General features: G+C 42.3%; 1 protein-coding gene across 1 annotated transcript; it reads right to left on the minus strand.

Moving 5' to 3' along the window:
• Positions 1–25,944: 25,944 nt before the first annotated feature.
• Positions 25,945–214,465, minus strand: ADAMTS2 (ADAM metallopeptidase with thrombospondin type 1 motif 2). Its single transcript, XM_075715199.1, has 22 exons — positions 214,378–214,465; positions 213,093–213,454; positions 142,755–142,914; positions 84,825–85,027; positions 73,490–73,573; positions 62,779–62,935; positions 61,714–61,819; positions 59,914–60,057; positions 57,844–57,976; positions 56,213–56,326; positions 49,188–49,333; positions 47,548–47,723; positions 43,323–43,456; positions 42,372–42,495; positions 41,646–41,726; positions 39,915–40,078; positions 38,576–38,735; positions 37,722–37,854; positions 33,427–33,634; positions 32,002–32,131; positions 30,810–30,899; positions 25,945–26,402 (listed from the first exon to the last, which is right to left on the minus strand). The coding sequence occupies exons 1-22, from the start codon at positions 214,463–214,465 to the stop codon at positions 25,945–25,947; spliced, it is 3,555 nt and encodes a 1,184-aa protein (XP_075571314.1).
• Between the last annotated feature and the right edge of the window lie 64,907 nt (positions 214,466–279,372).

The raw sequence follows: 279,372 nt of genomic DNA on the forward strand, positions 1-279,372 counted from the left end.
CAGGTGATGCCTGCGGTCCCCAGCTCAGGCTCCTTGGTCATTTCTGCTCCCCCGTGTCCTGCAGCATCACCTCCCATGAGCCGAAGCGTTTGGAGGGAGCATATGAGGGTGCAATTGCTCTGCATTCAGGTAGATCAAAGGGTGTGAGAAGAGCACAGAGCTGTGGCCATGTCCTGCCTGGAGCAGCTCTCCAGGCACGTTGAGCAATGCGCCTTCAGTCTGTCAGGTGGGTTGGTTCCCTCCTGTCCTCAGTCAGAGAAATGTGCACAGTGCAGCACTTTGTTTTCATAGTGATTTGAAAAATACTCTAAGATTTTTACTTTCATTATAAATAATCCAGCCACCAAGCCAGGAAACATGAAATTGCTACTCTCCCCTTAATTGGTTTAGTGGTGGACTTGGTAGTGTTAGGTTAATGGTTGGACTGGATGATCTTAAAGGTCTTTTCCAACCTAAACGATTCTATGATTCTGAAAGCAGTGGCTCCTTAAATATGTCTGCAAAGGCCCTGATCCATAAAGATAGGCAAGTCTGTGTTGTCTGTTGAAGTACAACAGAGCTGAAATAACTTGGGGGCTAGCACAGATCAGGATGTTAAGTGCTTGTACCAGGAGCAGTAAAGTCTTATAGTCCAACTGTTTTATTATGATCCAAGCAAGAAACACTTCTCCAGGGGAAAAAAAAAAAAGATACATGTGACAAACTGCTGTGTAAATGCAGCCCTTGATACTGTTAATGAGAAAGGAAAGAATTCTAATAAATGCTAATTAGAGCATTCTGGCTGATAGCTGGGTCCTCGCGGCCACACTGTGTCTCAGAGTGTGACGAAGTTGTGACAGCTCGTATTAAGCGTTGCTATTCCTGGAAGAGCAGGCAGTAAGGAAAACAGAAAACACAATACAATTTTGCAAAACAGTTTAAACTTCATTTTGAAATGAAATCGCTTGAATTGACCAAAGGGTATTTGATGCAACAGAATTTGGTAGGGACGTTTGGGGAGGGTTTGTTTCCTTGGCAATTTTGGCAGCAGTTGTTTTCATCCTTATTTTCAAACACCAAAATTTTGAAGGCAATTTGAAAACTTCTACCAAGCCTAATGGGATGGTATTTCAATGTTGACATGTTTTCCTTTCTATCCCGTATCATTTGCAATGAACTGTAGGAAGAAGGCTTTGTCTTTGGGCACAGAATCCAAAGATTTCCACTGCTGGACTGAGATTACCAGGTAATTTTCTGTCACCAGCATTAGGCTTAGCGAGACTTTTCTCTCAGAATCCTTTTGTTGAAGACAGTGACATTTAATCAAGTGAACTGATGAGCTTGGAGCGGGTTTTACTGCCCTTTGTGTCACACGCAGTGCTCCATGCCTTCTGGCATATAGTGCCAGGAGCATTTTTACGGTGTCAGAAAAATATGCAAAGACTGTAGATTTTTGTCAGCGTCTTTCTAAGGACAATTTTGGAAAAGATTATACTGGGTGCTCCAGCTGCCAGCTACTACCTCTATGGCAGCTACCACCATGGAGCAGCTAGTGTGTATTTGCCCACCTGAAGAGCAAAGGCCGTGTTTCACTGGGGTTTTTGCTTTGCTTACCTGCAGCAAGACCCAATTTCTTCTCCTCTCTTTAGTGGTAGAAACGATTCCCCCCCCACCATTTCCCTACAATGCTCCTAGTGTTGGCTTTTGGATTCAGCCATTACCCCTGCATGTTTTCCTGGTTGATGCTGTCATAGTTAAATAATTAATTTGGTTAATTATGCTTAGAAAAGGGTTTCAGGGTGGAGACCCAGCCGGCTCATCTGCAGCTGGTTTATTGTGCAGCTCATTCTCTTGATAAATTCAAGATTTGATCTGAAGCACAGAGGCAGCAGAGAAGTTAAAACTTCCATTTCCTATGTTTAAAATTACAAGGGGAGGGTGTCACCACACACCATAGCATGGACTGGTCATCACCGTGGCTCTCGGGGACTTCCTAGAGCAGGCAATGCTTTATTATTCTAAGGAAATAGAAGCGACTTTGCAATAGATCCTGCTATTTGCTTGTTGCTATGAAAAGATTGGGAAGGGGTGGTGCGGAAGAATGTGTTTTAAATCCAGCTGGTACCAGCTCAGCCCTTCAGGGAAGCACAATGCTTAATTTCTCTTGTATTTCTTTGACCCAGTTAGCATTGCACAAATGTCCCTGGTCACAGGACTGTCTAATCCTCTCTTGAATCCTGCTAAATTTTATCTTGTTGATATCATGCAGCAATTAATTCCAGGAGCTGACCCTGCACAGCAAGAAGGCCTGATGCTTTCTCTCTGAATCATCTACTTTTCATTTTCCATCCATGTACCCTTGTTCCAACAAGCTGGTTTTGAGCAGAGGCGGTGGTGAGCATGCCCGCAGCAACCAGCGTCCGGGCCCAGAGAGGCAGGCTGTGCTGCCGTCCCTCGAGGGCTGGGGCTGCCTTGCACCCAGCCGCACGGGGAGGAAAGCTGCAGCACTACCGAGCGGCTCGAACGTCACGGCACCTTGGCCACGCTGCGTGCCACCTCGTAGCATCTCATGGAAGCGGCACTGCAGATGTTTCGGGGAGTGCTGGGGCTGAACCAGGCTGGGGAACAGCAGCAGAGCCCCAGCTGCGGCTTCTCCAGCTCATCTGTACCTGCTCTTCCTGGGCAGGAGCGGAAACTCCTTTTGCCATCACTACCAAATTGCTGCTAACTGCAGTGTCAGCTGCTCAGACATACATAGAATCATAGAATCATGAAATGCTTTGGGTTGGAAGGGACCTTTAGAGCTCATCCAGCCCAACCCCCTGCAGTGAGCGCTTTAACAGCTGGCCTTAAACTGGGGCCCTGAGTAGGACCTGGATGTTTCTGGATTCAAAACAGGGCACGATCAAGCCTGTGCTTATATTTGCTTGCCCTAAAGACCAGGAGTATTTCTGACTAGCAGCACTGGCTCTGCTGTGAGCAAGGACCATGCACGGGTTCCTTTGCTCTTTGTGCAAATCAGCCTTAATCTGAAGCACCCGGCTAATCTCGCTAATGAGCCTTGGGTGGCTCCCAGGCTCAGCAAGTTGGGGACAGCTGCTCCCTGGGCATTTGTACAGCACCCAGCTGACCAGGACCAGGCGGGTAGTTGGCATTACTCACCCACGAAAGCCATCTGTGAGCAAACGTCACATTTTTTTTCTGTGCAGTTTGATGCTTCTATAGCATGAGCTGAGGAGGAACGTGAAGAGCATCTCGAGCAAAGTTGGTATTTCTTGTGTAACTGCTTTGGAGTCTGGACACTCAAAATATGGTGTCTCCCTTTTCTGAAGGTAAGCCAGGTTAGCTCCACCTGATGCTCCATCGAGTCAGCTGGAAAGACATAAAACTTAGAGCCCAGCACTGCTGGTATAAACTAGAAGCCATTTTCTCTCCTACATACTCGTGACCAAGGGAAAAAAAAAACCCAAAACATTCAGCTAAACTCAACTGACTTGTAGATGTCATATTCCACCATCAGATGAGATGTGGCAGTCTCCCTGCTGCCTAGTTCTGCTTTCACCTTGGGTGACCACCCCGCTTTGCAGAACAGAGACTTGCTAATCACAGAGGGGAAAAGTCACCGAAAGTTGTGTGAAGTGCAGGCAGGTAAAACGTCGTAGTTAATACAGTTTTTGCTAAGCTCACAGTGGGCTGATGGGCTTTCAGCTAGATTAATTTAAAAGCAAAGACAAGAAATGGTTGACAAAATGCTAATACACACAAATAAATAAACTAGCAATTTGATTTCCCTCATCAGCTGCTATTAGAAATCTGTGCTTTAAATGCAGCAGAAAATTATTCCCATTACAAGCCCATTCCAAAGCACTTAGGGACTCCCTTTGATTTTAAATGGCATTTGGTCAAACATTATGTAGCAACTAGATGGTATTCCAAAAATGCCATTTTTCTACAGCTCCTCGCAACAGTCCTCGGAAGTGTTGCCTCCAGGAGCATTAATTCCAGGAAGGCTGTGATTGCCAGGAACATTATATCTGTATTTACACAATGTGTATTTTGCATCAGCTCTAGCTTGCGCCAGGCAAATTAATTTATACTTGAGAATCCCAGAGCATGGCAAAAGGCCGCAAGCCCAAGACGTGGTGCTTCAGGAGTCGTCGCTGCAGTCGGCTGCGGCCCGCCTAAGTGACGCCAGCCACAAAAACACGCGCGGGCTCTGGTGAGCAAGGCAGAGAGCTGTGCTTGAATGATCTGACTCTTCAAATACAAGCAGAAAAGCTTTCAGCCATGGTTTTGGATCTCTCTTCTGCCTGTGGTTACAGCTGCAAATGCAAAACACTTTGCCATTAATCACATTGCTGCTGGGACATAACGAGGTTTTCATTCAAAGCTAAGGGATTCCTGCTTAGTCACTAAATGCAGTTTAGCTTCATTGTACACCATTTATCACTACTCTCCACTTAGGAAGGCTCAAAGTTAATTAAAATATGCCCTCAACGAGCAATCCAATTGCAGGCACTTCAGGGCATGGGGAAAGCCTGATGCACTGTCCATGACAAGTGTGCTTGAAGCAGAGGGACCCTGCCTTCTGCCTCGGGCTTGGGTCTGATCCCCTTAAATTAGGCCTTTAGGAGCTTTAAGATTTGGATTTTTTTTCTTAAAAACAAAAATAGCTGCTTTTATCCTAACTTCAGAGCTCACATTTAAAGACCTTTTTAGAAACTGGTTTTGCTAACCTCACTCGTGCACCTCTTGCATCTACCGCTTTGTGTGGAGCCCGTAAATCTGCTCCAGCTTGCCTCTGGTCATTACGTTCCCTCACTGAGACCCATTTGTGACCTATCCCTGTCTGTAATCACGTCGCACTGGCTTCTGTTTTATTTTCTGACCAACGTCTGTCTGCCTGGCTGTCCGTGTTGGCACAGAAAGGCCCCTCCTGCGGTGGATGAGGGTCTCTGCGTGCTGTGGCTGCTGGAAGAGTTCCTGAGCTGCTTCTGCGTTGTACAAGCCTCATCATCGGATCCCGTTAGCGAGGCTCACGGAGCCATTGCTTCCTCGCCTTTGGTTTGAGCCGATCGGTATCTTTTTCATTTAAAAGACAGGCATTTGAGGAAAGAGTGGGACAGTTTTGTTTCTACCTCACTGTCTCTGGTTTGTAAATTCTGGTCATGATTTTCTATGTCCAACTGCATTTACTTTTTGTGGCAGTAAAAAGCTGCGTGATCGTGCAAGCAAAATTGCACGTTAGCCCGTAGATTGCTTGTGAACTGGTTGCGAAGGCTGAGACTGAAAGCTGCCGGTGGGATTTGGATACCAATTCCCCATTCAAATTAATCCAAATCCCTTCGGCAGTTCTGATGATCTCAATAAATGAGTTTTTTTCTGCCAGTGACTTCAAATGCAGAGGCTGCCATGAGATTGGCCACGGAAGCAGCATGGCTTTTATCTCACTCCGTGACCTAAATTCCTAGATAAGGTTTTCTTTCTCGTCTGGGAGCGCTTCTGAACAGGCTGTGACTTCTGCAGGTTTATCCCGACTGGTGGTTCCTCAACCACCCTTTGCATGGAGGAAAAGAGGGGGAGCATTTCCCAATGGTCCCAGGTGTACGTCTGTGGGGCAGTAGGGTCACCAAAGGGGGGAATGGGGAGAAAAGTGCCGTACAACTACATGCCATGTCACCCCATCCAAGTGCATCCCATTTATTTTCCTCTGGTAGGACTGCAGGCTCCCTCGGCAGCTCTCGGTGACCTTCTGGAGAGCCCTGGGTGGCCGGGGAGCCGTGGGGCTGTTACAGCAGCCAATGCCGGCAGCGAAGGGGTGAAGGGGCTGTTGTACACCCTGGCTCCTTGCTGAGCCGGCCCAGCCTGTGCCCATGGGAGGGGGATGATGTTGTACGGCTGCAAAACTGCCTTAGCCCCAGAACTCTTGCAGCAGTTAAATGCCCAGACTTCACAGGGGCCGATGTGCTTGTTCCCAACAAAGGCAATGGTGAAGAAGGTGAGGGCTGTCCTTTTCAAAACAGGATTTATTGGAATCTGAAGGGTGGCTCCTGGCCCCCCGGCATCCCCCTCCCGCTGGGAGCTGCTCTGCTTGCAGGCACCACCAGCCCCGTGTTCCCCTCCTCTCACCTTGCTGCCTTGACACTCCTGTGACCCTAACTGGTCTGTGCCTCTGTTTGCCCCCCTCTTTGCTGCACCCCAGCAGCTTTGGCTCCACACAAAACCCGGTTGCATGAAGAGACCCTCAGTTTTCACTAAAGAAAAAGTATGCTCCAGAAAAAGGCAATCTAAAGTTTCCTTCCTCCAAGCCTTGCTGCACCTAACCCCAAACACCTAGTGCTCAACGGGCGCGTAGCAGCCTGCTGCTGAGCAAATACGGAACCGCTGCCGCGTTTACAAATGCCCCCCAGTGCTGAGCCCAGCCCTGCCGTTCGCCCCGGCCCTGCAGACCACGGCGCTGCTCCCTGTCCTGCGGAAGAGGAGTTGGGGGCTTTCCCCAGGGTGTCCTGAGTTGCAGCTCTAACCTGCCTCTGCACCTCTTTGCTCTGGGTATTGCAATATTTGCAGAGCCAGAGCAGCAGGAATGGCTGAGATGTGAGCCCCGCGCCTGGGCTCTCCTCCGGACACGGCACGTCGGTGCTCCGGTCCCTGCTTGCAGGTTTCAGATCTCTAGGGAGCTCTGCTGGAAAAGTTGATGGGTGCCAGGGTTTTAGCGGCTTGCAGGATGATGTGGCAGCTGAGAAAGAATCACAGTGTGGGGCATCAGCTGCCAAAGGGGTGAGGTGTGAAGGCCCTTTTGTGCCTCTGCCACGAGGATGAATATTTTAGCTACAGCGCCTGTCCCAGAGGAACCTGCTGGTGCACAGCTTGGCTGGTTTTAAGAGAAGCAATTGCCTGGGTCCTGGGCAGAGAAGGCCTGACTCTGAAAAGGCAGAAAAGCTTTGCAAGGCATTGAACGTGTGGGGAAAGAGCCTGGGCGCTGGCTCTGTCAGTGACCTGGTGGGGTGAGAGGCTGTTCGGGTGGCAAGTCATAAGCTCACGTGCTCTGGACCAGCCCTGCACCGAAAATAATCACCCGTGGTTCTGCAGTAATGGAAACAGCAGCTCGATGTAACGGTTTTATTTGTTTTCTCTGTCAAAAGCAGTGATACATGCAGTTGGCACAAGACTTGCTAGGCATTAGTGTCATAAATATTCACATGGACAGAAATTAAAGTGTCAGCAGGGCAATGAGGACAAGCATCACTTAAATGCCTGCGTTAACCTGAGAAGGAAGGGAAAGATGTGGAGGAGGCAGAGCAGGCTGGCACCTTCCTTGACTCAACTCTCTCCATCAGCTCTCATAAAAGCTGGAGCCGCCTTCACTTTTGTTCTTGCCATGTGGTTAGTTCAAAAACGAAGATGAGAAGCAGTTGAGCTCCATGGTGCTAATGAGTTTCAACAGGAGAAAAAATATTTGAGGTAAGAGATGTGAGAATGAGAAGCTCAAATATGCTCACCTTTTGATCCTTGTGCGTATTTACACTCATGTTGGTACTGAGCAGAAGTTGGCTTCTGATTTAATCTGCTCAAGGGTGGTTTAAAAATCGCTTGTGAGCATTTTTATAATTGCAGCTTTCCAGTGGTATTTCCCATCTTAGCTGCAGTTGAACAAACAGCCTGGTCCCTCTGCTCTCCTCTGCGCTGAAAGATTTATTCTTAGTAGTAGTAATAATAGTTACGCTAGTATTGCTTTGCAGTTTTCTCACCTACGTCTCTGGGCTGGCTCCAGAGCGTGCTGTGCCTGACGCAGGTATGTGAGGTTGCTCTGACTGCAGGAGAAAGTGCCGGCGAGAGGCAGTTTCTCTGGATGGAGATGTCTCCATGCAGCAGTGAGGGATGACCTGGCCGTGTGCTCGGCACACCGCGCCACACCGGGATCTCACAGCACTGTGGGAATGCTTCTCTTCCTACAGACATCCCGTGTGGCATTAACATCAACAGAATTGTTTTATATATGCGATGTTCTGGATGGTCCTAACACGCACACGTGTGTTTTTCGTGTTTCAGTCTCACAGCACCAGGCGAAGCACAGTCAGCATCGTTAGCATGGTCATGTAGATGGAAATACAAAAGCACAGATATGAAGGGAAACCCAGAAATGATTATTTTACATTGAGGTCCTGCGAACACCAGCCCGCCATCCCCCCGCTGCTCTTGTCGTGCCGCTGAGCCTGCAGAGCTGCGCGCGAGCTCGTGGGGCTCCCGCACCCGAGCAGCAAACCCCGTGGGTGCCCGCGGTGTGCAGCCTCGCCGGCGTGGGCATGACAGGGCAGAGCCCAGTGTGATATCTGGTGTTTTACAGCTGCGTCGCGGGCTGTTACAGCTTCAGGACAGCCGCAGCACTGGCACGGCAATGCCCGCCCAGGGCTCCTAGCTCTCCTCCTGCCAAGGGTAAATCAAGGAGTAAAGGTAACGGGGTCATGCCAGGGGAAGCAACAGGAAAATCCCCACCTGGAGGAATTGTAATATTCTCCATGTTGCCCTCTAGCAAATCCTCATAAAAGACTTCTTATGATTTTTAAAAAATATTTCTTTATGGCACTGCACTAACAGGTGACCTACCCCGGGGTATTCTGGTGTTGACGCAGAGATCTCTAATGGGTCTCCTACTAAATGTATGTGTCAGAGAGAGCACGTTTAGCGCTGTCCAAGCATCGGTCAAAACGTTCCTTTCAGAATAACTACCCAAGTGTCAGCAACATCTGGCTGTTTGCCATTTGCTGGAAAACACCAGCAGTTTGATGTTCCCGCAGATCACTTCTCCTCCAGAAGAGATGGGGTTTGTACTCTCACCAGCTCTTCTCTGTGCTCAGGGTAGTTCTAGGCAGTCGGTGTGGGGAGCTGCTTTATGAGCTGTTGCCTTTCCAAAATGAGAATCAGTTGCTGTTTCCTTAGTGGATGAGACTCTGAACTGTCCCTTTGCCCACTGATGAGGGACATGATGGGTCACAAAAGTCTGCCTGACTTGCATGCACGTTCAAGCCATGTTTCTGTGTAAGGACTCCAGGGAGAGCTTCTGGAGCACAGGGTGGTTATTTCTTGTGAATAAAATTATTCTGAACAGCTAATTCTTCACACTTCGGCAATGGCTGGGAGCAAACAAGCTTTTACCTTTGCTTCTTTCCAGATGCATCTGTGCTCTGAAATCCAGTTATGAATCGTGGCTTTTTTAGCTGCCTGGAAGCACTTAGAGTATCTCTGCTTAGCGGGGACATCATCCATTACATTTTCGTCACAGTGAGAATTTTCTCTCCCTTCTTTTTCATTGGTGCCTGCTGTATTGAGCAAACAACCCTGCCTTCTTACAGAGCCGCGCAAGGCTGGGTTTCCCAGCAGCTTCCCTCTGGCTGAGCATGGCGATAGCTCCTCACCGGTAATGAACACGGGGCCGTTTTCTTTCTGACTGTGGTTACCCCCTAAAACTGCTCCCTCATCTCTGAGATACTTCAGCTCTGAGCAGACTGCTTCTTTCTGCACTGGTCTTGGGGAGGGCAGCCTTGGAAAACTGAACACTTGCAGCAAATTTGGTTTCCCTGGGTCTTTTTCTTTCGTGGTTGGGGGATGAAGTTCACTGTGTGGGGAGGAAGAGTTGCACTGTGAGTAACCCATGCTAGAGCTTTTACCATACGAAGAAGCCTTGGAGGAGCAGAGCTTTCCTGCGTGGGTGTAAATCTGTGCCAGGGGGTCCTCTCTGGACCAGACGTCAGCTTCTGCAGGCGTAACTTTTCCCAATGGCACCACATTTGAGATGAAATTGGTCAATTTACATTTGGATGTTTCCTGCTGTGTCCTCCCAAGGGATGGAGACCATGACCTGTCTTCAAGGGTCTTCAAGGTCTTTCTGTCCTGAACCTTACGGCTGCTTTCAGGAAGGCCCGGGAAGGTGGGTCTGGCGAGATGGCAGATGGATTGAATGTAATCATCGCTGGAGTACGAGTCTGGGCTGGCTGCAGTGCTTCCAGTGTGTTTCAGGTTGCTGGTTGAATCTTCCATCGCTTCCTCGTGGGTTTCGCATATGGTTGGGAGAGGCTTTGAAAGACTCAGTCTTATCCGGGGTGCCATGGCTGCAAAGAACAGACCAGACATGATCAGCACGTGAAAGCCAGCTGTGGTAAAGAAACTCCTCTGGGCTTGTTTCTGTAAAGTCTGTGCTACCCGAGTCACCCGATGTTTTCTTGTGGTAAACAGCGGTGTTTACAGAAACAACATTTTAAAAGTTTGCCGGCAGTACTTTTATATCCATGCTTCATAGAGTGCCCCTATATACCAAAGAAGCCAGGCGATTAAGTGCAGCAGAAAATAACAGGTTCCTTAAAGAGCTCAGCAATGGTGTTCCCTTCCGAAGCAATGCGAGGGGTCAGCAGCTGAAGCAGCGTGGGGCAGGCGCACCAGCTCGTCTCACTGTGCGGGTTGTAGCAGCAAGGGACAAACTACTCTCCTTATTTAATGCTCTGCTGGGCTGTTCACTGGCACAGGACTCTGACTTCATGTTGTGTCCGAGCAGGCAAGAGCTGATCTCAACAGGAGAGGAGCTGACCTACCCGCCGTGGGTAGGTTATCACGTAAATAAAGTGACGTTACAGCCGATCTCTTCTAGAAGCTGTAGGTGACAATGTACAAACATGTTCATTTTTGTCTCTGCCAGCGGTTCCTAAATGTAGTTATGGAGTGGTAGATCCTTCCCTGAATGCTTACATAGAGTCAGAGGGATTTAATTCATGTCCTTTACATTCAAGTAGTTATCCTCAACTTTTTTTTTAGGATGGATTTTCATCAAACTGCTCCCGCTAGTCTGGTAAACCTTTTTACAAATATTCCATGTTGCAGCATTTGCTAACTGTACCGATATTTTTTTTTTTTTTTCCCTCAAAATACTCTCCCCTGTGCTTTGCTTATCTCCCCTTCTGGCAGAAATGATCACATAGCCCGGATCCAATTTCTTTCTTTTTTTGTATTATCCCCCCACAATGGCATTTGTATGTGAATAATCTTTCGACACAATATAGCTTTGTTGTGTGATTAAACACAAAAGTGCTTTGCTAGCTATTTTAATGCCTTGCTTGTCATTGCTGGAAATAAATCTGGCTTTGTTGAAGCCCTCTGCAAAGCTGCAGATCACATACGGAGCGCAAGCGAGCAGCTCACGCCGAGCCCAGGTAGAGCTCGTGGGGCATCCATCCCTCCCCCGGCTGCTGCTGGCTTTTACTGGTTTTCACCTCAGGTGCTACTGGTAAAGCCAGCCAAGGTGGGATTTGCTGAACTGAGAGCAGGAGATGCTGGTTTTAAACCTTATGGCCTTTTAATTTCCCTTTCTTTAGTCTATCTATCTGCTCCTTTTTTCTCATTTGGTTAGGCACTAAGAAGCGGCTTGCTCCTCCGCCTTCCCTCCCAGCCCTTGCCCGAGCTCGGCAGTGTCAGGGTCTGGGCCTGCTCTGACCCCGGCGTCGAGGGGGCAGCCGGATGCTTCAGCTAATGGGCAGGGGCACGTCGCGTTAACTTACGATAGCGCTCATCGTTAACTAAGTCCTGTTAACGTGCCCTTCCTCCAGAAGGAAATCAAATTACCTATTTACAGCGAAACTCTTCCGATAGGATGAATCAGTCCCAGCCCGGATGCAATCCCCTTCGCCCCGGGCGCCGCGCCGGCGTGGGCTCGCTCGACCGTGCCGAGGTCACCGTCTCGCCCGCCCGACGGCGCCCACCATCCTGCCGGCACCCCGGAGAGCACGACCCCCCTGCCCTGCGGCTCCCCCCTCCCGACCACGCCGGGAGCATCGCCGGCCGCGGCCATCCTGGGCGCAATACCACGCTCCCAGCAATACCCAGGACGCAGCCCGCCTTCCCACCCCAGCTTTCGCGACGCCCTCCCCTTACCCGCGCCGCTGCCTGCTGCGGAGGGGTGGGCGGCTTGCAGCTCCGCCGGCTCCTGCGTCTCTCCCCGGCTCTCTGCCTCCCTGTTCTCAGTGCAGAATGTGTGCTGGCTAAAACTCAACCGTGCATCAGGCTCCCTGCCTCCAGTCAGCTGATCCGGCTGCCTGCTATGTTGTTGTTGCTAAATATAGCCCGCTGCCTGCCTGCCCTGCCCGAGAGCCCGCATTTGACAAATGCCGGGTAGCATCGGGGTGGCAAACAGGCACCAGGGAGGCAGGGCCATCCCGTCCCCAAAGGGACAGTCCGTGACAAATCCCTGCTGCTCCACTGCCGCCTTATATCTACCCACGTGAAATGCGGGTGCGGTGCCATGGTGGTGCCGCAGGAGGGGCTCCGAGCTGGGGGGTGTGAAAAGAGGAGCCGCAGCATCATTGTATATCATTGCTGCACGGTGAATCCTTAGGTTTTTGAGCTGCTTTTGCTCCTTCTCTGCCTTATTTCACAAGCAAATTCACGCCACTTCGGCAGGTTTGCCCAGGAGGGCGGTGGGGGGGGTGTCTGCAGCATCGTTATCGCTGCTCTCCTCCCTCCCTGCTCCCAGTTTTGTGCCCAGCCGTGCACCCACTGCAGAGGCGCAGCAGCAGCCGGCCCCGCCGTGGCACCGGCAGCCTTGTCCCTCCCCGGGCTCCGCTCCTCTTCTCCCCGCTGCCCCCCGCATCGCCGAGCTGGTGCCCGCTGAGCAAGCCCACACAAGTGCGTTACGGAGGACTGGCAGCTTCTGACCTTGCGGGTCCCTGGGCAGCAGGGATTTGTCTTTGTTTTCCGGCTTATTAACGTGCTACAAACTGATTGCAATTCTGATAAGAGCTCCAGTATCCCTCTCGTAGCCTCTCTTGCAGCATCACGTTGGGTGGGGAGGTGCATAGTTATTTTGCAGCAGAATCTTCCTTCTGCTTTTTTTTCCCAGTAGTGCCCTCAAAGAGAGCCTCAATAGCTGCTGTTCATTACCAGGGAACAGCCACGCTGCACCACATCCCTGTGTGACCAAGGCCAGAGAGCGTGACTGCGCTTCTGAACCTTGCTGCTCCCCACACCACCTGTCCTGAGCTGCTGGGAGGGATGAAGAGAAAACCAGAACTCCTAGATTAAAAATCTCTGCTGTAGCTTTAATGCAAATATTCTCAGTGTTACCAGCATTCAGGCTGGAATTGGCTTTGACTGCTGATGTGGTCACCCAAGCCCACGTTCTCATCCAGGTTCTTTCTTTGTCTCCAGTAGAAAGAAATAAGCAGCTCAAAAGACTTGTGCATCCCTTCAGGATATGGTTCAAAGCAGAGATTATTTGTTTTCTGGCAATAGCCATTGCTTAGCATTTAAATATAAAAGGCGTGGAAACTTAAGCTGTTTGTCTGGACTTCTGATGCCAAACAGCTGAAGTTAGCTGAAATGACCCTCAACCTTCATGCATTAAATTTGCTAACAGCAATGATCAGCTGTTTTGTTAAACTTAGATTTCTCCTTCTTGCTTGCAGGCACCATAATTACCATCAAATAAAAAAACCAAAAAAACCCCTCAGACCCCAGCTACTCTAAGCAGCTGCAGTATAAAGCTTGGGAAAGCCATTTCATGAGGAAAATCACTGATCTGGAAAAAAATTCCACGTATGCTGATGTGCATGGATACATTCTCTTTATAAAACTCTTCAAGATCGTTCCCGTCCCCTGGGAAGTCCCTCCTCCCGGCTGGAGATGTCTCCTCCAAGGCTGCGTGGTCGGATGGAGCGAGTAGAACCGGGGCCGTGCAAGGTGCCGGGCTGGCCATGGCCACCCCACCTGGGACAGCAGCGGCTCCGAGAGCAACTGAATTAGGCTGGGGGTTGGGTTATGGGGTGTCTGACAGGGTAAGGGCCCCTCCTAAAGCTTTTCCATATCATCATCCCTCTGTGTGGTTTTGGGGGTGTCCGGCGGGACGTGGCAGCCTCCCCTGGGAGGACGGGGCTGCGACGACCTCGGGCCCCGCACTGAGAAGCTGCCCAAGAGCCTCTAAAGTGATCAAAGTCCTGGCAAAATGTGGTTAGGTAAGGTGTTTCTTTATGAAACTACACTAAAAATGTGGGTTTGCAATAAAAATCCCTTCTGCCTATTGAAATTAGTTTCTTTCAGGTGTCTGGTGTTACTGTAGGAAAATCACATTTATTCAAATCACCGTTATTGGAATTACTCAGATAAGCCCAGTATAAATGATTTGTTCTCTATCATCTTTTTTACATTCTTGACGATACGAAGATTAAAATATGAATTTAAAAATACCAGATACAGCTTAAAAAGTAGCTATCATTAACCAAATATAACTTACAGCAATACCGTTTTTTGTTGTTTTTTTTTTTACCTCAACCACAGCCGTTTGGTTTCCTCCTTCATCTAGTGGTTGCTCAAAAAATGTTAATTAAAAAAAAAAAAAAAAAAGATGCACCTTTGAACACTTGTTTGTCTCTTCACAAAACTGCTGTAGGTTTCTTCTAAGCACTTCTGAGGACGGTTCTGGTTAAACCATCCCGGTCTCCTGTACTTACACTCCCCCGAGAGCGCGGTGAATCAGCATTCCTGAGAGCATGAAAACCCTAACCACATGGGATTAATAGCCAAAGAAAACAGCAACAGCAGCGGTGCCCAAGCTGCCAAGGAAAACACAAGTTATTAGTTCTGCAAGGCTTGGTTGAGAGTCTGAGATCTAAATGCTGTCAAGTTATTCTTTGTTCGGTTTTCTCTTTGTTCGCTTTTTTTTTTTTTTTTCCGAATGCTTCCAGTTTTGGGGAAAGCCTTGTGTTCAAACAGTTCAGCAGAGTTGCACAAGTGGAACAGGCGGCTCGCCTTTGGGCATTTTTGAAGCTTGTTGATGTTCCGATAAACAAACCAATTAATCTTCGGGAGCCCTAAATGGATACCAAAGCCAATTCCTATTTTGGGTATTCTCAGGAAAAATACTCTTCGTGCCAAAGGGGGGCTCTGGGACGGCGGCAGCGCTGCTGGCTAAAGCCAGCACCCACCCGATGGGGCATGAGCGCTGCCGAGGCTCTTGCATAAATAACTGTTGCTTTGGACTATTGCAAGGAATATTTATTTGGGAGGGGCAGGGAGGAATCTTTCCAAAGTGTCATCACCTTGGCCTTGGGATCACCTGTACAGAAAATGTGAAAGAGTAAAAGCTCCTCCAGGCTGGTTTGGCAAACCGGTACCCCCGGCGGGCGCCGGGGGAGCTGGGCGGCTGGGTGCAGGTCAGAGCTGGCGGCACCGATGTGACAGCTCAGCGGTGCCGCTGCGGCTCTGCCCGTGCCGGCGGTGACACAGCTCAGCCCTGCGCGCTGGGACGCAGGCGCCGCCGCCCTGGGCTGCCATAGCAAAATCCCAGTTTGAAAGAAATCCCAGTTTTGGAGCGCCTGCGCTGGGAGGCTGTGCCTGCTGCCAAAAGCGGGTCAAAAAGACACTAAGCCGAAGGTCTGTTCCCCTCCGCTTTCTGATTACGAGGTCTCCAAGGGACATTTAGGGTGCAGGTTTCAAGCCTTCCCAGTAACTGGTAAAACTGTAAATTGACTTTTTTTTTTGCCTTTTTTTTTCAACTTTTTTTTTTCTTTTTATGAAGCAGTTTTTCCCCTGCTTGGCCGTTCTCTGCCTCTGCTCATCCCTGCCCTCTCCTCCTCCCGGAGCGCCTGAAGGCCCCAGCATCGCAAAGGGACGGCCATGGGCCCACGCAGGCGGTCCTGCCGCACTCCGGCCTGCAGAAACGAGGCTTTTTGGTTAACTAGCAAATATTGTGACTGGTGCGTGACTGGAAAATGCTGCCACCCTGCTCTCGTGCTGTGAGCCGGTATCTGAAAACATGTCAGAGTGTCAGGAAGGCAGCGGCGTTAATGCCGGGCTTTGCTGTAGCGTTAGCTCTTGCCAGGGACAGGGTACAGGGTTAGCGTGACCCTGAGCACCTCCAAGCCGCGGTGCAGCGAGCTGCTTCTCTCTCGCACGCTTGTCATTAAAAGTTCAGGAAAGGAACACAGTTTGACCCGATTTGTGCCAGATTCCAGATGATTTGTGTTCTCTAATTATATCCCCCGGTCCGTTAACCTCCCCTGCATTACAGCAAGCAGCCGCTACGGTACGCAGCGAAGTTATTCCCGTGAAACATTAATGAGCTGTTTTCCTATTAACTAGACAGAGCTGGGTTAGAAATGTCACACCCACAGCTGTTGCCTTGACTGCAGCTCACACGGTAACCGGTGGTGGCTACTTGTACAAACACTATAATTGATGCACAGAGATTTTCTGGAAATTACCAGCTATTTCTTGGTCTTTCGCAAGTGAGGATCCGGTTGCGGAGGACTGGGTTACTGCAGCCCATCACCACTTAGCACAAGGCTTGTTTGCAGGAGCTGAGCTCTCTGTCCAGCTGGGAACACGGGTGGAGTCCTTTTGGGAAGCTTTGAAAAGGCCTGGAGTGATTTAGGCACTCAGTTTCCCTGGGATTTCAATTAAGATCAGAAAAATGCCTCCAGGGAGCCTTTGCTGGGAGTTTCTGGGACGTGCCGGTGTCATGGGTTTGTCAGCCCGGCTCTCATGGGTGCTGGCTGCCAGCAGAGAGCTTGGTGCTGGTGGGGACTTCAAATTTTTAAAGTGCTTCAGAGCCTCAGAAAGTGCAAACCGTAGCGGCTGCTTGCTGGTGACTTCCTGTGAGAATCCAGCCCAGGATGTTTATTTGAAGTAATATAAATATTTTTATTTATATTCTTACTGGTCTGCATAAGGTTACATTGTATCTGTGTGTGCAGGCATTTCCTCATACATCATTGGAGACTATAGAAATGCACATCCAGGCTCCAGCAAAACACCTGACCGTCCCGAAGTGCCTGAACGCTGCTGCAGATTTGCCCCTTTCGGACGCGCCCCCCCGGAGGGGCTGGGAAGCTGAGCGCTGTCCATCACGGCAGGGCTCGGTGAGGACGCTGCGCTGCCGTCGCTTGCAAGCCTTCTCCTACCCGGGGTCCCATGAACCCCCCCGGGGCTGCCAGCACCCCAGGGTGCCGAGGCGCTCCCAGCGGCTGCCTGAAGCCGGAACTGGTCGGGATGCCCAGGAATGCCGGCGGTGGCCGGAAAAATCTGAGAAATCTGTACCAAGGGAAGCAGCGAGCCGTGCAAATGCCATTATGGATTACAAGCAACAAGCTGTTTCCTGCGGTCAGGCCTCGCAGGAGCCCTGCGCTTCACTCGCGCAGCTCCTTTCCAAACGCCCTCTGGAAGTGCTGGCAGAGCAAAGGGCTCTGAATGTGCCACGCTGCTCATCCACCTCCTCACGCTGAAAATAAACCCAGGCACACCAAGGTCAGAGTACGAACGTGCCGCGCAGAAGAGCGGGTGGCTGCTGAGCTCCCAGGAAAGCCAGGTTTGCTTCCCTTTGCTCGGAAGACCGCAACTGCAGAGAAGGTAGCTTTCATTTTTCAGGCCTTGGGATCTCCATCCTTTAAATACGGAGATCAATTTTGTTTTGGAAGCTGTGCTGGTCAGACCCACAGACCCCGCTGGCACAGCTCACAAAGGACCTAACAATTTGAGTAAACCAGCTGTAAATGACTTTCATGGCATGAGAGATTCTTTAATCACAAAAAATAAGAAGAACATCCCAGCCACTTGCAAACAGAAAACGGACCCCATTTTGCTGAATAAATGATTTGTTACAAACCGCTCAGCATTTGCCTGCTAATCCAAGCTGCCGGCTCACCCGAGACAGGTTCATCTTCCCATAGCTGTTGCATTTCTTTAATAAAAGAGCTTTGCCTGATTAAAAAAATTGCAAGACCAATTAAAGATAACCATCAGTGGAAAACCCTGCAGTGTTACTATCCTCTAAACTTTCTGTCATCCGCTGGAGCTGGGCTGTGTTTAGTTGCCCTAAGAAATAGCACTCCCAGAGAATAACTTAATTCCTGAACTATTTTCTGTGGTTTGGGCAGCGGGGCTGATCACAGCTCTATTTCTCCACTGCTGCTGCTGTCTCTGTTTCTCTCCTCCAGACTTCATGCTTGTTCTTCAGACCAGTACAAAAGTGTCTTCAAATATGTTCCCGCTGCTGTGGGGATTGAGCTGAGTGGATTTTTTTTTTACTCCATCTGGTCCTTCCTGCAACGCCGGGGTGCAGCGCGCCCTTCTCACCCGACTGAGGGATTTTTCACCCTGGTACCAAAGGCCAGCGGCTCTTTCATAACCGTACTTCTTGTGCCGTGCCACCATCTAGTGGTAGCTCCACTAGAAACTCTGCATCCGGAGAGGCAAAGCAGCGTGAGTGGGTCCTCCATCGTCCATCTGCGGGGAACCCAAGCTCTGCTCGGGGTAGCACGGATGCAAAGAGCAATTTCGTCGTGTAAGGCTGGTGGGAGCACTCTGCTGATGAAGCATAAAAACCAGCAGATTAACTATGATGAGGCTTCTCCCACATGCGTCATCCTGCTCTGCTTCTCGTTGTAATGAGTTTTTAGAAGCGCGCTCGCACTTCACGTGGTTCTGTGGCTCCACCGCTTCGGTCTCTGCTTGGTTTTGGAAAGCTGCTGATGGAGGAGGGGGTGTGGAAGGGTGGTGGGGAGGGGGGCAGGGGGAGAGAGCACAGGAGAGCCATGCACGCGCACACACGTCCACATGCATGCACACGCGCAACTCCAGTGGGTTTCCAGACATTCAGCCCCCAGAAGGGCTCTGCACCACTTTTTAAGCCGCTAAGAGCAAACCCAAGTGTTGAGCCAGCAGCCTCCAGGTGGGTGGAAATCGCGCTGTGCCCCCCCGCGCTGTGTGATGGGGCACTCACATTTGCACTGCACTTTGAAGGAGCTACGTTCTGCCTGGTGTAATTGAGAATAACCTGAATAACTGCTTTTCTGGCCTGGAATTGCTCTTTGAACTCTTTTTTTCTTCCCCAGAGACTGCTCAATCCCAACCATGGGATTCCCCGACTCTGCTTGTTTCTGCAGCACCAAGCTGTAAGTCCTTCTTCCAAGTCATTATTTCCTCAGGGAGGCTCTAGTTTAGCAGCACAGGCTCCTTGCTCTGCCCAAGCTACCTCTTACTGGTGGCAGTGGGATTGCAAGTGGATTTGGAGGGTTTTGCTGGGAAACTCCATCCCTAACCCATTCCTCCTGTCTTTGTTGAACCAGCTGCCCTCCAGGTACCCCTGCAGTGCCTGTGACTGCCTGTGCACGAGCAAGGGATCCCCTTGCACATGAGGCAGGAGAGTGTAGGCACACACCATAAATTAACTCATGCTGCATATCAAAAAGCTGATCCCCCAATAACGCCCAACACCAGCCCCCTTTTAGTCTCAGCAGTGCATGGGCCAATTTTATTTCTTCCAAGGCCAGAGCAGTGGCTCCCGTGAAGACAGTGGGGTCTCCTCTCAGCACCTCTTCAGGATGGGGTCCTCAAGCACAGAAGATGGAGGCTGCAAGTGTTGACACCCATTTTTGCTGTGCAATGCATGGGTTTGGCATTTAGCTTATGGCTCACTGCCAATGCAGCACACATGGTGGGTTTGCTTTTGTGGGGATGCACAGAGCCAGGCATGGTTTCATGTTCAGAACCGGCAAGACACCAGTATTTGGTGTTTGTGGATACTGTACAGACATCATCTACGTGAACAAGGTAGAACATTCTTCCTGCAGCTTCTCTCTTTTAGGATAACGTTTCCTTTCCTTCCACTACCAGAGAGCTTCTGCTTTAATGCACACACTGCACTGAGCTGGGTAAATGGATCCCAGCTAGTGATGCACTCAGTGCCGTTTAACCCTCTGTGATTCTGCACTCCCTGCAGTGCCAGGCTTCCTAGAAGGAATTTGTTATCTGCAATGAGACCCGAGCTGGGCCACTCGATTTTGGAAGCATAACACCTTTGACTGGATGAGGCTTCTGGAGCAAATACTCACACAGCTGTTCCCAAAGCATGGCTTCCTAGGCACATCCAGCCCCATGGCAGGTAGCTGCTTTCCTCTTCTAATACTCTTGGAGAAAGGGGTGTTAAGTTGTCATGGGCTTTCCAAAGCAGTGACAGTCCCTCAGCAGGGCCCAGGGGACGGCCACAATATTTCCCCTTAGAGATGAGGTAGATTTTTAAGTTAAAAATATTCTGTCGCTTCCCTTTGCATTTGGCATCACCCATGCCAGGGAAATGATGCTCAGGAGCTTTGATACCTGGAGGGGCCAGAGCCACCGCCGCAGGCCCATGCGTCTGTACGTCTGTCCGGGCTCCCACACAGGCACAAGTCTGAGGAAGAGATGCAAAGCGGCAAAAAAGCTGATGTAGGCCAGGAGAGGAAGAGATGGCCTCCTGCAGTTGTCATCTTTAGGCATTTCAGACATAGAGAAGACGACTGGGGGGAGAGAAGGGCATTGGATGTGTTTGAACCCACCATGGGTGTTTCTCCTGCCTGGGGTATGGACATGAGACCCTTTCCCGTGGCCACTCTAAAAATCTCAAAATCTTTAGGTTGGGAAAGCAAAAGCCAATTAAATATGACCCTTGTCACAGCTGTAAATCAGATATTATATGAATTGTCCCATGAAATTAAACCCAAGTTTTGGCTGCTCTGCTGTTTTATCAGAGCATTTAAGTAAATGTCTTTTCGGTATTGAAAATACACAGGTGGTTCATTACCTGATTAAAGAACATGTTGGGCTTGAATGCACTGCGTGGTGCTAACTGAATAATCAAGGTAAGCAGGGATCTTTCAAATCCTCAAGCAACAAAATTCAATTAGATGGAAGAGATTCAATTACGCTTTAAGGGAACCTGGCTACAAGCATGCAGGAAATGGCAGGAAAATGTATGCACAAGATTTAACAGAAAGGAGCAATTATTTTATCAATGGGACACGCAAAGCAAAATTTGCTCATCAGTCCTGAATAGAAGCCCAAATAACTGAGCCTTTTAAGGAGATGATACATGGACCAGGATGGATTTCAAGCGAATGTAAAGGCTGACAGCCGCAGGCAGGTTTAAGTGAGTTTGATTAATTTCCATGCAATTATCAGCTGAGGTTTTGGTCCACTGACTTCATGATATTTGGCTTTGGATAACAGATGTTGTAACAAGGATGTAGGACTTTGGCAGCAAGTATCCCAATCCCAATTCATTAAGATCAAGTTTTAGAAATTGAATTGGTTTCAAGTCTGAAGATGCTGGTTCTTCCTCCCCCAGCATCTCTGCATAACATCACTTCAATGAAAAAAGCACAGGGAAAATTCAAACACTTTGCAAAAGAACACAGACATTTAAATTTAATAAATTATAAAATTAAAGATTCTAATTTGTATATACATTTTTAATATACAAGAAATGGCTATTTGTTGCAATTTCTGTTAAGGCATATGAAGTGAATGGAAGTTGCATATAGATATTCAGATGAACATAGCTAATACTGTGCATTGTAGGTGAGTAAATAAGACATTAAATGCATTACGTAATAAAATAAAACATAAAACCCTTTGAGTACCAGTAAAGCACCATTTCTAGAATTCTCAAAATATCTGAAAGCATTCTATGGAGATGTTGTGAGACTCTAAATATTGAATGGATATATGAATATAAAAAGTGATGCATTCATAATAGATTACAGAAATTTTTAAAGGAATGTTGGTGAAAAAAATGGCAGTAGATTGGAGCCAAAGAAACCAGAATTGGTTTGGGATTTTTTTTTTTTTTTTCATGAGGGGCTGTCATTTGGATTTTAAGTTTAGACCAACAGAAAAGCAAGCTGTGTACTTGCGTGGTTAGATCACAAACTGCATTGCTTAATGGGAGCACATTGCTTTAGCGCTCAGATCTCCGAGACGGTCTCTGCAGGAATATATTTACTTACAAATCTGCTTTAGTTTCTGGGGATTACATTAAAATACCACTCTCTGCTCATTATGTCTTGAAATGCAGTACCTGGGCAACAGCAAAACGGTTACAGAAGACACACTACAATGATGCTCTTGCCCAATTACAGCATTGTAGAAAAGAGGAAACGGTTGTCAAAGTTCAACCAACCAAAAAAAAAAGACCAAAATTTCCACTGCATGACAAAGAACGAAGATCAGCTGAGAGCAAAACCCCAAGTATTGGCTTGGGCTGCTTTTTCTTTATCAATAGAGCTCTGCTCTATGTTTTCTAGTAGAAGTGAGGTACATGTTCTTAGGAAACCACCATCATGGGGAACTGCTGAAAAAAATACCTTCTGAAAAAATCATGCCAGCTTCAAAAGAAGGCATCTTTCCTGGTCTGAAGAGACTTTTCTTTCCGCCTCATACAGTAAGACTGTAAAGAGAAGGCAGCTGGTGGCTCTGCTCCATAAGGAGATGGATCAGTCTGTATCCATCAGTGTCTCGCTGTCTTGAGCAATCTAGACTGAAGCTGCTCCTTCAAACATCATTTCAGCATTCCCCAAATAACAGCTAGAGAAATATTCAGTAGAATTAAAGTCAATGAGAAATAAATCAAATTACTTCTCCCAAATGATGAGACTGAGAAGGGAGCAAGCCCTTCCTAAATGCAGATGCCACTAGGCATTGCATCGGGTCCCTAATGAACACCAGACCTAGTGTAGCACCACACCAGCCTTCTGGGAGGCTGCTCCTGCTCCAAGACGCAGCAGAAGTTTCCACCTTATCTGGAAAAATGCTTTTGGTTTGTTTGATTGTGAACCGACTCTGGAGAAAGAACAAAGCTGTCAAGATTCTGAACTTTGAACCAGCTTTGCAAGTTCAGCCAGGCTGTCCATGCCACGCGAGAGCGAGTGAACCCCTGCGAACTGACCTTGCCTACAGCAGTCCTGGCCACCAGGAGACACAGCTGGAAATGCTCAGCACAGAACTGCTGAGACCTTTTCAACCTTCGAGCCTCCGTACTGGAACAGGCCTTTCCTTGTGCTGCTTGCAGAAAGGTCACTTGAAGTTCTATCAAATCAATTCCTGTCCCACTTCCTATTGGGACACAACTTAGAAGTCCTTTGAACAGAAGAGGCTATTTGTAAGACAGCATTTGAGCTGTGGGCACTTCCTCTTGTGGCACTTCTTCACATGGCCTGGTTGACTAAGTCTATTCCTGATGCTAAAGAAGAGCAGAAGCTACTAGATGGGTTATCTCAGGCTTCTGGCGGTCAAAGAAATGGGTCCCCACAAAGTCCCAGAGAGTAAGACTGGTACCATCCAGGCAGCAAAATTCTACCTGCCCACCTGCGTAACTTCAAGCTCCAACCCCTCTCTACCCTTGGGTTTGTGAGGGTTTTTCCTAAGTTTATCATCTGCTTGGATGTGCTTCTAGGCAATGAGAAAGCTGGGGGTTGTGGTTTATTTTTATTGTCCACAGAGCTAAAAGCAGGATAACAACTTGAAGTGGAAAAGATGAGTTTCACACTAACCACATCTGTGTAAAGGAAATGTGGAAGGCAAGAAATACTCACATGTCTACAAGCTTGGAGCCCAGCTACAGCTTGTGCCTCCCATGGCCCAGCAGCTGGAATTATGTTGATTTAGACACATCTTCCTTGCTTATAAATAGCATGGTGGGTTTTTTTCCCTTCAGTGCTCATTACTATGTTGCTCTGTTTTGCACAGATGTGACCTGACCCTACGCTATTACTAAAACTTGTCCTGACCGTAGGCAGCCACAGACCCCTTGGCACAAGGCTCCTGGGGGCAGCGCCGGGCTCGCCTGTGCATCGTGGCTCTGTAACGGCAGGCAGGACAGGGAGCAGGGCTGGGGTGAGCGAAGGCTACCACGTAGGCAACTAAAGATAAGCAACCTTCAACTGCAGGAAAACGCTTAGCGTCTCACCAGTTAAAGACTGAGGTGGGACTCCTGCCACTGCCCCAGCCAACTGCTGCTCAATGCTGCCAAACTGTGGAGCTTTAGTTTTACTTTTCAAAACCAGAACAGATTACTTTCTTGTTTGTGCTGGCTACTGCTTTCACATCTGCAGCCACATTTGCTTGGCCCAGGAGATGTTTCCTAGTGCCCTGGACTTTTACCAGGCCCATTATGCTTCCCGGTCTTCATGGTCTTCAACGTAACCCCCACCCCTGTACCATCTGAGCTGGTTCTAAACACTCACCCAAGTGCTTCACCCCAGTCCTCTGTACGAAGGGATGCCTGATGCCATCACACCAGCTGAAAACATTCCTTCTCTGCTTTGGCTAGTATCTCCACAAAGTATTTTTCTTATACCAGGTCTTGTCCTTCAGAGACTTCGGGCCACAGCTCAGGCCAGAACAGTTCAACATCTCAGTTGCAAAGACTGCTGCTCCTGCAGGCTCTCGCCTCCTTTCCAGCAGCACTCGCGTGTTCTGAAGAGGAGACTGGGCAGCTCATTCAGCTGTGGTGGTCGAGGGCAGAAGGCAGGGCTGCAGGAAGCCATATGTGGTTCACTTTGCAATACCTCTGAAGCTTTTTGCCAGCAGCTGGGCCATAGAAGAGCTTACACATTGCTGGAAACTCAGCACATTTCCAATAATTATTTGACTGTATATACAGGCTTATTACTGGCGCTGCTTCAAACTAAGACCAGTTCTGGCTGAAGGATGAGATCTTACTCTCAGACTGGAAAATCTGAACTAGAAGCCATCAGACCTACCTAGTGGTAAAAGAAGGATTTCAGGGAAGTCCTGGTCTCTGTAGGAGGTTTACCAGCAAAGAGGAAACAAATGGCAGAGTCCAAGACAGGAGACAGGAGAAAAAATGCTCAGATGCCACCCGCAGCAGGAACCAGCGCGCGCTCCCTGTCTCTGCGGCATTAGAGCCAAGCTGAATTCATCTTCTGATCTCCAGCCAGGAATTCAAAATGACTTACGAAAACCATGATGACCCTGAGGGGAAAGGATGTACTCAAAGGGTTGTCAGGTTACACATCTTAAAGTTTCTAGCAGACCTGGTACTGTGAGTGCATGTGTGTGTGGATGTACATGTATATGTAAGGGCACAGCAAACAATAGTTCACTTCTGCACCAATAAAGCTGTCCTAAGGAAAGGAAGATAATACAAAATTATTTTCTCCAAAATAATCTCATCTTATGGGAGAAAAAAAAAATGTTTTCTTAACAAAGCACCAAAGAAAAGGCAACAAGAATCCAGTCATCTTTAAGTTAAACAGTATGTGGGTAGAAAAAAAATCAGACCAATAAAAAAAGCACCAACCAACAAAGATCACTGAGGCTGTTGCATTACAGGAACTTAAAGACTATCAAACATATGGATAATTGTAAACAGAAAGACTAGGATGTTGTCAGTCCAAGTTGGCCGGATCTACCCTACTAAATGTCTTGCATGTATTCAAAAGTTTCGGAGAATCCTTTGAAATTGTTTATGGAAATATGTAAACTATTGTTTGCCAGTTTTTAATTTACACATAAATATATGGCTACAGGATTTTCTATATATTTTCTTGCGCAGTCCCCGTTAAGAAAGCTACATAAGCACATGCCTAGCTGTAACCACAGGAGCAGCTCTACCGAAGTCAGCTACACTTGGTCTGGCCCGTCCTTAAGTACCTTCCTGAACTGGGGGCTGAACTACTGCCCAGGTTTATGCAATGCACAGAAGCATCACGGATTGCTGACCACCTGCTTGTCAGTGTTAAAGGGATTTATTATGTCTTGGGACTGTTTTCCTCCATCCTAATTGTAACTCCCATTACTGTTCCCAAGCCGTTTTTACACAGGCATAGAAGACTTAAAAGAGTCCATACACAAGAAACCTGCTAACCTGGCCTAGGTGTTACGGTTTGTTTGGATTCAGTGAAACCGATGTAATGATATTGCACTAATACTCTACCGTACCCTGTAAACCTAGCCGTCAAAGTGTTCAGATTAGCACTTACGAAACAATCTGTCATTTCCATTTATAGTAGGCTTTAGAATTTGCCATCTCCACTATAGCACCACTTTGATTTTTTTTCCCCATTTTTAGTCTCTACGACATGGGCAATAGTATGATGTTGCTAACATCTCTATAAGAGAAAAATGTGGTTTGTGCCATATTTCCTTTTTAGTTTATTTTCTAAGAGTCTCTTTTTTCCTCTTCTCAGCAATCAGCTCCTGAATTCTTTGATTCCTCGTCCTTTCATAAAGTATCCTCCTCCGTGTAATGATGTTGTGCTGTGATACTTCGTTATCCAACCCATCGATTTTATAGGGAACATCCACTGCATTGATTTCTGGGTGCTCCTCGGTTGCATTGGAAGGAGGTGCACGTGTTTTGGAAACAAGAGGAGGGCTGGTGGCAGACTGTGTGGTGGACACTCCCGTGGAAGGGCTGAGGGTTGTCAGGAGCTCCTCCTCAATGACATTATTCTTATTTACGTTGGAATCAGTTACATTGTCGTCCTCTGTTATGTTGCTGTACATATTACAGGACTTGCAACACAGCTTATTGTAACCGGGAATCGAGCAGTAACGAGAGAGAACCTCCATGCGACAAAACATTGACTTGTCTCCTTGACAATGATCTTCTGAAAGAGAAAAAGGGAACAGATAAATAAAGAGCAGCTTCACATTAATCAGAAAAAGAAACACAGCTGAAGCTTTGGCAGTGGGCAGAGGGTTTGGTATTTAAAGTGGGATGGGAAACTGGCAAATGAGCCTTCTATAAGCAGAAGCAGGCTTAACATTAAACCTAAAACTCAACTCGCTTCAAGGGATGCAAAAGCTGATCTGAACTGTTCGTACCACCCCCATCCACGCTATAGACCCTAACACTCTGATTTTTGGCTTCGCATTCTGGAAGTGCTACCCTGAAGACCGTGCAGCCATGACGAATTGCGTTCCTGCCTTGGCTTAGAGTTCGAAAGACACCAACAATGCCATGTTGTTGCTAAAGCAACATTAAACCCCCAGAAAGTCATCAAGGTTTATATTGAGGAATCTTTTTTCCTCCCGCTTCACTCCTTTTAATGCTTTTCTGCAATCTAACAGTGACTAGCCATGGTCAGGGTAATTTGTATTTGTTTTGACTGTCTCGAGAAAGTCAAGTCTTATTTCAATGTGTACCGTGTAACTCTCAGAATTAATCCATCTCCCATTGCTGTGATATTTTTGCTAGGCACCTCTATTCTGAAAACAGCAGCATTGCCTGCGCATGTCCCTTGCTCAAGAGAAAAGTGGTGCATTTAGCATAAGGCTTTTCTCCTCCTCCTAAAAGGGAGCTGATACTTTCAGAACAACAAACTCCATTGCAATGGAGCCAAGCCAGTTCATTGATGACTGGGAGATGCAGTAACAAGTCCCAGTTTTTGTGTCACTGACTGGAAAACTGCAATAAAAGAGCAAGAACGATAATCAATAGGTTTTAAGCTGTTGATAGCTGTTATGGCAATCTGCACTATAATAGAGGTGTTACGGCAGCTCCTCATCTTGCTGAAATACAAGTGGCAAAATGAAAGCGAAGGCATTAAAGGTGAATGGGTCAAACTGTATTACTGTCTGAGAAACATAAACAGAAGCCTACTCAGAGATTACTCAAGCCCTTGTGATTTTTGCTCAGAGGAGGTAGAGGACCATATGAATCGGCGGTGGATGGATGGTGAGGGGTTCGGAGGCTCCTTGGAGATAAAGATTGGCGGTGGATGGATGGTGAGGGGTTCGGAGGCTCCTTGGAGACAAAGCTACCTGTCCTCTGTCCTACGTACATGCTCTACAGCTCCTGGGCCTCCAGGCTGAAGTGATGGAGGGCAGGAACTATTGGGAACTGCAGTGAAGGAAAAATCCCAACACGCAGCCCATGCTGAAAGAAAGAGGAGTCGGAGGGCTTGCAGGAGAGGAGAGGGCTGAGGGGAAAGGCAGCGTGACCAACACTTGGCATAAACAGTAACAAAATATTTTCTCTGTGACCAGAGTGCAGAGTCAGAGATGAAATCACTTCTGCCTCTCTCCCTGCTCTTACTACATCTCCACCTACTCTTACAGTAAAGGATGAGTAACTCCAATTACTCGCCTTTATTTAGAGCGTACCCGATGGCAGACAGTGCACTCAAGTCAGCGTGTTACTGGAGCTCGTACTTCACCGTCCTGCTATGAACACTGACTTACCCTGTCAGCACCCTTGCAGCAAAGTAGAGAACCAGAGCAGATTCAGAGATATCAAGTGAACTCAGAAGGTGTAGGTGTTGCCTCTTCCACTCATCCTCAGTTAACAAAATAGGGCATTATAGGTGTTTAATTGGCAAACATATCAGTCTAAAATAAACTAATAACTGTTGCTGCTGCTTTAAAATGCTAGTGCTGGCTGAGGAAGGTGGAAACAGCTTCCTTGCATTGTATTTATGCCCTGATTGCTGCATTTGTTACAGAAAACTGAAATTCTGGTTCCTATTTTCAAATGCGTCAATTCATTTTCATATTTCTCAAATGCTAAACTGAGATGCTGCTGGAAATAAAGAACAACTCCTTCCTTCGGAACCTAAGAATAGTACCTTGGGTTTGGAGACATTTTCAAACCAGTCTTTAAGAGCTGGAACTCTTCATATCTGCATGCACAACTCTGTACAAAGGACTGCATGTGCCTATGCAGCTTTATATATATTTTTACATACCACGTAGAGTCCCCTTTGAACATTTTGCCCTGTGTTGCATGACCTTAATGCAAGCTTCTCCAAATGGCTCGCAAAATAAAAGCCAACAGATGTAACATTTAAATGTAGTTTCAACAAGGCAGATCTGTTCTTGGCTTTGCAAGAATCACTAAAAGCACCTTTAGAAAAATGCCTTTTTTTCCTATCAAAAATACGTAAGGTCAAGCTTAAAAATACATGAAAATAAAACTGCATTATGTAATATGTTTAGTGACAGCTGATAAATTATATCAATAAACTGTGTAACTTATGAATGTCAGAATGAAATTTTTATCCTCTATCCAAACCAAAATATCCAGATTTGCTGAACTTTTATTTATTTTTACTTGCAGTATGCATGACAGACTGGAAGTATATCTTCAAAACATCAGTAAGAAAAAAATAAATCAGTTTCACAGTCACTTTGGTACACATTAGTCTCATAAAAAAATATTGAAAAGCAAACTGAATTGGCACATCTTTAATATTATGTTAAATACATACAAAACACTAATAAAATATCCCTGATAAACCAAAGTGCATATAGACATAGTGCACAATGCCCAGATACCTTATTGCACCATTCTCTATAGCCACCCATCTCTTGAAACATCACTAAACATTGTCTATTTAAAGGTAACAGTCATGAATATATTTATACAGTTAAACACCGATTATTTTACATAACAGTATTCAGTGCCAGATACGTGTCTTTGCTTTTTCACCTTGTCATGTAAATTGTTAACATGTTTCAGGAAATTATCATATTAACAGCAAAATTTAAATATGTGATCACATGATAATGACAAGTTTGAAGTGCTACACTGTTGACGACCCAAAGATTCAAAAATGCCACTTTTCCAAGAAATATGATCAATGCAATAAGGTCGTAATTTGCTCCAAGACTGCGGTTTTAAAGTTGATACGCTTCTACTATTGGTACTGACTGTCACAAACAGGTTTATGACTTGTGAATTCCAAATCTTTAACACAAACATGGAAGGTGAAGCAAGAATTCCAGTTAAATTTCAGTAAGTCAGGTCACAATCCTGTCTTGATGAAGATATGGATATGCACTGTGCAAATTAATCTCAGATTAAATTTACTGCCTTCCAATAGTTATCATTCAAGTAAAAACACTCCATATGAAGATTAACTCAAGGTACCAGTGTACTGTTTATATTTAAAGCTGGATCTGGTAAATTAATGCCATTTACATTTCAACATTAAGGCATTTTTCTAAAATTCTTCTTCTAAGCAAAAAAAGCAATAAAAATTGAGGTAATTCTGTAGTAGTTCACACTGTTATGTTTGCCAGTTGACACATCTATAGAGCATACACACACACGCACACATACAACCGTACCAGTCAAGTCAGACATGCACATGGTGAAAAAAGACCAAAGATGTAATGAGTATAAACAGCTCTGCGCTGAGCAGCTGGAGACATCGTAGGCGATGAAAACATCATATTGCCTCCGCCAGGTTAAGAAAAACACCACCACACAACCTTCAACGTGGACCACGCCTGTTCTGCTTCGGTTTTGTTTCTAAAGTGAAAGTACGCAAAACTGGCAAAAATTGTGCGACGGGAAAAAGGAATGCAGCTTTTCTCAAGGAAAAATATTTCAAACCACCACCAGGAGTTTGGCGAGAGCGGACGGCATCATAGCAGCACGGAAAGTACCGACAGAAACTGAGCTTCTGCTTCCCAGTGAGCCCTCCACGGGTTACAAACATAAATGTGAGGGTCAGGAATAAAAAATGAGCAGCAAGGGTGAGTAAAGCAACGGTACTGCAAAGGAAAATGGAATGCAAAAATTCTTTCACTCATCAGACTACCCTGTCAGCGAACTGAAACTAGAGAGTTACGAGATTTAGGGTTCTTAGATAAAGGAGAACTTTAGCACTACAAGGTGTCATTATTGTGATGTGATCACATTCACAATAAGTTCTCAGTTTTGCTATCAAACTGAACATCATGAACCAGTACGAGCCTTTTTTCACCATCACCAAGCAACAAGCAAACCGATCCCAGCTCCCTTTCAGAGGACTGCAACATACTGTGGAGATCCAACTTCACACATCCAACACTTCAAGACCTCCATCACCAGTGCTATGCAAGCTCCAGAGAAGAAAGACACCGAGCACCAAGTGCCTGGTGTGAAAAAAAGATTCAGCCCAAGATTTAAACTTGGCAAAGTCAAGGGAACTTTCCGCATAGAGAGAAGAAGAGAGCAAAAGGCAAAGTCCACATTCGATGTGGCATGCATTTAAGGGCAAAGGCAGAGTTATAAATGGGTCTTTTACTTGAAGATATTTTCTGGATGGGGTAGTCTGGATCAGGTCTTGACAGCCACTGTATCATGTAGGTTTTCTTTGAAGGATCAGAAACGTTTCCTTGAATAGAGGAAAAAAAAAAGATGTAACACAACATATGTTAGCATTAAGTAGTTGACCTGTCAGAAGCGGGTAAGCTAAGAGAGTGGGTGGGCTCCAGCGGTGAAGGAGCCTGGGGGGATTATGACCAGGCTGTGTAGTTTTGGGCAGAGGGTGTTGTTTTGCCAGTTTGCTACAACTTGGGCCCAGCACTTGCTGGCCAACGCTGAAGACAGCCTGAAGGCCAGTTCTCCAGCAGTACTTCTCACAGCAGCGCTAAGTATGTCCTAAGATACATCCAGTCTAGTTTAGGTATACTGCCTCTTTAAAATCTTTGTATTGGAGACCGTAATTGACAGCTTGTTTCTAATTAATTAGGAATCAAAAGCTACCCTGAGAAACACATCAGGAATAGAAGAAAATTACGAATTACTTAATAACAGCAGTATGTAAAATGATCTCACAAGTACCATTTGCAAACAGCTGAAAAGCTAACAAGGATAAAGGCATTAGTGTCCTGGATTAAGTAGGAACAAATTTATAATAGCTTAAAAAAAATTGAATTAGATAGCCCCTGAAGATAACTTGTGCTTGACAGAATGGAAAAGAAGCCTGGGACTGTCGCTGAAGGTGGGTAAAGCAAAGAGGCGTCTTTATACGTGATGCCCTTGATTAGCCGCAACCCAGCAGCCTCTTGCCCAGCCCAGCACGTCTCAGTGCTTCTCACCCGGGGCAGCTGTCGTCTGCTGGCCGGATCCAGCCATCACCGCTGTGCTGTGGTCTGCCCCAGCCTCTCATGCTGCCTGGGGCAAGCGGTGCTCCCCACCGTGAGAAGAGAACAGCCACAGGCCCAGGAAGCCCATCAGCCACACAACAGCTCTGCATTTTCCCTGCTCACTGCAGGGGGTTGGGCTAGATGACCTCTAAAGGTCCCTTCCAACCCAAAGCCTTCTGTGATTTGGAAAGTCTGCTCAAAACCGGGGCTATGGGGAACTGCCACCCCAGGCAGACGTAGCACACACGTATAAATTCGATGAAGGCATTTCAAATAAATACAATCAACGTAAGTTTTTTCAGCTAGTAGTATATACTTCAGTATATACTGAAGAAGACAAGCACTTACTTGGACATGGAGGTAGTCTGCAAATCCTTACGGTCTCCGGCTTATTTTCTTTACAAAGGCCAATAGCATTGTCCCTGGTCCGGCACAGGACCGGGCGATCCTGCGTGCCATTGCCACAGCTGACAGAGCACTGAAAGGAGATGCGCCAGTTAGACCCCCCAGCCACCCTTTGGAAACAACGGATTAGAAATTAGTTTTTAAATTTTATACCACTGCCCTTGATTTGAGCTGACATGGTACATTATTGGAACCACCACAGTACCTACAATAACTAAGCAAGAGGGAGAACCACTGCTTTTTGTGGTATACCAGTAATTATGAAACACCCCAAGAAAGAGCTTATGGTCTGAGCAAGGACCAACTGTAAATGTGAGGCATCTATTCACAGTGTGCACCAGGGACGGCATTGCTTGTGACACCTATTCAACCCAGTGAGGATAAAAATTGTTTGTGCTTATTTGCGTGGCACAGTTCCAAAATAAAATGTTGTATCTCCAAATGCAGCCACGCTTTTTAAACAATGTAATGGAGAAATGCTGAGATGAACTGTAAGGATCCCATGTATTAAAATTATAACAATTTAATGTTGCAATATTCTACTCGCCTTTCTTGCCTTTTGACGACTGCAAAGGTTTGCAAATATGAATAGGTGGAGCTTCTTATTGGGCTAGTAAATACTTTAGCAAGAAATAGTCTGTGCACAGTGGCATTGCACTTCTTGCTCCCACAGCGAGTTAGCCAAAGAGCCAGGGATGAAAAGCACAAAATGCCCTGCTCTTGACACTTGTTATGGGAGTGACTGAATCCTGTTTTGCCTATAGCAATGACAAACCAAAAAGGTTCATGAATAGGTGCCCTGTATTTCCATAGTAAACTAGGTGCAAAACTCTGTCCTTTGGGTTATGGACAGAACCTTATGAGGCCGAGCAGCTAAATCTGCTGAAGGCCTTTACATCGAAGATGCTCGCACCTTTGACTCTCCACGAGTGTTGGTGCCTAACTTCCTTAGGTGCCCTTCATCACAGTGTCTGAAGACTTTAAAGTCTTCTTTACTTGAAAGAAAATAAAACAGTGATAAAAGAATGAATTGCCTCTCAGCTTAAGGCAACAGGTAAATGACTGTGTGCAGAACAAAGAGCAGGTAGAAGTCGGCTTTCCTGATGCTGACATCTTATATGGGTGGCTCACAGGGTCTGGATCATCCAGCACCACTGCAGGATGGCTTTGCTGGCGGTTTCACTACCACCATCTCTCCGTCTAACTCACTTCCTGTGGCATTAGTAGCAGCGGAAGCAATACACCCTCTGTGTAGCCATTAGCTGATTGTGTCGATGCATTTGAATAGAAAGCACAGAACAAACGCCAAGATTTTCTCCCCTGCATTGTAAGAGATTAGTTGCTTGAGACTTCCAGAAAGAGACTGACCTGTGACCAGGGTCCTGTTCTCCACTGTGCTGGGCAAAGCTCCCGGTTGCAAGGCCTCCTGCCTTCTGGACGGTTGTTGTTGCAGTACTTGGTATGAACGGACCGATTTGTATTATCGTGTAGGGGTTGGATACATCGGACAGATCGTACTTGATATCCTGTTTTCCCACAACTTTTGCTGCAAGGCTCCCATTCTCCTGTAACCCATCTGGGTTAGTGAAAAGAGAACAAGTTGAGCAAAATTCTCTCTCTCCTAAATTAGGTGAATTCAAACTGTCTGTTGAACTGTAACTCTCAAACACAGGTTTAACAGGATGTTAGTATTAGTTCTGATATGGAAAAAGAAGATATGAAAAACCATAAGCAGTTATGGTGAGGGTTATTTGACTGTGTCCCTGAAAAATCAGTAATAAGACCTCAAAATTACTCTTTCTCATTATCTCTGAGATAAGCATTATTCTTACTTTGCTTCATTTGCTTTGATTTTAAGCTGGCCCTCCCAAGACTGCGCATAAAAATATGGTAGTTTTTATGTCAAAAGCAGCTGCCCAAGGGTGCTGCTGAGCTTCCCAGGTCTTGGTGCATGAGCTGTGCCTTGTCTCATAATGTAGCATGCACCAGCCACCCCCACAGCTGGTTCCCACAGGAGTGAATCCAAAACATCTGGGCTAGAAATGCAGCTCCAGCCTGGCCCATGTCTGGATACTCCACAGACCGTATCCCTGGCCATGCTAGACACTGTCTGCTGAAGCACTGGCAAACCCAGCTACACTGTCAGTGCTCTGTGTGCTAAGCTTGGGCAAATGTGGATGTCATCTACCTTGTGGATGTCATCTACCTCGACTTTAGCAAAGCTTTTGACACCGTCTCGCATAATATCCTCCTCGGGAAGCTGGCAGCTCACGGCTTAGACAGGCATACTCTTCGCTGGGTAAAGAACTGGTTGGGTGGCCGAGCCCAGAGAGTAGTGATAAATGGTGTTAAGTCCAGTTGGCGGCCGGTCACGAGCGGTGTTCCCCAGGGCTCTGTTTTAGGGCCAGTCTTGTTCAATATCTTTATCAATGATCTGGATGAGGGGATCGAGTGCACCCTCAGTAAGTTTGCAGACGACACCAAACTGGGTGGGAGTGTCGATCTGCTCGAGGGTAGGATGGCCCTGCAGAGGGACCTGGACAGACTGGATCGATGGGCCGTGGCCAACTGTATGAGGTTCAACAAGGCCAAGTGCCGGGTCCTGCACTTCGGTCACAACAACCCCATGCAGCGCTACAGGCTTGGGGAGGAGTGGCTGGAAAGCTGCCTGGCCGAAAAGGACCTGGGGGTGTTAGTAGATAGCCGGCTGAACATGAGCCAGCAGTGTGCCCAGGTGGCCAAGAAGGCCAACAGCATCCTGGCTTGTATCAGGAATGCTGTGGCCAGCAGGAGCAGGGAGGTGATTGTCCCCCTGTACTCGGCGCTGGTGAGGCCGCACCTGGAATACTGTGTCCAGTTTTGGGCCCCTCACTACAAGAAAGACATTGAGGTGCTGGAGCGTGTTCAGAGGCGGGCAACGAAGCTGGTGAAGGGTCTGGAGAACAAGTCTTATGAGGAGCAGCTGAGGGAACTGGGGTTGTTTAGCCTGGAAAAGAGGAGGCTGAGGGGAGACCTTATCGCTCTCTACAACTACCTGAAAGGAGGTTGTAGTGAGGTGGGTGTTGGTCTCTTCTCCCAAGTAGCTAGCGATAGGACAAGAGGAAATGGGCTTAAGCTGCGCCAGGGGAGGTTTAGACTGGAAATTAGGAAAAATTTCTTTACGGAAAGGGTGGTCAGGCATTGGAACAGGCTGCCCAGAGAGGTGGTGGAGTCACCATCCCTGGAGGCGTTTAAAAAACGGGTAGATGTGGCACTTCGGGATATGGTTTAGTCTGGTCTACCCTTGATTAGTCTAGAGTGGGCTTGGTAGTGTAGGTTAATGGTTGGACTGGATGATCTTAAAGGTCTTTTCCAACCTAGATGATTCTATGATTCTATGATTCTAAATCGGGGTCCTCAGCGTCATAAATGTTGGGCTTGGGGGAAGGCAACACTCCACTGAAAATCAGAAGGTCTGAGTTCATAACGTGTAAATCAGTTTGGCCACTGAAAAATGAAACGTATGGTTTGCAATGTGGCACAGCTGAAAACTTCGCTGATCATCCAAACTGGCTCAAGAATTACAGCTACAAATTGTAAGGAACTTAGAGAAGAGCAACAGGACAGACAGGACCAGAGGAAATCTATGTAGACTACTGAAAGCTTGGTTATAATCAAGCAAGTGAAGATATGCAGCAGTCTATAAATAGTTACAGAATGCAGAGATCTCCAAGAAGGAAATACTGTTCAATGTAAATAGTATTCATGGGATAAACTTAACCAAAAAATATATACAGTCTGAAGAAATATCCTGAGTTTGAAGCAATTGTCCTAAAGTACTCATAAAATCCTGGGTTTATAGTCAAGAAATAGCATGGGCACAAGGCAATGCACTAAACGCTCAAGCTAAACAAAAAGCCAAGTGGCAATTTCACCCAACTTTCTCGTTGTAGCCTATTGAAATTACACAGCTGGAAGGTGAGCACTGTGGAGCACAAAGCCTTGAATCCTAAAGTGATTTCTGAGACAAAGATGATTTTTTCCCAGCACTGAAGAAGTAGCATATTAGTGTAGAGGGTGTCACAGAGCTTCGTAAAATCTCTTAAATAATTGCCTCTCCTATGTACAAGTGCAAAATGCTCCAATGCCATTCTGTGGAAACGGAGGTGACTGAAACATTCAGGAATCCAACTACAATTTTGGATCCTATTGAGTCTTTGTGGTACCTGGGTCCAATTATATTTGCAGCTGAAAGAATATAGTTCTTTCCAGAGAGCCTGAGATATGGTTAGGTCATTACTTCAGTTTTCCAATAAATAAATGTTAAACCCTGACCCATGCTGAGTTTATGGGGCACAGTCTCTTGACTTTTCTCTCTTTCAAAACTTTTTTGAAAGGAAGTTAGGAAATATCGTGTGGCATGTTCTACTTATTTTCTCTGCTTCCTGGAATCTAGACTTGGTCCCCAGAGACAAAAGCTGGGATCGACATACTCCTTTCTTGTCGCAGTAGCAACATGAGGAATATAGGAGTCCTACATGTGGCAGGAGTAACCCGCTGCCAGTCAAACAAAGCACCTGTAAAATGTAAATTAGAATATTTATAACACTTGACTATGCATAGCAAAGATGAAGGTACAAGAGGCATACCATGCTGTACGAGGGCAGCCACAGAAATCTAACAGGCCAAATATTTTTCCCTGTGTTTAAATGTTCAAAAATATGCTGTGAACTTTCAGAAGATTTGGATTTGAGAGGCTGTATGACTTTGGTTTCCTTATATAGCACTCTCTAAATTTGTTCTTACATGGTTGATTCACACCATGTAAAATCAACTGGTATAAAATGAATTTATGTTTATTTTTTTATTACCTCAAGATGGCCTGAACACAAATGTCTGGATCAAGACAGCACTTCTTTCCTAATCCAACTTATTTCAGAAGTAATAGGAACCAGCAGTCCCAGAAATAGTATTGCTACAAGCAGAATATAGCATCACATCCTCACAGTCCTGGGTCTCTGTCCTGGTTTCGGCTGGGATAGAGTTAATTTTCTTCCTAACAGCAGGCATAGTGCTGTGTTTTGGATTTAGTAGGAGAAGAATGTTGATAACAGGCTGATGTTTGTAGTTGTTGCTGAGTACTGCTTATGCTAGTCAAGGACTTTTTCAGCTTCCCATGCTCTGCCAGGCGCACAAGAAACTGGGAGGGGGCACAGCCAGAATAGTTGATCCAAACTGACCAAAGGGCTATTCCATACCATATGACGTCATGCTCAGTATAGAAACTGGGGGGGGTTGGCCGGGGAGCAGCGATCGCTGCTCGGGAACTGTCTGGGTATCGGTCGGCGGGTGGTGAGCAATTGCATTGTGCATCACTTGCTTCGTGTATCATTATTATTATTATCATTATTATACTGTTACTATTAGCATTACTATTTTACTTTATTTCAATTATTAAACTGTTCTTATCTCAGCCCAGGAGTGTTTCTCACTCTTACTCCTCCAATTCTCTCCCCCATCCCATCGGGGTAGGGGGAGTGAGCGAGCGGCTGCGTGGTGCTTAGTTGCTGGCTGGGGCTAAACCACGACAGTCTCCGTAACGACGCACGGAGGTGAAGCTTAAGTCACCGTCTTTCAGCTGCCAGGTGCTAGCTGGGTACAGCGCCTAGCGCAGCGATGCTTACATGGGCTGGGAGCACTCCTGGAGATTGCACACCCTGCGAATGGGCTTGGGCTTTTGGATCAGCTCGCAGTAACTCCGATGAACCATCTTGTGGTCTGTCTTCCTCCGGCAGCCGTATTTTGTGAACTGGTAGCCTGAAGAAAGACACTCCTCTTATTTTCAGTACTGGTAGTTCTTACGCAGGACTCAGGTTTCAAACAAACTGCACATACACTGTCAAAGGTTGCAGCTGGAACTACAGGTGAACGCGCTACAAAAGCAACTGTAAATTGCACTGAATAAACACTTATTCGTGTAGATTTAGCACCCAGAATTGCTCATCCCCTTTATTTTTCACTACAGGCTATGATGAGAAAAACAGTAACACCTACCACTTCAAAAACATTCTGCAAACCCGCAGAGCCACATCCAGGGGCTGCAGCCTGCCCATCGGCCTGGTGATACATTATACATCTGCACATACATTTTGGGTATATATCTGTCCCCAAAAGCAAGGGTCTTCCCATTGCAAGGTCCACATCACAGGACGCAGATTTACTAAGTGCTGTCCCGTGGCACCTTGAGGTTTGGCACTCCTGCAGCTTGGAGACCCTCATCCCAATCTTGCACATTTGTACAATTTTTCAGTTTCGTAAACATAAATCAGAAACGAGCCACCCTAGATCTGCCCCCCAAAACCATTTAAGTCAGATTTTTAACTCCATTCATTATTCATTTATCTATTTCTTGACTTAAATAAAACCCTCCCATACTCCTGGTCTCCCTAATATCTTCTGGCAATGAATTCCACACATGGTGTTTGTTCTTTCAGTTTTCTCTTAATTAATTTTGAATACTTTGGGGGTTTGTTTTTACCTCCTCCACAAGGTTTTGAACATTGGGACCATTTCTTCAAAGCCCATTCATATGACACCGAGTCCTCTTCCAAAACATTATTGTTATCTACATTCAAGGAATCTTCATGGATCATGTACTTGTAAGTCAAAGATATCTTGGCACCACCGTGAGGAATCACCTAGTAAGCAAAACAGATGTAAGGAAAAAAGATTTGAAAGACTGATATCAGAAGCTATGTGAGATGACGTGAAATAGCAAACACCGTGGCTCAGATATAAAAACATCCCCAGAGGGATTTAAACCTTTTAGCTGCACTCAACACATTTTTTTTTCCCCTGATGAAAAACTATCTCTATCCTTATGACACAGAGTTTCTAAACTGCATATTAAGAAAGACTGTTGTTGATTTAGAGTGAGTTTTCTTGCCAGCATTGGACTGACTTCACGATACTAAATTTTTTCCATATCCCATCATAAAGGAAGGAAATGTTGTACTAAAATGATCATGGATAGTTCCACGAAAAGACAAGGCAAATTCAAATGCACAGATAACTGAAAGTGGTGAAGAAAATTGCTTATATTTCTGATAAAACACAAATATTCTTATGATAATCCTGGAATTCTGTGAAGCTTGTTACTTAATCCTGACAGAAATTTAAACTATTTGGAAAGAGTTTTTGCTATCACACTGCACTAAGACAAATGCAAGAAAATGGAACTTAATGTGAATAAAGTGCAAAATATCGGTTCTTTGAAAACATATTTATTCCTCCTTTGACATTCAGCTGGTGTAGATCAACACATTACAGCTGCTTTCAGAGGGATTCTGAATCAGCCTACCCCTCCTCATTTTAGTCTATCATTTGCTGGTTTGCAATGAAAAAAGAATATAGTCGTTGTGTCTGGGAACTGCAGAACTGGCTGTGACCTGACCAAGTGAGCCTGGAAGCACAAGAATCCTGCATCTGCCTTTGCAGGATACATTTTCAAAACACGGATGCGAGGAGGAGCTATTAGATCTATCTGCTATGAACCATTCTGACCTTTTTTTAACTAATGCTCACATGTCAGATATGGCAAGTAATCTGGAGACTCTTTACGCAGTGGCCATTTGCTAGGCCATCCACAGGAAATAATCAGGAGAGTTGGTTGCTCAGCACATAACCCTGAGTTCCAACAACCCTTGCACAGAGCAATGAATTAGGCGAAAGGAATTAAAATACATCTTCTATTGTCTTATAATTGAAGCAGATGTCTTCTTGTAACTCACAAGAGGAATCTAAAATATATTATAGCACATTATGGCTCTGTAACCCTGACATTGTGTTCCATGGAAGATGGTTTTCATTTGACTTACCAGAATAACTATTCCATTACGCAGCGGCCCCATGGTCTGCACAGTTTCTCTATCATCATCGTTCCGATATTCCCACTCCACACCCATGTCAATAAATACTTTAGAGTCAGGCACATAGTTGTCTTCGCTTAGAATGAATTTCCCCGTTTCACGATTTTTAATTGCTAGGAAAAACAGAAGAAAAGTGAATACAAGAGGTTTGCTTCTCATCTCGAGTTTTTTCTGCTCTTGTTGCAGTGGAAGAAGCAGAAAAGGCCAGTCTGCATTTTCCCGCTGTTCCCTCACAGGTTTGGAAAGACTTTTCAGGTGTTTCACTGAACTGCCAAAGCTTTCCTGATCAGCTCCAGAAACATCAATTGTCCTATTTTTTTTCTTTTTCATAGCCTGCCTTGCCAGAGAAATGAGGCCAGCGCGACTGCACTGCGTGTGTCCGTCTGCCTGCTCCCGACTAACAACTTCTGAGTCCAGTGGCCAAATCCGAGCCAATTTGACAGCTGGTAGGGGTCCCACGGCTACTCAGCTCTTTGACACATTGTAAGGCAGCTCAGGGGGCTGTTCCTGCTCCATGAGAGAAAGGCTACTGAGCTAACCCCCAGCGGGGCCCCCCAGCGAGAGAGAGACGCTAGGAACGGTATTAATTCTGCTGCTCAGATCCAGCCCTGACACCGACACAGCCCTGCTCAAGCTCCTGCGGCTTTGCAGGCGCCTGCCATTGCGCACAGCGCCCGATTGCTCTGGTTCAGCTGTAATCAATGCCCCATCCTTCAGCCAGAGAGACTTCAGCCACCTTTGTACAAGGACTCTGGGTTTTCTCCCGAGATGGAAAATTTGCACTCCGTGTTAGAAGAAGCAGGGACTGTTTGTTATTTACCACCAGATTTTAACTCCCTCCTCTCTCCAGCAGCTACCTGAGCATCCTGCTCCTTCAGCGCTGGCCTCAACAGAGAGCAAGCTGTTCGTGACCCCCACGTATCGCTTACCCCACACCGAAAGAAGAACCTTGTCTGAATCGGCGAGCGATCGCTCTCCTGATCCCCGGGGCCAGGCTGCACTGAGCAGCAAGGGAAGCGTTCACTGGTGAGAAGTCGGGATGACTCGCGATACAATTAGCAGGCCATTCGCTGTGAATCTACTTCCAGTTAATAACAGCCTACTAGACACTGCTTCGCGTTGATACGGGGCACCGCGAGGAGCGGATTTCAATCACTTTCTAAGCTGCGTGATTGATCGGGCAGCCTTGCGTCAATACTGTTAGCAATGGGGCAGAACCTGAACCGGATTTGGATGTGGCTGGGCAATGACTGAGGATGGGCAGCACGTTACGAGAGATGCGCACAAAGATAACGATTGGTTGATTGGTTTAGAGTGGACTTGGTAGTGTAGGTTAATGGTTGGACTGGATGATCTTAAAGGTCTTTTCCAACCTAAACGATTCTATGATTCTATGATAATGCGTTGCACCCCTTAATGTAATTCAGCTCCTCTTCCAGCAGCTTTCACGCATGCACATGCCAATGCAGGGCTCTTCTGGTTAGGACACTGGGGAATACAGCACAGGGAAAACAAATTGCCAAACAAGTTTCCTAATTTAACATATTTAAAGGAGGTATGTGGTGTGGGAGGATAATGGGTAAACAAATGCATAAACACATTGTGAGGCTCCAGAGACAAAAATAAACAGCTGAAAAAACATATTCTGACTGAAAATTTTCCCACTTGTTACGTACTTACCAAGATTATGACTGGTGGCCTCTGTTTCCTGTATAAGTAAGTGTCTCGCACCAACAGGAATTTCAAACATCTTAATGTGCCCTTTATTGTAGTATTTGAAAAGAAAGTAACTGGTTAGTATGCCACGAACAGGAAAAGTCTGTCTTAGGTTTTAAAATAAATCTTATTTTCTAAAAGCAGGGTGTATTACAGCAAGCTGAACCCAATCCAGCATCATTCCCATTCCTGTTTCTGTGCCAGGTGATGGAACACAACAGGGACAAAGGGCTTTGGCTCCGAAGAAAAACGCCTTAAGTACCATCAACAAACTGACTTTGCCTCAGACTGAAACGGGCTTCGAGTGCCGTGCGTACCCGCAGAGAGAGACCATGCGAGCTCCTGGCTGGCAGTGAGTGATGACGACATATTATTGCAGCACTCCAGTGACTCGGACGGCGCAGCTGAGTGACATCAGCAGCACAAATAAGTCCGTAGCTCTCCGACATGGAGCACTTGAAGCCCTCCTCTATGCATGCACAGGCCCTGATATCAGCAGACTTAACTGACCACTGGACAAAAGTCTCATTTTCAAATGCTAGACACATCTCAAAGTAAAGTCCAGAGAGTTTGTTGGAATTAGTGATGCTGTAAATGACTTGTGATTGCTCTGGTACTTTCCATGAAACAGAAGAGCTCAAACAAAACCACCCTGAATTCCCCGGGACAAAACACACTGAATGCACTGACCTTGTTTCTTTGGTACCCTTGAAAATGTTCCTTTCACCACTTTGCAGTGGGAATTATCTCCTCCACAAACACCACACTTATCTTCCTGTTTCGTGGAACCTATGACCCTGTCGCACCCAACTTTCTGTGCACAGAAGAGAAAAACAGTCATTCTTATTTATCCACGCTTCCATTCAAATGAGCCTTCACTTCAGATATCAAACCCCAGACTTCTGCTCAGCACAAAAGTACAAATTGTAGTATTTTCCTGGAAGACCAACATCTAAGCAGATTTTAATACTTCCAGTTCTTACAGTAGCTGTCAATCAGGTGATTATATTTTTCTATTATGCTTCACGGGGGTCCTCTCACTGAAGGAAAGTAGCACGGTTAAGGAAAAGCTCTTAAGCCTCAGCTTATCTTAAAGCAGATGCTTAAATCCCAGGAGAATCAAAGCATCTATGTGAGGATAAGCACCTCCACCAGTGCTTCGCTAAGTCAGAGCCTCTAATTCTGTTGGAAGATGACCTGTGGCAGATCTCAACTTAGAGGAACTGTCATTGATTTTTTTAAAAATAGCACGATCAAATACAGAGAGAATGCACATCAGCCATATCTTAACACCACTTTCCTTGAAAGCTGCTGCAGTTCCGATTTCATTGTACATTCCACGCCCACTAAACCTCAGCAGGGAAAGCTTTCATTGAAAGCTAATTGTAATAGTTCATCTTAAAACACTGCATTAAATATTACTTGTGTAGGTAGGCGCTGTTGGAATTGAGTCACATGCAATGTGATGGCAACTGTGAATATCACACATAATATTGTGACAATAATCCTAATGAAATCTCCTTATTGCCCAAAGCGTTATTATACTTACTTAAACAGTCATTCTTGGACAGAAATACTCAAGCTACCACTTTAAATTGTTTTCACAATACTAAGCTCTGCAACAAGCCAGTAACAGCTTACCAAGCAGTCTCCCCGCACGCAGATGCTGTAAGCGTCTTTGTAGGAGCAGCGGGTCCCATCGTGTACCATCCTTTTCATATACACCACATCTCCCGTTTCCTTTGATTCGCAATACAGGTGGCACCTTTCCTTAGCTGAAAAAGAAAATGACCCAAATGGTGCGTGTTCAGCTCTAATGGTTTAGTTGCTGGCTTTGTGAACAGCGCTTTCAGTGTCGGCGCTCTCCTCTTTGCATACATCACAGAACACAACACCGTGCCCCATAAATCACTGATGTTTATCCCCTTTCAAAGGCTATGTGATCACCTGGAAACTGCTGAATCATAAAGCACCCATGTGTCATCATTAGGAGAAAGCCTTAAAAATAACAGATCATTTACTTTGATGGGGGGCCTCTGTTTAATCCTTTGTCAGATGATGCAATCTGGCAGGGGTTCCTGCAGTCTGCTACATGGCTACCTGCGAGACACGCAGGTTTCTGCATCAGTTTCTCCTGCACTGCACTTAAATCTGAAAAAAAGCAAAAGTCGTTTTGCCATTAAAAGCAGCTGTTCAACACTAAGTGAATCTGGCATCCAAAATGTCTTCAGAGACAGCTGGGCCATACCGTTTCCTCCTAAATGTGAAGTTAATTCTCCCTCATTGTTGTCTTGTATTTATGATAGTTTAAATCATTAAAGAAGATGAGATGTCAAAGAGATTCAGAAAAAAAACATTTCTTTACTGCTAACACATGCACAGACAGACAAGCGTACCTCTTTTTTCCTAATCTGTTCCCAAGAGCTAAGAACAAAAAATAAAGCTGAAATGACTAGTCAGTGGCTGAATAAAGTTGTATTCCACCAGTGTATTTCATTTTACCCGTATCTCTTGCTGTCCCCAGCCCCACAATAGGATCCCCAAAAGGATTATGCTTTCCTTGGCAGTGAAGAGCAGATGGCCTTTCTGTTAGGTGAAACAAATAAAGATTCTGCTATTTTAACATGATTAAAAGTTGGGACACTTTTCCCACCATTTAAAACAATAGCAACCTTTCTGCTATAGCAGTTCAATTAAAATAAATCTTCACAGGCTGTTTGCATTCTTCCCCTGTACAGTTCCATGGCCTCTGCCCTCTTTTAATAAAGTCCTTGTTATTGCTGTTGATGTCCTCATGGCCACTGGGTGTTGGCACATCGGAGACCTTTGTTACTGCTCCTGAACAACGCAGAGATGTCATGCTAAAAACGCAGGGTCTAGACTATTAAAATTGGTACTTCACTTTTCTTGTGCAGATTCTTAATAGGGGATTATTAAGATCATAATAATCACAGACCTAATGTGTTTGCATATATTAGTAAAATTAAGCTATGCACAAGACATAGACATGTACACCCCCCCCGCCCCGCATATGTACCCACACCCACCCCACACATACCATACATTCGCTGTGTGAAAATTCAGTGAACATTCACTTCTGAGAACATCAGAAGGTCTGCCTGGGTGCCAACAACTCTGTCCAAGGGCTTTAGTTTACAGAGGGTTTTCTTCCCATCACTCCATGGGAACAGTAAATGTGCAAGTGTCGTTAAATTGGACCCTGCTAATTGCAAGGAATTCGTTTTTTTCTATTTGCTGGTGTTGGGCACAGTAGAGGTGCAGGAGCATGGACATGACACATGCCTGTCCGTTCCCTGCTCCCCATGCGCTTCCTTCTCGTTTAATTGAGGCTGGGAGCTAACAGCCAACGCCGCTCTCCACTGCCCTGGCGGATGCAGGGCACAGGGGTATGTGAGCCCGGCGGAGGCTGGGAGATGGGGTGCTCAGGGGTTTGGGACGGGAGAGGGGCCACGGCACAGTGCAGCACCGGGGTGCTCAAGCACACACTGGGGTGTACCCCAGCTCAGCAGCTTTTCTCTGGCCACAGGATGAGATGCTCCTCTCTGTCCCCATCACATACACGATGTGTCAGACACGTCCGGCTGAGCTGTGTGTCGAGTGTATGGATTTATGTCGCTTTTGAGCCAGGACTGCATTATCTGCACAAAGTATGTCACTGATATGCCTTATCTTTACAAAAGGGAGTTTTAAATATATTGGAGTTCAAACATAAACCACCCCCTGGCCTTGTTTTCACACAGAAGCTGTTCCCTCTAATAACCCTGCACTGGTAAATGTACTCTCACAAAGCGGGCTGCAGTTACACCACAGTTATATGGGAAGCCAGCAGTGCCCAGTGATCAGTGCTCAGACATCAGTGAGCCGGTTTCTGACCCAGGAGCCATTGAATTTAATAGAAAAACATCTGATTAGTTTCAGTGGTCTTTGCAGCAGACTGCTCCAAAGGCTAAAGCAGAAGCAAAGGTCTGCGGGCCACAGCGTTTGTCCCCTCTCCCTTAGCAAAGCTATTTCATGAAATTAAGCTGTGAGGCTGTGTCTGTGCTTCTGAAAATCCCAGATTACACAAGAAGGCATGAAAAGAATGATAGAACCCTGGGAACTGTTCAGGAAGAACGTCAGGCAAATTAATTACAAGGAATTTGCTATTAACTTCTGGCAGAGTATCCTCTTACTGGAATGCAAAATGATGCACCCAAAGTGCCTCTTCCCCTCCCAGAGATGGGCGCCTGGCTGAGGACACCTCGGGTGCCTGGTACTTGCCCCTTGCCAGGCCAACCCTGCCCTGGAGCACCCGGCATTCAAATGAAGTGACCAGATTTAAAAACGGCGAGCAGCCTGCACTCCTCGTCAAACAAGTTGAGAACTGTTGCCCTCCGCCTTTTTGTTTGGGAAAACCTCTTCTCGGCATGTTTTCAACACAACGTGGCAATGGCACGGCAACAGCCTTCATGGCCCAAATCAACCAGCTGCACTTTCATTGGCGGTTAAGCAGAGGCGTTAACAGGAAAGGGAACATTTTTGTTCTAAGAGGCATCTCTGCCGAGATGCCAGAACACCAGACTGACCGTGCGGGTTCAGACCCAGCACCCGTCCAACCCAACACCTGCCTCTGGCAGTGCCAGCAGTGTTTGCAGGAAGATGTAAGAACAAACCTGATACTTTTCTCAGAATATTCTCCAAGTTTCTTGTAAACTGCAGCTTGTGGACTTCCCAAATCATGTCTGGAGCTTGGTGTTTAATAACTCTTAATGGATTATAGAACTTTCAAGAATTCTCTAAATCACTTTTAAAACTTTCTGGTATCTGCAACTTCCTGTGGCAATGAATTCCAGTTTAATTATATGCTGTGTGGAAAAGTACTTCCTCTTATTTGTTTTAAATCTGCCACCCGATAATTTTATTTGATGTTCCCAGGATTGTGTTATGAGAAACGGTGAATAATCACTCCATGATCAGTCTCTTCATGCCACTCACAATTCTGTAACTCTTATCTTTTTAATCTAAATCATCACTTTTTCAGGGTGAAAAGTCCTAGTTTAGATAAACTCTCCTTATTTAGAAGTCACTGCTTATGTTTGCTTTATTCGGGTCTTTCTGAGTTCAGCTGTGGGTTTTTCAGCAATGAGGGCAACAGTGAGATGGGCACAACCTGAGCTACGTTGGCGGAGTATTTAAAACGCAGACACCTCACGCAGGTACACAGAGGCAGATCAGTGTTCTCCATCCCTCTCTTGACAGTCACCGAACTGATGTTTTCCTAAAGCTACTCCCAACTCCCACACCTTTCTCCTCAGAGCCCACCTTGTGTACAGACCCATACACATATACACACTTACCATTTTTTATCCCCATATCCGTTGCTGGCATTTATCAACGTCAAACTTCATTTGCCACATTCAGTCACCTAGTGTCACAAGGTCTTTCTGCAGCTCTCACTGTGGGCCTTCTTATTTTAATTAGCCTGAGTAATTTTGTATCCCGAGCAGATTTTGTCACCTCGCTCGCTCCCTTTCCCTGCTCACTGCCACACGTGCTCAGCAGCACCCATGCTCCCAGCACCCAGCCTTGTGGGACACACACCCCCATGCAAGACCATTCCCATTTTTTCTCTTGCTAATGCAGTTTAAGAGCAGTTGTTGGGGAACGGGGTCCAAAGCTTTTTGAAAATCCAAGTACATTGTATGAATTGAATCACTCATACACTGATACTCACTGATCCCTCCAAACAACTCGTAACAGATTTGTGAGGCAGGATTTCCCTAGAAGAAGTTTTACCCCTCCTTATATACTTTTTACTCACGTTTGCGACTGATTTTACTTTTCATAGGAAAAAGGGACCACTCACCATCGACGTGTTCATAGGGGAGCCAGTGGTGTTTTGTGTTCTGGTACTCAAAGTAAGGATCCCACTGCCGGCACTGCTCCTCTCTGAAATCTTCCAAGTCCTTAGGACAGTCCTGGCTGTTGCACAGCTGGAACTCGTAGCTCGGCCCCACGCATGTGCGGCCTCCGTTGGTGGGACTGCGGGGAGGAGAGAAAGCCAGGGTTAGTTTTGCCATTAATGCATGAACCAAGCCTCTGTCAAATCCTTTGAGGAGTAATTTAATTCCCAGTCAAGTCCGTGGGCATTTGATGAAGCCAGCGATGTGTTTCTGGTATGGAAAATATGTGTCTCCTTTAAAAACCCGCTGTCACCATTTAGCTCTTAAAAAGCTATTTCTGCAAGTAGAGCCTCAAACCACTTGATAACGGCAAGAAAAGCCATTTTCTTGGTGCGGCCCAGGAAAGGACAGCGTGAGCAGATGAAGCGACTCATTCACATTCACCCCCTAAGCCAGCAGCAAATCCAGAAACAGAGCCCAGCTCGGCGCTGCATCCCCCCGGCAGACGTGCATCGGATCGCCGTCACATCTGGCAACGCAGAGCTCCGCAGTTGTAGCTGGGTTTGCACCCTCTTCCAGGAGCACAGAAAACATTTTGAATAGTACACTAGGCTTTTCCTACATGAAAATAGATTTTACAACTAAAACTGTGCCCACAATTATAAAGGTCACTTTCACGTTGCCAATGTAATAAAGGCTGAAATTAGAACTGGTAAATTTTTTCTTAACAGAACAATTTCCATCAGAAAATGCTGCTTCATAAAACTTGAGTGGTTTTTTTTTTTTTTTAATCAAGGATAAGATGATTTTTAACACTAGTCAAGTTCAATCACTTTATCAGCACAAACTGAGAAAGTTTGTGTTAACAAATATGTTAACAATATTCTGTCTGGTAAAATCATTTAATTCTGACAATTGTTTCAGTTCTTGCTGTTAGGATCTTGACATTGTACAGCATCGCAGTATAGCAATAATCATATATATTTCATATCATTTGTACATACCAATCTATATTAAATATGTCATACTTCCAGCGCTACTGAAATTAAGTCATTCTACATTATCTAGATACACCATACATAAGTTATTGAAGCAAAACAATTCAATATTATTTCAATTAACTTTGGGAGAGGTTCTGATCTCTGGAGCTTTGTTCCAACTCAGAATGAGAACAGTTTGAAAATGTTTTAAGACTTTCTTGTTGAAATATCCAAAAAGGTTGATTAAATAGAAATTTTAAAAAGGTATATGCACTTTTTAAAAAAATCCAGCAAATTATTGCCATTATTTCATACTCACATGTTAAAACAAGACATATATAGGGCCCTAAACTTTTGCTTATGCTTTATGCAATAGTGTAATAGCACTTTCAAGATCCTTGTAACTGCATAACCAGCTTAATGGATGGATAAACCGCGAAATAAAGATGATTCATGACTTGCTAAGGGCCAAAAATAGAATTTCTGACAACATACACTATAGGTCAGATTTAACACGGGCCACTCAACATCCTTTACTGCATTACTGCACTAGTAATTTAGCACGGGTTCTCACCATTCATTCGCTCCACATCAGAAAAACATATGGGTGTACGTATACTTACTGCGGATTGTCACACTGCCGCGTCCTGTACTTCACCCCGGTGCCACAGGTGCGAGAACAAGAGCCAAACTTACTCCATGCCCCCCAGTGTCCATCCTGCTTCAGGATGTCTGGTGTGAGCCAGATGCAGTGACCTTTAAAGCAATGCTAAAAGAGAAAATGAGACGATCAGATGATTGTATTATATCATATGAGAAGCTGTGGTACAACAGATTTCATTTTAGGCACAAATTCTGGATTTTTTTTTACCTCTCCAGGAGACAGTAGTGAGACTCACTGTCAGACCGCGCCCAGGATCACAAATTTACTCGGCTTTTATGAACTTACACGTTAAGTGCGCACATATATGCTTGCAGGATTCAAGCCTACCAAGTTCATTAAACTGCTCTCAGCATTACACGCCTTCATCACGTGTCTGCGGTGGTGATTGCAACATAACTAATACGGATTCATTTCAGGGAAGCGGCAGAGTCCCAGATCTTGGAGGCTAAATGTAAAATTCTGCCTCTGCCATTGCACGCGGCCACTTCAGGCAGCGATGGCGAGAGCTGCTGCCGCAGCACCGTCCTTCCCAGCAGCTCCCAGCTCAGCACACACAGCCCTGCAACAAATGTGGTCAGCGAAGTGGCATGCAATTAAAGGCAGCTCACATTTTAGACATTATTGCGATTAAATAAAGAACTCCTGCAGTCTTCCTGGAGATCTCATACTAAACCTGACCAAAATACCAGGCAGCATTCATCAGGGAGCAGCCCTGGACAGTCTCGCTGTGTGCAATGAATCATGCCCTGCTAGGCTTCTCTTTTCTGTTACCTGATTTTTAATACAGTCATTCTACAGAGGTTGAAACACACAATTTGCTGCGTTTCCCAAACCTGTAAGGTATTTACGCATTTCTTTAAGAGCCTTTGTAGCTTCAGTACCGATACTCTCTACTGTCTCCTCTCGTTAAAGAAACCTGCCAATGCCTTTCCACCAATTTCTTCACTCCCTAAGCAAGGAATTTTTTCTTAGCTGAAGTCAGGAAGAATCTTCTCAAGGATCACAGATTCTGGCTCTTTCTAGTACTATTTCTGCTTTCATAAAAGTCTACTGATGAAGTGCGGGTGCTGGAAAATATTTCCAGCCCAACAAATGACTTTGCATTAGACTGTCGCAGTTTGTCTGCCTTAACGGTTACTGTTGGGATAAGAGCTCTGGCTCAGGAGCACAGATGGCTATAACAACAAGTGCAATCAGTCACTTACTTTCCTTAACATTCAAGTCAACAACAACATTTTACACAGCTTAACAAGCCCTGGAACGCAGGAATTTGGCAGGCAGCACAAGCCGAGCATATGGCTAAATGCATGCTGCCAGCAAAAACAAAATCAGAAGATATATAACAGGAGAGTGTTCTTAAGCATTGAGCGATTAGTGATCTGGAAGACAAATTTAAAAGTGATGGCTAATCATTAATAACGCTGAATTTAAAGAGAGAATCATTAGTAAAACAGTGACAAGACACAGCTTACTGATTCGCTAATCTGCCCAATGACTAGCTCTTTATTCATGTAATTTATTTTGGTGCTGATTTGTTTGGACAAGGAGCAGAGAAGAGAGTAGAAATTAGGTTTCAACTATTCGTTATTTCTCATACTTCAAATATTCAAAGTCAAAACCTATGAAATAGATGAGTTACCCCACAGCCAATTATACCAATGCTGCTCCCGAGCTGTAATGGGCAGATTTTTCTTAGCTGTTTGACAGAACAAGACATAATTCAGCAAAGCATGAAAGAAACGCAAAATGCTAATATGTCCTTTGCTTTCTTCAGTTTTGAAGCTCAGCGCTGTACCCTTCAGGGACTGTTTACTTATGGCTTTAGAGAGGTTTGTTTGAAGGAACAGTTTGAGTCGTCGGGCCCTGTGTAGCAATGGGACCATTGCAGGGGAAGCTGGCGATGCATCAGCTTGTCAATACACATTTCAGCTGGGCTTGGAAGCAGATGAGATGTGACAGCTCCTGATCTGTGCTTGCTTACACATCCTTTTATCAGGACTCTGCATCCCTCAGGTGTAAGTTCCACAGCAATCACGGAATCCATTTCAAGAGCCAGGTAGCGTATGTTCATTATGCGATGATCCAGGATCCAGTGCTTGGACTCCGCGGAGGAAAGGGAGAGATGTGATGTTGTGTTTTCCAATCTCTTTTCCCGGTTTTAGCCAGGAACAGGGGGATGTGGCTTTGCAACAACCACTAATAAACCACCTATCTGACACTGTGACTGGTCCCTGAACTGGAAGGCAAACATGGAAAAGTGTTATTGACTTTGCTGCGTAAAGGAAAGAGCAGCACTGATTTTTACTGGAGAAGCCGGTCATACGCCGATTGTTGGGAAGCTGAGGCAGAGCTATTAGGAGACAAGCATTTGTATAAAATGAGTCATCCCCAGCTCTGCCTTTTTGTCTGTGGATTAAAAGAAAGGAGCTTACATAAAACAAAATTATTCACAACCGAGTCTTACTCTGTGCAGACCCATGCAAGAAAACGCGTGAGGAGGTAAAACCAGAGATGGAGCAATCTCCAATGTAAAAGAGGAAGCTAGAGCCAACCCTTCCTATTGCTACTACATTAACTACATAATGAGGTGGAAAAGAGCCAATTTCAACCACTATTCCCTTCATAAACGGGGGGCTCATTTAAAGAGTGAAGCATATTAAAGCAGTATTTTTTTTTTTAATGAGGAAAAAAACCACCCTGGGTAAATGCAAATTGTTTTCTTAGTGGAAGACAAGATGACTTCTTGCCGTCTCGCCTATTTTTCTGGCAAACAGGACAGTCCAAAACAAGTGCAATTTCCAGGAGAGGAAGCTTAAATCTCTTGCAGTAAAACATTCCACTGCTGTTTTCAGCAGTTCTTTGAAACAACTGCTGCGGATGCCAAAAAAAGAGCCACTGGGTTCCTGTGGGCTTAACGCATCTGCAAGTTAATTTTTCAAGAAAAGACGTGCAGGTCTTCTGTGGGCATCTCTGCCTATTTTATATCGGGCAGCAACCGGGAGCACTCCTAGCTCCTCACTTGACACCCCAGGTATCGAGCAGGTAACCCCCTGTACCGCATTGTGGCTGGCAGCCCTCGGCTCTCCCCACTCTCCTGAAATCGTATCACAAAAGGGTTACTTATTTATTTGTATTTCCAATCACATGCAGGCTGGCCCGCTCTGCTCCATCTGTTTGAGAATAATTAGTTGCAAGGGATAAACTGAAAGCTCTAACACTAAAGTGTACTGTGAGCCAGTGAAAGTTTCTTCAGCGGAGACTCAAGTATTCTCACTGTTTCTGTGGTGACTAACACAGCATACACTTACCCATCTGTCTCCTGTCGCCGAGAGAAGCTGAGGTCAGCTTTCTCAGTGGGAAATTATCTGGATTGCTTTGAGTACACATTAGTGTTTTCAGAAACCTTTTTTCTCAGTCCATTTTTCTTCTCAATAATATCTATTTATTTCAGTATTTAATCATTCCCTTCCTTTCCTGACAGACTGAAAAATCATTCCAAGTTTGACTCGGATCGTCTCATTAGCATTAGTATTAGAGAATACCTGCTAGGTTTGTGCTGGATCCTTGGCACATAAGCCAAGTCCAAGAGCAACACCAGCTCGGCTGGCAGGGGCAGGTACCAGGCTCTCACCCCTCTCCAAGAAAAGAAATAAAGGAGGCTCAGGTGGTGCAAACCTTTGGGTTAGTCACTGCAGCAAGCAGATGGACTCTAGCGCGCGATCTCCTTGCATGAATGACTTTGGGTTTTATTTCTACCCTGTGGAGAGCAGTTAGCTACTTCAGCCAATATAAATGTCTCCCCAGAAGAATAATAGTTTAAAAAAAAAGAACAACAAAAACTGATGATATATTTCTGAAGGCTGCCTGGCTTCAGAAGCCTAAGGCTAACAGTGGAGCCGACAGAATTGTACACAAGTAAATAAATTATCAGCTCGAAGCATATGTTTTCTTTTAATCCACAGAATGCTATGCAGTTAAGCTTTGCGCAGCTATGCCTCATCTGCATGGTTTACTGTAGCAATTTATGGAGTGTCTTTGAATTCACATTAAGACTCTGACCCTCTGTGTGCTTAACTTTACACACCGGAATTATTTCATGGAAGTTCATGTGACCGTTCAGACACAGAAGTAATTGCAAGTTGCTGCATTATTGAAGCTTCACAAAATTGACAGTATCTTCCCTCTTGCTATTGAAAACTCAATCTAGTTTAAAAAAATCAGACTGGGAGCAATATAAAATATTCTATTTCCTCTAGGATTCTATCAAAACAGTAGTTTTCTTCTCTGGCTGGGAAGCTCCAAGGGAGTATTTTATTTTTCTATCCCTAAACCCAGCAAATTATTAGTTTGCTGCCAGTTAACATAATCGTTCAATGTCTCCATTTGCACAAGGAGACTTACTAAAAAGTTTTAGAAATAGCAGAACCTCACTCTTTTGGCAACTTATTTCAAATAACCACATGCACAGAAAAGCTTCCATATATTTACATATATTTACTTAAATACACATCTATATGTATGCATACATACACACATATAGGCAGCATTAGAAAGTCTAATCTTCCTTCCATTTCTAAGGGTCAGTGCCCAAGACACAGCCTGGGTGCGAAGACGCGGCTCTTATCAGCGTGCTTGCTGAAAACGCGCTACAGATCTCGTGTCTCCCATAGGTGCTCTTGCCCCTTGATCATCAGTTAGGAAGGAGGCAGCTGGACTGGATTCTCCTCAAGAGCATCTGCTACGTTTGGGAAAGTGAAGAGACCATTTATCAGTTATCTGAACACCAGGCGTAGGTGAGAACGTCTACACACCATACACCATGTTAGTCTCCCGAACATCGCTTTCATTTCTGGCACCCAGTCCCCTCAGCTGCTGCAAAGCCAGGATGTTTCTTAGACGCATCAGCTGTGTTGTGATTGGTTTGAGCTTAAAATAGGCCCTGGGAATTAGTGGTATGAAATCATGAAAACTGCAACTCTCTAAAGTGGGAAACAAATGGATCTCTCTGAATCAACATCTTTAATTGCTTATGTTTCTGTTCTTTTCTGTTCTGGCGTTATTCCAAACAAAATAGTGGATCACATTTGAAGTTATTTTCCTCTTCCTCACGTGCTGATGAAGTATCATGGGAGATGTATCTTAAAGGAGGCTGCCACGCTGCAACTGAGTCCCAGCTTTGGGCAATGTATGCATTTAACAGTCCTCATCCTTCCAGGTGAGAGTCTCTGGTATTGTCCAAATCCATGCAGAGAGAGAACAGGGAAAGGCCAAATCAAAGGCAGGGATGAAAAGGAAAGGAACAGATGGAAAAGGACTGATCTGATGCGCCTGTATTAAAAACACCAACAACTAATAAATACCCTGGTCAAGTGCTGAGCTCAGATATACAAAGTCAGTTGTATAACCTTCATAACTCATGCTATGTTTAAAAAAATGTTTAGCTGCTGAGCCTTATCTAACAAAATGGTTTTCATTTTATATCATTTTCTCAGGTTCTCCTGGAAGGTTGCAATAAGTTTATTTATCAAAAAACTGGGACAGCTCCTCTGGGAATAAAAGAGTCATAGTCCTATCATCTACTGAAACTTCAGAATGTGCACACACTCTCTTGCATCTCCACTAAAAAGCCTGGCTGTCTGCCTTGGATCCCAGGTTCCAGTCCAGAGAAAATTTTTACAGCTGACTTGCATAACATGCTGACAAACTGTTTATAATGGAAGCACTGACAGATCCTTAACTGTATGGTTATAAGTTATTTTTTTCTTCTCATTTATGTTCAAATATTAATATGAATGAATGGCTTGGGGAAGAGGGTGATGCAATAAAATGGAATACAACTGTATTTTTCTGGGGGTTTCATGAATAGTTTTAATGCACAAGTCAAGATATAGAAAAGAGAATCCAAAGAAACTGTCTAAGATTTTGGATTGTAATTTAAATATATATAATTTTTAAACAAGAAACAAAGCTGTTATAACAGGAATAATCTAAAGAAGAGAAAACCAGAAGGGAGTGGTTTATATAGAGCATGACTTGCTAGGTAATTAATTTAGCATTACTTTACGTTTTCATAAAAAAGACATTTTAAACCATAACAGCAGCTGCTAATACGGTTCATTTATCACATAAATGATGTCATCCGTTGGGTTTTGCAAAACATCTTTCCAAGTAGCGACACCTTCCTCTCCCCCTCAGTCACTGCATCCAAAGCCCATGGAAGCCAGACTTTTTCCAGCATACTTCAAAGGACTTGGAGTTCAGATCTGCTATGAGCACAGCATGACCTCCACAGAAGGATAACTGAGACCCGGAGCAAGTCCAGCATGGTGGCTGAAGGGTCGAAGCTGTCTGAGCCCTTGCCACCTCGCACCTTCCCTCCACCATTCCTCATGCCTCTCCCCTGACTCTCATCAAGCCAGCAAACCCACCTCCGCAAATCTGCCCTTCTCTCTTCATAGTCCCTTCTCTGCCATCATGGTGGCTCTCTCTAGCTGGCACTTGACTCCCACATCCATCCTTTCCCTTGGGGCAGGCACAGCAGCCTTAGCTTGGCTGTCATCTCCGGGACCTCACTACTCTCTGCAACCCCAGCACCAGGGAAGCCAGTCAGCATCACTACAACATCACTGATACAAACACAACACCCCCGACCTCACCCAAGTCGTGGGCGAGTAGAAATTTCCTCATTTTTGGCTCTGCCACAAAGACTTACCAAGAAGCACAGGGCAATTTGTAGATACTTCCATGACTTGCATGAGAATGGGGTCCGATGGTCACAGAGCTGCCATGCAGAACACACCAGCCCCTGCCTCCTCCCCTTATGCTCCTCAACAGCCTTACTTGCACTCATGAGTTTGCCCCACATCTTAGCGGACTTCAAGTCCTCAAGATACGTTCTTGTCTTCCCCTTGATTTTAAAGGGAACGTCCCCAACTGCACGCAAATACACATGAACGCATGTGAGCGTGCAGCAGCCGCTCTCACCTTTCCTGGTGCACACATGGTCCCGTCCAGCGGAGGCCCTTTCTTTGTTTTGCAGAAGTAGGGGTTCTCGGGGTGGCTACACCACAGCTGCTTGCAGGGATCAAACGTACGGAACTGAAACACAAGAAAAATCAGAGCGGATGGTAGTTCAAGAGAGCTCCCACTGGAAACTGCAATAGAAGCTGCAGCACAGTGGGGTTTTTCCTTTCCTAGCTGTAAAAAGCCAGCTGTTATCACTGATTCCTGAGGAACACCACGATGTCGGTGGATTGAGCATATCTGAGCTTTCATGCAAAATCATCAGTGATTCTGAAGTGAGATCCTACCTGCATTTGACGGAATAAGGTTGGGCAAAACTAGTTTTACACTAGTGACCAAAGGCAGACAGGGCAAGGGGGAAACCAGTTCCCCCAGACAGTAAGAAACACACTGCCTTTTCTTACAGTTTCTCCAAATGGTGCTGCTTCATTTGGCAAACAAAACAAAAAATACTTGAGTACTCATGGGAGAGGGAAATGAGCTGCCCAGACTGTAGCTCAGCTGTTGCAATCACCTTCTTAGGAAGATGGAAATTTCAGCTCAGGACCCTGATCCCATGAATAAATTGGCATTTTACCTATAATGCAAGAGCTTGTATAGGAGAGGATGAGAACCACCCACCACACAATATACTAAAACATGATGTCTGGACATGCTTTTGGCTATTCTGAACAAAGAAGAATAGAAAGCCTCCGTCCCCCAGGCTCTGGAGAATGGCTGTAAGAGAAGACCCTCTTTGGCTGGCTGTAAGAAAAGACCCTCTTTGGCTGGGACATTCTTCAAAGGCAACATCAGTGGGAATTGTGTCAAGACTCAGTACTGCAGCTGATGTTTTAAAGGTTCTCATCCATTATCTAGAGACACCACTCGGAACACATATTCCTGCAGATGGGAATCAAAGCAGAAACGTTACGTGCTAGCAGCTGCCACACCAGCTGAGAACATCTCTTTCCATTTAATATTTTGTCCTACTTGAGGAGCTGGAGGTGGGAGGCACAGCCCTGCTGCAGATAACTCTGCTTTCTGAGGCCAATCCACTGAGAACTACACTAATCTTGCCTTGCTTTAAATTTAGCCTTTGTCTCTTGTTTTCCTGGTACAAGAGAGCCAACCATGTCATCACGAGTCCTTGCAAGTTGCTCTACTCGCTGTCACACTTATTTTGTCATGCTAGGCATCAAAATGCATTATGGTTTCCGTAAAATTGGATCATAAAAGCATACTGCCCCATGTTAGCACTAAAAGATGTGCCACCAAATCCATCTCCTTCACATCTGGGTGGGATTTTTGTAGCAAAATAATTAGCTGCCAGCAATAGGAGGCTCAATAATGCAGCAAGCTTGTTTGCTTGAAGTCTACAGCTATTTATGAAACTACAGAATAATTATTTCTGTAACTCCAGTTTAAAAAACAAAAAGACAGAGATACTTAAATTAACATATTTGTCAACATTCAGTTGTTACTCCTTGCTCACAGCTAAGTGGGCACAACATCTTTCCTTGTGGGCTTCACTACACGGTCCCAATTAAGGGCATTTCAGAGACACAACACTCCTGGATGAGAAATAGCAGAAGCCAAACTTAAGTACTCACAGCTGTGCACATCATGTAGCCCAAACCAAAATCAAAACGGCACTGCTCATTCATGGAGTAGTGAATTCCTGGCAGCTGTGGAAGGGAAGGCCAGTCATGTTCGAAGGGATCATCACGCAGACAATCATAGGAACTGCAACAGGCAAAAATTACAGTAACAGATGGGGCTGTGAGACTTGCACAGTGTTTGTGGTTTCAGTGCCTTTTTGTTCCAAACAAAACAGAGCCTACGATTTCTCAGATGCTGGTCATGAAGAGCACCTAATATTGCAATTACACTCACATTAACTTTATCATGTTCTATCCACTTTTAATGGATTCTATATTTTTTTTTTTTCTGAAGCCCTTCCATTGTAATTTTCATTTAGCTTGCAGGTAAATTCCTATCAGTCTCCAAGCTCCTTAAGTGAAAGGAATCAAAGGAAGAATCCACATGAGACCAAGAAAAAAAGAAAGTTTAATTAATTTTCCATTTGTGGAATTTCTTGCTGCCTGCAACTGTCTTTCAAGTGAAGTTTTAGAAGCAGAAGCCAGGGTAACCATATGAGATTACCACTAAGCTTGCAGTTTGCCTGTGTCCTTGTTGAGAAGCAGCGACTCATTTACAAGCATGTGTACTTTCCTGCCTGCATTAAACGCTCAGGTTTGTTCCCTCTCTGTTTCTCCCGATAGCTCTCAGCTCCATCCATAATTTGCACAAAGTTTCCCTTCTGTGTCATGAATATGGGAGTTTCTCCTCTTGTCCTAAATAGTGAGGACAGCCTGTAAAGTACTAGAATCATGTTTGACTACGTTGTCTGGAGAAGAGAGGACTGATGCTAATATCACAGAATGATTAACACGGTGCAATCATTGGTTAATTCAAAAGACAAACATGATCAACAGTATCTCTGAAACGTCCCCGAGTTATTTAACAGACATGAGGACACCATACACAAGTCTATTTTGGCAATCATTCAGGTTGCCTTGAAGATACTAATAGTTGAAGGCAGAATTTTGAGGTTAGATTTACTTCAAAGCAAACCATTGTTCTGCTTTGTTGTAAGATATTTAAAAATAGCTGTATTTAAAAGAATGTAAAGCAGCCCTCTAGGCCAGATGATTTTTATTGAATGGCTAAAGCTCTAAAGGATCTTGCTAACTGAAACAGTCACACTTCTCTCACAGTATTTTTATTCCTTATTGCCATACCAAGATATCTACAATAATAAAAATACTGACAAAAAGACTAACTCATGTTTACTTCATATATTTTGCTGCATTTTTTTCCTACTTATTTTCAGGTTTTGCTGGGTATCCTAGTAGTTTCCCCATATTTTCCCATACAACTTGCACATAACAACAAGGGAAAGATCTTTTCTGCAAGGAGCAAAAACATGGTCATAAATATCAGTTTGTCAGGGAACTCCAGTGCAGGGTCAGGTTCAAAGGGAAGGCAGAGGACATGGATGAAGTTGTGACAAGGACTGGGGAATAAAACAGCTTTTGCATTTAGGGTACTTAAAGGAAAAGTGACAACCAAAGAATTAATTCTAGAATCACGCCTTTTCATTAGATAGCTGTTAAAGTCAAGAAAAGCCCTGAGCACTTAAAGGGCAGACTTTCCTCTTTAGGCAGCACCATCTTATCATTGACAGGTATCATAAGCAACAAATGGCCCTTGAAGCCAAATTTGGTATCTGTAAGATAGACACCACGCTGCTGCATAGTATAGGCAGTCCTCCATCTAGAGGTTACATTAGGGAGGGAGGAAAGTTAGCAGTGAGATTCGCAATAGTGTCTTCTCCTAACTCCTGAGAGGATGGCATATATACTATCAATGTCCAGAAAATGAACAGGCGTAAATGAAATGAGAACAATTTAAAGTGGACTGAAATCAAACTGAGAACTTGCATTATTTGCAGTTGATGGGAAAGCATCTCATTCCCAATAGGATGGAGGAGACTGTTTGTTTGTTTTATTCAACCCCATTTGAGTAAGTAACAAAAGGAGAAAGCACAAATGCTAGATGCAGAATTGTTCTTACATGCTTCCTAATCAAAGGAGAGAGGCTGCTTAACAGCTACTCACTGGAGATATCGATTCAGCTCTTGCTGGCTGCAACGAGACCAGTGGAAGCGATGAAACGCGGCTTGCACGAGGGGGGCCATGATGCTCCCCAGGCGGACTTCATCCCCACATCTGTTCCCTTGGCCGTCGTGCTCCATGCCTAAACTGCCCCGCACAGGAGAGAGCCAGCACAGTTACATCGCAGGTGAACTCTGAGTGCCCAAGTGGTTTCACATCCCAAACGTCACCAGCAGTTGATTGCAACAAGGTACCTAAGTCCCATGACCCTTGTCCACATAAGCAAAGTCATGAGAAATACGACAGGGTGAGACTGAAGCTAAAGAGCTAGTGTGCAGTAGCTCCCCCAGAGAAGCACTGACCCTTGAGAGTACCTTCATGTGATTAGCTTAATCCACTTTCAAAACAGACTAAAAATGCCTTCTTTGGACTTCTGTGCATATCCACATTTGTGAATAACTACAGCTAAATGAATCCATTTCTGGATTAAGGATCTAGTCCACCCTCCAGGAGTATTAACAGAAATGTATTCATACTCCAATCTGGAGCTGTTCAGGAGTTTATCTAACTTTTTAAAAATCACACCTCAGCTTAATTTGAAGTAATTTGCAATGGTAAACAAGTCATTTCCATGTTAAAAAAAAGACGCCACACTGAAAGCTAGTTTAGACTAGCTGCTGCTATTGGCCAGTAGCAATTCCACATTGTTTAAATGTGAAACAGCCTGGAAAGTGGTGGGTGCTTTCTAGAAAATTACCCCAAGTTACAGATATTTTAAAATTTCTTTTTGGCTTTATTATGAATATATTTTCTCCTTCCCTTTGTTAGGATCCTATATTGCATTTTTTCTATGAGCACTGTTTGACTAACATGGGTGATATCTGTCCATAACTTAAACAGATTGGGGATGAATATCATTTGAGGGATTACAAACATTCTTCAGTGGTATCTCTTTTAAAGCTCACTGTGTATTCTTTTTTATCCTAATTCAAAAATTCTGGAATCAAATACCATCTGGGTATCAATTCTATGTCCCTGTCTAATTAAGATACATTTGCAGTGAGATTCAATAAACTTTGGCAATTTTTTCTTTAAAGCCCTTAATAATTCTGATACAAGAAAGAGAAAAGGGCCTGTAGGCTTTCTTGGGGAAAACAGAATAGATTGAAACTGTGCAGAAAAAGCCTTGTGGGAACTGTTGTTCTACCAAAGAGAAAATGGGAAATCAGTGGGTGTTCTCTGCAAACAGGGAAACTAAAATGCTCTGGGAGAAACCAAAGCTCTGACAACTGCTGCCCAACCGGTTCTATTGGCTCTAATCACATCAATAAGTAAAATGATTGTGGTTTTTATATGAAATATAAAGAACAGTTGTAACCTCAATGCTTGGCACCTCATTTCTATACAGTATTGTATCCTTTACCAGCAGTAACATATACAGATGATGTGCTTATTTAATATGGATTGTTTTCAAGAATCATGTATTCCACTGATTCAATGAATTCATAGTTCATCATTATAAGTACTTTACATTTCCACCAGGAGACTATAATACATCATTCAATCTACTCTCACAGCAGCCCTGGAAGGTTATTTTGGTATTAGTTCCTTTTTCCATTTGAAAATACCAAAATATAAAGCTTATTTAAGGCTATAAAGAAAGCCTTGAGAAAGCTGAGATCTGAAGCCAGGGCTAACCCTGAATATTGTTTCTTAACATAAACTGCATCTTTCAAATATGGATATTTGCCAGTACCAAAGACATTATAAGATAGGACGCAGGATGTCCACAGTTCTACTCACACATGTCCAGTTTCATGAGCCACCACAAATGCAGATGAAAAACCATCTTCATGGTTGAGAGTGCAGCTTCGAACAGGATGACACATTCCAGTGACTGGAGCGTAGCCTGTGAGAAATACCCCGTGTTCCAGAAAATGAACAAGTATGGAAAGGCAATGTGGTGAGAAGCTCTAGGACAAACATCTGTCTTCTGTTGTGACACAAATATAGTTGAAGTGGTCCTCTCAAGAGACCTCTGCCCCCGAACATTTAATAATGTGTTCCCTCATCTACGAAACAGATGAAACCAGCCTGTTGAACAAATTAAAACTATATTTATATAGTTTTTTTATATATATATACACAGGTTTTTTAATATATATATATTAAAACTATATTTTATAAAACACAAAACTGTTGTCACCTCTCGGACCATCCTGCAATTGTCTTCTCCAAGTGCATGAGGCAACGGGGGAAAAGGACACCACACGCTGCTGTGTTACAGCTCACGAGGAGCTCGTTGTGGTTCCAGCCCTCAGCAAACACATGAACAAAGCCCCAGCCCTGTGCTGACAGCAGATCTGGCCAACCCAAAAGGAACGGGAAAGCTCTGAGATTTATTCCCTCCAGTGAACAAACCTGATCTCACAGGAGGCAGAGCCCTGAAAAAATGAAAAAGTGGACAGCACTTGGCCCTGCTGTTCCAGACCTCTCTGTAACAGTATTTTTTGGCAATCCTGCTGGAACACAGCAACAGCTTTAGAGACTTTTTTAAACACAAAATCTATTCTTTAATCTTTGGGCATTTTCAGGACTGTTTACATAGGGATGCCATTTGCTTGTCTTCAGCAAGAGCAAAGAGGTGATCCAATAAATAAGTAACCAGTAAGAAAGGATAAAATAGTAAGTGAAACAGTTACAACTGAAAATGGCCATACACAGAGCTCTTGGGGAAAGAAAACATTGACCAAAACTAGGCAAAAGATACACAATTAAACTTTGCATAACTAGCCTTGCTAAGTGATAAACACAAATGCTGCTCAGAAGTCCTGACATTTACAAAACAAAACCTGATGAACATCTTACCTTGCATGCCAGATGGACCAAAATCCTGCCTTGTAAGAAAGATAGCATGGTCGTGATATTCTGCATGCCCAGTGTCAGGTTTCTGTTGCAAGTAGGCCCAGCGACACACATTTTCCAGACTTTGCGATGGGTTCCCGATCTCTATCAGACTCATAGACTGTATATGTGCAGGGAAAAAAGACAGCAGTAGTTATTTATTAAATGCGTCACAATTGTTTTCCCAACTTGTTCAGGCACTTGAACAAACATTCCATGTCCATTAAAAGTCTGTTCTTAATAAAGAGACAATTACACTTCAGAAACAAATTTTACTGGATGAAGAAAATAAGAAAATAGCTAATGCTCATGTTTAATTAAATGCAATTTCCATGACATATTCATGACGTCTAAGAGATAACAAGGACCCCCCCCCCCCCCCCAAAAAAAAAGATATTTTAACGGCAAAACTATTATTGTATTGTGCACTGTGTGTTATTATTTCTGTGCCACCCTGGCACCGGCTTGCACCCAGTTTGGAACTGGAACTGCAGTGGCTGTTGGCCAGCAGCGACTAACCCAGTGTGGGGAAGGGTAATGTCTAATGGCCAAGGGAAGCAAACGGCAAGAACGGCAGACAGCCCGCACCCAGCCCCGGTTCATCAGCCACTTTTGCCATGAAACCGAGCTTTTAGAGCTGTTTTGTGAGACCTCTGAACACTACTGGATGTTTTAAGTGTAAAAACTAAGTGTACTTTTTTCAGCTGTTACTTGCAGAAATGGACTTTCCCAATGACTGCCTCTTAAAGTGCATTTTCTTTATCCCATTCTGTATCTGCAGTTCGTTCCGAAGGTAGCACAGGTAACTTCCCACTGTGGTAGGCCATTCTCCCTATAAACTGCACATTACATGGGTGGTGCACCAACACGGCTTAGCTGACTCAAATGAGCTAACGTGTGTTAGGTGCGGTGTATGACTAATTGACCCATCCCAGGCCTTCCAGGATTTGTAAGAAATACATATGTGAACCCTGGCTTTTCATTTGCAAAAATTATATTACCATGACAACACTGTAATCATAACACAGACCACTACAATTCAGATGCTACACTGTACTGTAAGCATTTGTCATTCCAAAATACTTAATGTAGAGCAAAACCTAGCCTGGGCCAAAAATAAGAGAGAAGTAATACAGTTCGTGTTTAAATACAGATGTATTTGACGTGTCCTCTAATTGAGTGCATGATGGAGCACACAGAGTATTGACTACATGAAAAGAAAATCCTCAAAGGGTGGTGGAAGAACAACTGGAATTGATAAAAGAAAAGTCTGCCAAACTGAGGTCTGATTTTGGCAAAAGTGGGATATTACAATTCTGCAAATGTTCAGAAAAACAAATTAATAAACCAAATAGGGGCAGAGTTTGGATTCTGATACCACTGTGAAATGAAAAAGTTGTAATATAATCCCACACTGGATCATACTGCTTCCAGCCATAATTCCCTTGGAAATTGAACTAATAACCGTTATAAAATGGTGTGACAGTTGAGGTGCCTTTATTGTATCTTTGTATATTTATAAGAGCAGACTTAAACAAACTTTGAGTGACTATTACAGGGTAAAATCCTGGCTCTTCAAGCAAAAATCCTATTCATTTAAACAAGGTTTGACCATTCTTGAGGTCTTTAATAACATCCATCAGTGGTAAAACAAAAACAAGCAAGCAAACAAATAAAAAACCCATCTATATTATCTCCACCTTGTTCTCATTTCTCCAAAGCTTCACAAAAGAAATCAATCCCTTCAAGGAGCTCAGTAAGAAATCTTACTGCAAGATTCAAAAAGCAAAGAATGCTGTAAAATGAAGTCGAAAAATCTCAAGTCATGTATATCATTTGCTAATAGTTCGTTGTCTCCTAATGACCTCCTCCTGTACATTCTACCAAATGAAAATCATCACATCTTATCAGATGCATCGATGAGAAAACAAACAAAAAATACGCACTATAAACAAGCGCTTCGTTTAAGCGTATCCAAATATTTGCCAAGAAATCTCTGCATGATCAGCAAACAAGCACGGAATATAAAAAAAGCAATAAATTCTAAACAGCCACTGGTTTATAGCTCTCCTCTGTCTTACGTCACCTCTTCCCTATCTCCTAAACTGAAACCTTCGCAGTGGACCCCAGCACAAAAGCAGAAGACTAGTCTCCAAACGAACTAACACAGAAGCTTGCAGCACTCGACTGATGAACGTTGAGTCTGCCAGAGACCAGATCAGTCTGCCGCAGCGTACCCAGCAGCTCCCATGGTTCGGGCACTGCATGGGCATCTGGCTTGAGTCAACAACTGTTTTTCACTGTGTACTGATGTCCACTCTGAGAGCAAAACCACTGGTTCAGTCCAAGAGCATCTCAATGCTTATTCATCAAAACAGTGATTTTAGAGTTTGTCTTCAAGCAAACAAAAGGAGAACCAACTGGTTAATGTGGAGCACTGTGGGGCTTTTTGCATCCAACACAATGGGGAAAATGAAGAAAATCCCTTTGGCATAAGAGGGGAAACTGAGAGCACACAAGCCTATAAAACATGTTTCAGCTGACAGCCTGACTTCTTTGCCAATGACACAATTTTACATCAAAAATGTGGCACATGTAAAATTGAGCCCTACTGCTCTTTAAGTTGGGAAATCACGCATCCAGTAGGAAGTCCGTTATTTTAAGCACCTATGCGCTACAGATATAAATAGCAAGTCGAGGTCTTGTGTCAGTGAGGAGGACTTCCAAAGAGTAAGAGGAAAAACTCAGTCTACCTGCTCAGTACTCAAAGTCCACTGAGCACTCAAATCATCTGGCCACTAATCCCTTGTCTTCACTGTCATGTAGCAGCCTGAAAAGAGAAACCCACTTGATTCCTAGCAAATTTTCACCCAAATTCCCACTTTCTGCAATTTGTCAAGAACTTCCAAATCAGAAAGGCTCCAACAGTACTAACAGTGAATATGGCATGGCCAGGGAACCACCGATGTGGGGTCCGAGTCAACCTTGCTGTGCTATGCAATTGCACTGGTTCAGACCAAAGAGCCATGTAAGCCATAGTCCTCTCCTGATAGTAGGCAATGGGATGCCCAGGGAAGGCAATTAAAGGAGTGCAAGTATAGTGTAGTATTTGCCTCCAAATAACCTCCAAGGCTCCGGTGGTCCTTGGATCAGAGATTTCCTGAGCCAGGCATATCTTTATATTGCATTTTTATTCACTTTTTCAGCTGCCTCGCCTTTAAAGATAAATGCTGCTGTCCTGCAAGAAACAAGGCTAGGAAATCATGGGACCAGGCACAGCTTGTTACTAGACAGGGCAGATGTAATATGTTTTGAAAGGATGTTGTCCAAAAATTTACTCTTGTAGAGATATCAGATAACACTTGATAATATTTTCTGTTGGAAGTCAACAGGGAGCTTTCATCAGACTCAGAAAAGCCTTTCCCCTTATTAAATGCACAAAGCAAAAGGAGAAACAGGAAAAGAGATGAACTGTGTACAGTAATAAGGATTCTAAGTAAAGGTAAAATCCCTGACAAAGATGTCAGACTTCAAACAGAGAAAGTTTTGGGGTTAGCAGGCTGCATATGGAGAAGAGGTGTAGGTGTTACTGTTGGCCAGCAAAGGGCCCACGCTGCCAGGAACATGCAGGTCCTGCAGCTGGCTAGGAGCTCAGACCTGGCTGGGAAGGACCTCTTTCCAAACAGGACAGCAGGCCTGTGGAGAGCATTACTCAGCTGATCAGCAGGAAAACTGCCAATGGAAAGAGAAACTTTCCTTCTCACAGCAAGAAAAGCAAAAAATCTGCGGGCATTTCAGAGAACTGCTGATGGAAACAGATGGAGATGTTGGCCAAGAAGTGGAAAGGCCTCAGCTGGGAGAACATCCCCCATACGAGGAGACACCAAAGAGGGTTATGAGGACAGTCTGCCCTAGAGAACCAGCCGAGATCCTTGCTCTGGGAAACTCAACATCTACTAAGACCTCCCATTTTCCTCCTTTTTTGATTCTGCCTTCATTTCTTCTCTACTCCCTTCCTTCTTGGACGGAAGCAGCAGAAAAAACTTCACAAAAATTCTAGAAGACAACTGAGTTGCAACTACCATTCGCACAAAGAGGCAAAGCAGGGCAGTAAGAAATGGCTGGAAGTTGTTACTACATAGATCTAGAGGCCTTCAAGCCTTCTTTGCTACCTCTCGAAGTGTAGTTATCAGTGTGATGTTCAGTTCTCTGTTATGAAGACGCTGAAGAACAAGAACTTATGAAGCTGACTGGAATGTCCTTCAAATACTTGTGGAGATTGTTTGGGAAGTAAGAAATATGTCAAATCTTTTTTCTTTAACAATTTCAAATACAAAGTTATCTTAGAAGGAAACTGCAAATTTAGTCTACGGACTACCCAAACTTTTAAAGAAAGTTCAGGTTGCCAGTACATGTGAAATACATGCTGGTATCACACATAGAATGGCAACTTTCCTTAACCAACTGCTTTATTTATCTGCTATTTGGCATAACTGGGTACAACTTTGCAATGGTGTTGATGAGCAGATACTTGATGATAAGAACACAAATTTAGGCTGGTCAGAAGCTTGGCGGAAAAGGATCTTTCCTAACTCATCCATTAGGTGGTGCTCCAAGAGTACCAACAGAGAAGGCTTTGCTGCTCTTCAGTAGCTCCAGAAGGAGCAGAAATATGCTTAACTTGATAGGCTTCAAACTATGGTAGCAAAAGTTGGACCATAGCAGCGCACACATTTGGGAAACAATTTAACATATGACTTTCCCTTCTTGAATGTGTAAAGTCTCTGCAAAACACACTGTTTACATTGCCTCTACTTGGCACTTCTATTGTTCATTGTATATTGGATTAGATCTTCTATATTCTTCTCTCATCCTGAAGCAAGCAAAAAGTAAATAAATACAATTACTGAGTCTCCATGGTAACCAAACTAACAAAAATAGCTCATTCAGCAAACTGTCATTTTGCATTCAAAGGATTTGTACAGCTTTCTTATGGCAGCAGTTTGTAAACATTTTCAGTCTCTAATTCTGTATAAATGTAAGCAGATCAGGAATACAAAGTACTGTTTAGCTATCAGACAGCTCTACACTCTTCAAGGTCCCAATAAAACACACTGGGAAATTATAAGCTATGAGTCTAATATATAAATAAGGCAATTCAACAATTTACCCAGATAAGAGGGACAGTATCTTCTCTCATCTTTATCCCCACCCTAAGCATATGAAAACAGTGCCAAAATATGAACAGCAGCCAAAATGCTATATGACATGTAGGTTCTGGCCTTGCAACTCAGCCTGTGCAGAAGTGGTTACTGCAGACGGCCAAAGGCTGGGGTCAAGAACTCCATCTTCAGACACAGTTGTATAGCACACTGCAAGATCAGGGCTTGATCCCTGCTGATACTTTCAGGTCTTGTGCATCTACCAATGTCAGTGGAAAACTAAGATACTCAGCTCACATTAGTGACCTTCTAATACAAGGAGAGGCTGGTGAAGAGGAGGCTCAGGGATCTCATAAGTATATATAAACACCTATTGGGAGGGGAGGAAAGACAACTGGGCCAGATGCTTCTCAGTGGTATCCAGAGAAAGGACAAGAGGCAATGGGCACAAACTGAAATATAAGAAATTCCATTTAAATGCAAGAAAAAAGACTGTAAGAGTGTTACTGTAGTTTTACCGTAAGAGTAGCTAAACATTGGGAAAGGTTGCCCAGAGAGGTTGTGGAGTCTTTGTCTTTGCAGATATTCAAAACCCAGCTGGACAAGGTTCTGAGCAACCTGCTCTAGGTGACCACGCTTTGAGCAGGGGGGTTGGACTAGATGATGCCCAGAGGTCCCAAGCACAGCTATTCTGTGACCCTAATGTACAGCTAACAACCCCATTTCCTTGCCATGCACAACTGCTCTCAGCCAGAGTCTTCACCTCTTCCCAGGACAAGCAGAGATGAGGGGAGCACTCATCCTTTTCCCTCTGACCAGGGTCAACAGGAAAATGGTAAGGATGAACATCAGATTTAAGGGATAAACCTGGCTTGTCCTTCCATCTCAGCTGTGTCACCTGTGCCACCCTCTGGGAAACAGGGAGACGAATCTGGCTTAGACCAAACCACCGCTTTCCCTCCTGGCTGAACTGAGAACATCTTCCCTGATTGCATGAAGCTTAGACATGAAAAGGTCAGATGGCAGAGATAGAGCGCGCACCATTTTATGAAAAGATCGAAGGTAAAATCTTGTCCCAAATGAAGGCAGCAGGAACTCTGCTATCTCAGACATACACAATTGAAAAATCCTTCTCAGTTGAACAGTCCTGTCCTACGAGATTGTAGGCATCCATGCCATACTACCTTCTTCCTGAAATGCCATCTTAAAGCCATTTGGGTTTTCTTCCCTCCCCGAATCTTTTTGAAAGGCTCTCTGCCTTGGTGGTCAGGTTCCTCTTTCAATTTGACCAAGTTAACACATGGCCAGAGTACAACCACTTGTTCTGGGGCCAGCGCTGGTTTATAGCTAACATGGATTTCTTCTCCCTACTGGTTGCCATCCCAGATGTGTACAGAGCAGACACAGCATCCCTCAGCCTATCCCACCCTGTTCCAGTCTGAATACAGCTGACTCAAGCTGCGCATGTTGCTCCAAAGGAGAGTTCAGGGGTGTCCTGCATTGCCACATTCACATTTCCCAAGAAATAACCCTCATAAATGCTCAGGTGACTGCATTTATTGAAACCCCTGCAGTTTCTGCAGAAGTCTAACTTTTTTTTTATTAATAACTGTCTTAATTACACCCATCCCAGCTAACGTGTGTGCTTTTCTCTGCTGCTGTGCAAGGGTAGCTCATCTGCACACAAAGTCACCATTGTCGATGGACAGAGCGTAGGGCTGGAGCCAGGAATTTATGAGGTCTTATCCCCAGCCTGCCAGTGGCCTTCCGTGTGGCCTTGGAAAATAACATTTAATGTCTTTGGTTTTTTAGCTGTAAAATGGGAATAATAATCTTTATTCATCCACCTCGAAGAGGCAATGAGAGGATTTTATGCAGTGCTTGGGATTTAAATGTTTCCAAACAAATTTTATAATAACCAGTCAGGGTTTTTAAATCCATTCTCAGCTCATCTCTTGCCACCTCCTCTGCACTTGGTGATAGTGGTTGCTTTGCTGATTCCCCTGAGTATTCTAGAGCTAGCTGGATTACAGAGCTGTTACAACCAAAATAGGTCTAAATGGAATAATTTCCCCAAACGTTGAATTATATTCATCTCAAATGTAGCCGCGGTTTCCAAAATTTGGAACCAGTCCTCTTACTACTGAAGTCAAAAAGGCAGAAACGAGCCAGCTCATCTTTTTCCCATTTGAAGAAAAATGCACCGCACGTACCCTGTTTACTTATTTGCAGTATCCCATCACATCAAAAAAGCCTGTGACTTTGGGAGTCAATGAAAAGAAAACTCAGAGAAATGCACGGTAGCTTCCGAAGCCACCACAGATATGGAGCAGCCTTTGCAGAACACATATTTCTACCCTATTGATGGAACTGATAAATGACCGGGCAGCAGCCAGGCATGGTCGAAGCCTTCGCATCGTCCCTTCTGGTACGTCAGATAGCGTTGTGCATTTGTTTGAGGCACTAAGAGAAGAGTGGGGAGTCTAGAAAGGGCTGGTAGCTTCAGCACACCTACCCCAGACACAGCACAGCCACACGCTGCCCTCTCCTCCAACACACCACCCAGCCAGCGTCCAAGCCTGGTACTCCTTGGCAGGTCTCAACCTGCCATGCCCTCAGTCTAAGTCCAGAGGTGATAACTTACACAAAGTGTTAATTCAGAAAAACCATGTCAGATCTTTCGAGTTTGCCCCTGAAGTAATTGCAACATGTCATCACCAAGGAACACCTTCCATTTTTTCACCTTATCAGGGCAATTAATGCCATTACTGAAATTAATGAAACTTTTGAATGTACAGTTGCCTGTGTTTGAAAATATTAAAAAATAAGTACATTTCAAGGAATGGAGTACCTTCAAGCAAAAATCACTGAAAAGCTGGTTGCTATGCAACTCAAGTATTGTCCATATTATTCTTATCAACAGATGACATATTGTTTAAAATAAAATAATCCTCTTTAAAAAAACCCCACAATACAGTAGAAGGCTGTTCAGGGGTGGAGAATTGGCAATAGCTCAGAGTTCTGTCATAAACCTGACGCTGATGGTACATACGTCATCAATTACAGAACCATAATGTAATTATTATGACTATTTAAATGACACCCTGATAATATATATAAATTGCCTGCAATGAAGCAAATGAACCTGAAGATATCATTTCAAAAGAAATGCTTACTCAAACAAGACTGGGATAATATTTTCACATTGTGAAGCCAACCAGGCTGCTTCATTCATACACTGCCTTAACTTGTACATGTACCCTTCCTTTTGTTATGTACTTTGAATATATATTCCTAAAAATTGGGAGTGCTGGTGTGTTTTAGTGGGATAGTAAAATATTGGAGTTTTTGTTCTAATTCCTCAGAAGAGGTGCAGAAAGTAAGAACTATACACCTTTTCTCTCTGCTTTTCCACTGCTAAATAATCCCAACACTCTGAAGAGAAACCTCCTCACCTTCTACTCCCTGGTAGTAGTCCTCTGATCAGAAGCTTTAAAAACATGAACATTATTCTTACACAACCAGGGCATGCAGGCCCCCACACCATCAGGTGGAGGAGCTCTGAAATGATACCTTTTACATTAATATTTACTTTTTTCAGAAAGTCATAAATTGCCTTTCACGTAAATAAGAGTCAGACACAGAAATGCAAGAAAAATTATCTTCATGGTTATTTAGGACAAGCTTGTGATACTAAAATGATTCCATTTTATGCCCTGAAAAAACCAGCAGGATAACTCAGGAACTAAAACATCATCCACTGCAGATTACAGATCTAGAATTCAGAAGTAGACTGTCCACAAGCAGATTACATAGTGCTACCTGCAATGGCTATTTTTGTGATATGGCCAAAGACCCACCAAGAAGTGAAGGTTTCTGCACTCCTCTCTAAAGAAGATTAATATGAAATTGATAACTTTCAAATTATCAATGGACAATGCTATATTCTTCACAAGAAAATAAAGGTTCTTAAGGTGAAATGAGGTCTACCATAGCTATTGTCTGCCATCAGAAAAATAGCAAAAATTATCAGAGTTCAGACTACTGGTGCAGATCTACAGAGCTAAAGATGGACACGCATAACAATTATGAAATACTTATGAAATAAGGACAGCAAAGAAGTGACTCGCCCATGTACTAATTCCACTGGCTTCTATCACTACTGCAATATCAGAATTTTTTTAGAATTATTAGTCAATCTGCAATCCCTCAAACTGCTGTCATTACAGTAATCACAAGGATATTTTATTTATTTCGTAATTTAATGTCAACTACACACACCATGAACTTTCTATCACAAAATGGCAAATGTGACCTTTTTTACCTTTTCTTTTAGGACACACATCTGATTAAGCTTATCCAAAACACTTAGCTACATCATCATCTACATCCTACATCATCATCTACATCACTGCAGGAAGAGCGGAGACTGATCGGTGTGTTTAGTTCTCAGATGGGGAAGCTCAGACAGAGCAATTTATCCCAAACCCAGGTAACTGGTCTCCAGCAGAGGCCAGACTAAAACTCAGAGCTCCCTCATTTGCACCAGGGAGGAAAATTCTTAGTTGGTGTCAAGCCGGGTGAACTGGTGAATGTCAGTGGAGCTTCACCACTGACACTGTCTGCGCTGGCTCTTCACTGACAGCATTTCAGCAACTTGCATGAGCATACACAAAGGCTTCCAGAACCCAGGTTTATTCCATGAACATGCAAATGCCAGCAACTCCGGTCACAGAAAGGGACATGAGACTTTAACACTCTGCTTTCAGCAGCGAGGCACACATGTCCTTACCCAAAGCATTTATCAACATACTTGAAATGTCCTGTTCCTGTTTCCATGGAATTTGATGTTGATTTGGCAAAAATAGGACACAGGTACGGAGCAGTTCAATACTTTCGAAAACCATTTAGCATTTCATTCTTCTTTACCTGAGTTTTGCCTGTAGAGTAACCCCTTCTATAGAAACAGCAAGAGAACACTTCGTATTCTTAATTACAGATTTGATCTGCAGAGCTCTTGCCTTCTGGCCCCTATTCCAAGGAACTCACACTTAACCTTAAGAAAGCGTGTAGTCCCACTAACGTTAAGCCCAAGTTTAAATGAGTTCTTGGAACGAGGTTGTAGCCCTTGGCATCTTGCAGAACTGATCTTGTGTTTATTGTTACTTACATACAGTTCTACCACAACAACTCATGCTTTCTTTAGGAACCAAAATGTTCACTATGTTTCATGGATTATTCCAAACAAATCTGAAAAGATAGACTGCCAGAGCTAAGCAGCAACTTAAAATGACACAGGGAAAACCCAGAAGAAATTGAAATTATTTGAAATGTGAAGTTCAAATGATAAACAAACACATATAAACATAAAAGTTCTTTATATTCATAGACTGGTAAGGACAATGTATGAATTAAAATGCAAACCCGATACATGGTACCAGTCACTACATTGTTCATAAAAGAATGATGTTCAGAGATATTGATATCCTCCATTTAAATTAACCTTTACTTACCTTGCCGTAGCTCAGCAGGATTATCCTCACCAAGACAACATTGATGTGAGCACCCAGGGACTCATCATGATAAATTTCATTAACCTGCAAAAGAGTTCGGCACTTTAACCACAGTATTGGCAACAAGTAACTATGAAAGCAGTGATACATCAGTACCTTTATGCACTGTCATGAAGCCAAAGATCACTTTGTGATCATATATAAAATGGGGAAAATTCCACCAATGCAAGAAGGAATGTTTTCTTTTCTAAACTGTTATAGCCTCCCCACAGGCCATAATTCAGGAAATCATTTACAGTCAGCACATCATCAGAGACTTCATATTAACAGGTATTTATATGCCAGCCTAAAACGACTTACATGTATTGTGGTGCACCTACACGATGCAGCTGAGCTGATCTAACAGCTACTGTTCCTAAGAAGGAAGATTCCCAGTTCCTCCCTACCTCATCCCAGCTGGAGCCCAGAGCACAGTAATCCAAGCAAAATCCTGAATAGCTCTCTGCTAGGGAAGACCATGCATGGGGAAGGGGACGAGTGAGCAGAGGGACAGGACCTCTCTCCTGAGAGCCATTTGCTGGATTGGCTCAGCTGCACCCTGTAACTCTTCCATCTGGGACCCATCACATCACACTCTGACAAGAGGATATACCTCCCTCAAAAAACATGGTTGGCCACATGGGCTGGCTTTATTGTGTGTCAAAACTAATCAACGTTAAACTTTGCAAGCAGAACAAAAGCTACAAAACGCCAACAAATTAAAAGCTGTCTTCTTTTTTTATACTAGAGCTACACAACGGAACATGCACACGGGGAGATCACCCTAGGAACACTGAAAACTCTAAAAATTTAAAGTAGAGAATGAAATGTGGATGTATAAAGATTACTTAGGAAATGCTGCTACAAGCAAGCTAGGCAAATATTAACTGTTAAAGAGGCTGATTTAGGTATTCAGTGATGAAGACTGCATGAGACTCAGCCAAATGGCAGGGGTTTAGCTTTATAAATTAGAAGAGGCAGATGAGATTCCCTGCAAGGTAAGTGTCTTTCCTAAAACCTCCTTCCCTTGGTAAAGGTTACACCAAACTGGACTGCTTTGCTGGCTGGACCTAAATTTCATTTATTCCTACAAAATAGATTCATTACTACAAGCTAATAAGTAACCTTCAGAAAACCTTTCATTAGAAACACAGTAAATAATGTCCTGTTTCTTCAATCAGCCCGAGTTTTAATGGCCCATCTTTTATCTCTGTAGAAATCATTAAAACGAAATACATCAGTGTAGGTTTTGCTAAGCAATCTCCATTGACATTTTGAAGTGAATTTTAATTCATTTTATCAGTACTTTTGGATATAAGAGCCTAATTTTATGCCTAGTAAAAGTCCAAGTTTTCAAAAGTCCTGAGCATCCTGCACTGATGGTTTTGAGACAGCATGGCTGGACCACAGCTCCAGGAGCAGACTCACTCCCTGCAGGGCATCTCCCCGGGCACCTGAGGAACATGCTGCGGGTTGCCCGGGATCCAGGCTTGGTACCGGTTGATTAGCAGATCCTTGGCTGGAAGATGCTGGGTGAGGAGCCTGTGGCTATGACTGGCTTCAGGGGCCGCTATTTTCACTGTGGTGTAGAAGTAGCTGATCTGTTCAGATCTGCTTTGTAAACAACACCTCTAGAAATTAGATCATTTTTATATATATATATATATTTTTAGACTTTTTATATATATATAAAAAATATATATTTGTTTATAAAGTCTAAATAAGACTTTAGAAGACTAACTTTATATTCCTGTATTTAAAAAATTCTTTTACTTTAAGGACCATTACTGAACACTGGTTATTAAAGAGGTAAGATATAAACATGCATTTTGCTTTACAAAAATTCTTTCACCCAGGAAAAAGACCCTTGCGTGTTGTCAAGGGAGGCAAGGATATTAATTTGCCTCACTCTTTGTGAGTGAGAGCACACGCATCAAGGATATGAGGCTGAAATAAGCTGTAAATTACCTATACATGAAATGAGTACTGAACAAAAACTCCTGTGTATAAGGACAGTAAACACAGCATGTAAATAAGTATTTAATTAGTTCATAAAGTATAATCCAAATTGCTGCACAACGCTCTCTCATTAACTTCCAGAATTGAACCTAAGCCTCTTTTAACAATAGCTGAGTAACAGAACAACCGTATCGCTGTTGCGTGCCAAAATGAAACTTGGCTTGAAAATGTTGATGGAACAGAACTGAAACACTGTTTGACTGTTCATGCAAATGACATCTAACAAACAAACTGTGAATGAACAGAAAAGCACAAGCACTGTAAAAAGCTGCTTGGGTCTCTTGGGATACTGGATTTTCTGCAAGACAGTGGGTCAATTCAAAGCTCTGCATCTTGGTTTCATTAATAAGGATGAGTCCAACCCCTCTTCGCACAGCAGCTGAATTGAACCCTCTGCGCCTTTCTCTAAGCTAAACTGTGGCTTTACTAGTAGTGCCTCACTGCACATAGATAATACGCTGAAATAGATGGTTTTCTGCTTTTTTTTCAGCATGGCCTAAATTGCACCTATTTGTTTCAGGAAGTTATTAAAGACACGAGATCCAAGCAACTGAATGTTGTGCTCTCAAACGTTCATGAAAAGTGCACCCGCCAAAAGGGCCTCCACAATCCCTAGCTCAGATTCTCCAAATTTCCACCTGTTATTTCAACAGAAAAGCAGAGTTAAGCTAATGCAGTTCATTGTATAGGGCACCAAATGACCAACCAACCTGTGGAATCCGAAAGCTCCAGGCTCTCATCCAACACAACTGCTGAAATGTTTGTTTCAAAGCAGAGCTAATCAGACAATGGATAGGTATGTTCAGATGTCTGGGTAATAAATACACACAGGTGTGAAAATGATTACATAGTACTTTTACAGCACTGCATCTCCATGTAATTCAGTAGGACATCCTGGTTCATATCAGCACAAGAAAAATCAAGAGTCGATCTCCTGTTGTTCTTAGATCAGTAAGTCTAAAATTATGTTGCTGCATAGGAAAAGAAAGTACACAGAGACCATCCCAAAACGACAGCTCCTGAACTGAAGGCAGTGAATGCATTAAATCTTGTTAGATGTCCTACAGTGATTCAGCATTTATAAAGGCTGATGAAGAAGGCTGGGTAAATCTCAAGTAATTCAAAGCATGGTGGAATACTGTAAAGAGACTTTCATCAAGCTATTGTAGTTCACCAACTATTTTGGGATAGCTTTGGTTTATTTTTCTGGGATAGCTCAATCAAAGCAAAACATGCATTTCTATTTAAAGTTTCTGTTTAGAAATCAGGCTGGCACAGATCGGTGCTACATAAGAAAAACAAAGACTGACTTTATTTTTTTTCTTCTGTCCCTCTCTGGTTATTTTATAATTCTTCTGCCCTGAGCGAGTTTCAAGTCAGCACAGTAAGCATGTAGAATACATCAAAAAACCCCAACTAAAGACAAGCTAAGCATCTGTGGGATGCACCATGCTTTGTAAAAGAAGCAGTGCAAAGTTTTTTATTATTGAGCAAAGCCGGGCCCAATCCTAAAACGGAATCTTGAAAACTGCTGTAACACAAATAGTAATAAACAGCCTGCAGTTTTGCTAATCTTGGTGCAGAGTGGGTTACCTGCTGATGCAGCTGGCAGGATTTTTAGGGAAAGTCAGGTGGTTCCCTGAATCTCAAATTAAACCAATGCGCAATAGGAAAAAGAATAATCTGCATATTTTGGCAAGTCATCGGCAAAACTCATTCATGCAGTTTGAAGGAGTTCCCAGCCTTGCAAGGTTTGTTAGTATCTGCTATGCAAAAGACAGCCCACTTCATCACAGCGCGGCTCCATCCTGCTGAACCAGAAATCGCCGCGGCTGAGTTCATCCCCAGGCGCACCCTCTGCGGCTCCACGCGTTGCACCGTACGGTTGGGTAAGCACTGCTTCCTCAGGCTCCCTGAGCACACACCCCTGACGGACATCTAATAGTTTCAACCTCTGGCTACCATCAATCTCAAAGGGATCTGACCCAGCTACAGCAGCCATCGGAGGGCATATCTAATTATTTGGAGAGGGCACAATACAAGATGCAGTTTATGCATCTGGCTTTTCAGCCACCGCAAATTGCTGATCCATCCGACCCAATTAGACTACTCTTTGATCACCCAACATCCTTATGTAACTACTGTTGCAGAAACTACCGACGGCTACGTGCTCTCGGGCAGAGCGAGGACCATGTGTGGATCGCTGCCAGAGCGATAGCAGAGGAGCTGGACAGCATCAGCGTCTTCCCCATGGGATGGCAGAGCTCCTGGCAAGTCATTGTTTGAGCCCAGCCCGAGATGCAGCTCATTCATCAGATCATAATTATCTGCAGCAAAGCCTCGGTGCCTGGTGGGCATCCAGTGATTGTCTATTTCTGTAAGAAATGGCTGTTTTGAATTACAGAATAGGAACCAGAAATGTCATGGTGGATACTGAGCACAAACTTTTGTAATCTGACCCTCCCCAAAGCGTTCCCCTCTCACTTTATTTTTCTGTGTTCCCACTTCAAACACCACTATCCTCCTCGATTTTCATCACCTCCTTTATGCTTTTGAAGATCCCAAACTAACATTTCCAACATTCCCAAAGCTTCATCTTAATCCCACAGGAATAACATTACATCAGTTCCTTGGGTGGATAAACTATGGTCACATAGAAAGTCATCAAGCAAAATCCAGGGCTCCCAGTCCCCCTTTCCAGTCCTTACAAGGCATTTCCTCATTTCCTCAGAAAGGAACTCTTTTTTTCTGAAATCTTTGTTGATCCTCACAAGGAAAAAAGAATAATGAAAGCACACAACACACATGAAACTTAAAGGTCAAACTGTGATCTCAGATTTGGAAAACATCTATCATTCTGCTCAAAACCACAGGCAACAGGCAGTTTTAGAAGAGCTTGGCAATGTACATTGCGAAATGGAGATAAGAATCTGGCATTTTGTATGCAAATACAAGTCCGAGTCCTGATTTACCTTCCCTGGTGTGAGAGTCAGTAGATGTCACCAAGTCCAAGTTAGCTGCTTCTGATCAAAATGAAAAACATTCCCCAGAGCAGATGTGTTGGCAAGGCACTAGGTAGCTTCGTGTTACGGGTCTCTATCTCATCTTTGACTGTAACATTGGCTTTAGAAAGGTCATAGACTTTGTTTTCTGACTTCATGACTAATTTATTTTTCTTAGTTCCTCCCTCAGGCTCTTGGAATTCCTCATTCTTGCCCATAAACCACTGCTCTGAGAAGTTTCTCTAAACACTGTAAATTACCTTTGCACCAAAAAACCCAGTATTTTTTCTGCATTACTGTCTCAAGATCACTTTAATAAAATCAACTATACTGTCACAAAATAATGAAGCAGATTCATTTATTATATTACTACAAGGGATAGGGGTGTGGTCAATGCAATAAATCTGGTGACCTCTTCAAATCTAAGTGGTTTGGTTAAGAAAAGCATCCAAAATTTGAAATCTGATACTAATTATCCATACTCCATCACACAAACCACACTGTCACAACTCAGAAGTCCCTGACCGCAACCTTTACAACTAAAGTTCATGTTGGTATTTGGAGTAAAGGAAAATCTGTCTTTTAACAGTAACTACCCTCTACCTCAAGGATAGTACCAAAACCTGTGTGATGCTTTGTGCTATGTCCAACAGGGCAGCAAGGCACATTCCAGTCAATAATAATGAGCAATGCTCACCTAATTGACACTGGAAATAATACCCCTGTGAAAATGAGTAGAACCTGTAAGAATTCAGAGAGGATATTTCATGCGGGACCTCCTGAATGCCCAATCACAAGTACAACTTCCACTGGAGTGTGGCAATCAAGATAACGAACAAAAATAATCTCATGAGGCCTCTTCAGAAACTGTTCTTCTCAGTAGTCACAGCTACTGATTTATAATGAACAGTCTAAACCTGGAGTTAACTCACATACATATATTTAAATTTTCAAACAAGCCGTAATTCAACTATTGACAGCTGAAGTCCCTTAGATGAATAGAGCTGGACTAGCATTTGTTACTTGTGGAACTTCTTAGAGTTAGTTCAGATCTGAAGTGTACATATTGAAATAAACTGATTTGAAATAATGAGTATTGGTGCTTATGAATTATTTAATTTTTAAAAATCTAGTCAAGTCTGTATTACTGAAATATCCTTCCCATCTAAAAAAAATGCTTTTTAGTTTAAAAAGCACGATTCTGAATACAGGGTGCACCATTATTTCAAAGTATTCAATCACCACTTTCTTTTTAACAGCTTGAATTAGACATGCTTTCAGGTTTTCATCCAACTGCCAGTTAGAAACCGATGGCACTTCTGCCCTTTCCTCTCATTAGGGACTTGCTGTTCTGTACCTGCAAATCTTCATCCCTCATCAGCCAGAGATACGAAAGCAGAAATCTCATCTATAATAGTAATATCGTGTACATCCTATTAAAGAGGACGGATAACATATTCAAAAGTGCCTCAGGGCCTTGATTTCAAAGACATGTGTAGTGCTGAAAGATGCAGGTGAAAGACTCCGGGGACTTTCCAAAGCCCCCAGCTGCATAACTCCCATTGATTTCAGTGATTCAAATGAAAAGTTGTTTAACGTATTTGTTTTGGAGCTGAAGTTTTACTTAAAGTCAGGGAGAGACATAATCCTATGGGCTAATTTTTAAAACTGATTCTCACTGATTTTGAAGGCAGGTGAATGACTAAAAACTCAGATGTATCTAGCCCAGAGTGAGGCATAAATCCTCTTCAGGGTCTATCTCCCTTTGAAATAGTGGCAGTTAGGCACTTATCTACTTTGAGGAGATGGGTTTTAGCATCGCAAACATTTTGGCCATATACCCACTACACAAATGTAACAGAGGCTAACCCCTAAATATTGCAATATCACATCTTTTACAGTAAAGGAATGGAAAGGAAATGAAAGGGGTTTTTGCCCCTGGAAATTGTCCAAAAATCAAAAAATGTACATACTTTGTAGACAAATTCTTCCGAAAGATATACAAGGATGACAATTGCCAGCATTAGAAAAAGAGGTAGTTGAGGAATTGAGGAATATTGTGGAGGAAGAAAGACAAAGAATAAGAAAAATCTAAACCAGGGGCCTCACTGGGAAAGAAAACCACAATTTGAAGAGGGGCATGAAAGTCAAGACTTGAAGTCAAGACAGATGGAGCCAATACGTTCAAAATCGTTTGCAACTGAGCTTATTTCATGAGACTTTGCTATTTGGAATGGCCGAAATATTGTAAGATCACATATTCTACCTCTGCCTCTTTAGGAAGTCTGTTTTGAAGATCCCCATCCTGGATGTGACCCTAAACAGAGGATTCTAGAGGCTGAAATATTCACCCTGATCAATACTGCAGGCCCAGCCAGGTAACTGTGCCGGTGAGTCTCAGGTCTGCTGCTCTTCCACAGCAGGCGGCAAAAGGCCTGCTTAATCCTGAAAACTATTTTAAAGAGGGTTATGAAACGATCAAAGAATTTCAGCCCCAGGGCTGGCTACCACCAATACCCACTTTAGCTCAATAACGCTCATTCAGCACCATGCTCCTCCTCCCAAAGCGTCCTGCAGTGAAATCCTTTTGTTTCCCAAGGAACAAGATAATTCTCCAATGTTGCTTCTAGCCTTGCGCTTTTTCTAATATTTCCAAACAGTTGTACGAGCAGATAAAATACCTGGGATTTTTAGCCGCCTTCTTGCTGAAATTAAATTACCTTCCACACTGAGTAAACTACAGAGCTGCAAGATACCTCCTAAATCTCTCCTCTGTTGCAATGCTCCTACATGCTATAAATGCAAAGTTAATTTGTGCAATGTGTGGGCTCACGCTTGGAAATGCAGAGGACTGTGTAAGCTAATATCCTTCCCAGGATAAAACACAGCAGGACGTATGAAAGAAAACGGTGCAAGCAAGAGGCAGCCGAGGGTCTCTAAAGCGAAAACAATGGCATATTTTCCAAAGATGGACTGAATGTCCCGATGGTACCGAGCAGAGAAAAGAGAGGATGTCAAGAGAAACCAGAGTTTTTGTACGAGGAAATGACTGGAGGATGCAAAGGGGGTGGCAAGAGGCCGAGCTCACTGCGGTGAAACGGCTGGCATACAGTCAGGCGATACGTGGCTGCAGCCCAAAGCGTTAAAAATCCTCTGGCGTCTATCACCACTCGTTTGGGACTGACTTCATTCGTAAACTTTGGGATAAATATTAGCACAGCTATTCAAGATAGCCAGGACAGCCAGCCCCTGTTTCTTTCTCACTTTATGGCTTTTAGGTGTGGACTGTAACACATCACTTAAGCAGCACAAAACAGATTTACTGAGTAAGTCATTGCACTGGGCTTGAAAAAAAATATATTGTTTTGATTGGGTTGGTGGTAGGGTTCCACCCCAGATCCCTGGGAAAAGTTAATTGAGGACAACTGCTCACGCCATCAGACACAGTGAAATCAAGCAAAGTGGGGAGAAGCAGCCATGCTGGGAGTTGCTTCTGGGAAAGTGATGTCATGCCTCCAGGAGCTCAGGCATAAGGGAGGGTTCACCTGGGATTTATTTCATTTTTGGAACCACAGAAATTCAACTATTTGATCACCCTCTTATCTCCAGTAGATACCTCCACTATTATTTACTTACTATGCATTGCTTGATTTTATGCTTACTACCTTACTACCATACAAAGCGAATTGATTTTATGCTTAACGCCTTGCTACTGTACAAAGCTAATTGATTACATTCATAAAACCAGCAGGGTACACACAATCTGATGGTTATGGTAGGATCTGCCACCAGATTTAAAAAGACAGCTGGAATTTTTTGTAGCTGTCTCTTCTTTTTCAGCTACCCTTGGACCTACGTGCCTCATTAGAACCATACTGCATACATGTAACCCCCAACAGCTAGACACCCCAAGGCTTTTCATATTGGGCCCATTTTCTACAAAAATACCCCAACTACTCAAGGAGGTAAAAGAGAGGACAACAGGGGAGTCACTGTGTGAATTTCAGCAAAGGAGACCAAAGCAATGGTCTACACAGAAATACGCCTTGCATCCATCTAGCAATGAGGGCAAGAGCTGGAGGAGCTGCCAGCTGGAGTTACACTGCCGAGGAGAAGGAAAGGTTCTGCGTTGTGATGTCCCTCGACACAATTCGGGTCCCCAGCACCTCCTGGTATCTGCAGTAACAAACCCCCTCTTGCCTCTCTATACTGGAGCAATGTTTGGACAGCTGGAAACAGAGCTGGTTACCATCACCCATCCCTCTGCTAAAATACAGACTCTAGAAACCAGCTGAGTTTTGAGGAAGGAAAGAACAGGACAACAATGCTGACTGCCAAAGACTATCCGGAGCCTCCTCAGGAGGCTTTGTGGATTTCAAACAGCTCCTCGTATTCAGACACAAGGCAAGGGACACATCTTCAGTCCCCAAAAGACATGTTTCTACCTCAGATCTCCCAACAAAACAACTACTGCCTATGCCAAGAGCTGCTACAGCCCTGTGGGTACGGTTACACAGCCTGCACTTTCGAAACCACTTGCAGAGACAGCATGCTTAAGAGTTGTTATTTCTTACAATTTGTGTGTTGGATGGTTTGCTAAAATTAGGAAAAAGTATATTTCAGAGCTGGAACATTTATGGCTTCTTTACCATTACTGTATATTTTAATTCTTAAAAATAGATTTAAGTGACATGATAAGTAAAGAGTCCTGTTTAATCTATTTCAGCCTGTTTGCCACATTCTTGGTTTGGCCTGTTTGGCTTGTTAATTTAGAGATGCATAAAACCATCTGTTTCACTGTAGACTTTGTTTGAAGCCTCGGAGGAAACAAACCACACAAATAAATGAAATTCACTATGTCATTTCTGTTGGAATATATGTATTTACAGCCATCAGAGCAGACACTAAGTACCCTATAACTCAAATGTTAGTGCAGGTTTTTAACTATTTACAATACTGTTATAAAAAGTCAGTGCAACTGAATTTATATCACACCAGGGATTTTCTTAAATTGTATTCCACCTCTCATTTAAAGTGAAAAACAGCGACATTCTACACATTGTTAAAAGAATGTAATAAAGACAGAAAAAAATAAGCTTCATAATTAAAAAAGCATATCTTGGAAAAAGTACATCCCAGGCAAATGTACCTACTAGCCTGGATTTCTGTCCATATATCTGCCTCTATGGTTTGTAATGCCAAGAAGTCACATACAGATGCTCATCCTCTTGACATGACTGTAAACTTCAGCAGTCATACTCTATTTGTCAAAAACAGAGCAGACCTACAATTTTTTACTCAACAATATTTCACTAAGAACACACATTCACTGAACCTAAAGTTTTTACAGCAGTGTGTTTTACTGAAAAGAGACTCCTGTTCCAGATGAGAATGAGAAGGAAGAAAGTCACCCCCGAATGAGTTGCCTATGAAGGGGGCTACCACTGACTTCCATTTTTTGGCCAGAAGAATAAAACATATTTTGATTTTGATCTATAGTAGAGATGATTTTTCAAAACTTGATTCTTTCCCCACAAAATAGAGTCCCTGCTTACTGACTGGGGTACTAGAAGGCTGCTGTGTCTGCTGCGCTGATATTTAGAAAGAAAAAATGGTTCTTTCAAATATAATATCCTCCAGTGTCTCCTTTCATCACTACTACACTATGTAGTCTGTTGCACAGACTATGGTTCTGAAGATTAAATATTTAACTAAGGAAACCTAAAGATGTCAGTCATGGAGTAAATACTAAATCAATTTAAGAAAGTTCAGTGATATACTGCATAACATTTTACTGCAGGGTGAACAAGGAGTAGGTAGGTGGCCTGGGACCTAAAGTGGTTGTTGAGGAATCAAAGACTTTAACTGAGTAGTTTTAAAAATGTATAAGCCAATCGAAGTTTCTAATAGAACCTTTCTGAAGACAGTTCTCCAAACCATGTTTTTCAGCAGGGAGCTTAGGTTAAGGGAATATACAGCTAAAACATAATGACTTCCAAGAACCTGAGCCCCTGACCCTGCGCCCCCATCCACCAAAGCACATAAGCAGGACTTTGAACATTTTAAGAGTCCCACAGTCAGCTTCCTTGGCTCCTTTTTCTTCTTTTCCTTCTCCCCTTTTGGCTTTTCTGAAAGCGGCCTGGATTTTCTTCCTAGAGTTACTTTATCTTCTGCCACTAGCAAATCTGTTATGTCTTATTCAAATGGCTAACCCAACCTACATTCACTGTCCCTTCAGTGCCTTCCCACAGTGCAGTTAGCGGGGTTGTACTCACAATATTCATCAGGGTCAGCAGGTACTTCTGAACGTGTTCTTTCCCATGGAATTGAACAACTGAGTCATCAACCCCCAGAAGGACTTCAATGTTGTAATCATCCTCCGTCGCATGCCTTCGATAGCGCTGCCTCGATCTATGCACCCGGTCTTCAATAAAGCTCAACGCGCTGTCGAGACTATCCAAATTAGTGAGGTTAGCCGCTGAAATCAAACAGACAAACGAGTTATCAGCCAGGAGAGGTTCAGGCTCAGGTCTCAGCTAAGCTGGTATAAATTTGAAGTAGCAGCGTTTGTTATGTTCTGTGTGTTACATAACAGCATTAGTTTCACTTAGTGTCAATTAAAAAATGACCTAAATGAGAGAGAAATCTGACCCAAAAGATTTTTATTTTGCAAAGTAAAAGCAATGCTTTCCACAAAGTAATATTGCATAATAAATACAAGGCCAAAAGGAGAGCAAGTCATACCAATGTCTTGATGAGAAGAACGGAGCTGTTTGCAGTAAAATACTTGTTGCTTAACAGTACTTGTAACAAAAATACACCTTTTGGGGGTCTTGTGCTACCAAGGATATCCTCCATTTCAGAACAATTAAAGATATACACCATACTTCAAAATCTGATCTTACTGCCCACAGAATACTATTTCAAGGCAAGTGCAGTTGCCAATACAGCCTTTTTCTATCCAGGCAGGTAGTAACAAACCAATCCCTCCCGCTTCAACCCGTTAGCTCCTTTCCTAGATACACCCATGCAATTCAACAGTAGTGACATGGATCCTCTTTACCGTTACAACTCAGGAACGCATTTTAGATATGAAATTAATTAATTTATAGCTATGTTCACAATTTTTTTTAACAGCTTTTCATCCTTCATTCCCAATTTTCCATGTCACTTTGCATTATTGTATGTCAAAGACCAACCCATCAGGCACAATAGTAGCCAACTTCATTACTAACGATTTTAATAGTGCCTGTGATATGAAAAGCACGTTCTCTGACAGGATGGGATACAGTTAATGCAGCACCTACCTACTAAAAATTAACATGAAAATACAGAATCTTGACATTTCACCCTATAGAATAACAATGACTAGCATTAATATCATTATTATCATTTGCATTACAAGAGCCCTGGAAGCCCCACCAAGAACCTCTTGATTTCAGAGAATGTCAGGAAAAGACTTGCTCAGAGAGGTGAAGAAAGGCAGCGAGAGTGCTGTGGATTGATTAAAGGCTCCCAGTGCTTAGTTCACAGAAACATAATAGGAAGCAAAGGGAGGAAGCTAAAGCCATCACCTTCAAAGCAGAAATAAGAAACAACTCTTGGCAATGTTACAGAAGTGGATTCTCCATCTTCATTTATTGAAGTTTTCACATCAAAACCGGCTGCTTGGGAAGGGATGAATGAGTCACCAGATCACTGGGCTCATTACAAGAATGCCTGTGCTCTTGCCTCAAGACCGCTGCCTCGGGCTGCCGTTTCAGCAGGTCCTGGGCAATCTGCGGCTTGAGCAGAGCCCCCCACAGCTCCCTGCTGTGGTGACAACAACGTACGGACCTGTACAGCCTCCGGCTGCCACGAGGGACGTGCACCCGGCGTCCCCGGCCCTGACCACGGTGTTCCTTACTGCCCCGTGCCTTGTGCGGCGAGATGCTTGTCTCTGTGCCTCCTAGAAGAGACCTCCAGTCAAAGGACAGTCCTCAAAAGACACATTTGCCTGGGCAGCTTCTTACCATTTCTCCACCAAGATTCAAGGACATGCTTGTCATGAGTTTGCCTGGGCAGCTTCTTACCATTTCTCCACCAAGATTCAAGGACATGCTTGTCATGAGACCCACAGCTGCGGGCCACCCCACTGCACTGGCAGAGCTCCCCTCGCTCACCAGACAGATGGAAGGCCCCACGCAGTGGTCCTGCATCCCCATGGAGCCACAGTGTCCTTCTCCTGGGAGGGCAGCATTTAATGCAGCTAATAAGCGCAGCCACCATGTCCTCATTACCAGCCTCAAGGCTCCCAGCAGCTTTTGCTCCTGGGGCCACAAGTTTTTAAAATTAGTCTGGTCAGAATCCATGATTCAGCATGAAAATTCACTCTTCACGCAGAGCCCAGCTGTCACTCCCAGGTTTACCGTGGAGGGGGAACCGGTCTGGCCTTGCAGCAATGGAGACAGCAATTTATCAGGACTCAAAACCTGCCAAGCAGCCAGCTCCAGCCCTACCTCGTGGTTTACTCCACCAGGAAAATGTCAGTGTTAATCCTTGCTAGCACCCAGAAGTAATTACCTAGCTAGCACAGTGGTCTCAGGGGATTCGCCATGGGATTGTGCGGCAATCATACATTCATGATCTATAAGGCAAATCACAGTTACTGTAAAATTTGACCATAAATCTTAAGAGCTCTCTAGAAAAGTAAGACTCGGCTGGCAGGGGCTGCAGGTCGTGTCCTCTCTCTGCTGCTCACCAAAAACTACAGTAACCAGCAGCAAGGCCAAAGGTACCAGACCTGCTTTAGCAGAACAGCGATGCTGGGCAGGCGGGGAGAGCCCAAGCCCTGCGCTGCGGCTGCAGACGGGCAGCTCTGCTGGCTGGGGGTGCTGTTATTTTGGTGGACGGTTGGCTGTCAAGCTATCTAGAGCTTTTGTGCTTTCAGTTCTTTCCCTTACATATCAAAGTCAAACTAAAGCCTAGTGCGGTATCTTTATTCCTGCTGTGAGTAAAACAGCCAGAGGGAAAATGTGATCCTACCATCCTGCATTGACCATCCTGCAGTGAAAACTGCCTGTCCTCCCTCTCTGCTCCTCACTTCATCACTGTCAGGCTATAAACCTTACAGTCCTGCCAGCTCCTGGGAAAAGTTATCAGGAGGTTCCCTGGGAGTCACCTCATTGCCAGGGGGTGCCAACCAACCACTTTAAATTTTGCTTGGAGCATAAAACTTCCCCACACCCACATTTACCTTCACCCCTTGAGCGTTACCCACTCGAGACAACATGCCCAGTGGGCACTGGTACCTCTGAGGCACTGAGCCGACGTGCTTCCCAGCGGAGAGCAAGCCGCACCGGCTCCAGCTGGCGCTGGAATCATCCCAAGAGCAGCAGCACAGCTCAAAACATTTGCAACAGTAGCTGCAAGATTTTTGATTCATATCCCAACTTCCCACCAAGTGTCCTTTCCCGGGAGGCTCTCCTGGGACAGGCAGGGATGCCTCCACACACGGCCTGACCACACATCGCACGGGCTCCTTCTCTGGTGCTGCTCTGCCTCTCGGTCTCGTGGATGATGAATTGTTGGATTTGCTGGCCCATGCTGTGTTACTCCCATGTTGGATTTTTCTCCTACAAGGCCAGGCTGAGGGAGCTGGGGTTGTTCAGCCTGGAGAAGAGAAGGCTGCGGGGAGACCTTAGTGCAGTACTTAAAGGGGGCCTATAGGAGGGATGGGGACAAGCTTTTTAGCAAGACCTGTTGTGACAGGACAAGGAATAATGGATTTAAACTAAAGGAGAATAGATTCAGACTGGATGTAAGGAAGAAATGTTTTACACTGAGGGTGGTGAGGCACTGGCACAGGTTGCCCAGAGAGGTGCTGGAGGCCCCATCCCTGGCACCATCCCAGGCCAGGTTGGACGGGGCTCTGAGCACCCTGGGCTGGTTAAAGCTGTCCCTGGCACTGCAGGGGCTGGGCTGGGTGGGCTCTGAAGGTCCCTTCCAACACAAACCATTCTATGATTCTATCCAAATCAAATTAATACCTGTATCTTACCAAAGAGGAAGTGAAACAAAGCTGCATCTGTAGTAAATGAGAAATTTGTCATGTTTTGGCATCTCAACATTCCCTAGTTAGTATCAGTAACTTTGTTGCATTATTGTACTGCTAACAATATGCTAGAAAAGCTCAAGAGAAAAACTCAAAGAGCTAAGACACCAAACTCCTCCTTCACATTTTCCATGTTACCTTCCTTCCGATTGCCCCTGCGCTTTGTACAATAACATCCCAAAAGTCCCAAACTGTACTGTGTTTTACTAAATCTTCCCAAGACCTCTCCATCAGATGTTGATTTTCAGCAACTTTTGCCAAATCAGTGCATAAGTCACTAATTATTGGTGCCAACTTTGTTCTCCATCTCCCAAGGGCAGACACTTGGCATTTGCAGGGGCTAACAATAGCCTGTGTTGAAACCTTCTCCTTGCTCCCGCTAGGAAAACTTCACATTTGTGAAAACTAACCACTGAGAGACAAGGCTGTATTTTTCTCTTGTGCTGCTCATCCAGAATAAATCAAAAGGACAGCAGCACTGTAACAGTTCACCCAAATATCCCTCAAAAAACCTCCTTTTTCTAAAGCCAGCTAAAAACTCAGTGATACCTCAGTGATTTTCTTCTGACACTGCAGACTGTCTTCCAGTGAAGGAATAAAAAGTGCCCAAGTTGTCAACAGAAGGGAAACCTGTGCTTTTGGCTTAAGCATAAAACCAGGAGCAAGGCAGCCTGGCTTGTGCTCCTTACTCTGACACAGACTTTCCCCGCGGCGCTGGGAGATGCAGAAGGCAGCCGAGAGCTGGGCAGCAAAACTGCCAAGGGAAAAGCGTGTGCATAATCCTGCTTGGTTCTGCAGCCTGGGGTTTTTTTGGGAGTCCTCCATTTTTGTTTGCAGTTAACGCCGGCAAGTGATCCTAACTGCTCCCAGGCAGCAAAGTCCTAGTCGTTTGCTGACTCAAGAACCAGACAATGTCCGCAGCTGTGACAGCCCCGATGATGCATTAATATATGTAGAGTACATTGAAACCTAAAGAGGAGAGGTCTTTAAACCACGCGGGTGCAAATATCTTGCAGCATTGTACGTCATACAAGATCCCTCTCCTCTGCTCCCTTCTGATGAACAAGGTGCAATATCCCAATCTTTTACCTAAACTGTTCCACTTTCCAATCTGGTATTTTACTTTTTGTATCTGGGCTCCACCCAAGCTTCCACGTTCGCTGGGACTAGCGGTCTGAACAGCCAGTACCATGGCAGCATCATGCAGCCTGGCTCCAATCCCCATCTAGGACAGGGAAAATTCACGTTGACACAAATATCAATTTTGCCTTTGCAGGTCTTCAGAAGAATTCTCCATCTGTGACAGTTTGGGATGTCTGGCTACACTTTATTTTCTGGGAACTTTCGCCTTCCTCATTAATCTTTGATATCATGTGCTTTACAGAAACCTAATTACATGACATCTCCTGATTCTGCCTTACCCATCGTGGCAGGCAAAGCTCAAACAGATGCTGTGAGTTACCGAAGCATGAACACACTGCCTGCCACGAAAACCGCCTCTCCCCGTGTTTTCTGTCACTCCCTTTAGGACATCCACCAAAAGCACAGCTGCTGGCTCATGATCTTGTTTTGTTTTTTCATGATCCTTTTCAAAAAGGCTCAGGGAAATACAGCTGCACCTACAGTTCTGCAAGAGTCCTTTATGAAGCTACTGCACTTTAATAGTACCAGCTTTAGGGTTCCCCAATCTCACAGCAGCAATATTGTCCTAATAAAGCAGTTTCTAATTTTTTACCTCCTCTTTCTGGTAGCGGGAAGGGGACTTTCTGGCAAGCCCAGAGCAGAGACCAGGAGAGGCAGCTGGGAGACTGAACTGTGCGTCGCGTTCACAGCTGTCATCTGTGCCTTGTCAGCACAGCAACTCACTGGAATTTCTTTTCAAATATGGGTGTGCAGCATTCAGCCCGGCCAGCCACCATTTCAAATGCAGCTTGTTTGCTTTTTGCAGACACTTCATCTGTCACGGCAGAAGCAGACAGACACCTGAGCCGACTGCTGAGCACCTTCTCTGCAGCCTCACAAGGACCAGCACTTCTGACGTGCTGTTTTGCCGCTGATCTCCATTCTGGGAGACACTCCTGGAGGGACTCCCGGCTTCCCACTCCTTCATGTGGCTTGCTGCAAACCACCCGCTTTTTTGTTGTGGGGCTTTTTTGTAATTTTTAACCCCAGTGACTCAGACTGAACACCAGTGAAGCACAGCTGGAGCCTGTTCTGTTGCGGTGGCAAGCGTATCTGCACGTCCAGCGCTGCGACGGTGCAGAAGCCTGGGGCACCCAGCCCTGCTCAGCTGCGCTGCAGCTGGTGGCAATGCCGCTCCGAGCCTGGGACTTGCGATCGCAGCGTCGGCATGAGGCCATCCATCACTTGGTGCTGCAAACGCAGGAGGAACAGGCTGTGTGGTGGGGAAGCAGAAGGAGGCAGGGTGGACTTGCTTTAGCTCTCAGCTTCCCACTGCTCAAGTACATCTGCACCTCTGGAAAAGTACCAAACGCCCTCGACAGCTTGACAAAGAACTGCTCTTTTGGGAATTGCACTTTAAATCACAAGTCGTCTTTTTGTAATGGTCCCTGCCACTCGTATGCTGTAGGCTTCTGTCGTGTCTGTCCTCTGTGATCAACTGACTCCCCAATTAGCCCCCAATTAGCCTATTTGTGTATTCGACCAAATCCTCATTTGTCTTCCATGGTGACCGTGGAGGCTGGAGGCAACAATGAACAGTCAACAAATCTTGCTTTTTATCCCCTGGCAATTTTTTCTCCCATTTTTAAGTTCCTCAGTTTGCGTTTTTGTTATTCATTCCAGTTGCACACAATTGTGATGTGTTTTGTCCATTTGCTAAAGAACAGTTTCTCTGAATTTTTAATTTTTTTTTCAACTTTTTTCCTGCTGGTTTTACAGCCCGGCTCACCTTTCTTTTTGCTTTCTGTTTTGTTTTCCTAATGTCCTCTATTTGTCTTTCTTCTCCCCTTTAACCATCCTGCTCAGCTACATTGGTCTTTCATAATTTATAAATCCCTTTCCCATACTGCAGTCTGTATTTGGACCCTTCTGCTATAGATCATTCATAAGAAAACTGGGTAAATCCAGCAAGGTGAATTAAAATGGAAGAGAGCTCCTGTGAGGTGAAAGCAAATTGAAAATGGTCTAAACAAGAGAAGCAAATCACATACAGTGCACTGGGTACATGATACAAAGTTAGCCCTGTTTAAGAGGCATCCCCAGGAGGGCACTGCCTCAACACAATTTTAACTTGGAGCTCAATTTTCAGAGGATTCTTGTGATTTCTTGAATCACAGCTTAACCCAGCATCTGCTACTTGGTAAATCCTTAACCAAGAGCAATTACTGCAGCAGAACTGTCTTTGGGTGTGCGTTCAAATTCCTCCTCTTCCACTTTTTTACATAAACCAAAAGCAAGACCGCACTAGCAGTCTAAAGACCAGGCATGCACCAGGCATCCTCACCAAGGTTACAAATCCTCATCCTGCCCTTATCTGCAGAGAAGCGGTAATTTAAACGGAAACTTTTGGGCTGCATGCTTTGCTAACCATATGATCTCATTACGAGCTCCCTGCCTCTTCATTTACCGTAATGCCGTTTCTAGCCAAACCGCGTTTTAACACAGAGCCTGCTCCACCTTTCGTCTGTCCAGGGGAAGGTTGCCACGGGTGTCAGGGTAAGCTGGGTGGGGCTCTCAAAAACAGGGCTCAGGCTCCAGCTGCAAGACAGCCAGCAGATATGGCAGCTGAACTCCTGCTGGAATGATCTGGACGTGGCATTTGAAATCAGCAGGACTTCAAAGTACTTAACAGTATTTCAAATACTGTAGAGTTGGGCCTTTATAGAGCAATTCCTGTAAACTTCTTGGGGCACAACGATGGTCCCGTGTTTGCAGAATGAATGCACATTCTTGCAAACACACAGGCACAATCACCGTTCCCTTTCTTTCTTGTCACCTACGCAACAGCACAGTGACTTTAAGTCTCAGGACATGCTCAAGTGCCTGCCTGCATCAGAGTTACAAAGAATAACGAAGTTGAAACCTACCAAAGTGGCAAAATAGAGGAGAACTTTCAAAACTGAAAAAAAAAAATTGTCTTTTCCGAAGGATAAACCAATTAGCACAGTGACAATGGCCAGGTGGACGCCGTGGCAAACGGCCAGGCGAGAGGCACTAAGAATAACCACAGCTAGATGTTGCCAAGGAGATATTTTCTGGCATGTCATAACAAAGCGAAAAGGTATTACAATGCTAAAAAGAAAAGTTGAAAACTAAATTGATCTCATCAGGGCCACAGTCACACAATGAATAACATAAAGACGAGAGATAATTGCACTGTTAAAAGATTAAGTGAGAGCGAGGTAGTAGAATACCTTGGGCTAAAACTCCCCCCCCCCCCCCCCCCCCCAAATGGTGGAACATACTGTGTAACAATTTTAACTTTCATATTACAACATAATAGTCAAAAACGGAAAATGAAAGGAATGGCCAACCAGCCAGGCAAACCAATCTGTGTGACCTGGTTGAAATGGAGCTGAACATAAAGTTTTTCCAAGAGGAAAACTTACCCTTCGGAAAATTTTCAGCTATCAACCTTACTAATGCAAACACAGGTTTCACAATTTAGCACCAAATAATGAATGAGCAAGATGTTTTTAACTCAGTGCTTAAAAGTAAGTTCAAAAAGGGGGGAAAAAAAGCTACTCTATAGAAAATGAATCTATGGGCCAACTTCTAAGTTTCACTGACTTAATTGATTGCATCTGGGAAATGCTTATCTTGCAAATATTTTGGCAAGTCATTGTAAACTGGCTGGCACTGCAGTGCCTGTGACTTGCAAAACATGTTGCCTGATTCACCACATCCCACCAGTTTCCAGAGCCCACAGCTGCCCCAGGAAAAGGGCTCCAACCCTCAGAAGCCCTCAGGCGCACGTGTGCACCCGTGCAAAGCGGGCTTTGCTTTACATGACTCAAGTAGAGCTACAAAGGGAGCTCAGTGCTCTCAATCTCATTTGCAGTTAGTGCATAATTAATTAAACTGCAGGGTTCAGCCATGTCCCCGCGCAGGTGCTCGGCATAGAGCCATGGCTCCACGAAGCCGTACGAGCCCCCGAGATCCCAGCTGAAGTCCCAAACGCAGAGCCTCCTTGCTTCCCTTTGAGCAAGGGATCAGGATCTGACCCACAACTTACTTTCCCCAACCAGGCTTTAACGAAGTGTTTGTGGGCTATTTGAGTCCAAGTCTGCCACCGAGATACTCGAATGTCCAATCCGTATTCCAAGCATGATTAAATTACAGCAAATTAGCACATTAAGTAAGCTGCCTAGCTGACCCCCTGGCTTTGTAGGTGACATGTCTAACAATCCCACTTGCATTTTTAAGAGAATGAAATGCCAAACCATGGTACAGGACCTGAATAACAACACGTTACTTGGGATGGCAGTTGTCTTTCCGTAAGCCAACAATTCCGCAAGAAGGGGAAATGAAGTTTAATTACAGTTTAACAAACAAACATTAAAAAACACACAGGTTAAAAAAATTCAAATTCCTAGCCAGGGCAGGGAGGTGAGAAGCCAGAGAAAAGGCAAAGAAATACATACAATAACCACACATCCTTGGAAATACTACTGAAAAATAATGGCTGAAGCAAATACGCATCGTTCCAATGCTTTTTAGCCCCGTAACCACAGAACAACAAATCTTGCCTTTCGGTAACATTTCAAAGCGGGATTATTCCATCCTTTTAAAAAGGGAGCTCTTTTGTCAGGTATAAAGTCTCACAAAGTTGTAAATAAGCCAATTAAATGTTTTCAATGTCAAGTGTAACGAACATAGTATAAATCTCATCAGTGTAAACAATGTATCACACAAATGACCATGCAAACAGCCCCTGTTCTTCTATATAATCACAATGATCTTTTAATTAGACAAAGTAAACTGTCCGCTGGTTTCACCTTGCGAAGAGAAACATGGGAAGAAAGTTTCCAAATTCTAGGGTGAAAAATGCGTGTGATCTGAACTACCTGTAAGTTCAACCAACTTCTTGTACCTCTCAGAATATTGTGCCAGAAATCAGCAGAGAAGAAAGAGAGAGAAAGAGAAGAAAACATCATCCAGGCAGTCCGAGCAAAGGCAATGCGACGCATGATGCCTTGGCTACTTACACTGGCAGGATTTGAATCAGAGCAAGAAGGAGTTATAGTTATACCTATGTTTTGAAAATATCCTTGTTGCTAAATCTGCTTGGACTTTCTGCAATAACCAAAGCAGCTGCAATTGATTAGAGACTGTAAGAAAGACAAAGCTAACTTGGAGGACGCAGGAATTTCTTAAACTTCAAAATGACAGTAAAAAACCCTGAAAGAGAGAACCAGTCTCTGCTCCAGTGAAAGCGCACGAGGTTTATTCCCAAGGCATTTCAAAATCAAGGGCAAAGGCTTCTTTTGTCATTTGTACAAGAGCTCTGAATCTGTCAGGCCCTACAAAGGGCAAACTGCTAGACACTGCCCTTCCTATTGCAGTGTGTGGGTGGGAGACAGAGTCCCAAAGACAACGGCTGAGAAGAGATGCTTCCAAAATGCAGCGCTTCTCATGAGCATGTACCAGGGATGGAGAGAGGGGGAAGGAAGGGAGGGAGGAACGAAGCTGGATGGATGCATGGATACCAAAACCCTCAGGGGAGAAAGCAAATCAAGAGGCAGAAGTTGGAACAACACAAATGCAAAAGAAATCATGGTCGGTCTTCCTGCTGCAGTTCCCCGCTGCCCCTAGGAAGGCGAAGCCAGGGCTTGCTCCCATCTCCCACTCCCCAGCCCTGAGAGCTGCAGCCTGCGAACAGCCTCCGAGCTCCAGGGAGCGCAGGGATGGGAGCCTGGCTCTGCAGGCAATCCATCTCCCCAGCACACACGGGCGTAATTTAGCATTAATGTCTGTGGGCTTTAGAGGGATTAGAGGCAGGTCAACATGCAGTAGTTTAGTTTTCTGGCAGGTCCAAGATATTTTTAATTCCTTTTGGGTCAAATGGACTTGAATACTGACTTTTTTTTTAAAGTGAAGAAATAAACGAATCATTGCAGTTCATCTGAAATCACATTTTACTCATTTGATAAGAAATCAAGCACTTCAAGTCTCAATTCAGAGAATTGTTTAAAAATGCAGTATTTCAAGGGAAAGAAGGGAAATGGTTTGTTTCAAACCCACTGCCATGAAATCCTTCAACATTTTCAGGGTTTTTCTTTCTTTATCTGTGTGAACTTCAGTGAAAATTCAGTATCTTTTATCACCAATAAAAAATTTCACCCAACTCAATTGCAAGTGTCAGGACTAAAAAGAGTTTCTATTTGTCTCTTTCCACCATCTATCCCCCTTCCTCTAAAGGAACGATCATCATGTCAGGACCTCTGTATTTTTGTCGGGTTATTCACGTACTATTGATAAGCAAGCTGTACTCAGTGCTGTCTGACTTGTCCTTCAGATTGGCTTCCAGCCTAATCAAATGGAGGTCGTTTGTCTACTAAATGAGATGTAGCTGGTAGGATACAATGCTCCTTGGCAGGCAATAGAGAACTCTCCTAGAGGGACAAATCAGATGCACCGCACCTCAAAATAACAGCCTTTCAAGAATTACGTAGCAAGGAATTTATCTCCTGAATTAAAGACAGTATCATCTTTGTCTGTGTAAATATGTAAATGTAAATAAAGTGGTCAGAAATTGTATTTGCATTCACTTTGCAGAGTGTTATAAAATTGCTTTAGTATTAATGACTACTCTGCTCTTACTACAGAGAAGGAAATCAGACTTTGGAAAGCGAATGCACAATGTCCAGTAAGACAGGCTGGGAAGCCTTTTACATATATATATATATGTACACCCATATATACAGGTACACACATGCGTAATAATTGCTAAAATGAAAGAACTCTGTATTTTAACAAGGTATAATGGTGTTTGGAGGGTTGGTGGACAACTCGTTAGCTAACTTTGCTATTAGAAATGTTTTTAAAAGGAGTCAAACATATTGGAAAACTATCAGAAGCAACAGCAAATTGAGATATTCAATTTTTTTTAAGTTCAATTAAATTCTCTTTAAATGGTGCTAACCCACTGATGCTAAAAAGGCTAGACAAGTCAACGGCTGTTAGAAAAACAGCAGAAGCTGTTAAGGGTAAAACCAGACAGTTGCTCCAAAGCTTCAAGTAGTTTCTGCCTCCTGAACTGGAACAGTGTATAAAGACCACTTAGCCTCTAACCTGTTACTTTTGCAGAGTAAACAGGAAATGTTAAAGCCAACACCAAAAAAATCCTTTCAAATTGCCTTACAAAGCAGTTGCTAGAGTAATCAAGAAGTTAGCTGAGCGCTCTGCTGACATAAGTCATAAAGGCTACCAGTAATTAACACATTCTGTCTAAAACTGGTAAAAACGGAGTCAACTCAAGATCTGAGATTCTGCAACGAGTTACAGGTTTTATCCAAATACTGGACTTGGATTAGTTGAATTCTATCATCTGTTTCTACCTAGTTAAGAATTGGCTAACCAAGCCGCTCCAAGTTTACTTGATTCTAAAACTGCCTGTGATCAGTTAAACAACGACCATAGGAAGAAATGGAACAAATACAAAAACCTTCCACAAATCATCAGCTATAACACCATAGTTTATGTTTCACTTTAGGAACCAAAAGGTAAAAAGCTGTCCACGAGTATATCCACCTTCTTTATTCTCCCCATAAACTAAATGTTTAGACAAAAATACTGATCACACAAACACTGAAAATATTAATTATTAATGCACACTGTGCTAGCAGAAGTAGTAACATGGTCCCCTCATCTGAAGTCAGAACAGACTCTATCCTCTTTTAGTTCTTGCCGAGCAAGAGAGTATTACTTCTTCAGTTGTTCAACAGAGAAATTCTTTACATTTTCCCATTACTCCAAAAAGAACAGAAGTCTACAAAGCTAAACAGCAAAGCTAAACACTAACTGAACTTACTTTAAAGAAATAAAGTGACATCTTGTAGCATGGGGGAAGCAAGGCTGGAGGGAAAAGTAGTATCTTTTGGTAGCTGAAGAAGGCACACTTCATGTCATGGGTGTCAGGGTCTCTTCAACAGGTTATCGTATAGCTTCCTACCTGTCTCCTCAGCAACATGAGTACCACAAATACAGTCTTCTTCAGTCCACCTATAGTATCTGTTCACGCAGATCTGAGAACATAAATCAGTGCTGAAAGGTAATGCTTTTGAAAGTCAGACAAAACAGCATTCACTTGTCCAACACCAGTGCTATTCAATTATGCAGTAAGAAGAAGATGTGAAAGTACCACAGTCAATAAAGAGTCCACTTGGCTTTGGTGCCCTGGAAGCCCCCATGAGTCACCAACAATTATTTTGGACTTGCAGGACACTGCATGATCTTCTGCAGTGTGGGAGATGGACATACATTCACTGAAGCTGACACTAATCAATACCCATCACTTTCTCACTGGTTTCAACTTTATTGGAAAAATTATGTCAACAGCTGCTACTGTCCCACTGAGCTTCAAAAGAAAGCAGAGGGTTGATGGTCTCTAGGTGCTCTCATTGCCTGGTTCTCCGGCTTACCTTCATCTGAGCTCCAGGCTGCCTTCAGTGCAAAGTTTTCCATTTGACCTTTCCTATACTTCTCTTAGGATCAGAGAATTTTAATTTACTACTTTTTCACTCTTACCAATCTATTTCTGGCTAATCTTCTGTCAAATTTCTGAAGCATTCAGAAAGATTTCTTACATTCTGGTTTTAGTCCAAGGTGCCTTAGTCTGAAATACTGCAGTGCAGCTGGGCAACTCTTACATTTTGCTGAATAACGGGTTCACCAAAAACAGGTTTTGATTGTTTTGAAATGACTTTCAAATTGAACCACAGGCTTTTTGAGGGGTAAAAAAAAATAAAATAATGGAGTAAGGATTCTTGTTTCATTTCAGTGAACATATATTCCACAATATGAAAGTGCCCAACCAGCTCAGGCTACAGCAGAGAAGAGGAGAGGAGGACATGAAACCATGCAAGCACCTGGGGGTGTTTATCTTCCACTGATAGAAGCCAGCTCTAGCTTGTGAAGTTGCAAATGTTGCAAAGTTAGTCCATGCCTTAGTTCTCTGAAGTACAACGTGTATTAAAGGAGTTAGTTCACAGCAAGAGCCGAAGGGCTGCACCTTGCCAAAGGACTGGAATCTGTGGGAATTCGACACAACCAGGCAATATGAGGGAGATCCTCAATCCTCCAGCCCAAGAGCTTATTTTTTGCGGAGACTGTCTAGCTTTAAGCTATTACCTACTTCTTGACCCAAAAGGCCATCTGAATGGGAGATTTTCATCCAAATCTTTAGCAATATTTCTCAGCCTTGCTAAAAATCAGGAAAGACTAATTCTGAGCAGCCAGCTGTGGGGGGAAAAAAAACCCCACACCAAAAAAAACCCCACCACAATGAAAAAAAATCACAATATGAAAAGAAGGGAAGCAAACCAGCTTGCAAAGGGAAAAACCTTTTAAAGGTGAAACCACAAAGCGGGAGTGTCAAACTGCAGTATGAAGTTAGCGCAGCAACCACGACACATCGCATGAGTTTCAGCTACCTCTTCTGTCCCGAGCCATAGCTGTGGGCTCTGCACTGGGGTTTTTATGTTTGGGAGGCTAAATATTTTCAGACAATTCCACTAAAATTATGTTTAAAAAAACTCATCCGGAAAGCCAAGTAATGCTCTGGGAGACAAAAGAGAACATCAGTATTTGGATGACCTAAAGTACGAGGAAAGTCAGCGAAGAACAAAATGTCTGAAGCATTAACCTGCCAGGATTATTTCTTAACGTCACAAATTTCAGGTCCATTTGAAGTCTCACAACAGAGAAACTAAGGCAACCGATTGAACTTCCTTGTGAAAAGATTAAAAAAAAAAAATCCTATAGAGTACAGCATGTGGTCTTGCAGATATGTCCTGAATTCACCCAGGGAGACTGACGCCTGTTGCAGAAACTCTGCTGCCATTATTCAAGGCAAAGAGAGGGTAAAAAATGTACTTTCTCGTCCAGCTGCAAATGCAGCGCCTCTCTCTTTATTTCCCAGTCTTCCAGGCCTGGATCTAGCTCAACCCAGACACTACCTACAGATCTCTCTCCCATCAAGGCCAAAACATGCCCGGTGGCCTGTGAGCAATATCCTGCCCCACTGGTATCAGCGGCTCAACTTCAACAGAGCCGTGTTTCCACCTTCTCCTTGCGACCCAGAATAATGTCCAGAAAACCAACAGCCTTCCCCAAAGACGAGTGATGGCAAAACTCCAACAAGTTCTGTAGATAACCACCTGGGCAAGGAAAGGGTTCACACCAAAACACGCGTGTGAGGGCGAAGAGGGTTGTTTGGGTTTGGGGAGAAGAGTTGCTCTGTTTGGCAGATACACGTAGAATATGATGATGGAGCCAGAGGGTTTTGGGAAGAGACATTCGATGCGCTTCCAAGTGCTGAACCATGGATGGCAACACCAGTAAAGAACTGCAAGAAAAGAGGCAAAAAAGAGGCGCTGATGGCATAAAAGCGTAGGGGTCTGAAAACAGGTATTTGGGAGGAACAGGGGACTGAATAGAGAGAAAGAACCAAGTGCTAAAGAAGCACCGCCCAGCTCCTGGCGCGGGGGCTGCTGACCACTGGTGGCTTCACGCTCTTCTGCACCAGCAGCTCATCTTTCACAGGTTCTGGGTAATGCAGGGTAGAGCCAACTGAACTAGGGATGAAAATTTCCTCTAGGAAACCTAAACAGCCGGTGGATTGACAGGTAATTGTAAAAGGAAGGAACAGCGTTAAACCCCTGCCCCTGAAGCAGGTGCCCAGGGCCGCTGGTTCTGCCGCCGGCTGACGCCTCACTGCTGCTCCCGACAGAGGCGAGCACAGCAGGAGCAGCTCTGCAAAGGGGCAGGATCACAGGCGGTGACACAAACGTCTTGGAAGACTGATGACAAATGCTGAGGAGAGAGACTGCCACAAGAGACAAGCATGGTGGCAAGGATCAGGCTGACAGGGCCAAACGGAGCCATTTCGTGTATGCAGGATTATCACAGCTGGGCTGGCACCAGCACAGCCTTCTTCCTACCCCTGCTTTTCCGACACATTATTCTGGAATTACGTGCACGTACAGTCACACAGTTTACGGAGTTTGCCCAGATTTACCGCTCCCTGGGAAAGCAGGGGGCCAATACAGGAGGAGGAGATCCCAGCTAGCATCCTCTGCTTCCCAGCTCTTCCCCTTGGCACCGTGGGAGGAAAGGGAAAGAGGCCGGGAAGAGCCAGGCAAGGACTGAGCTCGTACCAGGGCAGCTAACACAGGGCTACAGCCAGCCCATGCGTGCGCCGGGGTCTGCACTGCTGGCTGCTGCTAAAGCTCATTCCAGATCTGCTCAGACTGTAAATTCTGCAGGGCAGGGAGCGTCCCCCGCTGCGCTGGCACCGTGTTATCGTGAGGAGTTTCCAGGCCAGGCTGGGCGTTAGGTATAACCATCACGTAAGCAGCTGATAGCAACAAGCCTTTTTTTCCCTGGAGCCAACTGCTGCCTCAAACTTCTGTAAATCTCTGCCTCCTAACATGAAGTTAGCACAGCTCTGTAATTATGGAGGTAGCATAAGGAGCAGACAAGCTGAATTAGGCTTCCGATTGCATGTCTAATTTATGTACAACTGCAGCAATTACAGATGCAAATTAAATAACTGTGCAGAAAATGGGTTTTATTAGCCATAACTAAAACCCAATAAAACTCAGTAGCTCATGCACATCTCTGCACAAAATGTGCCTCTTTAGAATGTCAATTAGAAATGTGAGAAACGACTGGGATTTTCTGTTTCCTAATCTGGGGGGGGAAAAAAAAAAAAAGGATAAAGTGTCAGAGCATATGTCTGTCTTCCACAACAAAACGAACAGGAGCTCTACTTGGCAATTTCAGAGCAACACATTGTTTTACAGACAGCAGTTCTATGCAGCATTTAAACACATTATTTATACTCAGTCTTTCATGCTTGACATGGCTGAGAAAAGTCTCATCTAATAAAACCGTATGCTAAATGTAATTCGGCTTCAGAAGAGGCCCACTCTGACTGCCTGGCAGGTTGGGATTTAAAAGTTTAAACTCAAAGCTGAGGAACACCGTGCTTAACTTTGCGGCCCTTCTGAGATTTGGGAAGTTGGGGGCTTCTTAGCATCATGTCAACTGGGTCCAGGGCTGTGAAAAGCCTCTCTGGATGTTTTAATGCTGAAACCACTCAAATCTTCTGTCATTCAGACTTAGCATGAGTGCTGCCATGTCTAAGGAGCCAGCACTAACCTGTCAATTTGTTTAAAAGCAATAAAAAAATCGTTCCCATTAAATCAAGGTTAATCTTCCCACATAGTTCTTATACAATTCCCTGCTATGTATGATTAAACCTACTCCATATATATGTAGCACAAACACCTGGATAAAAAGTTGACATATACCACAGTGTGTCTACACTGTCCATTTACTTCATTCCTTGTTTTGCAAGGAAGAGGGGATTTTCCTGGCTGGCTGCATTACACACACAGGAGTTGATCACTCTGGCTCTGGCCGGGGGTGACTGCTGGCTCTCAGCACGGGAACCCTGCCGTGCTCCCGTGCAGCCACCTACACACAGCAGGTCAGAGCACACAGCGTAGGGACAAGCCAAGATTTCCAGCGACAGTATAGACAATTCCCGTTATACATCACACATCCTTCCTTCCCCACGCAGCTGCGGGCAGAGGCTTAGGAAGGGCTCCGTTCCCTCCCGGCCACCCATGCACGTCCCAGGCAGGGTGGGATGCCCAGGTCCCTTCCCCAGTGGGCTCTGGCAGCCGCGGAGTAGGGCCAGCCCCTGGGCACCAGGATGAGACAGAAACACCCAGTTCTCCCACGGGGCAGGCAGCAGATGCCGGAAGGGGAGCAGGCAGCGTGCCACAGCTAGCGGGTGGCCTTGTCTCCAGGGTCCCTCCAGTGTGGCTTCCACTGCTGCCCTCTTCTCCCACTGACGTCCACGGACCCTCTCCGCTTCCTCAGCTGTCCCACTTCGTGATGCGTTACTCCCAGTACAGCACCTTCCCCAACGCACGCAGTAGTACAGGCGGGACTCAGTGCGTAAGATTAACAGGACCGTTGCTATTCCTGCGCTGCTTCCCAGTGGACCTGGTTCTGCTTCTGGTGCCCTCCCTGCCACTGCCCTGAGCTTCTCCTGCCGGGCCACAGCGTGGACACTCATTCTGGATGCAGAAACCTCCTTCAAAATTTAAATACACCACATCCACTGACTTCCCCTTATCTCTTGTGGCAGTTATACTCTCAAACAACTCCAGCAAATTACTTAAGCATGACCTCCCTTGCCTGAATGTCTGCCAGGTAGTCTTAATTAAACTGTGCATTCCCGTATACATTCTCCACAGCACCCCGAGGAGAGGTTTCCAAGATTTCTTCATTTTGTGTATTCCTTTGGATCATCTATCATTAAACAGCAATAATGATAAGCGAAATGAAAAAGACGAGAATAGGTTTGTATCTGCAGAAAGATAGCTCACAAAAAATAAAAAATTAGAAATCAGTTATTAGACCGGCCACTGTGCCTCTCCCCAAATAGAGATCCTGAGATGCTGAGCACTTCACTACAGCTACTGAAGTAGAAGATTTTCAAACACTGTGGTGATGAACATTTGAGTAAAATCTAAAGAAGATGTGTTCAGAACAGGTCTTATCATAGGAAGGATTATTTAAGTTGCTAAAAGAGAAGGCAGCCAAGCAATGTCGATTCTGCTTATGATTTAAATAATAGGAGCATGTACCTGGAATCATTTCCAGATTTCATAACTAAGGGACTCATGTCAAAGGCATTATCATTTGATAATTAATTTTTTATGTTGCAGTTCCAGATTCAGATGTTCCAGATTCCATTAAAAGCTTTAAAAAAACCCAACACTCAATGAGCCCACTCCCCTTCCCAAACTGGTCCTCTCCTCTTAAATCAATGTTAGGTCTAGTGCCAGTCTGAGCGGGTGCGGGAGCATCCTGCAGCCACCAACTGCACCCAGCTCCGCAAAGGCAGAGGGGCAGGCAGAGCTCAGCACAGACTGCCTCGGCACTCGAAGGAAGCACCTTCTCTGGGAGGTGAACTGCTCTCGAAATGGTCATTTCGTAACGCTGGGAACAGCCGAAGGGCAGAGACTGAACCACGCTCTCCAAACCTCCAGCTGACAGTCACATCACTGGGGCTGTAACACAACAGCAGCAGCATCCTTGGCCCCAGGAGCCTGCCACAGAGCATATAACATCCAAAGAAGGTGAGCAAGGTAATGTAAGGCACAGGTTTATTAATCCGGTCAAAACCCAATTTAACGAGATTTAGGATTTACACTTACCCATGCCTGATTTAAAAAGATATTTTAAGTCATGCCTTTGTTTCCAGCTGTATTTTGCAGCTGACCTATTTCTGTTCGTAATTAACACTGGGGTTTTGTTTTACTCCAGGATCAAGACACGTACAGAAAAATGACCTGGGTTGTGTTTGGACTGATGCAACAAGATTGTTACCTAAATTCTGAGTACTAGACTCTGTTGTTGCTGATGAGCGATCAGGAGAGAAATCAACTTGATTTTGTGATCCAAGCTCAACTTTGCATCGCTCAGCACTCAAAGAAATGCTCTATTTCTAACAGCGCAATGAAATCTGGCAGCATTTCCACAGCAATGCATATGGAAGTCCACAATGTCATCCCTGCAAAGTCATTTTTCACAAGAGAAGTACACCCACAATTGAGCCATGCCATCAAAAAATTCCTTCACTGCAACCTAGCCCAGGGAATGTCAGGCAAATAAAAACCCGGCAGGTCACACCACAGCTGTCCCATTCATGTAACACAGGAGTAGCTGAACAGGAAAAAAAATTATGCTTTTAACTGAAACTAATGTTTTAATAATTCGAGAAACTACCCGCTCTCATGCCTGCTTCTGGTGGTTGGTTGGCTGAGGACAGCAATGTGGGGCAGAGGGTTAGGATGTTGGGGGAGGAGATGAGAGGCAAATGATGGAAAAATGGGGGGAGAAGAGTTATACACATGGCCAGACTTTGCCTCCTTAAAATAGATGAAAAAATCAGGGGATACTATTTTACAGAGCAATGGATCTAATAGGAGGAGTCATTCACGGTGGTCTAGAGAACAGGAAACTCTATGTGAGATAAATGAATTACACCACACTAAATGCATGGGTACATCCATTTTGGATTTGGATCTTGTACGTGCAACTGGTGTAAAACCACAGACAAGACTTGGTATTGACATCCGTGGTTTGTGGGCAGCACTTCCATTACACAGGCAGGATACAGACTCACTGCAGCCAGAAGACCTATTGAGATCGTCTAGCTAGAAGACATAATTTTCTTACATTGCATACAGTGCCTCTATGTTAAAAATTAATGAAGACTTGGGTACACCTATCAATAAAGACGCACAAAAGTGAATGCTATGTGCAAGAGGTTTCTGTGCACCTGAGGAAAAGAGTCACTTTCAGTCTTCCAAGCAGAACACCACACACGGTTACTTTGCTAGTGCAGCATCCCCAAAAGTCAGTGCATCACTAGATGCCATCGATCCATGCCAGGTTATGCAAGGTCTAGAGCACACTTGCCAAAACAGAAATCCTGTTAGTACTTAACTTGAGATTTTGTTAAGATTCACTTAATCTGCCTTCTGAAAGTACATTTACAAAACCAAAAATGATCAATAATTCCACTATTAAATTGCATTACTTTGCTTAAGTAATTTGGGACAATACATTAAGTAAATGAATGAATAATCCTTGAAATCTGCATACAGCAGGCCAACAGCTTTAATAGCAAATTGCTGCTGGAAGGAAAGCCAGCAATTCAGACGACTCACTCAATCTATGAGGCAACTTATGAAAACCAGAAAACAATCAGTTTCATACTGGAAGCAAGTGGATTAACTTTAAAAGGCACCAGTGTAGCAATTTATAGCTATTACAATTTTTTTGACAACATAAATTTCCAATTTCAGCAGCCAGAGTAGGTGAAGCTTTCAGCACAAAGAGCTCATTGATTCAATATGTCTGTACAGTTTAATTCTGAAAAATCGATCATTGTGCATTTCCTCCAATACTTTTTTTGTAGCATCCTCCTATACAATTTATTATTATTGCTTATTGCTAAAATAGAAACGGTGATTCCACCACCCTCAGCCCTACTAAATCATTATTTAATGTTGCATGGCTGCCCTCCTTATATAAAAGGATAGCTTGGTTTATTATGAAGAACATTATTATTAAACATTTCTCAGTTGTGTTTATAGTTGGTGGCTATTATTTTAAGAATTCTCTGTTTTCTTTGAATAGATTTCCCTTGCCCCACCTATGTCATGTCGAGCTCTTGGAATCACCTCTAAGCGAAAGGGTCACTTTTGGCTTATGAAGTATCCCTGGGCAAAAGCCAGAAGCTATAAACATGAATTTTTCATTATATTAATTGTCCTAGTTTAACCATGCAACATGACTCTTTGAGATAACCAATACAGAATTTTAATTGTGCGTGAAATATTCAGTCTTTATAAGCCCCCTTCCTAACCTTTTTTATACTGGAGGGAGCTTCTGCCAACAAACGCTGCCTCTTAGCTAACGTTCAACTTTCTTTGCAATTCACTTTCCTGACCTTTTATTTTGACATTTTCACCTCATATATTAATTTCTGCTTGCAATGAATACTGCAGCGTTATAATTACTTACATATAAACCTTTCAGCACATCTTTATTTGGACTTCGTTAGAAGATGCTGTATATCAAATAACAGCAAATTTCACATTAATCAGCTGGCCTTTCAGAAGAACAGGCTGCCAGCAGCCGGGAGATGATCACACCTGGAGCCTCTGTGCCACCGAGCATGGGTCAGAGGAGCCTTCTGCTTTGAGAGAGCAACGCAGGGCACTCAAAAGAGAGAAACCAGCCTTCCCAGACCTCCTCCGGCGCCTGTGGACGTGTCCCCCGCCTTGCCCTCGCCCAGCTTTGGGGCAGCTATAAATTAAGCAGGACACCAAGCACCCTCCCTGCACATACCCCGCCGCCCCAGCAAGCCTTCAGACAGGCTTGAGAGTTACCCTTCTCATCTTGCTCTCTGCATTAATGGGTAGTATGGGTAATCTAAACCTCATTTTCCAGCGAGTTTATTACCCATATCAAGCAAAAAACCCACATAAATCATGCAGGTTTTATTGTATGTTTTTATCTACGGCATATTCACACACAATCTATTACAAATGGGTAAGATGCAGCGACACGCTGAAGCAGTCACATTCAATAAATGTTCTTCTCACCTGATTTCCACGCTAGAAACAAGGAACAGAAACAGCAACAAGGAGTAATTCACGTGATCAGCTCTAGTAAGCTGGTGTCCATTGGACGTGACACCTCCTAAAACTAGCCCAGCGATCCACCTGAGGGTCTAGTGCAGTAAGGTGACATACCGCAAGCGGTGCTTTGTGCATCCCTGCACACACCAAACCACCACGCGACAGCCCAGCGTGCCCCTCCGGCCGAGAGACCTGTCCCATTGGTAACAAGCACCCAGTTCAGCAGCTGTTCTCCATGGTATTTCTGATTCTTCGGGATAGAGATGAAAGCCTCCAAACCGCCCAGGTGATTACAATACGCTGCGGTAACTTCCATACACCAGCGTGGATTTTGGTCCTCCTCTACCCTGTTGGCTCCTCTTCCCATAGCACAGCAGTGTTTAAAGTAGCATCTTTCCAGGGACGGGGATGTGTTGGGATGACAACTCACGGCAACCAAGAGAGAGATTTAATTTCTCAAAGTCCCAGCCTAACTTTTTTCTAGTCCTGTTCCATAAGACATCATAAAAAACATTTAAATTTTTTCCACAGCAGCCACCTTCAGAAAGTCTCTTGGATGCGCTTGCTCTAAATACAATTCCAGCCTTTTTGGGTTTTTAATCTTTTAGTTGCACTGAAGGAATTGTAGGACCTTCACAGCTGTCACAAATTTTTGATACCTAGACAGAAGAGATTTTCAAATAATCTGTGCAAGCAGCACAGATGTTCTTGCATTGTTCTTCCAGCTTCCATTTGGCTAAGGCCCTTAGTTCTGTTATTTACCATGGAGACCAGTGAAAAACTAATCCAAATATGTGGGTGAATTGAAGTAACCTTGTCAATAGTTCTGAGAAGTGGGTATGTGCTCAGTGGAGCAAAAGAGACAGAAAAACACACCAAAGCCATTTCAATCATACAATGTGAGCTGCAGTCACACTGAAACTATGCGTCAGTGGAAAACATCCACAGTTCTGTTATCCATCCTTTTAGTTTACTAGCTAATAAAGATATAACCCAATTGTTTGCAGGCAGACACAGCTGGGTATTCTTCATGTAAAGATCTAAGCCATCATCTAGCACCCTGAACATTAAACTGAGGTCCTGGAGCAATGCTTGACATGCAGGCTAAAATTGCACATGAGAGAAAAAGAAAGATGCAATAGCTGATTATGTATATGCTGCCACATATTAAATACATTTTTTTGCAGTAGAAAAGTATATACAGACAACATCACAGAGATGCTCACGGGTTGCTCAGCCTTTCCAGTTCCCATAAGGCATTTCACATTTCTCTTCCTTCCTCTTGTCAAGGTCCTGTCTTGTGCCCAGTTTGGTGCTAGTCCTTAAAGAAAATCTCCTCTCCAAAATTTACAGGCACATTTTCACCTCCTGATGCTAATAAGAGATTTTCCCACTAACTTAGAGAGCCACAGTTTCATCCTAATCTTTGCAAAATAACCAAAATGCAACTAAGAACATAAGCATTACTAAGCAGACATCATCTGTGCCAGAGATAATGCTGTCGCTGAGAGGACTGTGAGGCATTTATCCCATATTTTTGCTTTCCAAGACCACCAGAATAGTGTTTTGTTAGTGCACTTGGAGATATCGTTAGCTCAAATGACACGCTATTTTATTGGTCTCAAATTCAAAAGACAAGTCAGCTCAAAACTCCAACCACGATCTTTCTTTCTAACTTGCTAGGAAGAAGCGGAGAGCTCACAATCAATGTCCCACTATTTTTTAAATACCGTTTCAAATCTCTCTGAGCGGATTATTTCAAAGCTTGATTCCAGCTCACCGCAGCGTGATGCTCTTGTGAAACTCCTGGTAATGGGAAAAGAGCAAGCAACACAATGGCTATTTATCAGAGCACATTGTAGGAGAGAACTTTGTGCCCATAAAAGCACAGCCAGGCCCCTTGGGTCTGTCCAGACACCAGCACTGCTATTTAATCGCTGGAAGCTGGAGGAACATTCAGAATCCTGGAACGCAAGTCAGTAAATTAAACAAGTGAAGCTTCTCTCTTCTTTAACAGTTACAAGGAATTTTCAGCAAAATTCTGAAACCCAGGCAATATGGATGCTTTATTCCCAGCACAAGGAAATGGTAAGAAACTTTCCCAGGCTTGGCAAAGGGCGAATGAATTAATCGGTTTGGGGTTTGCTGTGTGAGTTCAGTGCATACCTGCACAGTCTGGGGGACATTTCAGAATTCACAGCTGCGATTCCACACGTTAGGCTGAGCCAAGTCTGGAACTCGGAGCAAAGCTCCAGCCACCTTCATGTGAAGGATACAGTATGTCATGCCCAAAGTTACAGAACTTAATCTCTAAGAATAGCACCCTGCCCTGAGAATGTAGAAGCAAATCTATTTTTTAACTAACAATTTTAAATTAATCAAAAAATTGGTCCTCCAAGACCCTTGGCACCACACATCGCACCAGATATTTGTTCCTTCTCACTAAACAATTGAGCTGTTCTCTTCAGCCTTCCCACTTACGCAGAGTTCGCATCTTAACGTCATTTTTTATTATTTTGTTTAATGAATATGAAGGGACATTTTCTTCTGCTCCTCTTCAAAGACAAAAGTCTCCTCATAGAAGAACTAAAGCAAACACTTCAAATCACGCTGACCTCCTTTATACAGCAATTGAACACAGACTGAGTAGCAGCACTATGGATATCATCGCTGCTGCTGCTGCTGCTGCTGCAGGTAATTCCAAGACAAACCCACATCCTTACGAAAGGTTGCGTTCCCCTATGGCACGGAAATTTCTGACGTACCCCCAGCTGTACAGGACAGGACATCAACTGCCACAAATTTTACCCTGTCACTAGCCCAACACGTCACCGCTGTCCAGGGCAAAGCCCCTGCCATAAGGGGCCACCTTCAGATACCCGGAGAGCGGACGCTCAGCAGGACCCCAGGCTCGCTTCGCAGAACCATCCCCCTTTCCCTGCTCACGATGAGCATCAGAGCAGCAGTTCCGAGGAAATGGGCAGGTGGTGCCTCACAGCAGAAATCTCTGCCGTCTTTTCCAAGTACTATCTCAAGGGAAAATAGATGTTTTATACTTCCTTTACATTTCTGTGTCTTCAATTGCAAGGATTTCTCCGAGTATAATCTCAATATCGGATGTACCTCATTTTTGTTACTCCTAATTTAGGGATAATTACATCAACCCTAAAATATATCATCTTTTATTGAAATTACAATTGGGAGTAATCAAATACATAGTCATTTTTGGCAATATGTTATTACCAATCAAAATTTACTCTGATTCTTTTCTACCAGAGTTGGGAGTAACTGAAGGCAGTTAAATTAGTGCTAGGGAAAACCGAGGTTAAACTTATCTAACCCGAAATGCAGAAAGATGCTGTCTGCGTGGCTAACGAGACACTATTTAAAACCAGGAATATATCCTCTGCTATCCCAACCCCACCTTTTAACTAAAAGTTGGCTCAGTAATAGCATAAGCATTTTGTTTTGTTTAGCGTAGGAACGGCCTACAGTTAAGTGCAGTAACAGAGATTGTATTCTGCACAGAGGGTAATGAGCCCTGGGAGAGGCATACACACAGCCATCGCCATAAAGCAAAACTGTCTGCACGAAAGTTTGTTAATCTCTGCTATGAGACATTTCCATTAAAACATGTTTCATAAAGCCACAGGTTCATTCTGCCAAAACCAGGCAGCTAGACCGACTCGTCAGCAAGCAGAGCTGCGGAAGACCTCAGTCTCTGTTTAACAACCATTTCAACAAAACTTGCATTTACCCGAAGACCAACAGCAAATCATGTTCTGCACCATTTCCCAAGCCAGATACCTGAATCCAAACCTATGTGCCCATAGACTTTTCTTTATTTTGCTATAGAAGCGAGGGATTAAGTCTTCTAAGACCTGGATGCTCATGTATCAGTTAGAAAGAGCACTCCAAAAGCAACTGATTTTTATATTCATCATAATATTCAACAAGATCCTTAACACTGACTTTACAGTAGGAGATAGTATAAATCTAAGAGAGTGAATTAAGATAAGGAATAAACAAGACACGAGAGAAGGCTAAAGCCATTTATTACAAATGCACAAAGGAAATACCACTGCAACTTCTAGAAATGAGAGATTACTTTTTTTTTTCAACAGGTCCCGAAGGTCAGTCGATTTGAATGACTTTGGAAAAAAGGAACACGTTAAGTCTGAAGCTGAAAATCCACCGCAGAGAACGTCTAGACAGCGAGTCTTAAATCTCACTCCTAAATCAAGGGAGCTGCAGCTCAGCCGTCCCTGCCATATCGTCATGCCGGGTGAGAGACAAGTCTCAGCGAGGAGGAGTCCCCGAACACACCGCGAAGATGAGCTCTAAGCGCCTGGGGCCGCCCCGAGGGCAGGCGACAGCCCGTCCCACCTGCAGCAGAGATGCTCTGGGTGAACCCTACTGTGTCGGGGTGGGGGGTTTTAAGGAGTCAGTAATGTTCCGCCCGAGCTTCCAGGTGGATTTAACAAGCACATCTGCAGCAGCAGTGAAAGCAGAAGCAGCAGCCAACTTTTCAATCTCCAGACCTCAAAATACTTACAAGAGAGACTTGTATCATTACACCACGGTACAGAGAGAGAGAAAATGTGGCCCTGGGAGGGGAGGTGGCCGAATGGAGAGCAGGCGTCCCAGCCTAGTGCCACCACATCCCCACCTCCACCACTCCCCGTTCTCTGAAGGTGCCTGCTAGCTATTCTCCACCCTTAGTTCCAGCAGATCTTCCAGCTCTTAGTCCTTTCAGGTATACTCTGAAAGCAGCATAAGAAAACTCAGCATCATCAGAAGTTTAGTGCCTGTTTTTCTTCACGAAAAAGAATATAAAACTCCTTTTACTAATTTCTAATTCCACTGGCTTTGCAGACCTCCTTCAAAGACTCGGATACAAAACTGTGTTGTATTTTGTACACCGGAGGGTAAAAGCTGTAAATTGCATCACTTCGGGTTCTGTCTTCTTCAAACACGATTTATCAGACCCAGCTCACCGTGAGGAATATTATGCAGGGGAGGAAGAGTGACAAATGCCATTAATGACTGACCTGAGAACACGCAGGATGAAACAGCGGAATAATGGATAGTGTGGGACTACTACCTCCTGCTCATGGGTTTAGACCATTAGACAAAGATACTGGTTTATGCTACAACAGGTTCAGACACATTCCGTTCTTTTGTTTAATCCACGAAAAATAGATTTAGCAGAGAAATAGATATGCAGTAACTCAAAAGCAACAGAGAAGCTTTTCCTTTTTCCTCCTTTTTCTTTTTTTTTTAATTTCTCCCTTTTATCCATCCCTTTACTTGTTCTTCCTCTTTTCCCCGCCCCAAACATATCCTTTTTTTGTTGTTGTTTTTTTTCCCCCAGAAAAAGATCGAAAGAAGTCATAACATTGTTACTGAGCCTTAATCTTTGCCAGTCCTTGGTTTGACTCTAATTTCAGAAAAGATCCCGAAGCTAATAAACAATTAAACCACAGAGGAAAGCCACCTGGAAGATGTATTGCAGAAAGAATTAAACAGATTTTTTATTTTTTTTTTTTTTTTTGGCTAAGCAGCCAGAAAATGCAAAAATATTCTGAGCAGTCTGACGACTTTGGGATTCATGGTAGCATTTGTATGCAAATATCAATAATTTCGTATAGGTGTTCCAGTGAGGAGAAATATATAAAAATAATAATAAAAAAACCTTAAAGAATAAACGGGGAGAGAAAGAAAATAAGGGGTGGTACAGAAATGGAAATGTCAGAGAATGTCGCAGGCAGAGGGTAGGTATGGGAATAACAGATCCAGAGCAAATCTGCTGGAGATGTTAAGAGCTGGCAAAAGATCAAAGCGATAAGAAGCAGGAATGGAAATAACCTTTAATTCTGTGCCTATAAGAGGACGTGAAAAAAAACATTGCAGCAAAGGCCAGCCAAGGTAACATGGAAAGGGGCCTAGTCATGCGCTGGGAGCTCTGCTCTTCTCAATCCAAACCTAAGGCTTTTGTCCTACTTTAAAAAGCACTCTGCTAAAAACATAGCACAGAAAAGCTCTGAGACAAAGCTGAAAAACTTTGGGGTTTTTTTTAGTAAACCAAGGCTTTAATTGCAGTTTTCAAACTCTTCAGACATCCCAGCTCTGCGAAGATGCGTTTTCACTCCTCTTCCAGATATGGAGGCAAGCCTGTTCCACTGTCCATGAGGAATGCTATTTATGGCACCATGTTTAATTAGGTGACACAGCAGAGAGACAAATGACCAAACTCTGCCTTTCCTCCCAGCACCCTGTTCCACCTCTGAAGACATTCAGAAAGGAGTTACTCATCAGACACCAAATACCCGCTGTTACTGAGAAGCTGTACACAGCCCTGACTGACCACTATTTGCTTACTAGGACGACAAGCAACGAGTAGCTTGGCTTTTCATTTGAAATCTGGTCATTACTGCTTTGCTACAGAGCAGGTACAAACCTGCCCAGGTGCTTCACCAGTGAAGATCCTACAGCCCAAGTCCCCTTCTTGGAGTGCACACAAGCTCAGCCAAACCCCTACCTACTTGTCTTCGAAGTGGAGGAATGCAGCTTTGCCGGAGCACAGGCAAAACTTGAGCTAAGATTTTCCTGAATTCAGAAGAGTGTATGGAGCTGACACAGAATATAAACTCTGATCCAAGCATGTTTCTGTCTTTGAAACACCTGTTTCTACCTTCCTCATCCCCATCCCAAAGTGCCAAAACACTGCCAGGGCATGGTTGAGGATTTTACAGCTTGGTCCCAATCTAGAAAACCCAGAAAAAACTGTACTAGAGTAACAAACCCAGTTTTGCAAAACTTGAGATGCTTCAAAAATCTTGGCTAAAACCTGGAGAATTGCTGAGCTTTTGAGCAGTATCCGAACTGAACCACAGGGAAAAACTGAGGTTCGTTCATCCCTAATTAAGGGCTTAACTGACATTACCAATGCTTAGCATATGCTCTTCCCTATTAGCTTCCAAGAACAACAACAGGCCTGCAAGATTATTTTGAGCTTGAGTTGAAATAAGGTGAACCACACCTTAGGCCAACAAAGTTTTCCAGAAGGAACAAACACTTTGTTTACTCTGAAGTCAATTCTAAGACACAAGGTGTTTACCCAACTTCAGCACACACAGCCACTGATCAGCCACGTTTCCAGCAAACTGAATTCAACTTTATTCTTACTTCTTCGCTTCATAAATTTCAATTTGCTCATATAACTCTGAACTGTGATACAAGATATTATAATAATGCCCATTCCATTGAATGAGCACATTTTTTGCAGTTGCAAAGTTTTTCCACAAGATAGTTGTACAGTATTCTGCTGGTTCTAATGGGGCTGATATCCTCCGTACCTGCACTATGTTTTCTCTAATGCACGTAGATGCAATACACAATATGCAACGCATTATACAATGTATGCAATATATATTTGTGATGGGAACCACCTATCAAAGACCTCAAAAAGGCTAAAATGAGGCTCTGCGGAGCACATAACTTGCTCCACAGGAAAAATTTAATCCTAAAGTGGATTTCTTGCCATATTATGGTCTAAAATGACACAGTGCTCACTAACGTCCTTATCTGTAGGCACATATGGAGTTCCAGAAAACTTGCCGTGATGCTTTTATATTTAAAGGTTTATGTGGTCAGAGGCTCAGATGTTATTATTCATGAGCAAATAAAATTTTAGAACTGCGAGGCACTATGGAAAATGTCAAATGCAGTTCGTCTCATTTTCACATAAGTTTTTATCATCATCATTTTGTCAACGTCATTTAATGTTATTGTTTGTTATACAGGGAAAAAATCACTCTTATTTTTAAAATGGAACTCTCAGTTAATAAAACAGCATATTTATCTATCAAGTTTTAAAAATCAATCTGGTTCCTGCTAAAGCCAGCAGAAAATTTCATTGATTCCACTGGGAAACAGGTCAGGCCCTCAGATATAGGCCAAAAAAGTAAGGTTTTCTACAAATGTAGAATAGGTATGCTGCTGAAAGGCCTAAAGCCGTCAGGTGCCAGCTCTCCGGCAAATACTGGGCGGTAGGACGGGGTGGGACGGGAGGTCTCTCCCCTGTCTGGTGCAGGACCACCCGACCGCAGTGCAAGGGGGAGGGCTCAGACGCTTTTGTAACGCAGCCCGGATTTGGTACATGCGCCTGAACTGAAAGCAAGCAAAAATCTTGTCCTTTTCTTCAGGGATCAAAAATTTCATCATTGAAAGGTGCTGCCATTTATTTTGTAATGTCCTGCCACATAGCAGTTTAATACGCTTACGGCTGAAATCCTCCCTGCCAGCACTTTGGTATCTTTTGCTAGAAAGCCAGTATCACTGGCACAAATAAATAGTTGGTACCAGGCAGACTTCCATCCACTGTGAAAAGGTCAGACACATCCCAGACTATTTTTAATGCATATTTAGGGCCCATTCAGGCTTGATTTATGCCTCCTTCTAATTCAGAGACTTAAGAATAGCATAAAGTCAAAGTACTTTAAAACTCATTTAGGCAGCATCTAAATGGAAAACCTAATGCCCTTCCAGTGACCCAAGATGGATTTAAGTGTGATTAGTAACAGAAATAAAAATTCATTTTCTTGTGATAAAGGACAGTCGGCTTCATGATTATGATGTTATAATTTAGTCTTAAACCAATTACATTTATAGCCTTGCTGGTGTCTTACACCACGTCTGGTGAAATAGTTTTATCTATGAAAATCCAAACACAACCTCAGTAGCTAGGATCTTCTTAGGCAGCAAATGTTTTTCAGCGCCTGAAATGTCTTCAATAAGCCTGACTTCTCAAGCAACCATGGCTCAGCAGTTTTTGAAAATGAGGCCTTTACAAAAGTATTAAAAATTGTAACGTAGCAGCTACCTTCAAAAATGTAGGCCACCTGTTGCATTCAGTGGAAAAATAATCAGGATGCTTGGTCTCAAATCTTCAAGGCAGCCAAACTGGCTACAAAACATGATTTCCCTTCCACAGACTGCCAAAGTCAACTGTCTGGTGTAAGAGATGCTCAGTTTTGAAGTTGCTCCTGCGGGGAAAGACTATGCACTAAGAACAGCTTAAGGGGACTCAACCGCAAATACATCCGAGGACACAGTCCTTCGCAAGAGAGAAAGATGCACTGCAGAGTTTCTTTGCCTGAATTCGGATTTGAAGAGGCATTCAGCATGATTTCAGGAGTTGAAGGGAGAAAGAGGGGGGAAAAAAGTTTGTTAAGTGATGCAGCTTGGCATTTTGTGGCGGCAGATGAAACAGAAAATGCAGACTCAGTGTATACACCGATAAAGCTTTGAGATACTGTAATGAAATCCTGACCACTTAAGTCAAAATGATGGTTGTCTACCCCAGTGTTTGCAATCTGAGCGAGACTTAGGAGCCATGTACTCTAGGGCTGTCCCGTAGCAGCATGGAGGAATGCTGGTTATCTTAGCGGAAGCCTGTGTTTGCAGCTTGGCTCATGTTTTATGTTTAAGAGATGCAGGATGTCAAGCTGAAGAGTAAAGGCCAAAAAAGTCCTGCAGCTCATCAGTGCCTGAAAGATCAGCCAAGGAGCCTCTTTTTCTAGTGAGGCCTAAGAAAGTGTCCATTCCCATTGAACGTATTTCAAAGCGATTCTAATATAGAACAGGAAAAAAAAAAATCTCAGTTGTTGTATTCTGTAGTGGGGAAGGTGGGGAAAGACTAGAAGAATTCAGATTTGTCCTTGAATGGCAGTTGTCACACTGAAAAGTTAGCAGTCACAAGTGGCCATAATAAAGGGAGCCAAAGCAGTCATTTATCTGTTCTCCTGGTAGTCAATTTGTGCATTTACCTCTCTCTGAAGAGGTTCTCTTTATTTTATGTATCTATATAAAAATATATGCCCAGGAAAGAGTCTTTCAGCCATCCAGAGCAACAAATGCCAACAACCTAAAAATCTGCCACTGGAGACTTTACCTGTCTCCCAGAAACTGTAATTGCTTTCTTGCTATCACTAATGAACTGAAACTCTGTAACCTACATTCAAGCTGTCAAATCTTGCAGCATACTAATATTCACAAAAAACAACATACCTCTTTTCTCTGCATACAACATACAGTCTTTTCACTAATTAAACTATAGAAAATAGAGGCCTTTTAACTGTCTTTTCATTTCTTAGACACATGTTGCTTTACTTGAAGAAAATATTTTTTTATCTGCAAAAACTAGATTAACTTCAGGAAAACAACCATGAAAGCAGGTTGGCAAATTTAGATGATAGAATACAGACAAGAACTTTATTAAAAACGGCATTTCTAGCAACAAACCAAAAAAATGTTTAGTATTAAATTTTGTTTTCACATATCCACAGGAAACATAGCTGTGCTGCCCTCCCATACTGCCATCCTCCTGCCACTTGCATCACGTCAGTCAAAATACTTCACTGAAGTTCATGGCAAAACAAGTAAGTAGAACACTATTGCTTATTTGGAGGCCTAAATGAACTTAAGTTATGGTCTCACCAAGTTCATGCACACAGGGAAGGATCCTGGTGATGTAACAGCACGCACTCCATTTTCCAAACTAGTGGCCTGATGGCCTCAGAAATCCACATCTCCCTAAAGCAGAGGTTAAGTAGAGAGAAAAATAAAGCAAATGAAACAAATTTCTGGCAAAATTAAACAGAAGGTAAGGGCTTAGCTGGCTGCTGCCACTTGTCGGCTGGTCATTTCACCAGGACGCACACAAGAGAATAGATCTGTAAAATTAATTGGGTGGCATCACGGGTGAGCTATGCTTTGTGTAGGTCTTTAAAAGCAACCTGGTGCCAGGGTAAGGAGCCCCTTTGTTTCACCTTACAACTAATGGTTGCACACTGCATAACTAGATACCCAAGCGGTACTCACCATTAGGATTTTAATGGCTCTTTACAGGTAAATATGACAAACATTTAGGAAACTACCCTCTGGCTATGTAAGTTTTCATAATTCAGCAATATTAGCTGTGTGGAATAAGAAAGAGAAGCTGCAGGTTTTTAACTCAGAAAATGAGATGGGATGGTTTGCTTTTATTCCTTTCCGGATGCTAGTGATTTCTGTTTGACTTCTCTGTGTTTTCAGTAATACTCCGTCAATGGCCTTTGCTCAGTAGTTCCAGGAAACTGGCCTTTGGGTTGAAATCCTACACAAACTTCATGCACCCACCCCAGTGAGAAGCCCTTTATATATCTCCCTGTTTGTATATTTGTTGTACACCCCATGCTTAAGGACCATCTGCCCAGGACATCCAGTAGGAAGGTCAAGTCACTCGTGTACAATTTACAAGTTCTTAGTTTTCATAAGCTCCTTTCCATGCTGGAACCTGTCATATGAAAGGTTTGTCCTATAAAAACACTGCGTAGATATAGTAGAATTTCCCTGACGCACCCAGCTCCACTGCTGTTGTTATCCTTGCAGGACTCCCTACATCCCTCGCACACCTTTCCCTGCAGACAACTCAAACCAGGTCACTACCACGGAGTCATCCTGCCTAACTTTAGTATCTGATGCAGCTAGCTGTTTAGGAATCTACTCACCTTAGACCCTATAAATAGTCAGCAAAAAGAAAAAGGCATCTCCAGATGGTAATTCAGAAAAAGAAACCAACCTAGACCCTCCAAGTCCTTTTACAGAGGAATTTCTCTGTGTCTGCTGACTGCGTAAGATGGAAGCCAAGGGACACAGGGTGGACGGCTGTGTCAGAGCTGGGTGCTACATGGGGTGCTTTCGTATTATAGTGATAGCAAACCAGATATTAACCTCCATTTTAAACTCCTGGGGACACGCATAGAAGGACTATCATCCTGTAAAACAAAACTCAAGGGGTCTACACATAATAACCATGCTCACGTGCTTGCACTTCTTCCAGGATCCACACCGCTGGCCAACGCTGCCCACCGCTCCCCAGATGCTCCAGCAGCTGGGGCTGTGCTGGAACCTCCCTCCGGGCACCGCTTTGGGCAAAAGAGACTCCCACCATCTCCTACTCCAGCCTCAACAGCTTCCCCCACACAAGAAAAGTTCCTCCCAGGCCCCCTCCTACCCCCAAAGGTTCACTTAACGGCATCACTGTCTCGATGGACAACTGAGCCCATTTGTGCGTAGGTGCTAGACAGCCTAACGGTTGCCCAGTTTTTACAAGCACCAAAACAGGAGGTAGAAGGAAATACACCTGAACAGATGTTCTCTATCCAGCCCACGTTTGCTTTCACTGGATAGACATTAGTACTTTGCAATTGTTTTCACTCACAGGTGTTACTGGGGGCCTTAACTGGTGCGTTTGGTTGTGGCGTGTTATATTATGAAAGCAAAATTTGCCCTTTTCAATAAGCTGAGACATTTCAGTATATTTTCAAAAATCAGAATTTTCAGAAAGATTAAATAATCACTTCTTTTCAATCAGTATCTGCGTTTCTGCTCAGTGATGTTTCCATAATCTCAAGTCCAGCGAATTTTTGCAATCTCTGCTCCATAACCCAATTGATTGAAACACTGGTTAGTTAGCAATGTGACATTTAGCTAACGACTCTATGTTAATATGCCTCACTCTGTCCGGCGTAGCAGACATGATTTATTTTTTCAGTACATTTTCATCACACCACTCAAAATACAGGCTGTGTAGAGCAAGTTCTGTCTTATGGCAAATTCTAGCCTCTTAAAATCATGGGAATTTCATGTAAATTGGTATAATTCAAATCTCAGAAGACAAATGTCTGCCCCACCCTAGAACTGTAGCAGTGATTGTCATCAAAATTTCTAGAAACTTATCAGGGCAAAGAAAAACCTCAATGACTAAATATTTTACTGCATAGTCTATTGACATTGCCTTTTAAAGAACATTTCTTGAAATGAGGAAAATCACTCAAAGAAGCCTAGACTGGCATTTATTAAATACCACTTATCCGTGGCATAGATACAGATTATTTAGGCCTTCTCCAGCAGTCTGGTGCTAAAGCGTACCAATGATTTCACTGAGCCTTGGATTAACTCCCACTGGAATTACTTCAGGAATCAATCACTGCCCAGTTATCCATCAGAAAACACCTCAGATCACATCAAGTCCAGAAGGGAACAGTAACAGGTACAGATCGTCCTTCAGCTCTCTAATACAGAAAAACAGAAATCCCACATTTAAATAGCATTTCTAAAGCAGCAGTGTCAAACGTTGTCCCAGCTACAAAGGTTGCTTACTGGAAATGTCTTAATTAACACTTGTGCAACCTTAACCCTGGTCCCCAGTGCTTATGTATTACGATACAGCTTTTAACGAGATGTTTACATACTCTTTTTTCCACCGAATCCCTGACCACACAAACTATAAGCATGTGTAGATATGAATCAGAAGAGAGTAGTGAATAATTTTCTGTGGAATTTCTTTTATCGCATGTTGCAAAAGATGAGAAGTGTGCTGAAAAGCGTCTAGTGAAGGAATACAAAGTGAAGCGCTGGAGAACTGAATTCTGCTCTATTGCACGCACCACAAAGGTTTTTCTTTGCAGGTACCACTAAGTATGTGCTCTTCATTTACTAGCCATCTGGTTTGAAACATCAGCCTTTGATTTTCAAAAGCCTCAAGCGCTTCTATCTGCAACTGGGCATTACAGCTGCTCAGTGTGTTCTGAATGTTCAAATCGCTTAAAAAAAGGTGCCTCAAATGGGTCAGCCAAAATATGAGGAAAGTTTAAGCTCTAACTACTGGTTTACTCAGTTCCCTCCTCTGTGAGATGTGGAAAAAACACTCTCTTCTTGCGGAGGGCTATGAAAACAGATGCATTAATGGCTGTGAAACGTTCAGGCAGAACAGTGATTAGTGTCAGGGAAAAGCCCTGGAGGAACTTCAGTCATCAGAGCAGGGTCTGAAAAGGGATCAGGAACGAAGGCATGAAGGGGCACCCTGGACAGCAAAAAGAAAACAAAATCCTGAGCAGATGCTCCCCTGGAGAGCCTTGTTTACTCTGTTCATCAAGTAGGACCCGAATAGCATTGCCAAAAGCCAGTCTGGCTGAAGTCTCCAGTGTAACTCGGCCCTGGCAGACACCTGACACAAAAAACGTCAGCCCAAACCAGTAAAGTTTGGCAAATTTTTAGCAAAATTAAATCAGAGTTCAATAGTGGGAAGCATCATGTAAACTCAGTGATAGCTGATACTACCCACTCTGCTTCCAACTCTGCCGTCTCTCAAGATAAACCACCAGCTTCAAACTGCCCACATCGAGATCCATTGAGACACCCGGAGGAAAGCACCGCACTGCTTTGTTCAGGGGAAAGTGTGAAATTTATCATATGCCTTTTTTTTTCTTTGCTTTACCTTTTCCCCTTACTTCAGACTGACAAGTGCAAATTAAAATTTCACACCCCGCCTCAAGCAGGGAGCATGAAATTCTGATTTGGATTTAGGTAGCTTTCTCCAGGATTACATGGGCAGCAGCTGCCCAATTCAGTGCCACCAAGCCTGCCCTGGCCAGCCTGCCCTGGCCAGCCTGCCCTGGCCTCGGGCAAAAACTTCTTGGTGCAAATGTTTAACAGGGAGAAAATGCAGATGTAGGACTGTCTAACAGCAGTATTGCACATGCATATTTCTATTTTTACTATTGATAATAATAAAAAAATATTTATACTGGAAAGTACCCTCGGATCAATCTAACTGAGGCCATAGACACTACACGAATGGACGGCTGGTTCTCAGTGTCAGTTCAATCGGGCCACTTAGGGGAGTCAAAGATAACCAGAAGGTACTTACATCAAAACATGTAAAACTTAATACATGATCAGTACTGAACACAGATTTTTACTGTGCCCTTTCTAGAAACCAGAAAGGATTTATTACTTTAGACCATTTTTTAGATATTCCCTGTCCTTGCAAGCCTATTGCTATTTTCGCTTTTTGTGGAGGCCCAACTAATCTACTCCATGTTCTGGGAACAGCTGAGGACAGCAGAACTATTGCTGAGATGCTGACCTTGATCTCTTGGGCATGGATGGTTATTCCATACCAACCTCAAGAACCTTCTGGCGTTGCTAAAGATGAGCCATGGAAAAGAGTAGTAGGAGACAGAAACAAAAAAGATTTATAAATTTTGCTATTGTGAGGTACCGAGCATCTTCAACTCCTCTGTTACCCTTTGTCTCTGTTCCCTTAGCCCTCGGAGACCTCTAGAGATGCACAGTGAACACCACCTCCATCAGTGTCTTCTATTTCCTTCACAATTTTGTTAGACAATTCACCAGTCCTCGAGAAGTCCTGTCTCTTGTTGAGACCCAGGGTCATTTCAGTACCAACAAAGAGCAGCAAATGAGGGAATAGCTTAGCAAAATTCACGAGATGCACTTTTACACGCCAAAAGCATACTGTAACAGTCTACCAAACAGGAGTCCCCGGAATTTCCCAAAAAGCTCAGAGGAGTCACAGCTTCACTCAGGTTTGATTGTCCCAAATTTTCTAATATCTGTTGGGTAGAAGCCTGTGTTTGGCATGGTGGCATTTCTGATTGTCAATTTTTGACTTTCCAATTATTTTATTATGCAAAAAAGTGATTTCCAAAGCACTTGGGTGAATAACATTAATGCTCTGACCTTCACATAGATTCAGTCTTATCCCCATTGCCAAAGTGCTGCAACACGCCAGTGCTGGATGAGAGAAAACTTGTGGATGTTAGCAAGTGCCACCCGCTTCTGGATTTTTCATTACCTTGAATGGTGGTGTTCCTTTTTTATAATGTTAAATTCCCAGCAGTTCCTGCTGACATTCATGATTTAACTGGCAAGGACTGCAGCAAACTGCTGAGCAATTCCTTTAAAGAAATAGGTTGGCTATATTAGCTAGGAATTTTCTGGCACTGGTTCCTATGTTTTGGTTAGTATATACCGCAGCACAGACATTCAATGATCTATTTTTCTCTTTGCAGAGAACAACATTCTCCCCATTTTTTGAGACAATCTAGCACATGGAAAAGAAAGAGGTGGGACTAGAGTCAACTCTTGGTTGTGCGGGTAGATATTCAGTGTAATCTCAATGAACTCAATGGCTTTGGAGAGTTTTGGACCATCACCAGTGCAGTTATTGACTCAGTAGCTCTTAAAAAGCCTCCGTATGACACAGACCTAGGAATTCAACACCTGCATCATTAAGGTTTTTGTTTATGATTATATCTGATTAACTCCGAAACCTTTTTTAATTCAAAGTCAGGATGCAATGCCATTCCAACACCACACAGCCACAACACTTCTGGAAAAGTGTCCCTTAAAGAAAATAACTACACCCAATATCAGGACAGCACTGCAGGAATAACAGCATCCTCCACATTTGATTATTGCTTTGTCCCAGTTCCGAATCTGTAAAAAACAGTCCTGCCCAGCCACAATGTTTTAATCACTGAGACTTATTCAGGAATACAAATGTATGAATAAGAGTCATTCCTCCTTCCAAACACCACCAAACCACAGCAGAACATGAACTCTGCTCAAGGACACACATTTACTCAGCTGATGACTATGTTGCCAAGCTGCCTACCCATTTGCTTTATTTTTCTTTTTTAAGGGTGTGGAAATCTTTGTTCACTTAAAGTCATCCTTCTGGTTTATTGTCCTAGATCACTTACCTTCTGGGTGATGAGTATCAGTACAAGCAACAGTGTGGGTACTGGGATAAAGGTGCAGAATTTGTCTTCCCACAGAACTAAGTTACACAACGACACAAGTGAGGTTGCATCATTTTAACTACAGGAGGTTACATTAGTACGATTTTTGTATTTACATAAAGATGAAGAAGAAAAAAAATAATCATCTACAGGAACTAAAAAGTACATCTTGATAGAAAGACGGCTGAGACAACCTGATAACAGCTTATGTGTCTGGAAAACACTGGCACATGGAAGGGAAGGAATTTTTTTTAAGAAGAAAGTGGGGGAGGGTTAGCTACAACGGATAGATTGTGAAAAATTATTAAACCTAGACCCAAGAAAACATTTTTAAGCAGTGAGATCTTTTAGACTACAATGTAGGCTCCAAGTGCAAATTGTTGAATTTTTTTCTCTGGAATTCTTTTAAATAAGTCTGAACAAGGCACAGGAGGGAGTGGTGGTGTATGGGCTTGGGGTGCACCAAAGGACCAAAGAGATTATTTCCATAGTAGACAGAGGATATTGATACTGCTATACAAGTGACCTCAAAGATCTGGAGTATTTGGCTTCTGAATCATAACGGACGATAAACATCTCACATTCTAACCACATTTCTAAGGTTTTGCTTACACTGAAAAATCATACATCAGATGGTACGCAGAACGGCGCGAGGCAGAGACAGATGCGAAGAGAGAGGAATCATTTATAACCATTGCAAAGCATCCCTCCGCGGGGAATCCTGCGTTTCTCTGGGTTACACAGAAATTATTAAGTACATTTCCTGCCCATTTGGTCAGAGGGAGTGAATATGCAGAATGGAAAGTAACAGCCTCTCAAGTCAAGTAAAATTTGAGAATACCAACAATCAAGAAACGGATTGGAAATATCGAGTCAAAACAGGACTTTCATTTTAATTCAGCAAACCATTATCAAACACTCAAAGCTAGGAGAAAAAATATAGCCAAAACCAACTAATAGCAAGGCAAATGCCCTCAACCAAATGGTCTGACTGAATGCTTCTCCACGCTCATGTAGAGAAAGGCTGGTATGCATGAGTCTGTCCGATCAAGATCTTAGAGCCTTTGTGATAAATCATTTGCACCAAATTTTCAACTTCATTTTTTATTTGTTTTCCTTCAGCTAATTACACATTACTTGGAAAATTCAAACTCCTGCTTTGATAAGAATGGTTATAAAATCAAAATAGGCTCTGATTTTGGCCAAAATTTATTGTATTTTTCCAGAGGGGAAAAAAAACCAAAAACCAGAAACAGAAAAAAACATGATATACCTTTGTGGGTGGCCTCCTGCAAAACTGGCAAAAGAAACACACTGCTTTCCAGTTTCACTTCTATATTCAGACATGTTTGCATAACTTTTGCATTTGGAAAGGATCTTTCATATTTCACGGGAAGATGGTTCTAGTAAGAAAAAATTCTTTACCCAATAACAAGATCCTTTTGTAGTCTTCATGTTTAGTTTAGCAAAGAAAGCTTCATCTTGTTCAACACCACAATCCAAAAACCACTGAAACTTGATTCTTATCAAACACAATCCTAACAAAGTTCTTGAGAACAGTACATCCTTGAGACTAAGGTTTTGACAGTAGTTTGTTCATCCAGTTTTCCTCCTACTTCTGCACTTTATCTTCCCAGAAATTTTGCCCAGGTGGAATTAGAGAACACTGGCTGTTTGTCTCACATTTCTAGATGTCCAGATGTGTGACCAAGCTACTGGTATTTTGGACCACTCCTCCATGGAAGAGCATTGGTCATGAGGTAACCAACTCCGTAAGTGCAATAAATCTAGTGCAGCTGCAATGTATGGGAACAAGTGAGCCACACATGTACCCAGTAAATTTGAGATGTCCTTCAGCACTGTCTCACATGTGCAGAGCATGCTCTGGAATTTCCCAAACACACGCAGCAAGCAGGATGCAACTGGTATGTACTGGGTTTACAGTCTGTAGGTGCACCAGCGGTGCAGGACATGCACCAGGAGTCCCACACATTTGCATATTAAGTCCCACACAACTTGGACACTGCAGATTCACGCTGGTCAAAGCACACACAGATCCTTGTTTGGGAAATTCTGGACAGAATGATGATACCCAGGCCCTAACAGATTTGTTCAAGTCCTATTAAAATGTGTGAAAAATCAGGTGACACTGAAATTCTTCATGAAACTTGATCATTTAGCCATAAGGATACAGACTTCTTGCAAGATACAGCTAAATCAGCAAAGAACAACACTTCAGATTGGAAGGCAGATTGGAAGAATCGAGTTTTTTGACACTGCTTAATTAAGCTATTCTGCTTTTCACACCAGGACTGCCAGCAGAAGGCAAAACATATTGCAAGCATACAGTTCTCTCTACAACCAGACACTAAATGGCACTCCTTCTTCACTTCCTCACTCTGCTACGTGCCGTTCCACCTTGCCCACCAACCATCCTGGCAGGGAACCATCGTGCACTGAGCGTGCACCAGAGCTGCTCTTCCCCAGGAACAAGGTGAGCTGGGCTGCTGTCCCCAGCGTCTGCCCAGGAGCCAGCGGAGCCCCTCGCCCGGCAGGGACAGGGCACTATGTACCTATACTCTAAGCAGGCAAGTTTTCTCCTGGCAAAGGGCACGAGCACCGAGGAATGAAAGCACTTGCAGCAGTGGTGTGTGTCTTTAGAACCCTCTGCAAAGGGAGAGCAGATCCCAGCCTGGATTTGCACAGTAGCCCCCTCTTCCAGCCCAAGCTCAGCACTTCCAAGGGAAGGAAATTCACCCTGAGCTCTTGGCAGCATTTCTGAAACATCCTGTTAACCACTTTGTGGTTTTTAAGAGCAAAAAGTGAAATGAAATGAAGTCCAAGGGCTTACCTTGACTGTCATTAAGGCGATTCTAGGGGGAGAAACAAGAGCAGAGCAGCTAATGGGTATACAGAGGTCAGACCAGGAGCTTCAAAGTGTGTAGGTGCCTTATTGATTCTCCCTTCAGATCCTGAAACCAATAAAATTACCTTCTTGGATCCTGTCTATAGAGGCTGAAGACAGTCATTTCTCCTGGGTATCTAAAGAACTTGAAACTTGTTTTGAAAAGCTTGAACTATTTACATTTATTATAAAGGAAGTGAGAAAGGTATTTGCACGTGACAATGACTTCTGGAAGAATGGGGAGAGATCAATACTGCAAGATGCTTTTGGTGTTAGTGCACAGGGAAGTGCGTTTCTACCCTTTTCAGCTCTAACAGAACTGAGAGGTGCTTTGCTTGGGTTTAATGGATATTTTAGGATTTGGGGAACAAGGATTGCCTCTTGGTTTTGTGTTTTGACTCAAATTTGTCCATGAATGAGAAATTCTCCTAACTGCTAACACAATGATATCAAATTCTTACAGCAATGTCACTACCGTTTGGAAGAAAATGACAGCAGCAAAGGCCTCATGCAACATGACATCTTGGTATACGGTGGTCAAAATATCAAGGGGGTATGACTGGTTCCTTGAAAAAGTGTGGATGAGAAGCCTGAAAGATACTAGGATATCTGGGAAAGATGGAAATCACTAAGACGTCACCTGGAGACCTAAATTAGTCTTGGTTGTTTAAAAAAAAAAGAAAAAAAAAAAGTGGCTCAGCTGGATGAGACAAAAAGAGAGGAACTAGAAGAAGAAAGCAGTAACAACAGAGCCGAGGAGTAAAAATTGTAGACTTCTTACAGTTAGACTGTAGAATTTGAAACAGTTTTGGTGAACTGAAGAAACATACAGAAGAACAGCCCAATGCTAATTCAATCATTTATTGAAATCAGTTGAGCAGTTTTCAGAAAACTGGAGCAGAGGGATGAGAAGAAGGTACTGCTACATGAACACAAAGCAGTGATTTTTGGAAAGTACTATGGGAAAGAAAAGACACTATGTGTGTCCTGCAAATTGGATTAAAAACAAAGAATGAATGGAATAATGAGATTAAGCACAGTGAAGTGCATATCCCAGAAGAGGGCTGTACAAAGAAAATTCAGAAAATTATTTAATCAGAAAGCACCAGAAGGAATGGAAGCATGGTTATTAGTGACAGAGCTTAACAAAATTACATCCCAGCTCTGAATGTATCTGTAACAAACACTGGAGGAAGGCGTACCTGACCAGGTGCTAGGAGGAAAGACTGTGCTCATTAAAAAGAAAAAGGAGCAGCTTGCTCTGAGAGCCCAAGACATGTAACTTGGTCACTTACGATCTGGAAGCTTCTTATTAGATTCATTAACGACAAATTGGTTGAACTGGTTGAAACTAATGATGTGTTTCTTGAGCTGAGGAAGGGTATCGACAAAGAATAAGCGGGGAGGAAAAAAAAAAAATCATCTCATGGTGGCCAAAGCTGCTGAAGGCAGAAAAAGACTGCCTGAATACTGAGCAAATTACGTGAATGTGTACGACATTGTCATAAGCCTGTGTGCTAAGCGATGAAAGCACATCTGCTGCAACTGTAAAATAGCACATAAAAGCATACAATCTATGCATGCAATACAGTGGAAAAACAGTAAAAAATAAGAATATTTCCTAAGGGGCTCTGATAATTTTTCGTGGACAACGACAGACGTTGCTGTCTCTGGACAGACATAGAAGGGGTGTCAGGGAGTGAGGAACCGTGTGGCGTGCCTTTGTCAGGAATACCTGGGTCCACTCCATCATGTCCATAGGTACACTCCATCATTAGGAATACACAGGTCATATTCTCAACGCTCAATTCTTAATGTAACTTCAAGTTTCAGATTAGTTTCAATGAATCAAATGAGTTCAAATGAATCTCAAAGTAAATCATGAAACCCAGAGGATACAAAATTAATCAAAACAGAAGCAGACAAAGACACTTTGCAATTCAGGCAAATTCAGCCACCCAGTTTCCCACAGCCTTGCACTGGGTCTGCCCCCACTAAACTCACTGGGAACTTTTCCATTAAAATCAGCGTGAGCGGGATCAAGTGCATGGCTTGGCTGAACCCTATCCACTTGCCAACCAGTAATTTATTATTACAAAGGCAGTTCCCAGAAAATGCATTCGTGTAAGGTCTGTGAGAATTAGCTATCACATAACATGCGTTGCCTACGGGGATTTTGAAAGAGACACTGTAATTTATTTGGTGGGAGTACAGTTCCATCTCACATTGCAAAGACTGCGAGCTCTCCTTTAAAAACTTCAAAAAATTGAAAAGAAATAATCTTAAGGAAGAAATGTGGCCTTTTAGCTAAGGGATTCTTTCTCCCAGAGATTCTTGGAAATGCCCCTGCCATCACTTCAGAGACAATCAGGCTTTCCAGTTGTCTGACCTGAGACCCATAAGGACTGTAAATCCTACTAGTGCAATCAATCTTATCTGCTGCAAATCTTCAGAGCTTAGACGCATCTGTTTTCTTGCAAGGAACGCTCTGCCCTTTGCCCATGCTTTCCACCAGGGTTTCAGCAGCGCAGAAGACCATTTAATTCTCTTCAGGACGTCTGATAAGAGGGTCCCAAATGGAACAGCAGGCAATCGGTTATTATGGAGCAGTAAACACCTCCACATAGATCTAAGGCTTAACTAATTGAGGCCACGTGCCCTTCCCACCCACATCCTACCATCGTTGCCAACAGCCAGTGTAACAGTAGCATGAAGCCAGCCAGGTGAGGCTCTCCTGAAGCCTCTTAGCACCTCTAATAAAAGTGTAATAGGAGTTACTACAACATTTTTACAATCATCCTACCTCTATCACACATCCAGCCACAAATACAAACCAGATCCACAGCCAAAAAATGGCAGAAACTAACCCCTTGGGGCTGTCACTTGATGTTACTCACCATCAGTGGAGTCTTGAACAAAACTTCCACTTAACTTTCATCCCAGACTTTATTCCAAAGCCTCTGTTTTCTCATCTGCATTTTGTTGCTATGCTGTTGCCCGTACGTTTTGCAGCAGACTGATAGATTTTGCCAGTCTTCCAAAAATATTCTGCTTCAGTAATTTATGACCCGCAGGTCGATATCTGAAACGCTACAATGGGTTGCCATGGAAATGTCAATACCATCCGTTTCTCTGCACACATGTAATTGGGATATCGAAGAAAAATACCTGGAAATTTAGAAATTATATTCAAGTCATCTTATGGTGACTCAAAATCAGATTTTTCCCCTTTGTTATATTTTACACTGGAGACTGAGCAGCATTTTAGGGCTGCCTAGGACATTTAACACTCCTAGCTAGAGCCTTTGGGCTGCCTTTCTCTAACCATTTCATAGTTTAACAAGTCTCCAGAGGCTCTGCTTAAAGAAAAACAAAGCAAAAAATACTTCAGCTTGCAAGTCTAATATGAAGTTAAAATGTATGATTTTCAGCCCGCTCTTTAGTCAACACTTTCTTAAGAGGGATTGGGAAAAGGCTAAGTTGAACTGGCAGGAAGAATGGCCAGCGAGCCTGTGAACAAGCATGCAAACCCAGATTTAATCTATGGCTTTAGACAATAAATCATTTTAAGCTCAGATCCCTGAAACGACCAATTCCCCAATCCCCATGAAATCCGTTTTTTGATGTATTGGAAAAAAAATTGCTTTAAAAGCCATCTAACAAATATATTCAAGCCCCAAATGTCTAGGGTTTGGCATACCCAGCTTCAACGTGAATAAATGGGTACGAGAGCACTGAGACGCAGAGAAGGTCTCTGTAAAATGGGAACCAAACTTCTGCCCTACTCCACAGGGAGAAAGGCATGCACGACTGCGATGTCTTCATTACTATATATAACAGTGTCTCTCTAAAAAAGGAAAACCCTAGACAGAAAGAAACGCCGTAGGATGAATGAACTCTGAACACTATGATAGAGTGAAGCTCAATTAGACAAACAGGTTTGCTGCCCACTCAGCAACAACAAAACACAGCTCCTAAGATGCAATTCTCAGTGCCTGTTAATTTCATATATATTAAGAGTCAGCCGAGGGCAATTTCTCATATCGCTCTTTGATTACTGTTGCTACCAGTCATACCAGATGCTCTCCCATGAAGTGACCTGGGTTTGCAGACCTATGGAAGAATGATGTTCCCAAAATGTCACCGCTTCCCACATCCAAAGACCCATTCAAAACCCCATGTCACTTAAACCACACTGCCAATTTATTCCAAAGATACTTCACAAAAAAAGAGATCAGACAGAGAAAACAAAGCAATGGCTCATATTTCTTTAAAAGTGTAAAAAAAAAAAAAAGAATCCCTACACCACCAAGGTAAACTTTCTCTGCTGACTTCCCTGCTAAGCATGCGAGGCAGTTTTTGAGGAGAGGCGCAGGGATGGGCGTTTTGGAGGCAGCTGCTTCAGGCATAAAACATTTCTCAGTGTCTCTCTCCACAGTCAGCAAGCACCTTCAACAACTGTAATATGCCTCCACATGTACAACAGGAAAAAAGATCTCCTTGACAGGCAAACAGATGTGGTCACAAAGCGCACAGATACCTGACAAGATTATAAGTTTCAAAAATTCCCACAGGTGGCAGCTCATAGAAACCACTATTAGGCTTTTCTTTTCAGGTTACTTTTAGGACTGAGCATGTCTTATGTGCGACTCGTTCTTTGGATAAAAGAATCCTCCCTCAAATGTTCTGTAAATAATCACTGCAATTTTTAAAAAGCTACGATTGTTGAAGCAATGTTAAAATATTAGGGTTACCATCCAAAAAAAAAAAAAAAAAAAATCCATGTCTCTCAAAATTGACAGTCTGTTGTGGCCAGATCCTGCAAAATGGAGCCAAGCCCAGGGAAATGAATTTTGTTCCAAGGACAACTGCCTGCAGCCCAGCAGTGCTAAAGAAAGTGATCCTTAGCACCATGAGGCTCCTGCAGCATGACAGCCTCCAGACGGGCCAGCAGCGAGGGACTGCGGAGGCCGAGCCGCCAAGGACCGCTGCTCCTGACTCCTCCCTGACGCCCGGTCCTTCGGGATTTCTGGCCTCCTTTCCTCCCACACCCATCAGGCAGTATTGCAAAGGGCTGCTGAGAAACCTCTGAAGAGCTACCTACCTGTGGAACTGTCAGCTCTGGAGTTGAAATAAAACCAATCCCTAACCCCCTCGCCATCCAGATTGTGATTAATAATTTTTCCCCTTGAAAGCACTACACATTGCCGGGCAGACGAGCCGTGCCAGATGGTCCGAGCACACACAGAGAGCTGGAACAAGTAAGAGACTGCACAAAAACTCACAGATAAAAGGAAGAGCAAAGATGCATACCAGGCTTTTAATGAAAGAACCCGCTGAAAAATAAAGTACATGGTATTTAACCCATTAACAAGCACTGCAGTTCCAAGAGCCCTGCAACATCGCGTAGTAAAAGAGGAGCCTCTTGGTCTGCAAGAGGCTTCACCCTTTGCACGGGGATGGGACAAGTGGACAACGGAACTGGGTGCTGCTCTCTGTGAGGGTCTCTTTCGAGACACGGAGCCAGCGGAGAGCAGGGTCTCCACGGGCACTGCGAAAAGCAACGCAAGGATTCAGCTGGCAGCCTTGGCGTTGCCGGACCGCCCAGTGGCCTCCAGCTGGTGCCTGCATCCCTCGCAGCAACGCGGCTCAGAGGGCAACAGCTGGCAGAGGGACTGCGCGGCCAGCGCGGGAGAGGAGGACTAGGCTGTCGTTAGCACAGTGTGAGATCGGATTAAACCAATTACCAAACCACGCCCTTGTCCTCGCTGCGATAGTAGAGCTTCAGCAATGGAGTATCAGGATGCAGCTCTGTGCCGGCAGCGTTGCAGGGTTTGAACTAGGCAAGAGCGTCACGCCATGCCTGGGGTGTGATGGTAAGTCACTGAAGCAGCTAACAGCTACTGCTCACGCGTGGGCCTTTAGCAGAAATGGTTCAAATCCAAGAAGACACTTCTGTATTAACAAAATAATCATTGTTTGGCTTAAGAGTACATCCCGGTCAAGTCAGTCCTGCAGACAGATCATTTTAAATCTAATACGCAAACGTTAGGTAACACGACTCCTGAGGTTTATATTCAAACGAGCAAAGACAATTAAATTCAAACTATTACCAGCAAACATGCATGTGGAACTGTGCCATACACATTTTGGGATGAAATATTTTGAAAAAAAATTATAAATCTTTTGTAACATAATCATTTAGAAAAAGCAGAGCTTGCGCTCATAGTTTGCAGTAACATGGTTTCTGCTACTGCTTTATCGCACTTATCCCGCTGTTTCAAAACAGCGTTTCTGCTCTATAGAAAAGCACACATTTTCAAGAAGAAATTAATTTACTACTGCACCAAAGTGCAGATTCAAAGCAACTGAAATCAGAAATTTTACTGTTTTTTTCCTGGGCTGAGATCCTCTTGCCTTTTGTAATTTCAGGAAAGCACAGGGGAAAGGAGACTTGCACTAGCTGAAATGAAAGTTAGCACTGCTGTTGCTTGCTTTTCAAGTGAAAGTTATTTTTACCTAAAAAGTCCAGGCAGCCCCAAGCATTGCTTAGGGAATTCAAAACACAGAGAGCACAAATAAATAAGCAAGAGTTACAAAGGGGTACAGAAAGTTATTACCCAACACGGGTTCTAGCTATAAACCAAGGCTCTGTAGACCAGGCACCTAATTCATACCAACCACCAGGCTACTGCAGGTTTGCTCCCCAGCCTCCCACAGAGTGTAACACACGCTTCGCTAAAGCGTAAGCATCAAAGACGCAAGTGCTTCCTTGCTCATCACTGCACTTGCGCACACCTTGGGAAGAATCAGGCCCAAAGAGCTGCGTCCCCCTCTCACCCCGTCTACAGAAGGCAGGCGAAATGCTCCGCATCCTCCCCCTCTGGCCAGTTCACCCAGCAGGCAGTAGTGGCGAGCAGTAGTTGTCTGCGCTGCTACGCTCCCCCGGCACTGCTGCGTCTCACCGAGCCACGCGGGACCCATGGTTGCAACGGGGAAGGGAGGCAGGACAAGCAGTCGCAGCTACGCCGGGAGATGGGTTGAGGGCAGTGGGAAGAACAGCCTTTAAAGGGAATGGTGCACAATGCAGCAATGAAATGCACTGTATCATGCATAACCTACCATATAGATGGTCAGCTAAAGACAACAGCCCTTTAGCTCAGGCATTAGCTACCCAGGCTTTGAACGTGCCCGATGACGACTGTCTACGCAGCACCAGCTCCGAGGCACTGAAACACTCTCCCTTTAACTGGCGTTGAGCTCATGAGCAACACAGCGCTTGCTTGTAGGGACACGCTTGGTGTACAGTAGCCACCATGAATTAAATTAGTGCAGAGAAAGACCAAGCAATTTGTTTCTCGTTCTCCAGCTGGATCTCGCACTGCCACAAACGCAGTGACCCTTCCAGTGCCCCTTCTGCAAGCACCAAGACACCACCAGCAGCACGCAGCATTGCTACGGTGGCCGGCCACCGAGGAGCAGATTTCACACAGCTGAGAACAGTCAGAACCAGCTGGAATACATTTTTAATCCTTGAACCACTTCACAAGGCCTCACATGTGGCTCCTCTGTTGCAAGAAATGACAGAAATTTAGATTTTTGAAGGATATCCATATCCCTTGCAACTCTGGGCTTGCCCATTGCTTTCATTTGATGATGCCTGGAGCTTTTAGCCTGATCAAACCACTTTATCATCATTATCATGGACAGCAGACAAAATTTATGCCGCCTTTACTCAGAAAACATTTTAAACAGAAAATGTTTATCGGCATTTTCTACTAGAGCTTATTTTAGTGATGCATACCAGATGCTATTTTGCGTATTGTTATTAAACACAGAGTTTGAATCCCATGGTACAAAACAGCAAACGCTACATGCTACCCATATTTTTGAATTCTCAGTTCCAGAATCCATTTCCTAAACGGAGAGACGGGTTGCAGAATGCTTCCAGTTTGTCAGGACAGAATATTAAGGTCTTTCTGTGAACAAGTTTCTCCCCCTTTGTGCCTGGCAGAGACATGGGAGCCCGCTGGATCGTTGCCATCCTCTGTCTTTCTCAGCAGGTTGGACAACATGAACACAGCTTGTAAATAAACAAACCCCAATAGGATGACACTTCGCGGAAAAACTCACCAGTAAATGGGAAATTGCAAAAACCATGTGGGTGTGCACATACATTTTCATAAGCAAGAACTCCTCACATGCCTGTGGGCGGCTGCACACACTCACACACGCAAGCACTCGCACGGGCTCCGAAGGCAAGGTCTGACTTATGAACTGCTGCTCCGACGAACTCTGCCCTTACGCTGGGCTATTACCAGCAAGAAACAGGATCAGCTTTCAGTAAAAACAAGGTTTAAGTTACTCTTGTCCAAAAGGCAAATATTTTGTTCTCTCTTTCCTCCCAGGAGACTGAGAGGCTAAATTCATTAAGGATTGTGAGATCAATGGACATTCTAAGGAAGAACAAAACCGAACCTTCATGAAATCTGTTGTGAAATGTTTTGTCTCCATAAATGTACCTATAAACAAACAAGTGTTGACTAAATGTAAACATCAACAAACAAGTGATTAATCAAGCTTAGTTTCACACACCCCTAGCGCTGAATTAATTGATAGAAAAAGGTGAAAAATAAAATGAGCACTTTCCCCATGCTTTCACCAGAGCTTCTCACAAAAATTTTGCAGGAGCATTTGTATGAGAACTGGAAACTCTTGTTTTATAGACCAATATCAGCTCTGTTATCATTTTGTTATATTTAGCAACATTTGGTAATATTCAACTCCAGCTGTAAGCTCTTCATAACAATCACTTAGGAGAGCCTTACCATAGTGTTTGAATTCAGTAGAGAGGCTAAAACGAACTCATCTGTTGAAAATGAAATTGATTTTATTTTTACCTTAGCTAATGAGACAAGCAAATCAGCGATATTTAAATAAGCACAAATAATTAAGTTGTTCACCTTTAATTCATGCATACCTGAATGGAAGGAACTTGCTCCGGTAACTTGCCTCATAACCAAAACAGGAACCCACCTCCATTCAGAATAAAACCATTTAGCCTAAGGTACGTATCTGAATCCCACTGAAATCAGTTTGGCTTAAGCACCTGCTTAAAGTCAAGCACGCCCTTAAGTGTTTCCTTGATCTACGTGGACCTCAACCTACCTAATGAGAAAGGTGGGGACAAATATAGAAACTGAGCTTCTTAACGTACTATTATTATGTTCCTGTATGCCATGTTTAGCGACAGTTTATTACAGGAATGACTGCAGGTTTGTGGAGCGTATGGGAGAGGGAGATGACCGCTCAGCGCCCGGAACGCGCAGCGGCGCTGGCCCAAGCGGCAGCTCTCTGCTCCAGCCTCTCCCTGCTCCCCGGCCCCGCCGCAGGGATTTTACTTATCTACAAGAGGATTTCTGTTCCTGGTGAAACAAAACAGGGCTGCAGCATTGGACACCGTGAAGAAATAATAACAAGAATGCACGTTCAACCGTTCTGAAAGCGGTTTTTAGCAACTGGGAAAAGGAGATGTTTTTTAAATGAAAGGAAAAATCCTTTGAAGCTGCAATATACTTCCCAAAGCACTCGAAAATTCAAAAAAGCCCACTGTAAAAGTAGCCCACACAGCTTTACTGTAGTCCTGATGTGCATGCGTATCACCACGCATCTTTAGTTACATGAGCACATCCCTTCCCCCCACCCCCCAAAAACACACAGCAAAATTACTAGTATTAAAAAAAAAAAGAAAGTTCAGTTATCTTCATTACAATTTTATTTCGAGGCAAAGGAAAACTGACTGTCCCAGAAGCACGGGACAGGTTGACTTTTTACCTGAGACCATTCTGTGGCCAAGCTAAGGCTACCCGCTGGGGAGGTCTGCGGTAGAAAATTCCATCAACTCTGGAAAAATGAGGCTATTCATGGTATTTCACACCAAGCTATGTAAGAGCATTGTTCATTAGTGTTCACCTAATCATCCCAGATGATATACTGCACTGTTATAAAAACAGAAACCTTCAGATTTTTCCTAAAGTCTCATATTAAAATTGCTGCAAGGGTCTTGTTTGCCTGTGTAGCAAGGGACTGCTTCAGCTGTGCCTATGGTTGGGAAGGGTGACATCCAATGGCCTACTCTCTGGAGACTTGCTTTTTCATCAGTGCATAACCTTGCTTTTTATTCAAAAGTTGAATTGCAACTGAATTCTCAATCTTTCTCTTCCCAGAAAAGACCCATGAATCTGCAATGTGAAATTCAGAGAAAACCCAGGACAGGAGAAAGACAGATGTATTTATCATGCACAGATGATGTAGGAAGGAGACAAAAAATATTGTCATCAGTGCCTTACTGACTGCAAAATAAGGGAACGGTAATTAATCAGCAGGAGTACATGCTGAGAGGAAATATTGATTGAATTTGGAGAAACTTCAGTTTCCTGAAGGAACTGTTCCCCTGCAAAGGTAACCAGGAAAGTTTCTGTAAATTAGAATGGCAACCAGCCAGCCTGCAGCCAGTCTGAGTGTCGTTTCAGGCAATCCAGAAAAATATACACCAGATGCACGTTGGTTTCTAAAAAGTAATTTAAATACATTAGTAAATCAATGGCATTGACAGTTTGATGGACTATGATGGAGGAGTCTTCCTCTGAAATATCGTCTTTAAAACCTGCAAAGCTCTGGCAACTGAGTTGTTACAACTTTATCATATTTTTAACTTTCTTATCTTCTCCAACATCTTCTAGTGTTTGGTTATTTCAGCTTGTATCAATACGGATTTCTTTCCTGCTGAACTGGCCCCCAACCCCTCAGGACTCCCTAACGTCCCATCGTGAGGAGGAGGAAAGGCTTTCGTCCTTTTGCATCATGGAGGGGCAGGAGATGCCACCAACAGGACTGAGGAGCAGCTCTGCTCTGACGAGGTTTGAGTATCTGTCAAAGGAGCTGGCTGCCTCCATCGAGTAGAAGTAGCAACTTATTTCTGTCCTTTCACCTGACTCGTAGGTGTTTATGGCTGGGGAGATGTTAGCCACCCTCGACACAAAAAAATTAAACAGTAGTAGAATTAAACAAACATAAAGAAAAGGATGTTTTCTGCCCCAGAAGTACCTCGCGGGGTCACACAAAATGATCACATCTTTCGTCGCCAAGCCACCACCCCTCTGAAGGCCTGACCACAAGCAAGCCCAAGTATTGCCGTGGGAAGGGGAGACAATTCTCCAGCAGAAGCTATGACTGTCCATCCCATCAGCCCCGCGTATATTTGTGATGGGACTTGTGTCAGATTGGGCTTGGCAATTCCAAAGGATTTAATTAGCAGTTAAAGAAACAACAATCTGCCTGCTTTAAGCACATTTGGAGAGTTACCTTGCTGTCTTCCTCAGTAATAAACTGTTCTTGGCTAAGGTCATCTTTCATCTGCACGGTAAATAAAACTGTCAACTAAAGTTGAATTTCTGTTTCTCATCAGTCAAGCAATACAATAAAACTCAGAGCAGCGTATTTAGACAATGATTTTGAGGGAGAAGGCAAACCTTAAGGAAGTTTTAGTATAATCATTTCCTCTCAGTTGATCAACATAACAGACACAGTAATTTAGCTGGGGAAATGTGATATTAAAGCTTACAAGCCTGATAATCAGATTGTCTATGGAGACAAAAATCAGGCTGGTTTTCCAGACCTCACCATAACCATTTATTAAATACTTACCATCTCTTCACTTAACATCTAAAGAACATTTAAGCAAAAACCTGGCAGTTTCAAGAAAAAACAACCTCCTCTAGCTTGCCTATTTAATTCTAGTTCTATCATGTAGGAAGTTTTACTGCTGTCAAGCAACATTTTTCATCTTTGTAAGAAGGAATTCAACTGGAAATATTAAAATATTTTCAACATGCTGCTTATTTTTATCCAGAGGAAGATAAATTATTATATACGTGCAAGTAGTAAAAGCTGTTGCCAGAAAAAACAGGGTTTATTCCCACCATACCTGCAATACATCATCCACTACATGAAAATATTTCTCTTTCCAAAACAATTAGCCTAATTTGTAGTGAGCTCACACAGACTTTCACAGTACTACTCTGCTGCAGATTATTACTTGCTTAAAATATGATGCTTACATTTTTCCACTACATTAACAAATAGTATTGTTTGAGAGGGGAAAAACAGGTAGAAATATTATACCCTTTACTTTGTGATTCTTGCAAACACCAGATAATCCCACACCAGTCAAAACACAATGATTGAGGCTGCCAAAGCAAGTACTCGCTTTTCCCAATATTCTGATAGAGTTTTACATAAACACAAAAGCAAAGCTGGTACGGTCTGAAATCAGACTACAGCTCTGCTGCTCGTTTCATGCCTGTTCTCTCCAGCACATTCCACTTCTTAAAACCCAGCACATCGGCAGAGCCTTTATAAAAGAAGATGCATACCTTGATCTCTCCAGGGCTTAGGGGGTTGTGTCTTTTGTTTGTTCATATTTCTTAAACAGATGGAATAAAATCTCAATTTCCTTTACTATAATGTAAAAGACAAATAATAGCATATGGAAAATGCTAGAAAACCCCTGCTGTCAGGTCTACCTCACCATACCTGTTAGCACAATCTAGAATTTACTTCCATGGTTGGGAAAAACCTTTTTTTTTTTTTTTTTAATGCATGAATCCACCTTCACAATCAGTCGATGTATCTTCCATTAGTCCTAGTAGTCTTTTGGGGAAGACCAGCTGCCCATCAGCTTCAGGGGACTCTCTCCTTCTGTCCTGCAGCTCCGTGTTGGAGCTCTCTGCCTGGGCAGCCACGGGTGCATGCACGTTGACTCAGGGTACTGAGATCTCCAACAAACCACCATCCAGAATAACTGCATTTAGGAGACTATGTCCCCGTACAGATTCATTACCAGAATAACTAAAGTTAGAGCAAGTTTGCCCCCAAAGTCTCAAAGAACTAAACAAGAGCACCCGCTCAGGCAGCCCACTGGGCATGAAGAGCTCTTCACTTCCACGTGGAGACGGGAGGCGTGAAGAGCCCCGTAGCACCGCACAGCCCCGTGCCCGGCGCTGCGGGAGCTCCCCTGCGCCCAGCTGGGATTTTCTGCTTCACAAACCTAGCTCCACTTCTGCAGGAGAGAACCTGGGGAGATTTCCCTAACAGCAGCATCCTACGGGATCCACCAGCTGTGGGAGTAAATCCCAAAGCCCTTGTGTCATGTGAGGTCCAGCACGACCACTGCCTAGAACAAGCCCCAAGCCCTTGAAATGACGACTGACCCATCCAACTCCAAGTTCATGGAGCTTTCAATTCCTTCACCTTCTGTTTCACTGGGGAGAGAACAGCTTGTCCTATTTCTTGTGAAAAGAGTTCCAGAGATAGGAATATTTATAACAAATTTGTATCTATCTATCCAAACCCAAACATTCAAAAATCATGACTCACAATCCCCTCCCAAATCATGGGATTAAATTAACATATCATGGGATTTTGAAAGATGCTGTCTTAAAAATTATGGAGCACTATATACTTTGTGTTACTCATTACTTTAAAATATGTACACAGTCAGAAACTACAAAGTTTTTATCAACAGTTTAAAGAGCCAGAAGCTCACCTAGGGAACAAAAAAAATAATCATCACATATTCATAAGATTCCTGGAGGCTGGATCTTTAAAAATAGTCCAAGTGTTACAATTCATCACATGTAAATTTATGGGACTTGGCAACAATGCAGTTGTCTCCAGGGATGGTGGAAGAGAGGGAGTGCTCTTGGTTAACCTCTTCTTTTTTTTTTTTTTTTTTTAAATAGATACAGCAGGCTGAAAGTGCCCTACTAAGTATTTCCTAAATAAGCCCATTGATTAATGTAGAGCACTGTGGAAACACGCAGCACAGCATGCTTATCAATGCCCAGTCACTAAATATTTTGACGTTTGTTAACCGAAACTAGATGCATTCTGGAAAAAGACAAACTTGAAAATAAAATTACGATTCTTGAAAGCATGTCCTTTCCATGCCTGTTGCCTAGAGCAAGTCAGAGGTGGGAAGCCAGGTTTAATAAAAAGCAGAGGAGAACAGACCAGTCTTGGAGTGGTTTGTTAAAGGCAAAGAGAATTTCATGGAAAAAACCACCCTGTACAGCATATTGGGGTTTTTCCCGAAATAAAAAATAATCTTTAATCAATTTTTCAAATCAGATGATGGTGGATGGATGGGAAGATTACTACTCTTAGCATTTTTTCCCTACTTTAAAATTTGAAATATGAAAAATCACAACTATTGCTACCTGTCACCGACACCTGCTGTTCCAGATGTGGTCAGTGCTACGTCTCAGCCTGGCCTCCACGAGTTCAGCCCCGCTTTTGCTGTTCAGTCCCACAGTGCTGGCCGATGGCCATGATTACCTTGTGCCTTTGTACCAGAGCCTACAAACTTCAGCCCTCACGCGTGCGCGCGGCGCAGGTGAGGAGAGAGGCGCGGATGCCTGGTGGCACCACGCACCGCACGTAGCTTTGCTGCCAGTGGCGGCGGGCAGCCCACGAGCAGCCCCGCCGTCAGCTCCACGAGAAGCCGTGCAGCACGGCGCTGCATTTCAGAGAGGTGTTTTCAGATGCTGCTGTCAGAGCCTTCCCCTAGCAGGTACCGCATGCCAATAACTGGAGCTGATCTACAATTTATGCCTTTCTGTGTACCAGACTCCTACTCCTGAAGAATATTTACCATCCAAAAACAAAAATACTGCCATAAGGTGTGAATAAAATCAAGTTTCTTTTGTTTAAGAGGAAACACAGTGACTGGCTGATATTTTCCAACACTGCAATAGTTTTATAAACATTTAACAGATCGACTTCCATCCTATGATTCTGGGATTGTGACACTCAGACTCCTGCGTCCCCCAGCTCTGCTCCAGAACGAGTATGAAGGCAACCAGAAGAGCTCAACACAGCACTGCATCAGTCACAAAATTCATGGGTCATTTTGATGGCCAAAGTGGAAAAAAAAGTTAGTTGAATGCTCTTGCTTGCTTTCTTTTTACTCCCTGTTCCAACTTGAACATTGAGAAATTTATACTGTTCACTTGGCCCTAATTTCAGTGTCTCATCTCTGTGACTATCTGTTCCTTCAAGTGGTTTCTGGCGATTACTATATGCAAGAGTAGAGTACAGAGTAGAATTTTTACAACAGGTACCGTACTCTTTGTCTTTTGAAAATGATTAAGGCAGCATAGTAGAGGGATGGGGATCACTGGGAATATTTCTACGAAGGATAATCTAATACACTGCATTACACTCGAAAACGTATTATACTGAAATAAGATAATACTAGGGTATGAGCAGCAAATAACTCTGCAGCTTGGTACGCACATTTGGAACAAAAATGTAGCAATTTTGTTGTTTCCACTCAAACGACCCAGTTAATCTCAGTGTTAACGTCAGCTGTCAAAACATCCACTTACCAGATTCGCATCCCTTATTTATTCAGAAAACAAGGTGCAACAACCAAGCAGTTACCAGAGAAATAGAAAATACTACACAGAACGGGTGTTTATGTTTAGCTCCTGTTATTCCATCACTGTCTATCACATACTTAGTACGTTAAATTCCACACTTGGAAACACATAAATAAATCAAGAAAGTTTGTGTTCATATCTGAAGATACCATTATTTCCCTGTTGGGATTAAATCCAGCCAAGCGAAGACAGTGTCAACAAGAAGCCCAGGTACCACGTCAGCCTTGGTGTCCTTGCAGCCTTCCAGCATGGCCTTTGCAAAGCCAGCACAGCTACCTGTCCCCAGTATGCATGTCCCCCAGCACCTCTGCACCGCTGCTCCATCCACCATCCCCTTCCTCTGCTCTGACCCGGGGACTCAGCAGGACACGCGACTTTATGCTGGCTATCTCCGGAGCCAAGGAAACTCGTTAAAGCGTACACAGTTCCACCATCCTGGAGATGGTTTTGGCTGCTGCAATGCTTGCTTACCCCAGGTAAAGTGTTCAATTCCTTCTCTACCTTTTCATGCAGAGAGGGAGAAGAACACATTTCCATTTTCAAGGATAAAAAAACCAGAGATAGCAGATCACATTGGCTACATGCCTTCAGCTACACTTTATACATCAGCTGGCATTAACGTCTCTGCCTTACCTTTATACAGGGTATCCGTGTGCTGAATAGGAAACTGCTTCTTGGCAGCTGCTCTGCGATAGACCACGTGCGTTCTGCCTTCTCCCTCCTCGTCCTCCTGGGCTCCCTTCTCCAGAGGTTCAATGAAGAACTCGTCCTTGTCTGTGCGAATCATGCCAGCCTGCAGCGACAGGGCAGAGATCGAACATTTTGCGTTACTGCACATACAGCAGACGTTGTGAGTAAACAGTTACAATATGCTTAAGCACACTTTAGTGCTCTCTAGAGAACAATTAGGATGCAGAGAGGAAACCAGGTGAATTCTTTATTAGGGCAAAATGAAGCATCATTTCCCCAACTTGACAAGAAAGGACAAAAGGTACAACCCTGAACCAAAAGGACTTCTCCTCAAACCACATGAGTGAAGTACAGGTCTAAGAATCTGTCTAGGAAATACACTCCCCATTAGAGACCAACCACAATGAAAGTTACTATGACCTTACCTATCTGTCAGGCCCAGACCACTCCAGTGTTTACTATCTCTGCTAAATAAAGGATCGGTTCAGCGCCATAAGCTGGTCCTGATGTGCAGTTCAACAGTCAAAAAATGTAGAGTCAGCCTTTCTGTTCAGAAGCAAGACGGAAAAGTACTGTGTCTTGCATGCAGGCAACTAAACTTTGTGATTATCTCCCCCTTGACACAAAGGGTTCAGCTGACAAAATACGCTTTCAATAATTAGCCACAACCAGTTTAAAAAAAGGTGTCAGTAGCGCATTGCTAAGAAATAAAAACTTATTCAGACTGGACCAGATACCCTGGTATGAAAAAAAGAGAAATTTGCACTTCTACAGAGCACCTCAAAGGAACATCACCCAAGCAATTCCCACTGTGTTCAGGGGAAACCTTCATAAAGACTGAAAACTTCAAAAAGAAAAAGTCTTTAAATCATTTTCATGCAGGTGAAACAACTTTGGCACCTGGATCACCTGCATTTGTCTCCTCTTGCAGTTCTGCCCTACTGCAGGTCACAGCAGCCAGTAGCTGGCTTGAATCAATTTTTCTGCATGTGTTTGCACATCTGTGTTTGAGAACTTAAAACCAATGAACTCTTAGCTTGTAAACAGAAAGTCTTACTATTAATGTGAAAGAAATTCTTTAGATTATAATTGAGAGAAGCGCTAAATACGATCTTCAGAAGCTCTTTCCCACTCTGCCCACTGATGATCCTGGAGTCACTGGACTTTCAAACTGGGCACAGGAGAACATCTTGATGCTGTGACACACTTCATCTTGCTCTCTGAGCTTCTGGTAGCCTAAATCCTCTGCTGGGTGAAGCCCTACCTTAAGCTTCCAGAAGAACCAGTTTGGCTCCCTTGAACCCAGTATCCTCACTTGAAACAAGTACCATCTAAACACTCTTATATCCCAGCACTAAAGTTCTCATACAACACATATTTTTCTTCTACAAGCAGCAAACTATATTCCGACTGCTATAAATACAGTATGTTCTTTGATTCCCTCCTTGGAAAAATGTCAGGTTCATTTGTCATGTCTTAACTTACATTAGGCAAGATTTCCAGTCCCAGATTTCATATATATAATGTATACAAAAACAGATTGAAGGGGAAGGATTAAAGAAGCAAAATTATATCGAAGCAATTTAAACTGATGCCATCCTGCCTGTATAAAGGAAACTGAATTTGAAATCCTGTCCTGTTTCTTCTTATCTAATTTAGATTCTACATCAGACACAAAAAAGGTGAGACAGGCTCAGCAGCTCAAGGAAGCTAAGACAACCAAGAAAACAAGTGCAGAACCCAGAGACAGCAACTATCTCTTATTGCAGAGAGGAATACATGAAAAACTCAGAATTGATGTTATTCTCCTTTTAATGTATATTTTAATTGTATACACACAGGCTTCTTCTGAATATTAAATATTATATCCAGAAATTTTAAAGTATTTTTATGAGAAATGCACAACTAAAGATCAAGAAGGAACAACCGTTTGCATGCTCAACTGCGCAGAGCACGATGCACACGCCATACATACGCCCAGGAGAAATACACAGAGAGCTTGTCTGTCGTGAAAAAAATATGATTTTTGCTTTTTGCAAGTAAGCTACATGGTTGCACACACGTTCATAGGCATTTCTGGATTTATTAAACCTACTATTAACTAAGCAGCTAATGGCAGATCTTAGTTTAAAATGCAGACCACGCTTCAGGATCCTGCAGACCATACTTCAGGATCCTGAAGGAAACGCTGCTGTACGCTGTATGCAGCAGGGGGTACTGATGGGAATTTGGAGGAATTTAGATCTTCTAAGAAAACTAACAGCCAACTTCTACAATGAGTAGTTGAACTGATTAGACAGAAGAACAACTTTTGCAGGTGAACTTTAACTTCCAGGGCATGACGTCCTTTTGGAAAAGAAAACATCTGGTCAGAGTGAAGATTCCCTCCTGAGAAGATGAAGGCGACACCCTGGGACAGACTGAAAGACTCAACAAAAGAGCCATTTGAATGCTGGTTCCCAAGACACAAAACCAGTGGTCAAACGCTGATGTTTCTTGCAGATCATTGTGCCTGGTGCTGGCCCTTTTGCGTGCAGGGGGATTCATGTGGCACTGGATACTGCCAAACAGCAGGCCATCCATCAGGCGCTCTTACTTCACACTCTGCTTCTCGGATAGACATGACACCATGCTGTATATCCCCATGGCAGTATCCTCCCTAATTCTGTTGGAGTGTTGAAAGGAAGGAATTTAACCTTCAAACATGGCTGAATATTTCTTTTCTCATTTTAATCTTGGACTAAAATAACTTTGTCTCTTACACTGGAATTTCTCTTTTCCTGTAGTCCTGAGAAACACATCAATTATTTTTGGTCAGAATTATTAGGAAAGAGTTAGTGTGTGTTTGAATTGTAAAAGAATTATATATTTTTATATATGGTATATCCTACACAGTCTTTGATTTAGTCAACATATTCTCATGAAATAAAATAAGAAAAAATGGCTGTTTAAGACTTTAAGAAGAAAATTCATTTAGATGGCCAGGGAGAGTTCCTACAGCAATCCACAGTTCAAGCCATCTGCCTAATAATATACCCACAGTTATAAATGATTCATTAAGAAATACATGGGGCTCCTGAATGTCTCCACCACACATTTCCTTGCTGCTTTGAGCAAGACATTTAACCTCTGTACTTCCATTTCTCCACCTCTGAACCAGCATAACAACAGTCTTGCAGGATAATTACAAGGGCTGATTTGTTATTTTTTTGCCAAGTGCTTTGAACATGAAAAGCTCAAGATGAGCTGCCTAATGCGTTTTTTCTGATACTACTCAGAACACCCTCAAAAAGCCACCATGAAAGGGAGATTGCTTTTAGTCATCACCTCAACACCAGTGTTGCACACAGCCAAGCAAGCAACATAAAGGCATCGCTCCAGCAGCACGGGTTTGCTCATGTCCTTCACCCATCAGTCCTGTTCTTATCCACGGATACCATCACCCTTGTGCCAGCCTGTCATGCCAAGACAGCTGTCAGACAACCACCAAGTTTATGATGACAACAGAGAGCATTAAAGTTGCTGTAATTTCCTGGAGAATGCCTCTGGATGACTAAAACAGAAATGCCGTATTGTTTGAGCAAATCTCTGCCTTCCCTTCAACAAAGGTTAGGCTAGAAGGACTTCAGAAAATTCCTGGGCCATCATCTGGACATTTACTCCCGGGGATGAGAAAGAAGAATTAAGCCTTTCGATTAGCAGTTTCCCCAAGTCCCGAACAGAAGAACAGTAGTTGCTTTCATGACCTAAGAGCTTAAAAGTAACTGCTAGCAGCAGTGTTTTTCTATCCTATACTGCTCACCGCCCATCCCAGGACTGCTGTAACTCCAGGAGTTATGTATTAGCAGTGCCGGCACTACCACCCTGCAGCCACACACGTGCTGTGCAACTCGGAACTAGGTGTGGGATTGAGCATCTCTGTGGAAAGGACTTCCCATTCTGGAAAAAATACTGAGCTAACTGTCACCTCTTCTCCTCCTCTTCCAGGACTTTTTACTTGAAACTAAAGTGAATATGGGAATATTGCTAAATAGCAACAGGAGCAGCGACTGTGTCCTGTGGCTAACAAAAATATAATTTAATTGAAAAAGTGTTTGCCTTCGGAATGCACCAAACTGTAGCAAAGAGCCTATAATATCCCGCTATTTCCCAAAACAGGACATCCCCAGGCCTTCCTTCCAAGAGTTTTTAGATCCCAGCTGCAAATTACTCGGGTCAAGCACTGCTTAGCACTCATTAATATGCATTAAAGACTAGAGCAGAAGACACTTAATCAAAAGTAAAGTGCAGTTCAGAGAATCAAAACCTTTGCTAAGGTTAGCAAGGCGATTATTTAGAAGTGAAAGCCACACAGGAAAAAATTCACGAGGTAGGCAGAGAGTGACTGTCCTGTCTAATTAAGACAAGAATTAGATTGGGAAGTCACAAATTAGTCCATTGCAATACACAGGGCTGGGGTTTAGAGCTCCACTAATCTCTTTTGGTGGTAACAGGGCTCCTGCACATACCTGAAGACCTGCTTCCAAGGCTTTCGAGGACCACAGGATCTACAGATACTGGCAACGGCAGTGGCCACGTGGCCCCTTTTCTCTGCCACTCAAGCTCTACAAGGCAAGTCCACTGTGCCATCAGGTCACCATCTCCACTTGGGGCTTTCTGCCCAAGGCAGCTACGCTAGTCCCATCCACCATGACGGAGACCTCCTCTCCAGCCCTGGAGACCTGCCAACAGTTTGCCACCACACCGCAGAGCTCAGCTGAAAAGCAGGTTTCTTCTCCAGTCTCTTCAACATCCCCAACCCCTCTTGCATTTCTAAAGGCATTCTTTAAAAGCCTAATTTGACAGAAAAACTGCCTGGCATATTTAGATCTACAGAAAACTCCACGTTTTAGAGCGTTAGCTCCTGTGGATAATTAAACGTCTCGTTGGCTCTGCACTTGGTGAGCGACTTAATTGTCTCCTCATTCCCATTCCCACCACAGCTCCCTGTTCTAGGCTGTAATGAAGTAACCCATCTAGCTGCTGCTTCAGGACTCCAGAGCCTCAGCCCATCCTGTAACCGCAAGTTTAATTAATGTTCATTTTCTTCCTCATTAGTACAGCTTTACAAAGTTTTTCATTGCCATATAAAGGCAGATTTACTTCCCAATCTCCAAGCACATGATACAGATAGGAAGCTAAAATTAAATGTGAACAAACCTGAAATTAATATAAAAAAATCCAAGTGTCTGCTTAGTTAATTAAATCACTAACCTACAAAAACAGAGTGTTTCAGAAACTCTTAGAAACAGTACTTCTGTAAATAGAGAAATTTAGTTCTGTAAATAGAGAGCACTCTATTCTTCAGAGTATTTGATTCTGAAAAAGGTAACCAGCCACATGACATACCTGTGCACGAACAAATCCTAAATACAGTCCTGAATTTCAGGTAATTTTCTTGAGAGAAAAGCGAGGTTCAAACTATCTGATATTTAACCTCAGTGCCTGGGTTAGAAGCCTGCACTGCCTGAGATGCCAATGAAGCTTCCAGAGGGGAATTTGCAGTGTGGGATCCTCCCAACAATCAATTCACAGAGGAGCAGAGAGAGGAGATTTGCATTTCACTGTATAGTTGCCAAAAAATACTCTGTAGATGACTTGAAAGAGAAAATATTTATATTTGCAGGAGAGCATATTGGACAAGGTCTTATTCTATTTTTATATCAATGTGCCTGTACCCTAAATACACAACTGCTATACATTTGACCAAAACCGGCACTAGTATAGCAGAGAATTTTAAAGCAAATTCCACATGTTATTTTTATTTATGAACCTTCTCTAGGTCTTAGAGCCACAGGAATATGCTCTTTTCCGAACAGCAACAGATATGTCCTCCCAGCACTGAAGTCAAGTACAGAAATATTATTAGTTCAATTACATTAGAATGGACCTGATGCACCAGGAGCTCCGATGACTGGAGCAAGATCACCCAGGAAGCCTGCAGCAGAACTAAGGACATAACACAGCCCTTCCAAACTCCCCCCTGCCTGCATGGGATCTCTCAACATTTTCAGTTCTGCAATGTATTCATTCCCAATCATACAGCACACTGATTCAGGAACAGACGCTCTTGGCGTTTTATTTCTATTTAGCTTCATTCATACAGATAACAGTGCAAAAAAAAAAGCTTCTTATGTCATATTTGCATTTGATTCTTTGAGAACATGCCTTGAACTACTGAAGCATTGCAGAGGAAGAATCGTGCAGTGCTGCAAATTCATCTTTCTTTACAGCGAATGGAGGTACTGAAGGAATTGTAGGAAACATTTGGAACATGTTGCCACTCACTGTGCTGTACGCTGCTGCTGCCCTAAAGCTACGCTGATTTATGCAGTCCCAGGCTGGATGGGGAAGGAGAGGAAAAGAAAGGTTTTAACTGAGCATATATATTTTTATTACCATTAGTCTAAAGCAGTATCTTCCAGCTTGTTTTTTCAAGTCAGTTTGCAATTCAGTTGCTTTATTTGCACATATCCTCAAAAAATTAAGGGGGGAAATCATTATGTATACACATAGGAATTACATAGACTGACAGAGAGGCAGAGCCTGCTGGGTAACCCTATGAAAGCTGCATGTTACTTAGGGCCCCTATTTATCCTCTGCAGAACGGGGATAAGGTCACATTTTTAATGCACTTTGAGATCTGTTAATGAAAAGCACCAGATAAGAGCTATTCATGCTAAGAGTGCTTTCATGATAGGCTGCTTTCGTACAGTCCTTGTAGCTCAAGGGAGGATGGGTATCCATCCATTCATGCATCTGTACGCTTCCACTGCTACCAAAAATAAAGTTTTGTTCCTAGAGCCCAGCTTAGTCACTACACAATTGCAGGTGTGTTTAATAATAGCAGTGGGACAAATCTGCAGCTAATATAACCTGAAGTTAAGAGAACTGCATTAGTTCATAGCAGATGGGAATCTGGACCCAAATCTTGCATTTGTATGGTATAACTCATTTTAGAAACTCAAAAGGGTTTTTTGTGGTTTTTAAGAGACACAATAGTGAGACAGACTATGTCTCATTCTCACTGAACCATCAAGAAAACAGACACAATTAAACTGATTTCACAAAGCAATGCCAGCAGATTTCAAGACAAATGTCCTGGCCACAGTGCCTGGCTTTTACCAGTGGACAAAGCTAAAAACATTGCTCCCAGCTTCTCTGCCTTTACAAGAAAATTACCAAATTCTCACCTCTGTCACTCAGTGCCTGCAAGGGCCAGCAGCAGTGCAGGAGACCAGGGCCATGACCCTGAGCACCACTTCCCTTCAGTACATCTCCTGCCTCTGTCCCCCGCCACCTGCCCCATCCCAGCAGCCGCTCACCTCTGAATCCTGGTAGATCACGAGGTAAATCTCATTTTCAAAAGGTTTAGGTAACACGCAAAAACATGGCTTTCTGCAAAATGAATGTCTGTGGCAAATACAGAGTACAGCCCGCAAAAGTGTAACAGAGACTCTGCAGCAGGCAAATTCAGAGCAGATTGCCCTGCAGCTGCAATACAGGGAACAGCATCACACCTTTGCCAGGTTTGCTTCCACCCTTCGGACGCCTCCACCACCACCAGCAGGAACCACGTTCCCGAAGAGTTCAGCTGCAAGAGCCGTTACAATTCTGTAGCTTTTTAAACAGAGACAAGCAGTTCTTTTAGCTAAAGTAATGCTTAAGCAAGAACATTTTGGAAAGTCTCTAGGCTTGATGTCCACAGGTATGTGTAAATTCCAAGTGGGAAAGAGGTAAGTTATTAAATAGCTGTTAAGAATGAAAATGATAAATGCAGCAGATCTTGCAGACTCAGGGGACTGTAAACTTGATTGCTGTTGTTGCAAGCAAGGAATAGTAATTGCAGTTCCCTGCAACAGAGTTTCTCAATTTTAATCTTTCAGGGAGGAAAAGCATGAATATCAAGTCCATGAATTTGCTAACAGCACGATCCAAAAGGATTAACTTTCCCAATTTTAATACAAGGAACCATTTGAAATAAACCATTTTTGAGGTCACTTTGACAAAATGCATAGCTGAGTCCTACCCTCAGCAATAAAAATGAATTGACATTCTGCAAGAAAACAAAACCAGTCCGACTGGAAAGCTCTTCAGCTCAAACTCTCACAAAATGGGATGGTTGCTACACAAGTTTCTTGTCAAAAATATATTTGCTTAAGGCACAAATCACCACCCACTGAAGTCAACGGGTGTCACACTCATAAATCTCAAGGCCAGGATTCATAAATGGATTCATAAATATTAAAGCAGTTTAGTCTGACCTTCTATATAAGACAGGCCAAAGACTTTCACCAAAGCATTGCTGCAGCCTCCCAAAAACAGTCTTCATCCTGAATTCAGCAGGGCTGGATCAGATCCATTAACAGGTAGGAAACGGAGTTTAGGTCTTTGCTATGGTAAACAAGATAAAAGGATCCAGACCACACACTGGAGAAAGAAGCTTTCCTATATTAAAAAAAGTTTCATGTATTAAATTAATCTGAGCTGAAACTTAGCATGTAAAGTAATTTAAAATTACATTAGAGAAATCCTGAATCTTCCCTTTAGAAGATGTCACTGCAGCAACATTTCATATTCCAAAGGAGTATGTGAGCTGCAGAGTGCAAGCTGCAGGGCAGCAGGAGCCAGCTCTGGCCTGGGCCGTTCCCATCTCCTCCTCCTCCGCTGCGCTCTACCACCCCTTCTCGCGCAGCAGCCCCCGTGCCCACACAACCACACTGTGAGCAGGTTCAGGAAGCTCACCCCAAAATCACCATCCCAGAAAGACGTGCACTTTGGCAGAACCAGGTCTCCCTGGTCCGCAGCTTCTGACATTAGCTACTCCAGTGAAAGCAAGATCCCCAGCAGGTAAAAATTCCCACCTGGGAGAGAACATCTCACACCCACTTTGCACTGTTCCATGCAACAGCTCAAACCCCAAATCTGGCCACACAGGTCCAGGGGTGACCAATGCAGTTGCTCACGGCTTTGGAAATCAGACAGGGTTCTTCTCTGCTAAATGCAAGTTTTACTTAACCTTAGGAGTGAGGGGAAACAAAAGACCCGAAGTTTGCTACAGCTGGGACTTGTTTTCTTTTCCACATCCTATAGACAGGTTTATTTTAACCTTCCTTCTCTTACCCTGTATTGGAGGAATGAACCTGGAAAGGGGTTATCCAAATGAGAGCATGAAAATCTAATGAGAGATGAGCTTTCCATTTTATACTGCACTCAGTTGTAGGCTCCCAGTACAAGATGTCAACAAAGTGCAAGATTCAGTACAGAAACTAAAATAATTAATCCCTGGAGGAATAGGCTTATTAAGAAGGATTAAATCAAAGAATTAATGTGCACTATTTGTCTATATGACAAAGAGGAAGGGCGGCATATGATAACTCTCCAAGATTTGAAAGCATAGAGACAATAAGAATTGCTGATGAGAAAAGCTTGGACATGCCAGGAAACAAACAAAAAAAGAAACTCTGATAGAAATTTTAGCCTGAAATGTTATAGGCAGTCTTATGCAGCTTAAAAAAAAACCCCAAACCTCAAAAGCTTGTCCTTAACAATCTTTAAGTTAACGTTCCTTTTTCTTTACTTTGCACTAGTACCTACAGTTCAAGGAACAAGGTTTAGGCATTGCACAGGAAGAAATACATTTTAGCAGACTTCCGCAGAGGAAGAAATACAGAACATCAGCTGAGCCCAAACCAGGCTCAGGGAACTCAGCAGGAGCTGGTGATCTATGTCCTTGCAAAAGCAAAATCAAACACGAGCTGGGCCTCTTCTGCAAGCCCCTTGCTTGAGTGAAGGGAGCCCAGCCTGTCCCAAGGCTCTGCTTCATCCTAACGAAGCCAGCAAGGCGAAGGGGAGTTTCAGGGCAGTGAGAGCTTGGCTGTAGCTGGAAAGAAGCTGGAGGCTCTCCATCCCTAACTTCGCAGGCCAGCCACAAAACCAGAAGCCAGACAGACCACACAGAGACACCTGAAGCAACCTCCTCACCACTACAAGTGAAATAAAGTGCACTCTCATATAAATTAATACCGTTCCTTAAGGGCAATATATATGCATTCATATGACAATCTGACTGCTAGAGTAAGTGTGGTGGATCTCACAGCATGTCTAGAGGGTCTCTTAGGAAGCGCTGGGGAGGAGTTAGTACTCATGGTCATCATGGGCATGAGGACAGAGGTTCTGGATGTCAAGTTGCAAGTTGAAACCAGGAGTTTCATGTCAAAGTCATGGCATTGTTTTAATGTTCCCAGCGGGATGAAAGGACAAGTCAGATATACAGTGCGTGACTGAGGAAATGAGCTGTGGATTCAGTGGGTATGGAAACAAGAGTTTGGATTCACCAGGCATTGGAAAAAACTCTGGAATGGATAAAGTCTCTACAGGAGAGATCAGTTTCTCCCACATCATCGCTATATTGTATACTGGAAAGGCTGTAAAGAGTACTTTAAATAAAAGGAGAGAAGGGTACAGAAGGGCAAGTTTGATGTGATAGGAGCATATCGTCTGACACTCAGTGAAAAGAAGACAGTCTGGGAACACTGTAACAGCAGGATAGGAAGCACACAGGAACACACCAGCCTGCCAGTGGAGAAGAGAGCCTAGAATTAACTCAGATTAACCATTTAATCATGTCAAAGAAGAATCCAGAATCCCTCTAAATTAAATTTCTAGGTGTATATAGGAAAGGAACAGTATAGAGCAATACTGTCAACGGCTTAACCAGGACAGCGACAGGAACTGAGATATACAGAGGGAGAACAGAAGCGCTACAAGGGCAGGAAGCACATAGTAATGGGCGATGTCTACAGCCCCTATGGAGACTGGGCAAAAATCATCCTGGGGGGTGGTGCTGAGGATGGATTTTTAGGTATCATTAATGATTGCTTCATGAAGCTGTTGACACCAAGCCCTGCAAAGGGGATGCAGCCCTTGACTGTGTGAGCAGTGTGGTTGAACTGTTGCTGTTGAAGAATACTCAGTAGCATTGACCACAATGTGCTTGTGTTTGGTGTCCTGGCAAGAGCAACAAAACGTTTAATATTTCTGCTGCAGTGTTCACTTCCAGAAAGGATGACTATATAAGAATAAAGAAACTTGTTAAATGGGCACCTAAAAGAGAACCTCATTGCAGGTAGCATTGAACTATTTAAAGACAGTGTATTGAAGGCCCAGAGCAAGTGTATACCATCCACCAAACAAGTTCAGAAAGAGCAAATGAAAGTCAGCATTGCTAAACAGCAAGGCAAGGGAGGACTTTTGGAAGGACACAGGCACCCTTCAAAAAAAAAAAAGCCCAAATTAGGAAAATTGGAAGAGTCATAAATTGGAAGACTAAAGAACAGTAAAGGTAAAATCACGATGAGGCAAGCCAAGAAAGAGTCTGAGGAATAACTTGCAAAAAGCATAAAAACTAATCATAAAACCTTTCTGAAATACATCAGGAGCTGAAAACTCATCAGGGTATCTGTAAGGCCAACAGATTATCCAGGTTTAAAGGAGCACTCAGAAACAGTACCATAACAGCAAAATTAAATAAGGTTCTTCAAAACATGCTCACCTTGGAGAACCTGGAGGAGGCCCCTCTGTAGGAGCTCTCCCTATCTAAGGTTGAACTGAAGGATCTACCTCAAACTGAAATATCAGAAGACAACGTTATACAACAAAATCTACAATAAAGAGGTTACAGGGCTTCATCCTGACAAAACTAAGAAATCAAACAGTCCAGCTACTGCGTGTGTCATGGTTTGCTCAAAACTGCTTCAGAACCAGAGGACAGAGTGCAAATGAAAATGCAAATACAGGTTCCAAGAGCTCCTAAATAAAACTTGGGTACAAAAACAAATAAGCCTGACAGACGATGGGGGTATGGCTTTGCACAACATACATTTCAGTTTTGGAACCCCTTGCCTTAGGAAGTGTCTACTAAGAAAGTCGAGAAAAGACACCAAAGGCAATCACTCACTACTGACCAGTTTTGAAGACAAGGTAAGGATTTACATGGACATCTGGTCCAACACAGTATGGCTCATGTGATTTTTGTCTTTCCCTCATCTTGATCACCTCCAGTTTTTTATGGGTTTTGCTTTTTGTGCTTTTCCTGATATTTTTCTCCTCCACTCCTTCCAAGGCTGCAGCTACTAATAAAACAATTTAATATTGCCTGAACTGAAGAATAAGAATCTTCCCTCTGCCTGTTCCTTAGACTATGGCTCCAGTAACCACAAACATTTCACCAAACTCCAAGCAGCACAGAAGAACTTAAAATACTCGCACACACACAAAACTCTAAAGGATACAACCACAGTTAGATAATAACTGTAGAAACATGAAAAATTAGCAAGTTTGAAGTAGAAGGTACACTGTTAATAACACTTTATTTTGGAAAGCAAAAAGCACCTATACTTTTAGGCAAAAGTTAAAAGAAAAGTGTGCATTTTCTCAAAAAAATAGAAACGAAGCTCGAACCTTTTTGCAGCGACTAGCAACTAGATAGTCAGAAGTTGGACACAACATACACTGAGTCAAATGGAGCCTATAAAGGATGCACTCCCTGAAAATAAGAGAGTATGGAAAATAATTGCAAAGAAAGAAGCATAAATCAGCCTGTAAATCTTTCAGAACTACTAGAAATCAAACTACATACCATATGTCAGTGGGCTCGTATATTCATACCAGTAGAGCTGGGTTAGGGCCACCACACATTCTGGTAAGTTTACAAGTGGTATGTGTTTATTTGGACAATACTATTACCACAAAAGATATTAAGGAAATTCTTCAAGAGGTGGTTTCCATACTTCACCTGTCTTCAATAAAACAATGTGGCTTTCTTATTTAAAGTTGCCTGTAGATCTCAAGAGATTGCTTTATAATTAAACAGACATTATTAATTTAGACTACTAGGCAGAGAGAAAAAGAAAAATTTGCAGCTCTTGAGCCAACAACAATGCTTACAAACTTCTCGAAGTCAATTGTCCAAATATAGTTACAAGAACTACAAGCCAGGAATCTGGATCAGAGGAAATATTAGAGTAAGAAAGCCACTTATCCCCCCTTGTAAGTGCAAAAAATGTTAGTTTTCAAAATAAATTATCAGATAATCTGTATCAGCTCCACCACCCAAACCAATGTCAGTTATTGCAATCATCTCTCTGAGTCCTGCCTAGAGGAGGAACAAATATCCAGCACAGGGCAAAACATAGCTGCTCTGTGTTTCTTGAGGGCATCCAGAATGCTGATGAGGATACCCATCAGTGACATGGGGGCACCTAGGGCCTGACAGTGAAACATCCCTCATCCAGAAAATAGAGGTTCCAATCAACTCATGCACATCCCAGACCACGCAGATGAACACGCTGCTGGTAAGGTGTGGCCACGCGACCAGTGAGCCACTGAGCTTCACGACGAACTTCCACTATTTCTGAAAAATTACGAAGAAGGTCAACAAAATCCTCACTTTTCCACTTTAAATTCACTGCTAACTACACAGTTCAGGTTACAGACAGCAGGAGCCAAAAGAGACATAATTCAGGAAGATCAGGGAATGAACACACAGGAAATCGTCAAATGGAAGCTGACACTGACAAAAAACTAAAATGCTTTGGCAGGAGCATTTAACCAACCTACACATCTTAAAAAGCCCTAAATTAGCTACTTCCAACTCAGGTGAGGGATGGATGACTATTGCAACAAGTTCAATGAAGATTTCCTCTCACTCTACAGTCAAAGTCAACCAGCACCAAAAAAAAAAAAGGATGTTTAAATACAGGATAAAAAAAGACAAGACAGATGGCATTATTATTCTGTTACACAAGTCAGTGGCATAGCTGCATTGAGGACACTGGATTCAGGATGCCTGCAAATACAACCAAACTGAAATGTTTCCGAAGAAGTTGAATGGGAATGAGCAGGACCTCAAAGCCACTCTCATTTCAGCCGGGAGATTGAAGACATTAAATATTTGTTTTAATATGAATGAGAAAGACAGAGGAAAACAATTGATAGTGCAATATGGAATACCTGAAAGTCACCTCTTCATTTCGCTATAAAGAGTAAGAGAGTATCAATTAAATCAAAACATTATTTCCCCTGCCTCCCTCTGCCTAAAAAAACCCACAGAGTAACTCTACGGTTTTCATTCTCCAGCTGACATCTTATAGCAAATTAAAGACCTTTAATACAAACAGTGAGGAGCCTCAGAAGCTCCAGGGTGCCCCAGAAAGAACAGAAGCAGGTCTGGACTTCTTGGTCTTGGACTCCTGCCAGACCAAAAGACTTTATCAAATGAAAATGCCCAGAGGATCCTAAAGAGAAAAATCTCTTTTAGTTTATTTGTTTAACAAGTGATAGTACTTCATATTTATGGGTTGAGTTTGTACTGGTAGTTTTTTTTATTTTTACAAGTCTATGTTCCAGCTGACCCTGGTTTCACAGTACTTACACCTACTGTGACAGTTTTACAACCTGTTGTAGCTGCCCCACGCAACACGGCCAAAGCCGAGCTGTTCTTTTGGTAACACCATCAGGTTTCATAGCTCTCCTTCAACAGGTTTCAAATTCTATTTAGGTACCTCATCTCTATGGTAACTGCCAACCCTACGGAGCCTCACAGCACCGTGCTGGAGGAAAGCAATCCCCATCCCTCGCTGGGGAAACGGGATGTGGGAAAACCGGATGACGTGCCCAAGGACACGCAGGAACTCTGTGGCAGAGACAGGAAACCAGATGTCCTGAAGGCCAAGTCCAGAGCATGAACCATGAGATACGCTTTCCTCTCCTACCAGCAAAACCTCTCGGCTCTCAGCTTCAGAGTCACCTCCAACCATACCGCAGTTCTCAGTTGACAAAGCAGGAGCCTTAAGGGATAGGTCATTACATGCGCCGTCCCTTTGCTGCTCCGCTGCACAGAGTTGCTCACCGAATAACCCTCTCTTCCAGCTGCCTGCCACCAGCACGGCCACCAGCCTGGGCCAGTCGCTGCAGTGCAATGAGGAGCCTAACGCAATGAGACTTTCATCTGAACTCTGGGGAAGCAGGAATTTCACAAAGCTATAAAGGTTGTTTTAAAAAGTTTTCCAGATTTTATCATTTTTCACGGAGTCTGCAATTCTCCTCCCTGGCTTTTGAAAAACGACACACAGCTGTGCTTTGGATCACAGCTGTGCCTTTTGGCAGCAGGCGGAGGAGGCCCGATGCTAGGCTGGGGTAGCCAGCGTCACCCCGAGCCTATTTCTCATCACCTCGGCATTTCTCATCAGCGAGGAGGGACCGGTCCCCCTCACCGGCATGGCAGGGTGCGGCGTTGCGGGCTCCTGCTGTATCACGGCATTTCTGAACTATTAAATACCAATTTGGATCTGCTCTCCTGAGTAGAATCCATGAGAAAAAATGAACACGCACATGAAAGGCAGTGGGGAACACACAGGAGAAAAATCCAATGAGTGTTGAATTTCCCCTCATTTTAAGGGAGTTTTCTTTCTTGTATTTTCTACTTCAAGTTTTTGTTTTGTTATTTTGGTCTGTTCTGGTGTTATCCAGGCTCCTACCAATTCTCAGCATCTTATTTTACATCCACCTTTTCCCCAGGTTCTGAACATATTTTCTGCCTTTTACCAAAGAGCTCACTGGGTTTCATGTAGTTGCCGAACAGACGGCACAACACTTAGATTCGCTTTAGTAAACGGACAAACGTGACTGCTTTGTTCTTCTCCCCTCACGTCTGCGCTCGGTGGAGAAGTCTGCCTCTGCGAGCCAGGCAGCTGAGGACAGTGATGCAGCGATGCTGCGGCCATCAGCGGGGCGGGACCGGGGCTCACCAAACCTCCCGGAGCCAAGCCAGCACTCGGGCAGCAGCACGGCTGGGCGCAGCATCTCCCAGTCGGCAGCACAAGAACCAAATGCAAACAGCCACCTTCGCCCTGGGTCTACAGGAATAAGAAACCTTGGGAAAGCATTAAAGCTCAAAGGGAGGAAGGGAGAATGAGGAGCACAAAAGAACAAGATACATTGGCTCTCTCAGAAGAGCCTGAGGACAGGTACTGTCATTTTTAGCCATATTTCAACCTCTTAAGCAGCCTTCCATCAGTCAGAATGACAGTATGTGGAAGGAACCCGTTCCGTCTTGTGGCCAGAGGCCACTTAGTCTCACAACAGCAGACTGTGATCAGACCTAGCTTCTTGCACAGGGTACGGAGCAGTGAGAATTAACCTCTGGCCTGCCAAGTGCTCTCCTGTGGTGGCAGACGCACGCAGCAAGTCATCCCTGAAAGTTTTGACTGGTGATGGATGAACCAATCAGTCTCTTCTTTGAAAATCCAGGTACGGCTAGGTCACATCATGCCTATATTATATAGAAGACCCCACTCATTCTTCAAGTGGTCTCTCATGTGCCCACGAAGCATGAACATATAGGGCCCACAGTGGTATCTCCAGGGGTGTCCCTCAGTTAGATGCCCCGAAGAAATCTGGACCAAAGTGCCTCATGAGAGCGAAGATGACGATGAGTTTGTACCTCCAACTGATCACATCAGCAACCAGATCTGTGTTTGAAAGAGGTCTGGGCCATGAGAACGTTTCAGGTCACCCCTGCTTGGTCTTCCTAAAAAGGCTTAAAATTAAATGGCAATCCTTCTACCCCTCAGATGTGATGCTCACCTTCCTCTTACTCTGGGCGATCAGCCTTTCCTCCTTCTCCACAAAATCACCAGCCCATTTCAGAGGGACCAAAGTGAAGTACTTTGGCCTGCTTTGATTCATTAAAGAATTTTCAGATACCGATTTTTGGTTTCCATTTGGGCTAATACCCATTTAGAAATATGGTCAATTACCACGAGAAGGAGATGTCATTTTTCGACCCATGGGGATAATCTCAGAGGAGGAAGAGAGGAAGTATAAGGAAGGTCAATCAGCCCTGAGGTCTTGCTTCAGGAAAAAACATAGCACGTGAAGAGAGCGATTATTAAAACAGCTGTGTGCTCCCAGAGCTCAGACTCCCCCTGGTTTTACATTGGGCTTGTGATCCTCGACGTACGACGTTTGGGATGTCTTCACTTTATCAGCCAATATTAAAACAGGCAAAATTTTAAATGTACTAACACATCCTTGGTTATAAACGCATCAGTACATTCATGGGTACCAAATGATTTTAGCATGAACCAACTTGTTCATCCACTTACTAACTTCTACATTCACAAGTGTGTTGTATTTGTAAAACTAGTCACTACAGGTAACAACACTTAACCACAGCTCTGACAGAAACAATCTTTGGTAGCTACTTCCTATCTTGGGCAAAGAGGAAGAAGAAAAGAGAGCAGAGTAGTGAAGGCCAACATTTTTCTATCAATTTTTTTTAAGGGTTTTCTCATAGAGTTTCCGCTGAGTTTTTATAGTTTACTGGAGGAAAAGAAAAAGTAATTTTAGGTCAATCTCACAGGAATTGAAAACTTTTTTTTTTTATTTGACTCTCTCCAAGTCCCTTTATGCATCTCTCAAGAATGAACAAAATTTTGCTTTCTTCCACATCTTGCAGAGATTTTTTTAAATTAGCATAATGCTTTAAAATTAATTGCATTTTTAAAATAAGAATACCTTCAGCCTTCTTGCAGGCAGCTACTGAAGTGAATCACATGATTATGCAAACTACCACCAATATTTTGGTGCCAAAAATACAGCTCAGCAGAGAGATGTATAAATACTGGCCAAACCTTGGAAAATAAGGGTTACGGAAGTAGATAACAGAATTCTCCTTTCAGCATCTTTTCAAATTCCCTTTCTTTTTAACTTCCTTGGAAAAGAATCAATTAAGAAACAAACATTTCTGCAGCTTCTGCACCATCCTTTCTTATTGCTTCTGTCTCATGGGGGAAACTAAGTCACACCTTAAAAATTCTCCTGACGTTTCCCCAAAGTCACTCGCTATGGCCAGAGCTTGCTTGGCTCCTGTGACTGAACGGTCACGGGGCTATAAATGCAAAACCTCAAGAACTACAAAATTCAGGTAGCAGCAATTGGTCTTTGGGACTCTGTTCTTCTCTGAGACTTGCTTGTGACTCTGCAGCAACCAAGACACTTGGCACAAGTGCGAGATGTGTGTGAACAGAGGGTTTTCCTATTTTACAAGTGATTCATAGGGGAAAAATCGCCGAAAGACCCATTTACTTTCAAATTCCTTTTTGCACTCCGCCAAGGTAAACTTGGGCATTTGTACATTTCTGTTCAGTACTTGTACAAATTTTAGAGGGCTAAAATTAACATGCAGGGACTTTTAACTACAGAGCTACAAAAAGAGCTGAAATATAATTAAATATTTGTATGCATAACAAAGTAACTAAACCTGCTTTTCAAACCTGGACCTAATCTTTCCTCAGTGAAGCACGCATGCAAAGAACAGCCAGGTATCTGGCATGCGCATGTACTTCTAAAACGACAGCCAGGGCCTGATATTCGGAGGCCCCTGTGAATTCAATGGAAAAAAAATAAATCATTCAATTAGAACATCAGTACCACAGACCGACTTTACAGTGCAAATACGTATACAGATCAGCACAGACCATGTGATCACACTACCTAATGTGACTACAATGTTTGTTAAAAGCATTTGATTCATATGGAAAACATGTGGATAGAGAAGCCTAAAAAGAGACTCCCCCATCTGCCACCTTCTCCTCCAGTAACTTCTGCCTCACTCACTAGTCATGCTAAGCCTGCAACTCTTCTTAGCAAGGAAAGGATTAACCATACTCTTAATTCTTGCTGGAAATGCCTAAACCAGAATAGCCAACATTCATCAAGACACATGGCTGTTACAAAGACCTTGGACACTGTGCTTAAAAAAGCACGTCCCCTCATGCAGTACACACCTCATTCTACTACTGTGCGGAAGATGAGTGAGTTAATTAGCTCTGGTTTTTCCATTTGTTCTCCACTGATCTGTTTTGCATCTTTTTAGTTGAGTAATACAGATAAGGTCTAGGTCCTCTTGAGTGAGCTAATGCTCATTAATAATACACATAGGTTTATTGGAATTTGTTCTTCCTCTTTCCTTTGACCCAAGCGTAACGAACCGTGCACTGAAAAAAATATATGGGCATGAATATTTTTGTCTTTTGGTGCATTTCTGACACCGCAGTGTGCCTCCTCTACACACCCCATTTAAGAATGTATAATGTCAAATCAAAACAGGTTATGTTCATCTCATCTATTATTAACCAAGAATCTTCTGTACAGATTTGAGTATATGTTTACTCTGCGAAAACCTACATATTGCAATCTACAGTTAAGAGCAATACTAGACACCTACGTAAACAGAGAAAAAGCAGTAAGAATTCTGCAAAGCAAATGAGCAAATGCTAAATAGATCCTATTATATTGCTCCGACTCTGTCGCAGTGGAAAAGAAAGAATAAATATTGAACATGCAGTATTATTTATTTTTGCTGAAGTAGCTCAGGAGTAAAATAGTTAGGCATCGCATAAATATGCAACCCACAAATTGCATACAATCAAACTACAGCCCTGCACAAAAGGACTAGATACAAAAAACAAACCAGGAGTGAGGTAAACGTCAGGTAATCGGAAAGAATTACGATCTGCCAATATGCAGCATCTGGAGAACCTGAGCTGCCAGAAGTCAAGCGTAGCTACCCAGGTGCACATGGCAGAGATCGCATCGCCCAGCTACGCGCTGCTACGCAGCCCGGGACACCGCAGCTCAGGCACCTGCCTCCCGCCTGCTGCAGTCTGCGTATCGAATCATAGAATCACTTAGGTTGGAAAAGACCTTTAAGAACATCAAGTCCAACCATACTATGTATGGTCCAGGGCACAGAACCCCGGAGGCTGACTCCATATAGGAGACACGTGTCAGGCTGAGGGCATAACCATGCAAGAAATGCCGAAAAAGCAACACGGGTTCCAACAGATTGCCAGTTATCAATTCCAACGCGACAAACGATCCCTGTGGGCACTGCTATTTCAAGAACTGTCTACCTGGCAGGGGAGCAGCTGAGCCCGGGAGCATGGGCTGCCAGTCTGTGCTTTCCTGAAGTCGCACTTTCAGTGCTCATCCAAAAAACATAAAATACAGTTGGGGTAAATTACACACATTTCTTGAATTTCTTAGGGGATTTTAAATTGCATTTATAATGACAACTGGATCAGCGAGACAGGCAAGAAAGAGAGGCAATGAAACAGGGTGTTTGGTAAGGTCAGCATTGCTTCCCAGCTTGCAGGAGTCCCCAACCTCAGCACAGTGTAATAAGGAGCGTGCAGCAGAGCGATCACAGCCGGCGAACCTGGCGCAGGCAACATGCAGCACCTTGTCAAATGAGCAGCAGTATACATGTCTAATGCCTTTAATTTTGTATATTGCAATCTGGTGCATTAATAAGGCCCATTATAATGGGCAAAAGAAAGATTGGAGCAATATCTACAGATCAGTGTTGTTAGAAGTATTACATTAGCTTCCAGTTTTGAAAAAGTGCGAAGATACATGGTTCTCATTAGCTGACAAGTTTTGTGAAAATAACGCAAAAGATATCTGAAGGTAACTAATTCTTGCCACTGTGCAACTGAGTCAACATTATTTAAAAAAAAAAAAAAAAAGCCAAAAAACCACAAATAACACACAAACCAGCAATCTACTTACATAAAATTTGATAATCTCTGGGCCTGACATGGACTTGTTCCGACCCATTCTTAGGAACAGAGAAAAAGTCAGAGCTCCTCTTCATTCATTCTGCAAACTTAGGCCTGAAAGAAGTCAACACTAGAGTCTGGTAACGTTGCCATGATGGAGACGGCCCTTGTATATTGCTTACTATGAAAATCAGAAGTTAAGTTTCAGAGTAGGTAGAAGACCGGAAAAAATTTGACAGTTTGTATTTGTTAATGAAATTGCTTCATCTGCCTTCTAATGAAATAATGTTTTGGCAGAACAGCTGGCCAGAACAGGAAATTCTGGCAAATATTGCAATATTCTCATATGTTCATGAATCAGAATACTCTGAAATCTGAGTCAACTCCTTCAACAAAGCAAAAAATCAGCAAGTTACGATAATCTAGTAAAAAAAAAAAAAAAAAAAGGAAAAATAAATCCTGGAATTTCTGTGTCCAATGTAACAGCTGAGCTTCTGAACATCCGCTGCTCACAACAAATTCCTTGTGAATGAGCTACAAAGTAAGGATTGTTGACAGAAATTATTTGGTGCATAATTTTAATTAACAACTGAATTCAAGCAAGTCATGCTTTATTCCCAGGCAATTCACAAATAGAAAAAGGTGACATTCATAAAATAAATTACTCTTTATGAATTATTCACCCAGTTCTAATGTCTTTTTCAGAATTTCCAATCTGTTCACTAAACCCTACTGTGAAAAGTTCAATACCATATTCATTAAAATAAATTTAACGGAACTGAACCCTGAAGGAAAGCGTAAAAGGATCGGTCATTACGACCAACTGTTCTGCATCTGAAATCCTTGTTTTACACAAAGGCAGAACGTGTTACCTTACCTGCGGTTTAAAAGACGTATCAACGCCTGGATTACAAGTGCTATCCTTCAAAAGAAAATAAAGATATCTGGGCATGACCTACTGACCTACTTCAGGACAGTCGCTGGCAGACTTAAGACGTCGCCTCTCGCCTGACAGCGGCTGGCTGTCGCAAATCTCCGGATGAAGCCCTGAGCATGGACCTTTCCTTTCCATGCGAAAGGAAATGCCTAAGGTAAGGTGAGTGGCAGGCTAAGGGAGTAAACGTTCCACGTCCTGACCCTCCCCTTGCACCAAACCACCCCCTGGCTCTGTCCTCCAACAAGCGCGGGAAAGAGGTGCACAGGCTCCTGAAACAGCAACTCTCTCGCTCCGCGCTGCCGGCGTGCAATCACAGACCCTCCAGCGATTCATGAACGTAAACCCTACAACGGAGGCAAGCAAAGCAAATATATTCACTGTCCTTTGCTTGGGGAAAGCACTACAGTGATGAATGAAGAGGAACTGGAGCTGCCGCTATCTGTATTACTCACCACGGAGAGTTCACTTCTCCCCCATTAGTAAATACAAAAATATGTAGTTTTATTGGCAGCCAAATAGCCAGGCTGTGGTCCTCAGAGGATAATCTGGCAGTCATTGCTGCAAAGTTTCTCCATTTGGTTTGATATTAAGTTAAATAAGATGTCTCAGATCTCTCTCATAACAGTCATCTGGTGTGTTATCTCCCATGTATATTAGGAGGGCTGTTTTCCTGAAACCTAATGTATCATTGTAACTAGCATATGTCAGGGAATTGCAAATCAGTGCATTACAGAGCGTCACTGTAGTCCCAGCCCTGAGAACACGATACAGTAGGGTACCAGCAGACAGGACCGTGCGTCAGCAGAGAAGTTTCTGCTCTGATGGGAAGCTGAGTGCGTGCTGCTCTGGGCACGTCGGGCTCCCAAAGGTCAGGCAGAGCTCAAGGAAGGAGACTCCTGGTGCAACTCTAGTATTTTGATTCTTTCTCAGAATCTTATAGAATCATAGAATCGTTTAGGTTGGAAAAGACCTTCAAGATCATCCAGTCCAACCATTAACCTACACTACCAAGTCTACTCTAAGCTAATCAAGGGTAGACTAGACTAAACCATGTCCCGAAGTGCCACATCTACCCGTTTTTTAAACACTTCCAGGGATGGGGACTCCACCACCTCTCTGGGCAGCCTGTTCCAATTCTTGACCACCCTTTCCGTAAAGAAATTTTTCCTAATTTCCAACCTAAACCTCCCCTGGCGCAGCTTAAGCCCATTTCCTCTCGTAAAAAATCTTAGCCAGGTTGTCAGCGGTTTGTTGGTAGTTCAAGGAAACCCATGGAAGTATATAAAAACCAGGAAAAGAAACGTGATTCTGCATTACCTGAGAATAAACAAGGGGGCCCAGGACAGGTAGCGATGTACCTCAGAGAGACTTCTGTCCCTCCAGGTCACCAGGACGGAGGGGAAGCCTGTGCTCACAGAGGAGAGATGAGTGACGTTGCTGTGCTCGGCGCTTCTACGCACACGTGATGCAGAAACAGAGGAGGGGAGCGCAGAGAGGAAGGGTGGCTCTTTGAAAGGCTGGAAGGGGGCTCCCCATCCACTTCCTGAGAAATATGTCAGCATAAATAAATTACCTCTGTTCTCAATTAAATAAAAACATTCTCAATGTCTGAGTTCTCAACAAATCTCAACTTTTTTTAAGTTGCTGTTTCTCATTTTTTAAGGAAAATCTAAATTTTACATAGGCATTTCTGAGCAAATTTACAGTTTGTGAGGGGGAAAAAAGTGTTCTTTTCAGAGGGAAAATGGACCAAAAACTTCCAACTAAACTTAATCCATCTACAGCTGTGTTCCCTCTGCTACGTCACCACCCTGACCCTACGCAGCCCCAGCCTCTGGTTTGCATCCAAGAAACATGACTAATGTGCTGGAGGAGTAATCTGATGACTCAAAATTCTGGACAGTGACCTCTCAGGCCAGCATGGTATAACCTGAAGACAGCACACGCTCTGAGCTACCAACAGTTCATGCATCTCTTGAACAAGGACAAGCTGCAGAGACAGCTAGCGGAGCAAAACGAAAACAGGCCCCCTAAGTTGCTGACCTGGTCCCTGCTGCTCTGCCCACTCCGTGCCAGCCTAACACTCCAGAAAACATCTTCCTTGGAGTCTCAGCAGACCTGTAGCTGAAAAACGCTTCAGATAAATCCTCTATTTGCTGTGAGCAGGAAGGAAGATGGAACGGGAAGGCCCGTGACTCAAAACACCAAGGGGAGGAAAGAAAAGAGAAGAGATGGGAAAGGCAGAACGGGAGAGAAAGCAGAACCTACAGTAAGGGGCAAAAAGGTCCAAGAGAAAAGGATTGAGTGGCGAGGAGGAGAACAGGGTTTCAACTGAAATGTCACAAGTGGCTTGCTATCCAGCTGCCACCAATGAATTTTTAGAAACAAGAAATTTATGTCACAGGAAATATAAGGTGATGACAAATGACCAAGCCAAGAACATCATTCAAAGTCTTCTCCTTACCACATATATGCCTGTAATTATTTCTCATTATTCTTATTTTTTTAAAAGGAGAGGGAGAGAGAACCAAGCCCATCACACCGTTCTCCAAGATCATTGCCTGGGTGCAGCAATACAACACATCCAGCAAGAATGACCCACAGCAAGGGAACACTCATGTGCAGTTCAACAGCTGCACATTGTTTTAAAGATGAACAAATACATTTTGTGTTATTTTAATATCTACATATATGAATAGATCTAGTAGGTAAAGGAAATCAAAATCCAAAGCACTAGCAGACTGCCAAAAGCAAAAAAATGTGGTATTGCTGTTGGCTCCAAAGAAAACAGTTTGTCTACCTTCTTCCAGGAACTTTAAAAGATAGTGATGGAAAGCGAAAGGAGAGGAGAAAAAAATATATATAAAAAGAAGAAAATTACTGTGTAAATTGAAACCACATATGGGATCCCATATGTGCATCACATACTCCAGCTCACGGTATGTATCGGCCCTGTAACTCAACTTCAGGTCAATACACTCCCCTGTCACCGTTCTCTCTCTAACACACATCTGCTCCGGGCATTATTACACTCTACGGCTTATTTGTTCTCATAGAGACAGAGGGAAAGACCATCTGTAAGTAGCAGTTAATTTACATTATTAACAATACAAAACGAGTTTCCCTGGAAAGCTTCACAGATCAGAGATGAAGTTCTTGTCTCCTCTCAGGCAATGAGTTTTGTGCTACCTGAAGGAGCAGGTGGAGAAGGCTTCCAACCCAGAGGAGCCTCTTCCTTGTGATCACAGGAGCGGACAGCTGAGAGGCTGACGTGACCCCATTCACAGCCACCAGTCACATCTGGGCCGGCATTTTTTGTAAACCAGATTACTTAGAAAAAAGTAAAATTGTGTCTTCTGATTTGTGATTGAGCCATGCCTCCTTCCCCCAGGCTAACCAGGCTCTGAGCCTCAACAGCCCAACCGAAGGGGGACAGCGGACACCGGACAGTGCGGAGGTGCTGCACAAGGACCACTCCACTGCACCATGTAGATGTTGCTGCAACTGATTTAAAAGCAGGGCTGTGGGCACCAATCGTGAAAGGAAATCTCAAAATATGTGTAAGGGGAAAATTTATGTGAGAGATGTTTCAGGTGCTCGGAATAGTTTGGAAAACTATTAGCAGGCTTCCCACCAGCCAAGGAGGCATCACAATCCCAAGCTAGAAGGGTGAGCAGAGTAAGCAGAGGTAAACGCATCGACTAGTGCCACAAAGTTGATGCACATAAATTAAAGCTCATTTCAGGGCAAAAAGCAACCACTCACAGCTTCAAAGTGGGATGACTTTATGCCTGCTATTAATCTTCACGTACCTGCAACCGGGACATTCAGCTTTGGCCATTTTCAGGGCAGAAAAACTGACTAATGGGAAAACAGATGTTAACTGATATGATAAAGCACTTATTCCTGACACGCAGAAACGACACAATCTCATTTACATACAGTGCAACCCAACTCCCCCTGCCATCCGCAGAAATGCAGTACAATCACGGCTCCTGCTCCACAGCTGTGTTTCCTCAAGGAAGAGGAGAAGGATCAAGAATGCGAACACGCAGAATTCCTGTTGGTAGAGAGGCAACAAAAACAAGATTGTACAGTCTGTGAATTCAGACTGATAATCTAAGTTTTTGCCACCACTCTTCCTCTCATTGCACCACCAAAATTAAATGAACCTGGAGCCAGTTATAAATTGGCCTTTATAAAAACAGGACTTGTTTTCTTTAAATGCACAGAGGTCTACCATCCCGCGATACATGAATTCCGCAGCCTTTGCACTTTAAGGGACATTAATTCAAATGAATACAGTAGCAAATAACTACCATATATTCCACTTTGTTTTTACAGATGTTTTCAAATTGAAAGATAAAATAATGCGAACCTAGGCAGGAGAATTAGGCATGCAGGCAAAGTCTATGTACAGGTATGAAATATAAAAATAGGACTGGCATGCTGACAGGACGTTGCTATTCTCTAGGGAAAACTAACATTATAAGAGAGTAGAGTGTGCAGCTTGAGAACATCTGAATGGCTGAACGCAGTTTCCTGTTTACATAAATTAATAGAAGATTAGTCTTTTCCAAGGTTTGAGTTCAGCAAGTGATGTGTAAATTCCATGTGACTCACAAATCCTTTGCATATGACCCAAGCACATAGGATTTTCCATCCTGGGTCAGAACTTGAGTCCAGCATTTTCCTGTAACAGCGATTTCTGGGAAGGGGGATAGAAACTCTAAGACACTGCAATGTTTTTTTTCAATGCACCCTTCTAAAGACATGTGGGACTGGTCTGCCTTGGTAACTTTGTTTTGCAGGAGCAAGCCTGTGAAAATGGAACCAGATGGAAATATATAGCTATTATGAACCGTCCTAAGAAACACACAGTATCTTCTCAGTCTGAGGCCAATGCCCCTGCAACATAGCACCTGGAATTTCTCCTGCAAATGGTGAATGACCTTATCCACTCTGTTCCCAATGTAGGGGTGAGAATAAAAGTGGGAGGACTCCTCTACAGATGGCAAATAGTCTACGTTGCAACAACAGGATGGTAAGAAAGATGGGAAGCAAATTCCTACCACGTTGGGAATTGTATCTAGGGTCTGTATTCCTTGAGGAAAATATTCATATCCACCTCCACTGAATTTTCAAGCCTCGTGCATGCCACAAAAAAACAAGTAAGATCAGAAAAGTCTCATGGCTTCATTTTCCACTGAGGCCAAGCGCTATTTACTACAAACAGGGACTCTTTGATGATTGCCCCACTGCCGGAGTGGAAAAGTCACGCTCCCAGCAAGGACGGGCATCACACTCGCTATACACTAATTGGAAGAATAGTCTGCTGGCTGTTTTAGCTGGCCTTGCAACCTCTTCACACACAGTCCAAACACTCCTCGCGGGAAAGCTGGCAAAAGCCCCAGAGAATTACAAAATGATGAATTTTGCTTGGACAAGAGAGATTGCCAGAGTTAATTATGAACCATTATTTAGACATATTGGTGAGGAAGACGTAACAATCCTCAATACTCAGACTTATTATCAGGCCTGCCAAATTCATGCCTCTGGGTACAACACTGCACGTAGACCAAGAAATTTCTTCAGAAATTGGCATTGATGAAATTTTATGAATAAGCAAAACATCCCATTAGCAAGGGGTCTCTGAACATCCATTAGTCAGAGCACCAATAAAAGCATGGGACGGAGCAGCCTACATAGTCACTCCTTGCCCTGTCCCAATGACATGGATCGTGAGAAACGGGTTTTCAGCCACAAAAAGACCCAAGAATGTTGATAGCTTGGGAATAGGCTGAAATTTTGCACTGTTAACTAGAGGGACTGGGGAAATGAATCTGCACATTGCCAAGAAATTAAACCAAATTTAATTTCCCATCTTGGGCTTTTTTGTGTCTTCTCGACTTCTTGCAAATCAGTCATTATGCCAAGAAAATATCTTAAAAATATCACAACGAACACAAACCCCATACTGCTAAAGCAAATGGTGAGTTAGAAAAAGAAAACATTTTCTCCAGTGTCTGAAAAGCTTTGATGCCAACTAACAGAAGATGGGAGAAGTAGAAGAATAAGAAACTGAGAAAGGTTAATACATGGAGAGTGATGGGATATTTGGACAATATAATACAGGAAAGCTACTGAGAACTGCATTAACAGCAAAGCTCCAAGCCACTCATAAGCGCAATAATGGGGTGTGTTGATGGGACTGTAGAGAAATACGGGGTTTTTTTTCATAATATGATGAGTAAGATCAAACCTCTATGCTTACTGGGCCAAAGACAGAGAGTTTGCAAGTGTTTCTGTCTAAATAGAGCATGCTAGAGAAAGATATGACAGTCATGTCCATGAGCCTACTGATTGCCTGCAAAGCCCCAAGGGTCCCCAGTTGCAATAACATAAGAACATATATTCTCAGTACTCTGAGACTCCAAGATAAAAGCTCAATATCCTGTTTCCAAAAGTGTCCTATAACTGCTTCTTCAGAAACTACATGAGAGTAAGGAAAGCAAGTAGCGATGTTCTCCAGAATATACTTCCTAATTCCAGCAAAGTGCTAGTCAGGGATTTCCTGAAGCAACGCTGGTGACTGGATACTTCCCAGCCCTTAATCAATTTTTCTTCTGTGATTCTTTGATGACTTTTTGAACTCACACAACACTTTAGCATCCACAGTATCACCCAGCAAGTAGTTCCATGGCTTTATTGTGCTCTGTGTTGGCTTCCTTGTGTTTGTCTGAAACTGCTCTCTGTAAGTTTTATTTGATGTCCCTTAATTGTTATATAGGAAGAGACATGGGACAGTGATTACCTATTTACCTTCTCCTTACCACTCATGATTTTATAGACCTCAATATCTCCCTCTCTCTTTCCCCTTCCCCTCCCCTAGAATTATTCTGCCCTTTGCAGCATTCCTCAACTGCCCTAAAAAGAGACAGGGACGTGGTAGTCCCCATCCCGCTCCCAAGGTCCAAGAACACAGTTTCACTTAGTTCCCATATTGCTGTACAGTCTGAGCTTCCAGAGCCTGGGATGAAGCAGAGTTCTGTGGAAATTCTACATATTATCACTGTGACTCACTAGCTGTTCCTCTCTACATGCTAAGTTCTGTAATAGTGCTGCATTTCATAGCTTTGTTTTATATTATTTGGTATTACACAATACCTCCCGCAAACTCACTGCGAAGACCCCATCTACTTGTTTAGTCTCAATTCAAGGTTAAGCTCCAATGCGAATACAAGTTTGGCAAGGTATAATTCAAGGTGACAGAATACTATAGTAGATGAAAAGTGACAGACAGCAAAATTAGCGGTTTATCCTACATCACCACAGTCTCCTCTATCCCAGTGAAGTCTTTTTTCTACCACTATAAAGTTCAAGCAATTCATGCTTAGAGGAAAGAACTCATTTCACAATTTTATCACTGTTGTTATGATACCAGCAGGGGTTTCTTTTAAAGCCTACTCTGGCAGGAGCGTAACTCCCTGTGATTCTCTCCCTGCATTTAAAACAAAACAGCTCTAGCTGTTGTGGTTGCAAAGAAAGGTTTGAACTTTAATGCAATCTCAGAAGCTCAGAGGAGGCGGCAGATATAAACCCAAACATGATGAGAAATTAAACAACAAATCTGAGGATTTTTAACCAAATCTCATTTTCTGAGCAATCGGATTTAGTGCATGAACCTCCCTCTACACTCTACGGATTGTCTGTCTGCTTCCTAACGTTGTGCCTACAGCTCATGCAGGCTAAGACTGAGTAAGTTTAAAACAGGCTCCTTGGATATTCGTTTTACCGTGAAGCTCAGCTCAGGCTTATCACCTTTTTTGGGAGGCAGGAGGTTGCAGTTACAGGTTGTTTTGGGGGGGTTGCAGCCTCTCCGTCAAGGTCTTGCTGCTTCAGCAATACTATTACCAATACTCAATTATTTTAAAGCTAGTGCGTGTAGTCTACTCAAGCTGCAATCATACCTTTGACTCGAGGGTGATACACCTAAACTGAGTTCAGGAGGACCCCAGGTTGGATTTAGCAGCTCGGAGCTTCCCTCTGCTGCTGTCTGCTGTTCAGAGTACCACTGAAGCATCTTCTTCATTCTGTACATCGAACCAAGTAACAAAATAAATTCATATGTACTCTGAAATGCATGGTGTAGTTTGTATCCAACGTCCATGTATTTGTGCCTGTTTATATGAAATTGTTGCATATTTTAAGGCTTTACATAAGATGGGAACCTAGAAATGGTAAGAGCTGCTCTAAGAAATTGGTATTCACTAACAGCTTGTTTACATTTGATTCAGAACTTCTTTCCAAAAGCTTCTCTGAATTATTATTAGCAGCTTTTACACAATGTTGAAAACATACAGATCATTTTACAAATAATACAAAGAACATTCTCTGTCCTGAAAACTTAATCATGGACTGAGTTAAGTTGGAGTCAGATTTCACAATCGTCTTCTCAATTTGAGAATATAAATAGCAATATGCACTCATTTGAACAAAATGGCTTAGAAATCAGCTAAATACATGTTTAGCTGAATCAAGCAGGCATTTATCTGACAATCTTGGCATGTATAAAACTTATTTACAGCAAATTAAAAAAACACAGAGTTCGAAGATAAAAAGCTTCAAACATTCAGCGTTATAAAATTGTTCTACAATTGTTCTCGGCAAGATCAGTGGCACATTCACCAGCTACGTTTCGCGCCCAGCTCTGGGAACTGACCCTACCCATCTCCCTTAATTTGTTTTTGGCTTATGACTTGGCAAACTCTCAGCCTGTTGCTTACTTTCACAAGCACTGACACGCTTCCCCCAGCACCGCATTCAGGCCTCAGTGGTTTCCAGCCACGTCTGAGCACATTCACAAATGCTACTGGGAAATTCCCTCAGATGTTTCAAGGTAGTTCTCTGAGGAAATACCCCAGCTGTGAGATAGCAATTTTTTTTCTTTTTCCTTTTTTTTTTTTTTTTAATACAGACCACATTACGTTGCTCCGACATCACTTATTTTAATTGCCTCCCTTTTCTAGATACACTGTGACCTGGCAGAAGACAACTCTTCCCAGCTCCTATTCTCACACCAGGCTTTTACATTCTGTAAGTCTGACTAAAAACAAAGGCTTTTTTTTTTTCCCCCCCCGTCCTGGTTTCGGCTGCGATAGAGTTAATTTTCTTCCTAGTAGCAGGCACAGTGCTGTGGTTTGGATTTAGTAGGAGAATAATGTTGACAACACACTAATGTTTTAGTTGTTGCTAAGTACTGCTTATGCTAGTCAAGGGCTTTGCAGCTTCCCATGCTCTGCCAGGTGCACAAGAAGCTGGGAGGGGGCACAGCCAGGATAGTTGATGCAAACTGCCCAAAGGGCTATTCCATACCATATGGCGTCATGGGCAGTATAGAAACTGGGGGGAGTTGGCCGGGGAGCAGCGATCGCTGCTCAGGAACTGGCTGGGTATCGGTCGGCGGGTGGTGAGCAATTGCATTGTGCAGCACTTGCTTTGTATATTATTATTATCATCATTATTATATTGTTATTATTATAATTACTATTTTACTTTATTTCAATTATTAAACTGTTCTTCTCTCACCCCAGGAGTGTTTCTCACTCTTACTCCTCTGATTCTCTCCCCCATCCCACCGGGGTAGGGGGAGTGAGCGAGCGGCTGCGTCGTGTTTGGTTGCTGGCTGGGGCTAAGCCACGACACCCCCTCATTTTAAACATTATGTGTCTGAAGACACACCAGTGCCCTCTCACTGACCAGACAGCCTAGACTCAAGAAAGCTATGACAGAACCACAGGCTACAAACAGCTCTTTAAGCTGTGCAGAAAATTTGCATCCCACCTGCAGCTCACCAGGAACAGCCACAAAACGTTCAACAGTTAAGACTGCACTAAAAAAAAACCCAAGCTCTCTTTACGAAGCCTTTCCACTATTTGATGGAGACTGCTTTATTTTTTTGTAATATAATGCAAAGGAAGTCTTTAGGTATACATACTTACAGGTAGGATGTTGAAATAAAAGCCAGACTGGCAGCTGACCATAACTTCTCCAGGAAAAAAAAAAAAAAATTGAATGAAATACATTAAAGCAAATGAGTTGATGAGTGGATGCTGCAGGTCAGAGGCGGCATTAAATGCAATTTCCACAAAGTGTTCAAATTTGGTTCTTCATAAAGTAAGGTCATAGACAGTACACCGCCATCCTTAATCAGGTCCTGTGATTGCTGGAGAATCACGTGTGCTTCTAAATGTAGAGGAGAACGGGACCTCTGCTGAACAGACCACCTTTGAGGAAACAGGACTACCAAACCACTTGAACTGAAAATAAAATTGCCACCCTTCATATAAGGAAAAGACCGTCAGTCTGACATACCATGCCCAAACTCATACCATCACAGACTCTTGAAAAGTATAAAAGGCCATGTCATACAACACATATTGGGTCAAATACATTTCATTTGGATATTCCCCAGCAGACAAGGGGGCCTCCAGCATTTTGCAGCTGTTCTCTGCATCCACTCCCAGAGCCCAGCATTCACGTGAAGGTGTTTCCACGGGATGTCAAGGGGAAATTGGTATGTGGAAAGGGAAGTCTACTCTCCAATTTTACCACTTTAAAGCCTGTTTGGTCCTTCTGAAGGAGAATGTCACGTTCATGGAGTTGCTGGATAGGAGAGGATAAGGAAAGGAGTATCTTTTCCTGAAGACCTTCTGGTGTGCCTTTCTGAAGGTACCAGCGGAAGAGGAGTTCTCCCATCCATCTTCCACAAATGTCAGCCCTGACACTCCTATGCGTTACTGCTTTGGTTCAAGTGCCAGAGTCTCATCGCCTAGAAGCTCTTAGTAGCTGCACGAGCTGCAGTCAAAGCAATCTAGACATCTGGCCAGAGTGGCCAGATATGACTTATGATCCCTGACAGTTTCTATGCATTTACATGAAAGTCTGTAAGTAAAAAAGAAGAAAGAAAAAAAACTCCAAACCCCCATACACGCATATGCCTTAAGAACCAGACAAAAACCCAAGACAGGCAGTACCCCATTTATCTGGAGAATCTGACAACTCCTGACATGTAGAGCTGGACCTTCTAATCCAGCCACTTTGTACAACTACAGGAATTCGTCCCAATGCTACACAGCAAGCACAGTCCAGCAGAAAATCAATTGCAACCAGCAAAGGACTGTGGAAAGCACAGAATACTTATTTTCATGTTTGGTGAAGGCTGAGGTGGTTATTAATTTTTGTTTTACCATTATTACCAATATATTTTCCGATGCATGCATCTAACAAATTTCCAGGGAAACAGGGGGTCAGACGACACAGAAATAACCTTCCTGCTCATAGTTTTGCTGGTTTTAGTACCTTTGCAAACCTCTTCAAAACAGGTCACAGATCCCAATGGATGATGGACTGCAGAGAGAAAGACTTTTCCAGTGCATTCACAAAACCACACAATTCTAGACACAGAGCCTAGCTCTGAATTACCCTACAGCTCCGTTCTATCTACTCTAAATGGGTTTTATACTGGCAGTACTTATTAGTGCTTTTTAAAAAACCCATGCTTTCTATGTCTAATTCATGGGATAGATCCAAGTATGAAACCATTCCATTCTCCCATCATTAAGTCAGGTTTTGCTGCTTAACACACCACTATTTCTGAGCACTCCAAATTTTACAAGAAAATCTTAGGCTTAAACCAGGACCGATCAGAATCACAGATTCCCAACCCCCAGATCTTGAAGGCAATCAAAATCCTAAGTCAGACTGGATTCTCACCTTGAGCTCACAATGTCAACTGCAACACTTCAATTCAAAAGCAGTTAGTTTTCTCTACTTCGTTAAATATTTAAACAACACATTATGGTGAGACGCTTTGTGCATTGTCCATCCACAGCAAACAAATGAGAACTTGGGGAAAAATCCTACCGCATCCTAAATATTGGCTGGCAGGCTGAGAAGTGCCACTGTCCATCGATGGGCTCTTCAACCAGCGCAGCTCTGGGACGCTTGACGGATCCCTACGTCAGGGAGAAACTCCCGCTGCAAGGCCCTTGCTGCAGGGTCGAGCGCCGAGCAGCACTGAGCCGTGCGTGGCAGCGCGCGGTGGGAGCGCACCTGGAGATCCCATCGCAGGAACTCCTCTACAGCCCTTACCCAGCACGCAAATCCCAGCGGTGTTTTGAGGAACTGAGTGTCAGCCAGAGTGCTTGCTTCTCCTGTTCCCAGTGGGACCAGGATATGGTACGGAAGGAATTTAATAGACTCCCAGACCTAAAATCAATTTCTAATTATTGACGTATTTGAAATCTATTGTCTTTTTAATTGTAAGCAACTGTACGTTTACTCTCCTGGTTTTATCAGAAGCCTCGCAGGATCAAGTTTCAGTTCCTGTCTTTAAACATATACGATCACATTCATACAGTGAGCTTTTAAGAAAAATTTAAATAATGAAGCAATTACAATAATCACAATATGTAAACAACAACTAGAAAATACAACGGAAGAAGTATGCTCAGGATCAAGAAACAAAAAGATAACGTGAATAACTAAAAAATGATTTTTTTTTTAACATGATCCTGTAATTGGGGGGTGGGGGAGCAGGACTGAGCCAGAATGCTTTAAGTTGGCTTTACTGCAACACATCTCCAGGAGGATTTAAACACGGCAAATAAGAGCAGAAACCTTGGTGTTCAGCCAAGAGCTGGCTGGATCAGAGGTTACCAAAGATACCACGAGGCTACATAAGCATTTATACTTTGACATGCAGGACCTCTCCTGCACCAGCTTCTGCCCAAATTCTCTGCAAAACAACTCTTAACAGTAACAATATCTATAAAATGTGTTCATAATGCAATGATACGGCAGGTTTTTTGAGTTCTTCAAAGGGATTAGTGAATTTCACACTGTGCCAGAAAAGCAGAGAAATCTTAATCTTTCCATTCGTTTTGCAACCAAATAATGACTGTTTAAGCATATTTTTTCCTTTATGCTTTGCTTGAGGATTGGAATATCTTATGCATATGAAATTCGCTCTTGTTGATGACCCCTGTTACCCTACGCAAACTGCATACTTTAAAAGAATATTTAATTATAGGCCAATAATACCAGCATGCCATGATGAGCTTATTTCACGACGCCTATTTGTGTTGCAATTTTGATCAGTTATTTTTCACACTTGCTCGGTGACAAGGTTACAGCACAAAGAACTCCATCAAATGCACCTGCCAAGGCACAACAAACTGCAAGCAGTGAGAACAACATTAAACATCCTGTTTATAGCACTAAGTATATATGTTTAATGGAGCCTAAATGGCAAAGTATCATGTCTCCTACATCCTTCCCCATAAAGTTAGGTAAGCATTAGGAGCAGCTTGCTTGTCTGGAAGTGAAACACACTTTTTCTGTGGCAGCTCATCTTAAATTCAAGCTTTCAACCTTAAGGGGTAAATAGTGTGAGGATTTAAGAATAAATCTCAGTGAAACACGTGGAAGATTTACTACAGACTATTTGAAAAAGTAAGAGGGAAGAAGCATTCTGACAGAAAATTACTTAGGTCACTGGGATAATTCATTGCATATGCCCTAGAATTTACAATGACACTCGCTTACTATACTATATGTATACATTAACAGGTATATTATACTCTTAGATCATAACTCTAACACATGTGCTTCACAAACACTTTTATATTCAATAAACATCTCTATACTGACACAACTACATTTACTTTTTACCTCTCAGTGCGACTGCTTCTCAGGAAGGCTGTCCCTAATTCTCATCCTAAATCGGAAATAAATTATCACACCCTTCATTTTATATATCGCTTTTGCTGAGCTGGAACAGTTGTCTGTGTTATACAGCCAGCCTCTGGTGATTTTTTAATGTTGTTTTGTTAGCCCTTGAGAGCTTCTCAGTAGCGTTTAAGAGAAAATGGAAAGCCTATATACTGTTTTAGAAACTGGTTTGATACACTGAGAAATGCAAGCTTGGGCCATAGTTAAACAGTAGCGAGAAAGCCACATCACAATGCTGCAGTTCAAGAATATTTTATTTTTCAAAATTGAGACATACTGGAAATTCCTGATTGCGAGGGACAGCGGGTCAGGTCCTGACCAGATCTCAGCACACTTCTGATAGAAAGACATGTCTAACGCATTTCATTCTAAGACTAAAATAGCAGTAAATGATCCAAACTCTAAAATTTCCAATATACAACAAAGATTTTGAAAGGACTTACTGTCCCAGAAGGACATAAACCAAAAATCAATTGGCAAGTGAAATCAGATCCTGGAAAAGAGTTCAAAATACACAGTTTCTGTGGCACGCTGCACTCGGTCTTGTAGCTGACAGAAAGTGCACCCTGACATGTACTCTAACAGGGCACACATGGCACTGATCTGGAGTTCACGTATGACCAAGCAGGTGTCTCTTCATGGAGGCACGGCCAACAGGATCATCCCCACCAGTCAAACCAAACCCAGCGTATTGCAAACACAGCGAAGAATTATCTGGAAAGCCAGTGCTGGCTACAAAAACCAAGACGACCAAGCATAGGCACAACTGCACTTCTAAAATTGTATGACCGATTCAAAGTCAGACCCTGCCATTAATCTGCTTACTAGGTCCAAATCCCATCAGCTACATTAGTGACATCCCTGCTGGTCTTAACAAGGTTAAATCAGCCTAAGAGAAGACATCTTTTCCTGTGTTTTTAAGGGCCAGCAACTTTATCTCTTTTTTCCCATGCCATCTCTAGTACTGATGAATGAAACCACAACAGTTTCAAACCACTCTGCAAAATTAGCTGCATAACCCTTCCACAAAGAAAAGGGCAAACACCCCCCAGAGTTTTTAATTCTCCTCATACCTCCTACCTGCTGCGCACACAGAACGCTCTCATTCCTCAGTACCACTTCCAGCTTAGCCAAGTGGATTTTAAGATCAATGATTTTCATCACATCTTTACCTTGATATCAGGCGAGCAAGGGGACAGTGTCACAGTGCCACCTGAAAATGCATCTTTCTTAATATGGCAATGCTGGAGAACTAACACACTCCCCTCTGCCTCCCAGTGCCATTTCTCATCACCTCCACACGACACGAGCAGAGAGAGACCGTCTACAGGAAGAGAAGAAATTTTGTTCCATATTTTTTCCATTAACATCCATGGGATTTCAGAGTGCTTCACACTTCCTAAAATCAGGTCCAATATCAACATTCATACCTTTGGAGACCAAGGAAATTCCTCTGGCCTGCTCCATGCTACTCAAGTCTTGTGCTGAGAGGTTAGCAATCCACTTAAAGTCACAAATCAGGGTGATAACCCTTCAGGAGCTATACCAATAGTTTTAACTGCCGTTAAAAGGGCATATACATACTGGTAAATCAGCTGCAAAAAAGAAGTTGATCAGAAAAATTACTTACTAAATGCTTTGCAAAAATTTATTATCATTTTCAGCTGTTTTCCAAAAGCTCTAGTAATGAACAAATGAACTACAAAAGATTCTTCTCTCCCCCCTTAAATTTGCTAATTATCCCCAGCCCAAGAGGCAGCCTCCTAATTAAGACGTAAATCTCTTGGCTTGAAAGGACACCAGCCAGTAATTATTACTGCATGTCCATTTTCATTCTCTGCAGCTTTCCATGATGTTTGTCAACACTTCCTTTGCCTTTGGATATTTATTCTTTGCTATTTTCTCAACAGTGAGTTACCTGTAAGGAGAACGGATGCCACTTTTACTTAATCTTCTCTTTCTGTTAGACTCTTGCAACGCACAAAGTCTGCAAAATCAACACAGCGCTGGAAGCAGCGGGTTTCAGTTACTGCAGTTTCTGAATGAGCAGGAAGCTCGTAATGACTTGTGGCTTCACGTCTACGAGACAGAACTCTATCCTCCAGCTCGCTAGGCTTCCTAAACAGACACGAGATCATAAAACGGGCCCTTAGGCTCTTTATGTTCATGTAACAATTCCACTGACCACCGCAGAGTTACTGCCTATTTTCATTAGTGTGTGGCAGGGAGTTGTACCTTCTAATGTCTTCATCCTAAAACACTGAAGACCGTTTTCAGATTCAAATTGTTTAAGACAAATATATGTATCACAAAGTGAATTTCAGTTGAATTATACCATTCACTTCAGAAATTTACAGTAATAAAAATTATTAGCAAAATTAAATCCCATGCTATTTGTAACCTCCACTGTCAAAACACACATTTGATCATAGAGACTGGCAGAACTACTATGGAGACTTCTACACTTGGTGAATGTTCTGTTTAGAGGGCAGCGTAGTGTAACTGTGACACAAAACCCCGGCTTTGTCCTAGCCCTGCCACTGACCTATCTATGTAATTGCCACAGATTGCCGGTTTGTGAAATGGAGGTGAAAGAAGGGATAACCTCACACGAGTGCTGCAAGGAAAGGGATCACGTAACACGACCGCCCACGCCAGCGAGAGAAGGCATGCAGCAGCGCAGGAGGTTTCTGTCATTCCACGCTCTTAAAAAAATTTGATTTATGTAAAGTTCCTTGAGATGCTTAATAAAAAACATTATTTAATTGAAGCTCTTCTTATAGGGCATTTTGCATCAGTTCCCTATGGGGCATAAAGGGGAAGGAAATAATTTTTGGAAACATTAATAAGAATATAATCTGACTAGTCTTACTATTTTAACTTTATCCAGATTTACCTTGTTCAAAGCAGACCAATAAAATATGCACTCTATTGCAGTGGAAAAGTGTAGGCATGCAAAATAGAACCTAACTTTGTAGTTACAGTTTAATAAAAAAAGCCCAAACCCAAGATGGATATATCTGCAGCCTATCATTACTCCGGGCGCCACTTCCAACCCATTCACAAGCTCTTCTTAGTATCAGTAGTTTTCAGTGAAGTTCCATCACAGTAAGCTGAGCTATGCAGAGAAGTTTAAATTCTGAGAAAGTGGTAAACAACTATTCTTCAGCTGCTTTCCTATAAAAGCCAGGGCCAGCTTCAGCTAATCCAGTTTCAGAAGTTCTTGCAGTTTACAAGGAAACTTCCTTTGCACAGAGCAAAGCGAGCTCCGTGCGTCACGTTGGAGGACACCACCAAGCACAAGGGTACATTCTGTGCAGAGCGAGTAATCTGCACGGACTGGATGTCAGCGTTGTGATATGCGGTATTTGGCCACAACAGCGGTTATTTCAAAATTCAGAAGCAAAGGAAAATATCTTGAGATGACAGCCTTAGCAGGTACAATAAAATAGGTAATGCTGGAGGTTGTGAAATCTCAGTTTGTGATTCTTACTGATAGATGAAGTTCTTACAATTGGATTACAAATAAGCATTAAAAAAAGGATGACTTTTTTAATTTTTTTTTTTGCTTCTGGAGGAGGATCAAAGGAGGAGGAACCGGGATGAGAAACTGCCTGCAAATCTCAGTGCAACAGGAAAGGAAAAAAAAGAAACTCGCACATAAAGCCAGGAAACAAATGGGTAACTAGAGAAAGAAGAATACCTCCCTCTTTCATCATCTTCTCCTACGGTTCAGGCAGACTTTCTCTTAAATTGTAGGCTGGGAGCAGTGAAGAAAGAGACAGTGCATTTGTAATCATGACGGAAGCAACAGAATACATCAAACCAGCTCCAGGCACAAATGCATTAGCTGGGACAGCAAGCCCACTGCCTAAGTTACTACCACTCTCTGCCCCACCCATAAATTAGTCTTAACATAATGGGCTTTCAGTTCCCATGCTCCTTCCACACTCCTGGGTGTCCCATTTTTTTTCATACCTATCTGCAGGGTATGCAAATACATTTAAGGAGCAAACGGCTGTCATCTGCTTGTGGCTTTGACAGCGAGAGGCATCATCATCACAGAAGAGGTAGACCTTGCCTTGGGAGCCAAATGGCAAAATACACCAAGAGGAGAGAGAAGAAATTCCAGCACCGATCTCCAGCGATGCTCTGCTGCTGGAGTCTCCCATGCAGGTTGCGGAGCTGGGGCTCTCCTGCTCCTTTTGCTAATAGTACGGATGCTCCACGCGGCCCCAGGCAATGGGAGGGACACATGGATTTGTCAGTGCCTCACTGCGGTCTTTTTAATATCGTTTATTTAAAGCCTTTCTGAAATCTCCTTTCAAACTACAGCGGAGCAAGGGAAGGGTAATTAAAAGTAAAAGGAAGTTTTCATCTATTTCATCATGATCAAAGGAGAAGGTAAAGGAGCGTGCGAGTCCTGAGGGACCCATGTTCCCCACCACTGCACAGCCAGCTATTATCATAAAACACAGGTCTGTATTTTATTCAGGCAGCTTTGCTTAACAGGATATTCTAAGATGCAACATCTCATTTTCATGAGGGGCCTCAGGGGACAGAGTAACACCACCCATCCTGACCAAGTAAGAGCATTTAAATATCAAAGTAGGAGGAAAAAAAAGGTAGAGCAGAAAGCTTTGTCCAGCTACGGAGACTAATGAACGATGGCCCAGGTTCATTTATTGTCAGCTAACTGAACTTTCTTAGTGTAAGCAGGGTTTGGGATAAATTGGGACATTTATTCCAGATGACAGGACTAGACTAAACAAATAGATGCTTTCTAATTTCCCCTTTTACTTAGGGGGCCATAAAAATTCGATGGCAAAGAGACCGCACGGGGGAAGACGTAGGAGATTTAGATTAGCACAAGAAATAGAGCATTGCCACCTGAGCACAGGATTGCCTTAAGAAACAAAAAGGAGCCTAGTCCAGAAGGGCTCATCCTTAGAGAAAAGGACAAAGACTTTTACCCTGAACATTACATTCCTTGCACATCCCTGCTCACCTCTGTTCTGCCGGCACGCCGGTATCTAAGCACCCCTTACTCCCCTCTTCACAAAAGTAGCAATGCTTTAAAATCCTCTCGCATCTTGAGAGGAAAACAAAACAAACACCATCACCCCTAGTTGAACTAAAACTGGAACGCTCAACTGTGTGTGTGTAAGCTGGCTCTTCAAATCCCTATTTGAGCACTTAAAAATGACCTAATTTTGAAAAGCTGCTTGAGCACCCAACTTGATTTCATTCCATTGAAATTGTGGAGCTGGATTAGCCATTACATTGAGCGCAGCTACCTGTATCATCAACCCGAGGAGATTACAGCCCTGATGTCACATATGAAGCAGCACTTCTAATTCAAAGAAAATTAAAGAAGGGGTTAAGCATACCTTAGATATTTTATCCCCGAGTAAAATAACGCCACCCTATCTCACGCAGCAAAGCATACACCAAGCAAAACCAGTTATGAGTATGTTATGCATGAGTGTACCTGCTAAGTAGGACCACCAGGATATCACAGAAAGCTCTATTCCCTTGTCGTTTAAGAACAAGAAAATTAGGCAGCACGGTGCCATGTATGTAACAAGGACTTTACACAGAGCATCAAGTTGTGCTATCTATAGGAACTGTTTCCTTTATTAACGGTAATGCCTTGTTTAGTACATGGTCTCATGAGTTGTATACATTTTTCATAAATTTTATCTCACTTCTTATTGTTGTTGTTTAAGCCTTAGAAATCAAAGTTTTTCCAAAACCTTTGCCTACTTCAGAAAAAAAGCCAAAGCCTTAGGAGTCTACTGTATACCATGCTCTCCTTGCAGCTGTCTCTTTTGAAGGCTTTTTTAATTACAAAAAGAAAATGGCTTTTGGAAGGCACAGGAGCGGTTCAGCAAATTACTGCCTGGAGCACAGCATAAAACCCAATGTCGACAAGGGGGCACGTTCAGAATTTCAGTCTTAAAGGTCAGAAATACCAACTGTAATGAAAGATGGTTCAGTTTCAAAGTGCTAAGTGGCGGCTGTGGTCCAGAAATTTTTGTCGGATGTGCAGGAGGACGGACTCCAAAAGAGGAGAAATTGGTGCATGCACATCTGGTAGAACAGCATCCAGTAATTTACTATGGGCATAATAGGGCCTTAGCTTTTAAGGCAATATAACTGGACATGTTTGGCCATGGTTTTAGAAGGCAGCTTTCAAAAATCCACAAAAAAGAGGCATCATACACATGAAACCTCTATATAAGTAGTGAAGAAATTCACTGTCTTGTTTTTGGATCTGGTCCAAAGCCTGGAAGAACTTTGAAAAGCCTCACTTGACATCAGTGACCAAGGTCTGAAGAGCTACAGTAGAGTGAGAGAGAACAGGTACTCTGTATGGAGCAATCTTTCAGATACATAGATTTAAATTTCATTTTTCATATGGGAAGAGGGAGAAGAACTATCTACCTATTTATCTAACTATCAAGTTCTATCACTCTGGAAGAACTTGAGCCAAAGATAAATACTATTATTAAGAGTAATACTAATGCATATGATTGATCCTGTGGAATTATAGTCATCACAAAAATAAGAAAAAAAAAAAAAAAAGACAGTGAAGACTCTGGAACTTTACAGCATAACTTTTACTTTTCAGCTCTTTTCTTCTGATCATTTCTGATGATGACCAGATGTATGAAGCACCTCTGATAAATGCAAAGCCGTTTTTTCAAAGTAATGTTTTTGTTTTAGATCCAATTCAGCATACATTTGGTGTTAAGAAATGCTGCCAAATTTCATAACTTAATTTGAAAAAATGATCTTTTTCCTTAGTGTACAAATTGCTACATTCCAAGCACATCCTACACAGCCTGGCCAAATTAACATAGTGTAATAAAGCTTAGCAGATACCGTTTTCACTTGTCCTGGCAAGTCGATATGACAAAGATGAATGTTGCCTATGATGCTATTAGAAATATTTAGAAATGAAGGTACAAAACATGGACACGAATAACTCAATTTAAGTAAACTCAATAGTATAGGACATGTCTATTTTTCTTCCCCAAAATCATATTCTTAGCCACCATTCTTTAACGTCAGAGCCTCTTGTCCAACAGGTCATTTGTCATTTTGGCCTTTTAATTGCAAGCTCGTCTCTGTTGCATTTTAAGTCCATACTATTTCAGGGAGTTCTGCTCCAGTCTTTCCTCATCCTAGTTTACACACTTGCATAACACAACCTTATTAAAGATTACAATCTGCTGTAAAAGGCTTTCTTCTGCCTGGAACTACAGAGAGAACTGAACTAAGGCTGGCATCATTTCAGCAGTAAGTCAGACTATTTCCAGCAAGGCAAACTAAATAATTTTCTGTCCTAATTACTTTGGATAATCTTGAATTTAGCCTTATGCCATCTCTCTATGTAGTATTTAGCCATGAACTGGAGACTTGCTAACGCACCCTGACCTGCTTAATTGGAAGCTGAATCATAATTGATATCAAAACAGATATCAGAGGAAAACGTTAGCCAGTTCACAAATTTCCCATCCCTTCCCATGCCTGAAAAACTTCAACTGACTCATTAAGAAATTACTTCAAGAAATGAGATATGGAAGAGCAGAGACATCCTAATTAACAGAACAGGAAACATATAATCAGAGGGAGAACCATTTTGTGTAGTGGGTGCACTGTCAGATTTTTCAAGTAAACCAGGCAAAGGCTCTGTTCAAACTCATGTTTCCCTGCACTGATGGTACGGTTTTCTCAATACCACATACTACTGTGAGTTTAAATAAACCTGCCCAACAGTCAAGTCTTAGAAATCTGCCTACCAAAGGCAGACCAGCTTAAAAGACATTCAAAATCTTAATCTCTTCTCTTGAGATTATAACCTCCTCCTGTCTGTTTCAAGGTTTTTTAAAAAAATACTTTTGCTCCATTGCAGAAGAATGTCTTTCAACCAGAAATAGGCCAAGACTAAAACATTTCTTCCAAGTCCTTAACAATTCAGGTGGGGCGCCCATCCAAATCTGCTTTGGATGCAAGTCAGATCCAAAGCTTGAGAAAAACTGTTTTCTTGTTCCAGTTCAAATATGGACAAAATCTCAAAATCTGCCTTGAGACAATGAACATACGCCTCAGATGAAACACGATTAAAAATACTGTTCTGCCTTCACCTCTTGCTTTAATTCTGAGTAGATGGTCCCACTTTGCCCTCCTGCAGCATTACACCCAGCTCTGCTGTTAGTCCACGTGACATTGAAGCAAAGCAATCTCCTTTTGCCAGCTACAGACTTTCCACCACTTTCTCCTGTTCCAACCCAGTTTAACACTTTAACGAAATATGGTTTAGTCCCTTCCATTTCCAAAGTAGATTCCCACGGATTAATACATGTGGATTTATGAATCAACACACAGGAGGTTTAACTTGAGAAGTCCCTCCCTTTGCCCTCTCTTTCTGTAACTGCACTCCATATTCTCAGCTGCAGGAACTACATTAGAATAGAGTTACTTCCAAATTCATTAATTAATGCCTTAATCCATCCTACAGGAAACTAGCAGGGGATTCTTCTTCTGCAAAACCCTGCTGGTAAGGAAGGCTGATCTACACTTACCACGTGTTTAAAATCAGCAGCTTTTCCTCCTCTTTTACCCCTCGTTCATTTTCACTTCCACCTCATAAATACAGCTTTCAAAATCCAAAAATATCAATTTTTTTTTAAAAAAAAAGCAAATCTGACTTGCACAGGGTTTCTTACAAGATGACCACCTTTCTCACATCAGCAACTGTCTCAGAGTCTACACAGAGCAGATCACACATGGGTGATGTCAGACAGCTCCCTGCATCCCGCAGCGAGCCCTTCCAACACAACCGAGCCAGGTTCTGGGAATGGGACAGGTAAAGAGGCACAGACAAAAGTTATTCTTCACTCAAGTACGTGTGCTGTACTCAGAGGCACCACTAAGCAACTTGTTATTTGGGTGGCAACTACTGTCTTCTTTAACATTCTAGGGAAAATGGGTTAGCCCAATTCCTTAGAAGCTTAAGAGTTCAGCATAACATATAAGAAACACTTTTTTTCCTACAACAATCTGCTCTTTGGCACAGCCTCAGAATACTTTACTGCCACGTCTTACTTTGAAATGGGAGGATGCCAAGAATGAGATAAGTGCAGACATCCATGACTGGGAAACACAAGTAAAAGGCTTTCTCCAGAGCCAATTACAGCCTTCAGCAGACAAGCGCTTAAAAAAAAAAAAAAAAAACCAAAATCCAAAACTAAACAAACAAAGAAAGCAACAGTAAATTTGTATCTCTGCATTCAAGTAGAAACACAGCCTTCATTTCTTTAGATTAAAAGGTTCTTGTTTTTAAAATTAAAATCTCCAAAATATCCAGCCAAATTGAAACAAAGCCTTTGTTTCTTCAGAATTTGAGTCTGAATTCTCAAAAAAATATGAATGCCCATATTATTACATTAAAGAAGAGATCATTCTTTATCTGCTGTTACCTGTTTAATGAATGGAAACCTAGATTACAGCAGAGACTTGCCATAAAAAATAGAACTCCTTTAGTGACCAGATTTTGTCTCCTGCCAGCTCCATTTAGCTTTTGTCTTTTTTGTCTGATAGTGTTTTACCATGTAGTTTTATCAGCAGTTTTTCCACTAGTAAATGTTGTAATCAAGTTGAGGCAAAAATGCCAATGTGACTACAGTCTTCATTTGAAACCGTATAGTTTGGCGTATTTCCTTTCAGAAAAGGAAGAGTTAACTTAAGTCAATTAGGCAAAACATGGTATGAATACCTTATAAACCATCAGGAGAGAAAAAGTTGAGTGGAATTAAATAAGCCACAGCAAGTAATTGACTCTTTAGATTCAGCTTCATACACACTTAAGCCTATCAAGGATGCCAGACTGATCCACTCTGCATCCACCATTCTTGCCTGGTTAGAAAAATCCATGTGCATAAAGCCAGCATCTTGCCAAGAAAAGCCAAAAGAAAGGTAAAGGCCGAAAGGTAAACTGCAAAAGGGATTTCTTTTGATCATACAGGATCATTCTGAACCTCAGAAGGTTCACTCAGTTCCTTCCTCACTCTGAGGAAGACCTCAGAGAAGCAAGCAGGGGAAGGTCCATGTAACAGACAGACAACACCATCGTAGCCAGTCACCCAATAAAACCACAACTGAAAACAGCTCTGAAATGTCTAACCTCAAAGATGTTCACAAGTGAATGTGTTTCAACTAAGTCAGTCCTAATGAAACTGAAAACTACCTTCAAACAGCACTAGAAATGTACTTTAGCTCCTCTTCAATTGCCTGACCTGTTCACGTTGCCTCATGCAAGAGTTCTGACCACTTCAAAGTCCTTGGCTCCACTTTTCCTTCTTTGCTAGAACAGATGCTCATCACTGCTGTTGCACACGGGAGATATAAATCATTTTTCTAAAAAGCATTAAAACAACTCCAAAGCATTTTGAAAGGGGTTGGAACCAAATTCAGAAGAGGACAGTGAAGTCCAGCACACCTTCACTTCCTCAGGAGTCTACAGAGTAGATCCAACAAAAGCCAACAGCTCACAGTTCAGAAACGCAGCTGTGTGGGGCTACATACCCAAAGGTATTTACGTATCAGAGCAGCAGTTAACAGGATATGCAAAGCCCCCCAGCCCCAGTGAGTTAGATACTTTAAACTCACTGGAGGTCAAGCAAGTTAAGACCATAGCTCAGGTGCACATGGAAGTTTCACTAGATGCCATGAATCTTTCTTAGTTCCCCACATAACTCTACTAAAATTTGCACTTTGCACTGGATTATGGAGAGGGTACGTATATATGGAGTAGTTCGGAAAATCCACCGTAGCCTTTGGTATCGGGGGAAGTTTCAAAATCTTATTTTTCTGAGAAGGTTGTTTTGGGTCTCAGACACTTTATTAGGATGGCTACAGGCACGACTACAGGAGATTCTGCGGTTTGTGTCATACAAGACATCAATCATCAGCGTCATAAACATTCTTGGTGATATTAAAAATAAAAGGCAAGGGACCATAGCAATTTTTTTGTAAACATCTGCAAAAACATTCATTGCTGACAATTTAAACTACTGAAGGAACTTCAGCTGATCACCATGAACACTACAGAAGAAGCTAACACTCGCCAGACCTCTCTCAGCTGTTGTACCACTTGCGCAGTGGTGGTAAAGCGGCAGCAGCAACACCGATGAGAGGGAGAATTCAAAAAATGATTGAATCGGTTTTGTTGAAAGTTTCCACCTTTGGCCTAAGACCAGGAGTGAAAAACTCTCAGTGCAAAAAGAATGCTTTGGCCAAGGCTGCATACAACTTGAAAAGGGGGCTTCTCGTGAGAGCTCGAGTACTGTGGTTAGTCTGGCATCTGCTATCACATGTTTTACATTTTCCTTTCTTAATGATATTATTCTCCCTGTAAGTACTGAAAGTAAGAATGATTTGCTTATTTTACCCATTTTTCCCACATGCTCTAGAGGTGCATTAGCACCATGTGCCAATTTACTCCATTTTTTAAAGTATTTTAGGGATTTTGAATGTACAATAATCTAAACTATTCAGCCCAAATTTCATTTAATATTTTATGTTCCGTTTCTGTGAGTTCCACAAAAAGGATCAACTGTCTTTGCAAAAGGTGGTACTTGGACTATCTTGAAAATACAATATAATGTTACAAGTATAGTGAAATATAATGATATACACAGACTACTCCAGGAAACCTCTCTTTTCCAGTAGTTTCCATAAATCTTCATCCAGAAACCAAAAAAATTACTTTTTTCCAAAGAAAAGAGCAATATGTACTTGGGAAGGTAACTATGCAGAGGATTAAAATAAAGGATGCATGCAAATACATTGCTGAATTGGAGCTTTTACGCTCTCTTAAGCCCTTCTCGGTCTCTCTTAACGTGAAATTATTCTGATAGCATTTTCTAAAAACCAGCTGAGCAGTAGTGACCCAAGGCAACCACAAATACAAGAAGAAAAACATGAACCTGACACTTGATAAAAAAGAAAATTATTGTTACATTCACTTTCATCTGTTAGTTTTTAATTGTACTGGCCCAAATAGTTGAGCAATTCTCAATTTCAGAATTGATGCAACCGCTGTTTTATGTAAGTAAAATAGTACTACAGTCACTTATCGCTGAACTCAGCCGAGCTAACCTCTTTTGAGCCAGCACTGCATTGCCACTTCAACTGATCTTCTACAAATGGGAAAAGGAGAGATGCTTTACCTACCTCTTCCTCAAACAGCTCATACCTATGGTCTGGGGAAGCTTAAAAGAGGGAGATAAAACACTGTCACTGCGGGAGGAGGGTGTATATGCCACATTTGGAGCACCTCCCTTTGCGACCCAGTAATTCTCTCTCCCACAACCCCAACTTTACCCCCTCTTTAGGTGGGGAGGCTGAACCAACGCCTTGCAAGGAAGTGCCATGCAGTGCTGCCGGTTGGGAAGAAGGAACCTGGGGAACTGCAGCTCGTCAGCAGCTCAGAGGGTGACAGCACCAGCAAGAACGAGGGTAACAGACGCACAACAACAGGCACAAATGCTGGGACACGTAAGTCCTTTGGAAGAGGCAGACTGATTTCTTTCACTCGGAAACAGTGAATGTAGTGGGTAATGCTATATTTAGTTTGGGACTGCTGCGAACGCAGATTTGTGAATCCTGCTGACTATGTTAATTTGTCATGAATGAGTGACTTTACATAGTTTGATTTAGTAGCAGTTTAGGATTTACTTGTGGCAACCTGTAGGATTTGATTGTGATATTTTAATAGCGCTCAATCATCAGTGATTAACAAAGTGATTAGACAAAATTAATCAAAACAGCGACTTAGTTAAAAGATTCGAAGATGGCAAGGTTCACTCTATTACTATATGGAAGAAGTGCACAAAGGAAAATTATGCTACACTCGAGTTAGAATGATGCACAGAGAGGTCGTGGATGATCGTGGATGCAGGGGATAAGGAGGACCCTCCCGTTGAGTCACGAGGTTCAGAACAGACCCCCTTGCTTTCTAAACTCCTTTCAGAGGGGACTCGAGGTGCGGCTAGGTCCGGTCTTAGTCTCAGACTTGGTCAACGGTTTATGTGAATAAGGATAATATATATGTACATAACTAGCAGCAGTATAAGACTCACTTTGTAATTAAATCACATCTACAGACTACTAAAATTGATTTACACATGCATGCACACAGACATGAATACATATATAAAAAAGGTATACCTGTTAAAAATTCCCCTCGAGTTCAGTGAAACATTCACGTCGGACGCCTTGGCATTTCTCAACAGGTGAGGGTTGAGCCTCAAGGAGCGAAGGGTTTCAGCCCAGGCTCCAGTGTTGGTCTCCGGCAATGGACCTCTGATTTTAGCAACCTTTAAGAGTTTGCTAGCTCTGCGAGGCATCCCACTCAGAGGGAGATGCTGGTGCAGCCCGCTGCAGTCCAGGAGAGCTCCAAGGGCCTCACTTGGGACGGCTGTTCTATAGGATCATGAGGTGATTGGCTTTAGCCATCAGTAAATTTCCATCCAAGCCACAATCCGGGTCGGTAATTAGTGGAATTCCAGTACCAATGGTACCGCTCCACTCGGTTACGATCCAGGTAGGGTATGTTTCAAGGCTGTCGGGATAACTGACTGCTCTCGCTCCCCGCCTTAGCCGTAACACAGAATTTCTGATAAGGACAGGGCCGCTCGCCGCGTCAACCACGTAGGAGTTTCTGGTACAATTAAGGGGCACCTGACTGACCAACTCACTGCACCAAGGCTGCGGTCTGGCAGGAATTCCTGGTCATAAAGTGGTCAAAGAGAGAAAAGGTGGGGGTGTGCACCGCCACAGCGACTCAATATTCAGAAGAGGCATAAATGAAATAAGGAGATTAATCAAAGAAGGGGAAAACGCTTTAGAAGAGTTCATGTAAGGACAACTCTGGAGAATAGGCAACATTCCTTACAAAACAGGGGCAAAAAAAGGAAAGACTGAAACTCAGTAATTCCCCCAGCAACAACAGAATTTTCCCAGTCCTCCAAAGAGGATTTGAAGGTGGTATTTATTGGATTCCACTTCAGTGAGCAAAAGGTGTAGAAAACTAACAGAAGAGAGCAGTATGTGTATTTACACACCTAGAATTTCAAGAGAACCAGCTGTATTTTGAAAGGACGTAAAGGCCACTCTCTTGTCTAAAACTGGATTTAAGGAACACAGAAAACACAAAGCTTTATGTTATTTGTATTACATGTTTGGTTGGTTCAGAAGCAAAATAGAAATTCTTTATCAGAAAATGAATGTCTGCAAAGTGACCAGAAGGCTTTTATTTTTTCCAAAAATAAACTTTTAATATGAATTATCCCATTTCCTGATTAGCAAATTAAACGTATGAAATTCTTCTCCCCCTGGCTATATCCCAGCTGGATCAAAGCACTGGCCCAAGAACATACTGTACCAGTTTAGTTGTTGAGAAAGTCCAGGAGAAATTCAAGCATCTACTTCTCATCTCTCCTAATAAAGTTATCAACCCCGGAATGTAAACATAGGGCTGGATATGTAATATATGGCCAGGTACCTGCCCGGATAGTTTTCTACCTGGTTTTTGTTGCACTGTTACTCCTGCAGCACAAACAGCACCTGCTCTGCTTTTGAAGCAGAGTCCATGTCCAGTCCTAGATGACAAATCACCAAAGCTCATTACACCACCACTTCTCTTCCCAGGTCTCATGGGAAAGGTTTGTGCCATACCTGGAAATACCATCACCTCTACTGAGGACCGGAGCGCTACAGCTCACACAGGAATTGGGGTGGGGGGGCTAGCGGGCCAGCTAATGGCTGTAAGGAGCAGTGTATGGGTGGGGTGCTTGAGCACAATTCCTAACAGTTGAACATCACTGTGATATCTATTTTCAGTAAATACACAGGAAAGAATCCACACCCACATCTTCTGAATGCAGAGGATGAAAGGATGCTCCTATTCCAAGCCATAAACGCCACAAATCAAGACAAAACAAGCCGTTAAGCTGTTTTTATTTTAATGTGGCGATATACCACTGTTTAAGGCCATGACAAGTACTTCTGGGTAAATCAGCTCTCTCCCATGTAGTCATGTGAAAGATAAATCCAAATACACACCGACAGCCAAAATAGGAGAGCAGTATTCCTCTCTGTTTGGATTAAATAGAGCTATCCTTCAGGAAGGTGTCTGTATAAATACTACAATAAGTGAGAACTGATTACTATCTTTCAAAGAGCGATGTTAAGATTGGCTTTAAAAAGAGATCAATAGGCATTTTTTTATTAGTCACTTTTTTGGCAGCTTGCCTATATCTGCAAATACGTATTTTAGAAGCTCAAGTTGGCAGCCAAACCATGCTACATACAGAAAAAGGAAGACAGTAAAAGCACATCTCATAGAATTGTATTAGTGCTCCCTCCTACCTACAAGAGAAAGTTTTACAATTATGTCTGGCCAGTCAAACTAATCCCTCTTTACTGCTCACTGCAATACTGTCCCTTCTGCTCCCTCCTAGCTGACTAGGTCTTTTCCATTCCCCTTCCTCACTTCTTTCATTTGATAAATGTTTTGCAAATAACGTTGTCAGTTGGATTAGACTGCACTTAACCTGAAAAGGGTTCACCATTCACTGGGTTTAAAATACGAAGCAACACAGCAGCAGAGAGAGATCTGGTGTACATCACTGTCCAAAGCCGATGTGCATCCACCATCAAGAACAACTCCGCCGAACGTGGTACAGCTTGAGAAGCAGGTGCACCTGAGAAAAGCCAGGGAGCCAGCCCAAAAACACACATTGCAGAGAATCAGGCACAGAACCCACAGACAAACAGCTCTAGGAAAAAAACTAGACTTTGAGCTAGATGTTGGGTGAACCAGCCTTTGATCTGGGAGCAGGAATCTGTGTCCCGTTGCTTGATTTATTTTGAGTTCTGTGAAACAGGGTGAAACAGGACTTCTTACATTCTTTGTAAACAAGGAGGAGGTATGAAGAATATCTGACTCCATCACCTTTCCCTAACTCCCAACTATCTGCAAGAACCCAGTTTTTGGCAAATCTCACTCAGGTCCAAAGAGGTAGCAGTATGTGTAAATGCTTTATAGTTTAAAATGTCATATGTTGATGCTGACAAGTTCAAGACACAAGAAGAGGTTGCTATGGAAACACACGCTGGAACATAAGGCAACATTTTACATTAGAAAAGGAAAAAAAAAAAAAAAATTGGACCAACAGTTACCAAATTAGGTTTTGGGTGGGGAAAAATTAGTCTGTCATTTGTTCTCAGACAGAAATATTTTAATTTAGAAACAATGAAGCTAAATGTGATGAAAGCATTTACATTATATTTTTGATTGTTTCCCTCGCTTCAGAACAAAAAGTAATTTTATATGGAAAGACTTTATTTTGCAGTCCATATATAGCAAATCCATCTCTATTCCCATGTGCTGGAGTCTCCATCTAATTTTCCTTTTATAATTAATGAAATCACTTCAATGGACAGTCACATTCTTTGAACAGTTAATCCTGTAACTCTTCTGTAACCTTAATTATCTGTGTACCCCACACTGGCCAACAGAACTAATATAGGAATAGAATCGATCAGCAATGCGCAGAATTGCATCCTTGAACAGTCAAGCGGCTCTTAGTTGCTTTACAAACCCCCTTTTATAACCAGTCACTGTTGCAAGTTGACGCCTGCCCTTCTGGGGTATCACTGTGCAGTGGCATCCTTCAGTGACAATCTCTTCTGCTCCATTCCCCCGCCCTCTCAACAAGCACAAGAACAATTTTAAATTCCCCAAACAACAGTTTCAGTCTGCAGGAGCCATCAGAAGCCTGATTTTAAGACACAATTCCCACATACCCTTTTCCTCAAAAGAAAAAAATTCTTTCCAATTAATCTTCTCACATAAAACATATAGCCAGAAGAATTTTCTTCTGGAACCTTTCTATGAAGTAACCACTGGATATGAAAGGGAAGATTAAAAAAAGGGGGAGGTGGGGTTCTACTTCAGCCACTTTATTTTTGGAAGCACAGAAGAAATTTGAGTTGTTAAGCCTGAGACTGATTTCTTCATCCTTTCCTATTTTGAGTATTCTAGGAAATTTCATTTTACTAGGGCATTTATTTGTTTTGAATTTTTGGCTATCACAGAAGTGACAAATCTACAAATCTAATTCAACTTAAATATCTCCAATCTGCAGCTGACACGACCTTCGTGATTTTTGCAAATAGGAGGCCAAGATGATGCTTACAAACACAGGAGATGGCATCATGGTATCATGGTGTCATCATCAACATTTGATAACTTTAACAAAAAGCTAAAACAAATTGCAGGCAATATTTCTTCATAAATACCTGAGCAGCAAAGGTGGGGAAAACCTTTTTTTTGCTGACTAAGTTTAAGACGGAGGATGTCCAGTAGACACTACCAAGCCTGAAGACAAACATCTGAAACGGAAATATCCTTGTGAACTGGCATGAGAGCACTACCCTTCATCATAAATGCATCAGCAGGCAAACAATGCTGGAAAGATGTTTTTAGAAAATTTCTCATTTAGGGTTATATTTTTAAAGACGCCTAAAGAGAACTGACATCCACCTACTGCTGCCACCCAGGCAGAAAGGGTCACAGCAAAAGGGACGAGGAACAGCATTGCTGAGTTTTAAACACCAGATCATTTTTGCATCCATCCAGCAGCGCATATAAATTCATTTATTACTGTATTTTTAATCTGTCTGTACATGATTGATTCTGTGGCTAATTCCATAATAGCCTTTTTTTTATTTCTTTTTTTTTAAAGGTAACCCACCTTTTATGTAGACCTTCCAGATGGGTAGTATATTAATTTTGCCCCTTACCTTCTACTTATAGCATCAGTAGCACTGAAAAACGGTTTCTCTTTTCTTTGGAATCTAGAAACTCTGTGTTCCTTAAAAACCTTACAAGAATATTCAAGCAAAGTAAGTGTAAATTATTAGCACCTGACGTCAATATTGTTTAAAGCCTGTCTTTTTCTTCTGTCACACTTCACTTCCCATTTTTTTCTTATTATTACCTTCATTGAATAAATGTGTCTGTGGAAACTTGTAAATAGGCAGGACAAATGTAAGGATCTTTATAAATTTAGTTCTCTTAAAAATCCACAGTTGTATCTAATTCAAAAGGACTGAGGCAGGGAAATATGGAAAAGGTCATCTGTAAAGATATTGAGACTTTGGCCGCAGTTCACTCGACTTCACAGGGTTCATCACAACAGTATTTGGCTCTGCTCTCTTCTGTTTTCTTCACTGCTAATGGATACTTTACTATTTAATTAGTGCAGCATGATCCAAATCCCATCAAAGTCAATAAAACTCTTTTCATTTATGTTAATGGGCTTTGGACCAACTCTTGAACCAGTACCAGAATCAAATAAAACACTCTTAGAAAAAGAATAGATACATCAGGCTTACACTTTAAAGTACAATCTTAAAACCTTCCTAACATTTTTACTCACTTTAAAGTAAATCTCATTATAGAACATCTCATAAAACCAGCTGGACAGCCCTTTTTTACCGGTCTGATTAAAGTGTCAGAAGGAATCTAAATGTATGCACAGCTTCTCCGTGAAAAACCTTCCCGTGATTAGGACAGCAAAAGGTTACATCTTCCCGAAGCTATTCCTGTGGCTCCTACATTGTGCAAGCACGTGAGGGTTCACCCCGTGGGAAGATGGATTGGGCAATACAACTGTATTTAAAAGGTCCTGCCCCCAGACACTTGCTATTTCTCTGGCACCACCTTAGTTGTGCCAACACGGCTTACCTGTCTGCCTGCTCTGAAGAAAGCTTCACCAGCGTGATTAACCCATCATGGCTCTTTGGCCAGACAACACTCAAAGCTGACCAAACTATGAAGACAGTCAATGCCCGACTGAAGAAGGCTCTGGTCAGTGGAGCAGTCACTATTATATGTAACACAGGTGAATTTCCATAACCACTTTAATCAAATAAGCCAGAGAGAACACCAGCTATTTTTATCATACAGAAAGAAGAGGCTTTCTGCTCTTGTAGTCACTGCAGAAATTAATGAACCACAACGCAAGCAAAATGATACTATGTAAACAGGGATATTAAACCTTCTTCTGATACTTTTGACCCATTTTGGCAATACCAACCAAGCCACACAAAGCCACTGCCTCATTTCTTACACAGCAGCATGCTTTAATTGACTGGCACATCAAACATCAAAGCTTTTTGCAAAGTTTGACCACAGAAATCACATTCAGAAATCACATCCCACCAGTGCTGACTCAGCAGCAGAGCCACAGAATACTTTTTTAAATTCCCAAAAGCCCAAACAAAAGAACCAAACCTGTGCTGTTGGTTTGGACAGCTTTTTTTTTATTTCACACTAGTCCAGCCTGGCAGCACAGCAGGCTGGGAGACAACTTTCATGGAAAACGGCTTTGGCAGAATGTTAATAGAGAAGGAAGAAAATTCAGGGTGAGGATGAGAGGTGCTTCAGTCCCTTCCTGTGGAATCAATCACAGCAGCTCTGGAGGGGGCTGTCCTGCAGCACACGGGACGCGCTGGTGACGTGCGCACGTGGCTCCAGCTCTCTGCTCCCATCTGCCCAGTGCCTCTGGGCAGCCCTGACTCACCTTATACCATCACGTGTACTGGTTTGTGAGATGCAACAAGCTCAGTTTGCTCTCGAATGGAGTCGGTGTTCCAGCCCTGCCCTGCAGACTAGCAACTGAGGATAAATGGGGACGTCACTTCTTGCTTCATTCGCCCTTCTGGAGGTACTTGTTAAAGGAGAATATTCACTGAACAAGGATTTTGTTGTGAATAACCAAGAAATACAGTGTTTTCTGCTCATTCCTGCTGCATGGGCTACTCATAAGCTATTCTCATCTCCTCGGCACTCCGGTGCCAGGGCTCAGCCTCTTGCGCTGCTCACACTGATCAGACATTTCTAACTGCTCTTTCTTTCGGCCTTTTTTCTGACCCATCCTTTCCTCTCCCCCAAATCACACACAGAGACAGTCATCCCACTGCTCTGAACACTACACTCCTCCGCAGGAACCACACTGCATTTTTCTCCAGTGAAGGAAATCTTTCCAGCTCGTGAAAAGAAGAGCGGTACTGCGCACCAGCCCAGCAGCAGCCTGTGGGGAGGTAGACTTTCAAACAATCTCTGTAGCTTTGGAATTCAAACCCGTTAACTGTGGTGGAGCGCATTAACCACCTCTTGGCAGCAATTTCAAAGATGGCCATTTGCTCCACATTCCTCGGCAAAGGAGCGATGCTGACAAGGTCCCTGGCTCTGTGAAGGCGAGGAGTGAGAACCTACAGGCTCGACTATCACCTGGAACCAGCTTCAGGGAGGACGTCATCACAAGGAGAAAGCTGCCTCCACACAGACTAGAAAACACAAGTATTAGGGCTAATCTAGCCGGTTCACCGTGCTGCCCTCTAGCACTGCCTAGTGCTTTCATGTTTCAAGAAGCACCAAAAATTATAAATAATATATTGGATTACCTGTGCAGCACTCTTCACAGAGTAAGTCTATTCCCAGAATCAACTGTATGGTTCTCTGTAGCTGTCCTCTGACGCTGTGGCCAATGCAGCAGATAAAGTAGTCCAGGAAGAAAAAAAAAATCTCTTTATTAGAGAGTAAGCCAGGTTCTCAGTGATATTCGAGCTGTAATCAATACCTGAAGGGTTTGGAGCAAAGGTAGCTGTCTGCCCACTTTTGTCTCTCTGCTTTGCCCCCACTGCCACTACTTTACAAGGCTGGGATACCCAGACAGGGCCAACTTGCATGGGTGCTATAGAACCTGATGGAGACCAGCTACTGAATAGCAACAGGACCCTCTGTATCAAACTTCAGGCAACCCGCCCTCCTCCTATGGCCAATGCCAGTGCTGATGGATATTCTTCTGATCGGTATGACAGAACGCCCCCAGCAATATTCACTAGGTGGTTCACCAAAAGATGAAGTTTAACAGAACTTTGTTAAAAGGCTGGACAAAAGGCTGGCAAGGTAGCACAGAGCCAAATGGGCAGCTTTATGAGAAGCTGCTCAATGTGTGTCTCTGTTCACTGTGTTCTGCTCCCTCATGACACTGCAGCATCACAGAGAAGCTCTAAGGTCACTTTTACTAATGAGAAATAGTCGAAAGTGCAACTCCACTGAAGCACCTCAATGCAATTTCAAAACTTCTCTGAGTTTCCAGATTGGTCAAATGTTCCAGCACTTTCTAATCCATGTTCAGCTGCCTTCTTTTGAGTCCTAACAACTTCTCCATAAAGCAGCCTACAAAAGATCAGAACTTCCTCAGAGGAGACAGGGCTCAGTCGATCTTCATCGTTCTTTCAAAGGATACTTTAAAGCACCTCATGATTTGTCACCAGTAGCATATAGGTCACTAAGCAGCCTCTGTATATGCAGTTGTGCCTGTGACTCTGTCTTTTTTAGTTTAGGATGTGATGTCCTAACAACAAAATAAAATTTAAACTTAAGGATTTAGTAGACTCCTTGCAAATGTCACCATTGTATTAAGTCAAAGCAATGGACTCAGTGGCGCAGAAGAGATATATAGAGGATTAAATTTGACCTGATAGGTCTCGGACATCAGTGAAAAGTGGTCTTAATATAAACAAATATAAAATGAAAAGAGAAAAAACGAACAGTTTCCCACAGTGGGATAGCTAGAACATACTGTAGGACTTGCAAGCAGCGATTCAATATTACAAAATTATAACCTTGGGTTAAAGACTGCATGGAGTTCATTCTGGTAGTGCACTACAAAAATATTACCTAGGCACAAACATTTCTTAAATCCACAAGTCAAAGCAAACACCTCTTTCAATCACCCCAAAGGAACACAAAATTGCCAGAAGCAGCTAAACCCTTCAAAGACCTAAGTATATCCATCAGGGATGATTTTCACATTACTAAGATCGTATTTGTTCCATAGTTTTGCCAGTGGTGTCATGATTTCTACAGGCTTGCATGGTAACATGAAAATGTCACAAGAATTACGTCAGAATGGTAATTCAGAGATAGGAAGCCATGAGGTCTTCAGTGAGCCCACGCTTTTGCGTGAGAACAAACAGTGCTCACAGCTGTGTCTTTAACCCATCTGCCCTTTTGTGACCAAGGACTCTGAGAACCTTCAAAGATGCCAGGATCCCTGGTCTCCTCTTCCAATGCATTTCGCTATTTCCAAATATGTTAAAAAATCCTGAATATATTACTTAACAAAATCTCATGTTAATAGTGCATACGCATTCACAGATCTTGTGTGTCCTGCTGCCTCCCAAGAACAAGTGCATTTCTTTGCAAACCACGGTAGCCTGCAATCCAGACTGTTGGAAGAAGGCACGTCACCAGAAGAGTATGAAAACATCTAATTACATAAGGCCAGGTCTTCAGCTAATGCAAAGTGACAGAGCTCCCAGAAATCCATGGAGACATGATGATGCAGATTAGCAGAGGTTTGGCTCGTTATAATTGAATAGACCCAACTTCTAATTTTCCCATCTAGTGACAGATTGTTGGAGTTGTGACCACCAGAATCTCAGAGGGCAATGGGGAGTTGAAAGCAGATTGCATCAGAGAAAGTAAACTCCAGTTTGGCTGAAAGCATATTTACAATCCAGGAGTTTCAATTAGCTGTTGCTGAATTATCACAAAAGTCTGTTGAGCAGATGTGCAATTAGAGTTTTGCTCATGTTGCTCCCTCTCATGACTTGGGTTTTTTTGGTTGGGGGGGTCGGATTTGGCATTTTTGGTTTATATTGCAAGGGATGCTAGTTTTATTGAGGTCAGAGCTAATAATCTCAGATAGGTAGAGAAAGCTCTTCCCACCATCACACCTCCAGCAGTGCAAAAGCAGAGAGGCAACCTCAGTAAGCAGGAAAGTCTTTCTCCTTTCTGGCCCCATCTTCACAGGGAGAAAGAGACAGAAGAGCTGTCAGAATGAGCCTGCAAATTCAAGGCAGCTGGGATTGCCTCATCCTCCTGGCATGGACAAGAGGAGGGTTTCTCCTGATCCCTCCCCCTCACTTAATGCATCACCTCTTCTGTGGTGGGGATGTGGTGTGAGGCAGAAGGGGAAGAAGGTTTAGCAGAGCTATTTCAGTTTTAGAAGCATGCAGTTCTGTCCTGTTCCATCCAGCATACGGGATATAAACAGCAATGGAAAAGCTGCGCTTGAGCCTCTTGTACTCACCTCCCTCGCCACCACCACCGCACCAGGGGACAGAGAACAAGGTGAAAGACAAGGTTATGATGTGGAATAGTCCATGGCCTGCTTTTTGTCCCAAATTCTTTGCTAATCAGCCTGCCCATACAAAGCCAAATGAAGCCAGTGAAACTAAACATGCTCACTTCAACAGCTTTGGAACAAACCCAAAGATCAGCCACTTGCCATGGGACTTCCCAGGCCCTTATGCAAAACGATGCTGGGCCATGACATACAAATTGACATAGATCTATTTTTTCTGTGTGATTCTCTGTTTAGATAACTGCAAGATTTTACTATATTTTCATAGGTTTAGCATTTTTGTTCTATTTTATAAGATGCGTATGATTATTGTTGGCCTTAATTTAACTGCAGTGAACTAAAAACTTTATTTTCATAGTAAATTCATTACCCTTTCCTACCGAGGAGTTTATATGAATTCTGTGAAAACATCTTGTAAACTGTCTTGTCTCTTTTTGCTTGTCTATTACTTATCCAGATTGAGCTTCATATTCCTCTTTCACAGTGGTAAATCATCCTTTGATTAATCACATTTTTACACTTACTGCTTATGTCAGCCTTAATGTGCCATAACTTTGCAAACAAACGTAGTACTGACAGACACCTCTAGCATTTATTTGGGGATTAAATATTTTGGTTTACTGATGAATGGTGGATCTCCCCTTTTCACAATGAAACCTAAAACTACTAGGAAATTCTGATATCAAGCTTTGCTATAAATGTGAAATCAATCCAAATTCATCCCTAAAACTTCTTCATCCCTAAGCTCTTTATTGGAATTTGAACTGAGGGGGTGTAAAGTTTGTGCTTCTGGGTTTGGGGTTTTTTTTGCTCCCTATAGGTATAAGATTGTGACCTTAGGTAGGTTCACACTGTTCTACAGAGAGGTGTTTCGAAAAGTTTCAAAGCCATATTTTTATCTAGCTATTACTTACTTTGTTTATGAAAATTTTTAGACATTTTCAGCCTTGCAAGCTTCAAAGCCTGCCAGCTTCCAATATAACTCCTGTCACGTGAGAGAGTTTTGGCGCGTGAAAGACTCTTGGCCCAGCTCAGCTGTCTTCATCATCAGGTAGTGATTATTTCTCAAATACTGTTTTTTAAATACATTCTGGTTTGCAGAATGCTTTCCAAACAACATCTCTCGCATTCCTTCCACAGCTCCTCTGCTTGGGGGAAGAAATAAGCCTAGCAATTTTAACACTCTAAAGAATCAAGAAGTATATTCTTCTGCATCTGAGTTGGATGAACATGATTTACCCAAAAGCCATGATTTACAGCAAATAAAACCACTATTAAAACAGTAACCACAGCCTGTGCTGCCACCTATCCTTAGTTAATCTCCGCATTTTCTGCAGGCTCTTTTTCCACTTCCGAACTACAGGTTGTGTCCTGCAAACAGGTCTCCCCTTCAGCTGATGTACAAGGACACAGGCCCTTGTACCAGCCTTGGGAGCCACATACTTGACAATGGAAGAACATGCAAGATGCATCTGCTTAGATGCATCCAGGTATTGGATGTTAGTTCCATCTTCTGTATGTGGGGGAAATATCAGCAAAATTAGCAAGTCTTTGGAGTAAAATCTGTGCTTTCTCCTCGTCCCTTCTAAATTCTATCATTTTACTGTATTTGTATTAAAATTAAATGGTTTGTTACTATATTTAGCTCTTGAAATATTTTTACTCCCAAGAAAATAAGTCTTTTCTTTCCTGTTGGACCTTCTGTATTATTTTCCCTTTCTCCATCCTATACTGAGTACAATATCCATTATATCATGCCAAAAAGCACATGTTCAGAAGCACAACTTGAAAAAGAAACTCCTCCTACAGGCCAAATTGTGCAAGAGTAGCACTGAATCTGCAGTCCCTGCCCTTCTGGGTGCGTAGTGTGAAGGTGCCTTTGGATGAGTTTGCCTAAGGTGGCTAATACGTGCCCGCCAGACATGCTGGAAGCTGCTGCTGCAGCCCAGCAGCCCCCAGGGCACAGGGAAGAGGCAGGCAGGAAAGAGGGGGGCTACCCAGCGACAGGGGGAAGCAGGCACAACAGCAGGCTGAGAGATCTACACTCGGGGCTCCTGTAGAAACATGCTGTAGCGGGTACAAAATTCAGTCACTCCTGCCACTTCATGGACTGCTTCTTCTAAGTACTGCAAGCGATGGGGTAAAACAAAAGAGGACAAGAAGAGCTGCTGGCCATGCAGTTTCTTCTCCTCCACACGTCAACTTCATCATTCTTACAGCAGTAGTAAATCCAACAACACATTAAAAAAGGCTTAAAGACTGGGGGCCTAAAACCTGCCGTCCTAAAACCTCAGAAAGATATTTTGCTTTTATGTCTTTTAAAGACCAGTTTAAATGTTGACCAGGTAGTTCCTTCTAGTTTTCTTGCTTCAAAAATCTTGTAGAAATAGTTCACCTTCATCAAAGGACAAGAAGAGCAGCTACCTATAGTCAATACACCTAGTGAAGAGAAACAACTTAAATGCATTAAATTAGCTTTACCTAGTTACAGATAGAAGGAGTTCTTCTTATCCACAAAGATACCAACAATGTTCACTGACTCTTTCTCATTACAGGATTAGTAGGTTTCATGCTTAATTTCAGTAGAAAATGGATTGTAATCTGTCCCCTGAGGTCTACTGGGCTAGAGGTTAAATGCTGGGAAAAAGTGGTCCGACCATGTAATGAAATTCAAACGCAGAGGTGACAACTACAGGAAAAGTTAAAGGAAATGACAGTAGGAAGGAAGGTGAAGTAGCTTTATTTATAGTTCACCACATCAAAAGAAAAATGGTAATATTGTACTTTGCAGGTGTAAGAGTCGGAAAGTACCATGGATCTGGGCAACTTCAACCTCCGCATTCTCCATGGAGAGATGCACAAGTGAAGAATTAAGCGTATTTATTTATTTTGAAGATAAAAGTCATGAGTACAGCAATAAAGAGGCAAAACATTAAATTTTATATAAACCAATACAAAGGGAATAAGAAAGAACATAACCTGAAGGGAACGCTGATAAACTATAACATGCTTAGGATACCAAGACCAAAGAGTAACAGCAAGTTATACAAATGGGACTTCAATTTTAGCAAGGCAAAGTTTTGGAAAACAAACACATTAGTAGATAGTGTCCTACAAGGGACACGAAGCAAAGAAATTAAAAAAGGCAAGTATATAAATTAGGGGTCAGGGCAGGTTCTCTCTGTGGCACCAGAGAGGCTAAAATGATACCGAAGCTACCACATTCAGCGACTGAATCTCCCCGACCTGAGGGGCAGCCAGCCCACGTAACACATGCCAGTGGGCAAACTCTCTCAGAAGTACACGCACAACAGGAGAGATCCCTGTCTCTTGCTTTGTTTTTACCATTCAGCAACTTGCTCCCCTCCGACTGCTTCTCCCACCCTCCCTTCCACCATCAGAATGATTCTTCTCCCCACAGCAGCAAACTCCACGCCTTTCTCTGATCCCGTAACACTCCCCTCCAATGGAGGTGGAATTTTATTGCAAAGTACAAAAAAAAAAATCAAGCAGAGCTACAAAGTGGAAAGCCATCATCCGCAGAGCAGAACAATTTGTTTGTCCAAAGCTGCAGTTCCAACTTCTGATGCTCAAAGGCACAAGTCAGGCTCCCTTAAATAGACCCATTTCAAAATCATGAGAATAAGGATGTGGTTTTACAATACAGCTTGAGTCTATCTGCTACTGAAGGAGCAATCTCACTTTTCTCCTAGAGCCCAGCTGAGGGCGTTTCCACATTCATCCCTTTGCCTCTACAAATGTCCCCCTCACCCCAGAGAGAACCAGTTCAAGCAGCTAAACTGGCAGGCAGCAATGCACGGGTTTGGCCACCCACCCACTGGGTTAACGTATGGCGGATAAAGACGAGCAGGGTGCCGGAGCAGGGGAGGAATGGGAACACAGCACAGGGAGCAGCGAGGGGAACAGGATCACCCCTCTCACTAGCAATGAGGTGTTAAGAGAGTCTCAGCTGTACTGTAAAATGACACCTTCAAAACAACATACTTGGAATGATTTTCACTGGCCTGGTGATTTTTGACACTTCAAGAAACACAACTTATGTTTCTCTGTCTTTTTCTTGACGGAAACTCTTACTTAAAAACACTTGCTTTAAACAGAAAACAGTTACTTAGAAGAAAACGTTAAAAAATTGATGCTGAGATTCACACTTATGACTCCAGGACCTCCAGATTTGAGGAAAGTACCAGACATTTTGAGACCTGGGAATAACTCAGATGATCTATAGCAGAGCCTGTGATTTAGATATGAGGAAGCAATGTGCTCTTCAGCACTTGAAGAGAACACTCTTCTTTTCAATGTTACAGTTTAATAGAACGGTGCTGAAAATAGCGTGTGAAATGTGGGCCTTTCATTTTGCAGACTATTAAAACTGGGAACCCGCTGTGTCAAGACTCTGCAAATAAAGATGAATTTAAAACACACACAGATAAAGAGGCTAAAGAAACCAGATGTGATGTGTTAAAGAACTTACTGAAACTTTGGAAGAAGGAAAGCAATAAAGGGAGAAGGTGATTTGAAAAAGAGGGTGTGCACATCAGAGCTATTCAAAGGAAGCAAATGCAAGGCTGTGCAACTCCCTACAAGAGACTGAAGACCTGCTCCCTCAATCTCTGCTTTAATCAGACCCAGTATGAGAAATGTCCTAGTGTGCAATTAAGTAATGGCCTGACCTGCTTACAAAACAACAGTCACCATTAATAAAAAGTGCTCAGAAGTAGGCTGAATAAAATACCAGTGTGATCTGTGGAGAAAAGGTCCTGCCCCACGCAACAGCTGGAATCCTGGTTGAGCCAAAAAAATATTTTCCAGCCTTCTGTAGCAAAAGGTAAACATGTAGTTAACTCAAAATGTGGGAATGTCTTGCCATTCGCCGGAGTCCGTACTGTTAAATTCTCAGAGAATACTGGAACACCTTGCCGCACCATGAGGAAGCACTGAGCTGGTAGCTAAGTAAGCTAATAGCATTTTTCAAGGGACACACCTTTGGAAGCTGAAAAGGGACAGACTTCTCAAAATAGATGTTCTGCTTACCCCAGAAAGTAATTATGACCTTATCAAAATTAGTTACTATATTTGGATCTTTCAAGATGGAAAGTAGAAGGAGCCATTAGGATCATTTTCTTGGATGTACATGGTTTAATATTCTGGTTGGAAAATTAGTTCTTGTGTGGTCGAAGAGAATAGTACAGCTGAGATACTACCACAATGAGGACAATGCAACACAAGGTCAAACAGGACATAAGGAAATACCTATCTTTTATCCAAAGGCCTACAACATACCACAAAGATACCGGTTTTGATTGCCTGAGGATAATCTGTCCAGATGGTGTCCACCTGTATGATGTAGGAAACGACTTACTGTGCTCTCAGATAAAACATAGGTGAGATGATCCATGCACAGAATATGGAAAGAAAAAAAATAGTACTTACTGATGACAGAGTCTCTTTTAAGGACAGCAAAATGAGGATAAGTTACTCCAGTTAGAGGCTGAATCATAGTGTTCACACTCTCTGTGTTTCAGACTGTAACATTTAAAAGGGAAAGTCTCTGCAATTTACACAGCAGAAGGGGCTGTCCAACTAGGCCAGTGTTGGCCAGGGACATGAACAGTAGAAACCCAGAGAATGGGTTATGAAGCAAAGTCTCTGTCCTGTGAAAATATATGGATGTGCTGGAGTGTTAGGCATCAAAATAGCTCCATTGCTTTCTGTCAGGCAATGCAGGTCTTTTATATCATGTGTGTGGATGTGGATGCATAGTCAGGCTCTGATTGTGCTAAAATTTACATACACGCTTGGCTTAACCATGTAGAGACCCCAGCTGAATTCAAAAGACCATGTGGGTTAACGGAGATCCCACTCTAATCATCTGCAGAGGAAGGGCTGCTGTTTTCTTAAAGAGAATGGCTTTTACATTTTGTCCTATACTGTCACAGGTATTACTTGTATTTCTCCTGCCGCTGTATTATAGTTCTACTTGTCCAAAAAGAAAAAAGCCCACAGTGGCTTTTGCCATTACACAAAAAAACAGATGGCAACTTTGGTTTGATTTTGTTTTAATTTAAAGAGAAAATGCTCCCAAATGAAGAGCTTATATATGCCAAATTTTAATCCACTAAAAATGGATGCAACCTGATCATAATGTAAATGCTAAGAACTTAGAATACCAAAAAGAATTACTGGAATTATTGGTAGCAGGCATCTGTTTTAACTGTCAGGCACTCAACCTGACCAGACTTTGAAGACAATATTGTGCTACCTTGAGTTCTGCTTTTTTGCTACATCACAACCCAGTGTAATCCAAAAAACAGATAAAACAGAAACTAACTAAATTGTAAACCCATATGAAAGCAGGAGATGGATGTCTAAAAGGAAAAAATAACACAGTTATATAAGCATGTTTATCTTCTGCTGTATTCATTGTGAGCAGATCCTTCACCCTCTTATCCAGGTAAATTACATGCTCCACCTAAGGTGAGTTGGATTCAACTTCAGCTCTATGGCCAGTTCCAAGAAAGCATCTCTGTCAGGAAGGTATTTAAGAATATAACCTTAAAACTCACTGACTTCAAAGAGCTCGAGCTCATGCTCAAAGTGAAGCAGGATTATACTAAACAAGGATAGATTTCAGAAGGTGTTTAAATGTCTTCAGGAATGCAGGGAACGTGGTAGAAGGGAATAAGGGAATATTCCTCCACAAAGGCAAAAGGTGGGCATTTCACACGGGTAGTTGGAATTGTTCTCAGGAAACACCATTGACTGAACCTGGAACCTGGGTTCCTACATTTGCAATTTACATGATGTGCCTAAAATTAGATTATATGAATACTTCCCTGTAAAATAAAGACTGCAGAAAATAAAAACATTCCATTATCTGATTTTAAAACAGTGAGGAAAATACTAATAATACAAATAATAGATAACAAAGTCTTGCGACAATTGACAGACATGCACTTACATGAACAGTAGTCAAAGCACGAGTCAATTCCTGAAGATTCGTGACTGGCTAGTAAAGGGAACGTATCACCACAAACCCACCCAGGTCAGCCCAGTACTACAGTTACTATTGGTATTGGGCACAACTCTAAAAAGCATTGCTGGCTTCCCGAGCATTTCTAGAAGAAACAGCATCTGGGCAAGCAGCCAGCCGAAAGGCTTCTCAAATCGTTTGCGAGGGTTATTACAGCATACAGTAAAGACTGCAATGTTGTAGAGCAAACCCTGCCTATTTCATCACATAAGAAGAAACACTTATGTCCATTATACTAGTAAGGTGACTCTGGCTTGGTACCCCAAAACACATAATGCTTGCAGTTCCACAAGAAAACATACAACCATAAATGTCCTCAATATCTTACTTTCTATATGTCCACTTCTACTAACTTCCCATTTCAATGACAATATAGTGAAATTTTTGGACAGCTGATATTTTAACTTTTAAAAAAGGAAGAGGATTCTACTAACGAAACAGAGCTAAGACATCATGCTGTGTTATTGAAACGGATGTTCCTCTCTTTGCTTCAGTGGGTGCTAGATGATACTGATTATTCAACATGAAGCTGTGATCAGTCTTTTAGGAGCCTGTCAGTAAGTTTGACTCTGCACTGCAGCCTAATTTAATCATGTGCTCATTATCCATACCAGATGTGGTGTTGATACTGCGTTTCTCCTGTATCCGCCTGTGTTTAAGCACACGTTTGAGCCCCCACACTAGAAATGTTATAAGGAGCCTGAGAGAGAGTTTATGTCTCTGAAGTTCCACAACCAAACGCTGCCATCCTGTCAACCTGAAGATGACATTTTTGGCACATCTACCTCAAGCACTGCAGAAGTATTTATCAAAATAAGAAATCCAGATGCATAAAGAGTTCTTTTACAACGGCAGGTTCACCTACTGGGGTGAAGAAAGGGAGTTCCCATAGTTCTGGAAGGATTGCCATAATCCTAACTCTTTATTGTTTTATGGCGTTTTTACAGCCTCCAAGCACTTCTCCCTCACAACTAACCCTTGGAGAGGACAGCCAGCTCCCTCATCCTCCAACTGCGTCCACAAGTAAGGATCTGGCCAAGGACCAAGAACGTACTCAAAGTTTAATATCTTCCACACAGTCTGCAGGCCACTGACAGCTGACCATGTTGGTTCTGCCCAGTCGGTGGAAAATTAGTTTGAATGCTATCATGCAAACCAAGATGATACCACGTTGTCCAGAGTGTTTTTATCTTAAGTGGAAAAGCTTTCACAAAACTTCTTTTTTATATGGTAAAAATCACATCCATAATTCAGAGATTAACTTTCCAGTTATTTGTAAAGACCCATTTCAGCTCTGAAAACACACCTAGATTGCATACTTCAGAAGTTCTCTTCATCTGTCTCTGATTTGATTTTTAGGTCAAGAAAACTAATTTTGTCACTGGCTTCTGTTACAGAAAACTGGGAGGACCCAAACTAACTGTGTATCTCCTCATTCAGGGCAGCAGATAATTCTGTATATGCATTCACTGTACCTTTTCATTTTTTAGAATTATTGCAGATTAAAAACCTTCATCATTTATAGTACAGTTCAAAAATCTGTTTGCAGAGCTACTATTTTCATGTAAATGCCTTCCAACAACTTCTCATTTTGGCAATACCAACACCACCAGACAGACTCTTCTCAGACAAGAATTGGAAAATAAGACACAGTTGGCAGTAAAGTGCAAACCAAAGGGGATGTTCAGAGGAAATAACATCAGAAGTTGGCAAGGTGGCAGATGCATTCACTGACTTGAACCAGATTCAGTCAACAAAAGTTTGCAATGTAAAGATCAAACTATGAAACTTCAATTCAAATATTATTTCAGCCCTAATGTCTGGATGCAAAAGCTGGAAGCCCACCAGAACCATAGGCAGATGTCAAACCACCTTCAAAAGCAAGCACTTCAAGAAAATACTAGGAATTAAATGAAGCAAGTTTGTAACAAACAACTCTAACACTTGTCAGTTGACGACTCGGTTGTCAGAGAGCTCCACCATCCCTGTCTCCAGAGTAATCTAGAAAAGGAGGTGGAAATACTTGGGGTATGTTAGGAATGTTGGCCATGACGTATATTATTAGGCAACTGAAAGAAAATCCATGATACTACGGAATTTCTCCACTGAAGTAAACTAAGTGTGAAGAAAAAAACGGACATAGAAAACCAGTTGAGAATAGCCTTGTCCATGTCTTCATTCACATCTGAAGTACCAATAAACCTGAGAATAACATACAGCCCCCTGGTCTCTAGGAACGTCCTGCTAGCAATACACTGCTCGAGAGACTCTTCAACGCTCCTTGCAAACACAAGAAATAAAAAGGTACACCGAGAGACAGTTAAGTGCAGTATTAACTTCAGTGGGTTAGTCGCTCGTTATTGCTGCCCATGGACCAGTGGCTTTTGGGGAACCACCAGTATCATTTCTTGGCGTTTGTGTCATTCTATTGATATGTTTTAAACTCTCCCCCCACAAGAAAGAAAGAAACTGAGATGGAGGGAATGGGTAGAGATGGAACATAGTACCCAAGGGATTGGAGTCCAATTTGTTGTTCCACAACAGATTTACTGCACAATCTCAGGAAAATCATTATGGCCAGATGCTTAAAGGTATTGAGGTAATGCTTCCTGCAGGAAGGCTTCAGTGACTTGGGCAAAAACAAACGCGGTCTCTGCCCTGTGACATCGACAACGTAGATAGGCGCTGGAGGAAACAGTAGTCACTTCCAAATGCATTAGCAGACTCACAGAAGTTGTAGTGCCACACGAGAACCAGCGTGACATCCAGATCAGAATATGGCAGCTCCCACGCTAGACCAACTCTCCTGCTTCTTCTAATGAAGACAAGAATGCTGGAAAGAGGCAGGCACACAGGCTGTGGATACAGGTTGAAAACTAAAATGCTTTCGGTAGCTTTCTGGGTTCTAGCTACTTATGAGCGCCACTGAATTGAGGCCTGCCTTCATTCCTTTGCATTTGAGAAGTTACTTACAAATGCGAAAAGAGCAGCATTTTATAAACACTTTGTCATTTACACATGCAACATGAGGCCTTGGACCTTTAGAGACCTTAGAGTCTTACCCGTATTTCAGCTTTAACTCCTGTTATATTTTATCATAACTCTCTTCTCCACATGTAAGCAGTCCACACTGGTTAACACTGGGAGGAAGAAGGACCAAGCTCCCCCACTGCCCTTAGAGTCAACACCTGTGCTGCTGAGAAGAGCCAGCACAAGGCAAGCAGCAGCCATCAGCAGGATCTTCCTCCACCTTTCAGCACAGATGAACAAGGAAGGAGACCTTTGGCTCCGCCCCAGTTCTGCAATGCCCAAAGCAGGTAAATTTTGCCTTACACAAAATGATCTGCGCCAGGTATGGGGAGAGCAAAGTACTGCTGTCTCCCCACCAGACACAGGCCTCCAGGCTCATATTCTGCCGTCTCAGTTGCTCTTCTTGCTCAGTCCTGGTGTTCCTCTTGCCCTCAGACAGCTGCCCACATCAAACAATTGCAACATTAAAACCTGCTTCTCAAAACAGGATTGCACATGGCTAGGAGAAACCACAGGAAAGGAAAGAGTAAGGGGAAAAGTATTTATTTCCCTTCCATTCTCAGATAGCCAACATACTATCTCCATACATGTTATCTTCTTGGCACAGCAAATGAACAAGTTTCTATGATTAAATAAACAGAAATACAACTGACTCATACTGGCTTTTTATGCAGAGAACAGCATGCATTAAAATTAAGTAATCTCAAAATTATGAATTCTAAAGGATATAGCAAGAAAATATTGGCTGGATAAACTGTTCATTATTAAAAATATAGCCCTTTTCTCACTAAGCAAATTGCCGTGCAGTAATTACTGTTCAAATGACAGTACGACAGTTTAGGATGTCAGGGACAAACAGCTACAGTTTGACTGCTGAACGTGCACTCCGGAACAGAAAGCTGCAGCAAGTTTTAAAACACACAGCCTTGCAAAATGTGTGAGAGGGAGCTGTTTTGCTTGTAAAACTCAAACTCTTTTGCGACTTTCCATCAATCACTTGATTAGGCAATGAAACTCACTGAGTGAAAGATCCACGAAAACAGACTCTGAATAAATTAAAATTTTGAAGGGCAAAAGCGTATTTTACCTATTAAATTTGTTTCCAGGGCAGTCCTGCCCATTATTGGGCATTAACTCTTCTAAAATTTCCCTTTGCAGCCTGGAAGTGAAAAGTGGAAGAGGATGCTGAGCACGTGCCATTTCATCCTCTGTTTCAAAGAGTCAGACACCTGAAGTAACTTTACCACAAATCAACAAAAATCCTGGCTTCAGCTGCTCTGTTCCAGAGTAGCTACCACAGAGCATGTGCTCAAACTTCTAGTGCCACTGTCTGTAAAGAAGCGCCTGGTGCAGCGCAGCTATTCCCACACAAGGGAACAGTAGTTAATTTGCATTCACAGTTACCATATGAGGTGTGAGTTTCTGACAGTCCACACATTTTATATTTAAAGACTGTAGGAAATTAATGTAATTATCTTTGATATAATAACAAAAGTAACTTACCAGCCCGTCGCAATTGCTGATAGCGACTGAAGCATTTGGCAAATCGGTGATATCCCCAACATAGAGGCAATTCCCATAGAGAGGTTCAACGTGAGTCTCATCAGAGTCCTCCTGCCATTCAACTGTTGCTCCAGGGGCCACGAGCCTGGAGTTTGGCCGCAACCTGAAGTGAAACTCTCTTCCAAAAACAGTGACATTGTAAAATATTTGCTCATTTGCTGCTTCGCGTTGCAAGTCTTCCGCAGCTCTCCTGAAGCGTGCTTTTGGCGGTCCGGACACCAAGTGGGATAGGAACCTGCCCTCTGAATCGGTGCTGGTGGGGATGACAAGGCTGTACTCCTCTATATTCCTCAGAATTGGATCTTTAGAGGGAGAAAGCAAGAGAGGAGAGAGATACTAGAACTAAACATATCCTGATGCCGCGGGATTTTTATTCCATTATTCATTAGCACAGCAGACACTTACATAAGGCGGGCGGACGCTGCCCTTTGCACGGGCGCTTCATTCACCGGCACGAAGCGTGCAGAGTTCGGTCAAACTTGCCTTTTGCTCCCCAAAACGCCAGACGGCAGCGTGAGCCTCCCCACCCAGCAGCGACCCCGCGCTCCTGCCCACCCAGCCGGGACCCCGCCACCCCTGCCCGCCCCGTCGGTGCCCGGCTCGCCTCAGGAACTTCGGGGCGAGCCCGGTGGCCAGCGATGGTGGGAGGGCGCTGCTCCACTCCGGGGCTGCTCGGAGGGGCGGGGTAGGGGCTCGCTGTGCAGGTGTCGAGCCCGCAAGGGAAAGGCACGGCCCTCCAGGTGCCCCCGCCGCGGCGGGGATGAGTCGACGGGTGATGGGGACGCCACGGGCAGCGGTGGCAGCGGGAGCCCCGGGAGTTTCGGACGGCGGCGATGGCCGGGGCAGGAGGAGGAGGAGGCAGACGGGCTGCCATGTGCTCCATCCCGCACGGGGAACCCCAGGCGCCGAGCCCTGCCCGCCGGGGCTCGCCCCCTCCCCGAGGCAGGCAGCGGGCGGCTGCGGGCACCGGCGCCGCGCTGTCACTGCCGGCGGGGCTCCCGCGTCCCTTCCCCGCCGGGGGCGCGGCAGCCGCCGTCCCCGTCCCCGCCTGCCGCTCGCAGGAAACAACTGGAAACCCGGCAAAAGTAGCCGCAGAAGAAGTTCAAGGGGAGCGCCAAGCCGCGGGGCGGCGAGCCGCCGCTTCGGACGGGCGGGCTGCGAGGCACCGGCGGCGGGGCAGAGCGGGCGGCCCCCGGGCGGCCGCGGCCTCTCGGCGGGGACCTACCTGTGTCGCCGGGGCGGCGCAGGGCGCCGGCGGGCAGGGCGAGCGCCCAGCAGAGCAGGACGCAGGCGATGCCCGCGGGAGGGTCCATCGCGGCGGCCCCGGCCCGAGGCGGGGGGTGGCCGGCGCCCGGGCTGCCCGCAGCCGGCCGAGCGCCGCGCCGCCCCGCAGCCGGCCCGGGCCAGGCGGCGGCCCCCGCTCCGCGCCTCTCCGCGCCGCTCCGCGCCGCTCAGCGCTGCCCCGCGCCCCGCCGCCCGCGCATTCGCCCAGCCGCAGCCGCAGCGGCAGTGGCGGCCGCGCTCCCGGCTCGCAGCGAAGCAGAGACACCAGGAGGCGGCGGGGGTATAATACTGGAAACACAGGGCGTGCAGGAGTGAAGTCAGGCTGATTGACAGAGGCGCTGCCACAGAGGCGGCCGGGCCGAGGGGAGCGGGGACTGCCCGCCCTGCCGCCCCGCCGGGCAGCCCCGCGCCCCGCGCCGCCCCCGGGGGCCGCCCGCCCCGCCGCCGGGCTTCCCCGGCCGGGACCCCCCCCGCCCCGGCCCCGCCGCCGCCGCCGGGCCCCGGGAGCGGGCTGGGAGCTGGCGGCGGGCGCGCTGCGGCGAGCAGGAACGGCCCCGGCGCCGGGCTCGGGGCGCCCCGGGGAGCGGGAACGGCCCCGGCGCCGGGCTCGGAGCGCCCCGGGGAGCGGGAACGGCCCCGGCGCCGGGCTCGGGGCGCCCCGGGGAGCGGGAACGGCCCCGGCGCCGGGCTCGGGGCGCCCCGGGGAGCGGGAACGGCCCCGGCGCCGGGCTCGGAGCGCCCCGGGGAGCGGGAACGGCCCCGGCGCCGGGCTCGGGGCGCCCCGGGGAGCCGGGGCAGGCCCGCGGAGCGCACACGGCAGCGGGCGGGCAGGGAGAGCGGGGCCGCAGCAGGCAAACTTCAGGCACCTCGGCGTGAGTTTTGGTAGAGGCTTGGGTTCCCGCTGAAAGCAAGGACCCAGATGGAAAAAGTGCCACCAACGGAGGCAAACCGTGACCGGAGACCTTCCCCTGATCCCGCACGTTACTCTGAGCAGCCATTTCACCGGCAGAAACTGTGCGGACTATTTGCTAATAAGACCGAAATCACTTGCTGCTAAAGCCATCTTATATTAAATATCTGCAAATGGAGAGATAGACCCTGGAAGCATTCAGGAATACTATAAATACGATAGAGATGAAGATTTTTTTTTTAAAATAATTAAATAATCGAGAGTGGCCTTTATGGAAAAAAACAAGTTAGATTTGTTTCCATATGGCCAGGATAAATGCCATACCGCTTATTCCTTTCAGATAATGTATATATTTACTCAGCCGTTAAACTACCGGGATCATTTGCTGTTTCCACCACTTTACTCTTTTGACCTTGCAGAATCCTAACAGCCCTTCTTGTGCTCTCGCTGTCCTCAACGCGTCCACGGCCCGACCTGCGGCAGGCTGGCTCGCACCGTGTCTGCATGTCTTACACCCCTCTGGAAATCTGCATGCAATGGCTTCCTGCAGGAAGCTGGTCCTCTGCCAAGGAATTTTCCTGGGTATCCTTAACTATTCTTGCTCCTGTATGACTATGGGTCCAATTACTACCTTCCACCCCTATGTTATGGACCCAAGTGAAGGGTACAGGAGAAACGTGAACAGCTAGCTAGTTCTGCTGAATGCCAGTGACTAGGTTTTACAGACCCCAGGCCAGTACATGATTTTCTGCTGGCTTGGTTTGTTCTGGTTTGGTTTTCCCATTTTTTAGGTTAAGGATAAAAAGGGAAAGATTATTCTGAATAATGGAGTAGATCAATTTGTACATTACATTCAAACATCCCTTTACTTTTCAAATGACCTCTGCTGGGGATTGCTGTCTGCACCGGGCTTCTCCCAGTTCTTCCTTTGGTTTGTTTTTCTGTTGGCTCATTTTTTGTTTTGTTTGTGAGTCCATATTGAGCAGCTTCTCTTACTTAAAATCTCATACACTTTCATCAGTACACAGCTGGTAAAGTTCCAACTTCATTTTTATTTGACTTGTATTTTAAGCTGATGATGTGGCTTTTTTATGTTCCATCCATCCCATCCTGCTCAAATTGAAATAACTTCTGCTCATAAACTTGAAAGGGAGATGGGTGGGCCCTATATTTGAAATCAAAGTTCTTATTTGTATATGATGCATCCAGAAAAAAATAAGGAGACAGACTATATTATAGAAATACAAAACAACCTAGCCAATAGTTCTACTAATTAAGATGGATTTTTATTCTTGAAAAAAATTGGAGGTTAGAAATATGCTTTAATATGGATAACAGCTGTACTGCAGAGTAATGATATAAACAAAAAGAATCAGTAACTGCCTTCACGTAGAAGTTTATTTCTATGCAGAAACCGAGTTCTATGTGCACGTGTTATTATCTTATCACATGGGGCCAAGACCCAAAAGCTCTATGGGCTCCAGGGGTTGGTGGAGCTGTTTTACAACCTTCTTTAAAATTTTCTCTTAAACAAAACCAAACTGAGAACAAGTGTCAAACAATGGAGCCAGATCTGCAGTTGGTAAAAACCGTGCTTCCACTGAACTCTCTGGTATAAACCCTGATCCCCCACTGAAGTGAGTGAGAGTTTTGCCATTGACTTCAACAGATGTTCTGCAATAGATTCACAATGACAATTCAGACCAACTGAGGATGTGCCACATCTCCAGCAATGGGCCTATTGTCCTGCCAGAGAAAAAATGGATCCATGTTCGACCCTGAGGAGGCGGTCCAAAGTGTGCCAACCACCGCAGAGCCTGCATGAGTGAAATTCAAGAAGAGATGTTCTTACATCCCTGCTCTTACACCACTATAGCAGAGAAATTCAGGGGAATGCCCTCCTCAAAACTAGTTCTTCCCCATTTCCTAAACTATTTGCCCAGCATTCTTGACACGGGCAGCCAAGGTCACTGCCTGGGTTTCCATGGCAGGACCTTGCCATGGCTGTCTCAGGCAGGATGCTTCAAAGTTTTTTTAGAATGAACTAGAAAAACGCCACGTGAAATGTGTGTACTGCTGCATTACTCATAGTCCACCAACCTCTAAATTAATTGGTGTGAATGAAGTCGCATCCTGTTTATGTGAAGGGAATGAAGGGAGGAGGGCTAGATACTGCAACTGTGCTCCGATAGTTTGATCTGAGGGTATGCCTATGCTGCTGCCAAACATGACTACAATCACACAGATGTTTGCCTTTGCTGGAGACAGGCGTACAGAAAGGACAAAATGGTGCTCTGCGTCCTGAACGAACACCCAGTCTGAAGGAAAGGTGTTCTAGCAGCGTATGCTGAAACACCCAAAGTAGCTTTAAACAAACTAGCTGAGCTACAAACAGCTTTGTAACTGAACCAATATGGAGTTCAGCACAGACTGCGTATTTACCTGGATTTACAGATCTTCTTGACCACACCAAGTTTGTGCTATCGGTTCCTGTTCTAGCTAGGGTACATACGTATAAACTGCAGTCAGACCTTCCCTGTGGAGATGTTCTCTCAACATTTCATTTTGCTTAGTCAAATGAAAAGATCCTAAGCTTAAATCACCAGCTACTGCTAGGAAAGTGTTCAAAACATGTAACTGCACATTGCAATGAGAAACCTTGTATCTGAAATTTCTAAGATCTCTTGCTGTTTTCAAGGGAAAATCAATCTCTTCCCTATGTTAGTCGGGCTGTGAGGGGAGATGCTGGACTGCAGCACTGTGCCTTCTCCAAACGGCACGCCATCGCCTACAGTCTGCTTACAGCCCGTGATCCAAGGCGGTCCAAGCTCTTATGCGAGAGGCTCCCCGGAAAGGAGAGTTCTCATTTCTGACCTCCTTCTGCAAAAGGACTGTACGCTGCCTGCTTTATGTTTCTTATGCAGATCACTGTCTTTGCTCTCACCCTGAACTGGTATGAGTACTTTGTGGCTATGCAACATTATAAAGCTTAATAAAACAGAAGAAAAATTAAAACAGCGTGCCAGTTCAGTTCTTCCACACTTGACATTTCCAGGCTCTGCCTTGTTTGAAGCCTTTTGCCATTACATGGCAGCATTATATACTACCTAGAAAAAATGCGTGTATTTAATGCTGATTTTGAAGCAGTGTATGCTAAAGAGCAGTAACTAAAACTGGAACGGTCCTACCTTTTCCCACCTTTACCTGAGCACAGTAACGAAACAATCCATCACACAAAAACCAGACCAATGTAACAATTAATAAACTACCAAAACATCAGGCTCTTTTTAATAATTTCACTTCCACTCTTTTTTTAAGAAAGAAAGTGCCAAAGAAATATTCTAAGAAAAATAAAGTGACAAGAAACTAAATTAAAGCAGTAATACCCAGGCTAGTCACTTTGATTCCTGGAGTAAGAAATGAGGTAATAATTACAAAAAATATGTACATCCTTAATTGGTAACTAATAAAATCCAGCCTACAACAGGAGAGCTACCCGCTGACTGTATAAAAGGGCGGCATCTCCTCTGCCTGCTCATTCTGAGATTTCTGAGAACCAACTCCTCGGCCCTTACCAGACACGCTCAGACAGCCCAGGCGGGTCCTCAGAAGACTTGGGTGATTCTGCTGAGACGGGAGCAGCACAGGACATGCCCCAGAACTTCAGGGACTTAAGGAACTTTATTGACAAAAACTTCAGCAGTTAGGTGGTAGTTTTGAAGCCCGTCACTGTTGGACTACAGGACTTAGCTCTCACTTTATCTGCCTAAGATTCAAGTGTACAGTCTTCCAAGACAGAATGGAGCAGCAAGCATTCTTCCCAACCTCGTGCCGTGTGTCAGTGCTACCCGTGTAGGATACCTGCAGCCTGGGGTAGTAAAAGAGTCAGGCTGCCTGCAAATGGCACAGGCCAAGAGCTTCATCTGCCAGACGCTGGCCACATAAGGACCAGCTGTGGACGCCTTCTTGGGTCGATGCTTATTGATAGCATAGGTTCAGATTCCTTCTGCACATGGCCCAAAGCTCCTACCTGACCGCAGGCTTGCCGCTGAACTGTACGCACACGCGAGTTTGCGCTCAGGGAGGGAAAGAACAGAACTAGGGGGATGGATCCAAGTTTCCTTCACCTTCTTCTGTATTTGGTTCAGCCACTTTGTCCTGATTTTGTGGCCCACAGTAAATGTTCCATCTTAATTCCCCTTTACATTTTCTCTGTCAGCAAAACACATAAAATTTCGTTGTTACCACTTCTTTCACTAACCATCTGTATTTAACTGCTAGTGTAATTGTCTTTTGATAAATAGTACAATCCCTCCCCTACGTTTTCACCTTGATTCTTTTTGTGCAGATTTATTGCCTCGCTATTAATATTCCAGCCATGTGATTTATCCCAGCATGTTCCCGGAATACTTGCCTTCCCTATATAAATATTTGAATGATCTTAATTTCAACTAATTAGTACTGGGACATTTGATTTCCCTCTTGAAGAATTCTCATTTGTTACTAACCAGTTCCTTTCCAGTTTATGAGATATCTATTTTGAGGGGAGAAATAGAGTCACTGAACGAAACGAACACTTTTTCAATACTGTTCTACCCTTCTTCAAATTGTGCATGTCAATCTGGTTCCAGAATAACTCTTCTAGGTCTGAAATCTCAGAAACATCAAATGCACAGGCAGTGACAATAGAGCATTCCTATCCTGCCTATCAACACGCTTCAGTCCTTAAGAGAAAGACAGGCCTTATTTAACATCTTATTACGCCGCAGATTTGGGCGAGTCACCAAGCTCCGATTTGTGCAAGATCTGGGAGACAGAACAAAAGTTAGATGGCTCGAAGATCTCTCACCCTCTGGGGCATGAGTTTCCCTGTCAGCTTTACCTATAAAGGAAGCTTAGGGCAACTAGGCCCCAATCAAGGGTTTGGGTTTTTTTTCCCCAGTACAAATCTAGCAATACATAATTTTCCCTGAAAAACATTTAGCAAATTTGGCCAAAATATTTTGGCTTTGTGCACCGTGGCTTTTTAAAAAGAGAAAAATCAACATCTTCCAGAAGAAACATTTCTGAGGAAAAACGTGTCTAGTCAACACACTAATTTATTGTTGAGAAACAATTTTGATGGAGCAGTTTCAACCAGCCATACTTACAAATTGTTCTGCTAGAAAGAAATCGTCTCAGAAGCATTTCAGCCATGTAGATTTCTTCACTCTCCAGAAAAACCACACTACTCATTTTCACTGATTCACCCACTGCTGACAACATTAATTGGTTGTTCAGTCCAGGCATTGTTTTAGCGAGTAAGGATTCACATAAAGAGTATATATTAAGAAACAAAGCAAAAATATTCTTTACAACTACTGGAAAATGCCTCTGAAACATTCATTTATAAATCTAATTGAGTACAGACAAAAAGCAGGATTTTCCCCAAAATAGAAGAGTTAAGAAACATGAGAAGTTTTTAAAATTAAGCCTTATCAAGATCTTCAGATTCAATTCTCGCTTCAAAAAAAACAAATTCTACTTACAGTTGCCTGTTTCACAGCTGCAGCCCTGGTAATAGGACATTAGTATTTTATATCTTCACTAAAAACAAATACCCATTTAAAATAGACTGGGAGATTTTCCAGCCTCAGAATCATTATTTGTATTTGTATTGAAGTAATGCCTAGAAGGCCCAGTGGAGACTGAGGTCTATTGAGTTAGTAAGACAGTGAAGAAAGTGACCTGCCTAAGTACAAAGTTCAATGCAGCAGTTCAGTGAAACAAGGAGAAAAATAAGGACTTCCATCCCAAAATCCTGACAGGTGGTATCATCTTTCAAAAAGTCATCCCTGCAATCCTTATCTATTACTTGTAGACACACTTTTCAAATAGTATTTATTCTTTACATTTACAAACAATTTATCTGAATATTTATTTCCTTTAACAACAGAAATCTTAAGTTATTTCCCCTCTCCCTTTCTCACCACCTACACTACCACCCCGAGAGATGCCATGCATTTGCAACTTAGCTGTTTTTTTTTTCCCCCTTAATCATGCTTTCTGGGAGCCATAAAGCTGAAAGGGAGAAAACCATAAATAATTGCATCTTCAGAGAAGAGTTTAAGCTTTAAGTAGTGGCAGGAATACTGAGTTCATAAGCTAGCACCACGCCGATCAGAAAAGTCCTTACAAATTAGGTTAAGGAAAATTTACTACTATCCAGGATCCTATATTTTAAGAGGTTTTTCATCAGTCATAGAAATTATATAATTTCTGTAGCTGTCATTAAAGTATATAAGTAACACAGAAGGAAAAGCACAGCGGATTACTGGGATCCTGTCCAATATGGAGTATCTGCAGCCTCGAGACAAACAAGCTCAGAAGGTTCACGGAATTTGACTTGGTGAGAGCTGCCAACTCAGGGGGGAAGGTCACAAACACAGTGCCCGAAAGATAAAGGAAAACACTTCTCAGGCAGTCAGGAGATGCAAAACTTTTGGGAATGTGTGTTTTCCACCTTACAAAAGGAGATTTTTGTTGAACCTGTGAATTGTACATTTTCATTAGCTCCAGTCTCCAAACCTGCCAAATTAAGCAACATTGGCCATGGAAGCTCTACCTAATCCTTCACTCATTCGGATGAAGGAATGAGGGCAGGGATTCTTTAGGAATAGTTGAAAGCAAGCCTCTTGCATCATCTGTCACTAAGAAAAACTTAAGACACGGACTAGGACTAGAATAATTCCTATTCACCTTTGTAGCACAGAAATTGAACCCCACCTCTGCGTTCTTTTTAACCCCAGAACAGAACTTACTTGAGTGTGAGCTGGCACTCTTAAGAGTGCACTATAAATTGTGGCACACTAGCATCAAAGGAAAATAGCATGGAAAATCCCGAGTAAGCCCAGGGCTATTATTGAAACACACGCAGTAAAGCAACCGAATGTTTCTGGCTGTTCTTCAGCTTATTCTTCAAATGACACGTTAGGGTCTAGTCTGTAATATGAATAGCTCTAACTTGGGTAGGAACACTGTATGTTTGCCTTATAAACTAATAAAACCTGGGTTATCCAAAAAATTGTTGCAGCTTAAGGAAGTCCAGTTTAGTGGAAATAATAAAGCAAGTTCACAGAAATGGAAATTTAAGGAAACACATTCAGAAAGCATAAGAAACAATTTTCACCTGAAAATTCAAAGCTGCAGAAAGCTGGCTTGGTGCAGCAAATGCAAATCACACGTTAGGCATTTCAGTGCCCCAAGGGTACAAAGGGAAAATCTGGATGTTTCTAATTATCTTCTTCATTTCACAAATGTAATAAAATCACTTTCAAGCAGATACCTAATGTTTAGCAAATTTATAGCTGGCTTTTGCTCCACTTTCAACCAATGGCTGACAAGTAGACTGCAGCGCTCAGTCCATGACCTGAAAGCTTGTTAGCAGCCTTCCTTGTTCTTTGGTTCTTTGTATTGATTTCAGAGTATCACAGGGAGTATCTTATGATTGTTCCTGTCCTTTATAGACATATAAATCAAGAGTAAATTCACTGAACTCAGAGCTGTGACCCTCATGTGAAATGGATGTTAATACAATCAGAATCACCTACTGGCAACGCGTCTTTGAATTATTTCAGCCTGCTGTGCTTATAGTGTCCCAGCCTCTAACATGTAGTTTTTGACAATTATTTAAAGTGCATTTCATAGTCAGACAGCAAAGAAACCCTAAACACAGAAGCAGGTGAAAAACATAAAGTATGTCTACTAAATGTGATACCCTACGGTTTTATTTCCTCAGCCGTCGTGTGGTAATTTGCGGGTTTGGGGGCTGCTTGAGTTTCAAAATAGTTAACCAACTGCAGTGTAGTATTTTATCGATCTGTTTTCATGCTCACAGTAATGATGTGATACTACATAAGGGATACTGTATCAATGATCAAAGTGCATATGCTTTGCATTCCCTGACAACCTTTTCCACCTATAATAACTTCTGGGCTCTGTCTTCTTTAGGCAGTGCTATACATGAATTACTGAACTTCAAAAGCGGTCCATGTATCTTGTCTATGTCAAAGATGAATTCTTTAAAAGCAGGAACAACTCTTTAATTTCTGATCTGTCTGTGTTCACGAGTGCGAGGCCTGTTCATTTCTCCAAAGCACTTCTGAAAACAGCACAGCAGACCTGCTGGACTCCCTGCAGCTTTCTCCAGCTAGAAGGCATGTTTTGGTTGAGTGGACAGAGCCATCAGCCACCAGAAATAGCTGTGCCTTTCACTTTGCGTATTTGCCTCTAGCATTCCTGTTTGCAAATGTTGAAGATTGTTGCACGCAGTCCTGCTAGGGCAGTGCCTGAGTACAAAGATGATCAAACTCTTCCAATGAAACAGTCGGTAAAATGACATCTGCATCTTAATTACAATTGATGCAATTCTTGATAGAACATGTCTACTTAATGGTTTACAGTTTAATAGAACTATAAAATATATCCATCATCATTAGATGGCATATCACAAAAGGATTTAAACAGGACTAAGTTACAAATACTCTCTCTACACAGAGCTTTGGGCAAGTTCTGTAGAGACTGAGAACACAACTTCCATTAAATAGAGCACAGAATAACACACCTCCTGCCTAAACATGGTCGGTCTCTCATTGCTGGTCAGACTGAAGACACCAAAATAGGCCTATGCATCAGTCAGACTCTATCAGTTTTGTAGACTGCAGGCCTCTGGCCCTCTCTGGAAACATTCCATTCACTATGGAAGAGAATTAAGTTGTTTTCCTTTTTAAATCAAACTTACACAGGCTCATAATCCATCAGGCAACTTCACAGCATGTACACATCTGCATAATCCTCCTGAAGTTGCGTAACTCTCCAGCTGTCCTCATAAGACGGATTTCGTTCTGTGCCTGGTGGGTTTTGCAAGAAGTACATGTTCTATAGAATATGCATGTACTCATGTACATGATACTGGGGAGGATTCTTAAAACTAATCATTTTTTAATGTCTGTACCTTCCTTTTGTAAATCTGCCTTCACTGCAGTTGTGTACACACAAGTACAGATGCACAAACTAAGGAACAGACATCAACTCCTCTGGTTCTAAAAGTGACTCCAGTTAAATATTTTAACAAGAGCCAAATACTCTTCTGAATTGTATCCTCTCTTAGAAATACACTTGAAATATTCTATAGAAATGTCATATTTATCATGTCAACTGGCAGTAGTTAAATTAATAATTTAGTATGATGGTAATCATGGGACTACTCATATACATATGGAGTGCTAAAATGTATATAGGATCTTTATAGTTTTCAGTATTATAGCCATTTCCTAATAACGGTAAAGCCCAAAATCTATTCTATTTTACAGAAGTTAATCAAAAGCACACACTTTCAAAAATCTTCTCCCTAGTTTATTGTAGTTCAGGGATCTTACAGACCATTCAGGCACTACCACTAGTAGCAATTCTTTTCTTACCCCAGAGCCATACTGCAGGTAGTTTCTGAATCATTTTTTTAGATTCCTGACCCACTGTCTTAAGAAGAAATAACTCTGACTGTAAATTATGCTGATTATGAAATATGTTACTTCAAGAGCAGAAGTGGAAATGCAGCTGTAGCACAAGCCATACACAAATCTGACTTTGTCCACATGGAAAAAGAAACTCTTCCTAGAGAGTTGCAAACACCGTCTCCATGACTTCTTCATTTCTTCAAAGTCATTACTCAAATATTATTTGCTACTGGATATGTATGTATCAAAAATATGAGCAATTCTGGTTTTGAGAGACAAGGGAAAAACAGTTGGGGTGTAGTGTATTCAAGAAATCTACAGTATTTCTTCCTCCAGCTGGCATTGCATCAAAGCTAGTAGCTACCATGTTCCATGGGAGAAGAGAGAAAAGCAAATACTCCTTATGACCACACTAAGTATTTCTGAAATGCCATCTTTTCTACGGTTACTAAGACAAAGAGTTGTTTCATTCTTTTCCAAGTTCATTTAGAAATTTCTCTATTCCAGTGTTACACCTGCCTTGCTTATTGATGGTGTTCTACCTGGCTTCATCCTTTAAATGAAATTTTAGTACAGACATTGCTATGGTATCATACAAACATGAAGCTTCTCATGAAGTTGATATTCTCCTATTTTTAACTGGACATTGCAAGCAGGAGGGGAAAAGGGAAATAATCTTCAAAATAAAATGCAAATCTGGTGGAAACTAAAGGGTAGGTAATATCTGGCAAGTTCTTAAAAAATCTGCCCTCAAACTGAAGGGAGGACTGAAGTGCAAACTGAGCTGCTGGTGACCAGTGTTACTACATAACTGATGTTCCCATTCCTCTGACCTTCACTAAGGCCTAAACCAATAGTTCTCAAAACTCTCTGAGGCTATTAAATAACTAGATTTGAATTTTGCAGTTCAACCTCTTACAACTTTAATATCATTACGACAGTATCAGTATAAAAGAGGATTAATGTACAGATTCCCTAAAGAAAATGTGCCATTGGCGATTGCAGTGAATTAAGAGCCATGATTATAAGTAATTATTTGAATCACTGTAATGCCAAGCAGATTCAAACAAGACCAGATCATATTGTGCTAAATCCTATTAAATACAGCAAGTGACTCACTCTTTTGTAAACATCTTACGGTTTACATAAACAAGACATGATAAACAGGATAAGAAAATAACTGGCAGGGAGTAAGGATATAACTTGCCTACATACATACAGCAGGTCAGCTGAAAAATCAAGAGTAGAATCCAAGTCTTAATGGACCATGTAATCATTACCTCAGAACCTAATCTAACATCACCGTAATGAATCTGCATTACACTTGGATAAACATTTGTTCACTGCTACAAGGTTTGGTAATTTGGTACATCAGAACAGTGGAAGAACATGCAACTTACATTAAACATCTGCATCCAATCCTTTCTTAGATATTACTCCACGTTAGACGTTGATCAAATGGTATTTTAAACGATGCAAGAAATTAAAAAGGGAAAACGTACCCACCCTATGCTAAATACTTAAACACTGAGAAAAGCAAAAAAAAAAAATTGATTCTTGTTTCAAGGTCAAGCATGTGCATGTCTTCACTCTAATAGGGCTAGTTACAAAAGAAAAACGTTGGTCCCTGCTGTTATAATCATTAAATGCTGCTGAGACAAACTGCCACTTATGTCATAATGAAGAGAAATTATTTTGCTTAGTTTTATATTTAAGTCATCCCAAAATATCCAAACATTACCCCTTTATGTACCAGTGCTCCTGCATGTTACATGGTGTTTCTCTTCAAAACAAGAGAGAAGTCGAGCTCCGTGGACCTGCACTCAGAAACTACAGGATCTCACGTCGTGCTCACTTGACATGGGGTTTCAAGGCAAAGGTTACCTCCTTCTCAGCACCATCCCCATCTCATTCAATAGGCTTCTGAAGCCACAATTTCAGCCTTCTTCCTAGGATCTCTTTTTAGCTGTGCAGTGATTAATATTTTTTCATTCCTGACATGACATTTTAAATTGTTTAAACTGAGGGACCAGAGAGATTGTTATTGTAACCAATCTGCAGATATTGAGACCTCTCACATACACACCGCATAGCTCCTTGGAACATCGCGGCGACAGCAGTAATAGAAGGCTGGATAATACTAATGAAAAAAAGCCTGCATATTTATTTTAAAATATGGCATCAAGGGAAATTAAAATTGAGCTGAAAGTTCAGCAATCAATTTGGGTTTGAACACAAGATTGTTTGGAGGCTCATCCACTTACTCTGCAAGCTGATCTTGTATCTGCCTGTTTTCTCTGCGCACACTGTTACAGCTCTTGAGACAAAGATACAGCTTACTGTGAGCAACAGTCTATGATGTGAACTCCTCTCCAAAAGAACTGGAAGAAAATGTTGGGTTTTTTTAAATTAAGACAGAGGAGCAGACATTTCCGACTGAGACACAGCAGATGGCTGCCAGAAAATGGTAAAGAATTCAGGAAGATGAAGGGCGAGGCAGCCTGTGGGCTTTGGAAAAGAGACAAGAACCCGGGAGCAAATAAAGCGCTCCGTATATGTGGGGCAGGAAGGTTTTGAGTGGCAAAAGCTTGTAGGAGTCTGCCTTCGTGCACTTTTGCTGCTATCCTTTTGGTCCTGCTGCAGTAAACTTCCCATTGCAAATTCAATTCTATACACAAGTGCTGCACGTCAGCAATAATTTAGCATTCCACACATGACAAGGAAATGTGTCTATATGTGCTCTGCTCTGGCCTGTTTGGCCTTTTTTCAATACAACTGAAACTGGAGCTGTATTTCCTGGGAAAGGTGGCCTTATTCTGGTGCAGCAGTTCTGCAAATACTTTTCTTAATATTGAAAACAGTTAGCATTGGAAGGGTTTAGACAATTCCACAGGAAACCCATCTAGCTGTGGAGCTTAAGAAACATTTTATTAGCGGTACTAACAACCTTTATAATAATAATAGGCAAAGTCAGTATTTCCGTTCGTTTATGTTAGGAGGTGTTGATACAGATGCTTTCTTTTGCAATATATGTTATTGTAATGATCACATTTCAGGAGGGTGGGAGAGGAATTTCTTCTGTAACTATCTAAAAAAAATTTTTGAGATATCCCCGATACAAGCATTTTTAGCTTCTCATTCTGAACTGTTCTGCAGTGGCTTACCTGAAGCCTCAAAATAAATCAGATGCAGTAGCACAGGGCTGCACGTAACAGTTCAAAAGTGTATTATTTGATCATGGCTGGGGTCCAGTGTGTTGTGATTAGAATGCGTCCCCGTTCTGGGGACTTTTTTGGCACTGATTTCTAGGAGTTCATAGCATCTACACAGGGAGCTAGATTTTCAGCATAGCTCAGCTCCTGTTTCAGAGTCTCAGTGGAATAGCCATGTTTTCTGAATTGTCCAGCACCCTGACGTTCTCAGCCTTCTCCGAGGCAATGGCAAGCTGCTTTGTAATCCAATTCCTTTTCATCAAAATACAAAAAAATTGAGGCATTGCTGACTGATTACAGTCCCAAAACAATCCCTTCCAGTAAAAATACCCATTCAAAGGACGATTGTATGAAAAGCAATCGTTTCCTCCCTAATCCATTTGAATATCTAAGGTGATTATCTCAAAATTAAGAAGAAATGCTATGAATGCAAAATACAAAATTCAACAGCTCTGTGAGCTGTTTATAAAACAAGTCCCAAACTTACCATACGCCAAATGCAAAGAATAGTTATTGCAGGGGGGAATATTCACCGTTTATGAAAATAAAAAGACATGAAGCTTCACAGTCTTCCTCATGGACCACAAGGTCTCATCAGTATTTACTATTCCATTTAAAGTGATTTTGTACATCTCTTCTGGCACACACACACAAATAAAAACACCTTCTATACATCTCCTGAATGTAATTTAGTAGCTGAAACTATATCATATGGTCAGTCAGCTCTTTGAAGGTGGCTGATATGTACTGAAATGATCCTCTTCAAGACCCATGGCCTTGCACAAGTAGACTAAGGGCAACTCAGCGGTGTGCCTGCTTTTGCATATTAACCAGAGGAAGTTCTCCTCTAGCTCAAGGGAGATACGCCATGGTTGGAGGGTAAGAATAGCCACTTCCACCATCAGTTGTGAGCAATGGCATTCGACCAAGTAGTGACTCTTAAATCTCTGTATTGGCCATACTGCAATATTTACAGAAAAAAAATTGTTCATAGAGTCTCTACTGTTTGTTGGAAGCTATTGTTGTAAAAATTATGCTACTGGGAAGATTGTTAGATATCCTGTATAATACAGAACATAGAATCATAGAATCGTTTAGGTTGGAAAAGACCTTTAAGATCATCCAGTCCAACCATTCCATATTCCAATCCCAAATCCTATGTTCCTTATTAAAAGCAAGCAGAATATTACTTTCCTCATATTTTCTCACCTGCAAGTGGCTGCTCAAGGCCTTCAGAACATTATTGTGAAGGTGATTTACATTTCTACATTAGAAGAAAGGGAGATCCCAGTGAGGACTGGCTAAAAACACACACACACCCTTGACATTGATTTTCTTTTTAGTTGCATTTCGTTTGCATACAGTTTCTTCCTTCTGCACTAAAACATTTAATTTTATCTATCAGAAGTACACTGCTGTCAGGAAAGCAAGAGAGGGAACCTAAAACTCATGTAAAGGTAAAGGATATTGGAGACTCACAAACAACAAGAATCAACTCTTGGGCAAGCTTATGCCTTATTTTACTGGAGGCTGGTGGAGCAACAGCACGAGACACAGCTCTCACCAACTTCGTAGAATAACATGGAGAAAAGTTCCAGAAAGACACTCTGGTCCTGCCTCCCACTGTTGTAGGAACACAGTCTGAATCTGGACTCTTGTTTTTATTGGCATCTTGAATAATTCTATAGAGCAATGAAAGTAATTTGTTCCAACTGTTTTCTTCCAAAACAACTCACATTCACTGCCACACCTCTGACAAAAAAACAAATTATTAACAAATGGCTGAGGTCTCAGTCACAATTAAAACAACAGTTGTGAAGCGGAAATAATAATAACACAAACACAGCCCCTTCCAGTTCTTGCTGGGGTAAGTTATTCCTGCAGAGACATGGAATTGTAACCCAAGGGTATGCAATGACTTTTTGTTATTTGGCTCAGTGATCTCTCACAAACGAAGAAGTATTACTGCAAAGTAGGGCTGCTGGTATTTATTAGCGACAATGCCCTCTAATAGCTGGTGTACAGGCAGAGTGAGTGGTATAGTACGTTTTCTGAGGAGTTCTACCTTAAAAACACCAGCTTTTCCTGTTCAATTTAAAGTATGTATGACACACAGTAATTGCTTATCTTGATTGCAACATATGGTTACTGGTGAGCACTTCCCAACAGCTGGCATGATCAACTTGTGGCAAAAGGTTTTAAATCAGACATGCCTGTGTTTCAAACACTTGTGTGCACTTTCTTCTCAAAAGATGTCATTTGCATCATCCACACTGAGACATGGCCAAGATTCAAACAAAAAGTTTGGGAATAAACACACTGCCTTTCTGACAATATGAGATTAGCTGCCATTCTGTTCACCTACAGAACAGATGTTCAGCTTCCTAGTCACCTAAAATCATCCTCCCGGAATACATAAATTCTATCTAGCTGCCTGTGGACAGTGGAATCATTAAAAAATTCAAATACTTCACAACACACAAGACAGCAATTGTTACTTTTCTATCTATGAGCTTAGTGAAGAAATTGTTGAATAGTATATTTAATTGCTGATGGGTTTAATTAAAAGGGACAAAAATAAATGTCAAGAGCAAAGTATATAACTGTAGTGAAAAAAAAAAAAAATTCTGAAATATATGCACTTGATACTGAAAAATACACTGAAAGTACCAGCTATAAATGAATTTTCAAAATGAAATAGCTTGCGTCAGGTGTCCTGGAAAACGTCACCTTTCAATTCACCAAGTTTTTGGCTTGAATTACACAATGACTGTGGCAGATAAACTTTTTTACTGTCCATACATAACTTTAAAATATAGGAAATTACTCAATATACAAGATTATAGAAATGTTTATTGTGCTTACTTTTATTAAACATTTTATAAATATAGTCTAACTTTAATATGAGAAATCGGAATTAATTTATGTAAATTTTAATCTGAGATCAAATATAAATGTTGTAATCTCTTTAGACCATTTCACATACAAGCAATACCTTACAATCAAAGTCAAAAAAATTTATGCCATTTTAATCACATGTGCAAGAGAACCTTCCACCTTCTGTTTCAGAACCCCACACTTCCCTCACATTCTTTTATCTGAGCACTTAACAATCCTTGATCTCCTCCAGCCATTAGAAACAAAGTAAATTCTAGGTAATAAACACACAAGCAGCCTGAACACTTATGGAAAACGAAATTAGAGATAAAATGTTCTGGTTTTCTTTCAAGACTGTCCTGTTGCTGATGCAGACTTGTTCCGTGGGAAATACTGTGTTTCCCATGGTTTCCTGCGCTTGAATTCGGTCAGTTCCTATCTTTCAACCTTCTTTCCCTTTGGCTTGTCCTCATTGCCTGTTCATCTGGACACTAATTATATTATTTATTGGGCTGAGAATAGGAATAGATTGTGGAAGACCGTGATCCCCTAACATTAGCTGAGTAAGGGCTTCAGGACTGCCCACTTGGCACTATTCATCTTTCTGCAGAAGCTACTCTGACTTGCCTCTTAATCATTTTTGTTGGTCATCTCTAAATTCCTTTCACATTTCTGCTATTGAGCTGGCCAGAACTGAATTTCTTATTTCCTCCAGATATATTAGCTTGCACTCCTCCAGCTTGAATCTCATTTTGCTCCCTGCATGTATTTCTGAGCTCTTTAGATCCCTTTTTATTATTTCGCCTTGCTCACTCACATTTGCAACACCTGTCAGTTTAGAGTATGATTGCACCATTAGAAAGCAGGGCAGCTGCAGGGCAGGCAATGCCATGGTGCCCTAGGAAAACTCCAAGCAATACTGGGTCTTAAACTTTTGGAAATTTACCCATGGCAGGGAGGAAGCATCGAGAACAGGTGTAGCTGAGCTGGTGCTTAAAATAACCTGCCTGAAGATGAAGGCTGTACCGTGTTGCTTCAGAGAGACAGGTGTCTGTTGCTGTCATTTTGTCTGAAGTAGCTGCTGTTGCTGGAGTATGATTTTACCTGGGTGTGAGGGATCTGAAGCCTCTTCACTACCCAGGGAACACTGCCAGGTGTTGGTATATGCCCATAACATAGGTGTGCCTCTGCATCCTCCACTGCCTCCTCTTTGGGGAGCGCTGAACTACTAGATGGTTCCTTGAAGCCATGATTCAAGCATGCTTTTTTTGCTCTGTAGACATTAAAACATTTTAGGACACTTAGGTCTTAAAAAATTGGAACAGGCTATAAGTTTGGTATTGATATTCTGAATTCCAGTGTTATTTAACTCTGAAATGGAAGCACAGGGATTAAAAGTTTGGGAGATTATGTTCACACAGAGTACAGACATTCCTTTCACTTTGAGAATTTTTAACATTTATCTGGAGCCTGATGTTCAGTTTTGCCATGACATTTTACATAGAATTAACTATTCCTCTCAGGTCTTATTATTTCCCATGGCAGATCCCAGGGTGATTAAATTATAATACTGACAGCTACCTCCAGGGAGCACTGAGTTTCTATACATGTGACTAACTGGGTACTTTATCTAACCAGCTGCAAGCAGCAGCCCACCTGGCAGTGCAGTGATTTTGCTTACCTTTGAGGAAAAAGTCAGACAGTTTAAAACATGCATGTTAGTGTGCTCTGAAGAGAGATGGCTTTTCAGTGAATTCATGATACTGCCTTGAAAAATATCTCCCCCAAAATTTACATTTTTTACAAATTTTTTACCATGAGGGTGGTGAGGCACTGGCACAGGTTGCCCAGAGAGGCAGTGGAGGCCGCATCCCTAGGAACATCCCAGGCCAGGTTGGACGGGGCTCTGAGCACCCTGGTCTGGCTAAAGCTGTCCCTGGCACTGCAGGGGCTGGGCTGGGTGAGCTCTAAAGGTCCCTTCCAACCCAAAGCAGTCTATGATTCTATGATTTGTCCATTTATTCAGAATATGATCAGTGTTTTTTTTAATGTCACTTTTCTATATCTTACTAATCCAAACAAGAATATGAATTACTGAATCTGTTTTCTAATCAATGGTAATTTCAGCTGCCATTTCTTCCATAATAAAACCTTAGATTTATAAAAAGCAAACTTCAGTGTAGGAATTTGCTGTGAGTAATGCCTGTCAGGAGCTTTTAACAGAACCATGTAATTGTGACGGACAAGCCTGCGCCCTGCCCTTTCTCAGCCCTGCAATAAGCAGTCAGGGCCCCTCCCTTATTCTTTACACTGGCTGCAATTATGGCCTGAGTAAATTAGTCAAAGATGTTGATCCATTGGCAGCAATAAGCTTAGAATCAGACTATTAAAGAACTGAGGACTGTGTGTAAAATGTCTCCTTTAATGACAAAATAGAGGAAATTACACCGTTCCCTTAACAGCTGAGTCCTCATTCAAAACCAGAGCATTTAAGGAATAGCTAAAAAAAAGCTCTAATTGTTCCTTCTTTTTTCACAGTTTGGATAACATATTTTATAAATAAATGATCTGACTGATCACTTAACTGAATCGCCTACCCTAATTAAAGTACAGTACACAGTATGGCATACCTGTACATAAAGATGGTGAATAGAGCTCAACTGCTAAAATGATCCATCTGTAATAAATGTATATATTTATATATTAGAATAAGTATCTCTGTAGTATTAAAAAGAGCTTCCCTGAGGTTTTTTCCCCATCATTTGAATTCAATAATTTACTATGGTAATTATGTTTAGCTTGAAATGAGTTGTTCTCTAATCAGTATTAAGCTAAAAGAACTTAATAAACATGGCCCTTACTTTTAATTGATTTTCAGCCTGACTTCACAGAGTGGCATTTTAAAAATTCTTTTAGTTCTTAAAAATTACTAATGATTTTCTTTTCTTTTTAAATAGTGACTGTGGCAGATAAGGCAGCTCCTCCAAAACATGCTGAGTAAAAACCTATTTCACTTTAAGACTTCATCTCTTTTCCTTTCTGCCTCACTTTTCTTTAGAGACCCAGGTAACAACTCCCACATTTCCAATGACTCTTCATTTTAGGCAGCTATCTAACATTAGGCAACTTCTGTAGTATGGACACCCAATTTACTCAGTGGAGCCTGGAGAGGGCAATTCAGAGCATCCTCACTACTTAACTCTCTTCACAGTATAATTTCCTGATTATATACAGACTCAGAGGTCCTACTGCAGGCAACTGAATTAAATATCTATATTTGGATGGTATGAGTAGGTTAACCTTAACCTCTTGGGTTTGCCATATAGGAAGCTGAAGGAGACATGCATTTTACTGTAGAATTGGGGTCTTCATGAAACCAGAAGTGCTCAGCAATCTGTAGCTGAAAAAGTATGGCTTAATTCAGAGGAAATATGATGTTGCTAAGAGAGTCAGGAGAGATGATTTAAATTCCTGTTCTGCCACAGACTTCCCCTGTGACCTTAGGCAAGTCACTCAGGGCAAGATTTTTATGGGCATCTGGACATCTGACTCCAGGGGATTTTAACTAACTTTGCAAATCTAGCCATTGAGCTCTATTCTTTAATTTTTCCATTTGCAAAATGAAGATAGTGTTATTTCCTCTCTCACCATTTACCTACAAAAGCTTGTATGTTGAATTCTCTGTTAAAAGAATAGTGTAAGGCTGAGAGACGATGCACCACGGTAAAAAATTCCACTGCTTAAAAATAGTCTCTAGAAAGATTATTACTTTCTCTAACCCATTGTTTGTAAGTTTGGGGGACAATTATTCTGATTACCTATAGCTGAATAATTGAAGTTTCTTCACAGGTATTTGCTATCTCCATCCGAAAGGGACAACAGCCATCACTAAAGCAGTCAGGTGAAGTTATATACTATTGTTTCAATTCCCAAAATAGAGTGCAAATATTTGCAATTCAAATATCTGCCACTTAAATTTTAAATTTTTGCTGAGATCCGCCAGCTAACTTAACTTGAGCGTGAGCCTCATACCAAGATTCTCCCATAGCTAGGGCAGCTCCACGCAATGGTGCTGCAGCCTCTCACTCTCTGAGGCCATGTGTCCTTTATCTGCCAGTCACGTTTGTGTCCAGGGTCGCAGGGCATGGAAGGGGACACAGCCCTGAACCTGGCACTGCAGCTTCTGTTGGAAAAGCGTCTTCAAATGGTCTTGCTAGGTGGCACAGAAAGGTTGTACCACAGCATTACACCCACTCCCGTGTCATGTACGATGACATTTCTGATACGCTTCCCTTGGCATGGCTCAAGGCTGCACTGTTTCAGAAGCCAAAGCAAAGGAAACTCGGAAGGTTTCCATTAATGCTTGCCTATGCCACTTTGATTCACCTTCTGCAGAAATGTTGCCAATAAAATGCAACGCAAGCCAGATTTCCTCTTGCCATACTTTCTAACAAGCAGATGACTTGTGGATATGTCATTCAGCTGGGTTTTCACCTGGAAGAGAGCAGCAAACTGCCTACACTGAAGTGACTTGCTACTAGCTTTAACTGGCACATTCTTCTTTTTGCAACATACTGTGCTCATAGGCATGCCTTGGATGAATCTGATGGAATATATTTTACATGTATTAGCACTTCCAACATACTGAAAGTTTGCAATACATATGCTGGGCATCACTCCAAATATATATGACCTCATAAGATTTCTTGAATTTTGGACATTAACTTGTTTTCCAGTTATTCCACATATATATATAGAAGGTTTGAATAAGAGATCCTACGCTAGCTCAGCTGTAGTCATATTTGTAATATGCCAAGGGGATCATATTAACTCTGCATAATGAGTGAAGCTTGAAAACCAGAATGATTTCAAGTAAATGTATGTAAAATGACGTTTTATTCACTAAGTTATTTGTCATCAACCCTTGCACAAGTTAAACAGGCTCCCAGAAATGGTTCCTAATGTATTTTAGCAAGCTACTGCATTATGGTGAGCAGTACCTTGCCCTTTGAATAGTCCTATTGATTTTAGTTCAGAGTAAGGTTGGCAGAATGGGGACTTAGCAACTGCAGATGGACAGCAATTCCTTTCTTAATTTATATTCACTGGGTCATGTTTGACAACTTTTTTTTTTTTTAAGGAGGATCTGTCTGCTCTCAGAGCAGATGTAAATCTCATCAGTGCATCTAATCTGGACATATCTCCTAGTTATTTCCCACTGACTTCTGTTGGAAGATGTCGATCCCACTCAATCAATGGCAAAGGTTTATTGGTTTCCATGAGGCAGGGTTTTGCCCTTATTCTCTGGGTATTATTGCCTTCTGTAGTTATCTTTGGCATATTTCACCATTTCTCTGCCCTGGACTTCATTAATGAAATATTTCCTTCTAATAAAGCTCTGCAGTATAAAACACAGCATGTTTCCAGGGCACATTTCTTCCTTTCCAAGTTTAACTTTTTGGCAGCACACTCCTCACTTTCATTTTTGTTTCAATCCCAAATCTATTGCTGCTATGATCCTTGCTTTAATGATTCCCCTATTATATATTCAGTTGTACCTCCAATATTACTTAATACCAAAGTATACTCATCTTTGTCATCTGATGCACATATAAATTTCGGAAGCAATTTTAAATCAGTTTCAGTGTCACATCCTTGATTTCCAACATTAATTACGTAGTTCAATGTATACCTTTTATATACTACTATATTTTACATGTTGGCATAAATACCAGCTCAGATCATCAGACCATAGCAATGAGTTACAGCAGCCAGCTTGCCCCATGCTACATCATCATTCTCAGAAGACAAAAAACAACAGCCTACCTCTTTGACAGCACATGAAGGAAGTCATGGTATATTTAAATTGCTCTAACACACTCCTTCCCACTGACAAAGGAACTTTTCATTCACTATTATATAAGTACTAAAAAAAAAAAAAAAAAAGGAAAGCTTCTGTAACATCCTAGGTCAGTTTATCCCTTGGAAGATAGTAAAGCTTTTTATCTTTGGAATGGATATCTAAAATTAAAGTTCATCCTTCCTACAGTTTTCTGCTGGTTTTATTCCAAATGCAGCAACAAATGTATTGACTTCTAGGTTTAACTTACTCCCTGTAGATCCTACATTAGCTGGGGGCATGAGAGGAAAACTCAGCTGGCTCTAACCCAAAAATGTTATTTGCCGTTTTATGTTGGGTTCTGCCATTGAGGAGTATGTATTGAAGGTTTCCCTTGGTGTCCAGCCTGTAGAGAATATAAATCCTACAATCTCATGCAGGGTGTTTTAGTCTTTTAGGCAAATTTATCTAGTTTTTTCACTCTGGAGGACCTTGATTTAGTCAACAGCAAGATGCCAGCCATTGTATACACATTTACTCTAAGAGAAAATTGTTGTCTTCTTTATCTCCTACTACGTTCTTTTTTAAAATGTTTGCCCCATTAGCACAAACATGATGCGCCAACACTATGCGCAACACTATCCTCTTGGCAACATAAATAGCTTTCAATATGTCTTCTGTCTCTCTTTTTCATCTTTCTATTATTTTCTATTTATGCACCAGTAGCATTTGTAGACCTCTGTCTGTGATAATGGTCATATTTTCTTGACAATCCTCTCAATTCTGAGATTCTCCAGCCCCCAAAAGTTAGTCTATTCTTTTTTTTTTTTTTTTTTTTTTTTTTTGGTTCTTCTGCTACATTACAGTCCACTAAAAGGGTACAACTTTACCCCAAAAAAGCAGAGAAAATACAAAATCACTAGTTAAGATTGTTCTCTTGCACTTAGAACATGTTTTTCTTCCCTAATATTCTGGCAATAATACAATATTTTATTTGAAATCTCACTTCATTGTGTTTTGACCACATTCCAACTTCCCAATGACAGCCAAGCACCTCCTTCTTCAAACAGTATATTGACAGACTGCTACAACAGGTACGTATTAATAAAAAAACAGGGAAATCTTGTTAAAAATGAAAAGGGAACACCACCATTTCCACATACTGCTTCCACCTGCCACATTTTACTTCTGCTTCTCACTCTCAGTTTCCCAGCAACAGCATGTTCACTCAATCCCCCAGTCAACAAACAGTGCTGAACCCAACAAGGAATTACTTCAGATGCTTCAACCAAAAGTCTAGAAAACAGAGGAGCTATTGCAGTAACAACTATCACTTTTATAAAATAACAACCCTTTGCATAGGATTGCATGTTATAAAGCTTTGGTACCACAAATTACTTCCTGTCCTTTTTTGTGTGTGTGCTAAGCATATTTGACAGAGTTTAATACCATGTAATTTTACCAGAGATCAAGCTGATCCATGACTATTTTTACACAAAGTATCACAGCAGAGATAGAGTCACACTCAGATATAACTGTATTTTGGCCCCAGACAAAACCTAAATAAATGAGCTAGATAACTTTTAATCACATTTTCAAAGTGTCTCTTAGAATAGATTTTTACTGCCTGATTTTCAAAGCAGCAGTATAACACAGACTAGTTTTATATATTTTATGTTCAATTATATTCCCTTTCACTTTGCACACCTGCTTGTGCAGACACTTTTCATTGCTTCAGTTCTGGGCAAATCAACATCTATCAAACCTGGAGAAGTGCTGCAAAATTCTACTTCCATGCTGGCATCTCCAGCCTTAGCGATGGAAAGCTATATGAATAGAAATACATTTTCCATAAGAAAATCTAAGAATTTAAATAGTTGGATCAGAACCTATGATCCAGGAGACCTGACCTGAAATGGCCAGTGAAACATTTCAGAACAACACATAAAAATGCTAAATTAGATATCTCGGGAATAAGGTCTAGCTCCTACAGAAGAAAGACCAGTTTATACCTGTGCTTTAAAGACTGGAGTAGTAGCTTTCAAAGCTACTTGAGGCTTGCAATCTGACAGCTGCTGTAAGAGAGAACCTTTAGAATTTTATGCTATTGTTCCTGCCTTGGAGCTCAACAATTCCTGTTACAGGTTGCAGCTACCAGAAGGGTGAGCAGCATTGCAAAACAGTTTTGCTCTGTTAATTGAGGAACCAAAGATTTCCAAGGAGGATGAAACAGCAAGGTTTCATGGAAATTTTACTGGGCTTTGTAGAACATATTTTGAGAACTATTGATTTTGCCAGAGAATTCTACATTTGTAGTCAGCCTTTTAACTTCTCTATGGAATTTGATAGGGATATAATTCCTCACTAAAATTTATAAGAAGTTTCAAAAACCTTACAGAGAGTAGATTTTCACTTAAGGTTGTAAAGTGGTTCCATAAGGAAAGAGATGAGCTACAGAAAATTTTTCATTTAAGCCAGCTATAATTCAGAGTCTGTACTCCTGTCAGTAGTGTATTTTAAGCAGTATAAACATCCTCCCAAGGGCAGATCTACTGAAGTGTTTTGTGATACCCAGGTGAAACACTATGTTTTTATAAGGCCAGATCCAAAATTTAATGAAAGTCAACTGAAAGACTCCTATTATTTGCTCGGCTTAGAGAGCAGTGACAGAATTCCTATTGAATTAGTCTTGTCCTTATTTTTTCTTCTCAAACCCAATCAATTTCTCAGTGAATTTTCTGGGAATCTTTCTGAGCATGGCCAGTGACTTTTACCTCCAGCCTCCAAAGTGTGATGGGATCCGCAGAAGTGCTTGCTTATTTCCATGGCACTTCCTCTTCTAGAAAGGCATGATTCGCACTGGCAAAGGTATTGAAAATGTTTCATTTCGGTACATTACCTTTTTTTTTTTTTACTAACTTCACAAGGGATGAAAAGGAGAGCTGGGTTCAGATGGATTCATCTAATTTAAATGATCTCTCCAATGTGTTTTGTGAAGTCCAATGAAAATGAACATTGCTTGCTTGTTCCTGGCTGGAGTAAGTCACAACCCTATCTTGGATAGCAGCTTTGATCCATTTAAAAGAACTGTGTTTTGCCCATCCCACTGCAATAATCACCGTTTTTATTTTAGTTTCTACTCATTTTACTTCAGATTTTAATTTGGTATTAGTGAATCTCAGTTAGGGGGATGTTTTTAGTGAGAGTGGCTATTTGACTGCAATATAAATTAAAAAGTCTCTTTATTATGCCCATAAAAAGTCTTCAACTTTATTATATTTGTGTAGAGTGACTGTGACTTTTATCATCTTATGTAAAACCTTAATGAGGTTTGAGTGTAAAATGAGATCAGATACAGAATACTGATTTAGCTGTTACCTTTCTTTTTATTTTATTGAAAGATCTCTGCAGGGATAAACATATCCTTCTGGAGCTTTTTTTTTTTTTTTAATTAAAAGTGAATAATAAAGTAGAATGAACTGATAATGATATGGACATAAATTCACACCCCTCTGAAATTTATATGAAGTATATAACAGTGGAGTTTTATGAAGTCCAGCATATTCTTCCATCTTTCTACTTTCAGTCTGTATGAATCCTGAATCACTACAGTCATTCCTTTTAACTACATTTTTTTCCTCTTTCTTTATTCTCTGGAGCATTAGAACCTTTCTTCATTACTATTGTGAAAATGCATATGATAGCAGTAGTGGGAATACAAGGAAAGATTACCCCTGTGCTATGCAAACACAGAATAAAAACCAGTCTTGCCTCAAAAGGTTTTAGTGTCAAGAGAGGTGTGAACAGAGAAGCAGGTAGAAGGTGACAGCATGCAGGCAAGTGAACAGCATGAAAAGTTAGAGTATATTTGTAAGAAGTATGCTTCTTGTTCTGTTAGGTTTTTTTTCCTTAATAGGGATGTATTACAAATAGCTGGCATGGAGAATTAGGTGATAGTATGAGGTAAAAGTAAAAGAAGGCAAAGAATGAATAGGACAGTCAAAGCTCACCAGCTGGCTCTGGATGCCCAGAAGATACATCAAGGCTGAAAAGAATCTCTGTGAGATTTAAGAGAGATAAGTTGGAAGCTGTAATGGTGTGGCTTTGTTTTTTATAATAGGATTTCAAAAAAAAATCATGAGGTATGTGAGAGAAGGTATATTTTAAAAGAGCATTGCCTACTACATCACACACTCTAACATGGGGAAAATCTTCGTAGGATTCAGATATCTAAGTTCAAAACAGAGAAATCCTTCTGGCTTTTCCACACTGTTTAAAATCTTGTCCACGTGGTTATATTGACCAGGATAACTACAGACTAACAAGTATCAGACCCGAAGTATTGTCATGTATCTCCTTTCTGCAGACATTCTATTTCAGAATAAAGGATTTAAAGGATTATTCTGGAACAGAGCATTCCCACAGGAAAGCAGAGGCATACTGGCATCATTACAGAGGAATAATAACACCCTGTAAACATGGCCTATGTCTTACCCCACCTTATGTCAAGGAACTCAAAATCTCTGTAGAAACATTCAGGTGCTCAGCAGCCAAGCAATTATACTCTTGATCTCTGCAGTGCCCTGTTCTTTAGGAAGGTCTCCCTTGCTGCAGTGAAGCTGTATACTCTCTGGAAACTCAGTAAAAAAAATTATGTTTATAGCAGGAATCTCTGTCAGCTGACTGTGATTCTCAGACTATGCACAGAGCAAGACTGGACAATAAAATGTACGATGCAAACAAGGAAAAGGAATAAAAGTCAACTGAGAACTGCTTCAAAGATGCTCAAACTAGCTTCAGCAAAATTGTTACAGTAAACATTTACTTAATAGTAATTGGATTTTGCACAGCAAACTTAAATGCACTAAGGATCCCATCCTTCAAATGGAACAAGGCATTTCTGGGCTGTACTTCTGTTTGAATTCAGTTCTTGAGATTACCCACTGCTGTTATGTTGAAAGTCTTAAACCTGACATATCACTTACCATGTCCCATCAAACACAGCAGCATATTGGAAACAGTGAAAACTTGATGCTGCTACATACTTTTTTTTTTTAAATCTGAATCACTACAGCTTCACTGGAGTTACTCTGATTGACACCCATGTGAGAGAAGAATTAGGTGTTTATACTTGTAGAAACAGTTTTCAGTTCATTCATGGTCAGTTCTAGTCTTCAAAGTCAAGTTGCCATTTGGCAATTTGCTACTTCTGTTTCACTTTTATCATCCATGATGCTACTAGAGAAAAACACGCGCAATGGAGAAAATTATCACAGGCAGGACAACCAGCCAAGTTGTAAACCAAGACCTTTTATTCGTCCCTCTGTGCAAGAAGAACACTATGTATGGACTGAGTCCCAAATCATAAAGCCCTAAATTCTACAAATCTTCCCAAATAGAATTAAAAGTGACAAATTTATTATTAACTCGGATGATATATCTGCCACTGTGGCTAGGGACCAGCCTATTTGATTTCAAAGCAAAAATAACCACATACCACTCTCAGGAATTGTGAGTGCCCACTTTCCCTTTTAGATTAATCTTCACATAGTATGATTTGCAAAAAAGATCACAGTCAACTAGAGAGCACACATTGACTACTGTCTAAAGTAAAAGTCTGACTGACCACTTGTAAATCAGCAATTCTTCAAAACCATACAGAAACTGAACAATAATGAGGAGTATTTGTGTGTACTGAAAATGCAGACACCAAAATGAGCTTACCACTGCAAACAAAAATGAAGGAAAATTGTATCCACAGATGGAAAAATGTAGAAGTAATTAGAGATTCTGTGAGGGAATTTACACATATTATTCTAGGAGAGGAGTCGAAAGGAAAGGATTATTTGAGGTTAAAGCTTATTTTTTCCTAATCAGATACTGGGGTCTTTTGGGAAAAAGTTTTATTATACATCCATACTACCCACAATGTTAGGAATGTCACTGGAGCCGTACTACGGTGAATGGTAGACTGCAGTCTCCTCTTTTCCAGGCTAAACAGACCCAGCTCTCTCAGCCTTTCCTCATAAAAGAGATGGTCCAGTCCCCTAATCACCTTCGTAGCCCTAAGACTGAAATTTGGTATCTTTATTGAATAAAATAATTTGCTCATTCATATGACAGTGCAATAAATCACATTCTACATCCCTATTATACTGTCATTGCTATGTAAGGATGTGGTTTCATAATCAATTGAAGCCAGTCTAAAACTGCATTGTCACCGAAAAGGGCTGTCCCACCTTCTGCCCTGGGCTGGCTGAAGAATAAGACAGATCAGTGGCAATTCATCATAGATCACCTCAATCTGATCATGAAAATATATCCTGAGTAAAACATTTAATCCACCAATATCAGTAGTAAATACTAACTTCAGTGGGTCCTAGATCACCCTGTAAACTTGTTGTATTGTGATCTGCATTATGTGTTTGGTCATAAAATACGTGTTTGCATGGATAAGCATACAGACAAAGCTTCTGAAGCAACTGTGGGCAGAGCAGTCACAGTCTGTATCACCAACTCACTGTTTAACCTGTTTTTTCTCTATGAACCAGCAGGCTTGATCTCTGGTGCTATGAATCTGGTACTGTCACAGGCAATGCTTGATAACACTGAACTAATTTTACATTCTTGGGTACAGAGGTGGTTTAGGAAAATGATGCTGCTGTCTCACTTTCAGAAAAAAATACTAACACCATGGATTCACCATAAATATGCACAGACTAGAGAAAGAATATCTTTTCCCAGACTAAGTCTGCCTGATTGTATGCTTGGGATGCTCCCAAGCTGCTATGTACTGTTTGAATTCGTCCACAGTGAGTTTTGAACAGTAATTTGCATACAGAAACCAAAAATAGTGGCTTGGGGATACGGCTAATTTCTGTCAAACATGCTGTCCAGGGGTTTAGTTGTAAAATTTTCAGCAGTAGTTGGATATTGTAATACTTCATTCCCTGGCCTGTATTTATTACAGTAGGAATCAGCATATAAAAGGAAGCACTATTCTTTACTCACCCTCCTCTATGGCATGCTTTTAAAGTACAGCTGTCTACCAGATGCAAGAAAATTAAGACATTTAATTTCCTCTCTCTGTGCATACCTCCTATTAATGTTAATGGCAGCTAAGTATGAAAGTAGGAAGAGAGCTGCTGTGAACAGACGGAATATAATAGCTCACCCATTTCAAATAAATCTGGTTGTTTCAAGAAGAAAGGCTGAAAAAGAGTCACATCACATTGCACCTATCTTTCAGCATAAGACCTACAAATTCATAGAATCGTAGAATCGTTTAGGTTGGAAAAGACCTTCAAGATCATCCAGTCCAACCATTAACCCACACTACCAACTCTAGTGTAATGTGGGTTAATGGTTGGACTGGATGATCTTGATTCATACTTGATTGACTTCACAGCTGTCCTGGTTTTGGCTGGGATAGAGTTAATTTTCTTCCTAGTAGCAGGCACAGTGCTGTGGTTTGGATTTAGTAGGAGAAGAATGTTGATAACACGCTGATGTTTTAGTTGTTGCTAAGTACTGCTTATGCTAGTCAAGGACTTTTCAGCTTCCCATGCTCTGCCAGGTGCACAAGAAGCTGGGAGGGGGCACAGCCAGAACAGTTGATCCAAACTGCCCAAAGGGCTATTCCATACCATAGGTCGTCATGCTCAGTATGGAAACTGGGGGGGTTGGCCGGGGAGCAGCGATCGCTGCTCGGGAACTGGCTGGGTATCGGTCGGCGGGTGGTGAGCAATTGCATTGTGCAACACTTGCTTTGTATATTATTACTGTTATTATATTGTTATTATTATAATTACTATTTTACTTTATTTCAATTATTAAACTGTTCTTATCTCAACCCAGGAGTGTTTCTCGCTCTTATTCCTCCGATTCTCTCCCCCATCCCATCGGGGCAGGGGGAGTGAGCGAGCGGCTGCGTGGTGCTTAGTTGCTGGCTGGGGCTAAACCACGACACAGCTGCAGTGGACATTATGTGCTGAACAGTGATAATCCTTAAATACCATCACCTCCAAATTCAATAATATTTTAAAGTTAAGGTATATAAAAATTTAATTCTTGGCTGCATGTATTTTAAACTGCAGCTCCTATGATGGTTTCCTGAAAAAGATTTTTAAAAAAAGAAAAATCTTTTCCCTGTTTTGTCAATTGAACTTTTTAATTTACATGGACTACTAGGTGTTCTGTTCCCGTTGTTTTGTCAAGGGGGGGTCTCAGAGGTACTAATAGATGGGGCAGATCAGAAGCAGACTAGTTCATTTAGAGTTTGCTGTACACCTATGCTTTTTGCTAAAAGGCATAATTTGCCAACCATGGGCGTAACTCCACCAGTTTAGCCAGTTGAGGGAACTGGTAGAAAAGCTTTGCCATGCACAGAATGCCATTATATTTGTGCTCACGTTGCAATGCTACACTTCAGATTGCCTCATCTGAACTACACAGCTTGATTCCAGAAGCGCACAGAAACTGTTTGGGACACCTTTATCGCACCTTATTTCAGGCAGAATTGTATCAATGCCTCTATTTTACTATTGTCCTCTGTGTTTTATACTTAGTTCATGCTAGGTGGCATCTAGATGTCATTAATGAAAAAATGTAAAACTTTGTCTGGTTAGTCTCATTATTCTCTGCACATTTATATCAAACAAACTTTTAAATCATGGAATGGGAACAATGAGGAAGACCCTTCCAAATGTCCTCAGTCATCATTCCTGAATGTCTGTTACTATGAGGAACAAAACAATTATTGGCTGCTTTGTGAATCAGTGCTTATTTCCTGAGTAGTGACTGAAGTGGGGACAATGCAGCATGTATAACTATTCCACGACACAGCAAATCAAGTTCCTTTTTCAGTTCCAATTGAAATTGTGAAGCATGTACCACCTAAAAAAAAAATAAAATCCGGTTCAGAGTGCTTTTGACAGATTTAACAGTTCTTCCAACCCATCAGTGACTCTGTAATAATCAGCTATTATCGTATTTCCTTTTTGTTCCATACAGTGTTTACAGTTGAGTAAAAAGTGTTTCTAATTAATATATACTTGTCAAACAACACATTTCTGTCCATCTTATTTGATATGGGTTTTGAACAGATTAAGAATTTCATGGGGATCATTTACTATGACCTAGAGATTCAAGCTTGTGACACAGGAATTACAGGATTAAAATTCCTGCTACAGACACACTAAGAATCCAACTCATTGCTATGTTGAAATCTCCTATTCTTTTATTCAATGCACTATATTGCTTGTTCATGGTTGATTGAGATATAAGACCGATTAATCTGCAGTTCTACAGAGGCAGATTTTAAGGTTAATTGCAGAATTTCATTGTATCTAGACTGTTTAAGCCTCCGAGTGGTTAGTGTCCTAAATTTGAACTCTGTTTCCTTTCACATAAAAAGTATATGCTGTCCTCAGAATGTGTGGTTCCAGGTATGAGCCACGCAAAAGTTTTATCACAGATTAATTTTCTCTGTCTTTTAAATAGTGCATATCCATGCTTGCAATATAGAAGACTTTCAAATTCAAGGACTTAGAAGCTGAAGTTGTGTTGCCTAAACAATCTTGTGTGACTGATTTGTATCTTTGGGTGTTGTACAATTCAATGGCTACAAATACACTTTTAAAGTCACATTTCTTAGTGATTTTTAAAGCTTTCTTTTAGAAGATACCTTGTGTGAAAAATCAAGCTTCACATTCTAAAATCTTTACAGGAGATCATCATCTATCACAAAATCAGGGGTATGTGTAGAAGTTCTTCTAAGTTCTTCTTTCATCCAAAGGGACCTGGACAGGCTGGAGAGGTGGGCCTGTGTGACCCTCATGAGGTTCAACAAGGCCAAGTGCAAGGTCCTGCACCTGGGACGGGGCAACCCCCGATATCAATACAGGCTGGGGGATGAAGGGATTGAGAGCAGCCCTGCGGAGAAGGACTTGGGGGTATTGGTGGATGAAAAGCTGGACATGAGCCGGCAATGTGCGCTTGCAGCCCAGAAGGCCAACCAAATCCTGGGCTGCATCCAAAGAAGTGTGGCCAGCAGGTCGAGGGAGGGGATTCTGCCTCTCTATTCTACTCTGGTCAGACCCCACCCGGAGCCCTGCGCCCAGCTCTGGGGCCCTCAGCACAGGAAGGACATGGACCTGCTGGAGCAGATCCAGAGGAGGGCCACCAAAATGATCCGAGGGCTGGAGCACCTCTCCTATGAGGCCAGGTGTAGAGAGCTGGGATTGTTCAGCCTAGAGAAGAGAAGACTGCGAGGAGACCTTATTGCAACCTTCCAGTACTTAAAGGGGGCCTATAGGAGGGATGGGGAGAATCTTTTTAGCAAGGCCTGTTATGACAGGACAAGGAATAATGGATTTAAACTAAAGAAGAATAGGTTTAGACTAGACATAAGAAAGAAATGTTTTACAATGAGGGTGGTCAAGCACTGGCACAGGTTGCCCAGAGAGGCGGTGGAGGCCCCATCCCTGGCAACATTCCAGGTCAGGTTGGACGGGGCTCTGAGCAACCTGATCTGGTTAAAGCTGTCCCTGCTCACTGCAGGGGGGTTGGACTAGATGACCTCTAAAGGTCCCTTCCAACCCAAAGCATTCTATGATTCTATGATTCTATTCTACAATTCTAGTATCAATAGAATAAATGCAGGAGACTGCTTCCTCTGCGAAGTTTCTTCATAGCAAGGATCAGATACCACTGTCTGCAACAGATGTTCACCAGGGCTTTGATTTTCAAAAAAGACTAAAGAAAAGTTCAATTTGAAGGATTCCTGTGGATTCAGTGGAATTATGCACTCAGTTGGCCAAACCACCCTACAAGCCCATCCAGAAAAACATGCTTAAGCCCCCTGCCATACAGAGAAGACCTTTCTGAAAAGACTGTAGCCAGAGTTGTGAATTAGCCAACCCTACAAACTCTGTGTGAAAATCTTCATATGGCTGATCTTAGGTAACCAAGGGAAGAGGTGACAGGAGGTGGGCATGCAGCTAGCTCTGAAGGAGACCTGGTACTGTCAGTATGCTCGGCCATCCAACTGCTGGTTTTCTCCCCCAGCCAGAGGTCAGGGTTACACAGCACAACCTGCATCAGCAGAGCTCCACTGCTTGTTCCTGAACACAGCTTCAGTATGGCAACCATCCACAACCCGCTCTCCAGCCGCACGCACCCCAAGCTCCAAAGAACGGGCCACCCATGAGGCACAACAACCATTAATATCAAGGTGACTGCAAAACCAAAACAAGGAAGCAGCTTTCCTGCAGTACACACACTGCAACAGGCCACATCTCCAAGTGGGGAGAGAAAACGGTGTGTTCATGCTACTATAGAGGACACGGGAGGATATGCTGGGCACAGTGTCCCCTGGACCCCATGTCCCCAGACTGAAAGACCACCGTATATTCCTGCAGTGCTTTTATTCAGGTGATATTGGGTAGTAAATTCATCTGTGGAAACCTTCATAGATAGTCCCAGCTTCATGTGCTGTGAGAATAGATGGGACCTGTGGGCAGCTGGAACATGGGTCACACTCTTAATGCTGGCACTCTGCTCCTCCATATACAAAGTGTTCCACACCACGGCACAGGGATGGTCCGGGAGTGCGCTGGGATTTTAGCTCGCCTCCTGGATAGGCCGCTGCACGTAAAACATAGACTCTGTTTCCACCTCATTGTGATGGGTGGCAGCTGCTGAAAATGGCTTTTGAAAAGTATAGATACCTTCTGAAAATTCATAGGCCTTTGAGGCTCTCATTAATTGCATCTGTTAACTGGGTGGGGTTTTTTGTTTTCCCGGTTCTGAGCTTCGACAGAACAAGTGTTGCAGCACCACCGAGACAGGATGCAAGCAGCCAACTATTTCCATATAGCCTTTCAAATACGTACTCATGCATCCGTATCGAGATCTATGATAATGCTTTCCTGTTTGCTCTTCCCATTGCCCACTTTTAAGCTGGATCGATAGAGTCATACAGGAGATTCTAATAATCCACCACAGTTAGTGTATAATTGCACCTCAATGGTCAGGTCACTTACAATATTTGTAATATTCTGGTATATTAGATTTTACAGGCTAATACTTGGCAGTTTTTTACCTTTTCACTCTGCCATTGCTGAACGCACACATCGGTGTCCCCAGAAGTGATTGCAAAGAAGCCCATGGGTACTTTACAAATCCCATAATCATTATGAAGTTCCAAATACACTACACAGTTATTAGCTTGAGATTGTTCATTGATTGCCATAGATGAAATGTATTATTTTTGTATTATTAGCTGTTTATGGCTTGATAAAGGATAATAATTTCTAATTTGCAGAGATGTGAAAACACAAATCTGGAATATATATTTGCATATGCCACATCTAAAAACCCCTATGAACCAAAACTAGATTTCTTTTAATTAAACTGAGTATTATTCTCCATATCACTAAGTATCGCATGGGATTTTAAAGGCAAGGTATAAATAGTCCATTCCAGCAAGTACTTTTAAAGTCCACCCTGTATTTAGATCAGAAAGCAGGAAATATTAAATATGAACTGACAGAAACAGCACCACAGAGATACATGTATTCCTTTCCAATATTCCTATATTCTATTACATTTTATTTCTATCTAATACATACATATATATATAAAAAGATAGAAACCTGCAGAGAGAGTAGAAAATTATAAGGAACTGCATTACAACAGCTGAGCAATAGTAAATATTTCTATCTTCTTTTACTGACTGTACAGAGCACTCAATGTAATTGCTCACGTTAAAGTTGAAACTCGACTTAACTGTCTGACAACCTAACCTTTTGCAATTTTTTTACAGGATTATGAAACAGTAATTGGATTTTTTTTTAATATTGGTGAATTGTCACAAAGTGTTTATTTGTTAAATGAAGTCTTCCAGTAGTTTTCAGGAAAAAATGTATTTGTGGGACTTCATTATATCCAATAACTTTAATTCTATCCCAAAGTGATCCAGTTAATGTAGATTAGAAAACTCAAAGAGATAATCACTCTAGCTTAATATGCTTATACCAAGGACAAGGAAGGCCCATATAGCACTGCTTGTGCTTCCTTAACTTAAATCTCAGTTTATAATGTTAGCCTGAAGTGGGATGTAGTCTGATTGCAATTTTGACAAAAAGAAATACTCCAGCTACCAGGAAAGAATAATAAAATACATTTTTCATTATCTCTATCACAGGTAATTCAGCAATTGCTTTGAACTCTACTGAAACAGTTTAAAAATGTAGTTTTATCCATCCCTTCTGGTCCAATGTCCAGTACTCAGCACACATAATCTATTCTCTGCCACCATATACATCTTAAAATATTTTACCTTCTGGCTTCACCAAGAAATATATTTAGGAAGTCATAAACTCTGCTACCTTCTCCTTTGGCTGCTGTTACTAAGTCAGCTACAGTTCTGTGGAATGCATCAGTTTAAAATGGTATAAACTCATTCTTAAACAAACATTGCTTCCAAAAACAGCATCCATGAAAAATTTATTTGTATACAGTTCATTTCCTTTACCTTTTCCAGTAATACAAGATGTATTTTATTAGCTAATTTTGTTTTATGCTGAGTTCCTATCACAGAAAACTTTATTAAACGTGCAAAATAGCTTAAAATAATTGCTTTCAGATTATTTTTAAATGTAAGAGCTGTTAGTCTGTAAGAAAGACTCTAAATACAGGAAGTTTAAATCACCAGCCCTTTGCAGAACATTATGGCACCAGGAAGTTTTACATCTATCAACACCCCAAAGTATCATTATTAAAACAATTATAAAGCCTGTGGCAGTGGAGACACCATGAAAACATCTGAACACAAAACATAAACAATAAGGAAAACAGAGAGAAAAATCATATTTAACAGGCCAAACATATAAGAAATTATTTTAGGGTAGCAGTGTCTTTGTATCCTTAATCACAGACAGAAGAGTTCAGGAGAAACAGGGGTGAGAGTCGGAGTGCTTTGAAAGAAATCAAACAATACTAATCCAAAATCAGCAGTAAGAAGATACTGAAACTCCGTGGTCAGGACATAATTTAGTCTCTTCTTTTTGGTAGGTTGCCATCAACCTATAACACAGTTATTGTTACTGCAGAAAAAAACCCTCTATAGACATTTAGCTATTTTGATGAGGATTCTCCAGTCCACTGATCATCAGTTCCTAACGCACCTAGGTTCCTTGTTTATATTTAAAATACCAGCCTTAAATATTACTGCAAGCATTTGACTTGTTCCCAATGGCTTATCTACACAATGATGTGTGCAGGAAACCGTTTGTTCTTTGAGATCCATTTTTAAATAAAGGCTCAAATCACAAATTTTTTGCATAAGATTTTGACCCAGAATGCTATAAATCTTCAGGATCAAGTACTGAAAAGAATTTGGAGGAGTAAAAGCCTTCCGACTTGAGCACAGAATCAATTATTCAGGGACAGATTTGAGATTTTTCGATTGACTTTGAAAATCTCACCAATGAAATCAGGTGTCAACACTGATACTCTTGTCACAACTGCCTTCCTGGTATTAAATAAAAACAAAACACATGCTAATGCTATGAGGGGAAAAAACAAACAAACAAAAAAAAACCCAAACAAAAAAAACCCCACCAAACCCTGAAACACACAAAATAACAGTAGTATTGGAAATAAGTGTGAAAAAACCCCTGAGTTCCTAGGCGGCTTCAAAATCTGCAGCCTATGTCTGTGTAATACACCAAGTGGCAAAATAAAATCTCTACCAGCTGTAAGAATAATCAAGATGTGAATTGCAGAAAAAAAAAATAAAAGAAGAAATTCCTGAGAGACAGTGTAAGTTTCACCAAAGAAGTTGAAGAGCAGAGCAGCCCTGTTCGCGGTGTTCTGGGAAATTTCCTGGCCAAACCATTTCCAGTTTCCCACACAGCTAAAAATGAAAAATTCAAACTCTGTTGCCCAGAAAGCTAATGATTACATTGGGCAAGTAATGTGCTAGTTTCCTTTGATCTGATTCCACCTTCACAAATGTTTCTCATCTTGACCTGATGATTATACCCCACAAGTCCAAAACAGACACCATGTTAGTGTTGGCACTGCTGAATACTGTCTGCACCGGGTTGCATTTGGTGCTGAAAGGTCCATATGTAGTACATCTGTACGTGATCTGCCATAACAGCATTATCCCAATTCAAATAGCAATTGATAACTTTGTAATATTATCTAGTATTATGAAGACTAAAGGGAAATATTATATATAAAGTTCAAAATTGTCACCACGCTATCGTTTCTGTACGTTAGATTCAGAGTTGAATTTGTGTTAGTAAAGATCTTTGCATAGAGAAGGGTAAAAATTTTGTCACGTTTAAGCAGAAAAAAAGAGAAAGGATATCAGAGGTCTATTTCCCAACTTGGCACTCTCTGGCGTCAAGGAGATCAATGTCTGTCTCACGTTTCCCAGCTGTACTCTAGGCACTACCTGCTCCTGTAAAACACTTGTGGTGCCTCTTTAGTAAAGGCAAAACTGGCCCAGGGCTTCTCAGCACAGCAATACGAGCAAGAAATACTGGCAGCTGAAGGGAGAGTGACCAGGTCACACCTTTCCCAGGAAGGGGAAGAAAGGAGGGAAAAACTGGCCAGACATCTGGAAAAGGAGCAAAACTTTTCTGCTTCTGCCACTGTTCAAAGGGATGAGGCGACATAACAGAGGGTGACAGATTTTTCAAAGGCATTTCCTGCACTCACACTTGAAGTGACCATCATACACACTGGCTTCTCCTTGGCAGCAGGAAGAGCCAGCTTGTCGGCACTCTGGCAGTGGGTCGGGGCTGGGGTTTGCTGCCCCTAATTGTCTTGCTGCCTTAGGCGACTACTGCTCTGCCTCTGCCTACTGTGGGCCCTGAAGAGAGGTACACAAAATGCAGCTTCATTACAATTATGAGAAAAGTCTTAGCAATTCATCATGTGAGTTGCTTATTTACCATTAGAGGTCACCGTCCTGCTTATGACATAACCATTAGCTACATTTCATTTTATGAAGATGTTGTACAGAAATAAGTAGGCATTTTAAAGCCTAAAAAACAGTAAGGATACAAGCCATTATTTAAATCAACATTAAAAAAAATCTTGTTGACATACAAGTCCTGTAGAAAATGGAAAAATAATCAAGAAAAATAAAGAATATCTATTAGAATATGACAATTATCTGTTCTTAAAGGTCCAATAAGGTATTGAGTAGATGGTCTTATAGTTAAGAAAACTACTTAGCCAAAGAAATATTGTCTTGAAAATGCTTCTCTTTTTAACAGTGAGTTTTAATTCTTGAATAATTATCAATTCTGCTCAATGAAATCATCTTTTTTCCAATGGCTGCATGATCCCATAGCATGATCCCCCTGAAACAGGAAAGTAGGCTTGTATGAACTGGCTCTTTGAGAACTAAGAGGCAGTAATTAAGAAGGAAATCAGTGAGCTGATGAGTGTTTTGCAGCTTTGAAAGACAGACCTTGCCATACTTTCAGCAAGAAATCTGAATCTGATAGCAATGCCTTAAACGCATACAGAGGATATAACAAAAATTGATTGTGACTTTAAGTTTTGTGTCCCCATCCAGTAAAAGCCAACGTGAAACTGGAAATGTGAAAGCCAATTTCAAACCAAACAGGACAGCAATGATTACTGCATTCAGTCGTCTGCACTGAAGACAGAGGGACAAGGATATTTCCCTTCTGGAAAGGCCTCAATATGGAATTTCCCGTAAGTCATTCCTCCTGGGGGAAAGGGTAGAGTTTGATCTGTTTAGGATGATAGTACTGTGATACGGTATCCTGTGCCCTCCTCTGGCCCCTTCAGTCTCTCTAAAAATTGCTGCTGTTGTGCTCAGTTCCACTGCACCTCACTTCAACATATATTGATTACTGAGAAATGTTGAATGAACATCCTTTTTTTCCACTTGAGATCAAATGACGTAGCGCTGCAACGGCAACCTCTGCTTCCTTTTACATCTGGCCTGTAAAACTGTGTCACCGTGCTGCTCCTGCGACGTCACAGAACTAAATCTAAATGATGTTTCTGTGAGATCATAAGAAGCTGGAAACACACCAGAGGAGACAGTAACTTCCACATCTCTAAATTGACTTCTCTTATGAACAGAGAGCAATCAGATTAAGAAAAACACACAGATGAAGATCACTCTCTTTTTAGTTCTCTCTGATGCCTTGAGAAAAGGATTCTGTAGTTACTGTGGTTTGTATGCAGTATCGCACATGTACAACAACATGGAGAAAACTCAATGTTTATTAGTATAAAGAACCTTTTAATGCTTTATGATACTCTTTGGATTAAATGCAAAGTTACTGAAAGGAGTTTTCTGAAATTCATTATAACTACCATAAAATACTGTCATGGGTTTATAATCCAATGATTACCATTTCTGCCATTTATCTTTAAGTTATGTGGTCCTTAATGAACTTTATTGAAGCATAAATGCACATCGTATAGGTTAAGAGCATGAGAACATGAAGATGGCAAAGATGGCATTCACTTGCTTCTCAGTTTTAATTAGGCCAACTGGGAGTATTTTAGCATAACATATTTCAGCTGTAAAAAATATCACCTTTAGGGATGTACATCCCCTGCATTTGCAATATTTTATCATCAAGCTCAGGATTGTTTCTCAGCAGTGAATACTTCAGCACCAGAAAGAAACCCAATAACATTTTTTAAAGCAGAGGCCATGAGCCCTGCGCAGTAAGTCCTTATAACAGGCTGATGATCTTTGTAAAACTATAGTCACTCTCATTCTAGTAGGGAGTAAAATCTAGAGGAGAAAGAGCCATCTCCTGTGCATGTAACAGCCCTCTCCTGTTAATATTCTGATGACTCATCATATTCTGTATAATTCACTGGCTGAAGTACACTTTCATGATGTCTGCAGAGACGCTGGGCTGGTCACAATAAAGGACATTCGTGTTATATAATGGCACAAGACTTTCCATGATTTTTCAGAAAGTGATGTCGGCAAGTGGTACTTTCCTTGGGAAAAGAGAATCAGGAGCTGCCATAACGGTCCTGATTAAGTGTTCTTGGAATATGGAAATGGCAATTCTAGGAAGATTATAAAGTTAACATTTTCATTAGTTTTCAAGCCCTACTGCTGAATTCATCCTCACATACTTATTAAATAATACTTATATTTTATTACAATAATGAAAATAAAGAAGTGTAACTCCCACTGCTTAATCCACTACACTCCCCCTGTAATGGAGACTGAGCTATAAAGAGTTTGGCAAACTTGCTGTAGAACTTACAGAGAGACTTTAATCACAGTTACAGACAATAGATTTTTTTTTTCCACGACATTTTGGGTGGACCTGGGTATTAATCACACATTTCCATTAAACATCTCTATTTTGAACCTCTGTTCAAAAGACTGTTTTAAATGAACACTAAGGTGATTCTGCAGAGAATTCAAGAAGCCAAAAATAAGTATTACCGTCACATTAACAAGTCCCTAGAAGTGAGGATAGAGGATAGATTTAACTTTTTTTCTTCTTTGATGTTGTTCTTTGTATTAAATTACAGAATCTTTCAGGACAAAGAGAAAAAAAAAAACTTTTGGAAGTTGCACCCTTTACTTATCTTTTCTGCAACGTAACAAATACTTGCTAGGCTTTAGCCTGATTACTCATACTAGGAGGAATTCAAAATGTCGTTCCAGTTTAAAACAACTTTGAAAAATGAGAGCCTTTTGAGGATAGGCCAAATTATTTAGATAAGCCAAGTATGTAAAGATCACGCATTTTTTCAATTGTTAATGGTTTGTATGATGTTTTTAAAAAGTAATTAATAATAATAATTGACCAGGAAATCTGAGGCCCAATTCTGCAAAGGGAATTTTGCCACTGATAATAGTGGGTAAAAAGGCAGATCCAGGAAAAGTATCTCCTCCACGTATTTTTGATCCTCCACATGTTAAAAATTGTGTGCATCAATGTGCTAGGAACTTTATCTTCCATTTACTCCACCAGGAGTAAAGGACATGCAGTAACCAAACAGACAATGTTATACTTTTCACACAGTTTAAGCTCCCTCTTACTTTATGAGGGGAACATGATTAACAGGCATACTTTAAATGACAATTAGAATGTCTCAAACTAACAAAGGTCTCACCGTTTCTAAAGATAAGCAGCAGAAAATAAGGGACAGAATCTGGAACCCTTCCTCAGGACAACATTTACTTTGCCAATTTCAGCTGAAATGCTCTATCAACGAGGACTCTTCCGAAATAAGAGGATGAGGATTTTGGGCCCTGAAATTTAACTCTGAGCCTTTGACCATTCAGTGCAATGCTAAGTAATTACGAGCTGACTCACCTGCAAGAACTCACAGTGTGAAGGAGCTCTGTTAGTACAGGTTTACTACTAAGCAGTTACTGACACATATGGACAAATACACGCACATCCCAGGCAGGGCAATGAAATGGTGATGTTGCTCAGGACGGAACATGACTGACAAATTTCAACCTGCCCTTCTGTGATCTAGTGCCATTTTGAATTATATAAACCTCTGGAACACTCCACATGAAGATGAAAATAATACAAGGAGCAGCTTTATACTTTGAAGCCTTTGTTATTTTTTCTCACGCTCCCTTCCAACTACTAATAATGTATACTTTTACAATGTGTTCAAGTTGTACTTACATTGAAGAAGGGGACCAGGCAAGGCGTTGAAGGGAGTCCTTGGCAGATTGCTAAAACAAAAGCAGAAGGGGAGGCAGAATACATTTGTCCTACAGTTTTGTCTACAAGTATTGTACGCCTTGTTTTAAAAAATTCCTTGTTCAGTGTTAGCAGAAAGAAACTCTCTATGTGCTTCATTATTATGAAAGGAAATAAAGAAGAAGTACCTGAGCTTAATGAGATTTTGGAAAATAAATATATATCTTGAGTTGTCTGTGTGGTGGTGCTTTTTAATGAGTTTAACTTTTGGTGTATAAATAAACATTCTTTTAGATACCATCTGAATAATGTGCAAATTAAAAGAGGCATAGGGTAAGTGCTTCAGTGCAAAATTTCATTCTTTCTACAGTACAATATTTGTTGTTTGTTATCTTCTGTAGGCAGCAACTTGATCATTATTTCCAGGATGTGCTCAGGGAAATCATGAAGTGTTTGTTTTAGATAATGATGTGCAGCATTCATAGCTACTTGTGACTTTCAAAAACTGAAATTAAAGATTCTGAAATATCAAGCATATCATTAAAAATCCTTCATTGCTCAAGACTTTTGCTAGCTTCATTTTTATGTAATTAGGAAAAAATGTTTTCTTGAATGCTTTGCAATATGATTTAAGTTAGGCATAAGTTCACTTAGCCGAGTGGATGCAATTTGATTTCGTAAGAGCTGAAGTACACTAGACAAAACTAGCGACCTACTCTTCTGACCTGCTGAAGGTTATGCATCAGTATGCCAGAAGCTTTGAATCCCTTTGAAAGCTGAGTAAAGAAAAACAGCCTCATTTATCAAAAAAACTTTTCCTCCATTCTCAGTTAACTCTTCCAGTTACTAAATTGTTAATTAACTGGCCATGGTCTTTCTTCAAGACTCTGTATGCTGATCATGTGAAAATGTAAACAATGACACCAAGAAAATCGTCAGCTTTTGAAAGGTGCTGACTGAGTTTTGGCCATATGCAAGCACCTTCAGTGCTCTAGTAAGAAGGAAACTAAATACAAGTTGGCTTTTAAACACTTTTTTAGAACGTAGAGAGTATACTAAACTTTGTCTTTCATCCTGAGGAAGACGACCAATGTCATTTCCCAGGTCCACTGCATGGATTTATGCTTTTCTTTTTTTTTTTCCCCACGCTGCCATGATTCAGCAAAGCATGTAGCATTTGCTTATGTTTAATATCTTATAAAGAGATTGACTTAAAAAATCTTAGATTTGGTTTTTTTCAGCAATAAACATTGAGTTATTTTCATTTGCTTCAATGCTTTTTGAGTCTTTATGGTTCACCTTTCAGTCCACTTCTCCAACTAGCTGTTCAACTTAATGGAATTACTGTCACTCCGTTTGATAAACTGGGTCAGTGAGGGCCAGGAGTCCAAAGCAGAAAAACTTAGCCCAGAAACAGCAACATAAATTCACTGTAGCAGGCACAGGTTAGAGTTCAGAAGGCTCTGAAGCATGGCAAAGTTTAGCAGTATTTGAATGACCTTATCCTGCTTGTGACACTAAGTAGGATTCTTAGCCAAGGGCTATGACCCAGCTACGCGACGTGCGTAGCAGCACAGAATCAAAAAATGGTCTCTGTCCAGAGAGAGGTTACCATCCATGCAAAGAGATAGGATACAAGTGAATACAAATAACCGCAAGCAGACCACAGTGAAGCAAGCAGATACAGATACTACCTGTTAGTATCATAAACCGTGGTGTAAGTACACCAACAACCTAATTGCAGCCAGCAATTTTTTACAAGCATCACTGGAAATGAGATTCTTAAAGAAAAATACAAAGTTGTATTTCAGGACATACTTCTGAGACCTGATTAATAAAAAGACTTCTTCCAGCTATATTAGAAGTACAGAATTTTAAAAAGCATTTTTTTTTCTCCTTGGAGAGCTTTCAAAGGGCTATTCAAAAGCACGCTTATTTCCCATAAATTCATAAAGGAACATCTGGACTTAAAATATCCTTTCATCCTTTGCACATCATTTTGACACTTTCCCCTGATACTATTTTTGTCTTCCTTCTTGGATTTATTAGCTCCTAAGTAATTACCTTTTGCTTGGGTTAACACTTTCAAGGAGCTCTCACAGCTTTAAAAATGTAATAATCAACATTTTTTGATCATTATTTACTGTGCTCTTCTTCCTTGCCTCCTCTGCAATGACTGCCAAAGCATTTCTGCTAGCTTTCTATGTTCTGCAGGTGCATTCAAGCACTTCCTTCTTTTCATCTTCCAGGGGCTGAATATTCTTTCCTTTTAATTTAAAACTGATCTCAAATCGTTACATTGGCTTGAGCACACAAGAAGAGAGTCAATAAGAAGGAAGCTGTGATGGAGAATAGGCAAGATTCTTCCACTTACACATTCAGCTGATGGCTATACTGTTGGTTTATGCAAAGATACCTGCCCAGAACTCCCTCTTCTTTTATGATACAAACAATGAAGAAGTCCCATAAACCTCCAGAAGTTCACACTCAAGGTTCCTGCAGCACTATTCCTTTGCAAAGCAGGTATTTACAAGCTTTGCAGAAAAGCACAGAGAGCAACTGTAAAACCCTTTAGCTATCCTATGAGATCTGTGGCCATGGTTACACAGCTGCTTTAATCCAGCATAAATCCAGTCTGTCAGTGAAATGGGGTACTCCTAAATTCCCCTCTCTATGAAACTACTCGTTCTCATTGCCTCTCTAATGCTGGCTTTAGCTCTCCCAAGGTTGCACAGTGAGTCTGATAAGGGAACGGATGCAACTGCAAACTAACCTAGCCACCCACCCACCCCAAATATTCATTTTTAGTCAAATTAGCTCCCTGATCCAACTCATTGCATAGCTCTACAAGCACTAACACTGGAGAACAGTGGACATATGCAGCTGAGGGTGAAGTGCAAGGGCTGAAAATACTGCTCTGTTTAGTAACAGTGAACTGAAAATCAACTGAAAGCAAGTATGAAGTTGCAGCCCAGACTCTCTTCCTTTCTGTGCCTGCAAGTGCAGCTCCATTTCCAAGCTTATTGCCACTGGTTTGTTCTCTCAACTCCTTGTACTAACAGTCTGAACGCATGCTAACACTACTTTCTGCTGAACACAGGGAAGAACATGGTTCAAACAGACTCAGCTCCTGGTAAACAGCTCTCTAGCACTGTGCAAACACGGCAGACTGCTCAAGACTCATCTCTCTCAAAGCACTCCCATGTGTTCAGTCACGCGACAGGAGGAGGAAGGCACTTGCAGCCCTCCGCTGTAGCTGAGGTCTGTAATTTTCACTAGGATTCTTAGGAGCCTGCGCTTCCACTGTGTAAGCAAGACTTCAGCCTCTCTCCTGCTTTCCAACGCCACAAGCCAGATGCAAGTCCTGAGTCAGGTCAAGCAGATCCAATGTACTGTACAGAACCATGAAGAGGCCTCAGTGTTGGTTCAGATACAAAATTAGCTGCAAGAAGGTACAAGAAGAAAGCCAAGCCATGTGCCTCATGGTGTGTGAGGCGTGGCAGGTTTGGCACAGTCTCAACAGATGGCTGGTTAAGATGTTTGCGTTAAATTAATTTCCTATTTTCTTCAGTGGGAGGATTCCTAGCTACTTTCCCAACAAAACAAAGACATTGCTGACCACATGACCCAAGCAAGTGACAGAAAGGTGATCTGTAAGAAAATATAATGACAATGTTATTCTGTTCTAATGACATTGTTACAGATACCTTGTTATCTTGATGTCCTAGATAAGGAACAGCACAGAAACCACTGACTTCAGTTGCAATACTTACAACTCTTTCCCAACTAGTAAGTGAGAAAATGCAAGTGATCAACTGGATTTAACCCATCATCAAAAAACTCATCTACAGCAAACAATGGTGAACAATAGAAAAATCCTTCTAACAGGCAGAAAGAACCCTTGTTTGCTCCCATAAAAATCAACAGGATCCTGCTTTTAACAGAACCAGAGCAAAGGATTCAGTAACAAAGGATAATCCATGATCTCATATTCACTAAAAGTAATTTTAAAATTGACAGCAATCATTTCTCCTATCAAAACTAGCAAATACTACCATTAAAATGACTTTGATCCTTCTCCCATTACAGTCAATGAAAAAGCTTCCTTTAACTCTCTGCCACAGTGGTGCAACATCAAGTCTACAATGCCAATCCTATAAAAACTTAGGTCCAGTTTAAAAAGTTTCCTTTTTTTGCATATGCTTCATTCTATAGAAATGTTCAAGTCCAGGGAAGTTAAAGATACCTCCGCATTGTGAGCTCAGTCTCAAACTTCAAATAAACCTTTACTGAATTAAAGGGTCAGTGGAGTCCCATTGACCATGTGTGAAAATCTTACACGTACGTTTTATCACCTTGCTAGATATGGCCATATTATTCACAGGATCAGGTCAATAAAGTAAGTATTACAAATGAAAGTTTTTGCTATTGTCATTCAAAATTGACACTGAAGAATAAAACATTTGGGATTTACACAGTCCTATGGTCAAGGTTTAAAATTACAGCCCATACTGAAATAGTTAATAGCATTTAATCTACACGAAAATAATTCCTACAGCACTCAATTATAAGGTCAAAAGAAACATTTTGCCAACTTTTATGATATCTAGACAGTTGAGGGTTAGCAGGGTTAAGGGGGAGGGTGAATCATCTTAAAGCTCCAACTATAAAGAATTCACATTCATACACCATTCAGAAAGCAGAAATATGTATGCTTTAAGAAAAAAAAATTTCAATTAAAAATCTTTCTAATATGAACTTTTCTAAATACAAGTATGTTTTAATTTTTCTCTCTTCTTGCACCTATGTATAAGGAGTTAATGTACATTATACAAGTACAGTTATATAATTACAAAAATCCACACAGCAGAATTTAAAAATTATGTGAAACTGTATTATTTTTAAATATATAGCCACATACCCATGTACGATGGCCCAAATACAAGAAATATTAATAAACAGTTTGAACAAAAGTACATATATTTTTAAAGCATTAAGACATATTACTGCTTCCCTGCTGCACCAACTCACAAAGCTGGCTAAAGAAACCTGGATAATTTTAAAGAGCAAATCTGGTGTTGCTCAGCAACAGCACACCCTGATAGAAAGGATGCAGGATGTTGGAAGATTTAATATTAGGGAACTGTGCTGGCAAGGGGAAAAAGAAGAACAAATACAATTTATTCATACGACGTCCATAAAATTGGGACAGCTTAAAAAATAATAATCAGATGAAGTGATCATGCTAATATTAATCTTCGTATAGTAGAGCTAAGTAAAAAGTTATTGCCTGGAACCAATGAGCTGGCATCACAGTTCATTAAATGGCATTGATGTTTGCACTGTCTTGATATGATATGATGAGAAAAAAAAAGCAGTGCATTTTATGAGAATCTGAGAGCAATCTCGTGGCTGAAGACTTTAGTTCTGGCACTAGCTTGGATGAGTATTTGCCAAAGTGAGGACTGAATAAGAATCTAAACCTCTACACTTTCTCCTGAATTGGAGGAAATCTGATGCTCTCAAAGCAGAAAATGTCTTAGATAATACATGCTTCACCTTTGCTTTGGTCCCACAGAAGAACCTCTCCCATTCCTAATCAGAGTAGCAAGCCCTTTTTTTTTGTTAAAAGACAAGTACTGTGATTTTTCATTTTGAAGTGACTCTGGCTAAATGTTCCATAGTGTTCTTACTGAACACACACACACAAAAAAAAAAATCCACAGAAAATTTATTTTCTGTCTCTCTTTACTCAGCCATCCCTTCCTTTTGGACGTTATTGAGAACAACTGCAAGGGAAACTGAGACTGCTTAGATGATAAAAGGCATGACAAGGTCTGAGAAGCAGCAAAGATAGATATATGACAGGATCAGACTTAGTGCTTTGAAAACTGAGCAGCTAGACCTGTATGAAGGAGAGAGAGCGCCACACACTAGAACTCACTTATAAGGCTGCTTATAAAAAACGTATTTTGGAAGCAGTGCCATTTTATGTCAGCAGCTCTGAGGATATATTACTACAAACATATCCTATAGTCCCCACATATGACAGACTACTAGTGCATCTCCACTGATTACACCAACTCAAAACATACAACTTGTAATCCAGTACGATGTGGAGAGAAATTCTCTGCCTTGGTCAGTTTTAATGCTAATGATTTTTTTTTTTTATGGCAAAATACAGGACAAACAGTGTAAAGGTACTTCTACTCACAAACCCTGAGGAGAGAACTTAAGATGTGGGCCTGGCTTCAAGACCTCAGTCTTCCCATCAGCTGGCCTGAAAGAAACTCTCTTTAATCATTTGCCTCATTGCCTTCTACATAAAAACCCTTCTTACTCCTCCTAGACATATGATTAAGTGGATACTTAAAATGGGCTATAATGTCATAACTGCCTGAAATTTTATCAGCGTACTTGGAAAACAGAAAAGAGAGACTTTCTCAGACATAAACTCTGCAGGACTCTGAAAGGTACACCTGAACAGAAGGACATTAGCCTCTGCTCATCAATGTGCTGCTGGAACAGAATTATTAGGACTGAGCAAAAAACCTGTTGCTATAATGTTTGATTCTTAGACACCTGGTGGTAACAACATAGACATTAGGCAACCGCATTACTCTTCTCTCTGTCCTAAAAGTAAATGTCAAATATGACAGGATTCTTTGTTGTTTCTCTGATGTAAAACTCATTTTATTAAACAGGAGTGATACTACCTTGCCTATGAAATGATTGGCTGCTTGGGAGAAGAGTCTGACAGCACTTCTCAGAGAAACTGTCCTCTGGGTGACTACCTTTGGTATGACCCAGCTATACCCTTAACTTGTCAGAAGCTATTTACATCAAATAACATCAAACTTTCATTGAAAATACAAAACAAAAGCCCTTCAAGCACCTGCTGTCCCAAAATGACAAATAAAAATGTAGACTAGAATGAAAAAGGATAAATATTTCATAAAAATAAGCATTTCATTAAGATTTCATACTTATAATATCCTTTCCATTCTGGGAAAGGGGTTTTAATTAAAATCTACAAGGCACAAGTGTAAGGTGAAAGACAGAACTAATATCCTCAGGAGAAAAAAAATAGAAGGGAGAAATAATTTCCTAGGGAAATCTATGATCAAAGTAATACCATGCTGAAGATCTGACCCCTCAGATTTCCCCACTGATGACATTCTCACTCTCAAAAGGCACAAAGATCTCAGCACATTCCTCTAAGTGATATTAGAATTTTGTTGAATCTTTTGTTTTAAAATGCTGGGATGCGTTTGCTGCAATCTTCAAAGCAGCTTGAAGTCGTTTTTGTACCAGAGCAATGCCAGGCCCATGATTGAGCCTTCAGCTACATATGTCAAGAACAAATCACAGTTTACTGAGTGGTGATCAGTGATGATATTTACGAAAGGAATTGTGAGGATGTGGAGTTATGTTATAACTCAGCAGAAAATTGTTGAGATGAAGTGGAAGAACTACAAAATAACAATGCTGTAAAATATTTGTGTCTACTGTAAGTAGAGCTCTTCTTTCTATCCTTTTCTTAGCCCTGACTTTGCAGTGTATATTTATTCAGTAGAAATGTCTTTAAAAGAACATTTATTCTGCAAATTCTTGTTATGCTTCTCAGCTATGCAGCTCTGGAAAGGTCATTGTGTGGTGCCTTTGTGACCTTGTTTTCCTGACCTGTGTCTCCCCAAGTTCAGAGAAACGGTAACAGTTGAGATGAATGCACTGAAGAGGATGTGAGGTTGTTTCACAGATGCTACCTTGTTAATTTCCAGTGGTTCAGAGTCTAGAGCTGGCTCTTATGTAAAACAAAAAGGTTCTTTTAGGAAGAGAAAAAAAATTCCCTGAAAATCTAGAACAGAGTTGGTGCAGATTATATAAACCACAAGATAAACAAATGGCCTAAGCCTATTCCATAACTGTACTTTTTTGCTAGAAAGCTTTTGAACAATCATAATCTCTTTGAAAATATCACTAAACCAACAACTTGGAAGTCTATCCATGACAAAGTATTTTAACCAGTAGCACGTGGATCACAGTTTAGAAATTCATATAATAATAATCAGCTATAAAAAAAATCTTCCAAATTCATTTTACCTGCAAAAGTGGCATATATCTCATCTTTCGTAAGCGATAAAAAGAAAGGAAAAAGATTACATGTGTTCTATAACAGACTCATCAGAAAAGTAGAAATAGTAAATCTAGGATCACTTCCTTGAAGAGGGAAAAGGGTTTGGGAGGGAAATGGACTAAAAAAAGTATCTGTGAAACAGATGTGGCAGATTTCCATGAAAAGAAACTACAAAGCACCAGGAAGTCCTGTTTCAAAGTAATTATTACAGAATGTATCAAACCTGCAAGTACTTCATTGTGCAGCATCCTTAAAAAAAGGCTGCATTTCAAAGTTGATTCTGCAATTTTTTTGTCTTATACCTTGGACACGGATGTATAAAAAGTAATGGAGACAATTATGACTTGACAATGCTTCCTTCAAATTTTACACCAGCAATAATTCCATAGCTTGTCATGAGACAAGGGATTCAGAATTTGACTATGTCCTTCAATGCTAAATTATGATTCATAGATATTTCTCATGTTCATATCCTTCAACCGTGCAGTGGATTAACATATCAGAACATAAGACTAACTTTTGTCAGGTAACATATAATAATTCATGTTACCACAGAAAGTTACTGATACCAATTATCTGCTCCAAGAGCCCATCATTATAATTGTAAAACTGAATCCAGCAAGATCTTTCAAGACAGTGAGCCAAAATGTATCCTAAAAAGTCAGCAAGTATTCCCCTAACAGGGTACCATGCATTCTTCAGATCATTCAGCAGTGACTAAAGGATGTTTTACCTCCCATTCTGAACATATTCTAAATTGTAATCTGTTTTGGAGCGATCTGCGTGTGATGAAAAAGGAGCTTGTTGCCCTTTTCAGTTTATAATGTCATCAGAAATTAAGTCTATTTAACAGATGTGGAATTCATCATTTCAGCCTTTAACTTGCATTAAAAAGTCACCTTTTTGATAACTGATCCCACTGTGTGTTGTATATACTGCAAGTATCAAAGGAATTCACATAAAAACAAGTTTTCTTCGAACAAAAAAGATGTACCTTCCCTATATTATAACTAAAGAACCAAGTGTCCTAACACCCTGTTTCTAAGCAGTTTATCAAAGTAAAATCCTTGCAAGCAAAATAAAGTGAAATAAAAAATAGTTACATTTTAAAACCTGGATCTTCAGCTGATCACAGTAACTCTATTTTATCTGACCCATCATAGCTCACTGGAGTTAACAAGTAATCAGCCAGCTCTCATAACCCAACATCATTGCAAGAGCCCATTTAAACATTTTAAGAGAGATGCCTAATAAATACTTAAGTATTTTTCTCAGTATTCAAATTACTTTTACTCTGAGAAATTGCACACTAGATGACTTAGCAAAAGAAACTTGAATTCACAGTTTCCTGATAAGCAGGTACACCGCAAACTAACTCCTGGCATTTCTCTGCCTCAGTTTCCCTCCTATGAATTAGGAAAAAAATAGGAAGGAAACAGATAGATTATGTACAGTATTCTCAAATATTCAGGACCTTGACCCATGTAGACATGATTTTTTTTCATTAAAAATATATTTAATACCTTTTTAATACATACAGCTGGTCTCTATGAAGAGTATCAATCTTACTCAAACCTGCTATCAATGCTACTGAATTTGATATGATCGCAGGTAGTTACCCTCTTTTAAATTGACACAAATCCAAATGCAGCATTGCCTCATGAATACTCTCTGTTCACTGTTTCTTGCTACTTATCCCAACACAATAGAAAAACTGTTGAAAATTCTTTAAGAAGGACTATATGCTTCACTGCAGACAAAGGAAGGTCTAGACTAGACAATAACTCAAGTTTTGTTGCAGAGAAGAGTCTTAAAACATCCAGTCAAACATTGACAACAAGGACAACAGCTATTTCCCTAGATTCCTTAAAAATAAGGTGGACTCATGTTACACTTCTTGTAACTGAAAATATTCTGGTAACATATAAGGTGACTGTGATTAAACTAATGTTGGTGCTCCAAATCAATTTCCCTTACGCAAATTTACAATACAATAATTCATTAAGACAAGGAGGAAGCAAGCCTGATATATGAAATAATATTTACCTAGCAGCTTTGGCCGAGATAACTTATCCTCAAATTCCACTAGCAAATTAATTCCTTTCTCCTACTTCACTGCATTTCATTTACATATATACTGGGCCCTTTCATAATAATCATAACAATTCCCTCAGCTTACTGAAATAAACATTCATTCAAAAGAAATACATCAACATGCAGATCCTCAAACTGAACAGGGGACAAGAACTAGTGCACGTCAATTTCCACACACTTACAAATTTCCGTATTTGTGAAACTGTGATTAGTCATGAAAATAAACTAAAAATTTTAGAGTTTTATAACAAACCAGGAGGCAATTCCAAAAAAAGTACTCATGACTTTTCCAGACAAATGAGAATACTATTTACCTGATTTTTCATCATTCCCTTTTTAATTTTTTTTCCTTTTCTAATAAAAGGAAACACAAACAGAAAAAGTCTTGATCCTACTCTCATTTACATTAGTTTTAGAGTACTGTGTCAACTGTTTTCAGTGGAGGGACTTTAACAGCATCACAGTACATGTCTAACTCAACTTCAGTCAGATTGTTCATTTACTTCAATTTAGGGACAAACTTAAGAGCTGGGGATCTGCAGTAAGGAAAAAGCGAGACTTGGTTCTAAACCTAAAGGTCAGTTCATCTTAAGGAGATACCATAACAGTCGTGAACACGTCAAGCTCATAATCTTTTTTCTTCTGTGGCCTGCGATCATTTTTTTTAACAAATTTGAAAGAAATAGTAGTAGGAGCTAGGCAGCTCCCCACCTGGAGTAAGTTGGACAGCTCCACTGGAATCAGTGGATTAGACCTCCAGCTAACATAAATCTCGCTGGGACCACTGAAGTTTAATCACGAGACCAGCAGTTGGAGTAAATTCATATCCTCCTACTAAAATCAATGGCCTTACTTTGCTTTACAGCCACTGAAGAAGTGGTGCCATGTTAATTACCAAATAAAAGAGAAAAACTGGATATATTTGTAGGAAATTGCTGCGAGGGGAGCCATAGGGCTTTATTTTGTCACATGGAGGGAGAGTCTGAAACCGCTGTAGCTGTTTGAAATACGGGGTGGGCTTGATTTTGACTCAGTCCTTTTCCCAGGCCCAAGGACCATTGAAATGATGGGCCTTTTTGCCTAAAACTGTCTCCAAAGTCAAAGCATGCATAGCATGAAGATACTACAGGCATTCCTACCACCCCTATACTGAGCTAGGAGGTCAGTCTCTATGGGACACCTGTGCAGTTAGGAGGGAGAGAGCACAAAATCCTGAGGGCAGTTCAGAGCAGGCGTCTGGTGCTAACTAGGCTTTAACCCTCTGGAGGAGGAAACGCCCCTCTCTTGCCCTGCTCCCTTTTCCTTTATGACTGTGAGATTATAAAAAGGTGCGAAAGCTACTCCTAAGCTTTTGGGTGTACACTTCTGTGTCCTTTCTAGTTACCCAACCCTCCTGTAAGGAGCTATACAAGATGTTAGTGACAGGGACGCTATCATACCGGCATTAGAGGGTTTATGAACTATTTTTCATACCTCAGTAATTTAGTATAGACAGGAAACGGAATGTTGCAACTGTACACAAAGCACAAATATGATACCTCCTCAGTCTCTCTCATCACTTGCCCCAGTTTTTCCCAGCTCAGTCAAAACCACACCGTTCTTCCCATTGCCTACCTGTTGTAACCACCTCTGCCTCACCCCTTTACTTTCTCCAAAGTAGCAAAGGGAGAAAAGGGTACAGTTGCTTTTAGCAGTGATACTACTCGTTTTTCTCATTCCAGCTGGGCCATTCTGTGCCTGCTGCCATGTCTGTTGCTCTGACTTCTTTGTGCCTAGCACAGAAATTTTGTTATAATCCTGTAAGATGTGTCTTTCCTCAATGTTTTTCATTTTCTGATTTACAGGAATATTTTCAGACTCCCAGAAATTGTTATAATGATTGGAATCTCTGGAAAAAATCCAGTATTTCCTCAACAATTTATCTTTTATATCTTTTGCTCTTTACTTCTCTGGAAACACAAGAAAGTATGATTGGTGCTCAGGTTACCAATTAGTTAATAATTGTCATTTTTCTTCTCAGACAAGTTAAGTGTGAAAGCATCTCTTCTTATAAAAATCAAGCTCTACTTGAATCATTTTTCCAGAATAACAGTGAGGTTTGTATATACACATTACTGTAAGAATGTCAAAGTTCAATCATATGCAGAGTTTATTAGATTTTGTTTTATTCTTTTCCTTGAATTATTCATTGACTATCTATAATTTCCCAAAGAATAATTTCATAAACTGCTGCAGCAATAAAACTCTCCATATATAGCACACCGATGTGGATGGTATTTATGATGTACTCCAAGAAAGATCAGCCTGTTACATTAATCATGTAAAAGTATTGAAAAATTATACTTAATCATTACTATTCGAAAATAAAACCTGCTTAGAGCTTTAAAACCTGCATGAAACCTAGAATTAAATTTCATACAACATTTCCTGCAACAATATACATAATTATTCAATACTTCCAGGTTTGTCTGGTGTTCAGTAATCTCTCATCTCATTTTCTCTAAATTGCGAGTTGTATTTAATAATTTTTATTTAGTAGTTTTTGCTTAGAACATTCCATATTTAATAAGGAGAAATAGTATAAAGCCCTATCCTTTGGTCAAGACAAGCTGAACAGCAAGATGTCTCCTTCCTGAAACCCAGTTCTGATTTGAGAACCACCAGGACACTAACACAGCTTCAAGCACCTTCTGTGCTTATCCCAGCCTCTGTGACAAGAGGAGGTGCCCTTGCAGCATTTGTGCTGGCATGCTAGGGTGGGTGGGAACACAGTGTGCTCTTCTAGAGTACCACAAATTTCCTTCAGGACCATATGTGAGGATGACTATCCGTTCAGCAACTGGATGAAGGAAGCAAAGGTGTGGCCTACTACAGCTTATCACTGAAAGTGTAGTGACTCTGGAACTGTAAGCAGCATTAGTAAGATTAGTAAATTCTTTTGAATGCCACCCAGTTAGAGAATGAATTTTTCCCTATATTTGACTTCTGAGAGCACTGAACCACACTGCATTTCAATTTGATCTGTGTGACAATTAAACTTTCCAGGCTTTGCTATACTCTGCCTGTACAGTCGAGAGAAAGCCAAGTCTGAAGACACGAGCTGCTCTTCGATAGGACAAAAAGCAGAAGTTCTGCCTAGTACTTCTGGCAGGCTCACATGCACTGTAAGCCAAATCATGCTAACATCTTTCAGATGTTTGAAAAGCTAAATACGGTATACCAATACGCCTAGTTTGTGGCATATGAAATCAAATGGAGAATGAGCGAGCATGATTCCTAATGGATCAGAATATATTGTCATAGAGCTTTACCTGTGTCATGACTTGCAGGAACATTCCATAAAGCCAATTCTTGAAAAGCTGGAATCTGCAAATAAACAAACATGTACTTAATTAGAAAATAAATCTCTGAAAATACAGTAATGCCTTTATGAAACTCTAACAAGCAAAGCGTGTGTGTGTGCCTAGAATATATAAACCTATACATATAAATAAAAGCTTTTTTCAGAATTTTAGGGTCCCTGCAAAGGAAACAAAGAATAAACAATTGGTATAATACTAACAAGCTCAGCTTTTAGCTTTGAATGTTAATAACTTATTTGAAATAGCTCAGCCTCCTGTATATGAGCCACCCCGTAGTGTTTCAGCTGATTTTGATTCTCTTCGTGCAGAAACCTTTTAGCTAATCATTTTCATCTCTGTGTGTCAATAAATCTTGCATCTCTAGGGCAATGACTTTTACTCAGCAAATGTTAAGCAGGAATAAAACCACCCAGAACAGTCTAAGCATGAGAATTTCAATAAGAATTTAGCAATATATTGATCCACTTCTCCCCCTTCTGACTTTCCATTACTATGTCACTTTAACCTCCTGAATTCAAAAACATAAAAAGGTAAAATAGCATGTGACTTAAGGGCTTTAGCCAACCCTACTAAATTTATTTTTGAATGGATTCTTCACCAACAGCAAACTCAAAAAAAAAAAGGGGTTTATAATACTAAGGGTGCTAGAAAACAGTCAATAATCTGTTCTTGAAGGGAAGAGTTGGCAGTCACAGACTACAAGTGAATGGCCTCTTCTATAAATATAGACAGAATAAAAAGCAGAAATTAGAAGATAAAAAATTAATATAGGCAATAGTAGGAAAACAAAGCCTGTAATGAAAAGCCATGTTTTTACAGATTTCTAAATATAATGAATTATTACATGCCCTACATTTCCTCTTCCTTGGAAGCCAGCGACAAAGTATTTACATTTTACACTGTTCCTTAAATAAAGTAAAATTAAGTTAATGTAACTCTTGTGTAATTATTTATAAGCATCTACCACCCAAGAGTCACTTGGATGTGCCAAATCACACTTCCTGCACACCAGTTGCAAAAATCCTATTTCCATTCCCCTAATATTCATCAATGAGAACCAGAAGATAATCAATAGTCACAAAAAAATTGGTCGAAAACCCATCCTACCATTAAAAATGGTCATTGAAAAACTTCTCACTGATCTTATTTTCAAAGTTTGAAGTCTAGCACAAACAGATGGTACAGATATACGGTTTAACCCCAGTCGGCAACGAAGCACCACACAGCAGCTCACTCACCCTCCCCCCACCAGTGCGATGGGGGAGAGAAACAGAAGAGCAAAAGTAAGAAAACTCGTGGGTTGAGATAAGAGCAGTTTAATGATTGAAAGAAAATAAAATTATTATTAATAATAATAAAAACAACAACAACAGCAACAATAATAATTAAAAGGAAAACAACAAAAAGAGAGAAACAAAACCCAGGAAAAACAAGTGATGCAACCACACACCACCCACTGACCCACGCCCAGCCCGTCCCCGAATAACAATCGCCGCCCCCTGGCCAACTCCCCCTGGTTTCTATACTGAGCATGTCGTCATATGGGATAGAATAGCCCTTTGGCCAGTTTGGGTCAGCTGTCCTGGCTGTGCTCCCTCCCAGCTTCTTGTGCATCTCCTCAACAGCAGAGCATGGGAAGCTGAAAAGTCCTTGGCTTAGTATGCTTAGCAACAACTAAAACATCAGTATATTATCAACATTATGCTCATACTAAATCCAAAACACAGCACTATACCAGCTACTAGGAAGAAAATTAACTCCATCCCAGCCAAAACCAGGACAAGATACAGCCTCTTCAGTCCTAACATATGAGTATGATAAACAGTGATGAGCATCAAATCTTCTTTACATTCACAACGTAGATAGTTGTCTATCTCTATGGTCATCATGACAACTGATGAATGTCCATCAACATTTCATAGACATTTATTCTTATAGCACCCTGTGAGAGGCTGAGACACAGATCGGTGAATGAATGTGCCAGCATGTTTGGGAAAAATCACCATGTGTACAATACTATGCTCTCATCAAAACCTATTGAGTACAGTTGAATTAATGTACAGTTGAATTAACAGTGACCGCCAGAGGAATTACAGTATTTACTGTATAGTGCCACGGAATGGCCTGTTAAAAATTTTTAAATAATGTTTACTGATAAAAATGTATTATAAATTAATTTGAATCATTGCCTTAGCAACAAGAATTTCATAGAAGTCAGCACATCTAGCTTCTTTTCTCTTCTTGTTTCTATTTCCCGCCATTAAAATAAGGCATGTTATCCAATTACATAGGAAGCATTTAAGAAAGGAATTATTTTCTTTAAAAAAAAAAAAAATCATATAAAATAATTTTAATCTATGTAAGCACAGGAAGTCTGATCCAGATAAACAGAAGTTAAAGACTACAACACCAACAATCTTTTTTAACCTGTCAAGTAGAAATCCATAATCTAAGCAAGGTAGTGTGTTTTACCATGTATTTTTGGCCTAACTACCTCTGGTTTATAACCAATTTTCTTTTGTCAAGACTGGTATTCAAACCATATAAGCCTCAAAAAAATAAGTGAAATGCATGCTATATTTCTTTATCTAATATATAATACAGCCAACCAAATATTACATACATAATTGTATCTAATATGTTGGCTAACTCACTGCTTGTAGTTTATAAGATTGCAGTCTTGCAGACTGATGTGGTTAATTTTAAAGCACTGTACCATTTTGTTGTCATTGTGAAAAGGAAGTGCAGAGACAACAGACAGTTAATAGAGCTGCACAGATTGGCCACTTTACAGCTGATGCAGCTGCTGGTTCTAGGGAAGTCAGTGGAATTGGGGTGGTTGAGTTGAACTGAAGATCTGTCCCAAGGTACATGCTATCAATTTCAGCAGAGTGACATGGCTGGGCATTAGGTGGAATCTGACCACAAGAATCCAATTAGTTTAATTAAGTTTAAATTTTGTAAGTCGAAGAAGTTGCATTCCTTTACAACAGCGTTACACTGTCCATCATCCTGTTGCATTAACCTCCTCTGAACCACCTCTATTACATTCTCCTGATTACTTCCATAGAACAGGGATTGCTGATGATGCATATCAATAGCATGTTAGATAAAAATATATAGAGAAATCTATTTCAGTTTTACCAAGTATCAATAAAACAGACAGCTTTCCGCACAGATATCTATTTGGAAAGCATAGTAGTGATTCTAGCTATATTATGACTGACAGCAAGAACAGACTGCTTGAAGAAAATGAAAATATCTTGGTATTTACCAAAGTCAATAGGGAGTACTCTATACTGTCAAATATTGGTTAAGTATTGGTGTTTGATCCTCATGAAAGTCTTAATGTTAGACGATGAAAATGTCAAAGTGTCTGTTCTTCACTAATTCTATACAAATAAACAGTTGTTTGCAACTGTCTGCAAATTAAGAAAAGCATGACTGATGACAGCCATGAGACCTTCTTCATACAGCTCAGGTAGCCATTAATAAAGGCATACATTCTCCTTTGATAATCACTCTCAATTACACTTCTGACTTACATAGTTCCAAAGTGTCTTTGAAGGTTTGTTCAGGAATTCTTGTAAAATTCAAGTGTTACAGCTACTCTAATAATCTAAGAAAATTAAAAATTGTACTGGTGCTGGCTCAGGTGTATTTCTAACCCCTCTGTGAGCTCATTCAGTTCAGCCAGTGGCAGAAAACTAAGCCATGAAAAAAAAAGCTTGAGTAGTCAAAGCCAGCACTAAGGACAGCAGCATGAAATTCCATGAGGTGTTAAGAGCCACAATTTCTGCTAAAGGTCGTTTGAACAGATGGCTGATGGCACAAGATATCACATATAGGATATTAACTTTCAGACTAAAATTCAAAAGACTCTGTTCATATCATCCTCCCTTCATCCTCTTAAGTCATCTGGTCCTGCCATATCTACCAAAGGCTTTTTTTTCTTTTTTTTTTTTTTTAACCAAAACCATTTTAACAGAGCAAGGTTAGAGTTACTATATATGCTATTGAAATACCTGAACTCTTCCTCTGGGCTTTTCTCAGATTTGGACTACCAGCTCGTTGTCAAGCTTGTTCCTAGCTTTCTTTTCCATGTACTTGCCCTTTTCTCTTCTCTTCTTCATTGTTACCTCATACAGGCACCCCTCCTCCCAATCCTCCCTTACCACTGATAACACTCCAGTATTGATTTGTTATAATGGTTTTCAGCTTTTTTCCTTATATGGAAACATTACACAATGGAAATGTAGACTCCAACAGAACGAGTTTCAGCAGAGCTACAACAGGTTGGTTTTGTCGATTCTTAGAATAGTCCACAGAAAACTAAGAGTCCATGCGCTAACAAGTGAAACTACTGAGCTATAATATAGACACAGAGATACAAAACCACAAAAAGTATTTATCACACACTTTCATTTTCTGATCAAGAACCAATTGTCTTCTCTTGCTATCTTCTCTGCTTGCCTCTTCCCCTGACAATGGAAGTGGCTGAGGTCTGCAAACACATAGAGTTTGATTTCTTATCATCTTTCAGAACCTCCTGGAATCATTTAACTGGAAAACAATGAACAAAGCTTTCTGTAAGTCATTAACAGTCATGTTACACTTCTCTAGAGGCCTTTGGAGTATCCAGTCTGTGTTTGCTCTGAGCTGCATGAAATGCAAATCATTGTACTTATTTCTACTTGCTCTACCACAGTTATTCAAACCATAAGGGCTTCAAGACGTGTCCAAGTTACTGAATCATAGAATCATAGAATGCTTTGGGTTGGAAGGGACCTTTAGAGATCATCCAGCCCAACCCCTCTGCAGTGAGCAGGGACAGCTTTAACCAGAGCAGGGTGCTCAGAGCCCCGTCCAACCTGACCTGGAATGTTGCCAGGGATGGGGCCTCTACCACCTCTCTGGGCAACCTGTGCCAGTGCTTGACCACCCTCATTGTAAAACATTTCTTTCTTATGTCTAGTCTAAACCTATTCTTCTTTAGTTTAAATCCATTATTCCTTGTCCTGTCACAACAGGCCTTGCTAAAAAGATTCTCCCCATCTTTCCTGTAGGCCCCCTTTAAGTACTGGAAGGTTGCAATAAGGTCTCCTCGCAGTCTTCTCTTCTCTAGGCTGAACAATCCCAGCTCTCTACACCTGGCCTCATAGGAGAGGTGCTCCAGCCCTCGGATCATTTTGGTGGCCCTCCTCTGGACCCGCTCCAGCAGGTCCACATCCTTCTTGTGCTGAGGGCCCCAGAGCTGGACGCAGTACTCCAGGTGAGGTCTCACCAGAGCAGAGCAGAGAGGAAGAACCACCTCCCTCGACCTGATGGCCACGCTTCTTTGGATGCAGCCCAGGATTTGGTTGGCTTTCTGGGCTGCAAGCGCACATTGCCGGTTCATGTCCAGCTTTTCATCTACCAGTACCCCCAAGTCCTTCTCCGCAGGGCTGCTCTCAATCTCTTCATCCCCCAACCTGTACTGATATCGGGGGTTGCCCCGTCCCAGGTGCAGGACCTTGCACTTGGCCTTGTTGAACCTCATGAGGTACACATGACAATATAGCAGAGAAATACTGGGGGGGGGTAGGCAGCAGTTTTCAGCAGGATTTGCCAACACACAGCTGGGCCCAGACAGAAACTGATAACCTATAATCCAGCTAAGCTATAACAGGAACAGGACTGGCCATTCTCTGTCAAACTGATGCCACAGCACAACTTCACAGAGAGATTATGAGTTCTCGGACAATATCTGCTTTCTTTGGTTTTAGAGCAGACCTACCAGAATGGGGTCACGATCCAAGATTTACACTCCCAAATGATTTTCCTGCAAATGTTGGAAAAATGGCAATGGAAATAAAGGAATTTGGCCATGAAATGGAGTCTATACTCCAAAATGTAGAAAGTGATAAATAAGCCAAGGTAAAAGGACTATTTGCAACCATGTTACTAAACCTTAGAAGTAAAACTGAGGTCTACATAATGTCTTGTATATTTTGTGACAACGGTATTACTTTGTTTCCCAAAGGACCAAGGACATGTAGTTATGTATCTGAAGGTGCCCAGAATATACCAGAATGAAAGCTTACATAGCAAAGCAGCCATTGGAAAAACTATGCTGCGCTAACATTCATAACTTTTGTCCAGCAATGTGTCAGTTTAAACAAAGCTGCATTAAGAACTTGCTTTTGAAAGTGCATTGCTTCCTATCCTGAGACGAAAACAAAACATGGAATTCAGAACTTCCTACAGACTGAAAATTACAACTTTATATCAGCTCCATTCTGCATAAAAATGCCAATTCAGCACTGACTGAAATCTACACCTATTCCTGTGTCATGATAAACATAAGCTTCAGTAACACAAAACAATCAAGTTTTGTATGCTACAGCCAACCAAAATGTTAACTAACCAACTTTATAATGGTAAGTTGATCTCGTCCTCTCCAAGCATCACTTTCAGCATCCAGTGAACGCTAATCACGTTTGTCCTAGCACAACATAACATTTCAACGGAATGCATACCAACAGGGTCTTTATGTAAATATTCAGAAAGGTTCCTTGGGGCATTTTTTCCTGCAGCACTTCATGCAAACCTGTATACTAGTTTGTTGATTTTGGTAGATAGCTGCCTAGAAATACCAGTAATGGTTTTTACTTATTCCAGGTAGAAATGAGAAAATGGGCTTAGAGTTGCTTTGTTTGTGTTTAAATATGAATGTGAGCATATTTTCCAACTGCTCTGATATGAGATTTCAGCTTTAGTTTTCAAAACACTGGAAGTGTCAGGAAGAAAGAAACAGATTCTGGTATCCCAATAATTTTTTATAATGTAGGTGATATGGTGCCAATAAAATTACAACATAAGTATGTGATAACATTTAACATGTATGTCTCAAATAAAAGCTAAGCTCATCTCAGAGTTCTGAGTGCCTTAAGTATTTTTCAAGGTCACACTGTAAAGTCATAAACTTTACCATAATAAAAGTCCAAATAATTTGAAGTTTGATGCAGAGTCTTCCACAGATTGTTCCCATAATGTCCTCATATAACAAAGGGAAATTGTGTAATTAGTCGTGACAATGGACTTCTTAAAAATTTAAATTTAGCTACGGTTTCAGCAAGAGAGTCTGCATTTTATTAGCTACGGTTCAGATGCACAAGCTACAAAGTCTGCTTGTTCACTCACTGTGTGTGTCCCTTCTAAGATCAGGAAAAGGAACAATCTAATTAGAAATAATCCTGACAAGATCAAATATCAAAGAAGAAAAGCTAAAAGAAAAAGCTTTTTTTTTTTCCCCAGTTGCCAGATGAGTCCATTAACTACGATGTGGACTGAGGTCTTATCTCAAGCAAAGGATAATGCATTAGTCCATTTCACAACTATTGCTTTATTATATCTTTTAAAAATACTGTGATATTTTCTAAACATGATGGAGCCTGCACAAAACCTCCTGATTGTTAAAAATAACAGGATACAGTTTCAATGCACAGAATAGAATATATTTAAGTAAACTGAGCTGCAGAGAAGAAACAAGCTTTGGGTTATGGTAATGTTGTTGGCCTAATCTCTAACTCTTATAATGGGAAATAAAGTGCCTTTTATGAGGTTCTAGTCTCTCCAGAGTTATTTGGTAATAATGACTTAACAGGCAAAGTTTGAAAGTAAAACCAATTTTTAAGTGAGCCAGAATCACAGCTCTTTGGAGATTATCGCTGGAGATCAAAGTCAGCAACAAATACCCAGAGCCGAACAGAGAATGTCAGGGTTGTTTTCTGAGTTCATAGAAGCTGCTGAGTTTTATATGGTCTCCTTGCTAATTGAGATTCAATATACCAGTTAGCTGTGATCTTTGGTGTCTTCCACACCTGAATAATATTTTCTGACATTTAAGTCAAGCTAAATCTGAGTGTTTTAGTGACAGTAATGAACTGTATACTCAGAACTATATGAAAATAAGGTTTGCTAGGTTGCGTTTCCTAAATTTCTTTGCAAATGTGGAGGTAGCAGCAGACTGATCTCTTTAAGATAATCCCATGCCTTGTTACAACGTTTCAAAATTAAGATAAAAATGTATTAGGGTAAACAAAAATGTAAAACCTTGTAAAATCTGTATTTTATTTCCTGTTTTACAACATAGTGTTTCTGCAAGTAGTACAAAGTAAATTTTGCCCTTTTTAAGACTGAAAGGTCTGGGAATTTTGAGAGACAAAAATTCAGTCCAGCAAAAACTGCTACTTCTATAAAGGCATAGTTCCTATTTCCTAATATTTCCTATTATCATCATCAGAAAAACAGAACATCAGGTTCTTTCTTTTGTCCTTCGTGATTCAACATATTAGTCAGAAATACCTCAGAGAAACAGGTGTGTGAGAGATTCTCAGGTATTGAAAAAGAGACCACTGCTTTTAAATTCTTATGTTAGGTTAGTACTAAAACGACAGAAAAATGATAGGTAGGAGAAATACGGCAAGTAAAAAGAAGCCACAAAACCAATCACCTCACTGTATTAATTTTTCCAACAAAATGCAAGCCATTGAATTGCAAACTCAGGAATAACAGCTTACTCAGCAAATGCACAGGGCTACCTGCCAGCTATTGAGTCACGGCAGTGTCAGTGCCACATGTTTCTCACAGCAGCTGAATTTTCATCAAACCCTGCAGTGTAGCAGGTAGGAAACTATCACAGTCAAAGGAAAAAGACAAGTACGTCTGCGTAGACAGTGATATGCAAATCAGACTGTTCATTAACAGTCTAACCAGCGAAGCAGAATGACAACTAATCAAAAAAACTGGGAACGTGGCATTTTTGCAGATGCCTAATTTTTTGTGTTATCAGGGGCCAAATTCTGCCTATTTTATTCCTAAGCAAGATCACTCCAATCAGCAAAATTAAGCGTATGCTAAAGTTCAGCATATTGTTAAGTGCCACCTATAGAATGCTGCTTTCTCAAAGTGAAGCAAATACAGAAGATGTGCTTGCCAGCGTGCATGATTCACAAAGATTAGATTATTGTATTGATGGTCTTCTAAAAAAAGGGAAGAAAAATGTAAAATTCCAACTAATTAATATTTGACATGTTTTAAAAATAATGCATATGGGAAAACTAAAAAGTTTTTTTTTAAATTGTGGGAGGGAAAGACTTACTAAAAATAAAAAGGACTGCACTTAGATTTTTAATTTAATAACAAGAATTCCTGCCCCGCAACTGAAGTGATTTGTAATTTCCCATGGAGAGAAAAAGCCCCTCTCCCAATTACACATTTTCATCCTTGCACTGACTGCCACTCATTTGACCCTCAGTGAG

The sequence above is a fragment of the Pelecanus crispus genome, chromosome 8 (assembly GCF_030463565.1).
Source record: "Pelecanus crispus isolate bPelCri1 chromosome 8, bPelCri1.pri, whole genome shotgun sequence".
Taxonomy (NCBI): domain Eukaryota; kingdom Metazoa; phylum Chordata; class Aves; order Pelecaniformes; family Pelecanidae; genus Pelecanus; species Pelecanus crispus.

Coding starts and splice junctions, on each gene's coding strand:
- ADAMTS2 (XM_075715199.1), bottom strand. CDS start 214,465: ATGGACCCTCCCGCGGGCATCGCCTGCGTCCTGCTCTGCTGGGCGCTC. Junction 60,058..61,713: donor GCTCATGAAACTGGACATGT/GTGAGTAGAACT, acceptor TGTGCGGGGCAG/TTTAGGCATGGAGCACGACG. Junction 41,727..42,371: donor AAGGGTACCAAAGAAACAAG/GTCAGTGCATTC, acceptor ACTACAATAAAG/GGCACATTAAGATGTTTGAA.